The 288,358-nt window shown below is 37.4% G+C and overlaps 1 pseudogene; it reads right to left on the minus strand.

The window, feature by feature from the left end:
* Positions 1–27,461: 27,461 nt before the first annotated feature.
* On the minus strand, positions 27,462–147,536 carry LOC132430294 (homeobox protein NANOG pseudogene; annotated as a pseudogene).
* Between the last annotated feature and the right edge of the window lie 140,822 nt (positions 147,537–288,358).

Consider the following 288,358-nt stretch of genomic DNA (forward strand, 5'->3'; position numbering starts at 1 on the left):
TCTACTCCATTGATATTCCCAGGACTCCCATCCTGTTTTTTACCCCATGTGATACTGAGTAGCAAAGGTTTTCTTGTTTATCTCCTTTACTACACTGTGATATCCTTTCTGTCAGGGACTATATCTTGTCCTATTGTATTTTTAGCAGCTGGCACATTGTCTGGCACATAATAGGATCGCAGTAAACTCTGAGTTAAGTCTCTTTTTGTCATTTAAATAACGACAAATGAATCCTGAGAAATAAAGTCAAATAGTGTCTCAGGACCTATTGAATTTTTGGTCATGTTATAAGAATAAGAGTCTTTCCACTGGATTAGTTTCTTGCTATTTCCTAGACCTTAATGCCACATTAAGAAGGCTGGCCAGACTCTGATAAGACTCTTTTCCAGCCTTTTAGTAAATACCCACCCCTAAATCAAGCATAATCAAGCATGCAGATTGTATCTCTAAACACTTTGGTTCATCTAAAATTAAGCGTGATTATCTAATTAAAATGAAAAAGAGAAGATTAGAATGCGCTCACTTCTAATGAGTAAGAGGGGGAAAAAACACATAATATTATGGAACAGGTGTTGAGAGAGAAGGAGGAGAGATAGGGAGGGGGGGAGATGTGTTTACTTAATGAGATCCTCAGGCCTAGAAAGTACCACACAGAAAGCAGAGTTGAAAGCATCTCATAGCCATACTGATATTGCCTCCAGAAGTCTTGGATTCTTGGTGAAGAAAGACTGTAGGGGCTGCTGATGAGGAATTCTGCTGTGAAGAGTATATTGGTATACATTTTGTAAAACTCTTCCTGGGAAAATTTCAGATGCCACAAGTAGTCACAGAAATATCATAATTTTTCTTTAAGTTATTTTTTCTTCTTCCATAAAATTTTGATCAGTGATCCCATTATACCATACAAAGACAAGCAGAGGGATAATTTCTAAACACAACAGATTTGAGTAGTCTCAGGGTTTTGCTTGTTGGTTACTGTTATGGGCTGAATTATATTGCCCCAAATTCTTACGCTGAAGTTTTAACCCCCCAATGTGACTCTATTTGGAAGTAGGGTCTTTAAGGAAGTAATTAAGGTTAAATGAGGTCATAAGTGTGGGGCCCTATCCAATAGGATTTGTGACTTGAAGAAGAAGAGATACCAGAGATCACTCTCTCCCCACAAGCACGCAGAGGAAAGACCATGTGAAGACAGAGAAAGAAGGCAGCTGTTTGCAAGCCAAGAGGAGAGGTCTCATCAGAAATCAACTCTTGGATTTCATACCTCCAAAACTGCAAAAAGTAATTTTTGTTGCTTTAAACCCATCGGTCTGTAGTATTCTTTAATGGCAGTTTGAACTAATATATAGATCTTTATGGTACCAAAAACTCAGTTCTGTGAAAAAACTGCTTGACCAGCTGTATCTTCTCAAACAAAATGATTCAATGTGACTGGCCTCCTCTTCTTGCTTCATTTCCTGAACTGGCATCAGATAGACACTGCCAACACCCCCTTATTTGCTCAGCTCAACACTGGGGCCACAAAGTAACTGGAGAGTTGAGTAAAGCCTGAGGGACAGAAAGAAAGAGCTATTCTCTATCTCCATGATTGGTATTTGAATCCTAATCTGTCCATGGAAAGGAAAGAGCTATCTCTTCAGGTAGTTGGATCTCCAAGAAAGACATGGCTGCCATCTGAAATTTCTGAATCATGACTATAGTCTCAAATGCTGAACATCTAAAAGAGAGACCAAAACAATGTCAGACCTGTGAACACTCTATGTTTGTAGCTGAAATTAGGCAACCAGCCCTAGCAGAGTCTCCTAGTCAGCTGGAAGAGAAAATATGGAAGCCACAAGAATATTTTTTTTTAATAAAAAAATGCAAGTCAAATAGGCTGCCCAGACTTCTTACCCCGGACCCCTCTTTAGTTGCCAAGACAGAATTCCAAGATAGGTTAGGAGAATGCAACCCTCCAAGTGGCAGATTCTAGGCCCCTTTTACTGCCAGCAGCATGAGAGAAGACAGACCAAGAGTTTGATCCTCCAAAAAGAAATATCAAAAAGAAGAATGACGTAGAACATTCTTCATGGTCACACAAGATTTTTTTACCTTTTCCCACCTCACATTGTATATGAAAAGCTTAATGTTTTAGCGTTGTGACATAATTTTAGCACATCTTGTTGTCTTTGATGTGAATGATTAGGGCTTTAATATAGATTATACTTAAGCATCATGCACTTGTAAAAGAGCAATATTATGAAATGGCTCAGTTGCCCCCATGTGCCACACACATTGCGCTGAATAGTTTTTTTTTTTTTTTTTTTTTTTTGCGGTATGCGGGCCTCTCCCGTTGCGGAGCACAGGCTCCTGACGCGCAGGCTCACAGGCCCAGCCGCTCCGCGGCATGTGGGATCTTCCCGGACCGGGGCACAAACCCGCGTCCCCTGCATCGGCAGGCGGACTCTCAACCACTGCGCCACCAGGGAAGCCCCTCGCTGAATAGTTTTATATTTATTATCTTATACAAGCTTTAGCAGATGTCTAAGGTAGTGTAGCTATCTGCTATTTTTGCATTCTAATATCCATTGATTCTAACCCTGTTTAGGAACCATAATTTCTTTCTGAGGAGCCACATTTTTCGACTTTGTTAATTAAATTCCGTTGGATTGACACTAGAGGTGAAGCATATGACAAATTTGAGCCTATCAGCATTTCATAAACAATATGAATGACAATGTAATTTAAGCTGGAACTTCTCAGAAAGAAACATTCTTATTTTCTCCTGTGTCTGAGCTTGGATGTATCCTTGGGAGTTGCTGGTTTGGGTATCTTAAGAAAATAAATTGCTTAGGATAGAGGGAAAAAACAGTAAAGTGAAACTATAAAAAATAGAGATGGAAATTGGATCTAAGTGATATTGTTTGAATCCTGGATCAAGCCTCATCTGAAATCAATGCTCATCTTTGATCTGTTCAGTTATAAAAATAAAATATTTTCAGGTTAACCCAGGTTAGGCCAGATTTTCTGGCATTTGTAACAGAAACCTTACTATTGCATTTCATTTTACACATAAGTCCCTGAGCCTTAGGGAAGTTAAGTAATTTAACCCAAAGCAATACTGTTACTGATGCTAAGCCCTATACTTAAACATTTGGAGAACTTGAGTACACAATTATCCATGTCTAAAATGAAGATAATTTATCATCAACTTTTTCAGGGAATTCATCAAAAGAAACACACCCTGAAAGATGTTGTTGTGACACCTCTTCTTGCTGTATTTCAATCAACAAGTATTTGCCAAAGCAGGACTCCATCCCAGGTCTGCCAAACTTTATAGCCTACACCAGCTGTATTGTTTAAACAGCAGAAGCAATAAAGAGTAACATTCTATCTGTCACAAAGAGCCTGATTATTTCTCAGTGGAGCCAGGATAAGAACAAATGACTCATGGGGGGAAAGGTTAGAAGTTTTCTATGGTTGGTGTCTGTGTTCCTGAAATACATGCTAAGGTAGAGTGTATGGGCTGCCTTCAGGAGCATGTGACATAGATCCTCGTTTCTTTTTTTTTTCCCCTTCTTTTATTTATTTATTTTTAAAATTCTATATAGATGATGTGCAATATTATATGTTACAGGTAAACAATATTGTGATTCACAGTTTTAAGGGTTATATTCCAATCATAGATATTAAAAAATATTGGCTATATTCCCCATGTTCTATAATATATCCTTGTAGCTTATTTTATACCTAATAGTTTGTACCTCTTAATCCCCTACCCATATATTGCCCCTCTCCCCCCAGCTGGTAGCCGCTAGTTTGTTCTCTATAACTCTGTCTGCTTCTTTTTATTATATTCACTAGTCTCCTGTATTTTTTAAATTCCACATATAAGTGATATAACACAGTATTTGTTTTTCTCTGACTTATTTCAATTAACATAAGGCCCTCCAAGTCTATCCATATTGCTGCAAATGGCAAAATTTCATTCTTTCTTATGGCTGTGTAGTATTCCATTGTGCATGTGTGTGTGTGTGTGTGTGTATATTTATATATATATATATATATCACATTTTCTTTACCCATTCATCTGCTGATGGACACTTAGGTTGTTCCCATACTTGGCAATTGTAAATAATGCTGCTTTGAACATTGGTGTGCATATATCTTTCCAAATTAGTGTTTTTGTTTTTCTCCCATATGTACCCCAAAATGGATTGCTGTATCATGTGGTAGTTCTTTTTTTTTTTTTTAACATCTTTATTGGAGTATAATTGCTTTACAATGTTGTTAGTTTCTGCTGTATAACAAAGTGAATCAGCTATGTATATACATATATCCTCATACTCCCTCTCTCTTGTGTCTCCCTCTCACATTCCCTATCCCACCCCTCTAGGCGGTCACAAAGCACCAAGCTGATCTCCCTGTGTTATGCAGCTGCTTCCCACTAGTTATTTATTTTACATTTGAAAGTGTATATATGTCAATGTTACTCCCTCACTTTGCCCCAGCTTACACTTCCTCCTCCCCATGTCCTCAAGTCCATTCTCTACGTCTGCGTCTGTCTTTATTCCTGTCCTCTCCCCAGGTTCATCAGAACAACTTTTTTTTTTTTTTTTTTAGATTCTATATATATATTTCAGCATACAGTATTTATTTTTCTCTTTCTGACTTACTTCACTCTGTATGACAGACTCTAGGCCCATCCACCTCAATACAAATGACTCAATTTTGTTTCTTTTTATGGCTGAATAATATTCCATTGCATATATGTGCCACATCTTCTTAATCCATTCATCTCTCAATGGACACTTAGGTTGCTTCCATGTCCTGGCTATTGTTAATAGTGCTGCAATGAACACTGTGGTACATGTCTCTTTTTGAATTATGGTTCTCTCAGGGTATATGCCCAGTAATGGGATTGCCAGATCATATGGTAGTTCTATTTTTAGTTTTTTAAGGAACCTCCATACTGTTCTCCACAGTGGCTGTATCAATTTACCTTCCCACCACCAGCGCAAGAGGTTTCCCTTTTCTCCACACCCTCTCCAGCACTTATTGTTTGTAGATATTTTGATGATGGCCATTCTGACTACTGTGAGGTGATACCTCATTGTAATTTTGATTTGAATTTCTCTAATGATTAGTGATGTTGAGCATCCTTTCATGTGTTTGTTGGCAATCTGTATATCTTCTTTGGGTAAATGTCTATTTAGGCATTCTGCCCATTTTTGGATTGGGTTGTTTGTTTTTTTGATATTGCGCTGCATGAGTTGCTTGTAAATTTTGGAGCTTGATCCTTTGTCAGTTGCTTCATTTACAAATATTTTCTCCCATTCTGAGGGTTGTCTTTTCAACTTGTTTAAGGTTTCCTTTGCTGTGCAAAAGCTGTTAAGTTTCATCAGGTCCCATTTGTTTATTTTTATTTCCATTTCTCTAGGAGGTGGGTCAAAAAGAATCTGGCTGTGTCATAGAGTGTTCCACCTATGTATTCCTCTAAGAGTTTTACAGTGTTTGGACTTACATTTAGGTCTTTAATCCATTTTGAGTTTATTTTTGTATACGGTGTTAGGGAGCATTCTAATATCATTCTTTTACATGTAGCTGTCCAGTTTTCCTATCAACATTTATTGAAGAGGCTGTCTTTTCTCCACTGTATATTCTTGCCTACTTTATCAAAGAAAAGGTGACCATATGTGTGTGGGTTTTTCTATGGGCTTTCTATCCTTTTCCATTGATCTATATTACTGTTTTTGTGCCAGTACCATACTGTCTTGATTACTGTAGCTTTGTAGTATAGCCTTAGGTCTGGGAGCCTTATTCCTCCAGCTCTGTTTTTCTTTCTCAAGATTGCTTTGGCTATTCAGGGTCTTTTGTGTTTCCATACAAATTGTGAAATTTTTTGATCTAGTTCGGTGAAAAATGCCATTGGTACTTTGATACAGATTGCATTGAATCTGTAGTTTGTTTTGGGTGTTATAATCATTTTCACAATGTTGATTCTTCCAATCCAAGAATGTGGTATATCTCTCCACCTGTTTGTATCGTCTTTAATTTCTTTCATCAGTGTCTTATAATTTTCTGCATACAGGTCTTTTATCTCCTTATGTAGATTTATTCCTAGGTATTTTATTCTTTTTGTTGCAATGATAAATGGGCATGTTTCTTTAATTTCTCTTTCAGATTTTTCATCATTAGCATATGGGAATGCAAGAGATTTCTGTGCATTAATTTTGTATCCTGCTACTTTACCAAATTCATTGATTAGCTCTAGTAGTTTTCTGGTAGCATCTTTAGGATTATCTATGTATTGTATCATGTCATCTGAAAAGAGTGACAGCTTTGCTTCTTTTCCAATTTGGATTCTTTTTATTTCTTTTTGTTCTCTGATTGCTGTAACTAAAACTTCCAAAGCTATGGTTTATAATAGTGGTGAGAGTGGGCAACCTTGTCTTTTTCCTGATCTTAGAGGAAATGGTTTCAGTTTTTCACCATTGAGAACGATGTTGGCTGTGGGTTTGTCATATATGGCCTTTATTATGTTGAGGAAGGTTCCCTCTATGCTTACTTTCTGGAGAGTTTTTATCATAAATGGGTGTTGAATTTTGTCAAAAGCTTTTTCTGTGACTATTGAGATGATCATATGGTTTTTATCCTTCAATTTGTGAATATGGTGTATCATATTGATTGCTTTGCATATATTTAAGAATCCTTGCATTCCTGGGATAAACCCCACTTGTTCATGGTGTATGATCCTTTTAATGTGTTGTTGGATTCTGTTTGCTAGTTTTTTGTTTTTTTTTTTCTGTACGTGGGCCTCTCACTGTCATGGCCTCTCCCATGGCAGAGCACAGACTCCGGACGTGCAGGCTCAGCGGCCATGGTGCACGGGCCCAGCCGCTCCGCGGCATGTGGGATCTTCCTGGACCGGGGCATGAACCCGTGTCCCCTGCATCAGCAGGCGGACTCTCAACCACTGCGCCACCAGAGAAGCCCTGTTTGCTAATATTTTGTTGAGGATTTTTGCATCTATGTTCATCAGTGATATTGGTCTGTAGTTTTCTACTTTTGTGGCATCCTTGGTTTTGGTATCAGGGTGATGGTGGCCTCATAGAATGAATTTGGGACTGTTCCTCCCTCTACTGTATTTTGGAAGAGTTTGAGAAGGATAGGTATTAGCTCTTCTCTAAATGTTTGATAGAATTTGCCTATGAATCCATCTGGTCCTTGTTTTTTGTTTGTTGGAAGATATTTAATCACAGTCTCATTTTCAGTGCTTGTGATTGGTCTGTTTATATTTTCTATTTCTTCCTGGTTCAGTCTCAGAATGTTGTGCTTTTCTAAGAATTTGTCTATTTCTTCCAGGTTGTCCAGGTTATTGGCATATAGTTGCTTGCAGTAACCTCTCATGATCCTTTGTATTTCTGCAGTGTCAGTTGTTACTTCTCCTTTTTCATTTCTAATTCTATTGATTTAAGTCTTCTCCCTTTTTTTCTTGATGAGTCTGCCTAACGGTTTATCCCAGCTTTTAGTTTTATTGATCTTTGCTATTGTGTCCTTCATTTCTTTTTCATTTATTTCTTCTCTGATCCCTATGATTTCTTTCCCTCTGCTAACTTTGGAGGTTTTTTGTTCTTCTTTCTCTAATTGCTTTAGGTGTAATGTTAGGTTTTTTATTTGAGATTTTCCTTGTTTCTTGAGGTAGGATTTTATTGCTATAAATCTCCCTCCTAGAACTGCTTTTGCTGCATCCCATAGGTTTTGGGTCGTCTTGTTTTCATTGTCATTTGTTTCTAGGTATTTTTTGATTTCCTCAGTGATCTCTTGGTTATTTAGTAGTGTATTGTTTAGCCTCAATGTGTTCGTATTTTTTACAGATTTTTTCCTGTAATTGAAATCTAGTCTCATAGCATTGTGGTTGGAAAAGATATTTGATACTTTTTCAATTTTCTTAAATTTACCAAGGCTTGATTTGTGACCCAAGATATGGTCTATCCTGGAGAATGTGCCATGAGCACTTGAGAAGAAAGTGTATTCTGTTGTTTTTGGATGGAAGGTCTTATAAATATCAATTAAGTCCATGTTGTCTAATGTGTCATTTAAAGTTTGTGTTTCCTTATTTATTTTCATTTTGGTTGATCTGTCCATTGCTGAAAGTGGGGTTTTAAAGTCCCCTACTATGATTGTGTTACTGTCGATTTCCCTGTTATGGCTTTAGCATTTGCCTTATCTATTGAAGTGCTCCTATGTTGGGTTCATAAATATTTACAATTGTTATGTCTTCTTTTTGGATTGATCCTTTGATCACTATGTAGTGTCCTTCTTTGTCTCTTGTAATAGTCTTTATTTTAAAGTCTATTTTATCTGATATGAGAATTGCTACCCACCTTTCTCTTGATTTCCATTTGCATGGACTATCTTTTTCCATCCCCTCACTTTCAGTCTGTATGTGTCCCTAAGTCTGAATTGGGTCTCTTCTAGACAGCATATATACAGGTCTTGTTTTTGTATCCATTCAGCCAGTCAATGTCTTTTGGTTGGAGCATTTAATCCATTTACATTTAAGGTAATTTTCAATATGTCTGTTCCTATTACCATTTTCTTAATGTTTTGGGTGTGTTCTTGCAGGTCTTTTCCTTCTCTTGTGTTTCCTGCCTAGAGTTCCTTTAGTATTTGTTGTAAAGCTGGTTTGGTGGTCTTGAATTCTCTTAGCTTTTGCTGTCTGTAAAGATTTTAATTTGTCCGTCAAAACCGAGTGAGATCCCTGCTGGGTAGAGTAATCTTGGTTGTATATTTTTCCCTTTCATCGCTTTAAATATGTCCTGCCACTCCCTTCTGGCTTGCAGAGTTTCTGCTGAAAGATCAGCTATTAATCTTATGGGCATTCCCTTGTATGTTATTTGTGGCTTTTAATATTTTCTCTTTGTTTTTAATTTTTGCTAGTTTGATTAATATATCTTGGCATGTTTCTCCTTGGATTTATCCTGTATGGGACTCTCTGTGCTTCCTGGACTTGATTGACTATATCCTTTCCCATGTTAGGAAGTTTTCAACTATAATCTCTTCAAATATTTTCTCAGTCCCTTTCTTTTTCTCCTCTTCTTCTGCGACCCCTATAATTCAAACGTTGGTGCATTTAATGTTGCCTCAGATGTCTCTAAGACTGTCCTCAATTCTTTTCATTCTTTTTTCTTTATTCTGCTCTGTGGCATTTATTTTCACTCTTTTATATTCTAGGTCACTTATCTGTTCTTCTGCCTCAGGTATTCTCCTATTGATTCCTTCTAGAGAATTTTTAATTTCATTTATTGTGTTGTTCATCATTGTTTGTTTGCTCTTTAGTTCTTCTAGGTCCTTGTTAAACATTTCTTGTATTTCCTCCATTCTATTTCCAAGATTTTAGATCATCTTTACTATCATTACTCTGAATTCTTTTTCAGGTAGATTGCCTATTTCCTCTTCATTTGTTTGGTCTGGTGGATTTTTACCTTGCTCCTTCATCTGCTGCATATTCCTCTGTCTTGTCACTTTGTTTAACTTACTGTGTTTGGGGTCTCCATTTCACAGGCTGAAGGTTCGTAGTTCCTGTTGTTTTTGGTGTCTGACCCCAGTGGGTGAGTTTGGTTCAGTGGCTTGTGTAGGCTTCCTGGTGGAGGAGACTGGTGCCTGTTTTCTGGTGGGTGGGGCTGGATCTTGTCTTTCTGGTGGGCAGGGCCATGTCCAGTGATGTGTTTTGGGGTTTCTGTGAACTTAGTATAATTTTAGGCAGCCTCTCTGCTAATTGGTGGGGTTATGTTCCTGTCTTTCTAGTTGATTGGCATGGGGCATCCAGTATTGGAGCTTGCTGGTCATTGGGTGGAGCTGGGTCTTAGCATTGAGATGGAGATCTCTGGGAGAACTTGCCAATTGATATTACATGGGCCTGGGAGGCCTCTGGTGGTTCAATGTCCTGAACTTGTCTCTCCCACCTCAGAGGCTCAGGCCTCACACCAGACCGTAGCACCAAGACCCTGTCAGCCACACGGCTACCCCAAGGCTATTTTTAGTTTTTTAAGGAACCTCCATACTGTTTTCCACAGTGGCTGCACCAATTTACATTCTCACCAACAGTGTACAAGGATTCCCTTTTTTCCACCTCCTCACCTACAATAGATTTTCCTTTCTTAAGTCTCTAGGAGGCATTAGAAGAGATTGTGCTATTGGAGGAAGCTGGAACTTGGTTAGAGATGGCTAAAAGGACATGACACATGATATTATTTGGCGTACATGGATGTATTCCTAAACTATTTTTCCCCAAAATATTTTCCTTGCAGCACTACAATCAGAGGTGTCCTGTGACCATATTCTTGGTTGTAACCAACAGAAACTTCATTCTGGTAAAGGAAAAAGGGCTATATTGGAAGGATAGTGGTTAAGCTCCTAAGTTGACAGCATCTACCTTGGTTAATGGCAGAATCCAATGCAACTGGGAGCACCATAACAGTCAGGGTAAAAAGAAACTGCTACTTGTCACTAACTACCACTAGCACCAATGCAATGGTTATCAGGTGCTGCCACCACTCTAGGGTGAATTCCAGATGTCCTCTGCTTTCTTTTATCGTTGGTTCCAGATTTAAAGTATCTTGCTAGAAAATCCTTTTGGCCAAGCTTAAGTCACTTCCTCAAATTCTAGTTGCCTTGATTCAAGGAAAACAAGTTCTCAAATATCTAATAATTTTGGCGTCTATGGTATGAGTCAGAGCCCTGATTTACATAAAGACTCACCCTAAATCAGAATCTTCAAACATAAAAATAAGCAAATGAATAAGCAACAAATATCTTCTGCATTCTGCAAAATGTTTAAAGCAAAACAAGACAAAACAAAAAACAATGCAGACAACTGATACTATAATTTACTCTGGAGATTCACAACTCTCTTTATATATTAGAGTCTCTGAGATTCTTATAGCAAAGCAAATGAACAAAAAAGTCTGTTAAGTTTACAATTCAGCATTCTTCATAATTATTTGACCACGGAGCCTTTTAATGATAGAATATGTTAATGCATTGAATATTTTTCTTCAGGTGTTAATTTGAGAACTGTTGCCTTAAGCCTTCTCCAGACCTTTTGTCTATGTCCTCCCCTAGCCTTCTATAAACATTTCCTGACGTGGCAACCTAGAGGCAGAAACTAAACAGCCTCGTTTTCTCTTTCAACCAGGGTATGTCTAATACTAGTGTCCTTTGGAATTCATTTCCAGAACTTAAATTCCTGGATCAGAGCTTACAAAATAAAAGAGACTAATGAAAACCAAGGAAATTCTGGTCTTAAGTTGAGATGCTAAAGGAATTCCAAGGAAAGGTGAAGGGACAAAAATACAGTGGCCAAATATCACAGTGAGTAAATGACATCCTTTAACAGGACCATGCATGAGAGACTCCAGCCTACAACCACATTTCTGTGCATCTCAACTACACTAAGGATGTCTCAAGTCTAGGCCCAATTACACATTTTCCTTTTCCCCAGAACACCCTTCCTTCTGAGTTGTCTGGCTGATTTATTTCTTTCAAATATCATCTTAAATAGCCTTCCTCATGGAAGTCTTTCTTTGATGTCTCTTGAAACCTCTATCTCTATTGGCTAAGTTAGGAGTCCTTGTTATGTGCTCTCGTGACAACTTGTAAGTTCTTTCCCACTCAACAAATATCTCACATTATGTGATTGCTTATTTAATTATGTCCCTACATGATGGATTATAAAAGAAAGAATGCAATGGACATATTTTCTTCCTTTTTTAGGATAAATCTCTATGGATTTCATCCACTGCTAATAAAGTAGATGATATCCATTTCCTATCATGTAAAGGTAGGTGTATAGTTTCCTAAAACTGCTGTAACAAAGTACTACAAATGTGGTGACTTAAAACAATAGAAATTTATTATTTCACCATTCTGGGGGCTAGAGTTTGAAATTAAAGTGTTGGCAGAGGGCTATGTTCCCTCCAAAGCCTCCAGGAGAAAAAAAACTTCTTTGCCTCTTCAGCTTCTGGTAGCCCCAGATGTTCCTTGACTTGCAGCTTCAATACTTCAATCTCTGCCTCTGTAATCACATGACATTCTCCTTGTATGTATCTGTCTATGTCTGTCTTCCCTTCTTATACGGACACAAGTAATATTCGATTAAGGCTTACCCTAATGAACTCATCTTGACTTGATTACATGTACAAAGACTCTATTTCCAAAATGATGCCAAAAGCTCAGTCTCTCTGTGCACTGGTGCTGCATCGAATCTCAGAGACAGAGGTCTGGGTGAAGTAGAAAAGGATAGCTTTATTTCTTTGCCAGGCAAAGGGATACACGGAGGGCTCCTGCCTCGAAAAACTTTGCGTCCCAATCCAGGGGAGTTTTGAGTGGAATTTAATGGTAACGGTTCAAGAGTGGGCTTGCTGACAAGATTAAGGTATGTGCGGGATTTCAGGTGGTCATTCTCCGAATCTTGATGAGCTTCTCTTGTCCCTTTAATCTTGCCTCAGGTGGATTTGTGCCTGCTCCTCCCTTGATTAGCAACTGTTTGAATCTGCCCTTTGGAACTAAGGGAAAGTTATGGAGGTTGGAGTCTTGCCTACAAGAAATGGGGGACAAAAAGGCTTCCATGCCCAGGACCCCCAAAGGGCCCTGCTTGGTTTCAAAATGAGGTCACAGTCACAGGTACTAGGGATTAGGACTTCAACATATTCCATTTGTGGGGACATAATTCAACCAATAACAGTAGAGTTCACCTTCACTTGATGGATCCACAGCCTCCTCCTAAGAATGTGAAGTTATAGCACAGAATAGGTGGGTGTTTTCTCACTCTCTTTCTATAGATAGATAGACAGACAGATGTGTGTACGTGTGTGTGTGGGCATGTAACAAGTCAACATTTGAGAAAGGAGCTTATGTGTTTTCCAATTGCTATGCTGTTCTCCAGGAGGGTTCAGATAAAGGGGGAATGGCTCACTGGAAAGAATATAAAGACAACTCAGCTTCAAATCCCCATTCTTAAGGAAAGATTAAGGTTTAATCCAATACAGGAATCTGCTTGGTAAAATGAATCCACAAAAAGAGAAGAGGATCAGAAACAATCTTGCCATTGTTTCAGGAACAAGAACATGAATTCATATCTTTCTCCTTCTTTGTCTTTCCTCACCCTTTTCCACTTTTCAGTCTCCTTTTGTCTTTTTTTCCCAATTTCCCTAGAACCCCAACCAAAATTGAATATTTTTCTCTACCTACTTGTCTCTTCTTTGCAGGAAATCCCTATCTCCTGTGTGGCTTAATCAATGGTTTTCAGTCTTGGCTGAGCATTAGAATCATCTGGAAGATTTTTTAAAAATAGAAATTCCATGGCCATACCCATGGAGCTTCTGTGATTCTATTGCAGGACTAGGGAGAGATCCACTCTTCCTAATGCTTCAAGATGGCAGTTCTCGCATTAACTCCTTCAAGTATGAACTTCTAAAGTTGAATAATTTATTTAATATACATGTCCTAAGCATTTAGTGTTTTCCTTTCCTTTCGAGTTTGGGAAGGGAAACTTCCTTCTTATAAAAGTATAAGCCTTGTATTAAATAACCCAAGTAAGTTAAACCACCTCCAGCCTGTTATCTCCCAAGTCTCCAAATTTCTACATGTAACTCACCTAACAGATAGACAGAGCCCCTTGAGGATGGGGACTCTTTGTTTTATCTCTGGATCCCAATTATTGACCACAGGCCTCGACACAGAGTATGCCCTTAGTGCATTTAGGTAAAAGATGAATCATTACTAAGTTTGCATTTTCAGGAAATGGCAATTTTCCCCTCTTCTCAACATCTCAGATTGACCTCAGCCCTAAACCAATCTAAGGTAAAACTTTGGCCAAATTTCTGGCTACATTTCCCATGCCAACTTAAAAAAATATTCTTTTCCTTTGATCTCAGTTGCTGATGGAGAGACTATGAGGTAACATAAAGTTCTTTTCTTCTGTAGGAAAAAAAAATGTAATACTAATGCCAGGAGGGATCCAAGATTCTATTTTTACACCTTCTCTGAATATCAGTTTACTGCTCAACTTTGTTCTGAATTTCAGGGCTATAACAGAGAAGGTTCTGTCTTTCAGAACTTACTATTCTGTATGATCATTTAAAAAGTAGCTTTATTAAAATAAAAAACATTCAGAATCAAAACAGCTTTAGGGCCTCTAGAGATATTTCCTAGAAAGGAGTGTGAAAAGCAAGTCAACTGCTTAAGAACCATTTTATTACTTCTAATTAGGAGTAATTTTCTTTCCATGTTATGGTGAACATTTTTAGCAGGGAGGTGGGGCTTACTTAAATAATTCTTTGTGTTTGCCAACTACCATGGAGTCATACTTTTGCTTCCTGACCTGAGCCTGCAGTGCCCTTCACAATAGGTTTCCCGGTAACCTTCAGTTGCTCCAGACCCTGTATGCAGAGTTGTTTACTTGACTTTAAATTTTCCATAAATTTGAACTTAAATAAAATAAACCTTCAAAACATTTTCATTGAATTTATAGCGTGGAAAGAAAGTCCAAAGATCTGGAGAGGCAGTGTGATACAAAAGGAAAAGGCATAGATTTCAGGATCAAAGGACTTGAGTTCCTGCACCACATGAATTATGTGACTTTTGGAAGGTTATTTCACTTCTTTGATTATCATCTCTCTTATCTGCAAAATGGAAATACTGAGCACATAGCTTATACACACTTTTGAGGGTAAAAGAGGATCAGACATAAAGCACTTGACACATAACAGTAAGTGTTCAATAAAATAGGCTTTCTTCCACTTCCTGTGAATGCCCTTTTCTTCACAAAATTAAAATAGCCACCACCATCTCTTCTTTGTCAAACTATTAGCCTTATTAACTAATCCTTGTCCTCCATTGAATCTATATTCTGGTTATAACTGTTGTGAAAAAAGTAACCACCAATGTAAGTAAAGGGATACAGATGAATGAAAAATGGTCACATCTCAACTCACAAATATATTCTGGAAAATGTCATTTATGCATTAATATTGTGCTTCTCTTATATGTCAGGGACCATGCTTGTTATCAACTTTTATTTCCTCTCCTGAAAATACTGGCGGTCTAGTAGGAAAGCTAGACAGCATCACAAAATGTTCTAATATGAAGTTGATATTGATATATACCATGAGAAAGGTATCAAAAAAGACTGTGGCTGTATGAAAAGAAAGACAACCCTTTCATCTTGAGAGAACAGGAAAGGTTTCTGGAAGCAGAGAGCGTATTAGTTATTACCTGAAAGACTGATAGGATTTTAAAATGGAGAAACTAAAGGGAAAGCATCATCAGTGGAAGAAGTAACATGAGCAAAAGCATTGAGAGATCCATTATTCTAATTTCCCTGGCCAAAAATCTTGGAGTAATCCTTGGCTCCTGACTCTTTCTCTCATACCATCCATCCATTCAGTTGACCATGAAATTCTATTATCTCCATCTTAAAAAATCCAAAAATACTTCTAAATCTCTTCACCCCCCTAATCTAAGCCACCCTCATTTTCACACTTATGCTACTGCAAATAGCCTTCTAAATGGCCCTCTTGCTTCCATACTTGACCCTGTCCCCAAACCCTACCTAATCTCAGCACAGCAACTAGAATAATCCTTTTAGTATGAAAGTCAAAGCTTATTACTCCTCTGCTCAAATCCTTGGATTAGATCACAATTTCACTCAGAGTAATAGCTATACAATGGTCTATGGGGTCTGTGTGATTAACCACGCTCCATCCATACCTCTTTACCTTTCTGACCCCAGGTCCTACTAACCTTTCTCTTATATCATGTTAGCTACCACACCAATCATCCAACAGAACTCTCTCTCAACACAGGGCCTATCTACTGGTTCTTTCCTCTGCTTGGTATAGTGTTCTCAGATATCCTCATAGTTTACTCCTTTCTCTACTTCAGGTCTTTCTCAAATGTGCCTTCTCAAGAAGACTTATCATGATCTCCCTATTTGAAATTGTAACTATACCTCCAACATTCCCAAACCCTTTTACTCCATGGATGTCACCTTCTCAATTATTCCTAGTGTTTATTATTTATTTTTTATCGTCCTATGATGGAACATAAGTCCTTTGGAGGGCTTATTTGTTGTTAGGAAATTTTATGTTTTTGTTTTTTTTAAGTGTCTAGAACCTTGTCTGGCACACAATAGATGCTCAAACAATAGTCAATAAATAAAATTGATTAAAAGATCTTTCTCCCTTCCCTTTCTACCCACTCCTTCATTTTACTTAGTCCTTGATACCTGTAGCTTCTAGTAGAATTCTTAACATATAGAGGTGCTCAGTAAATGTGCCATAAATTCAGTTCCACATTTTAATGGATTCTTTTAGAGCCATAGAGTTTGCACATTAGTAAATAAAAAAAAAATTTAAAAAGCACTATTTGCTTATATCTATTGTTACCAGTGAAAAAGATCATCTTCTCTTTAAAAAAAAGGCTCTTTTGTTAGCAGCAGAATCTGGAATCTGAATTCTCTGGATTAGTGGCTTTCAAACTGTTTTCCACATCTTTCTCATGGTTCTGAGGATGTGCTACAAGCGTTGCTGAAAGTGTAAAAGTCATGAGGCACTTTCATCCCAACCCACCAAGGGTCTTATCTCAACTTTCCCGAGTTTCTTCTCACCCAGGCCAACTCTGCTATTTTCATTTTCCATATTGAGCTTTTGACTAAGATTTTGTTGAAATAAAGGATTCCAAAGCAAAAAGAAATTTTGAAAACAACTAAATTAGGTCATTTTCTTGACTCTCTTTATTTTGATCTGTACAGACACCATTTTTCCCTTTCAGTCTTTGCCAGCTCTGGAGCTAAATGGAATCACATTGAATATCAAAAATAGGAGATTTTTTTTTTATTCTTTCCCAAACTGACTTTCTACTTTTTTTTTTTTTAAAGTGGGACAAGTAATTTCTTTTTTTACCTTATATTGAACTACGTTTTTATTTTATTTAATTATTTTGCCATCCTGTCTCTCTCTTGATAGACTGAATGGCTGAATGATAATTGCTACAGTAGTGTCCAGGAAAATTCATGTTTGCTATTAAATAAAACAGATAGAGAAGGAAGAAAGAAAAATAAAAATGACAGAACTTATCATGTCATAACCTGTCATGCTGTCAGATTAATTTGATGTCTGAAAAAAAAAAACCCACCTACAGTTGTGCTACAACTAGCAATTTTGAGTCATCCAGGAATATTTAACATCTACTCGTATTCCATTACCTTGCTCAGTGCTTTTCTTTTTCATTTATTTTTAAACGTTCCCTTTTTAATTTGTGACTGTAGTCGACAAAAGTGTATCAATATGTATTGTGTCCATTCTTATTTGTCTGATTCCTATTTTCTAGGACAAAACAAAATAGGAAGTTTTCCAAATTTCCTTTCTGTCCCTCCTCTCTCCCCTGTTTGGGTCATTCTTAAGTAGGCACTTAGTATCTGTATACAGTTTGATCTTTTCAGCAATCTGAAATTAATAGATATACACTGTTTAATTTTCAACTAGCAGTTACAATGCAGATTTTATTAACCAAACATGACAAATATTTTAGAATCTTTCAACTCCCTAGGTCAGTGATTCTTAACCCTGGATTCACATTAGAACTACCTCAAGAGCTTTTAAATACTGATTCTTAGGCCCCAATAGGGCCAGTTAAATCAGAAACTCTTGGAGTGAGGCCCTGGCACTGGTATTTTTTAACAGTGCCCTGGATCATTTTGATGTGTGGCCAGTGTTGAAAACAACTCCTCTAGAAGGACTAAGTTACTAAAAAGTAGACTAAGCAGTTATTTTAAATTTGGTTGCCAATGCACAATGCTTAATGGGACTTCTCTGGCAGTCCAGTGGTTAAGACTTCACCTTCCAATGCAGCGGGTGCGGTTTCGATCCCTGGTCAGGGAACTAAGATCCCACATGCCTCGTGGCCAAAAAACCAAAAACATAAAACAGAAACAAGATTGTAACAAATTCAATAAAGACTTTAAAAATTGTCCGCATCTGAAAAAATGCATAACGCTTAAAGAAAAGCATTCAAATGCAATAAGAACTGAATTTGCTATTGCTTTGCTAGTTCATTATGACTTAGAATGACTTAGAGTGGAACCAGAGGTAGATTTGCTGTGAACCTGATGAATCTTCAGCTTCAGTGTCCCCACTGCCTCCTGCCCCTGTGAGGGCTGGGAGTTGCTGAGTTGGACAGTGTTTCAGGTATGAAAAGCCAGGTAGCAACCAGAAAACATCTCTAAGAATTACTTGTAAGTTGCCTAAAGAGATCTCAGAAAAAGGGGCCTGAGTCTTTTATTACAGTAATTTATTGTGATTTCTTTTCTTATTTTACTTGAATATTCATTTTCAAACGTAATTTTATATTTGTAATTTTTGCATTCCTTTCATGAAAGAAAGATGCACAAATTGTATATGCTTGAGGTCTCACAAAATCTGGATCTATCCCTTAGTGGGACATGTTTGATGAAAGTAGAAGGGATTGCTGGTCATATTCCTAACTAGAAATTTAAATGTTAGAAATTCAAGGTGAAGACAGACACATTAATCCTTTTCTGCATAATAATTGCACATTTCAAAGACCTAGTACCTCTACTCTTAAAACAGCCTTTTAAAAATATTTAATCCAAAGAATGTGGTATTTCTGTTTTGCAGTTTTGAGTTGCTTCTCTACCTTTTGGTTCTTTTGAGTAAATTTCATATATATTCTTAAATGCCATTCAAATTAGATATGGCCCAAGAATTTCCATTTGATGATAGTGTGATCTGATATTCGCAACTGCTTTTTCCTCCTTGAGTTCAATTAAAAAGATCTGACTCATTATTATCATCATCACAGATATTTCACAGATAATATTTTCACATAAATTATTACTTACAATATATATATGAGTTAGGTATTTGTACCCCATTTTTAAAGAGGGTGCAAACTGAGAGATGAATTCCCCTGACCAGCATCCAAAATTCAGAATTCAAAACCAGAACTAGCAGATATAAAAGCCTTTCATCATTAAACTCTTCTTTTATCCCAACCATGCCTATGTTTCTATATTAATCTGAAATGTAAGGATTACCCTAAGGTTTTCATTTTCAAGTCAGATCTCTGATAATATTTCAAGATCATGACTGCAAGTAATTTTTTTTCTCACATACCAATTCTAACTGATAGTGACTAGCTGAAGTCCTGTGTTGAGAAGGATTCTGAAGGTGAGTCTGGGATCAGCAGATGACTCTAGTGAGAAAGTAAAATCTGTCTTTGATGGATAAAGAAGTGCTGGCACACATACCAACAAATATTATGTTTTAGGCTACTGATTACAGTCCCTAGCTGATTTTCTCTCATTTACACTTTAGCCAATAGTAGTCCATTGTTCTCACCAACAATTTCTAGTCCTGAATGTTTTTCTCCAAAGCACTCATCCAATATCAACGATGGAATGTCCACTGAATATTGCTCTACTCAGATCTCAATGCCATTAGGGAAGGTTTAAAAGCATTTAGTTCTGTTTATTTCCCTTAATTTTCAGGTGGAAGGTATATACTGAACTTTCTGGGACATGGAGGAACTGTGAAAAGCATCTTTGCTTTAATGTAATAAAATACCTGCTTATACCTGTGTTGTTTTGTATTTACATACCTGGGTAAAAAACTGTCTATCTTTATCCACCTTGACATTAAACAAGCAATTCATCTGTGTCTTCCTTAGGGAAGCTGTTCTTGATTTTATTTTCTTTTTTCTTTACTATAGCTATTTTTATAGAGGAAGTAGTTAGGGATGAATTTAACTGCAAGTAATGGGAAACTCAAAGCACAAGGGCTTAAATAAATATGAGTTTGTTTTTTCATACTAATTAAGAAATCTAGAATGTGAAGTCTGTTGGCATTTAGTGGATCAGCAACGTCAAGGCCAGCACCTTTGAAATTCTCTTGGCTTTTCCCTCATACTTGAAAGATGGTCACTAAAGTATCAGACTTCACATCCACATTCAAATCCAGAAATGGTGTAGGGCTGTGCATTCTCCCATTATCAGAAAAAAATCGATGCTTTTCCAAAGCACCAATTAGAATTCCAGTTAGATCCAATTTGCAATAATTTTGTCACATGATTACTCCTAGCTACAAAAGAGGCTGTCAAGCTGATATTAGTTTTTTCATCTTCTCTGGTAGAGATAATGAGTCAGAGGGAAATGGGTTGAGTATAGTGTTGAGTTACCCAACCATCAGTGTTAGAGTTACTCTTCCCACCCTGATTACAATATTTTTTTCCCATATTTTGTCCCCTTAATAATGGTTTATTTGGTGAGGATAGAGAGTGTCTTTCATCTCTGAACATAAGATTAGTACCTGATGCAGAGTAAGTACTCAGTACCTGTTGATTGAATTGTACTGTGTGGTGCTATCATTCAGTGTCAAATTGGCTAAGCTGACACTGCATTTCTAAGAATCCTCTTCCCTGTATGGTCCAGGCGTACTATTGGTGCAAAAGTGAAATTTATGTGAGATTTGGGAAGCAGAGTGTGTTGGTAGCCATTACTCTCTGAGGCTGTCGTGGTTAGATGGAGTGACAGACAGGCATGGAGATGCATGCAATTTGAGTTTATCCTTGCTCTTCCCTGCAGTAGAAGACAGATATAGAGGTGCTAATGAATCCCAGTTTGTTCTCTTCATCTCCTGTCCTGTGTCCTCTCTTTTTCCCAACTGTTAGCTCTGCTGACCAACAGCAACAAGATTGGGAGGAACTACCTTTCCACAGACTTTTCTACCACTTCCCTTTATAGTCTAACCCCATGGGCTGGACATGCCTGAATTCCAGATCTCCCTGCAAGCTCCACCCTGTCCTCCAGTGCCGCTGTTTCAAGAGAGCTCATTAGTGACTTTTCTCTATTCCTCCAACTTCCCTCTGAAGCCTATTTTCCCTCGAATTGTATAAACTTTAATTTCTGTAAGAGATTCTTCATTGCAAACTGCTTTCCTGATTTACCCTAATTGATACAGAGAAACTCAGTGACTCTTATTCATGGTTCTTATTTTACCATAACCTATATCGCATTTTTCTTGTATTAAAAGAGGTGTTAACAGAGGAATTATAACAGTTATAACATTTTATTTTAGATATTTGATATACATCTGGGTGTCTGCTTTTGCAACTTCAGAAAGAGTTATGGGAATTATGAAACACCCCATGAATAATTGCAAAATAATTTTCTTTTAGAGAAGACTTTTTTTTTTTTAAGGGAACTCTTAAGGGAAGTGTCGCAACAATTTATTTCATCTCTTAACTCAATATTTCATATAGAATGAGAGGGAATTTGAAATGAAGGTAAGAAATCATATTGAGTGAATTCTTTTTCTTCAGATAGTGGTTGCAGCATCCTTCACGTCTTAGTGCTCACCTCCCATTAACCATACTCAGAGTAGTCCTTCACTTTTTATTTGTGACCATGTGTGGTTAAACAGTAAAAAGTAGCTGATTGTCAAACATTAGCAACATGTTCATTCTCTCTTAATATTTAAAGATACAGACTCTCAGAAAGGAGACGGTACCCCAACACAGCCCAAAATGAATAAATAAATAATAAATAAATTAATTAAAAAAAGAAAAAAAGAAAGGAGACGGTAGGCAGGGAGCCCAGTGCTATATTTCAATCAATTAAAAACAAAATGAAACAAAACTCAATGGCTGTAGTCTGCATCCGACATCTTTGGAAAGCACCAAAGGAAGCCTAACCAGTTTTACTTGGAGGAGCCTTTTCAAGATTCAGTGGAGAAGGAAATATATTGGAAAATGAGTGCTGGATGCTTGCTGTTGTTTTCTGCCTGCAAACACAGGTAAACCCAGAGAATTCTATCACTCAGATGCAAACTCAACAGGGGAATATAAAAGGCAAAAGTAGGCTTTTTGTTTCCTGGGGTCTGAATAGCCAGAGAACGTCATTAATTAATTTCACTTTCAAAGGTGAAATGTGTGTGAAGGGACCAGTGTGTGTACGGTCAATTTTGCATTTTCTAGGGGACAATACAGAAGCCTAAATATTTGACCCCAGATATTGGTGGAAAGAAGTATTGTCGAGACCCAAAATGAAAAAAAAAATTAATAAGAAATATTCACATGAGGGCTTCCCTGGTGGCGCAGTGGTTGAGAGTCTGCCTGCCGATGCAGGGGACACGGGTTCGGGTTCGTGCCCCAGTCCGGGAAGATCCCACATGCCGCGGAGCGGCTGGGTCCGTGAGCCATGGCTGCTGAGCCTGCGTGTCCGGAGCCTGTGCTCCGCGACGGGAGAGGCCACAACAGTGAGGGGCCCGCGTACCGCAAAAAAAAAAAAACAAACAAAAAAAACACATGGTTTAAAGAAGTTTAAAAAAAAAAGCTCATCCGTGAAATATCTCAATCTTACTTCTATCCTCAGACCCACACCACATCTCCAGCTGCAAACAACTTTTAATTGTTATGTATCCCTCCAGTGTTTCTATGCAAGTATAAGAACATATGAACACATATTCTAAGTTTCCTCTTGTACATCAAAAAATATCCTATGCTTTGATCTGAATCTTGCTTTTTTCACTTATATCTCATAAAACTGTTCATATATGTAAATAGAGAATTTCATCTTTTTTTCCTACAACGACATAGTATTTCATCTTGTGGATGTACTGTAGATCATTTAACCATTCTCCTGTTGATGGAATCTTGGCTTGTTTCTAATGTTTTGCTATTACAATACTGGATGAGTAATCTTGCGCACATACCATCTTATACATGTGCAGATACATCTGTTGAATAAATTCCAAGGAGTGGGATTGCTGAATCAAAAGGTAAAGCATTTCTCATTTAGAAAGAAATTGCCAAATTACCTTTGTTAGCCATTGCACTATTCTGCAGTGTCGCCTGAGAAAAATGAAATGAGTCTGTTTTCCCATAACCTCACCAAAATGGCTGTTGCCAAATTTTGGGATTTTTGTTGATCTGAAAAATGAAATCTGGTACTGAAATTTAGTTTTAATTTGCAGTTCTTTTATCATAAGTGAGATTTAGCAGCTTTTTACATGTTTAAGGGACATTTGTACTTTTTCTATGAGCTCTGTGTTCACATCCCTAGCTCATTTTTCTTTTGGAGGTTATTAATATTCTTCTTCTCAACTTCCTGTAGAGCATCTTTTTCTCCTGTGTTATGAGTTGCAAATTTTTTTCCAATTTGTTGATCGTCTTTTAACTTTGCCATGTATATATATTATGTATATATATATATATATATATTTTTTTTTTACCTTGAAAACTTTGTACTGTTTAAGTAATCAAATTTACCATTTTTTCCTTTTGAGTAAGTTAGAACAGGCACCCTCACTCCAAAATTATAGAGAAATCCTCCCATGTAGTCTTCTAAACTTGTATGGCTTATTTTTTGCATTTAAATACTTGTTTAATTTAAAGTTTATACTAATGTGTAATGTGAATCATGGATCCAACGTTATCTTTTATAGCTGTCTGCTTCACAACCCCGTTATTCCATAGACTATTGTCCTATTGATCTATCCAAACACCAGTACTATATTTTAGTAATTTGTTTTAAGACTAATTCTTCCTCGGTATTCTTCATCCTTCTCCCCTGAGGCTGCTTTCCTAATATTTCTTATTTGTTTTCACATGTGAACTTTAGAATCCCTAGGATACCAAGTGTTATTTTATCAGCATAGCATTAAAGTGATAAAATAACGGTTTCCAAGTTTCTCCCATGAAGATTTTGCAGATTTCTTTCATTATTCCTAAGTATTGTATCTTCATCAATAATATTTATTTTATTTACTTCTATCATTTAACTGTTTTTGTTGTTATTGTTGTTCCTACTTAACAAAGCTGCTGACATCTGCGTATATTTTTTAACCCCACAAACTTACTGAATTATGTTATCATATAAAGATCTCTTTTCAGATGATTCTCTTGGGTTTTTCTGGGTATACAATCAGGTCATATGCAAATAGTGATCACTTTGCCTTCTTTTAAATTCTTATACTTCTAACTTCTTTCTTTGATAAAATTTGTTGTTTAATATCTTGGTACAATGTTAAGCTATATGTATGGTGGTGGGCATTTTTACCTTATTCCTAACTTTAGTGTGTCCTTGTTGAGCATGACACTGGGCCTTTTTTGAGATATAAATAGTTTATCATACTGAGAAGGATCAATTCATTCCAATCTTATTGACACTTAAAATCAAGAATTGGTGTGGAATTTGAAAAAAATTTTTCTAGCATGTAAGCATATGATCATATAATTTATTTAAATACATAGATCTATATAATACATTATATTAATACATTTCCTAATGTTGACCGAATATTGTATTCCTGTTATAAAACCCGATCGGTCGTGATGTATTAGTTTTTTTAATGGGCTACTGAATTCTATTTGCTAATATTTTGTTTGTGATTTTTTAATCAATATTTATAGTAATATAAATCCATAATTTTTGCATGTGTGTGCAGTCTTTGTCACATTTTGGTAGCAAGTAATGCCAATTTTAAAAATAATTTTTAAATTGCCTCCTTTTTTTATGGCCAATCTGGCTGCTATGGAAGAGATAATAGCATTGGAATGATCTGATCCTTAAAGATGTAATAGAACGCTCCTGTGAAGACATATCAGTGTTTCTTTTGGTGGCCGGGGGAGTGGATATTTCTTATACTAGTTTTGCTAATTTTTTCCCAATAAAATCAGTCTGTAAACATTATTTCCTAATGTTATTTTTTTTTTCTTTTGAAGAAAAAGGAGGTCGTGAGGCAAGTGACAATGAAGTACTCGAGAACTGATTATTAATTACCAAATTGAGGAAGGAGGGAGATTTTTTTTTTTGCGGTACGCGGGCCTCTCACTGTTGTGGCCTCTCCCGTTGCGGAGCACACGCTCCGGATGCGCAGGCTCAGTGGCCATGGCTCACGGGCCCAGCCGCTCCGCGGCATGTGGGATCTTCCCAGACCGGGGCACGAACCCGTGTCCCCTGCATCAGCAGGCGGACTCTCAACCACTGCGCCACCAGGGAAGCCCAGGGAGATTATTTTTTAAGTGATTATAAAGTGCTAGTCCTTTCATTTACTTCTCACTAAAACTCAGATAAATATTACCGTCTCAATTTTACAGGTGAACAAAATGAATTTCTAAGAAGTTATGTAACTTTCTCAAGATCATAAGCAGCAGAGCATGATTCCAACTCCTGTCTCCGTGACAACAAAGCCCAGATATTAAGACTGTACTATTTTTCTCCCTTCTGCTTTCCAGAGATGTCATGTATAATGAATGTATAAATTAGGAGATATAATTATTCTATACTGTAGTTATTAAGATGCTTAAAATCAAATGAATACTCAACAGCTTACATCACCACTCAGGTTGTTGTCTGTATCTGCATTCAATCAGCTCATCAAACAAGAGGAAAAGGATGCTGAGACCCCCAAAGCATGGAGGGGTCTGACTTGGTAGTGAGAAAAATGGAGCTACCCTTTGCTGGTAATATTGGGACATATTGGTCAGATTGGCCCCATACTGAGTGACTCTCTAGTAAAATCATCCTGTCATCTCTTTTCTAGCATCATGTTGGGTCAATTCGTAAAGAATTAGTTTAATTAAAAAAGAAAAAAAATTTAATAACAAATGCAGCCAGTAAGCTGTGCTTACTTCCTTAAATAAATTCCAGACTGTTTTGGTGAACAGAACTATAGAATTATTTTATTGCTATCTTGGTACTGAAGCTCATATGAGAATGGTGAAATAGTAATCAAAGGAGTAAGAGCTTCCCCCAAATCTCATATTGGCTTATCCCTTTTCCCCCCAATAACATTTGTACTCCAATCACTCTCCATTTAAAACCCTACTGATCCTAATTCTATAATTATCAGCCAGAAAACTGTTTCTTGTAAGCCTATAATGTCTTGAAGTTTTTCACCATAAGGTCTATGAATTTCAGGTTAATCTATAAGCCCTCAACAGTGTGTTACCAAATTATATAAATCCTAAATAGCAACTGAAATGAAAGGGATCTGAAAATAACTGAACTTATCTCAGCACAAAGCACATAGCACACTGAGTTTTCTCCATATTCTGTGGCTGTCAAGTATCTCAGATTCAGCAGCAGCTTTGCACAATAACCTCAATAGTTTCATACAGTATGTACTTTCCTAAGGCTTTGGAGGAAAATAAATCAATATCAGTGGTTTAGTGAATTAATCTCTATTGTCTCCTCTTCTAATTGGTGGATGTCATAGAAAAATAAAGCAAAATCAAATTAACTTGCTTATTTTTAATTAAATCCATAAATCTACTATTTGAATTGACTAAATATGATAAATAACAGCTTTATATCAACACACACAAACAGATACGTACCCATATTCTTTTCATATAATTGCATATTCTGTTACCCATAACATTCATAGAAGTTGGGTTTATATACCAAAGAGAGACTAGAAGTAAAATTGTCAGTTCTTTTCAGAAAGTTAAAATTATAGCTCTCACATAAACACAAAACAAACATTAAAAATGTATGGACTAAGTGTCCATCAACAGATGAATGGATAAAGAAGATGTGGCACATATATACAATGGAATATTAGCCATAAAAAGAAATGAAATTCACTTTGTTATAAAGCAGAAACTAACACACCATTGTAAAGCAATTATACTCCAATAAAGATGTTTTAAAAATTTATGGAGATATTACTACACAACTACCAGAAAGAATAAAATAGAGAAAACCTGACAATATTATTTGCTGGTAAGGATTGCTGGTAAGCAGCAGGAATGCATTGCAGTTAGGAGTGTAGATGGTATAGCCACTTTGGAAGATAGCTGGGCAGTTTCTTACAAAGCTAAGCATGCTCTTTTTTTTGTTTTTAAATGGGTAATTTTTTTTTTTATTGGTACTTATAAACGAACCAGCCAACTGGTAGTATTATGATGTGGACAAATAAAAACATCTTTCTACACATACTAGAGTGGTGAAAAAGTTAGGGGTTGTAGTAAAATAGCAAAAATGGGTAGAGGAAATCAGTGAAGCACATTGTAGCTTAACCCTTCACCTTAACAACTGAGGTTCTTAACAAGTAAAGCCTCCCCACCCCAGAAAATACGAATTATCCTTCATCACACATCTTTGTACTTTTGCTCCCTATTCTTGAGGTTAGGTTCTAGATCCTAAAGATATCCAAAAAAATAGTATTATAACCTAGTTATCTATAGCCGCCAGTCATCTTTTATCGTGTTGTCTGTAGAAGCCAATGCTTCTGAAGCCTCTTTGATTAGTCACCAATCATACACCCCCAAACTGACACAAAAGGCACAATGAAAAGCAGCTTTTTCAAGGCAGAGAGATACGTAATTGTAAAAGAAAAATTCTAGGGAAGTAATACAGTCAAGGCTCAAATTGAGATTGAATAATACAGCCATCGTTACAAATCTTCAGGCTGTATGTTCAGAGAGTAATTTGGGAATAAATCCATGTTTTGCTGTTGGGAATTGAAATACTTAGCAGTTTGCTGCATTGTGTTATAGCTTTCCCCATCAGTTTCCAAGGTGGCCTCCAAAACACTGACAGGAGAATTTTGCTGGAACTGGTTCTGGGGCTGCAGGAATTCCTCAACATAGTTGTTGAATTGACTGTTCCAAGTCTAGTTATTCCAAGCTTGGGGGCACCAGGTCTGACTGTTCCAAGGGTGATTGCTCCAGGATTGACTGTTCCAGCTCTGGTTGCTCCACGTTGGGTTATTCCAGGTCTGGTTACCCGACATGGGCAGGTTTCTGCAAGAGTTCACCAGGCATCCTTGGTGGTAGGAATAGAAGCCTGGGTATTCTGTAGTTGCTGGGCCCTGAGTCACACAATGTTGCGATTCCTTGGCCAGTTGTTTTTCTGCCACCTCTTACGTTTCATTCTCTGGTTCTGGAACCAGATCTTAACCTGTTTGTAGCTAAGGTTCAGGATGTTGGAAAGTTCTTGCATTTGCTGGAGGCTGAGGTATTTCTGCCTCTGAAATCTATCATTGAGTACACACAGCTGGGTCTGAGAGAACACGGTTCTGGTCTTCTGTTTCTTGACCAGGACCTTCTCTTCCTTCTTCTCTGTGCTCTTGTCTGCAGCCGTGGCCAGTAGTTTTACTCTGGGGCTTGTGGAAGAATCAGGACTGTCCAGTCTCCACGTTGTGGGTCTCAGCAGATGACATTTGCAAGGACACATAATTTTCTTCAGACCCATAAATCTCAGGCATTGGTGAAGATTCCCTATAATTGGATGCTTCGGGGCCATGCAGGCTTTGGGGACAAGCTGGGTCCACACTCGTGTTGTTGAATTGAAGGAGAGGGAGAAAACCAAAGGGCTATATAGATGATAGAAAAAGTCCAGGCTTAAGAATCTAGGTAGAAGAGCTTAAAGAAAGGTGGAGATCTCCAGGTATAAAAGTATTAAAAATATGGGATGAAGGGAAGTCACCTGTGTGATAACAGAAGCCTACCAGCCCAATGTAGGAAAATGACCGAAACTAAGCATACCCTTACCATACCATTCCAGTAATTGTGCTTGTTGATATCTACCCAACTAATTTTAAAATGTGCGTCTACGTGAAAGCCTGCATGGAAATGTTTATAGCTGCTTTATTATAACTGCCAAAAAACGGAGGCACCCAGGATCTTCTTGAATAGGTAAATGAATTAACAAACTGGAGCCCAGTCACCCAATGGAATATTATTCATCAATAAAAAGATATGAGCTATCAAGCCATGTAAGACATCGGTGAATCACAAATGCCTATTGCTAATGGGAGTCAGCCAGCCTGAAAAGGCTATATACTGATGCATTTATATGACATTCTGGAAAAAGCAAAAATACAGAGATAATAGACAGATTAGTAGTTGCCAGGAGTTTGAGGTTCGTGTATGTGTGTGTTTGGTGGGTGTGTATGTGTGTGTGGTGGGGAGGTGTTACAGAGTGGAGGCACAAGAGATTTTTTAGTGTCGTGAAACTATTCCCTATGATACCGTGACAGTGGGTACCTGCTACACATTTGCCAAAATCCATGAAACTTTACAGCACAAAGAGTGAACTTTAATGTGTACAACTTAAAAGGTATTATTTAGAAGGCTGAGGGATCCCAGAATAGAATGCAGAATCGAATGGGGTTACAAATGTATGAAACAACCTCACTGACAGGAGTGCAGGTAAAAGGTGCTGACCTAACCCTGAAAACAAGTGGAGTCTGAAATCCTAAACGCCAAAGCAACAGTACATACACTCCACACGTTAGTCGAGAAAGTTGTTTCCCCTGGGGATACAGGTTAACAATTCTGAAATCACTACACCTGTATGCTAGAAATGAACGATAAAGGCAATAGGTGGTATGGTAGGAACAAGTTTTCCTGGTGTTGGAGTGTAATCTAAGAAAGTTTTCATAGAAGTAATATTTGATTTCATCCTGAAAGAACATACAGAATTGCAGCAACAAGAGAAAGAAGAAAGGACATTTCAGGGAGAGTGAATAGCTTCAGTCTGTTGTCCTCCAACTTTTAGGTCTCAGAAACCCTTTACATTTAGCACCCAAAGGGCGTTTAAAAACAATGCATTATATTGATTGATATTTTACTATTATGAATTAAAACTGCTGTGATTTTGACATATAATTTACAAATTCCTTTTAAAATAAAATAATAAACCTATTCATTATATGTAGACTTGAACTTCCATGCCCCATTAAGGGTGAGTGTGGCAGCAAGACTTGCTTTCGCCAAGGAAATGTAAGCAAAAGAGACAGGTGCCATTAGAATCGGAATATTTTAAAAACTAGTGACAATTTCCTGTACTGTCTCTTTTCCATTACCACTGCCATGAGCAACATTTAAAATGGTGGCTGCTTCCACAGCCTGCAAGGAGATTACAACACTTGCCCTAGTCGAGTCATGAGAGACACAAAGCATGTACAATACATAAACCTCTGTTGTTAAAAGCCACTGAAATTTGAGGGGAAGCGGGTTGTTCCTTACCATCACATAATGTAGCCTATCCATTCAAAATAAAATGAATCCTCTGGCTGTTAGAGATACAAACCACTTCTCTGGCAGCTTAAATGGGGATATATGTATATGTATAGCTGATTCACTTTGTTATAAAGCAGAAGGTAACATACCATTTTAAAGCAATTATACTCCAATAAAGATGTTAAAAAAAAAAAACCACTTAATTTAGTCTCTAACACAAAGTCTTTTCTGTAACCATCATTTTCATAGGAGGGAAGGGTTTATCGTTTTCTGATTATCATGGGACAGCACACTTATCCAGCATCTAACATTTCAGGAAGATGCCTTCGCATGTATCTTGTTATATATCTTTTAAGTAGAAATTATTATTTGTATCTTACAGATGTTGGAACTAAAGATTAAGAGTTTTGTAAAATACACAGATTGCACGACCAGTAAATAATGGACTCTCAACTTGAGTCAAGTTCTGACTTTGATGTATATACTCTTCCCGTATGCTGTGATTCCTTTGGTTAATCTAAAGACAAAAAATTGACTATTATCCTCTAAGGGAAGTTTCTTATTATCTTTATTTTCTATAAAAGGTTAAGAATCTCATTTAAGCAATTTCCTGGATCTTCTGAAACCAGGTTTTTTTTTTGTTTGTTTTTTGTTTTTTTTTTTTGCGGTATGTGGGCCTCTCACTGTTGTGGCCTCTCCCATTGCGGAGCACAGGCTCCGGACGCGCAGGCTCAGCGGCCATGGCTCACGGGCCTAGCCGCTCCGCAGCATGTGGGATCTTCCCGGACCGGGGCACGAATCCGTGTCCCCTGCATCGGCAGGCGGACTCTCAGACACTGCGCCACCAGGGAAGCCCTGAAACCAGTTTTTAAATAAAGGTGATCTTTTGTTCTATGTTCTGAAAAGGAGTTCCTCTTTAAATTCTTCTGACCTAGGTAACTGAGTTTATACAAAACAGTAAGTAGTCCCAGATAAATTACAAGAGAAACTGGTCTTCTTGCCTTATGGAAAATGCAATGCAGAGGGGGGGAAAAAAAAAGGAGATGCAGGGCTATTTTCACCCATTTGGGGAAAAATAAGGAGACAATTATAACCATGTCAATCACTTTCCTAGTCCTTCAACCAGTGTAAAAAGATTGTGGAAGTTTAAATTTAAAAACTAAAAAACAATTAGTTGTAAATTTTACTTTTTGTCACTTCCTGGATGGACACTTGTATTACTCAGATAAACTCTGGTTACATTTTCCTACTTATACAATCAAGAAAATGGTACCCCTCTAAAAAGATTATAGCAAAGTTTGTTTTTTATAATTTCATAAAATAATTAGCACAGAGTTTGCCATAATGGTGATTACATTTTATTTCCTCCAGATTCCCCATTAAAAAGAACCACAATACTTATCCTGAAAAGCTCCAGTTAAACAAAACCTTTAAACATAAATGTCTCAAAATATATGCTCTGTTTCATTTGGAATGAACAGACAGCAGAAAGTGGCTTCATCCATTTCACTGACCACGTGTATCAGAGCAGAGGATTCTGTGAGTAATTTGGCTGTGAGGGTCTTTAGCCACCTACAAAGGGACAAAAACAGCCAGATTCGTTGTTCAATTTACTTCCTAAATCTAGAGAAAGCCTTAGCTAAAGGAATGTGAGCAATTTATTTATCTTTACCTTCAGTTGCTAGCGCTCTGGGCAATAATCATAGAAAATGTAGACACAGCTGAAAGCTCACAGAAGCTTCCAATGCTGAAGCCACATAGTCCAAGGTAAATGGCTTACTTTTAGTGAAAATAAGAGGTAAGATGTGGAATGGCTTTACTTTTTAATAAATGGTATTTATATTTTCTAATTACCAAAGGGAATAATTTAACATATGCATTGTGGTAATTTTAGAAGACACAGAAGACTAAGAAAGGATAATGAGAAACCACATAATCCCATAAGAAAAATGAAACCCTAATCTCAGGTAACAAATTGTTGTCAAGTGAAAAGATCTTAATTGATTTTCTCTCGCTATGAAATTAAGATATTGATATTAATATTTAGTTATACTTACAGAATTTATAATGAAATACTAAATCAACAAATATCACATATATTATTGATTTGTAACAATAAAGTTTTGATTGACTATATCATAGATTAAATTTCCAAGATTTTTAATGGATCATTGTATTTTAGTGTATAGATATATCATGTTATATCTGCTTCTGAAGGATATGTAATTAAAAAATTTTTTCTGTATTCTAGCCATTACCACAAGGAACCTTTTTATTCATATGTACAATTTATTTAGCAAAACTCTAAAACTGGAGAATCCTAGCCAAAAGTTCTAAACTATTTAAGGCTTTCAAACTGTCCTCAGGAAAAAACATAAATATTAAAGTTAAATAATACAAACCATGTGAGAAAGTGTTCATTTTTCCATACTTGTGCCAATACTAAATAACAATCTTATGATCCAGCAATCCCACTACTGGGCATATACCCTGATAAAAACATAATTCAAAAAGAGACATGTACCACAGCATTCATTGCAGCACTATTTACAATAGTCAGGAGATGGAAGCAACCTAAGTGTCCATCAAGAGATGAATGGATAAAGAAGATGTGGCACATATATACAATGGAATATTACTCAGCCATAAAAAGTAACGAAATTGAGTTATTTGTAGTGAGGTGGATGGACCTAGAGTCTGTCGTACAGAGTGAAGTAAGTCAGAAAGAGAAAAAAAAATACCGTATGCTAACACATGTATATAAAATCTAAAAGAAAAAAAAAAGGTTCTGATGAACCTAGGGGGTAGGACAGGAATAAAGCTGCAGACATAGAGAATGGACTTGAGGACATGGGGAGGGGTAACTTGGGATGAAGTGAGAGAGTAGCATTGATATATATACACTACCAAATGTAAAATAGCTAGTGGGAAGCAGCTGCATAGCACAGGGAGATCAGCTCAGTGTTTTGTGACCACCTAGAGGGATGGGAGGGAGGTGCAAGAGGGTGGGAATATGGAGATATATGTATATGTATAGCTTATTCACTTTGTTATACAGCAGAAACTAACACAACATTGAAAAGCAATTATACTCCAATAAATATGTTACATAAAAAATCTTTTAATATCCCATATTTTGTCAGTCTACACAATAACAACACTAACAAAAGCCAATTCTTATTTTCTTTGAAGGTTAATGACCTTAAAAATAACATCTTCATGTTCTCTATTCTTATATATTGCTTCTTTGAGTTGCCTGTTCAAATTCTTTATTTGCATTTTTGATCTTTTTTCCCCTCTTACTGACTTTTAAGATACATATGTATACACACACACATATATATCTTTTTATCTTTTACAAATATTGTATCTTTCTAGTTTGCCATATGTATTAATTATGTTTATTTTTCTTCCATTACCATTAGGTAGTTTTAAATTTTTATATAGTTAATCTTTTTATATCTTCTATTATGCTTTAAAAGTTTTCCCAGTACTCAAATTTCAAAACTCACTTTCTTATATTTCCTGGTTATTAAAATGATCACATATCTAAGTAATTAGTGTGATATAAAATATGAGATCTAAATTTATATGTTTAATGGTGTATAGCTCTTCTAGCACCATTTATTGACTATTTCTTACTTCCCCTATAATTTTGAAATGTTAACTTTAGCATGAAAATTTTTTCTACCTATACTCTTAATTAATTTTGTAATTAACACTCTGTAACACTCTTAATTAATTTTGGTGTATAGCGTGAAGTAATAAGCCAATATAATTTTTCTCAAGAATAACTAGTTTTGGGCTTCCCTGGTGGCGCAGTGGTTGAGAGTCCGCCTGCTGATGCAGGGGACACGGGTTCGTGCCCCAGTTCTAGAATATCCCACATGCCGCGGAGCGGCTGGGCCCGTGAGCCACGGCCGCTGAGCCTGCGCGTCCAGAGCCTGTGCTCCGCAGCGGGAGAGGCCACAACAGTGAGAGGCCCGCGTACGGCAAAAAAAAAAAAAAAAAAAAAAAAGAATAACTAGTTTTCACAGCACCAATGACTGAAAAATCTTTCCTCTTCTGTGTTCTACAATGCTCATTCTCTCTAATATTGAATGGCTATATATGCAGTGGTTTGTTTCTGGACTATTTTATTCTATGATTATATTTATTTGTCCCTGTACCAATGTTACAATATGTTAATTACGGTAGCTTTATAATTAGTCTCAATGTTCTGGAGGCTATATCCCTATCTCCTTCACCTTTTGCTTCCTCGGGTATGGCTTGAATTATCTTGACTCTGCTTTTCTACATAATTTTAGAACAGCTTGGAAGATTTTCATTGGGATTGAAATTTCATAAATCATTACAATAGTGAATACAGTTTTATTATCCAGAAAATGAACTATCTATATCATTATTCCAGCATTCTTTTATGTTTTTAAATTATATGTGTAAGAACTTGCACCTATTTTATTAGATTAATTCTCACTTTCTTCATATTTTTTGCTAATGTAAATCGTATCTTTTTTACATATGCTCGTTTTGTTGCTATTGTACAGATTTTTACTGCAGTTTGTACGCTTATCTAGTGTTTAGCATACTGACGAATGTTTCTTCGAATTATTTATCTGTAGCTTCTCTTGTATTTTCCATGAAATAACCATATCTATCAATCTGAAAATTCTAACAGTTTTTTCTCTTCTAATTCAATCCTTATATTTTTAGTTTAATTTGTTTGTCTTCTGTATAGGTTAGGGCACCTCTCTTGTCATCTTTGGTATCAACAGATGCAATATTATTATTTATAATAATATTAGTAATATTAGTAAGATATATATATGCACATATGTATATATGTGTGTATATGTATATATATTTATATTTATATTTATATATTTGGTTTCCATCCCCTCTCCTGGCACAGAGCTCTTAAAGCCCTTGGACTTTCTAATGTATAGCTAGAGTTCTAAAGGTGAAAATACTCTTTTATTATTTACAGCAAGCCCCTTTCAACCACTCCTGAGTTTATGTTAATAAAGTAACTTTTGAAAAAACCCCTAAGGATGGGGGTTAGATGCCAGAGCAACCAACCTTTTGATTAGTGGGTTGAAACTTTCACCCTCTGCCCTGTCCTATGGGGAGCGGATAGGGACTGGAGGTTGGATTAATCACCGATGGCCAATGATTTAATCAATCATACCACATAATGAAGCCTCCATAAAACCTCCAAAGGATGGGGTTCAGAGAGCTTTCAGGTTGTTGAATATGTGGAGGTGCTGGGAGAGTAGCAGCCCAGAGAGAAAATGTGAGAAGAGCTCTGTGCTCCTTCTCACATACCTTGCTCTAAGCCTGTCTTCCATTTGGCTGTTCCTGAGTTATATCTTTTCATAATAAACTGGTAATCTAGTAAGTGAACCCTTTCCCTGAGTTTTGGGAGCAGCTCTAGCAAATTAATTGACCCAAGGAGGAGGTCGTTGAACCTCCAATTTAGAGCTGGCCAGCCAGAAGCACAGGTAACCTTGGACTTTCATTTAGCATCTGCAGTGAGGAACAGTGTTAATTGCGTGGAGGTGAGCCCTTAACCTGTGGGATCTGATGTTATCTACAGATAGATAGTGTAAGAATTGAGTTAAACTGTAAGAGAGTAGGTGGTGTTTGAGTACTTATTGGTGAGAGGAGACCCCCCCAGGCATTTGATGATCAGAAATGTCAGAAGTGTTTGGCAAAGTGTTGGAAATGAAGTATTGTATTGTGAGTAATGAAAGAAAACATTTTTTTTTTCCTTTGCAGAATATTCTTAGTATTCCACTTTTTTCTCTATTGACTTTTTATCTATACTTCTTTTGATTATTTTAGTGATAATTTTAGGGTTAGCAATATACATCCTTAATTTATCCATATATTCGTGTCAATATTTCACCACTTCACTGCTCACAGTTCCCACTTCTCAATTCTCTCTTCCCATTTCCCTACACTTTCCTTATTACGTTTTACACTTCAAAATCTCTATTTCTGAAATATAACAACTTACAATATTCTTGTCAACTTCTTATACTTTATTAACCCCATGTTACAATTTTCTTTTTACTTTTACAGTTATTTTATTTTAAGAGAATTATGAAAAGGAACAAACATGTACTTCTGTGTTTATCCACTTAGTTACTATTTCTAGGGCTCTTCATTCCTTTCTGAGCTTTTTAACTGGCATGTTTCCCCTTCAGCTTGAAAACATGCTATAGCATTTCTTGTAGTTCAGTATAACTAAAGGCAAATTTTTTTGGATTTAATTTGTCTGTAAATGTTTTTATTGAACTCTTGTTCCTACAGGATATTTTTGCTGAATAATATATTCTGGGTAGATGGACTTCTTTTTCCTTTTAGCATTTTAAAGATATTTTCTTCTGCATTGTTTTTTCTAATGAGAAGATAGATGTCATTCATATTGTTATTTCCTTATATACAATATGTCTTTTCTCTTCCAACTGATTTTAAGATTTAAGATTTATTTAGCTTACAGAAATTTGACTATGGGACTTCCCTGGTGGCACAGTGGTTAAGAATCTGCCTGCCCATGCAGGGGACACAGGTTCCAGCCCTGGTCTGGGAAGATCCCACATACCACGGAGCAACTAAGTCCGTGTGCCACAACTAATGAGCCTGCACTCTAGAGCCCGCAAGCCACAACAACTGAGCCCGTGTGCCACAACTATTGAAGCCCGTGTGCCTAGAGCCCGTGCTCTGCAACAAGAGAAGCCACCACAATGAGAAGCCTGCACACCGCAATGAAGAGTAGCCCCCGCTAGCCGCAACTGGAGAAAGCCCATGTGCAGCAATGAAGACCCAATGTGGCCAAAAATAAAATAAATTAAAAAAATAAATTTATTTTAAAAATAAATAAATAAAGTTCTTTAAAGAAATTTGATTATGGTTTACTTTGCTGTGCTTTTTTTAGTACTTACCTTGCTTGGGATTTGCTAAATTTCTTAATCTCTAGATCAATGCTTTAAATCACATTTGATAACTTTTGGACCTAAATTCTTCTTAAATTTTTTTTGCCCAATTGTCACTTTTGTCTCTTTCCAAACTCAAATTACATGTATCATGGGACCATTTGATATTATTTCCTGGGTCCTTTGTACTCTTTTCATTTATCTTTAGAGAATGATTTTGCTTATAGTGTTTTTAATTTCTAGAATGTCCATGCCATTATTTTTCATCATTTCCATTTTCTACTGGTATACCTATGTGGTTATGTATTAAGATTATATTTTCCTTCAATTTTTAAAAGAGTTTTCTTCAGTTTTTGACATACTTTAAATTGCTGTTTTAAGTCTTTGTCTACTATACCCAATACTATGCCATCAATGAAGTAAGTTTCTATTGATTGTTTTTAAAAAAACTATCAGTCATATTTTCCTGTTTCTTTACATATCTGGCATTATTGATTACATATGGGGCATTGTGAATTTTATGTAGGTACCAGAAATTCTACTGTCTTTCCCTGAAGAGTATTAATTTGTGTTCTGGTGGGCAGTTTAGTCACTGAATGTTCACCTTGAACTTGCATAGGCAGGTTTTGTTTTACAGTTTGGTAGAGCCGATCTGTGGAAAGCCCATGATGTTTACCAAGCTTCTCCAACTTGTTAGGATTTACCCTCCAAACTCTGTTCAAATGTGAATCATGTCAGAGCTTAATTTTAGTCTTTGTCTTTACTCTAGGGCATGATCCTTATTCCTAAGGCATCCTTTTCTTTTCTCTCAAATGTAATGGGATGTTAAAGATATTAATGAGGATTTAAGGTCTCTCTGCTTTGGCTGGACCCCAGTGTACCCAGCACTGCTCAGCCTTCAGTATCTTCATTCCTATTTCAGTCCTATAGCAGCCATTCCCACTAGAGTTGTAGTCTCTTCCTCCCTGTGTGTATTCCAGCCCTCAGCCAAGTACTTGAAAAGGACTTTCCTTTTTAGTACTATACCTCGCTGAACCCATTTTAGCTCTGCCCTGAACTCTAAACTCTGTCTTTTCCTGAGGCTCTGCTTGAATTGCTGTACCAGAGTCATGATGCTGCACTGTAGTTATAAAATTTTCCTCAGTCCAGGGCAACCCTGAGATTTACCTTGAGAATTTCCCTTCTCTTAGTGATTACAGTCTTCTGTTGCCAGCTGTCCACTACCTGAGAACAGTTGCCTTATATAATTTGCACGGTTTTATGGTTGATTATGGCAGGAAGGCTAGTCCAGTACCACTGACGGCATCATAACCAGAAGCAGACATCTCTGCACCTAAAAGAATGTAATGTATTTCCTCCAGCCACTTATGTAAATCTTAATAAAGATGTAATCATGGTATATATAAAATTTTGACTCCTTCTATTCTTACCAAACACTAGAAGCATTATCCAACATTGCTTAAGATAATGGTTAACCATCTGAAACACTTAATAAAAACAAATAGTTGGATTTGCAATAATTTTCTATAATTATAATAATTCAGAACTGTAAAAATCTTCTACTTTATGACTAATCTTATGTCTTAATTATTGTTCTTTCAGAGACTTGTATGATTTAATCCTTGCTGTCAGTCACCCTGAAGCATAATACATACAGTTCTCATGAAAAGTAACTCAGTTACAAATCAATGCTTATAATCTGGAGTGGCAAATGTGACATCACTAGTAATGGCAAATATGACACTCGTCAGTAATAGTAGGTAAATGAAAGTAGAGAAATACGTGGCAGATAAGTGTTCATTTCCCTCTACTCTTGTCCTTCATTTTAATGTATTTGTAGCCTCCTCCACCCTTTTTTAAATGTACTATCTCCATTAAGAATTTTGGGGGCTTTGTTGAATTAATAACAGACTTCAGTATGACCTTTTCATTGATAGAGCTTACGATTTTAGGCTCATCTTTTCATTTCAGGTATTGACATTAGTAGCAGAATTCAGACATGGAATCAGGGTTATACTCCTTAGCTCACTTGACTTGACTTTTATATTTGAAACGACTGCTTGTCTTCTCTGTCCACAAGGTTTTAACATATATGGCAAGTCTTTTCATATCTTAAGGCATATGTACCTTATGCTACAATGTGGATTCAATTCCAGTAAAAGCTCCTGCAGCTCCCAATGGGCAGCAATAGGCAGTAGTGCACTAGTAAGCATTTAACAGTTATATCACACACACACACAAAATACCTGAAGCTCTGATTGGTAGAATTTACTGTTGAGAAAAGATGTACATGATTTGCTCCAGGACACCACTGGCCGTGGGGCCTTTCCATCAGTTCTTGGAGGATGACTGACATCTCACTGGGTGCTCAAACATGCCTCCCGTCAGGCATCAACTTCAGTTATGCTTGATGAGCAGAGTTCTTCAGAAAGGTCACTAAACATTTGTTCCATTGTATATCACTTCCATGTGTCTTTAAAAGCCTTCTTTTTCTCACAAATATTTAAGTAGTCATCTTCTTGAGTGAAATTCAGGAAGTTTCAGATTTCTTTTTAGCTCTTTTTTTTCAGCTTTATTGAGGTATAACTGACAAATAAAATTGTAAGATATTTAAAGTGTACAACATGATGATATGCTATATATATTCATCATAAAAGGATTCCCTTCGTTGAGTTAATTAGCACATCCATCATATCACGTTTACCTTTTCTTTTCTTTCCTTTCCTTTGCTTTGCTTTCCTTTCCTTTCCCTTTCTTCCTTTCTTTCTTTCATTAAGAACATTTAAGGTCTACTCTCTTAGCAAATTTCAATTATACAGTACAGAGTTATCAACAATAGTTAACCATGTTATACATTAGATCCTTAGACCTTATTCCTCTTGTAACTGGAAGCTTGTACACTTTTAGCAAACTCTCCTACCCCTAATTCCCTGAAATCAACTTTTATACTTTCTGTTTATATGATTTTGACTTTTTTTTTTTAGATTCCACATATATGATACTCTGCAGTGTTTGTGTTTCTCTGTCTGATTTATTTCACTTAGCATAATACCCTTAAGATTGAGCCACATTGTCACAAATGACAAGATTTCCTTCTTTTTAAAGGCTGAAAAAATTACATTGTGTTTTATATATATATATATATATATAAAACATTTTTCTTATCCATTCGTCCATTGACAGACAAGTAGGTTGTTTCCATATTTTAGCTATTGTGAATAGATGCTCTGAACATAGGAGTGCTGATATCTTTTCGAAATAATGGTTTTGTTTCCTTTGGATATATACCCAGAAGTGAGATTGCCAAATCATGTGGTAGTTCTATTTTTAATTTCTTGAGGAACCTCCATAATGTTTTCCATAATGGCTGCACCAATGTACATTCACAACAACAGTGCACAAGTGTTGCCTTTTCTCCACATCTTTGCCAATACTTGTTATCTCTTGTCTTTTTGATAATAGCCATCCTACAGGTATGAGGTGGTATCTCTTTGTGGTTTTAATTAGCATTTCCCTGATGATTAGTGATATTGAGCATCTTTTCATGTACCTATTGGCCATTTGTATGTCTTTGGAAAAGTGTCTACTTAGATCCTTTGCCCATTTTTAATTGGATTATTTACTTTTTTGCATTGAATTATATGAATTCCTTATATATTTTGGATATTAAGTGCTTATTGGATATATGGTTTGCAAATATTTTCTCCCATTCCATAGGCTGCCTTTTCATTTTGTTGATGAATTCTTTTGCTGTACAGAAACTTTTTAGTTTGATGTAGTCCCACTTGTTCATTTTTGCTTTTATTGACTTTGCTTTTGGTGTCATATCCAAAAAATCATTGCTAAGACCAATGTCAACATGCCTCCTATGTTTACTTCTAGAATTTTTATGGCTTTAGGTCTTACATGAAAGTTTTTAATCCATTTTGAGTTGATTTTTGTGTATGGTGTAAGATAGGGATCCAGCTTCATTCTCCTGCATGTGGCTGTCTAGTTTTCACATCCCCATTTATTGAAGAGACTCTCCTTTCTCCACTCAGTGTTCTTGGCTCCTTTGTTATAAATTAACTGACCATATATGTATGGGTTTATCTCTGGAATCTCATTTCTGTTCCATTGATTGATGGTCTGTTTTTAAGCCAATACTATACTCTTTTAATTACTATAGCTTCCTATTATTTTGAAATCAGGAAGTATGATTAAATAAACAAATGAATAACTTTAGAAAAATGAATTAACATTTGGCATCCTCAGCTCCCACCAAAATTTCCATTAAAATTGATTAAAATAATTAAATTAACAAGCTCCTAGACTTTACTCCTGGAGAGATTTAAAATGTCAGTGTCATAATACTGTACAAAATAAGTAATTGAAGTACTACATATATCCATTCAGAGTTAATTTCATGTGCTCCATATAGCCTATATTTTAGGTCACAACCTCTAGATATGGTTAAAATCCATTTAGCATTTTAGTCAGCTGCAATAATAAACAGAAACACAGACATACCTAGATATACTTACATTTATTTATCTATATAACTGCAAAAAGCTTTTTTATTTATATTGAGAATTCTTTCTGAAAATTACATTTAATGGTTACATATTTTATCCTTAAAATATGTAATTATTTACATATTAGCTACCAAGCTCCTCAAGACCTGTGGGTATAAATGGGGTCATACTTCATTATTTATTCAACTTTCACTGGCTCTTGCCACTGTCTTCCTATGTAAGTCTTCAGAGCCTGATAAGGTCCTGGAGTGTATTTTGGATAGTTCCCAAGTGGTCACATAATAGTATCTCACATTTCCTCATGAATATGGATCTAATCTGCATCCACGTGATTTCCAAAGGCCACTGACATTCTCTGACCACCATGGTGTCTACCAGGTAGCTCTGTGCCCTGTGGCTACCATCATTCTTCCTGGATTCCAGAATATTTTGGAGGAATGGCGGACAATTTCTCCATATTTACAGAAAATCACTGGCAAATACTACAGGCTCTACTAAGTGGTGTGACTGCTACTTTTGTCTACTTCCAGGTGTGCAAATAGCCTACCAGGGTCTACCACAGATTCCCAGGAGCCACCACAGATACTAGACTGATCTGCCACAGAGTGGGAAATAATGGTACTTCTTGTGTTACACCAAAGTAGTAGTTGTGTCCTGACACCAGAGAGGTGAATCACCTTTATTTTTTACTAATGATTCTCTTACTGGGAACACAGACAAAAGTCTAGGGGAATAGCCGAGACTATTTCAACAAATGACCGATTTAGAATCACCCCTTTCTCTGTCCCTAAAACTTTACTACCTGGTGAAGTTTGGGATATTTGGTTTATTTTCTCCATGGGATTAGTTCTTTCCCAGCTTCATCTTCAGTCACTCACTCAAATTGATTTCTGATAACTCTCCCTTCTTCAATCCTCTTTTCCACTACTTTATGAAACATAATAACAACTGTATAGCCATTACCATGTTATTCGACTGGGAGGTTTAAACTTTACTCCCTGTTGTAATAGAAATATTGGATTTTAAAGCTCTTTTTCGTGTTAGAGGTTATTTCTTTCAAATAAAAGATGGATTATTTGGGCAAAGGTTTTGAAAAGTTTTAGGATTCTGAATATGTATTTAAAAGTAGATATTCCTAACTGATTTTTGCTTATAGGTAATTAATTTACTAATTTCAAGAAAGTAATTTCTTCATTAAGCAATTTCTGTGGTAAAATAAGTGTCGTTCTTCAAAACACCTCCATTACGTGCTGTAAATATGTCTAGCTATACTGAAAGTGTGTCACACAAAATCATCAAAACCTTGTAGTTCTTAAAAAAAAAAGAACGAAATTCACTTTAGTTCCCTTGCTAGTAGAGTATTAATCTCTCAAAATTGTGCAATTATTTAAGCTTTCACATTTAAATGCCAAGGTTTAGGGCTAGGCTTTGAAATCTTACACCCATAAATTTTGAGTATGTTATATACACAAAACAATTCCTCCAGTCTAACATGAGATATTGGTGGCCTTGATAGTATGTCATCTCCCTGTCCTATTACTCACAGGGAATTAAATGGATGCCATCCTTGAAGAGTTTCCATGAACTCAATGAAAACCATGTTAATTATATTTATAATTAGCTTTTCTTGGCTCTGAACTAACCAATTCCTACTCTCTGACCCAGTGAGTTGTACATGCCGATATTATGCTTTGTCCTTGCCTATATCAATGTACCAGCTATTGACATTCAAACTGAGTTTTTAAATGTATTTATAATTGCTGAATAATTTTTAATCCTTTCCTCCATCTTTCTTTTCTCTTTCCCTTACTTTTTATTAAAAGGCAAAATAAAATGTCTATAATAGATAAAGTAGTGTGTATGTATAAATAAAAACATCCCAGACCAACTTGCCAATAGAATTAAAGGCACATTAAAGTAAATGTTTTAAAAATGTATCATATAAGCCTGTCAGAACAATCTAAAAATAAGTCTCACATAGGACTATGCATGTTGAACGAATACTTTGTATCTGTTGATTTATAAAAGAAAATTATCATGATCTTCATCATTCCAGATATGATTACTGAATGCCTACCCGGTATCAGGTAATGTCTTGAGCACTTTGCTAATTGTATTAGTTTTCTAGGGCTGCCATAACAAATTACATAATCTTGGTGACTTAAAACAATAGAAATTAATTTTCTCACAGTTCTGGAGCCCAAAAGTCTGAAATCAAGGTATCAGCAGGTTTGCACTCCCACCGAAAGATGTAGGGGAGATTTCGTTCCTATCTTCTTCCATCTTTTGGTAGTTACCAACTTCTTTGAGGTTGTGGCCACATAACGCCAATCTCTGCCTCCATGGTCATATGGGTTTATCCTCTCCTCTGTCTCTTCTCTGTGTCTCTTACAAGGAAACTTGTCATTAGATTTAGGACCCACCCGAATAATCTAGAATGAGCTCATCTCAAGATCGTTAGCTTATTTACATCTGCAAAGACCCATTTTTCTAAGTAAGGTAACATTCACAGGTTCTGGAGATTAAGGCATAGACATATATTTTTAGGGAACACTATTGAATCCACTATACTTACATATTTCAAATTGTAATAAATATAGAGAAAAACAGAATGAGAGAGGTTAGCAATTTTCTTAAGGTTGCACAGATCATAAATGGTAGGACTACAGAAATAGAACTCGTTCCACTGCCTTTTAAAATTTTTAAAAACTTTTTAATGGTTGTGTTGGGTCTTTGTTGCTGCGTGTGGGCTTTCTCTAGTTGCGGCAAGTGAGAGCTACTCTTTGTTGCGGTGCATGGACTTCTCATTGTGGTGGCTTCTCTTGTTGTGGAGCACGGGCTCTAGGCGCGCAGGCTCAGTAGTTGTGGCATGTGGGTCCTAGAGCACGCAGGGGTCAGTAGTTGGCGCGGCAGGCTTAGTATTTATGGCTTGCGGGTTCTAGAGCTCAGACTTAGTTGTGGTGAATGAGCTTAGTTGCTCCGTGGCATGTGGGATCTTCCCGGACCAGTGATCAAACCCGTGTCCCCTGCATTGGCAGGCAGATTCTTAACCACTGCGCCACCAGGGAAGTCCCTCGTCCCATTGCGTTTTGTTGTGTTTCTATTCAGGTATTATTGGCATACAAACAAGCTGTACATATTTAATGTATACATCTTTTTTTTTTTTTTTTTTTTGCGGTACGCAGGCCTCTCACCGCTGCGGCCTCTCCCCTTGCGGAGCACAGGCTCCAGACGCGCAGGCTCAGCGGCCATGGCCCACGGGCCCAGCCGCTCCGCGGCACGTGGGACCCTCCTGGACCGGGGCACAAACCCGCGTCCCCTGCATCAGCAGGCAGACCCTCAACCACTGCGCCACCAGGGATGCCCTAATGTATACATCTTGATGGGTTTGAAGATAAATAAACACCCGTGAAAGTGTCATCATTACATTTTACTTGTTCATGTACTAATTTGTTTCGCTCTTTGGGTCTAGTTATCTTGACTGAGACATTCTCTTATTCTACAATACGTTCCCAATGCCTCGCTTTTGGCCTTTGATTCAGATTAGGCATTAAGTAACCAATCACTGAATAAATAAATGTGTTGTTTTCTCACCAGCAAGTCCAGCTATGGCCAATATCCATGATATAAAGAAAATGTATCTGTTACTTTACAGCTGCTTTACCTAAAGGTTATCAAAATTCAGTAGCAACAGCTAACCTCTTTCCAGAGATATTTAATATGAAAATCTAATTCTTGATTTGAAGTATACCATTAGGCACAGATGTACATTAAGCCAGAAGAAAATAAACCTTCTCAGTATTTCTGATGTTCAATTTCTTCATTTATAAAATGCATATTATAACACATTTCCACCAGGTTTCATATGAAACCTGGATGAGTAACACATGTAGAGAATCTGGCACAATGCCTGAAACATATTAGGTGCTCAAATATTATTACTTTAAAAAGTTCAGGTAGGACAGATAATTTCAGGAAGTTTTCTCCATAATTTTAGTGGAAATAGATCATGTAGTTATTAATTTCTTACATTTGTGAGTTTTGCACTGCCCAACATTTACCCCTCAAGCATACTAGCTCAATAAACTAAATTGAGAGAGCAGATATGTTTCTCAGGGAAAAATTGCATTAACCAAATTAATGACACTAGCAGATAAAAATCAGAATGTTAATTTCTTAATTTTCTGCTTAAAACTAGTTGTCATGTAGTTTTAAGTATGTGAGTCCTTATTATTTTATCTCTGTTGGCAGACTACATGGGAAAGCAAATTATAATTAGAATGCTACGTGGAATCTCAACAAGGAACAGTAGATGAACAGAATTGTAATTACCATCAGATTTACGTAGTTTATTAAATTCATCTCCACAACATGGATGCCCTTGTTAACAACAGTGGAATGTTTAAATCTCATTGCCTAATTTTTCTTTCCCTTAGAATATGGGTTGGATGGCTATTACATTCGTTGCTTTCTTTCCCTTAGAATATAGGTTGGATGGCTATTGTATTCGTTTGCTTTTACTAAAATTTTATGACCTACCTCCTGGCAGATTAATCTCTTTTTCTTCAGGAATGTTGACATCTTCAATCAAGAGTAGTCAGTTCTTGTTTGCTAAGAGCAACTCTCTGTCCTTAAAAGAAATTCTCAGCTCTCAGCTCTCATTAATTGTGTGTTGATTTTTACAATATAAATGTCAGAAAGCAATCTCATTTTTCTTCCGTAATTTTTGGATCACCTCTAACTGAAGACAGTACTTAATTTTTTTTTCCAGTTTTACTGAGAAATAATTGACATATCTCACTGTATAAGTTTAAGTCATACAGCATGATGGTTTGATTTACATGTATTGTGAAATGATTATCACAATAGGTTCAACTAGCATCCATCATTGGGTATAAATACAATAAGAAAAGAAAGAAAAAATAAGAAAGAAAAAAATTTCTCCTTGTGATGAGGACTCTTAGGATTTACCCTCTTAACACCATTTCTGTATATCATACAACAGTGTTAACTATAACCATCATGCTCTACATTGCATCCCTAGTTCTTATTTATCTTATAGCAAAGTTTGTACATTTGGACCATCTTCCTCCAACTCCCTCTCTTCCTACCCTCCTAATCTGGTAACCACAAATCTGATCTTTCATTTCTTTAAGTTTAGGATTTGTTTGTTTGTTGTTTTTGCTTTTGTTTAGGTTCCACATATATGTGATCACTACAGTATTTGTCTTTCTCTGTTTGACTTATTTCACTTAATGTAATGCCTTTAAGGTCCATCCATATTGTTGCAAATGGCAGGAACTCCCCAGTTTTTAGTAGCTGAATAATATTCTTTATTCATTCATCCATCAGTGAACACTTAGGTTGTTTCCATGTCTTAGCTATTGCAAACAATGCTGCTATAAATGTAGGGATGCAGATATCTTTTCAAGTTAGTGTTTTTATTTATTTTGGATATATTCCCAGAAGTGATAATGTTGGATCATATGGTAGTTCTGTTTTTAATTTTGTTTACGATCTTATATACTGTTTTCCATAGTGGTTATACCAATTTACACTCCCATCAGCACTGCACAAGTGTTCCCTTTTCTCCACATCCACACCAATATTTGGTATCTCTTGTGTTTTTTGATGATGGCCATTATAACAGGCATGAGGTGATATTGTGTTTTGATTTGCATTTCCTTAATGACTAGTGATGTTGAACATCTTTTCATGCACCTGTTGGCCTTTCATATATCTTCTTTGGAAAAATATCTATTCAAATCCTTTGTCCATTTTTTAAATTGGGTTATTTGTTTTCTTGCTATTGAGTTGTCCAAGTTCTTTTTATATTTTGGTGCTTGTGTTTGGTGCTTATCAGATACACTGTTTGCAAATATTTTATTCCCATTCTGTAAGTTGTCTTCTCACTTTGGCATTGGATACTTTTGCTATACAGAAGCTTTTTAGTTTGATGTAGTCCCACTTGTTTATTTTTTATTTTGGTGCTTGTGTTTTAAGTGTCATAACCAAAAAATCATTACCAAGGCCCTTGCCAAGGAGCTTTATTCCTATGTTTTCTTCTAAGAGTTTCATAATTTCAGGTCTTACATTCAAGTTTTTAGTCCATTTTGAGTTAATTTGTGTGAGTGGTGTAATGTCAAGGTCCAGTTTTATTCTTTTACATGTGAATATTCAATTATCCCAACACCATTTATTGAAGAGACTCTCCTTTCTCCATCAAGTATTCTTGGCTCCTTTGTTGTAAATTAATTGAACAAATATGCACGGGTTTATTTCTGGAAACTCTATTCTGTTCCATTGTCTGCTTTTATGCCAATATTATACCGTTTTAATTACTATAGCCTTCTAATATAACTTGAAATCAGGAAGTATAATGCCTCCTGCTTTGTTCTTCTTTCTCAGGATTTCTTTGGCTATCTGGGGTCTTTTGTGGTTCCATGTAAATTTCAGGAGGGTTTTTCCTACTTTAAAAAATGTTATTGGAATTTTGATAGGGATTGCATTGGATCTATAGATGGTTTGTGTTAGTATTGACATTTTAATAATATTAATTCTTCCAATTCATGAACATAGGTTACCTTTCAATTTATTTGCATTTTCTTTGATTTCTTTCATCAGTGTCTTGTTTTCAGAGTGGAGATCTTTTACTTTCTTTGTTAAATTTATTCTTAAGTATTTTATTGTTTTTGATGTTACTGTAAATGGGATAAATTTTTAAATTTCTTTTTCAGAAAATTCATTGTTTTTGTACAGAAATGCTACTGATGTTTTTGTACAGAAATGCTACTGATTTTTGTGTGTTAATTTTACAATCCTGCAACTTTACTGACTTTATTTGATTAGATCTAACATTTTTGGGGCTCAGTGCTACTTAATTTTTTTTGACTCTCAGTTTCCTGATTTAAAAATGGAGATGACAATAGTATCTCCCTCCTGTGGTTTTTGAAAGGCTTAATAAAATAATGCTTTCAGGACTTACAGTGACTGACATAAATATGGACTCAGTAAATACTTTTAAAAACTCTAATTCCCCTAATATTTTATAGTGGTTTGCTATGACCTGACTTGTCAAAAAAAGGGATCCCCAGTGGGAGGACTCAAGATGGTAGAGTAGGACACTGAGCTCACCTCTCCCCATGAACACATCAAAAATATGTCTACATGTGGAGCAACACTCACTGAAAACAAACTGGAGAATGGAAGAAAGACTCTTCTACTACCAAGGCTGTAAAGAAAGACCCACATGAGTCAAGTAGGAAGGGAGGAGAAGCAATCATGTGGGACCCATGCCCCTAGAAGGGAACACAGAAGAGGAGGGGGATATCACGAGCTCAGAGATGCTTCCTGGGGAATGAGGGGCTCGAGCTGTGTTGGACACCCCAGTCCTCAAGTCCGACAGTGGGAAGACAAGTACACTTAGCAGATTTCAAAACCAGTGGAACTTACGGAATTGTTGTAAGAAAAGGAGACTCCTGCACACAAGCAAGGTGCAGGAAGGTGACTGAAAACTGACCTGGGCTCTGGTTGGTTTCCCACGACTTCCCCAGTGCACACCCAGGCTCCCACTGGCTGCCTACTCTGACCCCTCTTGTTGCAGCGCAGTTCTTCACTAAGGCAACAGCTGCTGTTGCCAAGAACAGTGCTCACTTTGGAGCCAACTCAGACCCGGCCCAACATCTGAACAGGGCAAAGGCAGCCACTGGCTAGAGCAAAGGCAGCTGATTGGAAGCTGCCTGGAGCTCTGACTGTCATGCCAGAACCCTCCCAGTGCACGCCCTGGCCAGCACTGGGTGCCAGTGGAGGGAGACAGGGAGCACACAATTAGAAGGAACAGGACCATCTCAGACCCAACCCTCAGAGTTTCTGCTCCAGCACACTGAGACCCAACCCTAACCTGGATTAGGTGGTGACAGCTACTGAGCACAGGAGAAGCCCTGGTTCACACCTGGCTCTGGCTCTAGTTCCTCCATCTCCAGCCCTACCTCCCACCAAGGTGATAGCTGCCAGCACACCAAAGGGAAAGGAGGTGACCCATGCTCACTTCACATCCAGCTTTCCCTCCAAACCTGCTGGACATCCTCAGACTGCCTAGGGATGCTCCCACACAAGGATACTCCTTCAAGACTGGGATAGGTAACTGTTTCACCTAATTTCATAGAGACAGAGAAGGTTAAACAAAATGAAAAGACAGAGGAATTTGTTTCAAACGAAAGAACAAGAGAAAAAAACAACAACTAATGAAACAGAGAAAAATAATTTATCTGATAAAGAGTTAAAGCATTAGTAATAAGACTAACTGAACTTGAGAAAAGAACAGATGAACACAGTGAGAATTTTAACAAGGAACTAGAAAATATAAAAAAGAACCAGTCAGAGATGAAGGATACAATAACTGAAATAAAAATAAACTAAAAGAAATTAACAGTAGACTAGGTGATACAGACAAATGCAAAAGCGATCTGGAAGATAGAATAATGGAAATCACCCAATCAGAACAGTAAATAGAAAAACAAATTTTAAAAAAACTGAGGATAGTTTAAGGGACCTTTTGGACAACATCTAGCATACTAACCATTGCATTATAAGAGTACCAGAAGGAAAAGAGAAAAATAAATGGGTTGAAAATGTATTTGGTGAAATTATAGCTGAAAACTTCCTGAAGCTGAAGAAAGAAACAGATTTCCAGGTACAGGAAGCACAGAGAATTCCAAACAAGATGAAACCAAAGACAGCCACATCAAGACATATCATAATTAGAATGGCAAAATTTAAAGATAAAGAGAGTATTTTAAAGGCAAGAGAAAAACAAAGAGTGACATAAAAGAGAACCTCCACAAGGCTGTTAGATGATTTCTTTGCAGAAACTTTGCAGGCCAGAAGAGAGTGGCATGATATATTTAAAATGCTGAAAGGGAAAAAGTTACAACCAAGGATACTCTACTCAGCGGGGTTATCATTCAGGATTGAAGGACAGATAACTTCTCAGACCAGCAAACACTAAAAGAGTTTATCAATACTAAACCAACCCTACAAGAAGTGTGAAAGTATCTTCTCTAAGTGGAAAAGAAAAGGCCACAACAAGAAGTAAGAATTTACAGAAAAGAAGAACCCAGTCCTAAAGGCAGATGTACAGTAAAGGCTGTAGATTGTCTTCAGTAAGCTAGTGTGAGGATTACAAGACAAAAATTGTGAAATCAAGTATACTGAGATAGACATGAAGATGTAAAAATACGACATCAAAAACATAAAATGTGGGGGAAGGGAGTAAGAAATGTGGATCTTTTAGAATGTGTTTGAATTTCAGTGACTATCAGTTTAAAACAAGTAGATATAGTTATAGGTCAACATAAATGAACCCCAGGTAACCAAAATCAAAAACCTACAATAGATACACAAAAACTAGGGAGAAAAGAATACAAGCATACCATTAATATTGTAACTCAACTATACTTCAATAAAAAATAGGGATTCTATCATAGCAAGACTTTTCATAATACATATAGCTCCCTCTCTATATCTATTAACAGTTTCCCTCATAATCATGTGAAGAATGAAGTCCACCTTAATTTGTAATAGCTGGATAAAGGTGTTGGAAATGCCTGAACTCTACTTTGTTCGGTATCTGGAAGTTGGAGCCTTAGATTCCTGTTTTGAAGAGGAGTCAGACTAACTAAATGGCATAATGCACAGGAATGTCCTTTAAAAATGACAAAACATATTGTATGTGAAGAGGGTACCCAGGAGAGGGAGGGTAACTGTGTAGAGAACTTGGGAGCAGTAAATGCAAAAATAAGGCTTTCTGGAGTTGGTGAAGAGACAATTTCCACAAAATTTCATGCAATTCCTATGATAAAAAGTCTTGAGTGATTTCTTGCTTCTTTCACCATGAAATACACAAGGCAATCTAGCAACAAAACAAGACAAAGTGCTCTGGTCGCTAACACCTTCGGGTGACATATCCTGAAAGAGAATCTTCCCTACGGAGATTATGAAACGGCATTATTCTTGCTTCAATATTTTCATATGCAGCAAGAAGAAACTACAGGCTAATAAATCAACAAGTCACTTATCCAGCTGCCTCCTTTCAGTACCATTGCTTTAAATAAGCTCTTATTTGAATTATTCAATAATTTCACCAGGAGCACAGCAAGGATTATTAGTCAATCTTTTCTATACCAGGCATGGTTGGAAGGCTTAATAGTTTGAAACTTAAAATGATTTCTTAGTTATGTAAATGCTTGTGATCTATCATTTGTTTATGAACTGTTTCATGAAATGGTGAGAGGCTGAAATAAGACTTTCAGTTTGAAACAAGAAACCGTTTACATAAGAAGAAAGTAGTCATGTGATTATCAATTAGAGAGCAGCCATGGGGCTGTTAGCCAGATACATATACATTAGAATATACAAATGCTAGAATTCTTACGAAGGAGTGGATCTCAACACAAGCTTCCTCTACACAAATTAGTCAATCTCTCAGTTAAAGGCAAGCTATTGGAAAGTTGATTTTTTGAAAAAATCCATTCTCCCAATTTGAAACTCCACAAATTTCTTTCTAACAATTTCCCAGCGTACAATAGTCCCATGCCAGGCATGACTTGGTTACTGCCATCTTGGGCAGAATCAATTTGATCTAGTTTGATCTGGGCTTCTGTTTTAAGTCACTCTAATTGCCAAGTGCTTCTGTCGTTCACATTATCAGATTGGATCAGAGCATGTGTTAGCAGTTTATCTCTTCTACCACCAGGCCCTTTATTATCTGCTTTGCCCTTGGTTGACTTGAACAATCTGGAGAAATGATCTTTATTCTAATGGAATTCCATTCAACTAGTTCATTCAGTTCTAATATCTAATGTCTTGACATTGTAGGGAAGCAGATGAAACCTGCAACCTGCATCTGCTTTGGGATCAAAACAGGAGGGAGAAACAGGCAGAACATAAGCAGTTCTTAGTAGCCAAAGAGGTTTATGCTAAAAACTTAATTGAAAATCATGCATTTAAGTGAGTATATTACGTTTTCTTGTGGGAGTTTTTCCTAACAAAATATTTACTTAGCATCCCAAAGAGATACAGCACCAGATATCTGTGAGATAACCTCAATATATTTGGCTTCTCTTATGTAGCTTACAGTCTAGGGATACTCAACCTTGCTCATAATCAAACAGAAATGAATTGGAAAATATATACCCTTTATTAACATGTTTCGAAAGTATGAAAGAATGTTGGTGATAGTGGCAAAGTTTCCTAGCAGGAATATTAATTGGTACAATGGTACAATATTTGGAATAAATTTTTAGTATGTATATATAAGTAATTAAGTTATGTATATAATTAAGATACTTATGTAATTGCTATATATATGCACTTAAGACATAGATACATGGATATACATATACATATATGTATAATGCATATGCTATATATATAATGCATATGCTATTTGATCCAGCTATCCCAATGCTAGAAATTAATTCAATAGATATATCATAATGCTCATTGCTACATTACTTGTATTGGAACAAAGCAAGCATTCTTTCTCTCTCTCTTTCTTTTACTCTCTCTCTCCCCACTCCATCCCTCTCTTTCTTTTTCACAAACACACACATACACACACACACACATGCACACACACATATCCCAACTTAGTGGTCCGTTAGTATGATTTAATAGAGGACTATTATGAGAGGCAGTATAGAAACCAGGCTCTCTGGCTTGTCATGTCAGTTTCCTGTGCTATGCAATCTTGAATACATTACTCAAACTTTCTCTGCCACTTTTCTCTCATTTGTAAATTGGAATAATAATAATACCTAACATAGGTGGCTATTTCAAGGAGTAAGTTAATATATGTAAAATTTTTAAAAGGGCCTGATATGTAGGTATGATTTCCTAAGTTAGCAACTATTTTATGTGTCTATTAAAAATAATGTATTTAACCTACTTATGCTGATTTAGAATGCTTGCTAAGATACATTATTAAGCAAAATGAAAAGTAAACTAATGAATAATATCATGCATATTTTATCTCATCTAGTTAAAAACTATACAATTTTGGTAAATGCTGAAGATTTTTGGAAAGATATACTGGAAATAGCTAAATGGTCGCTGGAAGCAGCACCCTCTGAGAAACGGTAGTGGAGGTTTAAGGCAGGGGAAGAATTTAACTTTTCATTTTAGTTCTTTCCCTCTTATTTGAAACTTTTACCAAATACACTTTTATAAATTAAGCAAAGGGCTTCCCTGGTGGCGCAGTGGTTGAGAGTCTGCCTGCCGATGCAGGGTACACGGGCTCGTGCCCCGGTCCGGGAGGATCTCACATGCCGCGGAGCGGCTGGGCCTGTGAGCCATGCCCGCTGAGCCTGCACGTCCGGAGCCTGTGCTCCGCAACGGGAGAGGCCACAATAGTGAGAGGCCCACGTACGACAAAAAAAAAAATTAAGCAAAATTTACAAACATAACTGGCTGTTTTTTGATGACAAGTTTAGTGGCTCTTTGCTTTCTTACCACATTTATCTCCAATGTGACTTATATCCTAGTAAGCCAACCATGGCGGGAGTTACTTTAGAAAGACCTTCTGTTCCTACCACCAATGTGAGTTAATGTGACATAATACAGTGATTTCTTCAGGTGATGTCCTGTATATGATGACATGGTTTATCTTGCTAATAGTTCCATTGAAGAGTTTTAATAATTCTCTCTGCCCTAGCCTATGACTGGCTCTTGCAATAGAATATAAAGTTCATAACAGAGAAGGAAGAAGCCACACTCCAAACACACAGAAATACTAATGGTCACACTTTTCTCCTCAAGTGACATTTATCTTTCAGAGATCAGGCTTATTTTGACAAAAACTGGGAAAATGATGGCCTTTGATCCATGTATTGTTAAGGTGACTTGTACACTAGTTCAGCTTTCACGTCACTTCAACCCTCTTTAGAATAGTTTATCCATTAGAAATGATCATTCTGCAGGAATTTCGGGTCTCACTGAATGTCTTCATGTCTTCCTTGAGGTAATGAAAAATACTAAGCAAACTGGTCAGAACAGAAATATTGCTATAATATTGAGAAATCCCTTTAAGTTAGTGATAGAATCTCCAGGAAGTGAAGAGGGTGTGCTATTTTTTCTCATAGTGGATCTGGGCAAATATTTTCTTCTTTGAATCAGAGATCTATTAGTCCAGGAAGAAAATGAAATTTGCAATAGTATAATATTTGTGGAAACTATGCAATTGGGGATTATATGCCCTACCTAAGGGTATTCAAACCAAAATTAAACAGTGTACGTGCAGGAAAACAAACAAACAAACAAACTAGACTGCAGCCAAATTTGACCTCAGGGAGCAGTCGTCCAGATATCTAAAATTGCTAGAAAATGTCTAAAAGTACGAGGATGTGACTGGAGCTGTCCCTATTGGCAAGTACAACAGAGAGGTGACTGCCATAAACAGGAACTGCACTGCCACCAAGGGCTGCGTGTGTGTGTTTCTTTGGAGGGGTAAACAAATGAGGTCTCTGCGGAAGGGAATGGCTGGGGTTGTCTTCAAATGAACTTTTCTCAAGACAATGTTCTGAAGAGACAAAGGGACCTCAACAAGGATGTGTATTTATGGAAGCCCATTGGCTGATGAAGGAGTCAAAACCGGGCAGCCCGAGGAGGCATAATCTATGAGGAGGCAAGTGTAGCTGGAGGGACCTAAATATTAGAGAATTTCTGAAAAACCTCTACAAGCAACTCAAGAAAAAAGTCTTGACAGTGTTGCTTTCACCTTCTGAGGATACCAGTATCAGATTTCAGCAGCTTGGCCAGGTGAGACCATGACCTTTCACCTTAATCATCTCCCTCCCTAAGCAATACTCAAGGAGTCAGAAGTATTTGTTAGAAAGGTGGGGAGTAAGAAATGAGGCATAGAAAAAGAAATGAAACCGACTACTCTTCACCACTCCATTGCAGGCTTTCAAGCCTGCACCAGGCTTCCAAACCTGCACCAGGCTAAAACTTGAAGTGGGAGGAAAAGCTTTAAATTTGGGTTAAGATTGGACAGTCAATGATCTAAGAGTCACTGGAAAGGCTTTTGGATCTGCCCAAATCTCTTCTGGATGCAGAGAAGAGGAAGTCCATAGAGTACGTTTAATGATGAGAGAAGAGAAAAAGAGTTTAATGCCAACCCATCTGTCAGATCCAGCCTATGCAATAAAGCTGTTACACACAGAACAGCTCTTGACTGTAACAATGAATGAATGAATAAATGAATGAATACCTCAAGATAATATGAAATGAGTTCTTTTTTTTTTTTTTTTTTGTGGTACCCGGGCCTCTCACTGTTGTGGCCTCTCCCATTGCGGAGCACAGGCTCCGGATGCGCAGGCTCAGCGGCCATGGCTCATGGGCCCAGCCGCTCTGCGGCATGTGGGATCTTTCCGGACCAGGGCACAAACCCGTGTCCCCTGCATCGGCAGGCAGACTCTCAACCACTGCGCCACCAGGGAAGCCCGAGTTCTTTTCTTGAAAACTAGATCTGGGTTAATATAATCATAGGAAGAACCAATGATTCTCCCAAAGGTGAAGAGCAAATTTAGGGGCTGTCAGAATTAGAACTAGATCCACCATGCTTTTTCTCTTCCTCTGGTCTTTTTTTCTCCCTGGGTAGTGGTTTTATTCAGGCAGAGGCCATATCGGTTACAATTCCACCTCCAGAGAGGAAAAGGAACTTAGAAAAACAATCCCCAAAGAAGGTTCCCATTGGCTTGGTTTGGGTCACATGCCCATAATCAGATGAATCACTATAGTGCAGGGTGTGTGGGGGGGTGATATATGGTGATTGGTAAACCCAGCTGGAAACACTTGGGTGTAATGGGGAAGGAGTTGTTCCTCAAAGAAAATGGGGCATGGTGGAACGACTCTGGAAAGACAAAAATACTGACTCTATTTCCTATGTCTTCCAAATTTATTCCCCAAAAATGAATTGTTAAAGTGCTCCATTCACTGGTGAGAGGACTGACAAACAGATTTATGAGCATTGAAAGCTGACAATTTTTGTCAGTGATTGTGATGACTTACTGACAGCCACAGTTAACAAAGGTCTGTGGAAAAAGACTAATAAATGCTCTGAAACAGGCAGGCAAGTAACACTGCATAACAGTATTTTAGGTAAGGAAATGCTGCTCCTTTGTCAGAAACTCCACTTACTGATATGAGTGGCAAGATCTTCAGGCAATTCTCAGGAGAGGTTTTGTTTATAAAATTATCTCTATTAATTTAAAATTTTTCCTAACCAGGTATGTTCTATATAGAACAAGACAAGTATATTAAGAGCATTTCAGAACACAGAAGTTATCAACTGTTCTATGAAGCATTTGTTTTCAGTTGATTTCTTTGGGTTTGTAGGCCTGGACTTTCATAGTCAGTTTCCACAAGAATGTAGTTTGCCAACAATTTAAGTAAATTGCCACCATGTAAAGAGTGGTATCTTGCCTATGTCTTCATGGTCCAAAAATTTATCTTACCATAAGTTTGCAAATAGTATTATTAGAATTATTTTCCTCTTTCATTATTGTAAAATGAGCATATTTTTGTAATAGAATTGACAAAATTCATTTAAAAATGTTTTAAATAATTCAAAAAATACAGAATGTTACCCATAGTTTTTAATGAGAATAATTTTTTCTTAAATATTATTTTCTGTATGTATTGATTGTGTAACCAATTACTTTGCAGTTCACTAACTTTTTCAAGTCATGTTTAGGTAATACCATTGGTTTTTTTCAAGTATTTTATTGGATTTTTTTTCTAATTTTTAATGGATGCTGTATTTATTAATTTTTTGTGTTTTTAATGATGTGTTTAAAGATGAATATTTTTATCAGATAATTTATATATTCTTCTACAACAGGTACTTTTGTTCTCTGGACACTTATAGGATTATTTTTATTTTGAGGTTTCTTTTTATTTGCAATTTGAAAACCTCAGGATTATTTTACCCATTTTCTATATTTGTTTGATTTTTTTCTGGAAATCAATGAGTCTTTTTATTTTCTAGGTTTTTTTCTTTCTTTTAATTTGGAAAAACTTTATTCTGTTTAAATTTGGACGTTTTCTGTATTTCATTTGTTTGGTTCTCTATATTTTAGATTTCAGTTTCCAGCCTGTACAGTTCTTTGCTTTTTTTAAAAAAATTATTTTTATCTAGCCTGCTTAAAGTCAAATTCTGTTTTCTTTACTACTGTTTTTATATCGTGCTGCTTCTAATTTAGCTTGAAATTCTATCGTGTCATTAATTTTCCTTAAATTTCTTATCTTGGCTGGAATAATCCCCTACTAGTTTTGTTCAGCTTCATCCTTATCTCCTGATTATCTTATTCATGCTTTAGAAGTGTTCTTTTTTCTTAATGGGTTTAATTCAACCGTTTTGCTTTACAGACAAATAACTTAAGAATGCAGAAGTTGAATGATTTTCCAGAAGTTGAATGATTTTCCAAAAGTCACAGGGAGATGATTACTCTACACATCTTCCTCTGTTGTCCCTCCTTTTCCAAAAGTGCCATTCCACTAATGTCTTGGTTAGGGTATGTGCTATACATTTTGCAAATTCAAAAAGAAAAACAACAATTTTAACAGGGAATTGTTTATCTGCTGGTCCCATTAGTAAATATGGTCATGTTAAGAGTTAGTATAGTGTAAGCGAAATAAACCAGATACAGAAAGACAAGTGTTGTATGATCTCACTTATATATGGAATCTAAAACAAACTCAGAACCAGAAAGTAGAATTGGGCAGGTGGGGAGGTGGGGGCGGATGGGAGAAGTTGGGCAAAAGGTACAAACATTCGGTTGTTGTTTTTTTTTTGCGGTACGCGGGCCTCCCACTGCTGTGGCCTCTCCCGCTGCGGAGCACAGGCTCCGGACGCGCAGGCTCAGCGGCCATGGCTCACGGGCCCAACCGCTCCGCGGCATTTGGGATCTTCCCGGACACGGGCACGAAGCCGTGTCCCCTGCATCGGCAGGCGGACTCTCAACCACTGCGCCACCAGCAAAGCCCGAACATTCAGTTTTAAGTGATCTATTGTATAGCATTGTGACTATAGTTAATAATACTGTATTGTGACTATAGTTAATAATACTATATTGTATACTTGAAATTTGCTAAGAGAGTAGAGCTTAAGTGTCCTTACCACATGCAGAAAAGTAATTATGTGAAGTGATGAAGGTATTAATTAACTTGATTGTAGTAATCATTTTACAATGTATACATATATTAAATCATCATGTTGTACATCTTAAACAAAAAGAGTTAGTAGGGCATAGTGATAAGAACAGATGCTAGAGCCATAGTCCCTGGGTTGGAATACCACCTTCTCCATTTCTAGTGGTATGACTCCGTAAAAACTACTTAACTGCCATGGGCCCAAGTGTCTTCTTCCGTAAAAAGGGATGGTAATACCAGGATCTACCTCAAAGTGTTGGTCTAAGGATTAATTGGGTTAGTACATGTAAAATGCTTAGAAGTGTCTGACAAATATTCAATAGATGCTATTACGGCATTGCTTTTAGTATTGAAGCATGATCTGTGGGCCATGGTGGATGAATCATAATGGTACAGTGAGTGATGAGGGTGGAGAGTGGCATCCAAAGGGCTGCATGGAGACATTTGGGAGGACAAGGGAAGAAAGAAATATGCTGCCTCACTCAGGTATCTTGACTGTCCTCAGCTTGTTACAAAGATCAATTACACCCTTTATTTCTCTCAGTTACTTACCTATGGTATATAAACATTTAATTAAAAGACACATATAATGCTATGGGAAAGAATTAGGCACATTATAATGTCTAGAGCATTGGCTGGAGTGAGATGGCTCAATCAATACAGATTACTGAAGAGAAAGGACTATTTACAGAGGTATGGGCAGGGTAAGGGATATCAAATTAGGGATGACAGACGGTGATGCATCCTCAGGTTAAAAACATCTGGAAGTCACTACCATCCCAAGATGCAAGGAGAGGGAGTGGTTACCAGAATAAGGTGAGACCTGCTGCTTTAAGGAAGTGTTGTTACACTGATGCTTTGTCCCTCATGAAGGAAGGCAGCCAATGCCAGCCTGTGCCTGGGAAGGAAAGGAGCCAAGAGATTAAATACCTCGACTTTTCTATTTTTCCACTCTCTGATTTCCTGCTTGTACCTCTCATTGGCCAAATTCAATGATAAACCAAAGGACAAGCTGTGTCCTGGTGGCATTATCAGCTGTTTAGATGTGCATTAATGACTATATTGGTTAAAAACTAATATACAAATATATATATTACATTATATAAATATACATACTAATATTTATATATTAGTTTTAAACTAATATAGTTTATATATATATATATATATATACACATATATATATATGGTCTGGCATTCAAGCCCTAACCCAAATAACTGCAAATTGCCTTACAGCCCTAGGATGGATGCTAAGAATTGGCTCATTCAACCTCTATTTCTTCTGCCTCTTGGGATGCTTTCCTATAATGAAGAGGCTGAAAGGCTATAAACCAAATTCCCTAGATTCATTGCAACTACTCTTGATGCAAAACAATTTCTACTGATGATGTACACGTGTGTGAAATTCTCTTGTTGTCCTTGTTGTTGTTCCTCTTGTTCTTGTTGTCCTTGTTTTTTCTCTCTTTCTTTTAATTGACCTGGCTTACTATACACCTCTAAATGTCTTCCTCCTTATTGACTAGATAAGGAAGTCAGGAAAACCTGACAGAAGGAAAACCTCTGTTTCCTATATTTATGTCCAATTCCCCTGTATATATAAGGGCATGCCTCATGTTTATTTGTTCGCTTGATTATGGTGTGTGTGTGTGTGTGTGTGTGTGTGTGTGTGACAAATTCACTAGGGCCTATTCCAATATCTTAGGTATAGCTATAGGTTAACAAATATTTTCAGGTTAATCACTGATGAACTTAAAAACTGTGCTTTCCACATGAAAAGATGCTCAATATCACAACTTATTAAAGAAATGCAACTCAAAACTACAATGAGGTATCACCTCACACCAGTCAGAATGGCCATCATCAAAAAGACTAATAATAAAAAATGCTGGAAAGGGTGTGGAGAAAAGGGAACCCAACTACACTGCTGGTGAGAATGTAAATTGGTGCAGCTACTATGGAAAACACTATGGAGGTTCCTCAGAAAACTAAAATTAGAATTACCATATGATCCAGTAATCCCACTCATGTGCATATATCCAGAAAAGAGATAAACTCTAATTTGAAAAGATACATGCACCCCAACATTCATAGCAGCACTATTTACAATAGCCAAGACATGGAAGCAACCTAATTGCCCATTGACAGGTGAATGGATAAAGAAGATGTGATACACACACACACACACACACACACACACACACACACAGTGGGATATTACTCAGCCGTAAAAAAGAAGGAAATAATGTCATTTGCAGCAACATGGATGAACCTAAACATTATCATACCAAGTGAAATAAGTCAGAGAAAGACAAATAGCATATGATATCACTTATTTTTTGAATCTTAAAAAATGATACAAATGAACTTATTTATAAAACACAGACTCACAGACCTAGAAAACAAATTTATGGATAATAAACAGGAAGGGGGGGAAGGATAAATTAGGAGTTTAGGATTAGCAGATACAAACTACTATGCACAAAATAGATAAACAACAAGGTCCTACTGTATAGCACAGGGAACTATATTCAACATCTTATAATAACTTATAAGGGAAAAGAATCTGAAAAAGTATATATATATATATATATATTCAGTGATTATATATATATATATCACTGAATCACTTTGCTGGAACCAGGAACTAACAGCATTGTAAATCAGCTATACTTCAATAAAATAAGTATGTAAATAAATAAATAATTGTGCTTTCCAAATGCAAGCCTAGCCTTTATAAATAATAGCAAACAGAAGCCCATGATATGCAAAATTAACACCTCAAAGTTGTCATATGCCATTTTGATATTCTTTAACATTGAAGCCAAAATAAAATGTTGCAAGGATTGACAATGACTTCTATTTGAAGATGAATGTGTGCTTTTTAATCAACAGAAAAACAATTAAAAATCATTTAATCAATGTGTGCATTGTTTTGAATCTGAATCTGAAGCTAGAAATTCACATCTGCCGTTAATGGATTTCCAGAGAAGCATGTGTTAACTCCTAGGAATTAATAAGTTTTTTATGCTTTTATGTCATCTAACTATAAACACAAACCATTTCTATTTGAATGTATATATTCCAACCTAAAAGATTTGGGCCTTTTTCAAAAGCACACTACAGAAATAAATAAGTTCAATATTAACATGGATTCAATATTAACATTTATACAATATTAACATAGGGAGAGTGAATTATGCCAAGAAAGAGAAATGGGCGAGAAAACACATTACAAATTAAAAATCACCATATAAATATAGAATACTGATAGTTTATTTTAAATGAAGATGTCTTTTGGAGTAAGGAAATGGTAGACTTGAGACCGAGCCCTGGTGCCACACTATTATGTGAACTTGGGCAGGTTTCTTGCTGTCACTTAGCTTCATTTTAGCCATGCGTCAAAAGGAAAAACAGGTTCTCTTGAATTAAGGCACAAAGATAACCCTCAGAGGATGCCCCCTGAGTACAGACTGTGTATTGAGAGCAGATGTTGATCACATCTTGAAAACGCTTTTACCACAGCTGAGGCACATGGCACGACAGCCAAATAGGACATTTTTGGCTCACATCAATCATCTCTCGGGGTAAAATTAGAAGAAGAAAAAAAAAGGAGCTGCAATGCAGTACTTCCAGAAGACACTATTCCTGTCATAAGATGCCACAACAGCCGCATGCTTGGCTTCCCTTAATCATACAGATGTTTGGCACAGAACAGGTCCAGGGTCCAGCTGTTCAACCAGAGTTAGTACTTTGTATCCAGATGTCTCAGCACCATACAAAACAGGCTTTAACACATTTCTTTTTTCCCTCGGTGATAACTTTCATTTTGCTTTCTCTTTTATGATTCTCAGGACTGAATGTTTTAATTTATTCAATCTGCGACGGGCCATTAATCTGCGACGGGCCATTAGTTAGCTCATATTTTCTATCCAACCATAATGAATATTACAATATAGGTTTGTAACTGTAACATTTATTTCAAGAAAAGTTGTGGTTTAATGAACAGAAACAAAGTTTGGATATTTTGGCTTTAAAAAATTAATTTAAATGATCACAATTTTATTATAACATTTTGGAGGAAACTAAATTTGAATAAAGTTGAAGCAAATTGCATTGACATTTTGGGAGCTGAGATTATCTATTAATTCTCAGTAGTTTTGATGTCTCTTAATTGATGAACTGTATTTAACCTGGTTACATGGCTTAACCCAGAACCCACTAGGTACTATCCTAAAAGTGATTTTAGGGCAGTTCTCACTAGGTAACATGCCACAGAGTCTCCTCCTAGTGAACATGTTTTCTAAAAATGCTGCTTCATTACCATTCCATTATTCACACTGGTGATTTTCACCTAGTAATAAGATCATTGCAATTTTTTTGCCATCAAATCTTTAGCTACTGAGTTGTTTCATGAAAAATGCATTGACGATGTACAGATGATTTCTTCTTCATCAATATACTATATCACCTTAACATACTCTCACCCCCCCTCCATCTTCTGTCTTCTTTGGTGGAATTTCAAATCAATCAGACAATGGTTTGCTGTTATTAAAGGCTGCAGCTGATTTATAGCCCAAATTTTCTGATGGTGTGAATAGAATAGAATACAGATCTGTGATAATTAGAGCTGCCACTGCACTATACTGGAAATATTATTAAATTGGGAATTAGGAAACTGAGATTGCGGTTCTGTTTTATTTTTAACAATATATATAATAAGAGATGTTTAGTTTATCTTGTTGAGTTTTAATTTTCTTACTTATCAAATGAGAGCTTTCAAGAAGTGGTCTTTATCGTGCCTCTACTAATTAGCTTCTTGTTACAAGTTATGTGTCAGCCCTGGCATAAATACGAAGTGCCTGTATTTGCTTTGTTAATTAATATTTCAAATATACCTTTTCCTTCCCACACACACCATTTATTTATTTTTCTCCATTAGAGATGGAGCTATTGCATATACTGTTCAAAAGTTTTATAGAGCACAGGTGCCTTATCGACAAGCAGCTAAAGAACAAGGACTCTGAGTATTAAGACTACAGTCAGAGCACAGAGACTAACACATTAAAACTATACAAATATGGAAAATCTAAATCAGCTGAACACTGATTATGAATTTAACATCTTGGTTATGCTTTGAAGAAGGGCGATAAATATCATTCTAGATAGGGCCCCTTATATAAACAACTTCTTACAAATTATACAATTTATTTTTTAATAAATTATAAAGTAGTTTAAATTTAAAAGTACGTTTCTGTTTTTTACATTTAGAAAAAAGTCCATTAAACGAATCCAATAAAGCACAAGTTTCGAAATGCCTCTTCGTTTCTCATTTGTCAAAGAAAAGGAAAATGAATGTAAGCAGAAAGAGTCTACAATTGAGATAAAGAGATTAGGAAAGAGGCAAGTGAAGGAAATCTGTGGCTTCTAATATGACTTAGCACTCACACAAACATTAATTCACTAAGATAGTGAGTTTTAGCGCATCACTGAATGTCATTGCCCTTTGAAATGTCGATTTACCAATATTCACAGTTCATTAGCTGAATTAATCCTTAACCTTTGGAGGCCTTCTCTTTAGAAGACAAAACTCAACAAGGAAAAATTCTATTTTGAAGAGAGAGCAACCATGAAACTTCAACTACTATGAACCGAAGTACATATGAGAATATGAGATTACACACACATGCACACACGCACACACACACACACACACATCACACACACAAAGTGGAACATCTGGAGAGAAAAATGAAAATATTTATAGAAGTTACCCTTTAACAGGAGATTATGGGTAATTTTCATGAGATGCTTATCTTTGTTTCTTACCTTTCTAAAAGGAATGTTAATTATTTTTGAAAATAATAATTTATTAATGAATCAACTGATTAACATATGATATATGTAAGAGTCATTTGAGTATTTCAGCTGTTTCTTCAGCTCTACCATCCGAAGTGATAAATATCAAATTTTGCTGCACATTAGACTCATCCAGGGAGCTTAAAAGAAAAAAAAAAAATCCCATTACACAGGCTTCACTCTATACCAATTAAATTAGAAGCTCTGAGAATGAGACCTAGATATCTGTATTTTTTTAAACACCTTTATTGCAGTATAATTGCTTTACAATGTTGTGTTACTTTCTGTTGTATAACAAAGTGAATCAGCTATTTTTATACATATATCCCTATATCCCCTCACTCTTGCATCTCCCTCCCACCCTCCATATCCCATCCCTCTAGGTGGACACAAAGCACCGTGCTGATCTCCCTGTGCTATGCAGCTGCTTCCCACTAGCTATCTGCTTTACATTTGGTAATGTATATATGTCAATGCTACTCTCTCACTTCGTCCCAGCTTACCCTCCCCACCACCGTGTCCTCAAGTCCATTCTCTACGTCTGCATCTTCATTCCTGTCCTGTCCCTAGTTTCATCAGAACCATTTTTTTTAAGATTCCATATATATGTGTTAGCATATGGTATTTGTTTTTCTCTTTATGACTTACTTTACTCTGTATGACAGACTCTAGGTCTATCCACCTCACTACAAATAACTCAATTTCATTTTTTTTATGGCTGAGTAATATTCCAATGCATATATGTGTATATCTTCTTTATCCAATCATCTGTTGATGGACATTTAGGTTGCTTCCATGTCCTGGCTATTGTAAATAGAGCTGCAATAAACATTGTGGTGCATGTCTCTTTTCGAATTATGGTTTTCTCAGGGTATATGCTCAGTGGTGGGATTGCTTGATCATATGGTAGATCTATTTTTAGTTTCTTAAGGAATCTCCATACTGTTCTCCATAGTGGTTGTATCAATTTACATTCCCACCAACAGTGCAAGAGGGTACCCTTTTCTCCACACTCTCTCCAGCATTTATTGTTTGTAGAGTTTTTGATGATGGCCATTCAGAATGCTGTGAGGTGATTTACCTCACTGTGGTTTTGATTTGCATTTCTCTAATGATTAGTAATGTTGAACATCCTTTCATGTGCTTATTGGCAATTTGAATATCTTCTTTGGAGAAATGTCTATTTTGGTCTTCCACCCATTTTTGGATTGGGTTTTTTATTTTTTTGATATTGAGCTGCATGAGCTGCTTCTATATTTTGGAGATTAATCCTTTGTCAGTTGCTTCACTTGCAATATTTTCTTCCATTCTGAGTGTTGTCTTTTCATCTTGTTTATGGTTTCCTTTGCTGTGCAAAAGCTGTTAAGTTTCATCAGGTCCCATTTGTTTATCTTTGTTTTTATTCCCATTTCTCTAGGAGTTGGGTCAAAAAGTATCTTGCTGTGATTTATGTCATAGAGTGTTCTGCCTATGTTTTCCTCTAAGGGTTTTATACTGTCTGGCCTTACGTTTAGGATTTTGATCTATTTTGAGCCTATTTTTGTGTATGGTGTTAGGAAGTGTTCTAATTTCATTCTTTTACATGTAGCTGTCCAGTTTTCCCAGCACCACTTATTGAAGAGGTTGTCTTTTCTCCATTGTATATTCTTGCCTCTTTTGTCAAAGATAAGGTGACCATATGTGTGTGAGTTTATCTCTGGACTTTCTATCCTGTTCCATTGATCTATATTTCTGTTTTTGTGCCAGTACCATACTGTCCTGATTACTGTAGCTTGATTACTGTAGTATAGTCTGAAGCCAGGGAGCCTGATTCCTCCAGCTCCGTTTTTCTTTCTCAAGATTGCTTTGGCTATTCAGGATCTTTTTGTTTCCATACAAATTGTAAAAAAAATTTTTAGTTCTGTGAAAAATGCCATTGGTATTTTGATAGGGATTGCATTGAATCTGTAGATTGCTTTGGGTAGTATAGTCATTTTCACAATATTGAGTCTTCCAATCCAAGAATATGGTATATCTCTCCATCTGTTTGTATCATCTTTAATTTTTTTTCATCAGTGTCTTACAGTTTTCTGCATACAGGTCTTTTATCTCCTTAGGCAGGTTTATTCCTAGGTATTTTATACTTTTGTTGCAATGGTAAATAGGAGTGTTTCCTTAATTTCTCTTTCAGATTTTTCATCATTAGTGTATGGGAATGCAAGAGATTTCCGTGCATTAATTTTGTATCCTGTTAGTTTACCAAATTCAATGATTAGCTCTAATAGTTTTCTGGTAGCATCTTTAGGATTCTCTATGTATAGTATCATGTCATCTTCAAACAGTGACAGCTTTACTTCTTCTTTTCTGGATTCTTTTTATTTCTTTTTCTTCACTGATTGCCATGGCTAAAAATTCCAAAACTATGTTGAATAACAGTGGTGAGGGCTTCCCTGCTGGCGCAGTGGTTGAGAGTTCGCTTGCCGATGCAGGGGACACGGGTTCGTGCCCCGGTCCGGGAAGATCCCACATGCCGCGGAGCGGCTGGGCCCGTGAGCCATGGCCGCTGAGCCTGCGCGTCCGGAGCCTGTGTTCCACAACGGGAAAGGCCACAACAGTGAGAGGCCCGCGTACCACAAAAAATAAAAAAATAGTGGTGAGAGTGGGCAACCTTGTCTTGTTCCTGATCTTAGAGGAAATGGTTTCAGTTTTTCACCATTGAGAATGATGTTGGCTGTGGGTTTGTCATGAATGGCCTTTATTATGTTGAGGTAGGTTCCCTCTGTGCCCACTTTCTGGAGAGTTTTTATCATAAATGGTGTTGAATTTTGTTGAAATCCTTTTCTGCATCTATTGAGATTATCATATGGTTTTCACCCTTCAATTTGTTAATATGCTGTATCACATTGTTTAATTTGCATATATTAAAGAATTCTTGCAATTCTGGGATAAACCCCACTTGATCACAGTGTATGATCCTTTTAATGTGCTGTTGGATTCTATTTGCTAGTAGTTTGTTGAGGATTTTTGCATCTATGGTCATCAGTGATATTGGCCTGTAGTTTTCTTTTTTGACATATGTATTTTTAACACAACCCTCCCCTCCCTCCAGTGATTCCAATGATCAGCCAAATTTGAGAACACAGATGTATGGTATATATAAACTTGAGGACTTTGAATTATGGAGAAATGACATAAAGATGCAGTTGCATAGTAATGGGTGTCCAGTGATAGCATTCTTTTTTTTTTTTATTCTTTAGGAATTTTGTTTTTTAATTTATTTTTGGCTGCATTGGGTCTTTGTTGCTGTGCACAGGCTTCCTCTAGTTGTGGCAAGCAGGGGTTACTCTTCGTTGCAGTGTGTGGGCTTCTCATTTCAGTGGCTTCTCTTGTTGCAGATCACGGGCTGTAGGTGCATGGGCTTCAGTAGTTGTGGCTTGTGGGCTCTAGAGTGCAGGCTCAGTAGTTGTGGCATAGGGGTCCAGCCACTCCACAATGTGTGGGATCCTCCCAGACCAGAGCTCAAACCCGTGTCCCCTACACTGGCAGGTAGATTCTTAACCACTGAGCCACCAGGGAATCCCCTCCAGTAATAGCATTCTTAATCTAACTCTTTTTGTGACCTTGTCATGGCAGACTTTTCCATAGCCTGTCCTTTCTTAATTCATGCCCATTTCCACACCTGGTTCACCAACATTTCTGTCAATTCTGTGAGCTACCCGATATTCTTCCTATTAATTCCATTGTGATGTAAGTTACTCAGTTGTTTGAAACCTGTAGCCCTAATTGGCGTATTCTTAATGTGCTGTTAACGTAGTAAATAATTTGAACAAAAAAAGAGAAAATAAGCCTCAATAGAGGTAAAATTAAATTGTATATATATATATTTTTTGCAGTACGTGGGCCTCTCTCACTGTTGTGGCCTCTCCCGTTGCGGAGCACAGGCTCCAGACGCGCAGGCTCAGCAGCCATGGCTCACAGGCCCAGCTGCTCCGCGGCATGTGGGATCCTCCCGGACCGGGGCACGAACCCGTGTCCCCTGCATCGGCAGGCGGACTCTCAACCACTGCGCCACCAGGGAAGTCTCAAATTGTAACTTTTTAAAGAAAAAATTTGGACTATTCATAATAATTACTAAGATATGGCTGCCATGTATATGACAGTATGTTTTACATAAATTTTCCCACTTATGTTCTTACCAACATCACTAGGTAACTACTATAACTATACTCACATCACATATAAACAAACTAATATTTAATCTGGCTAAGAGTTTGAAACCAAAATCATGTGAACCCATATCCACTGACAAACATTATAGCATTCTGGTTAAGAGAATAGATTCTGAATCATCTGGGTTGCTATGGTGGTGAGAAGAATATAGGTTTAAGATGGAGATAATTTGAAAATGACTACAAAGCTGAAAGAGTCTTGGGATACATGAGCTTTTGTAAATGCATATTGCTTTGACATGATTTTGGCATTTTACTTCAATAATTTTGTTGTGTTTGTTAATAAAACACACTAAGTTTCATCAGGTTGAATCTCTGATCCATGACTAAAAGAATACAGAGAAACATAAACCCCTGAATATGTGGTAAAAAAAAATTCTCTGTTTCTGCCTAATTAACAATTTAATCATCTCTTCATGCAGCCATGGAATGAAATTCATGCCATATAAACTGTGGGATGATATAGACATCTTAAAATCAGGATCTGCTTTTGAATCATTTTTGTACCTCTCATGACACCTGAATATTAGAGGATTGTTTATCAGTTTTGGGGAGTTTGGGTTTGACATGTACACACTACTGTATTTAAAATAAATAACCAACAAGGACCTATTGTATAGCACAGGGAACTCTCCTCAATATTCTGTAATAACCTAAATGGGAAATTAATTTTAAAAAGAATAGATAAATGTATATGTAAAAGACACAAACAAAAAAAAACCTGCTGACATTAAAAAGTCAGTAGACTCAAAATTCTTTTATGTATTTATTATTTCAAGATATATTTAACAGAAATTTCAATATTTAGGAGGTGGAGACACAAAACTAAATGGAATAATCTTTTCTCTTAAAGAGTATTCGCCTAAAGGAGTTTTCCTCCAAATATTGAAAAAGTAAAAATAGTGTTATCCTATTTCTGGTAATTTTTAAGTGAGATAAATAATACTCATTTCACCTCTTTTGTCTAGCCAGGAAAACTATCAAATTTCTATCTCTATTCCTGACCTTCCTCCTGAACCTCAGAATCTTATATCCAACTGTGTAGCTGGCATGTACATGTAGATGTTAAGACCTAACAACAAAACCAAATAGTTTCTGAACTTAAACCTGCTCTATTCCATGCTTCCCTAGCTCATTAAATGGCAGCTCCATTCTTCCACTGGTACAGCCAAAATAATTGAAGTTTTTCTTGCCTCCTTTTCTTTTCTCTCTTGTACACCTCATACCAAAGTCTATCAGCAAATCTTGTCAGTTTGATCTCCTAAATTTATGTAAAATATGATCCCTCTTGTCACCACACCCATTGCTACTACCTTAGCAATATATGACAAGTCTACTGCTAACATCATATTCAAGAGTGAAAGGTTGAAGCTTTTCGTCTATAGTCAGGACAAGTCAAGGGTGCCCACTCTCACCACTCCTTTTCAACACAATACTGGAAGTCCTAGCTAGAGCAATCAGGCAAAATAAATAAATAAAAGGCATCCAAATCAGAAAGGAAGAAGTCAAATTGTCTGTATTTGTAGATAATATGATCTTATCCAGAGAAAATCCTGTAGACTCAACCAAAAATCTGTTAGAACTAATCAACAAATTCCGTAAAGTTGCAGGATATAAAGCCAACATACAGAAATCAGTTGCATTTCTATACACTAACAATGAAATATTTGAAAAAGAAATAAAGAAAACAGTCCCACTCACACTAGTGTAAAAATAAAATAAAATAAAATACTTAGAGGTAAATCTAACCAAGGAGGTGAAACATCTCTACACTAAAGACTCTGATAAAAGAAACTTAAGAAGACACAAATGTAAAGATATTCCATTTTCATGGATCAGAAGAATGAACAATTGTTAAAATGTCCATATTTTCCAATGCCATCTATAGATTCCATGCAATCCCTATCAAAATTCCAACAAACTATACTGCAAAGCTATAATAATCAAAGCAATATGGTCCCAGAATAAAAATAGACATATGGAACAGAATCAAGAGCCCAGAAATAACCCCTGCATGTACAATCACCTAATATTTGACAGGGGAGGCAAAAATACTCTATGGCAAAGAATAGTCTCTTCAACAGGTGTTATTGGGAAAACTGGATAATCACATGCAGAAAAATAAAATTAGACTCCTATCTTACACAAGTCACAAACATTAACTTGAAATGGATTAAAGATTTAACTGTAAGAACTGAAAACATGAAACTCTGAGTAAAAATCATATAGGAAAATCTTGTCATAGGTATTGGCAATGATTTTTTGGATATGACACCAGAAGCACAAGCAACAAAGCAAAAAATAAATAAGTGGGACTACATCAAACTAAAAAGTTTCTGCTCAGCAAAGGAAGCCATCAGCAAAATGAAAAGGCAACCTACAGAATGAGAAAGCCATATATTTGTTATGTTAATATTAAATGTGTTCATATACAAAATATATAAAGAACTCATACAAATCAATTACAAAAAACCCCCCAAAAATCTTATTAAAAATAGGCAGAGGATCTAAATAGGCATTCTTCCAAAGAAGACACACAAATGGCCAACAGTTACAAGAAAAGATGGTCAACATCATTAATCATCAGTGAAATGCAAATCGAAACCACAATGAAGCATCACTTCATACCTATTAGAATGCCTATCATCAAAAAAAAAAAAAAAAAGAGAGAGAGAGAGAGAGAGATAACCAGCATTGACAGGGATGTAGAGAAAAGAAATCTTTGTGCACTATTGGGAATGTCCATTGCTATAGCCACCATGGAAAAAAGTATCGAGGTTCTTCAAAAAAATTAAAAATAGAATTATATTATGATCAAGCAATTTCTGGGTATATATCCAAAGGACATAAAAACAGGATATCAAGGAGATATCTGCACTCCCATATTTATTGCAGCATTACTCCACAATAGCCAAATATGGAAACAATCTAAGTATCTGTCAATGGGTGAATGGATAGCCATGAGAAAGAACAAAATATCCATTTATGACAACACAGACGGTCCTTGAAGACATTAAGTTATGTTAAATAAGTCAGACAGGAAAAGACAAATACTGCATGATATCATTTATATGTGAAATCTGAAAAAGCTGAACTTGTAGAAACAGAGAATAGAATGGTAGTTACTAGGGGCTGAGGGGTGGAGGAAATGGGGAGATGTTGGTCAAAGAGTACAAAGTTCCAATTAGAAGATAAATAAAGTTTGGGGGCAAAAAAACAAAACAAAAATTTAGTTTGGTGTCAGACTTTTCAACATCAATATAGAGCAAGACAATAGTGGAGCACCATTTTTAAGAACCCAAAGGAAAAATGTTCTGAGACAATTGTGTTATACTCAGCCAAATATTAATTATTCTTCAAGTATTAATGGTACAATAAAACTGATCTAAGCATGGACAAATGTAGGAAATTTATGGAAAATCATACCCACAAGCCCTTCCTATGGAATCTACTAAAAATAAGTTCCACTCAACCAATAGCTTTTTAGGAAAATAAGTGAAAATTTTAAGAATTGAACATATTTGTAGAGTAAGATCAAAACCAAAGTGAGGATAACAGCGGAAGGGTAATATATGAATCTTACATGTTCTGACAAATTAGAAATAATACCACTAAAAATGGGTGGAGAAGGGAGAGAGTGAAGGGAAAATAGAATATGAGTCAGAATTTTTCAGAGGAAAAGGTGACAGTCCAATGATATAACTGAAAACTGACAAACCAAGTAGTAGAAGCTGAAGTAAGGTAAATGGTAACAAAGAGATATTATAAAATTATTATGTAAAAGGAATAACTGGAACAAAAATATAAACCTTCCTAATACCAAAACAAATAAAAGAAAAAAGCTGACAGAAATAGTATTGAAACAGATCACACTGACAAAGAAACAGGGTAACTATAACACAATACACACTAAGTATATCATAAAGGTATCTGACAAAACGAGAGAGATCCCCAAAATGACTATACCATATATATTAGAAAATGAGTTTCCAATTGGCTCATAAAACAAAGCTCAACCTAGCTGTATATGAGTCTAAAGTAAAACAAAATGATTCAAAAGACAAAATAAAAGTGTTGGGCAAATGCCTACCTTATAAATAAAAACAAAAGGAGAGGTTACTATATTGATATTTTAAAAGGTAGATTTCAAACCAAAAGGCATTAAACATGATCAACCATACACTTTCTAATACTCAAGTTTACAATTCACAATAAAATTACAGATAAAAGTTATGCATATCTATGCACTAAATAACACAGCTGTGACCTTCATATAGAACAAAATACAGAACATGAAAGGCAAAATAAAAACACAATAATCTAAGGAGATTTTAACATACCTTTATGGTCCAAGTCAGTCAAATGAGCAAATAAATAAGTAAGATTATAGAGGACCTAATTACATAATCGATAAGGAGGATCTAAGGTGGATATTCATCAAAATGCAAACCCTCAATAAATAGAAAATACAGCTGCTTAAAAGTTTCATGATACTATCCATAAATTTTAATGGATCATTAAATTAGCCACATAATAACACAAAGAAAATATCAATAAATTTTATAAAGAAAAAATAATACCAAAAATTCTCTGATCACAGTGTAATAAAACTAGAAAATAATGGCAAAATCAAACAGAAGTCTCTTTCATTTGGAAATTAAAATATGTGAATCCCAAACTACTAATTTGAGAGTAACATAAACTCATTAATATATATAAAATAGATAATCAACAAGGACTTACTGTATAGTACAGGGAACTCTACTCAATATTCTATAATAACCTATATGGGAAAAGAATCTGAAAAAGAATGGATATATGTATAACTGAACCACTTTTCTGCACACCTGAAATGAACACAACATTGTAACTCAACTGTACCCCTGTATAAGATAAAAATTAAGTTAAAAAGTCAAAATTTCTAAAATTTTAGAAAATAATTTTAATGTAAATAATATATTTTAGAATATACAGAATATAGCAGAATTGCTCAGATGAAACTGCATAGCCTTAAATAATTATATCAATAAGAATAAGAAAATAAAAATAAACATCCAACAAGAACAAAAAAGATTAAAAAACAAGCATTATAAAGACTCATTAATAACAAAATAGAAATTAAGTTTAGATAACAGACTAATAATGAGACACATGAATTACTGGATTCTTTGAAAAGTAATCAAAAAAGGAACAGCAAAAGCATATTTTCCATCACCAAAGGTGACTGTGTTACATTAACTTCCTTTTCTAAAAAAAAAAAGAAAAATTGTAATTATTTTTCTGCCTTTTATGAGGAAATATAGTTCATTAACAATTGAAAAGGAAACCTTTTTTTACAGAAATATGACAGCTAAGACATAATGTATAATAGATTTTTTTAAAGTACCATTTGGACATCAAATAGAATAATTGTGTCAGGCAAAGATCATCAGTGGATGCTAAAAGAAGGCAAAAACCGATATGGATGGGATATTTGCATACTGCCAAAATCACCAAACAGACGACTTGATAATTGCAAATGGAAATTTTATTTTTATAATGGAGAAGTTTGGTTGTCACCTCTTTCAACAAATGACCAAATTTCGAATCACTAATTGTGAAAATACTTGGCAATATGTTTCACCTGATGTGGTGTAATATGAAGTAAACAACTCTTATGAAATATTCCTGACAAAAGAAATATTTAACCTGAGCATAAACTAGCTATTATATCTAACTTTCATTTTAAAAGAAATGAAACAATATAGACAGAGAAATACATAAAATAACCCTGTAAGAAAACAATCAGATATATGAGAGAAAATTGGCCTCATATCTTGAAAAGTCATTGCCATTAAAAATAAAAGGAGGGGGGAGGAAATGTTTTCTATGTTAAAAGAGATGTTGATATTTCAATCAAATATGAAGTTGATTGAAATATCAACATAAAACCTGATACCATGAAAAAGACTCAATAATAAATATTAGGAAATTATTTTGTAATTCCTATAGATATAATAGTGTTATTTTGGTTATTGAGGAGTATGTCCCTATATATGCAACATTTTAATGGGTTAATTATCATGATGTCTGCAACTTTTTTTGAAATGGTCAACAAGAAGATTGAGAGGGAGACAAATAAAGTTAGAGATAAAAATGGAGAGAGAGAGAGAAGCTTTAACAAGTTTTGAATGGATCTATTAATAGTGAGTGTATGTTGCTCATTGCAAGATTCTTTCAGAGTTTGGAAATTTTAATAACTAACAGGTGACAAATAGCTCGCTAAGTTTTTTCAAAACTAAAGTTAAAAATATGTAGCATTCTACTTAATCTTAGGCAAAAAATTTCTTTAAGCCTGGGTAGACTTAATTTCTTCAGAAACTGCAATCTGAGGTGAGTACTACGAGAAAGTTTATGGTTATTTTAGCAACTCCAAATTGAATTAGTACAACTACAGCCTTTTATAGGTCTCATTTGTTAAAGAACCCAGAGTTCATTGAATAATCATGCCACAAATCCCACAGCAATACAATATTAAAAATGAACCAGTCCCCAGCTCTGGGCGAAATTATATTTTTGAAGCCCTATACTTGATGTTCACAAAGGCCAGAGGAGTGACTCCTTACTGAGTGAAGGAGAGCGGAAAGAGAATAGTCTTGATTTTCATCTCCCTGTGACTTCTGTCATTTATGATAACTGTGTGGAGTCCATCATCTGTGTATTTAAAATAAATCGGCCAAGAAACTAATTTTGGCAGAATGTGTTTACCCGTATGGTTGTTGGGAGGGAGGAGATCCACCTAGCCATAATTTCTCTGTTCTCAGAGGGGTATGTGATGATTTGCAATGATGGTAGTCTTCATCACCAAGATTATTTATTGATGTTTCTTTTACTTCCCATCCACCATTTTCAAAATTTCTTAATTTTCATTTCCTTTTGAGTTCTGTGATTCTAGCTCACTAGTGCTGCACTGGATATGGGATGATCCTAGCAACATGGTGTGCCAAACATAAGTAGTATTCACCAAAACTTTTGTCTCTTTCCTGGGCACATGGATACTGATGCTTTCCAGTTACCTTGTAGTTGAAGGGAGTCATGTGATTAGATCTGGCCAATACAATATGGACAATAAAAAGTGATATGAGTCTTTCCCAGCCTGAAGCAGTAAAAACATCACTGAGACAAACTCCAGCAACTCCTTCCTCTTGCTTCAACGAGTAAGATCAGCCAGAATCCCTGAATATCTATGTGGAGAACAGGGCCCTTTCCATTGTATATTAATACAAATTAAGCCCTTTTATTTTTAGGCACTGAGATGCAGGAGTTAATTTGTTAGCAGAGGATAATCTAGCTCGTCCTGATAACACACTTGGCTTCTTCCTTCCCCTGTGAGCGAGGATTTTTGCTTGGTTGCTACAGTGCCTACCAACACGGTCATTTAATTTGTGATTGTTAGGACTGTGAAATTAGCTCTTAGCACCATCTCTTCATTTGTTTCAGTTAGAGAATCACCCTCCACAGATTCTTGGACAAAAGCTGCAGTTGTTCCTGAAATCTGTATTTTAGGCACCTCCTGAAGAGTCATACATCTGGCACGCACTTCCAAAGACACTTCACGTGCTTACTGCAGCTATTGATGTTATGTGCCTTGAGTAGCATTTGTTCTGCTGTATCCCTTTTGGATAGTGTAGGGTCTATTCTCCTGTTTCTTTCAGAAGGGTCCTACTTATAGCAGTTTCATATGCTTGTTCCTTTGGTTCCATTCCTCCTCAAACATACCTAGAACTCACACTGCTTGCTGGAACTCAGAGCCCTTTTGTTTTTTACTTTCCAATGGTTTTCTGGATCAGATGTTTGTTTTTCAAATGCTCCTCTAGATTTCGAAATGTGTAGTCTCCCATAGAAAAAGGTACGTGAAATTGATGAATTCTGTTCAGACAAATCATTTCATTCTTCACCTCCCTGACCTGGTTTACCCTATCTTGAAGGGTTCCAACATCAACTCTAGAACTGGACTGATTAGCTGTCTGCTGATATATTTCCAATTTGTTGTGACTTTCCTTAATATCCTAATTCTGTAACTTTCTTGAATATGTTCCCTGAGGACAGAGACAATTGTTAAATCTCCACCTCTAATAGCCATGTTACATAGAATCCCATTTAATATTGCTTCAATAGTTCATGCTAATCTGGTCTTCCCTATTGAGGTCTGAACAAATTTTCTCTTCCTTCCTCTCAATGTCTATTGTGAAACAAAATTCAGGAACAGAAACCTGATTGGAATAAAGAGGCATTTATTTGGGGCTTGTTAGGACTGCAGCCTGGGAGACACAGATTCAAGAAGCACTTGAATTGTGTTCCACCATATTACAAAATGGAGGAAGATTATAAAGGCAAGATCTGCAAGGCCATGGTTAATTACATGAGTTGTTTATCAAGAATTATAATTGGAGCTGGCGAGAACCAAGAGTGCTTGTTAAGCAAGTGTTGGTTGGGGTCTGAAATGGTTGTATAGTTACAAGGGGGAACAACCTTGAGATACAAAGTTGTAGCTAGCAGATGCTCTTTTAAAAGCAGCAGGAGTTCTTGTGTTAGGTATAGCTCAAGTTCTCAGTGGAGCAGACAAGTCTGAGACCAGGTCCTCAATGGCCACCCACCAGCATTTTTGTATGCCTGAACTATGATTACTCAATTATAATTTTGATTTATCATCACTAACTATCCTGTACTATAAGATTCATTTTCTTCCATTTCATATATCATTAGCTTGGTTCTAATATCTTATTTTTTAAGGAATTACCCTCTTCTCTACCTTAATCAAATGACTTCTATTCATTTCACTTCCCATCATTCACTGCTTTTATACTGAAATAAAGTTAAAACATGTTTTCCAAAACCCTCTAGATCCTCTGTTGTGTCTTGAGAAAATAATTCCCAAAGACAGCACTGTAGGCATGGGTCATTTTTGACTATCTACTTAGTCTTTGGGTATTTAATATTTTCATTGAGTTGGTTCTCTTCCCCAGCTCTAGGCATTAACTTTATAATAGAGAGGCTTTTGTTCCTTTTCGTTAATTAAGTAAATCAATTAAATCACTGTCTTAGCGCTATACATGCTTGTTAAACCTGAGTGTTTTAGGCACATCTGCTAAAGTCTAAGGACACACACACACACATCACATGAATTTATCATGCATAAGCCCTTTACATTTCCCACATTTAGTCCTGAAGACTTTTTAAACATCAGGTAGGAAGAACAGAATTTGGATCAACTACTCTAGAAAGGCCTACTTATTTTTGGTGTTAAACAGTTTGAGCTAGAAGTTCATACAGATCTTCCTTGACTTACGATGAGGTTTTGTCTCAATAAACCCATCATGAGTTGAACATATTCTAAGTCAAAAAAGCAGTTAATACACCTAGGTTACATCATAGCTTAGCCTAGCCTACATTAAATGTGCTTACATTAACTTACAGTTGGCCAAAATCATCTAACACAAAGCCCATTTTATAATAAAGTGTTGAATATCTCATGTAACTTATTGAATGCAGTACTGAAAGTGAAAAACAGAATGGTTGTTTGGGTACAGAATCGTTGTCAGTGTATCAGTTGTTTACCTTCCCAATCACGTGACTGACTGGGAGCTGCCGCTATCCGGCATCACAAGAGAGTACTGGACCTCATATGGTTAGCCCAGGAAAAGATCAAAATTCAGAATTCTAAGTAAGGTTTCTACTGAATGTGAATTGCTTTTGCAGCATTGTAAAGTTGAAAAATCGTTAAGTCAAACCATGATAAGTCGGGGACCATCTGCACTAATTCTGTTACCATACATGTAACATAGCGGTCTCTTCTAGACAGCAGTTCTGTCTGATAAACATTATAAGCACAGGAAAAAGTATCCAGCGCATGGATACCATATCCCCACCTTTCCAGAATTCCTCAGTAGCTCCCATCTTAACTGCCTATACTCTGATATGTGTTTTATACATGTTATTTCAATTATTCCTCACAGAAACCTGGTGAAGCAATTATCTATCAGTCAATCAATCTATCTATCTATCTATATTTTATAGATGACAAACAAAAGTTTAAAGAAGTTCAGCAATTTTCCCAAAGTTGCACAGATAGTAAATGCTGGACCCAGACCTAGAAGCTTCAGTTTCTTCATTCTCTTTCTACTATATGCCATGAATTTGTGTTGTGTAGTTGTGTTAAAATCTGACATAGATACTGTCTTGAACTGGACCTGGAGCCTAAGGAAGGGCTTAATTTAGCACTAATATCCATCCTTGCTAATACGTTCTTTTCCTGGCAATCAACTCATTGAGGGATTAGAGCCTAAACCTCAGTTTTAATGGTAAGAAGACAGATGCTATCTCTTCCTCCTCTTGCTACCTGTAAGGCCTACTTACCATAGGCATGAGGAAGGTACTACTGAGATCCTGATTAAACATCTAACAAATCTCCCCCCGCACCACCAAAATAAAAGATAAGAAAATCTGAATTTCCAGGCCTTAGAGTAGATCTTTCTACATTGTAGAAAACCTGAAAATGGATACTTAGAAAAAGAATGGGAAAGTTTTACCAGGAAGAATCCAAAAGATTCACAAAATTATTTCCCTGTTTTCTGCTGTGAAGCACTTGCAGTTCACTTTAGTTTTAGTCTCAGGAATACCTGAAGCATATAGCAGCCTTTGATATTTTATTAAAGAAGCAAATGCTTTGATTATCTACTCGTGGCCCAGGGACTGTACCTCTGCCAATCAATACCCCCCCCTCCATCCCTTGTCAAACATCCCCACTAGAAGCTGGTAAAGCTGTGGTCTTGCTTTGGTTCTTTTTATCGGTTCATTATATATCCAGAATTTGAAAACTAGTCCATGATGGAAAGCATAGAAATATTTTATTAGATAGTAATTAAGAAAAGTTTAGGCATGACCTTGAAAAAAATTTAGTGGATATTTATGAGTCTGTATAAAAGCAAAATAGTTTCTTAAAATATTATTAATGCTTAACTCCTAGAATAATTTGTGTATGCTAGATATTTTCCATTTGCCCCTCTGGATCAATCTCCACCCTTCATCCTGCTGTGTCCTCCAGGATCCTGACTTCTGTTGACTGCATAGAAGGACACCTCATCTCATTGGTTTCCAACTGAGTTGAGTGAACAGGGGTCACTGAATGAAGAGCACAAGAAATAAGAGGCTGAAAGAGATTGAGGTTGGAGTATTTACTCTCTCTGCTCCCTTCAACATTCTTCTCTTCTTTCCATCTTCAAACTTAGAGACCATAATGAAGCCCTACTACAGCCAGTACTGGGGAATTTACTAGCTTTACTAACACCGATTTTCCTAATCCCTGCCAACGAATCTTTCTGAAAAGTTCCTTTATTGAGCTCTCTTTCACAGCTCATGATGAGTGTGCCATGTGCTTCCTGTTGGAACCCTGACTGATACATAGTGTAAAAAGTATTCAATTGTGCATAGTCTAATGTTAATAAAGGAAAATTCAAGGGTTAATTAATTTCCTGAAGTCAAAATACTTGGTCTAGTTTGAATCTGATTTCTGTCATTTTGAAGAGTTTTAGAGAAGTTCACTGTTTTAACATAAAAGGTAGATGAGCTAGAAATTGGTACAGTGCCTTGAAAACCAGATATTGAACATTTGGGCTGTGGTGGTTTTTGAATTGCATCTATGTAGCTAAGCTAGACTATGTTTCCTAGAATCTCCTTGCCTCTATGGTTTTTCAAAAATTAGAATTGGCTTCAAGAGAAACTTGCATGATATCTGGAAGGCAGAAGTAAAGCACCAGCCATTCTGCTCTGAGCAGAGATGTAGGGCCAGGAGCTGTGACAGATGACACACATCTTTATTAATCTGCTGGCTCACCTTCTTGCTGAGGGGCAGTATCTGGAAACCCACAGCTCCTTCAGCTTCCATCAAGTCTCTCCTTCAGTTTTTCTGAATCCTGGGTCAAGTTCAAGAGTACCAGTGTCTTTTGCACATTATCTACATCATCAAGGTTCAAGGTTTTGAGATACAGGTGTTAATTCCAATTTGTTTTCATAGATTCCAGTTTGTCCTCACTCTCCCTAATTTTATGTCCAGTTTTTTCTTCCCAATTACTGGTTCTGTGTATTTGTGGCATCTTTAGGCTCTTACCGGACATAGAAGCAATATCCATAGGCTTTTTCACCTGCTTCCACAATTGTGTATGGTGTAATTCCCATTATATTAAATTCCTTTCTTCTATATCACTCAAAGTGGCTAGGTTCACCTGAATGAATCCAACTTATACAGTGGTCTTCTTCTCTTCTTCCCCTATTAGTAGCATGAGATAAATATGACTGAAGAGATAGCATAGAATCTTAGAATCTGACCAGAATAATGTAATAAGCATTTTACCTTTTGGGACCATGAAATTAAAGAAAGACAGAGAGAAACAATATTAAGGTTTAGAAATCTTTATTTCAAAAATAAAATCACCCCTCTCCCCTAGTCTCAGATTTTCAAGAGTAACTTGGAGTTTAAGTCTTTGTGACTGTTTTTCTCCATTCCAAGGGCATGATACAAAAGCTTTGTTCAGTGTTTGGGAGAGGTGACAGGGAGACAATTACTGATTATTAATTTTCACTGGGGTTATTGAGCAAACCTTGTGCTTCTTTTGCCCCCTCAGATTCCTGTCATTGTCAAGTTTAACTTCCAATGCTTTGCTCCCAGATAGAATTTCAGGCTCATTTAGCACATGATACCTTTGGAGTTGACAGAAGTGATTCACCTGGAACAGCCCAGCCACCCTATGCTTGGTCCCAGAAAGCTACAGAAATAGTCTTCATTGTCTCCTCGATTCTCTCTGGGTCATTTAATAGCAACAGTTCCTCTTCATTCTTTTCCTTTTTGAATAGTGCTTTTGTGAGCTGGAGTCTTGATGTAGCTGTCACAAACCCTCCACTTCAGAGGTTAAACTACAAGATCTAATGAGGGAAAATTATTTTTAGCTTAGCCTCTGGCACTATAAATTCCAGGAAATTTTTGAATTAAACTTTATGACTTTGTAGGAAAAAAATAGCAGGCTGCCAACCTGTCTTTTTAAACTCTTTCTCTCTCTATCCTTCCGTTTTAGTAAAATTTGGTGATATTTAAAATATTATTTTAAATTTCTTTTGGTAGCAACTGCATGGCAGTTTAACTCAAGAAAAATTCTCAGACCCTTTTTGTGTACTTGTCTTCTAATTGAGCCTCTATCTCTGACCAGCAAAGTGTACTACCCACAATCAATGATACATGAGCATGAACTCTGTTGTCTTTGCTTCAAGGTAGAAAATAGAATTTACCCCTTAGGTCTAATATTGGGGCTGAAGGAAAAAAATATACTATCACTTTATCCTTAAAAGTTGAGGTATTTCTCCTGAGGTAGAACTCCATCCTAACCCAGAATCAATAAATAAAATAGAAGCTGAGTCATAATAGAAACAAGCCCAATTGTGAATCACTCAGGGATCTCTCCTCTGCCATATGGCTTATCTAAGCCCTAGGCTGAGTCCCAGCTATGGACATTTCACTGCTTATTAACAACATCACCCAAGAGGGTAGACAAATGGAAGAGACAGAAAGTAAAAGTGAAGAAAGGCCTTGTTTGCAGGCTGATGATCATGAAAGTAAAATATTTATTGTACAACTACTATGTGCAAGGCAATGGGGGATTATGGGGATATCACAGTTATTACAGATTGTCTGGGAAGAAAGCAACAAATTACAGCTATAAAGTTAATTAGCACTACTTGCTAATAGTGTTTCAAGGTGGGCTTTTATCTTCAAGAAATTTAAAATACCATTAGTGGGAAATGGTGGGCTTCATGCCGGACTGAGGGTGACTATCGCTATTCTCTAATACCAGGGAAGGGCATATTCCAGGCAGATCTTGCAGTGAGCTTGGAAAGTCTCCTGAGTTAACATGGCTATTGTGAATTGTAAAAACTATAAAACTAAGGACAGTGGTGGACTGAGAAACAAAGAAAGACAAGCTCATGAAAATTAGATAGAGATCTTGGAGTCTTAGTTTGAATATTAAAAAGATGTGCCCATATTTTATTCCAACTATGGTAAAGTCAGACTATCAGTCATAATGATAAGGCAACATTTATTATTTTCTATGGCCCAGGCATTATGATGAATCTGAATCCTTTACACCCGTCATCCCACTTATCCTCAAATAAGTATTACCACCATCATTTTACAGAAGAGAAAATAGATGTTTGAAGGGTTTAAAAGCCCAAGTTCACCTATCAGTGAGTGGAAGAACTTTCAAATCTTAGATCAGTCTGATTCCAGAGCTTGTGAGTCTAGTACTAAAAGTAAAGAGAATGGCTCAGACAAAAAAACATTGTACCACTGTGAGTCTAGGCAGTCAAATGGAATTTCATGAAGTCTGAAGACATGGAATTTGAACTGAGTCTTGAAGGATGGGAGAAGCTGAGTAGGGATACAAGGTATTTTATGAAAATGGATTGCATGAATAAAATTATATAGGCAAATAAAGAAGTAGTGCATCACTAGCCAGGATTTTCTCAAAAGATTTGTGGATTGATGACATCAATTATTTATAGATGCCATTTATCTATAAAAATTTGCTATTGTAACATTTCCCTAAAATACCATCTAATTTTTAGATATTTGTTATAGAAAAATGTCTTCCTGAATCTATTAAGATGAAGGTGCATGAAAGATAGAAAAAAATTTGCCAATTTATTAGAAATTTCTCACTGGGGAACTTGATTGTGTCAATGAACAAATATAAATTTCAGATAAATGTAAAGTCTGTATGTAGGTATTATTACTATTATTGGAATTTTTTTTAAATAAATAAAATCCCCACAACTTACCCAAAATAAAACCAAGCCTTTATTTGCAAATATTTACAAGGCCATTTTGGGATGTCAAAATTCAGAATGGACTTAGAACCAAATTATATTCTACTTTTTGGATTATCCAATTAAAAAAATAAATTTTGTCTCAGAAACTCAGGGGAGACCTAGAAACAAGAAACCTTGCTTTGAGAAAAAAGAAGCTCTTTAGGACATTTTGACAGCAGTTCCATTGTGGTGAGGAAAAAGAGAAGCAAAAAATAATAATTTTATTAATTACCCTTACAACATATATAGAGCTGCTGTAGGCAAAGCAGATCTGAAGTAGGCTGAAGTCTGGAGGTCACAGCTGGGAGGGCTCAGGGTGTCATAACCTTGACGCTCCTGATTCAAAATGGCTGCCAGCGTTACTCATTAATGTCAAATAGACCTCGGGATGAGAATGATGTCATGGTAATATTTCTACTGGAACTTTGGATCTTTGCACTAACCCTACATTCTATGAGTCAAATTGCAGAAAACCTCTTGTTTCTTTATATAACTCTAGCTTTGTCACATATTAATAAGAATTTGTAGTACTCACTTGACCCAAATGAACATTAGCAGGATCTTTACCAGTGATTTAGGAGTTGCTGATGAATAAATTTTCCCAACGAAAATGCCTGTGAATATAAATGAAGTTGCATTTTCTTTGCTTGGAAAGAGTAATTTTCAGCTACATGATTTAGAGGTAAAGACAGTTTCACAGCATTAAAGACAAAGCCTGGTGTGCTAGGTTGATTTCCTTATGTGGTGTGTTAATACACTTCTTTTCTTAGAAGAATGTCAAATAAAAGACTCATATCTGTTAAGTCGGCACTACAGCAAGCACTGAAATCCTCAATTAAAAAAAAATTCTGGTTTAAAATGGATATAACTTGCTCACAAGAGAGCACAGGCCAGTGAATCAATCAGTACCTTTAAGGAAAAAAGTCAGTGCCTATATCAGAATCCATCGAGTTCTTTTAATTGATCCAGGAATGTTAACTATGGTGTTCAACATCAACAACGTGGAAATTTAGGGGAAATAGTCATTGTTATTTTACTTAAATAGTACTTACTCAGAAAGACAAACAATGAACTATAGCCTAGTAAATGTCAAGTCATTTTCTAATTCTCGAAAACAAGATTTCCACAGAGATTCAAAAGTCAGGCTAGGCATGGAAGGGGTGGGAAGCCAGCCTTAGGGTTTCTGGAGAGCAGAGGCCAAGTGCAAGCCTGGCAGAGACAGCAGGTTACAGGAGAAGGTAGGCAGTGGGTTGGAGAGAACTTAAATCTGAGGAGGTTTTTATCATTAAAGCCTAGATATACTCCTTTGTTTCCAAATATCTCAGCTCTTAAAGAAGCCTCATCCTCTTTTATTCTAGTTATGGATTTTTGGAACTCAGATATCACTTTCATTTTACTGTACTTTCTGGCCAGACTAGGGGTCCCACAAAGGAATCATGGCTATAAGAACGCACAGCTACACTCTCCTTGGCATTAAAAGAGGATCTTTAGGATAACAGACCTTAACCTTTTCCCCATTTGATCCCTCAGCATTCACAGAGCTGAGAAATTACATATAAACTCATTGGTAATGGTGCCTCAAAAGTTGCAGTCCTTCTTAACAGAGAATGGAGGTTGGAGGGTTTACTCATTCTGACATGTATGCATCAGGGTCTCAGCTAGGCATGGGTACATTGAAACAGCACTTTAGATGATTCTGATACATCTCAGGGAAATAAGCATCCTTCTGCCCTTCCTCAGTTCCCCTGTTGAGAAGCTCTTGTCTGGGAGCTGTGTATTGCCAGGCTGGTATGATGCTATCTTATGAACAGGCAGATGAACGGTAAGTTAAGTTTAGGTCAATGACAAGCACGGACACAAGTGGAAAGAAAAGAAATGAACTATTCCATGTTTGATAACTAAAAAAAAAGTATTGTCTTAGTAATCATAGTAAAAATTAGAACTCTGTTTGACTTCTTTATGTTTATTTTACAGTGTAGTTTTGTCTTCATTTTGAAATACATTGCATGTGGCCAAGATGGCAGGAGTACACTTAGGGCTTTAATGTTTAAAGTGGTAAGGTTTTTAATCTTGTCCTGGTTTAGGGTCAGAAACTCAGCCCGGGCAAGGCCCCAATAGACTCTATTTAGAAGGTCTTGGTGTACTAGAACTGTGATAAGGCTGGGACTTCCTCAAAGGCAGACAGACCCCCAGATACACAGTCCTCTAAACACGTTGGCATATTGAGACCTCAAATAGAAAGCCATGACTCAACCTTTCCCAGTTTGCACTGTGTAATTATAAAAGGGTGGCTCCCAAAAGACAGCATATAAATGAAATGCACGGTAAAACGTCATTTGAGGTAATTAAACAAAATCGTATTCTCCTTCAGGTGATATACCTTCCAACTCTGTCATGACCCATGGGCTGCCATGTGTAGGCTGATGAGCAATCAATTCGATCCACTAATTAGATCTAACTCTGCTTTTAATAGGCCTTTATCTGAGAGGATATTCTCTCTTGCTGTCCTATATAAATAACATCTGAAGAAAGGCAGTTATTAATGGGGTTGGGCAATGATCTCACCTTTCTCATCACACCAGACATTGGTATTATTTTTTCTTTCACTTCTGGGGTGCCACATTTCAGCATCTGCAGATACTCAGTGAGGCTAAAACCCAAGTTTCAGAAACCTGAAGTAAAAGAAGGATGTTCTTTCCTGGAAGACTTCAATATCATCTTGATCTGTTCTTTCCATTGTTACTGTAACTTTCTGCTTTCAAATAATTTCAGTCTTACAGAAAAGCTGTAAGAGTAGTACAAAAACACATATGGTACCCTCACCCAGAGTCTGCAGTTGTTAACATTTTGTAATTCTTGCTTCACCATCGTATGTGTGTATATGTTTGTGTAATAATTTTTTCTGAATAATTTGGCAAAATGTTGCAGTCATAATGCTGCTTTACTGTTTAATATTTAGCATGCATTTTCTAAGAAAAATAATATTCTCTTATGTAATCATAGCACAATTATCAAAATAATGTAGCCAATAGTAGCACAATATATTATCTAATCTATAGATTTTATTCACATTCCATGAATCTTCAGAAATAATATCCTTTGTTGCTCTTCCAGGGTCCAATCCAGGATCAAGTACTGGTTGTCAGATTTTCTTTGTCTTCCATACTAACATTTGAGAAAAGTACAGGATAGTTATTTTCTAGAATGTCTCTCATTTGGGGCTTGGTTCATGTTTCCTTGTGATAAGACTTAGGTGACTCAGTTTGGGAGGAATATTAAAACAGTGAAGTGACTTTTTAGTGCATAATATATGGAGGTACATGATATTGGTTTGTCCCATTAATGGTGATAATTTTGATTGCTTCCTTAAGGTGATGTCTGCCAGATCTCCATGGCAAAGTTACTGGATTTCCCTTGTAATTAATAAAAACCTTTTGAAAAGATACTTTGAGAGTATGTAAATGTCCTGTTTCTCAACAAATTTTACCCAGTAGTTTGATGATTTTCACCTAATTCAGTTGTTACTGTGATGGTTGCCAATTCAATTTGGTTGCCAAATTTGAGTAATCCTCAAACTCAGTTATTTATTCTATATTTGTTTTATTTTTTATTTTGCTCTTTTTCTCCCATTTATGTTTATTATTATGAAACTTAGACCTGGGTGCAAGGTATGCTCATTGCTACTAAGGTGTCATATTTCTAGGATTTTGAGGTGAGACATAGTTGGAAAATAAATGTAACATACACACACACAAATATACACATATCTACTATATCTATATCTATCTAACCTATCTTTAAAACCAGGAATTTATACTGAAACCCCCAATTCAAATCCAACACCATATACTTAAATTTCATCTTCTCTCTTTCCATATGCTTAACATTCTTCTTTACTTATTTCATCAATCCTAGAATATAGAAAAAGTAAGCTCAGAAATATAAACCCATACTGTATCTATGAACAAATTTAGCAACTGGAGTTTAATATTTATTTACAGTTCTTTAAATCTTGAGTCTGATAGTACAGAGTGAAAAAAAAGTTCAAAGTTCACCTTTTGTATTAGTTGTCACACTCTCATTAAGTGTAGTTATGTTATTCATTTGAAATTCAATTAAATTTATGAGTTTCTGTTTGTATTCCATTTGTTTCTTTCCCACATCTTTGTTGATTGATTGATTTTTTGAGTATATAAAGTATAAACATGGTCTTGAAATACAAAAAGATAGAAATGTATTAGGCCTCTACCTTAAAGCCTTCCACCTTGCTTTCAAAAACTTCGTAAAGGTAATTAAAGTGGTTTCTGGTTTATCTTTCACACATGTGTCTATGGTGCTGTTTTTTGTTTTTGAAAGAAATAAGCAAATATATATATTTTTTTCTCATTTTCCCTTCTTTCTTACAAAAGAGCTAGCATTAAATATATGTTTCATTTTGCTTTTTACTTTGCTTTTCTCAATTTAACAATATGTTAAAAATAACACCATTTTATTTCTCATTATTGTATCATCATAGTAATCCATTGTGTGGGTGGACCATAGTTTATTCAACCAAATTCCTCTATATGAGCATTTAGGTTTCTTCTGATGTTTTGTAATTCCAAACAACAATGAAATTCATAACCTTGTATACATCTATTTTCATATTGTTTGCAGTGTCTACAGGGTAAATGATTAGAAGCTGAATTGCTGGGTCAAACACATATATAGTTTTGATAGACTTAGCAAATTTTTCTCCATAAAGGTGTACCACCTGCAATGTATGGGAATGCCTGTTTCCCCACCACCTTGCCAAGAGAAGGTGTTGTCAAGCTTTAATTTTTGCTGTGTGAGAAGTGAAAAATGATATCTCAGTGTGGTTTAAATTTGCATTTCTCTTATTATGAGTGAAGTTTCACATGTTTTGGAGCCGTCTTGGATAGCTTTTTGTGGATTACTTTTTCATTTATTTGGCTAATTACTGTATCAGGTTTGGGTCATTTCCCTCTCAATTTTAAAGAAATAATTTATGTATATATATATATATATATATATATATATACATATACACAATATGCAAAATATATCATGGATAAAAGGCTAATATTCCATATATACTGATTCATTATTAGCCCATTTGTGTATTATAAATGTTTCTTCCTAGTTTTTAATTTATTTTTTGACTTTATATAGTTTTTGCTAGGCCAAGAACACATCCATTGATCCCAATTCCCACATTCTTGTGTGTTCCTTATTTTAAAATCAGCAATGAATACAGAATGCCAAAGATTTTTTTCCTCTAGCCTCTATGGAGATAATTAGGAGTGATGCTGGTCTGTAATTTTCTTTTTTGTTCTGCCTTTATCTGACCATTAAAGATTTGGTAGAATTTCCTTATATATTCACCTAGGGCTCATTAACTTTCTCATTCTTTTAGAGAAATTAATGTTTGGGACAATAGACATTTCTAGTATATTATCCATTTAATTTATAAAATTAAAAAGTTAGGTCAGCCCCTGTGATCTATAGAGCCCAGGGTAAGAAGACAAACGGAGATCCACATAGTATGTCTACATAGTTCAGAGCTTTAAACACAGCAAACAAACTGTGAAAATAATTGCATTTTATCCTTCTGCTTTGATGAAAATGTCTCCATAAGGACCTGTAAAACCAAATTTGAGTTTAGAATTATCATATTCCTCACCATTCTGTTCTGGATCATAATGGCACAGAGAGAGATGATAGCAGAGCTTTTCCTCTCTTCTTTCTAACCACACTCAGCATATGCATGCGTGTACACCCGAGACCCCATGATCAAGCTTTGTCTAGATTCTTCTGTACCTCACTGTCTCCGCAAAGAGCTGTCTCTTGCCCTCTCCTTGAGCAGTTTGTCCTTAGGAATACTGGCCTGGAAAGGAGGTCCCAAAAGCCTTTGGAAATGAGTTTAGGTTCAACTGAACATGAAATTTCAGAGTGTAGTGCACCCACAGCATAGTCGAAAAGGGGTAACTTGAGTTTGGTGTTCAAAGTCTATTTGGCCCTGTGAAATCTTTGTCTCTTGGAGAGTGGCATGGCTAGAGGAAGGCCAGGGTGGTCCTATAGAGTTCAAGGGCTGTCCTTGCTAAGTCTAAAGGCAGTAATACAGTAATATTAAACAGTAAAGCAATTTTTTTTTGACCATTAAATTTGTGTGTTTTGCATGTGTGTGTGTATGTGTGTTCTGTGATACCACTAAGAATGTAGACATTGAGGTTTTCATTTCGTTACTAGTAGTAAAACTCTTTGAAGAGCAATTTGACTATATGTATGTATTAACCTAGTGATTACACATTTCAGAATCTAATTTAGGAAATAATGTTAAGAATCTAAAAGCTTTGGGTTTGAATATGATCATTGTAGAATTATGTATGATGACCTAATTGGAAAACAGTAGAAATATCCAAATACTAAGAGATTAGCTAAGTAAACTATGATGTTTTCACCAAGTAGAATATTATTTAGGCATTAAAATTGTTATTTGAAAAACTGTATAATTCCATAGAATAATGTTTATGGCATAATATTAAGTAAAAAATAATATACATATTGAATGTAATTGTATATATAATTTGATTTAAATTGAGTTAAAAATCACCTTTTCATAGAAATAAAGGAAAGGATAAAAATTCTGCCAGCATACCAGCGTTTGTGTTTGGGTGTTAAGACTAAGGGTAAATTCTTTCTCCTGGTTTGCTTTTCTGAGTCTTCAGATTTTCTTTCCTAAGAATTTATTACTGTTATAATGAATAGAAATACGATAAGAGGGTCAGACCCACCTCTCTCTAAGGTCCTTTCCAACTCTAGCATGTAAATTTTTTTTATAGCTGAATAATGATGAGCTTGCTGTGTTCTTCACTCTTGTTTCTGTCTCTGCCCCATGTATATTAATCCAGAATTTATAGCTGATGCCTGTCTTGAAATACATAAACATTAGCTAAGCTCTCAAATAGATCCTGAAATTCTGAGGCAGAATTCTCTGCTGGAAAGCCAATTTCCTCAGAGTAAGCATTCATTAAATATGTCTATGATAAATTTGGAGTATGAATAGACTGGGTTGAGGCCCTGATTATTAATGTAAATTTGTATTCTCTACATTGCTAGAGATTTTGTGCCGCCTCAAAAACATACTGGATGCAGTAGGGTTACTCAGAAAGGGTGAGAAATTGCCTCGGCTGCCAATTTTTTGTTTGTACCAGTTCCTTTAGGACTACTTCTTGCTCCTGATAAAAAATGGAATTGATCTACCAAAAATATTTTAATATTAAAAACTAGATAAATGATATATCTTTCTGGATTTTAAAACCTCCTCAGAGCTAACATTCTGTTTGTAGCTTAGGTCTATATCAGAACTTGAAATTTCTAAAACAAAGAAGGTGGTGACACATCCTTGCATGAAAACACTGCTCGATTTTGAGAACTGAAGGCATCACTGGACCTGGCAGCATGGACTTTAAAATCAGACAGAACTCTATTCAAACGGAAGCTTCATTATTTATTATCTGCCCAACTCTGTACTGGTTAACTCTTCTGAATTTCAGATTACACTTCTGAAAACTGTGAATAATCTTCCTTAATTGTAGGCTTGTTGCAAATATTAAATGATGTAATTTTAGAAAATATTTAGCAGACGTTCAATAAATTTAAACTTTAGTAATCATCATCATTGTCTAGTGATGTGAATTCCAATATTATAACATAAAAAGTCAACATTAAGATGTTAACATTTTGCAGAACCCAGTATTGGAAGTATTGTACTAATAGAGTCCACTGATGGCAAGAACACTTGTCCAACTATGGATTCTTGCATTGATGCATTGGCTGAAAGCTCAAACATTAAAAAATGATAAACTAGAGAAAAGATGGTGACATGATTGGTGGCAATGAATTTGGGGCCTCAAAATTATAACACTAGCTATGAGGCTGAAATAAGAAGGAAAAAAGATGTTTCATAGGGAAAAATGACAGGAAATTAGATATATACATAAAGTTAGATTTAAGAACAATTGGATTAATAAACCATTATTGGTTAACAGGGGACAAGCCCTTGCATTTAGGTTATGTTAGAATTTTGTCCTTGCTAACCCTAAACTTGATTTACTTATACAAAGTAGTTAGTCACTTCCTTGGTACAATTTTCATATGATAAACTGTATGCAAAACATAACTTCCTCATAGTTTTATTACGGACATTAAATAAAATAATGATTTTAAAGCACCTAGCCAAGTGTTTGGCACCAGTGGGTGTTCAATTATAGCCCCTCTAAAATGTTCATAGCAACTCTAGAATAAAATTCTCTCCCTGAAGATATATATTGAATGTTAAAACAACTGCCTCAGTATGCTAGGCAGTGAGAAAAATCTAAAACAGGAAAGACAATTTCTGACACAAGTCTTTTTTGCTGTGCTGGCCTGAACACCTCTTCCTAGAGCTCTGATATACATCAGGCAGGACTGTGACAATGAATCATCCCCCAGGCTGCAATTTCATCCTGGGGATGCTTCCTGATGCAGATGTTACCTGGGTGTTGCACAGTTAAGAAGATGCAGAGCAAAAGTAATGCTACCATTACTTGCTTTACATATGCTTGCATTACATATGCTTGCCAAAGCATATCAGGCTCTTCCAGACACTTAGATACAGAAACCTAGACCAATCTATGAGACCGTGGCTCCCTAGATGCATATCTGAATATCAACACCACTTTAAGGAGCTTCATGGGAACCCCCTTGAGTGTCCTTAGAACATACAGTGTGTGAACTGAAACAAGGAACAGCTGTGGCCCTTATTAGCTCTGTGGCCTTACATAAGTCACTTAGCTTCTCCAAGTCTCATTTGGAAAATTGAAACAAAATTTCCTATCCTGCCTACTGCAAAGGGTCAACAGATGGGAAAACGAAATTTAATGTTCTTCATAGCATATATTAAGATTATTATTTTCAGAGGCAAAGAGATTATACTTTTAAGGGCTTTTAAATGTTAAGAAATATGGCCTTGCAAATATAGCCAATAACAAACTAGTAGGGGCAATGAATGAAGTTGCTAAGACTGATGGGACATAATTGAAAACCTTTGGAAATCACGAGCTCTGTTGTGGTCTTCCTCTGCTGGCATCTTTCCTTGGTCTTTGTGTTGTCTGCATTTAGTTACTGGAGACTTGAATTTATTTTCCTAACTGATGTTTTTATCTTGAGAGTGCCTCCAACTATATCTAGCCAGAAGAAAAGCAATAGATATTGAACATGAAAAAGAAAAAACGAGAGGAAGAAAAAGAAGTGACAGAGAGAGTTCTGAAGAGCACTCCAAAGTCCCAGTCTAGGAGAGTAATCTCATCTTACCCATTCCTATATTTTAGATCTTAGGACCCAATGATCACTTAATCAAACATCATGGATCCCATAGTGAATGAACTGATACTGTCTCTTTTCTCAGTAGGATATCTGCATGTTTATTGGTTATTCTAGGAAGGTATTTATCATTCACTAAAAGTTTGAAGGGCAAACAAGTACACTAGAAATCTGGGAAAAACTCAAGAAGCTATAAAATATTACCTCTTGACAGCAAGATATTTTATAATGCTATTGTGTCTGGTGGGCAGCACTGTTGATGGAACATGAAGATTAAATCCTCACCTGGCAGTGGATTTTTTTTTTTTTTTTTTTTTTTTTTTGTGATACGTGGGCCTCTCACTGTTGTGGCCTCCCCCGTTGTGGAGCACAGGCTCTGGACGCGCAGGCTCAGTGGCCATGGCTCACAGGCCCAGCCGCTCTGTGGCATGTGGGATCCTCCCGGACTGGGGCACGAACCCGTGTCCCATGCATCGGCAGGCAACTCTCAACCACTGCACCACCAGGGAAGCCCTGGCAGTGGATTTTTATACATTGCCAAGGACAGAAGCATAAAAGGTCATGTTAAGAAAAGTAGTATCTGCAGAAAGTGGTGCAGCAAAATGCTTGTGGATGGCCAGTTGAAGTGGGAAATGTGAGCAGCCAAGTACAAAGGGACTTCTGCAAGGTAAAAGGTCACAGATGCTATTACAAGAATGATCCACAGAAGACAGCAGGCTACATTCACAAGAAACTATCCATATGGAAAGAAAGTGAATTCTTAGAAATTGCTATGAGAGTCCTTGCCCTTGATTCACATACTTTCCCCAATTCTCATATCACTACTACTGACTTATTACCACTACTGGGAAGCAGGATGACCCTATAGGAATTTAACTTTCTTTTACAAATACATGATGTCAATATGCTAAGACCCAACACAACAGGCCATGATTAAAGCACTATTTCTCCAACACACAGATGAAGAAACTAAGGTTCAGAGAAGTCATAGAACAAACAAGTACTGATGCCAGCTAGAGTGCAAATCCAAATCACTTAACCTCTAAAGACAATTCAGTTAATCAGCTTATTATATGTGTATAGGTTCCTGTTCATAATAAAATGAGAGCCAGTAAGTAGGAACAGAAGGTTGTGAAACATCAGAAAAGTTTCCCAACTTTTCTTAATTTTAGTTTTTTGTTTTTAACTTTTCAAATGGATTAATGATAATATCTAAGGCATAATAACATTAAATCATTAAGGCAAAAAGAAATTTTCCACTTTTTTAAACATTATTTTAATATTAATAGATAATTATTTCCAGTGCTTAGAATACTGCAGAAATTCAATACACTTCACTAACTTACTTAATCAAGTATCTCCAAATACTTGTTTTAAGGCATGAATGGATTAATCCTAAATAGGACAGACATGATACTAAGAACTGTTGAAAAAACAAAATAAACAAACAAAACTGAACATGGTACATTGGAAGATAAATACAATGGGAATGGTCATGGAGACGGGACATATATCCCCACATTTGCATCATCGCTCTTACTAATAAGCTCTGAATCTGAGAGTGAGAACATTAAAACGGTCAGAAATGTTTTAGTGTCTAAAGACTGTCAAAGATAAGTGAATCACCTGTGTAAAACATAAATATTATATTGTCCAACGTGTTAAAAACAATCACACTGCTTTGTATATATATTTCTTCAGCTAATTTTGTGTTTATTTATTAGAAATTATGCTTGGAAATAAGGGTAAACAAGACAAATGTGATTCCTGTCCTAATTGAGCTCAGATTCTAATGGAAAATATAGATAAGAAAATTAATACAATTTTTACACTTTATGATCTTGTAAAGTGCTACGAAGTAAATCTAGTATTAAGAGGAGCATAATTAATTGCTGGATACATTTAGACTCCTGCTATGAAAGGGCAACTCAACATCCTTAACTTCTTTTGAGAAAGTTCAACTTTTGTGCTTAAGATAATAGAAAGGATTTATTTTCTCAAGAGTCAGTTATTTTTAGCACTTAAGAGTTCAAATGCAGTTCAAAATGCCAACCTGATATATTCTGACCAGAAAAATATGGCAAAGCTTAATTTCCAAGAATTACTTATATCATCTGAGATATGTGACAGCAGGTTCTGCTGGTCTAAGAATTGAAACTGATAGAATCCATACCACATGTGTAAAATGAAGACACCAGATTATGTTTAATAAGTATATTTATTACAAAGAGAAGACAACTGTGATGTAATGGAAAGAGATACAAAAGTTGGAAATAACCCGAAAAACTTAATAAATCACCTTATCACATGGAGCCTCATTTTTCTTATCTGAAAAAAAAAAAGTGGGTAATAAATGTTGGGAGCAAATATTTCTTTGCTACTTTTGATGTTTCCTTCCAGGTGAAGGGAACATAGTTAAGGTAATAATTCTGGCTTCTTTCTATCCCTTTATTTGTTCTGTTCCAGAAAAAACTGGAATGACTTCATTGGAATGGTAAATTTATGGAGAATAACCTGGATGTTCCATTTTCGCTCCTCTCTTTTCTTTTTGGGAAAGAGCTGTGAGAGGGGCAGGCCCTCCCATGGGGAGGACCCACCGAAGAGCTGATTGACAGGCGGATGAGTCAGTGAGTGTTAAGAAGTTTGATGATATTCTTCAAGGTCAATAAATAAGATGATAAGGCAATAATGTGCAGATCTGCTTAGAATTTTCATTTTTCAATATCTCATATTCTGGTGTAGAAGACAAGTTCTATTTAAACTCAACAATAATAATTTGTGATTCACAGTTCTGTTGTGAGAATAAAATGTGATGATGAATGTGAAACTATTGCACAAATTCAAATCTGCATATAAATATGTCTTTTTTATTCTAGCAAAATACTTTATTCTTAAAACTCAAACTTCAAAAGTAGAAATAATAGTGGAAGATAGGATTGGGGCTCAGAAATGTTTAACTAATACTGGGGCACTTCCAGAAGGCCTCAGCTTTAGGTAAAGTGTGCTGTGTTTCTGTTCATCTGTGAAGAGCTCATTCCCATCTCTTAGATAATGGTCTCTGTTATGAGTTGGATTATGTCCCCCTAGAAAAGCTGTGCTGAAGTCCTAATCCCTGGTACCTATGAATGTCATGTTTTTTGGAAACATGGTCTTTGCAGATGAAATCAAGTTATAATGAAGTCATACTGGAGTAGCATGGACCCTTAATCCAATATGAATGATGTCCTTATAAGAAAGGAACACAGACACAGAGACAGGTACACACAGGAAGAAAAAAGCCATGTAACAATGGAGGCAGAAATTGGAGTGATGCATGTACCAGCCAGGGAACATCAAGGATTGCCACCAAATACCTGAGGTTAGAAGAGGCAAGGGAGGATTTTCCCCTATAGATCTCAGAAAGAGCATGGCCATGTCAATACCTCGATTTCAGGTGTGTATCCTCCAGAACTGTGAGAAAATAAATTGCTACTGTTTTATGCTGCCCAATTGTTATACTTTGTTATGGAAACCCTAGGAAACTAATTTTATGTCTTTAAAAATGTACATATCTTAATTTAAAAATATCTTATTGCTGAAAAATGTTAACCATCATCTGAGCCTTGAGTGAGTTATAATCTTTATCAATAGTAATATCCAAGATCACTGATCACAGATCACCACAAAAAATATAATAGTAAGGGAAAAGTTTGAAATGTGAGAATTACCAAATTGTGACACAGAGACACAAAGTGAGGAAATGCTGTTGGAAAAATGGATAGACTTGCTTGACAAAGGGTTGCCACAAAACTTCAATTTGTAAAAAACGCAGTTATCTGCAAAAAGCAATAAAATGAAGTGCAATATGTGGCATATATATGCAATGGAATATTACTCAGCCATAAAAAGAAATGCAATTGAGTTATTTGTAGTGAGGTGGATGGACCTAGAGTCTGTCATACAGGGTGAAGTAAGTCAGAAAGAGAAAAACAAATACCGTATGCTAACACATATATATGGAATCTAAAAAATAAATAAAATGGTTCTGAAGAACCTAGGGGCAGGACAGGAATAAAGATGCAGATGTAGAGAATGGACTTAATCACATGGGGAAGGGGAAAGGTAAGCTGGGACGAAGTGAGAGAGTAGCATGGACATATATACACTACCAAATGTAAAATAGATAGCTAGTGGGAAGCAGCCACATAGCAAGGGAGATCAGCTCGGCGCTTTGTGACCACCTAGAGGGGTGGGATAGGGTGGATGGGAGGGAGACGCAAGAGAGAGGGGATATGGGGATATATGAGTAAGTATAGATGATTCACTTTGTTATATAGCAGAAACTAACACAACATTGTAAAGCAATTATACTCCAATAAAGATGTTAAAAAAAATGAAGTGCAATTAAGCAAGGTATGCCTTATGAATGTTGACTCTCAAATTCAGGAGAGACTAAAAACAAAAAAATCCTAAGAATAAGGTCATCATTTAGTGTAAAATAGTCTTAATTTTGTGGTTTACCAAATTAGTCTTGTGTGAGTCCACTGTACTATGTTCCAGATACTGCATCAAGCAATTTACATATGTAATCTTTTCTAATACTCAGAGCAATTCTCTAAGTTGAGTCATTATTCCCAATTTAAAAATCAGGAAATTGAGTGTCAGAGAGTTTCTTGAAGAAATAGTACTGTTGTCCCCCAATTATAGGTGGGTGATATGTTCTAAGACCCCCAGTGGATGCCTGAAACCACAGGTAGTATGAAACCCTATGTAAACTATGTTTTTTTCTAAAATACATATCTATGATAAAGTTTAGTTTATAAATTAGGTACAGTAAGAGATTAATAACAACTACAAATAAAATAAAACAATTATAACAATATACTGTAATAAAAGTTTTGTGAATGTGCTCTCTCTCTCAAAATATCTTACTGTACAAATTTAATGCCTTTTCCACCTCAACTAAGCACTGACCATGCACCGTGGCCCTAACTTTCGCTTTTTGAGGTGTGACAGCAAAGCTTGCATAAATTTTTTCATTCTTCACAATTTCACCAATAGAAGATTTGTTCTTACAGTAGACCGTAGCAACCTCAGCATACAATTTTTTTCTTTCCTTATTAAGTGGAGAACTTTCATCTGTCTAGTTAAAGGAAATACTTTAAAGCTTCTCTTTGGCATATCCAAATTGCCAGCATCCCTATTTTGCACTTTGGGGCCACTATTAAGTAAAATAAGGGTTACTTGAACACAAGCACTGAGATACTGTGACAGTAGATCTGATAACCAAGATGGCTACTAAGTGTGACTAATGTGCGGGACACACTGGACAAAGAGGATGATTCATGTCCCAGGGGTATGGAGTGGGGCAGTGTGAGATTTCACCATGCTACTCAGAATGGCACGCAATTTAAAACTTATGAATTATTTCTGGAATTTTTCATTTCATACTTTCAGACTGCAGTTGAACATCGGTAACTGAAACCATAGAAAGTGAAGCTGTGGATAAGCAGGGCCACTGTATGGAGTAAAATGTCCTTGCATGACATTATGCTCCCTTAGCTCTTTCATTGTCATGTTTTAAAATATTTTGAGGAGCAGAGTAAGAAAACGACTTTGGATTCTGTACAGAAACTCAAGGGTCACATTTAAAATAAATTACTGGCTGGCAGCCACTACATGTCTGTGGCAGGGCAGTCTTGGTTTTGGTGACATATTGGGCAGTGTCCTCCCAAGAGACAAAAGCCAAGCAGCAGGTTTGCTTCATGGAACGAATTGGAAAAGAGCTTCTTTGAAGGAAAAACATCTGCTAGTCATCCCAGAGACATTTAAAAATGTGCTTTATTCTGTAAGACTGTGGTGAAAAAAGCATTTAACTATCAGCCTACAAGGTCTTTGCGATCTTGGAAAAGACAGGGTAATTATTTTAAAATGTTATATTTCCTCCCACTTTTCAGAAAAGAAGAATGAGGCAGCCATATGGACTGACCAAGATAGCAGAATTGTCAACGTTCCTCTTCAGAGTTGATGATGACCTAGGGTCAGGGGCAGCTCCAGGCATGAGCACAGTAGGTAGGTGACAGAATGGATTCAAAATGTGTTCCTTTTCAGTATAGTACAGCATAGTGATTACGATGCACATATAAATATATGTAAAAGGATATATAAATATTTTATTTTTAAGTGAGCCAAGTATAGTGGTTAAGAACAGAATATTGGAGCCAATCTGGTGTTTTCAAATCCTGGCTCCACATCTTAAAAGCTGTGTGATTTAGGTCAATTTACTACACTTCTCTGGGCCTCAGTTTCCTCATCCATAATATGAAGATAATTATAGTGCCTACTTTATAGAGCCATTAAGAGGAGTAAATAAATTCGTATTTGTAAACTGGTTAGCACAGTGACAAGTGCTATAGTTGTGCTTTTACATAAAATAAACCTGACAATAGTATTTATGGAATCATAAAAATATGAATTGTTTTCTTAGGAATCCTTGAATCCAAGTGCACGTTTTTTTCTTTGAAGAAAACTGTCTTGTTCAGGTCACACAGTAAAATATGGGCAGAGTGAATGCTAGAACTTCCAACTCTTAACGGTTATTCCAGAACTTTTCCTAATCTGCATTGCACCTTCAATATTTGTCAGCCGTGGAAAAGATGCCACTAGCTCTTCTCTTGCCTTCCTCTCAGGCTGGGAGTTTCCCAATCTTGGAACTCAATTTGGGAATTCACAAGCAGGCTTCTTGGATTTCAAAGTCTTCCTAGTCCCAGAAGCTAAGAGCAAGGAAGACAGTATCCTTCAGAGCTTTTGAGTTAAGGAATTATTTCCTCAAGGCCATGGTCAAAATGCAAACTATTTATTATACTGGGGCACTAGATAATTTATCTGAAGACAATTAATGGAGAAATGGACCAGGACAAGTATATTATCATGAGATGATGAGTTTTTGGAAAATGTCATGGGTAGCAAATGGCAGAAGAACTGGAGGAGGGGAGTGTGAACAGAGCTCACTGAGAAAGAAAGAACTAGGAGACAAACCATAGAGCAAGAGAAAGAGTAACAATGCACGCACGTGGTGACTTCCTATCATTTGAATGTAGTTTTTCTTTCTTCAGAAATATAATTAATTAGAGAGAGAAGGATAATGATGGAGGAGCAAGAAAGATGAAGATGGAAGCCAGTGTTTATCAGTAGGTACTACATGCAGGTATTGTTCTGGCATTTCCTTCACAGTAACCCTGTAAAGTAGATGTTTTTAACACCACTTTCCAATGGGGAAACTGAGGCTAAAATAGGTTTAAAAACTTGCTCATTCAGCTAACCAGAGGCAGAGCTGGCCTTTCTATGGTGTCCAAAGTCCTTCTGCCACAATGCCTGGCTCCCTCTCTCCTATCATAATTCTTTTCTCCCACTTGCTGAGCCCAACTGAGCTCACTACTGAGCACTTTTCTCTTACCATGTTCCTGCCCAAAACCCATCACCTTGTATTAGAAGGTACTTGACTGCGTGTCAAAGAGAAAAGAGAAATTGCTCTTCTTTAGTTAACTATTTTTAGCACAAATTAACTGACTAGCAGGTTTATCTTAAGTGATACTGGCACTATTCACAGAGCCTGGACTAATACTGAAAATACAAATACTAACTGTGCTGACAGCACTCAGCACAGCTTTTGACTTTCAGCTCATTCTAATTGAAAGGTGGACGATAGGGCCTTGTCTCATGTACATTTGCATGAACTGGATGATTGTCTTAAATCCTCTGGCTTTTCATTATACTCTTTGCTCTATTTATCATGTTTGCTTCCCTGAATAACTCAGTTGCCTGAAAAGTCATTTCATCCATGTTTATTGAAAAGAGAAAAAGAGGTCACTAAGTATAATATTAGAAGGGATTTTGGAGGTTCACTGATACTGAAAAACATCCTGTGGAGCTCAGTTCAGAATTATACAAAAAAAATGAATGAAAAGAAATGTGATTCCTTCTACTTTGCACTTTCCAAATGACCCAAATAACCCCAACTGAAGAGCAAAGATAACGGTGGATTTATGGTTGAAGGTGAGGACATTCACATTTATAATTAAAATGTTTATGACCAAAATGAACATTGCCTTTACCCAGGTAGGTTCATAGATTTTGATATATATAAAACCATGAAATTTTTCCTTGAACCTTCACTGGATACCAGGTGCTCTTGTTCATGATAGTAATTAGGGTTCTTTAAAGTGCGTGACCCTTATAAATAATGCTTTGTTTTGCTTTTGTATGTTTGTAAATAATGCTGTATTTTGCTTTTGTGTATTTTTAAAACTATCTTCTTCTATCCTTCTGTAACTGCTGTCTCCTCTCTGAGGTACCAAAAGATGACATTGACAGTAATTAAGACTGAATATGTATACAGTACAGGGGAAGGATTCAAGAAAAACAGAACAAAACAAAACAAGAAAGTTATCCCACATTAGCTGGCACATCAGTTCTGGCTTTGTTACTTGTTAGTGCATGAATGAGTTTCAGCGAGTAATTTATATCTGTAAGCAGCAGCTTCCTCAACTCATAAGCAAATAAATTACAAAAGAGGAGACTGATATCAGTCTTGGTTGAAAGGAGATCTGTGAGGAGTAAATGAAAAAATAACATTGGTAGTTGTTCCATAGGGTGTCAGCCACATGAAAAATACTCAAGAAATTATATCTTTTAAAAATAAGTATCGTGAGCCATAGTAAAAAGAGTATATTCTAATTTCCTGTCATTTTATCGTTTTCTGTGAAACAGTTGACTACATACATAATTAAGCATTTTTCTTTTATTTAGGGTAGCTTTCGATATATTCCCTTAATATTTCTGTATATTGTTTTTATTTACATAGCTGTACTTATTTTGTTCATGACATTTTGCTTGCTGCCTTTTGAATGTAGTATTCTGTCATAAACATGTTTACACGTCATTCATGCCCTGTGGCTACACTGTATACCGTACACTGTAGATAGTGTATTGCATTTTGGTCACAGGATGTGGTAAACAAGTCATTAAATTTAGAAATCGTAATGCTTCACTTATTCCCTGCCCAACACTCAGTTCTACTATCCACTTATCTATCCTCACTGTTGCATCCCTTGTTGAGATGATCTTCATTTTCTGTTTATTTCACCTGAAGATAACCACAGCTACTTAACCTGGGCTTCCTGAATCAGATCTTGCTTCCTTTTTTCAACCTCCGATCACCCTGTAAACGAAGTAGTGCCTCTAAATTTCAAATATGACTATATTTTCTCTGTTTCTCAGAGTCTTTTTATTTTGTTTTTGTTTTTGTTTTTTTGCGGTACGCGGGCCTCTCACTGTTGTGGCCTCTCCCATTGCGGAGCACAGGCTCTGGACGCGCAGGCTCAGCGGCCATGGCTCACGGGCCTAGCCACGCCACGGCATGTGGGATCGTCCCAGACCGGGGCACGAACCTGCGTCCCCTGAATCGGCAGGCAGACTCTCAACCACTGCGCCACCAGGGAAGCCCAGAGCCTTTTTATTTTGGATCTCAGGAGATGCACTTAAACTCACTGACCTCAAGAAAAAAAATTCAAATTCCTTGATGTTTTTATGAAGGCTTTTAAGGTCTGCCTGTCCTCTAAATGTATTATTTCTAAATATAAATGAATGCAATTCTGCACAAAATTCAATTTAAAAAAATGGGTTAAAATAAAGTTAACATGGAGAGGTAAACATTCTCAAATATCCAAGGATACTAAAAACAGAAAGAATACTAAAGAAGGATGTGCTTTTTGATACTACATGAACTAGATGATTGCCTTACATACAAAACCCTGTGATGCTGGCTCAGAAATTGTTTAATAGTGTAACAGAATCAGAATCAATAAATAGAATAAAGTAGATATGAAAACCTAACATGTGACAAAGATGGCAATTTAACTCACAGGAAGAAGATTTATTTATTTAAGTTCTTTTGCTGGAATAAATGATTTCTCATTAGAAAAAAAATTAAAGCTTGATTTTCTTCTTCACATCATATACAAAATGTAAAAACTACATACATCGATTATTAAAATTGAAACTAGGGACTTCCCTGGCAGTCCAGTGGTGAAGAGTCCACGTTTCCACTGCAGGGGGCATGGGTTTGATCCCTGGTTGGGGACCTAAGATCCCGCATGCTGCGTGGTGTAGCCAAAAAAGAAAAAACGAAAATAAATACTTAAAATATTTTAAGCCCAAATAGAACTTTGTAGTTGAACATAGATTTTTTATAAAATTTATAGGGAGAGACTGTTTTGAGTGTGACAGTACATCTAGAACCTGGCTATATGTAGATATTTATAAAAATACCTTTAGTATGCAAAAGACACCTTATAAAAGTTGTAAGAAAGATCACGGCATTGGAAAAAATGTTTACAGTAAAAAATATGACAAAAAGTTTTTGTGCATACTATTTGAAAAGTTTCCTCCAATAATTCATAAAAGACAGATGACCTTATAATAAAGTTGTCATTGGATACAAATAGGTAACTCACAGAAGAGGAAATAAAAATGTCCAAAAAATATGTGCAAAGGTGCTCAGTGTCACTTGTGGTAAATAAAATTTAAAGTAATGAAACAAATACATTTTTATCAGGTTGGAGATCATTATAAAGGGTAGTACCGCCCACTACTGACAATGACGTGGATAAATGTGTTAATACGTTTATGTTGGGAATGTGAATTGATACAATATTTTGCCAAAGTAGTCTGTTTATGGCTGGTCACAGTAATATTACAGAAGATAAATGAAAAAACAACCTCAGTTAGGGGATGCTCTCCAATAGTGCATAGGCAGAAGTAATGAGATATTTTATATGTTTATAAATTACATGTGTATTATATATATACATATTTATATACATATGCATATATATATATATAAATTACACACACACTTGTAGCTGAAAATGTGGACAAAATATGGAGAATATGAATATAGGAGCAAGTGGTTGAATAAAATTAATAAACATCCATTCTATGGAGTACAATACAAATGCTAAAAAAATAATAACTAAAGAATAAACTGTGCTTTTTGGAGAAGATGGCTAATTTACTGTATGTATTTTTTTCCTCTTTTTGTAAAGACTCAACTAAATAATAATAAAGGGATAAAACAGATATAAGCCAAAATAGAGAAGAGGGCTACTAAAAGATGAAATACTTTAACAAATTTTGACAAGACAGAAAGTGGATGGAAGACAGGAATCTGACACAGGAGATCAGAGAAAGCTTAAACAGAGAATTGAGGTACAAGGGATTTTATAACCAAAGAGCAAAATAATTTGCCTCAAGAAATGCTAGAGAAGTATGGAATTTAGGAATTGCAGGTACAATGATGGGTAGGATTGATTATAAAAATAGATAAGTTACTTTAAAAGCTATGTCCAGAATAGACAACCATCCTGTCCCTGTATAAAGATTATGCTGATGTTGAATTCCTATTTTGAGGCATGAGAGGGAAAAAGTAAGGAATTGTGAGAACATTTTTTTTGGTAAAGCAACTGAACAAATCAATGTAAAATGCACTTAGTATCAATGAAAATGAATGTTTGTCCGTGTTTCGTGCATTTACTTGTGCTTTTACTTTTTGCTTATTAAATATTAGTTTACTATTATCCTGTTTCAGTTCTAAAAGTGTGAAGTATGGTTTGATGTATACAGGCTTCATTCTGGATGCTTGAGTCTAACATTCATTCACTGATTCATTCATTCACCAAAAAGTTATTGCGCATCCACTATCCTGAGCTAACTTTAGACAAATAACATTAAAAACTTAGGTGAAATGGATAGATACCCAGAATAACCTTAAGCAACAAAACTGAATCAGGGAAAAATAAGAAACCTGAGTCATTACAGAAATATATCAGTAGTGAAAAATCATCTAACAACAAGACACCACAAACAGATGGTTACAGGTGAGCTCCCCAAATATTAAGGAATAAAAACTTCTAACAAATACTTCATAAAAATAAAGCATTCACCAACTCATTTTATGAGTATTAATATAACAGATACCAACTTGATATAAATATCTCACTTGAGAGATGAGGAATCCCAAGCCCAGAGAGAAGTCATGTTACTTTCCAAAATTATTCATGAATTTTTAATGCAACAAACCACTATGCCATATACTTCTTTCCCCATAAGAGATAAAACTTGTTATAAGTAATAGGACTTTAACTTAAAGATATGTGAAAATTTGTTATTAATCATGAATAATGTTTTTTCTACTATCTAGTTGAGGTTTATCCAAGGCAGCATTTGTAACTTAATAGAGATTGAATAGAAATTGTTTAGATAATTAATCAACCAACAAAATGTTGCAACTCCATACAGGCAAGGTCCAATAAAGGAGAGGTAAAAAAGCAAGATTCTTGGTACTCTATTCCTCAAGAATTAAAAAAGTATATATATATATATATATATATATGTAGACAAATAAGCTACTGAAAATGTAGTAAACAATACCACACAATGAATGTTGTAGATAACAAGGGCCAGGGGGAATTCAGGTGAGGAAAAATTTCCATGGGCTGTCTGGGACAATTTAGTCTTCAAGGAAGAGGTTGGTAGTTAAACAAAGTCCACACAGATAATGTGGAAAATGAATTAGAAGGCCAACCTAATTACTCAAGTTGCTATTCATTTTTTTTCTTTCTTTTTTAAAAAAATTGTGATAAGAACACTTAACATAGTATTTATCCCCTCAACAGAATTTGAAGTGCACAACACAGTTTTGTCATTTATAGGCACAGTGCTGTAGAGAAGATCTCTAGAAGTTATTCATCCTGCACAACTGAAACTTTATACCTGTTAAATAACAACTCCCTATTTCCTCTGCTCTCCAGTCCCTGGGAACCTCCATTCTACTCCCTGTTTCTATGAGTTTGACTAATTTTTGATACCTCATGTGAGTGGAATCATGTAATATTTGTCCTTCTGTGACTGGATTATTTCATTTAGCATTATGTCCTCAAGGTTCATACATGTCAAATATAAGAGAATTTCCTTCATTTTTAAAGCTGAATAATATTTTATTGTTTGTATGTACGGTACTTTATTCATCTGTCGATGGGCAATTAGGTTGTTTACATATCTTGACTATTGTGAATCATGCTGCAATGAACATGAGAATGCAAATAGCTCTTTGAAATCCTGATTTCAATGCTTTTAAAGAAGTACCCAAAAGTGAGCTTGCTGGATCATAGTGGTTCCATTTTTAATTTTCTGTGGAACCTCCATATTGATTTCTATAGTAGCTATTATTTTACATTTCTAATATTCTAATGTCTCCACATTCTCTCCAACACTTGTTATCTTTTCTTTTCCTTTTTTTTTTTTTTTTTGATAACAGCCATCCTGTTAGGTGTGAGGTGATATCTTATTGTGGGTTTGATCTGCATTTCCTTGATGATTAATGATGTTGAGCATCTTTTCATATACCTATTGGCTTTGTATGTTTTATTTGGAGAAATGACTATTTAAGTCTTTTCCTCATTTTTTTAACTGGGTCTTCTGTTATTAAATTGTAGGAGTTTCTTATATATTTTAGATAGTAACCCCTTATAAGATATATGATTTGCAAATATTTTCTCTCATTCCATAGGTTGCCTTTTGACTTCATTGACTGTTTCCTTTGCTATGCAGAAGCATTTTAGTTTGCTGTAGTACCACTTGTCTATTTTTGCTTTTGTTGTCTGTGCTTTCAGTGTCATACCCAAGAAATCATTGCTAAAACCAATGATGTGAAGATTTTCCCCTATGTTTTCTTTTAGGTGTTTTAGAGTTTTCGGTTATGGTATCCATTGCTAAATAAACACATTCAAAGATTTTAGCATAGAAGGCACTGTGAATATACAATTACCCTTGGTGGTTTATTATTCAATTTTAAGACCTCAGAAGTTTTTAAGAAAGATGAGGATTTAACAGTGCTTACAGCAATATTACAGAAATAAAAGTAAGTATGATTGAAGGAGGTTAAGTCAGAGATAAATATTAAGCTCAAAGAAAAGCCCCAATTTTTCCAAGAAATTGAGAGCTGGGAAATTAACATGTCATTGAGATAAAAATTATAGCTATAAAATTTGGTTTTGGAAAAAAAATATTTTTCATTAGACATTCATAACATTTACTTGATACTTTATTTTCTGTTTGTCTTAGGTATGAATGTGCACAAATATTTATGTTGCTTTATTTTTCTAAATCTAAATCTATTTTTCCAAAATCTAGCTCTGTGCCCTTGATTGCCAAAGTTGACAAGTCATCCATACCAGTCACTCTTAGTGAATACCTCTCCCTTTCCAGGATTGTCCAAGCATCCCGGGGTTTATGTTGTCAGAAAATTTATAGTTAGACTTCTGGTCTTCAATCATGCTTACTGTTGACGTGCCCGGGCTTGCATGGATCATTCTAATGCCTAACACCCAACTCCCTACCTGACCACCCTGGGAATTGAGAACTTGTTCTCTAGCCCCCAACTCCAAACACCAATCTTCATCCCCCATCTTTCTGACCAATTGAACTTAAATTCTTTCTTTGAGCCTGAAATGCAAAATATTTTGCTCCCCTCTCCACTGTACACACACTTGCTCAGGCCCTAGAAATATACCACTGTCTTTCCTCTCCCAGAATATGTGGGTTAAAACAAAGACCTACTGTACAGCACAGGGAACTCTGCTCAATGTTATGTGGCAGCCTGGAAGGGAGGGGAGTCTGGGGGAGAATGGATGCATGTATATGTATGGCTGAGTCCCTTTGCTGTGCACCTGAAACTATCACAACATTGTTAATTGGCTATACTCCAATATAAAATAAAAAGTTTAAAAATAAATAAACACACACATACATGCACAAATGAGTAAAAGTTGCACTGGGAAAATGTGAATAAAATCAGCAGTTTGTATCAAAAAAAAAAAAAAAAGAATATGGGGCTTAAAAAAAAAAGTTTATTTTTCCCTGATGACTTAACAGCACAAGAAATTGAAAAACAAAAACCATAATTTTTTCCTTAAAAGTTCAGCTTCTGGGGCTTCCCTGGTGGCGCAGTGGTTGAGAGTCCGCCTGCCTATGCAGGGGAAACGGGTTCGTGTCCCGGTCCGGGAAGATCCCACATGCCGCGGAGCGGCTAGGCCTGTGAGCCATGGCTGCTGAGCCTGCGTGTCCGGAGCCTGTGCTCCGCAACGGGAGAGGCCACAACAGTGAGAGGCCCGCGTTCCGCAAAAAAAAAAAAAAAAAAAAAAAAGTTCAGCTTCTGACATATTTTAACGATCTATGTTTCCAATTAATTATTTGAACATCATCTTATGAAAATGAAAATATAAGATGACTCAAGATTTTACAAATTGTTCTGAGCTCCTTTGGTCTCCCTCTTGCTTGTTGGTTTGTTAAATTACAATTGTCAAATAAATATCAAAATATCTGTAAGGCTCCCTAGGGAGACCAATTTTATTTTTCTTCTAGGCAAACTTGGACATGGGCAGAAGGGATTCTGGATGTAGGCTGAAATAGGAGAGTGGAAAGTTGTGTCAAGTTTAATGGCAGTATAATTAGTGGCTCCTTTTTACTAAAATTACTTGGGAAAGGCACCCCAGGAAACCATCAGCCCTTTGAGGGTTTCATACTGGGCACCTTTTGTTTATATCTAAGGTGATATAAGGATTTAGAAGAGGGAGGCTCAGTTATACTCCATCTGCAGCTTTCAGCGATAAAGTGTTGCTTTTGTACTGAGTAAAATTTTCCCAATACCACAAATATGATGACAAATTTATTATCTCCTTACACCACCTCAGAAAAGATGGTGAGAGATGGGCTAATCTGAAGGAAACCTCTGCTTTCTTGGGGAAGGAGATGCAAAAAAATTGCTCCCTGCAAAAACAAAAAGGGATCTCACCAGGAGGACATAACTGGAATGTCTGCCATTGCTACCACTCTGGAAATCTCAGCTAGCCAGAGGATCAGAGACATTCTCATAAAAGCTTAAGTCAGAGCAACAACCATCAATAAATGATGCCAAACTCCAGCCAGGACAGAGATGACTTTCAATGGCATAGCTGGACCCATGGCACTCCTATCTGTTTAGCTTCAAAGCCTTCTCTGTTCATTTCATTAACCTCCTACTAACATAACATCATATTTTACTTGGCCGAATTATTTGTATTGGAATCTGGTATGAATCTTAGTAGGCAAGGCAGATAACATTTTTCTGTAATACAACATAATTTCTATTTTGAACTCACAATGTTTCAGAGCAGCAGAAAATAATGTCAGTCAAATGGAAGCATTCCTTTCATGTTGGATTGTGTCTAAGGTGCTTACCTAGTTCCAAGGCAAGGCATGGGGGGATGGGGATGAGACCGTTCATCAGTATCCTTTGAGATGTCTACCATCTCACATAATCATCTATCACTAATCTCAAGGTAACTTTTGACTTTCTGTCCTCCGTGGGTCTGGAAGATCTCTGCTATGTCCACAACACAGATGAAGGCTTGGATATATCTATATCTTATCTAAGAACTCATCTCTGTGGCCCTTGATGAGCTGCACAGCTATTTATTCCCTGGACTCTGCCTGGGGAAAAGGCACAAAACCTTACTCTCTGGATAAAGACTCCTTCCATCTCTCTTACCTCAATCTGGGGGAATCAGTTTTTTGGTTGCCATAGAAATCCCACCTTCTTTCAGAGACACAACCTGGTTCCCAAGGGAACTCTAGCCCAGGACCAATTTTTATAATGGTTCAAGGTTCCAGTTCTCTCATAAACATGGGTCCATCTGAAAATCAGTCACTGAATGTAGGGTAACTTCCTTTCAGATCCTGTTAGAAGACTTTGAATTCTTCAACATTGCAGGTGTGCACATTTACACAAGCCATAGTGCCAGGCAGTAGCCACAACTTTCTTTTGACCATATTTCATAGGCTAGTGAGCCCTGCCCCTACCCCAGGTTTCGTGCAATTAGCTTGACCCGGCTCTCCTGCCATGCACATGGAGTTTTGGTTCCCATTATTGTGCAGGAGGCAAAGCCTAGCTGCATCCAGACCCCGAGTACACAGCAGGTCCTGGCTCCAGTCCCTGATTACTAACTTACTACTCTGATCTTCTATTCCCTTTCTGGTCCATGGAGATATTTTTCTTGTTTTCAGTTTAGCATATCTTAATCATTTTCATGTTCTTTAAAAATTGTCTTCCTTTGATGTGTTTAGAGTTGATGGAGAAGTTCAAGCTTAAACTAATAATGTCATCCTGATCCTTTCTCCTGAATTTTAAGTTTCTGATTATCCAGTTCTCAGAGTGAATTCAGATATTGTGCACATGAAGAACAAGGTAGACAGGCAAGTCAGGACTCCATCCCGTCCACAGCTCGCCTGATCCAAGAAGAAAGATTAAATTGTGTTCCACAACATACGTCATGTGAGATTCAAAGACAGAATTAAACACTGAAGAGTATTTTTTAATAACAAAGCCCTTGCTCAAAACCAAAATCCCAAGAAGGGCTGGGATTGAATTATCCTAAAGAGTATTTCCAGGCATGGCCTTGCCTCAGAGACTTTGCTGTTGTGCCTAATTGTACTCCCAGTACACACTCATATTCAGAGCACTGGTCAGACAGTCGTTTTTCCAGTTGAACATTCACAAATGTGTGAGTGATGTGAAGTACCAAGTCCTTCACAGCATGTCTACCCTGTGTAAGATGGGAGTATTAATCCTTGCCATTACCATGGTATGGCTATGAAAAAGAAGGGAAGCATGGCCAAATGATACTACAAATCTATGTTTTAAGATTATCCTTAGCACAATTGGCCACAAGTAAAATTTTCACCTTAACTGCATTCATTTTAAAAGAGAGTAAAAGAAAATAACTAAGCATTAAATTCAAGAATTAGGAAAAAAGCTGTTAAGAATCTAGGAAAATAACTGCCAATAGAATAAATGATACAGTAAGCAAATATTAAAATTATTTAACCAAAAGAGCTGTTTTATTGAAAATGTCAATGGAATTAAATCAAGATTTTAAATATCTCATTTTACTGAAGTGAATGCTGAAAAATGATATTTTTGTGCTTTCCTTTTGTCTTTACGAGATGATATTAGGAACAACTTTATGATTTCAAGACCTTCAAAGTGTAGATAAAATGAGCTTTTTTTCTAGAGAAAATATAACTATCAAAAATGATAACAGAAAAAAAACCCAGCCCGTTTAAATAAATCAAATGCTATAAAGAATCTGTAATCAAAATCATCAATTCTCAATGCCCCAATATTCACCTGATGGTGTTAATTGTGATTCTGGCCAAACTACCAAGGAATGGATAATCCTTATATATTATCACCTTTCCAGATTATAAAAAGAGGAAAAACTAACAAACTTTACTTTGGCTTTCATTTTTAAAAAATTTTTTGGCTTTCTTTTTTGATTATAAGATTGTCCATTTGCTGATCAATTATTGAAATCATTATGAGAATCCATTATTTTGCTGGAAAACTAGATCAATATACAGAGGTCAATGAAATAGCAGAGTCAGCAGAAATAATAACGAAAAGGGTAGAGTTAGAAAACAAATATTCATTATATCAGAAACACCTTTAAGAAACTAACTAGGAATCTAACAAGATGAAAGCAAATCATTATAAAAAGTAATTATAAAATACTACTGAATGATATGCATGAAAATCAAAGCAAGTAATGAAAATCTCATTATGAATAGGAAAATTCATGACAGTAAGGCTGTCAGTTTTTCCAAAATTAAAGTACAACCTACCTCATTAATTTTTTATGAGATTTGACAAGCTAATTTTGTACTTAACCTGAATGTGTAACATCCAGAAATACCCAAAATGTCTGGTAGATGGTCTGCCCTAACAGTTATAATTTTTTTATAAAGTTATAATAATTAAGGCAGGATAATACTGGTACAGAAAGAAATAAATATTATAAGAATGTAGAGCAGAGGTAGAGACTCAGAAAATTTTTTTGTTAAACAGCTTTATGTTTTCACATATGTATATTTTACATAGAAAATTGCATGTGTTTAAAGCAATAACTTGATGTTTTGACATTTATATAAACCCATGTAATCACCACAATCATAAACTTTTGTGATAACCCACAAAAGTTTCTTCTTCCTTTTTAATCCACTCTCAAGGCCTTCTCCTTCTAGATCAAATGATCTCCTTTCTATCATTACAGGTTAGTTTGCATTTTCAAGCATTTTATATAAAGGGAGCAATACAACATGTATTCTTTTTTGGTCTCTCTCAGGATAAGAGATTCATCAACAGTGTTACCTATATCAGTAGTCAATTATCTCTATTGTTGAGCAGTATTTTGTTGTATGGATGTACTACAACTTTTCTGTTTATGCATTGATGGACATTTGTGTCACTGCCAGTTTTCGGCTATTCAATAAGTCTTTGTATGGATGTATGCTTTCATTTCTACAGGGTGAAAACTTAAGAGTTGAGTAACTGGATCATACGGTAGGTGAATGTTTAACTTTTTAAGAAACAACCAAATCATTTTCCAAATTAGAATAAATTCCAGTGGATTTTTCTCCACACTCTCTTGAAATAGATTAGCATGGTCAACCTATTTTATTATACTCATTACAGCGGGTGTTCAGTGTACCTCATTTTGGTTTTAATTTACATCTCCCTAATGACCAAGAATGTTGAGCATCTCTTTCTGGGATTATTTACCATTGATACATATTTTTTTTCTGTGGGAAGTGTCAGTTTAAAGAGTCTGTCCACTTTTAATTTTGTTTTATGTTTTCTTATTATTGAGTTTTAATAGGTCATTACATATTTTGGATAGAAGTCCTTTATCAGATATATGACTTGTAAATATTTTCTTACTGTTATGGTTTGTTTTCTAATTTTCATACCTGTTTTTCAAAAAGCAGATGAAAACTTCTAATATGAAAAATAAGAACCAAAACATATGGATGTAAAGTGACTTGAAAGAACAGAAGTCAATGCAGGAAGAATAATTTTTTAAAAATCTTGTCAATTATTAGTATTCCCATAGAGATAAGAGAAGATATTGCATTTTTGGGAAAAAGGGAATAGGATACTAGAAAAAAATGAATATTCAGAAAATAAAAAGGAACTCTTGGAGTTTACAAACATGATACTTGAAAAGAAAATACTTTTAAATAATAAAAGGATTGGAAAATAAATTTGAAAAAACATTCCAAATTCAACAGAGAAATGGAAAATAGGAGTGAAAAAGAAAGAAAATTAGAGCATCAGTAGAGGATGTCCATGGTCTGTATAATAGGAATTTCAGAAAGAGAGAACAGAAAAAAAAACCCAAACAAAAAACACAGAGGATATAAAATAAACAAGAAAAAGGACTTCCCTTGTGGTACAGTGGTTAAGAATCTACCTGTCAATGCAAGGGACACGGGTTCAAGCCCTGGCCTGGGAAGATTCCACATGCCGTGGAGCAACTAAGCCCGTGCGCCACAACTACTGAGCCTGTGCTCTAGAGCCCACGTGCCACAACTACTGAAGCCCGCGCGCCTAGAGCCTGTGCTCCGCAACAAGAAAAGCCACGGCAATGAGAAGCCTGCGCACCGCAACAGAGTAGCCCCCACTCACCACAACTAGAGAAAGTCTGCGTGTAGCAACGAAGACCCAATGCAGCCAAAAATAAATAATTTTTTAAAATAAACAAAAAAATAATAATTTAAGGAAAATTCTCAGAACTGAACTATTAAAAGGACACATCAAGTGCCCATCTCAATGGATGAAAATAGATCCATACCAAGGCCTATCACTGTGAAATCTGAAAACACTGGATACAAAGAGGAAATTCTATATGCTTTCAGAAAAGAGACAGAGGATGAGAGAGAGAAACTTCAAAATTCTGAAGTAATATTATTTCCAACTTAGAATTCTATAACCAGGTGAAAAACAATAAAGGATAGAAAAAAAAAGGCATTTTCAGAAATACAAAAGCTCAAAAAATGTACCATTTATACACCTGTCTCAATAAGTTGCTGAAACTTTTGCTCTAGCAGAAAGATAAACAAAGCCAATAAAGAGGAGTTTACATGAGAAAAGATAACTGAGGGCTTCCCTGGTGGCGCAGTGGTTGAGAGTCTGCCTGCCGATGCAGGGGACACGGGTTTGTGCCCCGGTCCGGGAAGATCCCACGTGCCGCAGAGCGGCTGAGCCCGTGAGCCATGGCCGCTGAGCCTGCGCGTCCGGAGCCTGTGCTCCGCAGCGGGAGAGGCCACAACAGCGAGAGGTCCGCATACCGCAAAAAAAAAAAAAAAAAAAAAGATAACTGGAGATCCAGCTCATACAGTATCATCCAGAGCATTTTCACTGCCATAAAAATCCTCTGTGCTCCACCTATTCCTCACACCTCCCTCTCTCCATCCTTTGGAAAACCCTGATCTTTTTACTCTCCACAGTTTTGCCTTTTCCAGAATGCAATATACTTGGGATCATACAGCGTGGAGCCTTCTCAGATTGGCTTCTTTCCCTGATTAATATGCACTTAAGTTTCCTCCATGTCTTTTCATGGTTTGATAGCTCATTTCTTTTTAGCACTGAATAATATTCCATTGGCTGTATGTACCACAGCTTACTTATCCATTCACCTACTGAAGGACATCCTGGTTACTTCAAAGTCTGGACAATTATGAGTAAAGCTGCTACAAATACTCATGTGTAGGTTTTTGTGTGGCTTTTTATAATGTTTTCAAACTTGGTGATAAAATATCAAAGTGATTCTCATGCAGATCCTTATCTATACTCAGCTTGCCTTCACCATGTACAGATGGGGTCCCCGCTCTCTGCTCTAGGCCCTTCTGCCTGAATTAGTCATGGGCAGTCCTTTTACCCAACAGAACTGTTTCATATTTATTTTCCTATTGATTTTTGAAGGTAAACAAAGGAAAGATTAGAAGTTAAAAATACTGATTAGTCTACTCATTCTTCTCATATTCCTTCCCAGTGTCTAGTACCTGGCCCACACTATTGACCTGACTCTAAATATTTCTTTAGATCTGGACAATTGTAGTAATAGATGGTCACCTATTTTGATGTGACATTTGAGAATACAAATGTTGTTTCAAGACAAAAATACTTCCCCTAATCAATAAGCCACTGAAATTTTAGTTCTGCCTTTCAATTTACCCTCTTTTGATTAAGGTATTTTTCCCCCTTTAATAGACAGTCACTGTTAAAATTGAGAATATTTATCAGGAAAAGCAATACTTGGCTTAAAGTCAAGGCAGGTAACAAATGTGTAACATTGTGAGTAGAACTATCAGAGAATCGTGGGAAATGTTGTGACATTGAGAGTGTATTCTTTGCCTATCAAATCCGTTTTTTTTTTTTTCTTTTTTTTTGCAGTATGCGGGCCTCTCACTGCTGTGGCTTCTCCCGTTGCGGAGCACAGGCTCCGGACATGCAGGCTCAGCGGCCATGGCTCACGGGCCCATCTGCTCCATGGCATGTGGGATCTTTCCAGACCGGGGCACGAACCCGTGTCCCCTGCATCGGCAGGCGGACTCTCAACCACTGCACCACCAGGGAAACCCTCCATTTATTTTTAACACTCATAGAGTCAAACCAAACAGGTCTTCCAGGATCTGCCTCAAGAGTCACCATTCTGGAATCTGTTTTAGCTGAACCGACAAACTATCTTTGAATAGCATCCTGTGAGGGAACAAGATTAGTAAAGTAAGTTTTGATGAAGAACAGACTAGAAAGGAAAGTAGATTACTCTCCAGAGCTTGGAATTCAGTATTCCCTGATTTCCACCAAGGCCATTATAGCATCTTTACTTTCAGAGACAGCCAAAATTCTCTGAGACTCTCTGATGGGCGGGGCTGGGATCATTATCTTGAGAAAGGAGCCTCTACCTACCTTATAGATATTTCTGTACCACTGTTTATATATAGATCCTTTTCAAAGTAGTGCCTGTTGTACTTTTTCACTAACTTGTTTACCGTCTCATATAGAGTTATCCATATGGCAATATTGAAGAATTGTTTGTTGAAATAAATAGAATTCCCCATTTTATCTCAGATAAAACCTAATTTTAATCTCTGGCCTTCAACATTGGCATTGTGCACAGCAAGCTGGGAAGACAGAGGAGCTCAGAAACCTAAATGTTAGCAGTATTCTTTCTGAAATTCCGTTAAGGGCCATGTGAAGCTATTGTGAACTTGAAGTTTTGGTAACTATTATTATTATTATTATGCTATGCATTTTAATATTTAAGACAGCAAAAGTTCATAATTTTTCCCCTATATTTTAGTCAACAACATTTGGGGGATATTAAGAAACCTTTGCAAACTGTGTGCAGGTCACTGGCTGTATGGACAATATTGTATTATATCATACACTTTTTTTTTCCATTGTAAAGAGCCCTAGTCTACATTTTAGGATATCTGAATAGTTTTTAAAAACAGGGAAGCCTCTGTGTGGGAAAGTGTCTTCATGTTACAGCTGAAGCTAACCCTCAGAGTGTCTTTTTCCCAGCACACAGCTAAAAATTAACAGAGCCAGCACTTGAACCCAAAAGTTCCAACCCCAGATCGAACGCCTTTGTTTTTTTTTTTTTTTTGCTATACTTTGCTTCCATTTATTGTAGCAGTTCATTGGTCAAAGAGGAAGGCTCCTGCCTGCCACTGAACCAGTGAATGTCATTTAATTAATTATTTACATGTTCATTCAAAAAAAAATTTTTGTTGAGTTCTTCTTGTAGTTCAGGTGTTAAATATGACCATGCAAAGGCAAAATACCTGAAATCGAAAGTTGTATGAAGAATCATTCAGTTACAATTTTAATAAATTATTTCAAACAGAAATGTAGGTTACATGAATATATGCAAAGGGGAAGTTAACTTTGTTTAAGATGATAAGAAACCTCAAGGAACATTTAAGACTTTAGTGACAAGTATATACTTTTAGGAAATTAAGATTGCTATGGACAGAATGTTTGGACCCACAATTCATATGTTGAAATCCTAACCTCCAATGTGAAAGTATTAGGACATGGTTCCTCTGGAAGATTATTAGATCATGAGGGTGGAGGCTTCATGATTGGGATTTTGCCTTTATGAAAGAGACCCCAGAGAACTCTCTCACCTCTTCTGCCATGTGAGGACACAGCAAGAAGATGGCTGTCTGTGAACTAGGAAGCTGGCCTTCACAAGACACCAAATCTGCCAGCACCTTGATCTTGGACTTCCCAGCCTCCAGAACAGTGAGAAATAAATTTCCATTGTTTATTGGCCACCCAGTCTATGGTATTCTGTTATAGCAGCCCAAAGGGACCCAGATAGGGATGGACAGAATCTTTTCATGAAGAACAAATAACTTCATACAAAATCCTCATACCTTAGAGGAGATCTTTGTACATTAGTGAAGTCAAATGTTGGTGGTCTATAATGAGTGAGGCGCTAGGCCATGCTTATACGTGGAGAAAAGCTCGGCTCCACGTTCACTTCCAAAGAGCCACTCTTGTATCTACTGCTCCGTTATACTGATCTGCTTCTCTGTACCCAGGAGCAGTGATTACCTGGAATAGCTATTTCCCCTCTGAGCAGAGAGGCATTTTAAATTTCATATGTAATTCACACTGCCATCGCAAACATTCCTATATGGATGTCTGTTGTGATGCCTAGAGACGGAGAAATGGGAAGAGATAAATAACCTAGCTGCAGAATTTTGGAATACTGTGTAAAGACTTAATTTCCTCTGGATTTCCATAGAGAGAAAATTCAAAAAGGAGTGAAAATGAAGCTACAGTCCAAAAGAAGTATAAAAAATACACACACTTTAAATTAGAATCTTTTTAACCTATTCACTTTATAACCTGGTCAAGGACTAAAGACCCAGAAATTCTAATAATCAGGGACTTGCAAAGGTGCCAACTGATGAAATGGAAAAAATTTTTTCCCTTTGTTCTCTTACAGTAAAACCATGGACCATACCTTTTCTGCCTCTTTCACCTTGTTAGTTTCTTCTGTATTGGGGGGGGGGGCAGGATTTTTCTACCCTAATCAAGTTACTTTTTATCACTACTACCTGTTCTCTGAAGTCTAAAGTCTATGATTTTCTATGTCTGTATTCATTCTCTTCACTATTAAGAACTCTAGGAAGACGTGATAATTTTCTCCCAAGCATCACATTTCTGTCTACATTTCTAACCAGTTATCTTTTTTCTTTAGGACTAATTTCAATGAAATAATTATATGTATATATTCATATACCTTTAAGCTTTACTCATTGCCCTAATTCCACATAAGACAAATTGCAACCTAATTATGCAAAATTATTGGTGATGCAAATGTCAGCTTGACAAAGGATACTGCTTGACAAATGATTACATGGTCACCTATTAACTGGCTGAAAGTGTGGTGTATGCTGGCACCTATTAACAGAAACATCCTCCTCCTTATCAGTATCAAATACATTGAAGACTTATTCCGAAATAGAAAACACTCTGAAATAATTTATGAGTGAGTATTGCATATAAATATATCTGTCTGGCACATTGGAAATTGACACAAAGCTAGAGAGAACTGAAAATGCCAGACTTCAGCACACACCATTTATCCTCACTAAACTATATCAAAAGCCAAGCTAAGGGCTAAGAGAGAAACTTCTATTCTTAACAGTGAATGCATGAAAACACAATTATATCCACAAAATTCACCTGCATAGTCTGTTCCTTCCATCATCATGCTAACATCTGCACTTCTGAATGTCTTAGCTTAGTATTTATGACATTAATTCTGACATGGATTTTCCAATGTCAGGAATAGTTCCGAACATAACCACTTATAACTACTACCTAGTCTCTGTCAAAATAACCTAACATTTATTGAACCTTTACTATGTGCTAGACAAGACTTTCCCAAAGTGTGGTACTCTTTCCCAAAGTGCGGTACTCTTATTTCATTAGTATACTATTTGGTTTTAGGTAGCACATATCTACACTTACAAAAAAATCTATGAATTATTTACTTTAATGTATTTTAGAAAAATACAGCTGGCATTCTAAATTCAGGATTTAATGTAAGATAAAAAGAAAACACTAAATAATAGTATAAGTGATGGGTATTTGACAATGGTTGTTGTGGTGTGTTCATCAGGAGGAATATAATGAATGCTTATCTCACCTATAATTAGGTGAGAAACTGTAAATCCTGAAAGCTTATACCCATTAATTCAAGAAAGTTTTCTTAAATTATCGTTTTTGGTATTTGTTGTGATCCCTTGCTTTGATTTTCTTCTTCAGAGTCCTGTAAGCCATATGTTGACTCTTCATCGCCTATCTTCAATACTTGTCATTTTCTCTTTTTATCTCTTTGTTCATTTCTCTTTTATTTTAATTTTTTGCCTCTCATTTGTTGTAAGACATTATGATATCAATGACTCCCAATGATCCCTACCTCTGTATATTCACATGCTTCTCTGGAGTGTGGGCTGGATCTAGGAAATCACTGTTAATAAATGGAATACACCAAAACCAATGGGATGCCACTCTGGGGTTAGGTCATAAAAAGACTGTGACTTCCACCTTCCTTTCCTCCTCTCATTCCCTCATTTGTTTACTTAGAGAGGCCCACCTAGCAAGGTATCTATTTCCAGACAACAGCCAGAAGAGAGGATCTGAGGCCTGAAATAGACATATGAATAAGCTTGAAAGTCTATTCTCCCCTACAGGGCCTTGAGATGACGTCACTCAGGCTGACACGTTAATTTCACCTTGAGACCCTGACCTAGAGGCATCCAGTTAAACTATGCACAATTTCCAACTTACAGGCACTGTGAAACAAGTGTTTTGTTTGAAATTGCTATAATTGGGGATGATTTACTAGGCATCAGTAGATAATTAATACAGGAATTACTTTTGTCTTTATTCAGTCTTGTGTTTCTACTACATTAGTATTCATTTCTGAAATTATTTTTTCTTTTATTTCTAGTTCATTCCTCATGTTTGAGTATCTCATATCAGAGTTTTTGTAACTATGATTTATAGTGTGACTTCTTGTCTATCATTTTTTAATGTCTTTTAGTAATTTTGGAACAGGTTTCAGTTTTAATCTGTTTTGTCATCATGACTGTATCTCACACAGTCTGTAAAGATATTTTGCTCCTTATTCTCTTTTTTAATAAACTTATATAGAATTTGACCTTGATACTCACTGAATGCTCATTTTTATGTGAAATTAGTTCTCCTGAACTTTTTGAAGACATATGCAAGATAGTTTTTATAACTTCACATAGCTCCACCTACTTTTATTTTCATGCAGAGTAAAAGAATATAGCAGCTTGCTTTCTGAACTTTCCTGTCTCTGTTCTCTCCCCATCTGCAACTTCTCTTTTCTCCATTTCTATTCTCCCCTATCCTGCTCAGTTTTTTTTTTTCCACTTCCAGCAGTTTCTTCTTGGTATGGGGTCCTGTCCTACAAGGGAGCCCTGCTTGGTCAGTTTTGAGAATTCACAGACCTTAGACTGATTCAGCTCCTTCAAGCCTTCCTGAGGATCCTATCGTCTCACTCATTATCAGACAGGGCAAAATTTCTTCCATTTCAGCTGTCATTCTCCAATTAGCCCACCATTCTTCCCAGTAAACTCCTCTTGGCTATTTTAGGGGTTCTCTCGTGTTCAGGTTTATTATACTCCTTATTGCACTCCTCTGCTTTCTGATACCAAATAAAATTTATAACTATTGGTCGTTTTCTCTTACCATCAATTTTGAGGTTTATGAGGATAACTTGTACCTAGATTTGTTGTTAAGTGTTCATGGCTTTTTGATTTTGCTATCTAGCTCCTTTTTATGTTTCTATGTGGGATTCCAAAAAGTTCAAAAATTCTGCCCCACCACTACCATCAATCTGTAGAGACTGTGCATTCAAGCCCTATCTGCTACCTCTTCTCATGACCAAGGGCATACATTGCAAGAGGGAGGTGAGGTATAGGATAAAGTGGAAGGAAGGTAAGTTTGTTACAGTGGGAAAACATATCTTATTTTTTTATTTCTATAAAATATGATATTTAACAATTGATAACATTAGCTATAAAATGCCTCTTCTCTCATCCCTGCAGCTTCTATTCCCCATGGGCTTCTTGTTGCTCAGTGAACATGCTCTATCTTCCAAATGAGTCTGTTGAGAATAGGACATTAATTTGTTTAGGCACACAGGTTTCAATAATGTCATGAAAGAGAAAAATGTATACCAGCACTTTTTTTTAATTGCAGAGAATGAACCACTTATGTCCTTGACAGAAAAACCCAAGTTCCCACTTGTCACTTCCATTAATAATAAATGGAACAGGGTTAAAATACAGAAATTACCATTTCAGAAATAAAAATATAATGAAGAACAAAACTAGGGTCTATTTAAAAAGTTAGCAATTTCATCCAACAAATGTTTGGCTCGTATACTACATTTCCTTAGGTACTCTTTTTTTATGATAATGTGGCAATGAAATGGATACAGCATTCAATTACCAAAGTCAGAATGACTGACTGAGTGCCCCTGCGGGCAGTAGGTCTTGCCCCTGGAAGAGACCTGCTATCTACTGACTTCCTTTTCTCCCTATATTTATGAGCCACTGCTCAGAATATGAAACATACTTTGTGAATCCCGTAAGAGCTGGCAGGAATGAGAAGGAGAGAATTTGTTGCAACAGAAATAGAATGGACTTGCTCCAAGGCCAGGTCTGCTATTTTGGTTGTATACAAAAAATAAGACTATGAGCCATAAAACTCCCAGAAGACAACACAGGAAAAAAGCTCCTTCACATGACTTGGCAATGATTTTTTGGATATGATACCTAAAGCACAAGCAACTAAATTAAAAATAAACAAGTGGAACTACATCAAATTAAAAGCTTAGTCACAGCAAAAGAAATGACAAATAAAATGAAAAAAAAAAACCCTACAGAGTGCAGAATGGGAAAAAATATTTGCAAAACATATATCTGACTAGGGGTTAATATCCAAGATATATAAAAACTCATACAACTCAATAACAAAAAATAAACTAATCCAATTTAAAAATGGGCAAAGGACCTAAAAAGATATTTTTTCAACAAAGGTATATGAATAGTCAACAGGTATGTGAAAAGGTGCTCAACATCACTAATCACTAGGGAAATGCAAATCAAAACCACAATGAGATATCACCTCAGGTCTGTTAGAATGGCTATCATAAAAAAGACAAGATACAACAAATGCTGCTGAGACTGGAGAAAGGGAAACACTTGCACCCTTACAGTGGTGTTGTAAATTGGTATAGCCATTATATCCACACATTATTGGTGTGGATATTCCTCAAAAAAAATTAAAAATAAAACTACCATATGATCCAGCAATTCCATTTTTGGGTATTTACCCAAAGAAAACAAAGTCACTATGTCTAAGAGTTATCTGCACCCCAGTGTTCATAATAGGGTTATTTGCATTAGCCAAGACATGGAAGCAACCTAAGTGTCTATCAACAGATGCCATTTGTGACAACATGGATGGACCTTGAGGACATTATGCTAAGTGAAATAAGTCAGAGAAAGACAAATACTGTATTAACTCATATTTGAAATCTAAAAAAAAAGAGATCAGATTTGTGATTATCAGAGGTGGGGGGCGAGGGAAGGGGAATTGGATGAAGGTGGTCAAAGGTATACACTTCCAGTTATAAGATAAATTAGTACTAAGGATGTAATGTACAAACAGTGATTGTAGTTAACACTGCTGTATGGTATATTTATAGAAAGTTGTTAAGACTGTAAATTTTAAAGAGTTCTCATCATAAGGAAAAAAAAACTTTTTTTCTCTTTTCCTTTTTTTTTGTACCTATATGAGATGATAGATGTTAACTAAACTTATTGTGGTAATCAGTTCACAATATATGTGAGTCAAATTATGCTGTATACCTTAACCTTATATAGTGCAATATGTTAATTATATCTCAATAAAAGTGGGGGAGATCAAAGACACTTATCTAGTGATATTTACTCTCAACTGTTAAAGTTAAAATCACTTTTTTTTCAAACTTACTAAAATATGTTGGCTTCTGTTTTGGAATGGATGGAATCATTGTAGGAAGCCTTTTCTTACCAACTGTCCTCAGATATTTCCACAGTGCCCTTTTGGAGGCCACTGAACTATCTTAGGTTTCCATTTCATTATTGTATAAAAGAAGGGATTATACCAAACAATATCTAATTTCCCCTCTGAGTCTAGATTTTAATTAAATAATCTTGTCAATTATTTTATTATGATTACCCTCACATGTGTTCTGTCAACATTCCCACAGCTGCACCTTCAGTTCGTGCTTGGACTGTTATTCTACTCCATACTTTATATTTCATAAGCAACGCAAAAGTATCTACTGAGCCAATATAGGTGACAATGTCAAGAAATAAGTATATACTAATATAATTGCAAGTAATCCTTCCTACTTTAATTAATGGTCATTAAAATTTTCTTGATCTCTGTTGTACAAAAACATAAGAATTGCTTTAAACTATAGAAAAGTTCAAGGAAGCGGTTCATCATAATGGTTGAGACTCAGGCTTCGAAATTGGAGAGTCCTCAGATCAAAGTCCAGTTAGATGCCAATTAAATGCATGTTTTGGGGCAAGTTAAACCTCTCTAAGCTCTATATTCTTGAACTGAAAACGCAGAATATAATAGTACTCCATATTTGTTGAGAAGCATTAAATAAGATACTGCTCATGAAGGATACAGAGTGACTGCCTAGTATATAGATATCTCTCTGTAAATGTTAGCTATTGGGAGTTTCATGATAAAGCTATAATTATGGCTTACTTTTTTTTTCTTTTTCAATTCCCATGAATGTATTTTGTAAATGGATTGTTTCTTGCAGATGGGTGCTGAACCAAGTTGAGTGTTTTTGAAAGCTATAGCTTCCTGAGGCTTGATTAAAGCTTTTCTCTGTCAATTTTCAGGTGGAAAAACAAAACAAAACAGTTTACCAAGTTATCAATTTACCCACATGAATAATAATACGTTATCAGTGAAACCAGGGTGATATTCAAAATACTTCTCAACACAAATTCCTGGCCAATTAGAATGAAAACCAGTTATAAGCAACTATATGGTTTTATCAATGCCTAGCAACAGCATATCGTCCTTAAATGTTACAAATATATACTTTCTTACCTCTATTTATCACTCACCACTCATGTTAGTCACTACTGGTATTGCAAGTCCATTTTTCTTAAAGGTTGGAAGTTCTGTGTGGTTAATAGGCTCCCCTATCTTAAGCTTAGAGATAAGATAAACAGATATCTCACCCACTGAAACCTGTATTATGTTAACTCTGGTGAATCATGCAAGGTCCCTGCAGAAAATAACACCCCCGTGTGTATAAGTAAATTACAAGGGATAGTACAGAACCATGAAACTAGTAACTGCAGAGCTGCTATCACCTCTAGCGTAGAAGAAGGAGGGGAAAAGGGGTCCCCAGCACTGAATGGAGAGAGTCCTGTAGGGAGAGCCATCTTGAAAGGAACAGGGACCTTCCTTGGGAAAACACAGCCTGCTCAGAGCCCACATCCCTTCCTCTGATCTCCTGCCATAACTTCTTATTGGTCAAATGCTATCAGAAGCCAGAAAGCATAGGGCCTCCTTCATGGTGTTCATAAAGTTCAGACCCTTAAAACAAAATAGGGACTCAAGATGGCTGGAGTGTAGATCTGAAAGGACAGAAAGTATATACCTGATACAACTAGCTTGTCTCTTTCTATCTCATTCTCCTATCAAATATTTAATTCTAGACAAACTATGAATGTTCTAACCTAGGTTGTATTGTGATTTAAACCCTTACAAAAGGGCAAATACTCCAAGAATGAAATAAATATGTGACACCATCTGTTAGCAGACCCTTCTATCTAAATGTTTCCCTTAGAAAAGTTAAATGGCTACTTTTTTTTTTTTTTTTTTTTGTGGTACGCGGGCCTCTCACTGCCGTGGCCTCTCCCGTTGCGGAGCACAGGCTCCAGATGCGCAGGCTCAGCTGCCATGGCTCACGGGCCCAGCCGCTCCACGGCATGTGGGATCTTTCCGGACCGGGGCACGAACCCGTGTCCCCTGCATCGGCAGGCGGACTCTCAACCACTGAGCCACCAGGGAAGCCCAGCTACTATTTTTAATGTTTAAACCGTTATTACATTTCACATCACTCCAGGCTTCAGACTGGCACAGGAAGAGTTAAAACTTAGATCCTCCAACTTACTACACAGATGTATTTTCCTTAACTCAAAAAGAGTTATTGCACACTTTGAATTGGAAAGGCACATTCGACGTACACATGAGTAATTGGCTCTGACGCTACCAGCTGAGTGTTCTTACAAATTTTAATAAAATATTAATTCCAAATGAGAGCAATTGCTTTGTTACCATTTATATTTTTAATATCAGTCGCTGACTCCATACTTTCCCCTGTAGGGAAACAGCAACCAATTTCAGAGATAGAACACTAGGAAGTAAAGTTCCAAGATACAAATAGGGGAGTTAATGGAGCAGCAGAAATTTCCAATACCTTGTGAACACAGTAACCATCTCCCCAGAACAGTGGCAGCCACATGTTTTGTGGGAGGCCAGGCACAGCTAGACTCAGACAAAGCTGTTTATCAGGGAGGGAGATGAAGGAAATACACCTGGAATCTCCCAAACAAAAAGATTCTGTTCTCTGTGTGGTCCATGGGGCTCAGGAGCGATGTTACTAAAGACATCGTAAGAATGAACAGGAAAATCTAGAAATTAGAAAAGGCAATGGGGTGTTTCAGGACAATTCTTCTCGGGGTGAATAAAAGTGTATTTTATAATGACAATCAGATAATTCTACACAGGGTCTAAAAATCTCACAGTAAAATTGAACGAAAAAAGTATCTCTGGACCTCATGAATCCCCTGAAACAAACACTATAAGAAAGACTAGGTGGTCAGAGTAAAACATTAAGGAACGTCAAGACTGATGGTCTGCTGTAAAAAAGACCGTTTTGCACCCTCTGCCCAAGTAAACTGATATTGTAGTCATCTTTTGAGCATTATGCATTTTATTTCCTTATTGAATAAACTGCCTAGTTATAGAAAATACAAGTCAGAAAGTTTGGGAATCAAGACTTGGATTGCATAATATCCTTTCAAGGATATTATATATGTGATTGAATTTCCACTACTGAAATTAAATGAGCTGTGTTATCTGTTTTACCTCAAAGTCTGAACCCTTCTTAGAGAAACTCAGAGGCTCATCACTGACCCAGTGACATCACTCAGAATTAGGATACTTCCAGAAGAGATGGCTTTATTGGGAACCCTCTTAGGCCACAGGATCAAGGATTACCCCCCAGAAAGGCCCAGATCCCCCCTGGATCCTCCCAAGGGTTCAAAGCCTTCATTTTCCTCCTGTCTCTTCAACTTTGAAAAATGATCAACAGAATGGAATCTACTAGGGAAAGCTGTTGACTAAAATTCTGTCCTCTTGATCTTGTGACAACTAGAGAAAAGCAAAAGATTCTGTAAGAGAGAACAACCATCTGCTTCCAACAACCTGAACTTTTCCAAAATTTACATCAAGGAGACTTAGTACTGAAATTTTAACTCTGAGAAGAGACTATTTCTAAACCGTTTACATGATCAGTTTCTGACATAGAAATCTTAGGTCATCTAGATAAGCATACTTTGTGTCCAAATCCTCCTTGAAATCACAGCAGCCACAAGGAGAACAGCAGTCATGCCAGAAAGCAATCAGAAGGGTTTAGACACCCACTCCAACGAAAGCCCAAATAAAAGCCTACATATTCAGTGCCAAGTTCAAAGGAAAAATAGAAAACTCAGAAATACTGGTGTTGCATAGAGTGTGGCCACAGGGAGCAAACGGAAATCTTCACTTGTTTGAGTGAAAGTGACCTTTTTCAAAAGCATCAAGTGAAATCTACCTAAATTTTCAAGGCCTGTGCAATAAGACAAAAAGTAAAAGCTTGCTAAACCACAATTTCACATTTTTAACAAAGTCAGTGATAGATGTATCCATACTTACTAAGTTAGAGTCCATGGCCATTGAGATTTTCCTGAAGAAGATAGGAACACAACTTATCTTGAAAAGTGCTTTCCTGAATATCTAATGGTTTTGGTTCTCATTCGTCACTATGTATCAGAATCAGCTTAGAGGATGAAAAGAAATGGTAACCTGGCCCAGCTCAGGAAGGCTCTGGTTCAACTGCACTGGGAGGGGACGCTCACTGGTATGATTTCTTGTGTTTCCAAGGTAATTTAGTTGTACAGTGAGGGCTGATAACCACTGATCCAGTTGAACCGGGATCACCCGTTTCATAAGTAAGAGAAGGACTAGAGAAGTTACATGATCTATGCAAAATCACTGCTAGTAGAAAGAACGCTGGACTTGTGGTCAGGAAATATGGGTTTGAGTCATGGCTTTCTTGCCAAATAATAATGTGAAACTGTGCAAATCACATCAACTTTTAGTTTCAGGATATTCATGAGGAAAATGAAAATAAAATGCCTGCTTGACTTACTTCACAGGGCTGTTCAGAGGATCAATATAAAACCATGTGACATATACTATGTAAACTTGCTTTGTAAAATGCAAAGTACTACACACATATTAGGAATGGTTGTTTGTAGCAGAGGCAAGACTAGAACAGTAGTCTCTGCTGTCTCCTAGTTCTTTTACTTTTGAAACATTCTCTCTCTATATAAATGGTTATATTATACCAATAGTTATCAGGCATTATATAACTCAGCACACAGTATTAACTAGCTTATCCTCATACAGTGGTAACTGATTTTCAGAATCATGAACGAGTCGTCCTGAAACTTCACTACTCAAAGTACGGTTGGTCCAAGAAACAGCATCATCTGCATCACCAGGCAAGTTTCTAGAAATGAGAATCTCATGCCTCACCTCAGACCTACTGAATACGAATCTTCAGTTTAACAAGATCCCCAGGTGATTAGATAGACATTAAAATTTGAAATGTACTGTTCTGCAAGATCTCAAAATGTCTTTGGCATGATAAAACTAGGTTCAGGGCCATTTGAGTAATTCTCTTGCCATTTTAATGCTTCATAAACTAAAAATGCACATGATCTATATGTGTATATAGAAATGTGATTCTATTTGAAACTACTGGATTAAGTAAATGTCCCCTGTTTGGGCTGAATAACACCATTCATTGCCTTAATTTAATCAAACTCTCCTTAGATTTCTCCTCATAATAATCAATACTTAGCAGCAATTTAGATTCATGTGAGCTAATCACTATTAGGTCTTGTGGAAGCTTAGGGATTCAACATTCTCATTTTAAATGAGATTTTTTTTGAACAGAAGTGATTAGACGCTATATAATCAAAGTCCCCCATTGACTATTACATGCCTTTTCTCCCATTCTCCAAAGCCACAAGCTCATTTTACCCAGCCCAGGTTGAAATCAATTTTTGATTCTTAGGGGTGACCAAAGCATGCAGCTTAATATTTGGATTTCATTTTCTTAGGGAAGACATATCCTTGGTGATTTTAAGTTAATCAGACTATTGCAATTTAGGGGAAGTTAAAAGATGAGAATATGGTCTCATTTTTTCAGACATTTTTAAAAAGAAAAGGAAAGAAGTAAATAATTTCATCTTTTTTTCTCCAAAATGTTATGCTCCAATTAATTACCATGTCTTAAGTTATTCCCTAGACTCTGCACAAATTAGGAGTGTCTGAATAGAAAGCAAATAAGGGGGAATCTTAACAAATGGCAGCAACATCAGTTGGCCAGCCATCACACAGACCCTGCGTACTGAGTGAGTGGAAACTTTCCTGCAACCCCAGATTTCCCTCCACATCTAATTGAGTGTAAATCGCTGCCTATTTATAGTCAATCTATGAATAAATGTCAGCCCCAGAGTGTCATGGACTGGAGGTATATTGCAAGAGGTTTATGATGAATTTGTTTCCACAGGAGGTGATGATTTTTGAAAAGTGTAGCCACAAAACGAGAGCAGGGCAACAAGATGTGGCAGGAAGGTTGTTTCCCTAGAACATCTTTTAAACCTTTTGTGAAATGAGGCAGCAGTAAGGAAATTCAAAGGGATCCACAGGGCTTGGGCAGAGGAAGGGGGCTAGGGCTTCGTGTCGCTTTTGTGTCAGTTTCACTTTGGAAAGTATAAGAACAGAGAGAGAAACTAAGGTTCAGACATAAGGTAAAAGCTTGCTGAGGAGGACGAATTTGCTCAAATAGATCCCATCCCCTACCTCCACGCCAGAGAAAACTACTGATTGCCAGCTATTAAATATTGGTGACTAGTCAATATTTCTGTCATAGCTCTCCACAATGTAACATATAGTGAATGAATTAAATCGTGCAAAATGTACTACCTCAGTGCTCCAGGTAACATAATCAGCTATATAGAGAGCCAGGCCTGTTTTACATTAATTCATATAAGTCTGTATCATGTCATATGTCCTTTGCAATTTAACACTACATAAGCTTGATCATTTTTTTCATTATTCAGCAGGAATATTTCATGGTAAGGCAACAAGGAATGCTCACTGGTACACCCACCAATACTGATTGTCACCTTGGTTATGTTTTCAATGTCTCTCTCACTAGAAGCATTTCTCCCTGTCCCTCCTTAGAAGCACTCCAGTCATAAGGACTCACCTCTGTGAGGAATTTATAGGCACCTGTACAAGTACATTCTTTACAGCTATGTTCCTCCTCAGTTTATAGACTAACAGATGATCTATTAAGCGTAGTACGTGGGGATGATAGAATGGACATTTACAATGAGCAATGAAGAGTAACACCAAAATGCTCAGAAGCTTCCCTGAAGATGGAGAAGTTTCTAGAAGTTTCCTCTTTACAGTAAATGCTCTAGATTTTGGAGCACCTGAACAGTTCTAGGTCCAGTTCACTTTAACTAGCTAGGTTTCATGGGTCACAAAACACTGAAATATTCTAGCTTCTGGCGGAGAATAACAGAAAAAGAATCAGACAAGCAGGTTGCCAACCCCGTTCTTCCCTTTATTTACAAAACATCTTCAAATCCTTCAATATTCTCACCTGTAAAATGTCCACCTCAGTGCGTTATTCCAATGATAAAATGGGACAGAGTAAGAAAGTTTCAATAAGGTTCCTTTATTTTCTTATTTTTGAAATAGTTTACAGTGTTTTCAAGAAGATCAAGGGAGACAAACTGTGTGGAAATAAACAGCACAATATAAAGATAGGCTAGAAATTGTAGTAAAGGACAAATGTAAATACCCATATGCTACTTGTGATTGAGAACTGAGACTCCATGGAAGTTGATTTGAGTTTCTAAGTTGATTTTGAATATATTAAGTGTCATTGAAAAATGGAGTGTTGCACAAACTCAAGTGGTGTGTCTAAATTTGTTTTAGAACTTCTTTTCTGTCAATTCTTGTTATCTGGTATTTCACACATTTTAGAACTGTATGAACTGTCGCTCTTGGAGAATAAAATTAAATTTTAATCTGGAAATTTTTAAATCAAATGGCTCATCTATCCCACCTCTAGCCAACATCTTCTGAAACACACAGATGTAACAATACCTCAGCCTCCTTGCAGCCTTGTATACTCATATACACAGCAAACACCAGCACAAAACAGCATGCATATCTTCTGATACTCTGATAGTCTGTCTGTATGTATCAATAGAGCTACATCAATGACCAAAATAATTACTGAAATACTGCTGTACATTTGGTAAAGAGCTAGCTACTGCCCTGAGCCTTTAAGTGTCCTTCTACCCCTATAACCCTGCCCCTGACATCCCCTACAGATCCCCACAATCCAGCAGCCAAGCACATCTGTGCTTCCAAGGTCCAACTGGCCCTAGTGCTGGAGTCTGTTCTCTTTGATCAGTACCTGTGTTGTACCTCTTACTAAATAGTCGCATCCCTTACATATCTGTGTCTAAGTTCTTGTCCTTATTTCTCCCCAATATATCATAGAAAACCACCACCAGCTTATTTCCACAACTGCTTTGACTTCTGCTGGTCTCACACCCTCTGCCATTCCACTGACCCTTGGCAATCATGGTACTGAGACCCTGAGGATAAATCTCCTCTTTTCAGTCCTCAGTTTTATCTCTTCTGAGTCCCTCTGGGTCCTCCTCTCCTCACACAGAAGTTTTGGACCTTTAGCCCACTTTAGTGCCATGTTATTGACCTATACTTGGAAGTCTTCTAGACTTTCTTCAAGTCTGACTACTCTGACTGCAGTCCACTGTAAGTATCACCACGTCCATTTCTATGAAGAAGGTTGGGGATGAGAGGTTATTCTTTCTTAGTGGCAAGAGTCTTATCTGGCATTACACCCTCTAAGAAATGCTAGCTGCTTCTTAAAGGGAGGACAAGAGAGAATTTGCCCTATGACTCTATCTAATTTCTGTAACTCTTGAAAACTACCCTCTTTTGCTTTCCATTTAGTCTACTGGTTTCTATATAATTGTAACCCCAAATTGCTTGTAATTATTATAGAATTATTCACCATTGAAAGATTGAATATAAAATTACTCAATTCATGCAAACTAAGTTTTCCTATTATAAATAAACCATTTACACATTCTTCCAGGGTATGAGAAAAGGCTACAGAACCCTGACGTCTAGTCTAGGTGTGTCTCTAAATTGGTTCATTAAGCATCACGTAGGAAGGATCATCTCTCTCCTCCTCCCAGTGATTAGACAGCCACTGCAGATCGATTCCTGTATTGGGCCTCTAGCTAGAGCAATGTCCAGAAGCTTCAGCCAGACTTCAAGCATTAGATAAGCAGAGAGACTTTATGTATCCTGCAGCAGGAGTAAGTGACATTGAACTATGGACGTACTGGACTCATAAGCCCTTTTGTGAGGAACTGGCTTCCTGTGATTGGTTCTGTCTTCACCTTTGTTATGATTTTACAAGCAAAGTAACTTATCTTAATTTGTTAATTGTAAATATGGTTGGTGAACATGTTAGCACCATGACCGCTACCCATCTGGCACTGGTCTTCTGGATGTACAGATTAGGCTCTCTTCATGTGTTGATGTTGATAAAAATACTTTGGCCAGAACTGAGACAGAAATTCAATTAAGCACTTAATCCTCCTGGCTCTGCCCACTTGGCTAACTCTCCTGCCTGGCCTACCTCTATCTCTCCTATTAGTACGTCATTAAGGGATGTCAAAGGAAATCATACCTATTGATTTGGGTGGTAGTCAAAATGTGCTGCATTTTGAGCTATAACAGTTCCTTCCTGGTTTTGCAGCTTATATGGTGAAACAAAATGCTTTTCTGTGCATTTAGGTAGACAAAGGATAAAATAGATACCCATTAGAAAAATGTTTGAATTTGCCTTCTTTCCATCTCCAAACCTTGCCTGAAAATGATTGGTAAATTTATTTTTAAATGTGGCCCCCTGGGCCCTGCCCCTAAGGGTTCTGACTTTCTTAGGAATCAGAGCCCGGGACTCCAAAGTTTTAACAAACATCCAGTATAATATTGACGTAAAATGTGCATTGAGGCTCAGTCCTCAAGGGAATCCCAGGCCAGTTCGGAACAGATGCTGCTGACTTCTTCACTGTTCAGCAGATGCGGTCAAATACCTTAACTCTGCATCGGTTATTTGATCAAAAAGAGATACCAATGAAATACAACAGAAAATCGGAAATAAACCAAAGTGCATGTGGCAATTTGATATTATAAAGGTGGCATCTCAAATTAAGGGGGGAAAGAGAAATTTTTAAGAAATTGTATTAAGACAACTAGTCATTTGAGAAAGATAAATCTAGATTCGTCCCTGATATTTTATACCACAAACAAGGTAAAGAAAGAAATCTAACTATAAAAATAAAACTATACTGTAATAGAAGAGATAACTCTGTATTCCTTTACAATTTATAAGTAAGGAGATCTTAACTGAGATTTGATCTAGAAATAATTATAAAAAAGAGTAATATACTCAATGACATATTTTTTAACTTATAGAATATTACAGAAAATTTATATATTATATAAAAAGGGGAGGAGCTGACATCCTTATACATAAAGAGCTCCTAAAAACAAAAAAGAAGAAAAAAAAACCAGTTTAAATAAATACAATATATAGACACCTCACAGAAAAAAGAAATACAATAGCCTTTACACATTATAAAATGCTTAGGGAGTGAGCCATGTTGCTATCTTGGGGTGTGTTCCAGACAGAGGGAATAGCAAGTATTGATACAAAGGGCCTGAAGCAGGAGCATGTTTAGTGTTACCAAGGAAATATGTGTTGGTTTCACACACTGAAGCACAGGAAGCAAGGGGGAGGGTAGTTAGAGACAAGAGCATGGAATGTTGAACGCCTTGTAGGCTCAGGTTAGAATTTGGGTCTCATTCTGAACAAGGTGGAAAGCCACCTTGTTTTTAATTAGGGGAGAAACCTACTGTGCCTTGCATTGTAAAAGGATCATTCTGGCTGTAAAGCAGGGACTAGACCGACATTGGATTGGCCCATACTTCCCTTCTCATACTATGATCACTATGCTTAAGGCAGAACACAGGACTGTTACCTGCCTTTTGCCCCACACTTCGCAGGACACACACGCACACACCTGCTCAAAAAACAGACATATCTTAAGTGCCAGAAAGAATTGAGCTAATATCTGGCTCTGGCATGTATTAGCTGTGTAGCCATGAGCAAAATACTTACCCTCCCAAACCTCAACATCCTCATCTGTTGCCTGGGTTAGTAATGAATACTTCTTAAGATTGCTGACAGAACTAAATGAGACAGTATGCATAGGCACCTAACTTTAGATGCCCACCAATTGTTTCTTCCCTTTCCTTCTCTTTCTTTTCAGGCCAGTCTCTAAGGCGTAACTGTCTTTACATGGAGTTGTTTTAGGTAAGGTGACAGAGTCAGGGATGGGGAACCTGGTGAGAAATTGTTGTCTGCCAAGAGGTGGGAGGCCTCATTCTCAGAATCTTTATTGTTCTAGACAATGTTCACAGTCCAGCTTTGAGCTAAACAGGATCCTCCATACTTGGTTAGGAAGATTGACTTTTTTTGAGTTCCTCAAAATTAGAATTGTTTTCCTCTCTAGTCCCATCAGGAATTTGAAAATAGAGTTCCCTATGCCTTACAGTGAACAAGATGGCCTCAAGTTTCTCCTCGGCTTGACTAAACTTCAGATGCTTTCCTTCCTGACATAGGTCCCTGACCTCCACTTGCTTAGAGCATTTATTTCAGAAAACTTACAATTGTAAATCTTTCTCTGCCCCTTTGAGATATAAATCTTCTCCCAGCCTCTTTCCAGCTTTACAACCCAGAAATGTCTTGAGTCTCAAGGACCTGGGAGCCACCCCTTTGAAACGTAATCATCAAGAAAGATAGTGCTCTGGTTTTCCAGTCTCTGGGGGAGGGTAGGAGCCTAACTTTGATAAGTACCGAGTAGCAAACTCAGAGGCCTCATTACGTTGACTAATCTCCCCACTAAAAAGTTTCTTTACCTTCCAAGAGCTCACCCCAGTGCCTACAACCTCTCTTGCCTTTTGTTTCCGTAGAGTTGATTTCAATCTTTTTCTTCTATTGCAATAATCGTGAATGTCTTTTTTTTTTTGCCTGAACTGAACACTTACTGAGGCCCAGGACTGAGACTTAAAATCCACGATTCCAAGGAAAAAAGTGTCCTGTTTCACTGCTACTTTCAATGCTACTATAGCCAGACTGGACAGTTGTTCGTATGATGAAGACCTATTTAAACAATTCCCCCTAGGAGTAGAAATGAGTTCAGGAAGACATCACCACTTGCTAATAGATCTTCCTTTCCAAGGACATTCTTGATTAGCATTTTCAGTTATTCAACTGTGTCATGTGGAGAGAATGAATCGCCAGCCTTCCGTATATGACCACGTTTCCCCCCATCTCCATGGAGGTCCAGTAAAATCAACTTCTTACATTTTCCATCTTTCTCTGAGCATCTGTCTGGTCACTTCAACAGGTAACCAGGTGCCCCTGAGGGACCTGGTTGTGCGGCTCTTGTTCGATGTACTTCTTTGATACTAAAGCTGAGGAAAAAGATCCCAGATGCCAGAAACATCTATAGACAGAAGGCTGTCCCTAGTTTTCATTTGCATCTCTTTGTTCTCATCATCAAAGACACTTGTGTAACCATCACCAAAAGGAGATCCTTCTACTTGCTCATTATATGCTTCTTCCTGGGGTAGCTGCAGAGCTGACATTTCCCTTGCTAAATAGCAAAATTTCTGATTAAGGCACTGCCCTGGGTGAGTTGCTCATTCATCCTCAGGTGAAACGTGAGTCTCCACTTCTTAGAGCTTTCTGTATGTGCCATGCATAAAGGAGCTTCGAAAAGGAAACAAGCTTTGTGCAGACTCTAGCAAGGAAGGGCATGTGGAATAACGATCTGTGCTTAATCAAGACTGATGAGAGCTGTGATTGCACCCACCTTCCCAAAAGAAAAACTCACTTTAGCTATGTTTGTTTGGAGTGAAGACTGAAAAAAAAAAAAAAAAAGAAAAAAAGTCTATTTATTAAATCAGGTGATTGATAACCTGAAATCTAGCAGTATACCATTTTGAATTGGTAGAATTAGAAATCTGTGACAACTTCAGAGGGCAGAATAAAGGCCAGAAATCTGGAGATCAACTTGAAGAGAATTTTAACAGTTAAAATGCACAGAACAAGCCCTTTGGGGAGGTGGTGAAGTTGTTACAAAGAGATTTCATGCGTGAATCATATTTCTACCATTTCTGAAATAACTGGATTCTTTACGTTAAATTTCCAACAAAAATAAAGACATAAAAGAGCTGCAACAGGATTCTGCATAGATTCAACTGGATTTTTTTTTCTTTTTTAAAAAATTTATTTATTTTTTATTTATTTACTTTCGGCTGCTTTGGGTCTTTGTTGCTGCGTGCTGACTTTCTCTAGTTGCGGCGAGCAGGGGCTTCTCATTGAGGTGGCTTCTTGTTGCGGAGCACGGGCTATAGGCGTGCGGGCTTCAGTACTTGTGGCGCGTGGGCTCAGTAGCTATGGCACATGGGCTGAGTTGCTCCATAGCACGTGGGACTTTCCCAGACCAGGGCTTGAACCTGTGTCCCCTGCATTGTCAGGCAGATTCTTAACCACTGTGCCGCCAGGGAAGCCCCTTCGATGGACATTTGCAAGCCTTCTTTTTAGTAAATTTGAAAGTATGTATGAAGCAATGAAATTATTAGAGATTGCCAATTTTTTTTTCTTCATGTAAGTTAGACCTAGTTACACTTCTGCTAGAGAATTATGAGGTTTGTTTTCCTACACTCTGGCAAACCCACAGTGTGTAATCAAACTCTTTGACCTTTTCCAATCTGAGAGGTAAATATGAAGACTAGGAGAGTTTTAGTTTACATTCTTTTTTTGATGTGTGAGGTTGAACAGGTTTTTATATGGTTAAGAGACATTCGTATTTCTTTTTCTGTGAACTGTTTGTTCATTTCCTTTGCTCATTTATTTATTGAACCTTTAGACTATTTCTTACAGATTTATAGATCTCACAGCCATTTCTCTGTGATATGATTAGCAAATGCTTCCCAGAGTTTCACGTTTGCCTTTATTGTGCTTTTCTAATAAATATTTCAAAAACATTTTAGTGGAATTTATCTATCTTTTTTCCAATTCACTTCTGGACTTTGTGTAATACTAAGAAAAATATTTTTTTAATTATTCTCCATTTATTTGATTAATATTTTTAGCAGTTTATATTTCATGTTTAAATCTGGAGTTCATTTAGGAGTAAACTATGAATCCAATTCTATTATTTTATAGGTGACTAGTCCAACATTTATTGAATAAGCCATCAGTTCCTCACCAAGATGCAAGGTCACATTTACCACATACTTAAAAGCTCATATCTATTTGGTACTATTTCTGGAATTTCTGGTCTATATGTGTAACAGGACTACACTGTTTTAATTATTCTAGCTTTCCAATATGTTTTAATGTCTGTTAGGACCATCCCTTCCCTCAATCAATCAAACAATGTCATGGACATTGTTGTTTATTTTTTCATATGAAATTTATCCGGCAAGAAAGTAATGGATGAAATTTGTATTAATATCATATTCAATTTATGGAATGAATGAATTAATGAGTTGTTAGCATTATTATGTGAGTCCTTCCAAGAATACAGTATTTCATTTCATTTGCTTTGTATTTTGTGTCCCCTGGTAGTATTTTCATTGTTCTCATGTAAATCTTCCAAGTTATTTGTTAAGTTTATTCTTTCACGTTCTTTCTTGTTTCATTCTTGTTTTTCCTTTCTTGAAAATAGGGTATTTTCAAGGCAAGAAGGAGAGTTGGTGTGTCTGTAACTAGCAGTTCATATAAGGAGTGGTGGAGTCAGTCCTGGAGAACATCGGAGTCAGGTTTAAAAGGGCCTTGGATGCTATGAATTTTGAATCTTATTTTTTAAACGACAATTAATGCCTAGTGATTTTTAAAAGGTCATCTATTATTTTTGGAAGATGATAGTTCTGGAAGAGCATGAAGAATGGACTAGAATCAGATCAGCTAGGTACAAGGTCTCTAATTCAGGAAAATGCTATGCTCTCCTTCATATTCTGGAAGAATGAAGACAGAAAGTCAGCATTTACTAAAGACCTAATCTGTGCCCAGACATTGTGCTAATACTTGCAGATTTTCCCCCAAAGTAGACTCATATTGTACCCCTACCTCTGGCTCTTTAAGACAGGGCAGCCTATTCATTTACCTTCCACAGCCGGTCTGTTAAAAGAGACTTAAGTAAAAACTGGTTCATTTCTTGTAATTTATCAACAGTCTTCCCATGACTGACCCCTCCTTCCATGACAATTGGTCTCTGCCTGCTTGCTATTCATCTTGTTTCCCTAGATCAGTGCCCTATCTCAAAGTTCATGACCCCCATCATGAACCCACGGCTTTGGAAGCTTCAGGTTAGACCTCATCCTCACCTACCATAACATCTGGGCCTCTATTTTTCCTTACTAATCCAGGCGGGGCCTGGCATTTGGACCAGCATTTATCATAGTCTTAGGTAAAAATTGTGTTCATATGTTTTGACTACACGCTCAGCCCAGTCAGTGGACCAACTCTTTAGATTTGAGAAGAGGGAAGTTGAAGATGGATTGAATTATCCCAGATTTCATAAGTCAGTATAGAAATGAGGTCACACTTCATGTGTCCCTGGCCTTCATTGGCTTGATATCTTCCATCTGCAAAATACTGGCTCTCAGCAACAACCCTGTCCCTCAATTATTTGAGGTCATATTCCTCCTTTAAATCTTAGAAGGTTCCCATTGGTATTGCACTATATTTACAAATCCTTCTGGTTTATGTGACCACTTTGTCCCAGTTTGCTGAGGACTTTCACATTTTAGCATGGAAAGTCCCCCTTTCTAAAACATTTCTCAGTCCCTGGGCAAACTTTTATAGTTGGTCACCCTATCTCCAGTACTCAGTCCAGGCTCCTTCTTGTGTCTTTTCCTGTAGCATTGCTGTGTGTCTTCTTCTGGAATGAAATCTCACATTATGATGGACCTTACTCATGCAATTACCTATTTCCAGGACACTAACATTCCCTTTGGCTGGTATTGGCACCACTGTCATCTCTAATTCTGACACCTCTGGTGCTCACTTCTCTATCTACTTCAGCACACTCTCTTCCTTTTTCCCTGGATCTCACTGTTCTGCTCATTTATAGGGTTCCACAGCCAGCTGGCTGGATCATCTAGGTGTTAAAAGTATTTTAATATTTATAGATATACTACTTCCTTTTCCTAAGAAGCATAGACTCTACTCAGATGGTTGATTCTGGCTGGTTTCATGTACAAAAGCAATGCACTTTTCCTAGAGACACTTTTCCCATACGACCCTCTGGCTCTACTGTGGAGTCTGGCTCACTGAGCTAAATCCTTCCTTTCTCGAGTTGGATGAATCCTCTACTGCGACTTCTGTATTTGTGTCCTCCTTTCACCGTCCCCATAGGCCTCCAGACGTTTTCATATGTCTCTTACCCCCAAGTATGAATGGACTGAAGTTCATATATTCATTGCCAGGAGGCTCCAGACTCCCATGCAAATCACTGAATAGTTATAGGTACAGGACTGGAGGTAAGGATGGATAATATATCTTCAGTGCAGGTGTGATCTGGAACAGGTTGATGTATTCAGTCCAGACTCAGCAAATTTCCATTCAACTGTCATGTCAAATGTGGCTCCTTTTTTTCTGAATTTTCTCAGGTGGAATTAACTGTTTCCCATGTATGTTTTCACATCACTTCATTCAGACTCTTTCTCTACTACAGCCCATACTACTTTCTATTACAGTTTTTGTTATTGCTGATGATCTTTTTTTTTTTTTCTTTGCTATGTAAAACCTTTGTGTCCCAGATTTCTAACACATGGTTGATGTTCAAGTATCTGTAGTTTGCTTAACTGGCTGAAGGCAGTACCTCTGGCCTCTTTGGCAACCTTCACTTGCTCTCCTGGTTCACCAGCATGGATAAAAGACCCTAGGAGACTCCCTTATTCCATGCATCCATGGTTTAACTCAAGCTAAGAGGACAACATAAGGGACATAGAGCCCTGCACTGTTGGTTTGATTTCTGGTTCACTCTAGAATTCAACAGAGAAAAATCTTCTATCTAGACTCTAATGTTCATGCTATGGAAGATCATTGGCTGCTCAAATGTTAGAAGAACTCATAGTTACTTCCACTTCATTCTCCTTTGAATGGGCTCAGTACTTCCTCTAAGGCACCATTAACAACCTGTAGTGTTAAATTCTGAGACCAAGAAATCACCATATAGCATCTTCTAGTAACTTACTTTCCACAAGACACACAATAGAATGGAGAGGACTCTTGAAAACTGAAAAACTAGAACTGATTTCTTTCTTGTCTCTACATTCAAAAAAAATATTTTCTGATTACCATGCTAGCAGGTACCTGAACATACATGCAGACTACATGGATTCTAGGCCATGTCTATACTTTTAAATGTCCACTTTTAGATTTCTTCTTCAAATAAATCTAACACACAGTCTCATCATCAGGTCTAACAAATTTTTTTTAAAGAACCTCACATATTCCAGATGCTCTAAGAGATATTTGCACTTACATTCAGTCATTTAATATTCATACAATTCTGTGAAGAAAAAACTATTATTGGCATTTAAAGATGAGCAAACAGACTCAGAGAAGCTAAAATAATTTTCCTTCCTATGCCCAACATCCACTACAGTTTGGAATCATGATTGAAACCTGGGGCTAATACTATTTCTCAAAAAACAAAAAAACAACAAAAAAAAAACCCTTCTGTTTATTTTTCTAGAAGGTGAAAGGATGAACTGCTTCTAACAAGTATTTGGATTTATCATACTGTGGTAAGTAGACTCTGAAAATGGTCTTCAATGATCCCTGTCTCCTAGTATTCACATCTTTGAGTAATCCCCTATTCTTGCATGAGGACTGGATCTTGTGACATGCTTCCCATGAATAGAATGCAGTAAATGGGATGAGATGTCACTTCTATGATTAGATTCCAAAAGATTGTGACTTCTGTAGTGTTCTTTTTCTGGTGCTCTCTTTTGCTTTCTTGCTTGCTTTGAGTTGAGATGCTATATGGAGAGGTCCGTGTGGTAAAGCACTGAGAGTCCTCTGGCTAAAAGCCTGTGAGCCATGGATGCCTTAGTCCAATACTCTGTGAGGAAGTGAATTCTGCCATCAACTTCATGAGTGATCTAGGAAGCAGATTCTTCCCAATTGACCCCTGAGATGACTAAGGTCTCAGCCAATACCTTCATTGAAGCTTAGTGACAGACCTTGAAGTAGAGGACCCAGACAAGCCATGACTAGACTCCTGACACACAGAAGCAGAGATAATAAAAGTACGTGTGTTTTACCTTCTAACTTTGGGGGTAATGTGTTACACAGCAATAGATAAGTAACATGCATGGCTTCCCTGTCCTCGTTATTTGTTATTGCTGTGTCAACAAATCGCTCCAAAAACTTAGTGCCTTAATAAAAACAATCATTTATTTTGCTCCAGAATTTTCAATGTGGTTAGGAATTATTGGGCTGGACTGGTCGTTGGTCCATAACATCTAGAGCTTCAACTGAGATGAGTAGACCTTTTAGGGACAGGAATAGATGGGAAGTCACTGGGCATGCCTCTCTCTTCAACTATTCTCATGGTCTCTCCATGTGGCCTCTCCATGTGTTCCCAGCATAGTGGTCTCAGAGTAGTCAGGCTCTCAGAGTAGACTGCTCATTTGGCAGTCCAGGGCTCCAAGGAAAAGTTGTGTAAGCGACCACAGTAGAGAATATGAGAATATCTGGGGACTGCCTTGGAGTCTGTCTACCATACTGTTCTACATTTATTTTTCTTTCTTACCACATCAACCGTCAAATGCTACCTTCAAAGGAGCAGACAGACCTGCTCCTTACTGTCTTTGTTTTGTTTCTAGGTGGAACACTTAGCCTGTATGTGCCCTAGTGTCCTAATGCATAAAATCAGGGTAAATTTCTATACTTGTATCGGTTGTGGTGGAAATCAATGAGGTAAACTCCAAAGTAGAGCACTAGCATATAATGTGCTCCATGTACAGGGATGACAGTCCTGCTTTTCTATGTTCTTATGTTCTCTCTTGGCCCCATTTTCTCTAATCCTCTCTGCTAGGGCCTACCGTATCCTGCCTTCTAGCATAGTTGTTTATGTACATTTATTATCTTACCTAATAAGTTATAAAAACATTTTAGAAGTAGGAATTATATTCATCTTTACAATCCCATCAATTTAGCATATGGTAGGTGCTTAATAAATAGTCATCAATTAAATATTCACTGCTTACTCTTTGTACTATTCGTCTGGCGCTATTTATTCATTGCCTTGTCTCCCAGCTCCTTAGTAGAAGCCACTGTGCCTTGTAACTCTGTCTCCATCGCCAGCCTCAGGACTTGTGCAAAGTGTTCCCTAAATGAAGTCTATGAAACAAATTGAAATAACTACTGTTTTCTTAACATATTCCTTTATGCCTTCCATTGGACCCTTCCTATCTCCTGGTAGGAGACAGCAAGGCAAAGTGGAAGAAGGCAGTAGAACGGAGAGTTTAGGTATTCATCCTCAGGGAACCTGGCTTTGAACCATATTCAGGCGGTTACTACTTATAAACCTTAGAAATTATTTAATCTCTCTAAGCCTCTTTGTCATTTGTAAAATGGGGCAATGTAGTTTCTCCTCATAAGGTACTTGTGAGAATAAAACGAGATAATGTATGTATAGCACTTAACACATTGCTTACACAAAACCAGTGCATAGTAAATTCTGACTTTTGTTAAATGTCACCTCTTCCAGGAAACCTTAAATTGCCCAAGCTGAAACTCTGCCCAGACTGCCTATGCAATTTTGCTTGATTCTTCCTTATGGAAAATGTCTTACTCAACCCATTATAACACTGAACTATGTGGTTCATTTCATTATCATCCATATTAGACTGCAAATTCTTAGACTATAGCATCTGGACAAAATTTTGCAAGAAGTTCTGAATATAGCGTAGGTAAAGGAATCTTTTTGCAGCCTTTCCCCACACTTCTACCTCTGTCTATCCTCTTTGTAAAATTATGTAGATTAAAAGAACTTGATAATATTATTGGTTAAAATCTGTATTGGATCATTTTTTTACTATACAGCACTTTTTTTTTTTTTTTGTGGTACGCGGACCTCTCACTGTTGTGGCCTCTCCTGTTGCGGAGCACAGGCTCCGGACGCGCAGGCTCAGTGGCCATGGCTCATGGGCCCAGCCACTCCACGGCATGTGGGATCTTCCCGGACTGGGGCACGAACCCGTGTCCCCTGCATCGGCAGGCGGACTCTCAACCACTGCGCCACCAGGGAAGCCCTATGCAGCACTTTTGATTAAGTCTGTCACTCTACCATTTTTTTTGATAAGCAGACCCAGGGTTTCTCTTGTAACCAGCATGTCTCTGTCTCTCACTCTTGTTCTCTCTTGAAGCCATATTAAAATATGTGTTCCTCTCAATTATTATCCTCCTTTTTCCCCTTCTTGGAGATGAAGAGATGAAGAGTTCATTTTTTTTTTTAATTGGAGACGAGTTGCTTTACAATGTTGTGTTAGTTTCTTTTGTACAATGAAGTAAATCAGCTATATGTATACATATATCCCCTCCCTCCTGGACCTCTCTCCCACCCCGCATCCCACCCATCTAGTCATCACAGAGCACTGAGCTGAACTCCTGTGCTATGCAGCAGCTTCCCACTAGCTATCAATTTTACACATGGTAGTGTATCTACATTAATCCTAATCTCCCAATTCATCCTACCCCCTCCTTCCCCCTCTGTGTCCACAGGTCCATTTTCTACATCTGTGTCTCTATTCCTGCCCTGCAAATAGGTTCATCCAGAGAGCCTTGCTTTGGGCACTATTGAGCACTAACTCAATATTCTTTAACCTTCTTTGGTTCTATGCATATACTTGTCTTAGTTGAAATTTTGCTGAGGGACAAGGTAAATGGAGGGCAGGATCTGACTGTACCTTTATTCTTGGAAGTAATACCATTAAAACCCCATCCCCTGGGCTTCCCTGGTGGTGCAGTGGTTGAGAGTCCACCTGCCGATGCAGGGGACACGGGTTCGTGCCCCGGTCCGGGAGGGTCCCACATGCCGCGGAGTGGCTGGGCCCGTGAGCCATGGCCGCTAAGCCTGCGCGTCCGGAGCCTGTGCTCCACAATGCGAGAGGCCACAACAGTGAGGGGCAGCATACCGCAAAAAAAAAAAAAAAAAAAAAAAAATCCCCTAAATATCTAGTGACACAGTAACAGCAGTACTATTAATAACAAGAGTGACTAATACACGCTAAGCTCCTCGTGAGCCCTTCTAAATGTTTTCTATGTACTGACTCATGAAATCCTCAGAACAACCCAATGAACTAAGTATTGAGGCACAAACACATTAACCACCTGTCCAGTGTCAACTAGATGACAAGTGGCAAAGATGAGATGCAAACCCAGAAAATTTATCCTTAGCAACAGACAGCTCTTATCCTTTGTAATATACTTCCTCTCACTGGGTACTTATAAATAAGAGTTGATGTAAAAAACTGAACTGCTCCAATCTACCCCACTATTATTCCTGAATTAGAAGGTTAAGACAAACCCCCTACTAGTTAGATATGAATTAAATAAAAATAAATCAATTATAAATCCATGTACAGGCAGAAATAGAGCAAATTTTAAAACCCTTGAAGATATAACACAAGACTAGTAGGACAAGTATCTGACGTCAATAGTAGGGAAGCAAGATTATCAAAGCCTAGGTGTAGTCAGTAAGAGCAGCTTCTTTTCTCAAGCAGGTTTGAGGTTCTTACCTTTTATCTTGGGAAGTAAAGGATCAGATTCCATCCACATTTCTACTACCAAGCTTTCATATTAACGGAGGCCAAACTATCCACTGATAAGGAGTTACATTTGTCCATACCTGGAACCTGTCACTCTCTCATTTCTTTGTTTCCTTTGGTAGTGGATGGGTCTAAAGCCAATGAGCCTTCATATTGACAATAAGCAGTATGATGTTAGTGGGTCTATTCAACTAAGTTCCTCTCTGGTAACTTCCCTGCAAAGTTATAGAGCCAAGAAAGCCAGATTCCACTGCCTTTTAAGATTTGCAACCTTGAAAAATAGACTAACCAACAACAGATACATAGATGGGGCTACAATGATCCTGACCACTGATCAATGTTCATCCACTTATAACCCATAAACAGGAAGAAATACATCAGCAAATCAACACATAGCGTTTAAGCAACTATTGGAGTCAAGGTCTGTCTAGCAGCAAAATAATGAACCAGGTATGGACCCTGCCTTCAAGTGATTATTTGCTTGTCAGTCTAGAAAAATTAGACTGTTTTTTTTTGCTGCTTATCCCCAGGGGCTTTTACAGCACCTGAGGCAGAGTAGGTGCTCAGTAAATAATTGTTGAAAAAATTAATGAATGAACATTGGATGAAAAAGTAATGGAACAATTCAGTACATGAATCAATCCCATTCAAGTCACATGAAGTTAGAACTGTAGACTGACAACAAGCAAGTTACACACAAAGAGAGCTCTTTTTGTTTTATGATGGGAGAATTCTGTGTGTGCACTGTATACACAAGTTCCGAAACACACACATGGACTCAACTGTGATTTACTTAACACGTTAGAGAATGACATCTTCCTGGACTTCAGAAATACTCTGATGGAACTGATTAAATGGCATGTTGTACAAATGCCGAACACCCCAAATAGTCAGTCTTCCCCAGCCATTTCATAAACAAACTTCAAAAGTCAATTGGTTTAATAAAACTGTCAAAGTAGGTCAGACTGAAAGGGCAGAGAGTATATATAAATAGTCCAACGTCTCTGTCTCCAGTAACTAGTCATTAGATTTCAATCTTATCATAATTAATATATCGTTAAAATCCTCACAAAATAAATTGGCTTCCTTTCAGTCAGAGAGTTGAAGTCATGCAAAGAAGTGAGGAGGGAGAATATCCAGGGTAACTTCCTGGAATTCCAATTTGGGCAAATCTACATGGGCTACATTATTTTTCTGCTTGGTTGAAATAAGAGATGCTGTCATTTAGTAGTAGTGTACTCATATTTTAAAGCTTTGGAAACTTAGAACAAACATCCCTAAATGTGTCCATTTTAGGTCAGAGTCATAATTTTCTCAATCCAATATTTTGTCTCCAACAAAACAAATAAGTAGAGAGTTTTGCCCACCTGCGTATCAGCTTTAAGGTTGAGATATGTCCACAAAATATGTGTATACCTAGCAGAGTAACCAAAGCAAAGCAGAAAAACAAAACGTGTAACAGATATTTTTTGGAATGACTGAATTTCTAATTTCCAAGCATAACTTATACCTGCATTTTTCCCAATTTTTTTTTCTAATTTTTAATCCATATTTTCTTACTGAATGTATTCTGGAATTATCCTATATCGTAAAGGAAGTACAATATTTGGAAGAAATTTTCAGAAACATTGTATTGAATGTTTGCTGTATGCCAGGCAGAGTATCTCATTTTAACCTTACTACAGCCTTATGAAGGAGGTGCTATTAGTCTGGTCATTTTATAGATGAGGAAATGCACACTTTGAGAGATTAAATACATTGTCTAAGTTTATACATCTCAACCATGAGAGAGCCAGTACTTAAACCAAATCCTTATGTCTTCAAAGCATCAACTTTCCTTAAGTCCTGATTTCAAGTTAAATGCAGTGAGAGAACCAGCATAAGCCCTCTCCCCTCAGCAAAGTCTTTCTCCATCTGTGCCTTGGGATGTCCTACTTCCGAATGTTTGAGGATAGGGCAGGACTATCCTTTTCCACAGAAAGGTCTTGTGGAAACTGCAAATTCATCAGCTTCACCCAGACTTACTGAAGGAACATTTCCAGACCTATGAAGAAAGATGGAACCTGAAAAAAAATAAACACCCGCCACATGGGAAGGAAGAGAGAAGTGAAATGAAATTTTGATTGAATATTACTGATATTTTCAGAACTGGCTAATGTGAAAGACAAATATATTGTGTGTCTATGGCAGCTAAAGCCAAGTTCAAAGCAGAATTTCTCATAGAGACAAGGAGTAACAGGTTAACAGAGGAAGTTCAGTACTGTTGAAAGGATGGGAAGAATTCTTAAGACAGAAGGAGGTGACCAAATTCCACACTATGCTGGGAGACCCTAAACACATCATTTAAACCTCTCTAAGCCTCAGTTTATCATGTATAAAATGGGGGAAATAACATCTATAAAAGAACATCGACAAAAATACTCTAAGTAAAACTGTGTAGCTGGGTGTCTGGCATATAATAGGCATTTAGCTAGAAGTATCTCCTTTTTTCTTAAAACAGCTAGCTTCTCCTGTGTTGATAGTCCTACATTCTCTGTAGATTTTTACATCCCTCTGTTTAATTTTGGCTACATTCTAAGCTAGAAGTCTGTTTCTATAGTCCAATAGCTATACTGCAAAACCAGGGTCAAAAATGAAAAAAGAAGAAACATGATATTGTCTTGTAACTCCCCGGAATAGCAATGCGTTCATTTTCTCACAAACCAAATGCCCTTTACAAACATTGACCAATGCCAAGGTCGTTCTGCTCCAGAAATTCTAAAAATGGCAGGAAGATTTTTTTTAAGTTAACTATCTTTATTGGGTCAGATTCATGACCTTGCAGCTAAGACAGCAGGAGTGATCTGAGAGAAATTCAGCAACCAGTTTAGAGTCAGGTCTGCTGGGTAGACTTGCTAATAAGGAGTGGGTCACAGGTTCAATCCCTGTGTGGGCCTGTTATACTCACCTTCTTCTGGGACCTCTTGGCAGCACGATGTGGGCCACTAGCACAGCAATATCCACAGGAAAGATGGAGCAGAGGGCAAGGCTTCGGCAGAAACCATCCAGGCATTAACTGGATGTAGGGTGTTTCTGTCATATTCCCTTAGGAGGGACATTGACCCTTGCTTTGACTCTCAAGGCATGTGCTGAACCTGTTTTCATTACAAGAGACACTTGAAGAGTCACTGGTCGGGGAGGTGGGTAGAGGAGGGATGTGTGCACAATTTGAAGCACAAGACATGTGGGTATTACAGTATTTGTATTTTCAAAGAGATGTGCTTCTGGTGTTAGAACAAAGGAAAGGGGGAAGGTAGAAAAAGGAGGGAAGAAAAGTATTCACATTTATTAAGCACTGTGAGTGCTTTATATAAACCCTTTATTTATCCACCATTAACTATTTCCAGGTGGCAAGCACTGTGCTGGGGATAAGCCCTGGGAAACTGAGGAACAAGGCAGACAGTGTTCCTTGATTTTTATAGAATTTACTATCTGGTGAGGGAAATAAATGTTGAACAATCAATTACAACTATGATGTGTTATAAAGACAGGAGCAAAGGGCATTACGGGGGCATATGATAAGGGATAGTTTTGGTCAAGATTTCTGAATGTAAAACACAGAAACCATTTCTGACTTAGTTTAAACTGAAGTGGGTTTATGAAACGAATATTATGATAGTTCACAGGATCCAAGAAAGAATATAGTATCCAGGTGTCTTAAAGGACAAGCTACACTGCAATCTTAGAATCTCATAAACAGGACATCATGAGTCCACCTGGGGATCCTACCATGGCATGACTCTGCTACAACCACTGCCAATTTCTATGTTTCTCCATGTAAGAGTAGTGGAAGAAAAACTATCTGATTGGTTTATTTTAGGCCATCTGCCAACCTTTGGTCAAGACTGAAGAACCTGTTACGAAAAAGAAGATGAGTGGGAGTGAAGCAGCTATGTACTGCAGACAAAAATATCCCAAAGATCTCACTGAGATGGTAGAATCAGGGAGTGGAATTTCAGATGAAACCTGAATGGTAAGACAGACATTATGTCCATTTTATGGATGAAGAAAGGAAGGTCCAGGAAGGTTTAGTGAATTATCTAGGGTCACACAACCATTAAATTAAGGGAATGAGAATGATAATTCAAGACTTTCTGATTATAAAACTCATGGCTTTTCCATTATGTCACATTTTCCCAATTTGTAAATCATTTATATAATTAAAACTTGGGCTTTTTAAGATATTATGGACAAGGTTTTGAATAATGAATTTTGATGCCATTGGCAATCCTCAAGAAGAGAAAGGGAAAATTTTCACTTGTCATCCTGATGTATTTTTCACAAAGTTTGTGAAAGCTGTAGCGAAATCAACGTTATAAGACAAAGGTTACATTATATACGTATGTAATAAAACTGCAAGAAAATCAAACTTAGAGGAAATATTCAAGACAGAACTTGACTTCTGCTAATTACTGCATGGCCAGTATGGCCAGAGTCAAGGTTGGCAGTTGGAGACACAGTTAATGATGCAGGGGAGAGGATCTTTTTTTAGCTCAATGTCTTAAAATGTTGGTGAATTAATTCTTTTCCCAACATAGTACAGCTAAAGTAAAAAAGAGTACCAATCATTTTTATTTTTTCATCACCTTAACCATGGCAGACATAGTAGTTGATGGAATACTCTATGGTAAAATATAATAAATAAGGCACAATGTTAGTTTTGAACTATTACAGGCACTGGCTGTAACTTTATCACATTTCCTCCCACTCGAGAAAGCATTCCAGAATACCCATGAGAATAAGAGTGACTTGAAAGTGCCTCTAATGTATGTAAAATTTAAACAACCCCATTTTGCAACTTTATGTTGCAACACACCCATAAGTAATCATGATACAAAATATATTCTGATGATTGTTGAGAAAATGAATAGCTACTTTAACACCCAAATCCGAATTCATCTGTTTCACGGTTTATCTCTGATTACCCTGAACTAAACTTCCACATTAAAAAGATTTATTTGGACCCTGAATCACAGAATTTTCACCATGGTTATACACCATCTTTCAGAATAGGCACCACTTCACAGTTTTCTAATTATGCTATGTGCTTTCTTCCCCGCTGGATAAGAAATACATTGAAGATACTAATCAGCTCACAGTATAGAGGTGGGCACAACTGTTATAAGTACAGCATTTCTCATCTGTGGTTTTGGTTCTTGAAGCCATGGACATAACTTTATAAAGAATAGATAGAACCTTGAAAAACTGTATTATCCTACTGAAGTTAACAAGTACCACAGGAGCAAACTACAACTTGCCTTAAGCCTATTCCCAAGGAATATATCAATATTTTTGACTAAAACGTAAAGCTAGGACTTGAGATAAATCTCACTGGGTCATGATATATTTACATACTGCTAAATTTAATTTGCTAAAATTTTTTAATGGTGTCTATGTTTATGTTCATCAGGGCCATTGATTTACAATATTTTTTCTTGTAATGCCTTTGTCCAGTATTGAAATCAGGATAACTCTTGCCTCATAAAATAAGATGGGAAGTGTTCCCCCATCTCTGTTTGTGAAGGATTGGTATCATTGATCCCTCAAATGTTTGACAGAATTAACCCGTGAAACCATCAGGCCTGGAGTTTTCTTTGTAATAAATTTTTTTGATTATGGCTTTCCATTTCTTCTTAAGTCAGTTTTAGTAATTTGTGTTGTTCAAATGCTTTGTTCATTTCATCTAGCTTGTTGATGATATTAGCATTAAGGTGCTCATAATATTCCCTATTCTCTTTTTAATGTCAGTAGGATCTGCAATGATGTTCTCTCTATCATTCCTAATACTGATAGTTTGTCTCTTTTGGTCTTAATCAATCCAACTAGAGAGTTATCAACTTAATCCCAAAGGTTAGGAACAAGTCATGGATGCTCACTCTAACCACTTCTATACAACACTGAACTCGAGTTCTGGGACAATACGATAGGTCACTGGTAGAGAATATAAATTGTACACATAGATCCCCACGTGTTTCATCAAATGTTTCCATAAAGGTGACAAGAAGACTGAATGAGAAAGTCGTGTCAACAAATGGTGCTGGAACAAGTAGATACAAATACAGAAAAAAAAAACCCAAATCTCAACCCTTACCTCACACAATAGATGACATAATTAATTTCAAGGATCATCATTATAAATGTAAAAACTAAAACTCTAAAACTTTTAAAAGAAAACATCAGAGAAAATCTTCATGACCTTACTATAGACAAAGATTCCTTAGGATGTAAAAAGGAGAAACTATAAAAAGAAAAAAAAAACCTTCCAAACTGGACTTCATAAAAATTCAAAACTTCTGCTCATTGAAAAATACTATTGAAGCTATAAAAGGGAAGCTTTGGACTAAGAGAAAATATATCACAATGCGTATATTTGACAAAGCACTTTTATCCAAAGTACATAAAGAAATATTCCAACTCAGTAAGGTGGCAAACAATCCAATAATAAATGGACAAAAATTTTGAAAGACAATCTTACATAAGATGATGTCTATGAAAATAATAGTCAAAATCATTATTTCTCAGAGAAATGCAAACTAAAACTATAATGAGATACCACTGCATACACATTAGAATGGATAATTTAAAAGATTGGCAATGCCAAGCGTTGACGAGAATGTGGAGAAACTGGATCTTTTATATACTGCTGGTAGGAATGTAAAGTATTGCAATCACTTTTTTTTTTTTTTTGCGGTACACGGGCCTCTCACTGTTGTGACCTCTCCTGTTGCAGAGCGCAGGCTCAGCGGCCATGGCTCACGGGCCCAGCCGCTCCACGGCATGTGGGATCTTCCCAGACCGGGGCACGAACCCGTGTGCCCTGCATCGGCAGGCAGACTCTCAACCACTGCGCCACCAGGGAAGCCCTTGCAATCGCTTTTGAAAACAGTTTTCAGTTTCTTACAAAGTTAAATATACAATTACTATACACTCCAGGAATTTCACTCCCAAGAATCTCCAAAAGTGAAGTTAAAATATATATTCATACAAAAACTTGAATGTGAATGCTCATTCACGTCAGCTTTTAATTCAAAACTGGAAGCAACCCAAACGGTCATCAACTGATGAATAGATAAACATATTGTGGTATGTCATATAATGAAATACTATTCAGACATAAAAAAGAATAAACTATTGATACCCACAACAACATGGACAAATCTCAAAAAAATATATTAAGCAAAATAAGCCAGATAAAAATATATATATATATATACTATATGATTTCATTTATATGCAAAATTACAAAGACAAATCTCATCTAAAATGACAGAAAGCAGGCCAATGATTACCTAGAGCCAAGATGGACGATGAACTGCAGTGGGACACAAATTCACATTTTGGGGTAATGTTCTATATCTGGATAGTGGTAATGGTTACATGTCCATTTGAATTTGTCAAGCTCATAGAAATATACAATTACAGTAGGTGCATTTCATTATATTTAAACTATATTTCAATGAAATTGATTTAAAATTAATATGACTCCCATTACAACATTTTTCATCCTCTCCCAATTTTCATTCCTTTCCAAATGCCATCACACATGGTGGAACATAACAGGACTGGAGGAAACACATTGTCAAGAGACATCAGTGTTGTCAGTCTGTCACTGGGATCTTTACCAGCCTTTCAACGGTCTCTCCTTTTCTGCTTGTTCTCTGTTAGAACTTTGTGACCTTCAGAACCTGCCCATAAACACTTAAGCATCTCAGCTTTAGTGAGCCTTTAGCACTAAAACCTTTACTTGAATTAACTTGAGTCCATGCTAGAGAAACATCTAAATTTTATAGATATGTCTTATCAACTAGAGAACAGATGAAAAGCATTGTAAGAAAACAAGGAAATACTGCCTATTTCCTGTGTTTCTATTTAATTGACATGGGTACAGGATGACAGAGGATTGCAACATTACCTAATCCAGTAGGGCAGTGATGAAGAAATCTAAAGCGGAGAAGATTTAGCTCCTCTGGTTAAGAAAAAGAGTCTAGAAAATTCCACAGTTTCAATAAATTATGCATCCTTGTATGTTTCCCAGACCCAATTAACACTAATATATTTAAGACAATTTTACCTTCTCATTTCATAGACAGGAGAAAGCTTTATTTTTAAAGTGAAGAAAGAGGAAAAACTGAATAGAGGGAAGAAAGATGGGTAGGTGACAGGAATAGCATGAAATAAGATATATAATTGGTCTTGCTTGCTTGGTTAACGCTTGAACCTGAACATCCTTTGTTTTACAGAATCTGATAATAATGAACAAGGAAGGAAAGAAAATAAAAAAGTCAGAAAATCTTGATTAATTTACAGAAAAAGAAAGATGAACTGGAGAAAAGATTAAGGAGAGAAACCAGGACATCAGAATCCATAATTAGGATCAATTTGGGGAGAGAGGATGGAGAATGGAGGTTGACAGCATAAAAAAAAGTACAGAACACTTGAGAACCACTGCAGTGTATGTGAGAGACATCATGACATAATTGGGAGGGAAGATGTTAAAAGTTTTGCTTAAATATTAATTAATATACCATTCGATATGCTTTGAAACTCCAATAATATATGAATTGAAGTTTTAATTATTGTAGGTTATAGACCGGTATAATTGGAATATGATTTCTTGTGGATAGTATTTTCGAGGAACTTTGTGGTTTATATAGATTATGGAAGAAATAAAAGACCGCTTCAAAAGGCCAGGAGAGAAAAGGAGGGAGAGAAATAGCATCTCTTGGGTGTCATGTTGGACACTGAAATGCTTTCAGTGAAAAGCACAAGATTTCCTTTAAACCAATTTTGGATTTCTGTCATCTTAGCTTCCTTCCTGGATGAGACTCTCAAGGCTATAGGAGGCTTGAAACCCTTCTCAGGAACTCAGTCATGGTTAAAATCAAGTTGTATCCCCTTCAGTTCTCTTTGTTTTGCTATCTTCTCAGAGTTTTTATTTGGGGGGCGGGGGGTGGTAGGGTGGCACAACTACTTTTTCACTATTTCACATTTTTTGAGATCCTGAGGATAGTACACAAAGAAACATATCCTGATCACCAGAACAGTGAGAGAGAGTAAAGGATTATGTATTATAATATGTATATAAATATGTTTTATTTGAGTGCAGGTAAGCCGTCAAGCTCACACATATAATACGTTAAGTATACATGGCTTTAGGATATGATACGGGGATATAATGAACCCACAAGAAGAGATGACTCAGCAACCAGAGGAGTTTTTACAGAGGCTTCATCCCATCTCCTGTGGGCAAACTAGGGAGTCCATATTTTAAGGTATTTTATATTTGTAAACATATGTGAGAAATAGCTTGGGATCTCTAAGTGGAGAAGACATTACAGAAGGTTGGCTCTTTGGCACTAGAATTAATAAGAACTAACTAAACTTGAATGATTAGTGCTAATATGATTCCACTTTTTAACCTGGATTTGGGGTTGGGTAGTCTGAGAAAGAATATGTATGATTCTAAGTTACCTCTAACACTTTGGCAAGTAGAGACAATATGTAAAAAAGAGTAATGCATCCTAGGTAAAATTTAAATGTTTCCTCTGTTACACCCCCTTAATCCAGATGGTCTCTTTTGAAAATTATATAAATGCTTATGCATATCCAGAAATTCTGGATAACTCAAAAGTTAATTTCACTGTTTCTAAAGAGGATTTCCAAACTTATTTTTTATCCTCTCCATAAAAATTTAAACTGAAATTTTCTTGAAAAAAGGCAGAAAGAATTTCTTTTCTATTAGGTTATAAGTGATAGCTTTTTCTCACTCATGTAAATGGGAATATTTAAGATTTGAAAAAAATGAGAGCTGACTAAATCAGCAAAAGTCATTCACAGAGCAATTGGGCCTGTGCTAACTCCCTTAGAGATGGATCATAAATCACATCAGGGCTTCTTTTCTCCCAGTTTGCACACAATATTAAATAATGGAAGGGAGTTTGAGTGTTCACTGTCAAAGAAGATATCAAGGTCATCTATAGAATTCTATCCTATATCTTTCTAGTCATTTACCTTCTGAAAACATTATCCAAAATTTAGAGCTAGAATTTAGTGTAAATTTTTAATCATAGCATAAAGGCTTTGAATCAACTATAACCAAATCATATTTCCTGGAAATATTCAGTATTTATGATTTAGAGGTAGAAATGTCCCAAATACCTACACTCGCTTTCGCTCATATCATCTATCTAGAACTGGTATATTATCCAATAAATTTTATAATTATATGTAAGTTTCATTTATTGTGTATGGTTCATTTATTCTTTTGATAAATATTTGTTGAGGCTCTATTATGTACTACGTGCTGATTTTGGCAGGGGGGGTTTATTAGTGAATAAAACAGGAAATCCTTACCCTCACATGCTTATATCTTAGTCGTTGAGGATTCTCCTTCAAAAATATTTATTGAATATTCAAAAATGTTTGTGTAAGCCCATTGGTGCTGGGGATACAGAGATGAAGCTGAGTGTACCCAGCACAGTAAATGGACAAATCAGGATGTTCTCTTTAGTAAGACCCTAGAGAGATCATGGTGGAGACACCTGGCATGTTAAAGCAAAGGCATTCCCTCTTCAAGTTCAAAAACATTTTTTTTTAATTAAGTTATACTTGACATACAATGTTATATTAATTTCAGGTATACAACATAATGGTTTGATATTTTTATACTTTATGAAATAATCACCACAGTAAGTCCAGTTACCATCTGTCACCATACAAAGTTGTTTTAATATCGACTATTTGCTCCATATATATTACATCCCCATGACATTTACTTTAGAGCTAGAAGTTTGTACCTCTTAATCCCTTTCTCCTATTTCATCCATTTCTCCACCCTCTTTCCTTCTGGCAACCACTAGTTTGTTTTCTATATCTTTGACTATGTTTTTTTTCTATATCTTTGACTACGTTTGTTTTGTTTTGTTTGTTCATTTGTTTTGTTTCTTTAGATTCCACATATGAGTGAAATTATATGGTATTTGTCTTTGTCTGACTTATTTCCCATAACATAATATCCTCAGTGGTTAACATTACAATTACTCCATAAGTTAGAGAATATTAAAGGGCTTATCATGGAACTAGAGGCAGAATGGGTATGGTAACATATCAGCAAATACTTACATGTTAGGGTTTATTTTATGCCAAGCCATTTTCCAAGCACTTTTATTTATTAATTATTATTATTATTGTTATTAATTTATTTAGTCTTTCACAGAAGATAGGATATAGGTAGTTACAAGTGAAAAAAAAAAGAAAAAAAGGAGGCACAGAGAGGTTAGTAGGTTGTTTAGAGTCAGAAGGCAAGAATACGATGGAGCTGGAGTTTTTCCCCGGCAGCTCTGGCTCTAGGGTCCTCACTCTTAACCACAGTTCTATAGGGACCCTGATCAAATGTTGGGTTGGACTCCATATGGCAACTTGATTTTCTAAAGATATTTTGAATATCATTGGATCCATCAGGTCAAAGGAGTCATAGGAGAGGTGCTTGCACTACAGACTGGATTAGCTATAACATGGAATTGAACTACCCCCTACTGAGACATCTGCTATAAATATTATACTCTGCTACTTTTTAAGGGAGAAGAAATAAGCACTTTATTTTGTTTACAGAATAATTGCATCATAGGCAGAAAATGTGTTGTACTTCTTGTTTGAAATTTAAATACCATCTAAGTGTGTAATTTGACATTGGGCAAAAAAGAGGTGGATTGTAGTAGATATTTTTTCTTTAATTTGGGTACACTAAGTCTTTGAACACTCTTCCTACATTTGCGGAATTCAGTACCTTATGAGACCCTGAGTCCCTTTATAGAAGCCAGATACAGAAGCTTCCATCCAACATATACATCCATATTAAATTATTTTGAATCAAAAGCTAGTGATCCACAGTACTGTGAATGGACTTAATGTCACAGAATGGTACATTTCAAATGGCAAATTTTATGTTACGTATAATTTACCAGAATAAAAAAAATCTAAATTTATCTTTAAAAGCTAGTGATATGAATAAGATCATTTATACTAATTTTTTCAGATTCCACATATATGCGTTAATATACGATATTCGTTTTTCTCTTTATGACTTTCTTCACTCTGTATGACAGTCTCTAGGTCCCTCCATGTCAATGATCTTATTTACAAAGCAGAAATAGAGACACAGATGTAGAAAATAAACATATAGATACCAAGGGGGAAAGGGAGGGTGGGATGAATCAGGAGATTGGGATTGACATATATACACTATTGATACTATGTATAAAATAGATAACTAATGAGAACCTACTGTTTAGCACAGGGAATTTTACTCAATGCTCTGTCGTGACCTAAATGGGAAGGAAATCCAAAGAAGAGGGGATATATGTATACGTATAGCTGATCCACTTTGTTGTACAGTAGAAACTAACACAACATTGTAAAGCAACTATACTCCAATTAAAAAAAAAAAAAAAAAAAGCTACTGATGTGAAAAAGCAGGCCCTATGCAGAAAGAGCTTTGTTGAGGGTGGTGCACGTACATCTATATCGTAGAGGAAAGAGTGCAGAGGTACTAGAAGTAGCCTCCAGAGTCCAGCATCCATGGAATTAGCTATGCAAATTTCAGGGTCAATTTAAAACAGTAATGTCACCACTGCATCAGTTCTGGAACATGATTCTGGACATTATTCCTACTGCATAGCCTCAAAAATCTAGTCTTTATCCTTCTAGGAATCCAGTGAGCTACAAAATATCTTTCAGTAAATTTATTTTTTTGCTTAAACAAGTTTGGATAGTTTTCTGATATTTGTAACAATGATCACTGGTTGAAAACCATTAATCTTGGGTACTATTTATTAGTACTTAGTTTGTTCTAGGCACTGTATTATTTATCTTCATTATCTCATTTAACAGTCACAAAAATAAAAAGAGATGCTAACTATGATTATCCTCATTACAGATGAAGAAAATTAAGCTGAGTGGGATTAAGTTGTCCAAGGTCACATAGCTCGCAAATGCTAGACCAAAGACTGGAACCCAGGTTTGCTTGATACCCACTGCCCATGCTTTTAACCATTGTCCTATAAAAGTTACTGACTGATAGAGTTACATTAATATATTCCAGTGGTACTGTACTTTAAAGACTTACCAGAAGTAGTATATTTTAATAAGTAATATGATTTTAAATTGATACCTACAAACCTGAAGTCTGAAGAGCTAATTTGCAGATCTGGCTTCTCTCTATCACATGAACTTAAGCCAGTGACCCATCTTTCTGAGCCCAAGATTTCTCCTCTGTAAAATGAGGGGTTGGATCAACTAAGAGTCAAGGTCCTCTACAGCTATGCCATTCCACAGTTCCAGCTAATTAGAAGCCTCTCTTCCTATCCATCCTGTTAAGAAGGAAATGTGTAAAAAAGCTATTAACTATCCACGGAGCTTTGAAGTTGTTCTCACATCCACCTCATCCCTCTCCTCTCTGTCCCTGGATAGAGTCACATTCTGATTAAAAGTCCAAGGAACTTTTTATGTGCAACCCAGAAAACTTAAGGTCAGTCTTCAGAAGCTGTTGTGTAACTGCTTGTTGAAAATCAATAGTACATGTCCTGTATTCAGGGACATACACACACAAATAAGCACAAATCACTTAGGATGACATCTGGTCCTTTGATTTCAAAATGGAAATGCCAAAGTGTTGTATTTTCTCAATGTCATCTCGTAACAGCAGGGCATTCCATGGGGCAGGCTTTGGACCCAAGTATGAGAAAGGTCACTATTGTTGAATTCCAGGATTTTCCCTGGGACTCCAGGTGTCACTATAGAAGCCATGTTGTCTTTGGCCTTGAGCAACCAATCAATTCCCATACAGAAGTTCCTTATTCATTATAACTGCTGTGTCAGCTCTAACATTACTGGTATTTTTATCACCCAAATTAGTTTTCAGGACCTACTGCCAAACTCGGAACTACGAGTTAGAGACTGTGTCATCTCACTGTAGTATTTGGAGATAGCTGACTACTGATAACAGTAAAAATAGTAATACCTATACTATTTATTTCATCTGTGCCAGGTATCGAGATAAGAGGTCTATACACTGGACCACATTTATAAGCATGGCAATCTTATGTGATAGGTACTATTATTATCAGCTTTATTTTATATTTGGAGATAGTGAGGCTTGGAGAGAAGGAGTAATTTCCCCAGAGTCATATAGATAATATTATAGGCCTGCCTGCCTTCAAGGCCTATGCTCTCGATCTTCTCGTTATGGAGATAATAATACCCACTGAGAATCAGCTTGCCTAAAATATGAATGAAATAAAATCTCGTTTAGAAATTCTAACAAAGTTGCCATGCTCATCCTTTATCCATTACTGGAGAGAGTTTCTTTTTATCTGAGAAGGCCATTTTCTTAGACTGAATTTTAATAGTGGGAGATATATGTGGATGTACCAAAATACAATGGATAATAGCAATGATGCAAGGCCAAAGAGAATATGAGGACAGATGCAGTGATTTAATTTCAAGTCCAGTCCCAGAGTCAAAGGCTGGACTGAAGACCAAAGGCAAGATCACGACTTACTAGGTATCCAAAGGAAACATGCCAAGTGAAGAAAGAACTCATGAAATCATCAATTAGCAACAACAGTTTTTTTTTTTTTTTTAAAGTAGCTAGAAACTGGTACTTAGTGAGGAATTACAGAGTTGTTTAACATAACATCAAAAGATAGCCTTGTGGGTTCAGGACTGTTTTTGAAGAGCTCGGGTCCCACCTACTCACTGAGGTATGACTCGGTATCTGAAAAGGTGAGCTGGATCACAGCTGGTAAAGAAGGAATAGACAGACTTCACAGTCTGATGAAAAAACATATATAAAGACCCTTGCAATGTATAACTAAGAAAAATGGGATTCTTAACACAACATTTTAAATTAACTATACTTCAACAAAAGAAATTAAAAAAAAGAAAACTGGGATTCTAAATTGGTCAAGCCCAGATTTTGGCTCAAATACCTAGAGTACAGAAGGGCAAATAATCAGGTTTATAAAACTTCATAGATACTGCGATTAAATCCCATTCTGCAAGCAAGCAACTGTCTGCTGGGAACTGCCTGTTGAGTAAGCCCACCCAGGTTGGGAGTGAGGGAGTTGGAAAGGTTGTAAACAAGACACCAGGGTCTGATTGATGCAGATTTCTCCCACTGTACAAGCTTATTCATTCCTACTTATTCAGTGGTAAATAATTTTCATGTATATTTTGGGTTCTGAAAATATAATGGTGAACATGATAGACAGGGTTCCTACCCTCACTAAACCTACAGTCAACTGGAAGAAACAAGAAAATGAACAGTCAGTGCCAGACAAATGGGATGGGTGCAGGGTACAAGGGGACCTAAACCAGAACTAGGGGGTTGGCGATGGCTTCCCAGAGAAAATTAGACTTCATATGGGTCCATGGTGTAAGTAGGAGTGATTCTGGAGAACAGAAGCAGGGAGTACAGTGCTCTGAGATGAAGGAATATCATCTGGAAAGACCCAGAGTCTACTGAAAGTCTGATAAATTTTATAAAATGTCAAAGTTTAATATGCTTGGAGGATCATTTACAAAGGGAAAGTGGAAAGCGATGAGGGAGGCAAGATTCATGGAAGGTAGCACAAGAGAGCCTTCTAGGCTTGTATTAAGTTTGAGCCTTTTCCTGAAACCCATGGGGAGCCACTGATGGGTGCCAAGGAAGGAAATGACACGATCACATCTGCATTTTAGAAGAGAGCTTTGGTTTACCTCTGTGCCATGTTAGTTTGAATGGCACACATTATTGCCCTGAGATAAACTGATGAATACCTTTAGTCACCCAGCATGAGCTAATAAAATTAACTTTCTGAACCTTTGAAGCTGAGGCAATTCCCTCAAGATGATACCATCATAGAAGCAGCTGGGTGCTCTTACTCTTTATTACCAAAATATAATACACAATAACAGTGACTTGGGCTGTCATCAGAGCACAGATGATCAAGTGCTCTATTTAAAAATCCAAACTCTTCATTTAGTTAATTCTGATTCTAAACGAACCAATGGCTCACATAGTTGTTGTTTATAGACAAGAACAGTGCTCAAAATAGCAAAGGAAAAGAGACAACATTAGCCCTTCTGGACCAAAATATTTGATGGCCTTACTCTTTTAAAACAGAACTCGATATAATAATGTATATTACTCATTTTTAAGGGTTTCAGGCACTATTATAAATACTTCCTGGACATCATCTCATTTAACTTCATGATAATTTTCTGAGGTTGATACTAGTATTATTGCTTTTTTTTTTTTTTTTTTTGCGGTACGCGGGCCTCTCACTGTTGTGGCCTCTCCCGTTGCGGAGCACAGGCTCCGGACGCACAGGCTCAGCGGCCATGGCTCACGGGCCCAGCCGCTCCGCGGCATGTGGGATCTTCCCAGACCAGGGCACGAACCCGTGTCCCCTGCATCGGCAGGCGGACTCTCAACCACTGTGCCACCAGGGAAGCCCTATTCCTATTTTTTTAGATTAGTGAACACAGATTTAATGAAGTTAAATAGCTTCCCGAAGACATGAAGTTAGCAAGCGGCAAAGCTTGTCTTCAAACCCCAGATCTGTTCTGTTGCAAAGCATGTGCTTTAAATCACAATTCAATCCTGCCTCCTTTTTCATAGACTGATGTGAGAAATGTCACAGTGCTAACTCTCCTACCTTGGGATGGAGGAAACCAGTGCAGAAATCTGTCAATTTTAATGCCAGTCCTTTTTGAGCTCAAATGTGAACGTGCTCTAAAGTTTAGTAGGTCAACTCTATTGAAAATTAAAAATATATGCAATTGTTAATCTCTGCATTTTCCACCTGAGCAGGCAAGGACCTGGAAACTCAGACTTTTAGATAGGGATTTTAGGAATCAGAATTAAGAGTGTATATGTGTGCTATAGGGATGGAATATTATTTAGCTTGTATCTTCAGAATGAGAAGACGTTAGGAAAAAAAAACTCAAAATGAAAAAGTACCTAATCAAAAGAGAGACTAGACAAAAAGAGAAAATTTTAGTTCAAATTAAAAATGAAGCAGTTGGTATCAGCAAGATACCCTGAGCTAGTTCTTATAGTTGGGAAGGCAGAGAGATATTCTGTAGACAATCACCCACACATAGATCCAGGCCCCCTTTATAGAAAACATGAGTTGGTTTGGACTCATCCTTCAGTCATATGCAGGAGATTTACATGGGATGGATTGATAGAAAGGTTTATGATTCACTTCTATATCATGGAAGCCCCTTCCTAGAAGATTAGAATCTTGGGTATGCCAGGACATTTTCTAGAGTCTAGAAAGTCCCATATAATGTAAGAGGCAGTAGAGGAGAATGGTTGAAAACAAAGTCTCTAGAAGCTGATGTCTTAAGTTTGACACACAACTTCGACACTAACTGTGTTCCTACAGCACTTAGTTCATCTTCTTTTTGCTTCAGTTTCCTCATCTATAAATTAAGGATAATAATATTTTAGTATCTACGTTATAACACTGATATAAGGAATAAATGAGGAAATCCAATGAAATACCTAATATAATTCCTCCTCATCATTGTTGTCATCACCATTGCCATACTTATATCTGTATTCTGTGCTTATCAAGGTAGATCTTCAGAGTACATAATTTTGATAAATAGGATAGAAATTCAAGAGAAAAAAAATAATACCTCTAAAAAGTTCAAGGATCTTGAATAAGGCCAGTGTAACTTAATGTACCGCACAAATGAGAAAGTGCTGAGATGGGGTTGTAGACACAGCAGGGATCTGATCAGGCAGGCCTTGTGATTCTACAACATTCAATTTTATTCCAAGGGCAGCACAAATATCAATAAATGATGTTCGCTTCCCAGTGGGGCAGGCAGGAAAGTAAATAGATATGTCAGTGCAGTGTAAAGCTGTGGCAGAAATTAGAACACGGCTTTTGGAGCAAAGAGAAGGAAAATGTCACTCAGCCTTCAAGGAGCCTTCCACACTTTGAAAAAAGAGAAGGCACATATACGAAGACTAAATTTTCATAAAAAGAAAGAAAAGAGGCCTTGCTTTTATCCACATCTTATTAGGAGATTTTTCCATTCTTATTGCATACAAAACACTGATAATCTGGTTCACTATTGTAGTGAACAGCAAATTTGGATTATATCCATGACACTAAAGAGTATGTCAGTGTACCTGTTGGTTCCTCCAGCTTTCTCACCAACACATCTCTTGCCACGAAGTCCCTGCTGTTGAAAGGCTCAGAGTTTTATAACCTCTCATACCATGACAGGTTAGAAGGAAACTCAAATCCATGAATGGTCCACTGGGCAGAAATAAGCAAGCAAGCAGATGTAGATTGCAACAATCTCAAAGGAGAAATTCGAGTTGGTTACTTGTTTCCACTGATGAGCAAATGGAGAGAATTGTTTGTGATAGGTCGAGAATTTCTGAGAGCCCCTGAGATGCTGAAGGACAGAAGGCACCATCTCTAGACTTTTTCTCCAGACTTCTGTCATTCTGAAAGCACAGTTGGCCAAGTATGTTGGCAATATTGGTTGGAAAGTTTATCCCAGGCTCAGACAACAGTGAGTATGGTCCCAGAGCTCAGAGGACTGGCAGGGCCATCATACCAGATGACATCTGGCTCTTGCATTAATGAAGAGCGTTTGAGTTTTTGCCTCTTAGCCAAAGCTGTGCACCAAAGGTATTTAAAAGCTTAATAGGTTTTAATGTCAGGAGGCAGATAGCTAAACTCCATAGCAGGAACAAGATTCCAAATCAAGTAAAGATATCTCACATAACATAAATTAAGCAAACACTTTAGTCTTTTCTCTCACCACTTCCAATGAGTCTTCCATTCCAGTCATTTTAGCCTGAGCAGACCTCCACATATGACGTGCATAGTCTTACCTTCCATCCTTGACTCTTGCTGGTCACCCCTCCTCTCTAGTTGTCAAAAATCTTATCAATCCTTTAAGATCTAGTTCCAGAGACACCTCATCTATGGAAAAGGCCTGGATTACTCTACCCTGGAGTGGAGTAATTGCCTACCTCAGGACTCCCTTAATCCAGTTGATAGGCCTAGCAGGAAACCTTCTGAACCAGACCCTGGAAGATATAGCTAATACATAGAAAAAGGCAACCATCATAATATATATTCACAAATAATCTTTCAAAGAAAATTAGCCATTTATAGCTTTTTCCATTAAACATATGGTCACTGGTTTGTTTTGTCTTTAGTGAGCACTTGTTAGCAGAGAGGAGGTATAGGTATTCATGTTTTTTTTAAAAAAAATGCATGGAAGAAAAGCTTAAGCTAACGAAAAGATCTTTGTGACTTTTGATATTTTTTTTGGAAATGGGAGAAATGTCAACAGTAAGATTTCAAGTATGGGATATCCCAGTATAGCCTATAGAATGTCAGTGTTTGTTCTACACATATGGGGACCCAGTGACACAGATTCTTTAATAGCCTCTGTTCAGCTCTGTCCAACCATATTTAGTATGCTTCATCCAGATAGGGAGCGAGCCTCCCGCATCAGGCAGGGAACGCTGAACTACCTTCAACTTTTGCCTGACTGATCAGCTGGCAGACAGACAGAATATTGGACTTAATGTTTGGCAGACCTGACAAGTTCCACTGGAAAAATATAAGCCCGGTAGAAATATATACATATATGCTGTGCTTAATAAGTCCTAGAAAGAACAGTCCTCCGTAGGAGAGACTAAAGCAGAATCTTACTGTCTTTCTTAGAACCCACAACTGACACTCATTTGCTTCTGTGACACATGAGGGCTAGAGCACTGTTATCATAGCAATCAATGGCGAGTGAACGCATGCATTTCAGGACTTTATCTCACCAAAAATATCTTCCCCATTGGCTACAGGTGTGTACACATGACAAAGAGCTGATTGTCTTGCTACTGGATAGGACAATGTCATCCCTGCAAATGACAGCTCAAATCAGATGCTTTTCTCACCCTTCTCCCCCAACTCTAGCCAAAACCCAGAAAAAGAGGATCTGATAGGAGGATATCATCAAAGACAAGGGATTTAAATACATATACATAAACACACACACACACACACACACACACACACGCACGCACGCACGCACACACAACCTGAACCCTTATCTCAAGAGAAAGCTGTTTTTTAAAGGCATCTTCTTTAGACTGAACAAAACAAATAGGATTAGATATTTGTATCTTTATCTTTAAACAAATTTTCCTAAAATATACATTCTTTGAATGTGAGAGAGTCAACTAGGAGCATTTGTGCCCACAACAGGAAACTGGCAACATAAAATGTATTCCATAGACCAACAGGAGGACTTTTATTGCAATCCATAGCGCTCCCTGCCTTAGGGCTAGAAGCTAGGACCCGTTTGAAGCTTGCTACCGGTTTATCTTTTCAGACGGCCAGTTAAACATGGAATGTAGAATCTGTGTATCTCCAGCAGCCCTCTTAGCCAGAGTCTTGGCTTGGAACTGATTAAATTAAATCATAAATAAGAAAGATTCTTTAATGCTAAGTACCAATTCAATGCTATATTACCAAGAAAACCAGAAGATGGTAAAAATTATTGAGAATTATGGTTAAGATCTTCAGCTCTGTGGGCTCTGTAATCAATAGCGATTCGGTCCCAGGTCTGCTACTTTTTAGCTGTGCAAACTCTGTCAAACTTAAGCACTGGCTGCCTCCGTTGTAAAAGGTGACTGATAATAATAAAATCTACCTCACAGAGTTCTTTTCTCAGGTTTAAATTTGTGATGAATATGAAGCTGTTAACACAGTGTCTGAAAAGGAATAAGTGCTTAATAAATTATCAGCCGGGGTCCCATTTGGAAAAACATGGCTCACAGAGGTTATAATAATTTGAGGAAAGTTCAATAAAGGGACAATTTTCAAAGGTGTGCAGAAGGAAATCACAGGACATAATGCAGGGCTGTTCCCATTGTTATTGGGTTGGCCAAATAATTTACGGAAAAACCCGAACAAACTTTTTGGCCAACCCAATATATGGGGAGGAAAGAAGGTACGGAGTTATTTGACACAGAAAAGAGTGAGGAAGAGAGAGCAGCCTTGAGAAGAATTAAAAGCTTTGACAGAGGGACTCTCTAGCCCCAGGAAGTCTCGTGTAGAACTTACTCTTTTCACTCTCTCCAATCCACAACTCCATGCTCTATTCACCAACCCAACTGGAACTTAGAAGGCAAAGAAGCCCATTGATATAGTCTAGAATTCAGCAACTTTTTCTAAGAGTCAGAGAGTAATTATTTTAAGCATACAAGTCACAGGCTCTCTTGAAAACATAGACACTATGTAAACAATGAGTGTAACCCTGTTTCAATAAAACTTTAGGTAATCAGGCTACAGCTTTTTGGACACCTGATGTAGGTCATACAAATCAGATTCCTGATGCAGAGAGAAGACTGAAAAATAGATGAGGAGGGCAGATAGAGGATCTCCAGCTCAAACAATGTTAGCTGTTTAGCTTTTGTTATGCTCGCTCCTATTATGAATACCATTTGAACTACATATGGATTGAACATACTGGAGTATTTTCTTCAGCTGTATAGTGGCTTTTGCTTAACCATGACAGTCTTACACAGGTCTACCACAGAATGCTACAACGAATCAAGGCTATGTAAGCTCCACGAAGGTGGAGACTACATTTTATTCACAACTGTAAATCCTGAGCCTAGTTCAGTGTTCTGTTGTACTGCAGGTGCCCAGTAAATGCTTGACAAAATGAATCGTAAAGTGTATCAGATGTCCTAAGAAGGATGAGGCCATCATTCCACATTGAAGTATAACATACATATAAAAAATGCACAAATTTTAAATATACAGGCTCAAATTTTAACAAAGTTAATACATCCATTTAATCACTCAGATGAGAAAAGTCCTTTTCAGATATATGAACTGCAAATATCTTTTCCTACCATGGCCTGTCTTCTAACCTTCTCCATAGTGTTTTCTGAAGATCAAAAGTTTTTATTCCAATGTTGTCTCATTTATCAATTTTTTTTCTTTATATTTTACTTGTATGGCCTCTTTAAGAAATATTTTCTTTCTCCAGTAACATTAAAATATCCTCCTATGTTAACTTCTAGAAACTTGATTGTTTCTCTATTATAAAGAAATATATTCTAAAGAAATTTTCTTTGTGTATGATATGAAGTAAAGGTCAAGATTTAGGCTTTTCTTATGGATATTAAGTTGGTCCAGAACCATTTATTGAAAAGACCATCTTTTTACTTATTGCATAGAAATGTCACCTTTGTAATAGTTCAAGTGACTGTGTACATTTCAGCCTCTTCTAAAGCTTTCTATTCTGACCCACTGGTCCATTTGCCTAAGATACCTGTTGTAATTACTGCACCTTTATAAGAAGTATTGACTCAAACTCTTCAAGATTGTTTTGACAAATCTTGGCCTTTTGCATTTCCAAATATATTTTATAACCATCTTTTAAGTTTCCACCAAAATATGGCTAGCATTTTTTATTATAATTATATTGAATCTTTAGACATATTTGAGGAGAATTTTTATTTTTATGATATTGAGACACCCAGTACCTGGATATGGTATATTCCCCATAAATTTGGGACTTCTTTAACATTTTTTGGGGGGAGATTCTTTTATTTATTTGGTTGCACTGCGTCTTAGTTGCAGTTTGTGGGCTCCTTAGTTGCAGCTCTCTTGCTCCTTAGTTGTAGCATGCAAACTCTTAGTTGCAGCATGTGAACTCTTTGTTGCAGCATGCATGTGGGATCTAGTTCCCTGACCAGGGATCGAACCCGGGTTCCCTGCATTGGGAGTACAGCGTCTTATCCACTATGCCACCAGGGAAGTCCCGGGACTTCTTTAACATTTCATAGTTTTTTGGGCTTACACAACTTACAAATCCTTAATCAGAGATGTATCCCTAGGTATTTCGTGTTTTAGATTCTATTATAAATGTTATCACTTTTAAATGTTCTTTAGTGTCAGATGCTGGTGTATCAAAGCACAAACTTTTTGTATATTGACCCATTGTCATGCAATTTTACTGAATTTAAAATTAGAGACTTTTAGATTTTCAATGTTATTAGTCTGCTCAGGCTACCATAACACAATATCATGGACTGTGTAGTTTACACAACAGAGGTTTATTTTGTCATAGTTCTAGAGGCTAGAAGTCCAAGATCAAGATGCCAGCAGGGTTGGTTTCTGGTGAGATCTTGTCTCCTGGTTTGCAGATAGCCATCTTCTCACTGTGTCCTCACATAGCCTTTCCTCTGTGTTCATGGAGAGGACAGTCTCTAGTGTCTCTTCCTCATTTTATGAAGACACTAATCCTATCGAATTAGGGTCCTTCTCTTATGACTTTATTTAACCTTAATTACCTCCTTACAGGTCCTATCTCCAAATATAGTCATATGGAGGCTAAGGCTTCAACATATGAATTTTGAGGGGATACAATTCAGCCCGCTTTGCATAGCAAGATGTATAGTAATAGGTCAAGATCTTGATTCATCAGAGTGAATCATGGTGGCAGCCTTGACCTTCAATTTTTTATCTCTGTAGGCCCATGAGACTGTCAAAAAGTTCTGCTGAATGTACTAGCTTCTTAGCAGCAGCTTACATCTCAGCATCTCACTCTCTTCATTCATGATTCTTAGGAATCAGTGAATGTATCCAGAAAAAAAACAGCGTAGTGTATCAAGTTCACTCAACACAGTTTCCTTTTTCTGAGATGTTAACCCCTCAGCCTACATGCCTTGGTAGCTCTGATACGTTGAAATCAATTTCATTAATCACTCTATCTAGCTTTTTCAGTTGTTTTTGATGGGTTGGGTTGTAGCCTATAAGGTAGCCCATTATAGCGAGAAGCAGAAATCCATACAAATTTTAATTGAGGAGATGTTAAGAGGAGGTTAAATTGAATAGGAACTTAATAAGAATTATATAGCATTGAGGGAGGAATAAATATTGCAGAGAGGTAGAACAATATTAGGAAAGTTTCAGGGGCAAAAATGAGTCTGTGGTAGTAGAGGGTATGTGTTAGAGACAAGATCTGGCAGGCAATCAATTACTGATAGAGGACAAAATACTGGGCTACATGCTGGTTGAATATAAGGACACAGTGCCTGGCTTCTGGGAGTTTGTATCATTGAAGCAAAGGTAATAGATAAAGATAATAGATGCTACAAATTTTTTTTTTGTAGCAAATAAACTTTGATACAAATAAAGCAAAGTTTAATAGATATATGCCTTATAATGGTTTTAAAATTTTTAATTCTAAGGTAATTCAGAGAAGGGAAAAACCAAGAAAGGCATTTTAGATGGGACAAGAAAAACAGTTTTTTTGTTTTATGTTTGTGTTTTTTACAAGGCAAAAAGGAGGAAATATGGAGCATATAGGATAAAATAAAGAGAGAAGCGAAAAGTATGATATAAGGTAGTGGTTCTCAAACTTCAGCATAAACTAGACTCACTCAAAGGGCTTAAAATGCAGATTTCCGGGCTCCACCTCCAGGAGGACCAGATAATTTGCATTTCTAACAAGTTCCTAGGTATGCCCATGCAGCTGATGCTGCTGGTCTGGGAACCACAATTTGAGAACCACTAGTAGAGAATAATGACTAAAAGAATTGTAAAAGAATGTGTTAATAACAGCTAATAGAGAGGTAGCGTTGAATAATAATTTAAAAAATACTTGCTTCAAAGAATTGAAATGTGTTTCATCTGGCTGAAGCAATGGGCATAAATACAGAGTTCTGGCATGTGAGATCATAAGTAATTTGGACCCAGGATTATGAAAAAATTTTCTAACTGACTAAGAAATGTGATGGCCATGCAGCTAGTAAGGAGTATAATTACTTTGTAAATCATTTTTCCTGAGCCAGCATCCTGCTATCTCCATAACTTTGTAAATAGTGTAATTTCCCTATCTAATATGCCTACTAAAATTCAGCCTGATTAGTTTAAGAGCTGTTAGTAGCACTCCATGATAATTGAATATACTACTAACTGTAAGGAACAAAATTACTATACAGCATTTTGTTATAATCACATACCATATGACTATCATTTTCCATCAACTGCATTCCTAGGATAGAGTTTAGTTGAACCATCACTTATGATGGAATGCATCTAGGTGAAACAAATTTCCTTAATATCAGAGGAAATTATTTAATAAAAGTGTCAACTTATTGAAAGGCAAAATGGAATAGCTCTGGTTCAGACATCCAAGGTAAAACTCAGTGTCCATTGTGGATGTGATTTCAGATACGTTCCTGTACTGCCAAGAACTTGAATCTTCCGTGCTGTGTCACACTTGGACACTACTAGGCATTCTCAAAGCAGTGTCTGCTGGTGAAACTGAGCAGGACCCTGTGAGTTCCTCTATCAAGTTTATGATTAACGTCTTTATCTTTTTCTTGTCCAACACCTTTTCTCCTCAAGACTGAGCAGTATCAAAGAAAAGGAAGGAATTTTAATCCAGCAGGACCTTATGGGGTCTGCCAGGGACAGACCTCTGCCCCATGTCCTCTGCTTTAGCTCCTCTCCAACGTACCCAGATAATAGTATCTCATGCACATTTCTTGCGTTTTTCAGATGCTAAAAACCAAATAGAAGAAATTAACTACTTGATGATCATGAGCACTAACCCCCAGACCTACTGGCACCTAAGGATTGATAAAGTTAACCACCCTGTTACCTCAACATCAACCAATCAGAGAATTGTGTATGAGCTGATCACATACCCTGTGACCTCCCCTCCCTTTCCTGACCTTTAAAAATGCTTTGCTGAAACGCTTTGGGGAGTTCAGGTTTTTGGGGGGAGCATGAACCACCCAACTCCTTGCATGACCCTGCAATAAATCTTTCTCTGTTCAAAAGAAAAAAAATGTCAACTTAGAAAAAGTCAAGTTGATATTTAAAACATTACATTTATATGTTTCTGGAAAGTTTAAAAGGAAATATTGCTTTGCGATAAAATTAAAATTGAGGTAAACTTACAAATAATCAACATACTGCTTCTGTGAAGAAAAGGTTATGTTCATTTTAAGTATTGAATAGAAGTTCAATTATGGGAAAAAATTTTCAGCTTCATATTCTTCAGTCTTTGCCTGGAAAAATTAGGTGTCTTCAATAATTATGCGCCCATTTTCTTTAAGTGAAATGCATGTGATTGTTTTAGGAAAGCTAGACATGTCTAAAAAAGGTGCAAATACTGACAAGTCTCATTGACTGTCCTTCCAGGCTAGTTTAAGAGCTGGTAATGGGTTAATGTACAGCATGTCTGAAAAGTCTTATATAGACAAAAATCACAGTGGAAATTGCCAGAACTCAGTACTTCAGTACATTAACAATTTGAAAAAAAGGTAATGAATCTGAAGATAGAAGAAATGAAAACCTGGGGAAATGTCAATTGTGATAACATCAATAATGAAATTCATTCTATTCAGGTATAGATGAGACTTGGTGAGCCAAGTCTCTCAGCTCTTTAAAATGATTCTAAAAGTCCAATAGTTTTCATCACCTTCAACCTAGGTCAGATCTGCTAGCAATAAAGGAAAGGCAAATTGGATTTCTAAGCTTTAAGCACCAGGTCACCAAATCCCCTATTGGTTCTTGGTTTTTTAAAATAATTGAATGTGTGATTTTATTAAGCAAACATTAAAGACAGAGGAAGTAAAAGACTCCACAAGATGCTGTGTAAAACATTTTGGTTTAATCGAAATAGAATGCTCTGCTTTTAATAGTAAGGCAGCAAATTGTTTGTGGTTACCCAGAAAGAATTTGAAGATCCTGGAATTTATTACCTCCTTCAATACTGAGTAAGGCACAATGTGTCCTCTAAGAATGTTTCAGTCTTTGACAATCAAGCAAACACAGTCTTTTGGGCCTCCTGGGGTTGATGGGGTACCCCTCCCTAGGGATCACAGTTGAACTGCTACAGCTTAACAAGCTGTCAATTGACACTTCTATTACCATTTTCCCACAGGGAAAAACAATCAATCCATATGATACAGTTCCTTCTCTCTCTAGCCTACCCAGAAATGATAGAGAGTTGAACTACATGTCCATTAATTGCAACATTTGTAGAATAGTTTTATGCTTTTCGCTCTTAATATCAAAGGCAAATTAAAAATAATAGATTTTCTCTCCACCTCAAACCAAATTTAACCTCTCTACCACAAAGTAAACTTATTTTACTAGTGTGGAATCCTTGATGAATCTTTCTGTGTTTCAGAGTTCTTCAATATGCAAGGATGCCATATTCTTACTTTCAAATCAAGATATGGCAAACTATTTCTTTAAAGGGCTGTATAGTAAATATTTTAGGCTTTGCACTGTACATGGTCTATGTCATATTTATTCAACTCTGCCATCCTAATGATATTTAAATTGGAAACAGTCTGACCAAAATTTGATGTCTACCTCTGCATTAGGTGACCTAGGGTAAGATATTTAATATCTCTAGGTCATAAATTCATCTGTAAACTAGAATTTCTCAAAGGCTGTCTGGGAAGACTACTGAGTGTCTAGTATGTTCCAGAGACAGTACAACACAATTCTACACAGTGTGTCATCCACCCAACAGTGTCCTGGGAGGTATTATTAGCTGCTAGGAGACTCATGGGAAGAGACTCAGTGAAATTAGTTCTGGGTCACACAGCTAGCAATTCAGAGCTGGGATTCTGAACCAAAGTTTCTAAGATGCCAAAGTCCTTTGTTTCTTCTAATCTATGATACGGTTACTGAACCAAACTTGGGTGTGCTCACCCCATGCCCAGCAAAGCCAATCTACTGACATCTGGTTGTGCTGAAGGAAAGTACAGCATTTATTGCAAGGCACCAAGCAAGGAGTATGGACAGCTAATGCTCAAGAGATCTGAACTCCCTGATGGCTTTCAGGGAAGTGTTTTTAAAGACAGTAAGGCAATGTGAGGGGGAGGGTCACAGGGTGTGTCATCAGTTCATGCACAATTCTCTGTTTGGTTGATGGTGAGGTAACAGGTAACAGGGTGATGTTTCTGGAATCTCAATCATCAACCTTCTGGTTCCAAGCAGTCTGGGGTCTACATGCTGGTGGTCACCATGCAGTTAACTTCTTCTACCTGGTGGGGGTTTTAGCATCTGGAAAATAACTCAAGGATATGGCTCAGGATATTATCTGTAGCCCTTGAGGAGGAACTAAAGGTCCTTGACTTTGTTTTATGGCTAAACTATTATGATTTTGTCTTGTTTGACTATTTTCCTTCGTTTCTGCATTTTTCACTTCTCTGAATAAATTTGTTCTTTGGAACCTGGGGAGAGCCCAGAAGGCTAAAACTTTTCTACAAACTAGAGATGGGGGACACAGAAAGGGAGGCTGTTCCTGGGAAGGCCCTGCAGGGTCCTGCTCATTTTCAATATCTGGCTCTTGCTATACTTCCTGTTAGGAATGAGAGAACATGTGAAAACTGACTAGCACATTTTGTGGCTTGTATTAGGCACTAAATAAGTGTTGGTTTTCTTTCCTTCCCTAGAGAGGCAATCTAAGGCTTGCTAATGGCAGCTCCAGAAACATTGCCTGATAAATCTTCCTGAGGAGAGGAGAGAAGGGAGAAGAAAGCTATCAGATAATATCAATAGCCCTGAGTAGAAAACTCAGTAGTTTCTAGCTCTCATGTAAGAGTAGTTTCTGATAGGCAACAAAATAGGGCTTGAGACCCAAAGCCTGGCTGCATCCATGAAGGTTCCACAGAGAATACATGTCTGTTAAATTTTCAATTCCAGATCCCATCTCAGGTTGTAGCATTCTCATTACTTTCAGCGGCATCTGTTCAGTATGCCGAGGCATTAACTATATGAAGTTTCTCTCCTAAGCTTGCATTTGGTCCCAGCAGCCCAGAAATGGACCAGAGTATATGACAAGGCCACTGCCAGAAAAGGAGACATCTGCAATCAGGACCCTGATTCCTAGACAGTTCTATCTAAGCCCCCAAATACAGCTGCCCATATAGTATCCCTTTGCCCTTTCCTTTTTCAGAGAAGACTTTTCAGGGTTCAACATTCCTAGCTAACCAAGGTCCAGTGGGCCCCAAAGAACTCAACTACAATGACACAAGCCAAGTGGTCATTTTTATTAAACACTGAGACAAAGATATTGTACCAGTCATGATGAGCTGGGCTGTGCTGAGCCAATAAATTAGGCCTGAAATTTCAGTGATGTAATAGAACAAAGATGTTGTTTTCTGCTCTTATAAACTCCCATGCAAGTTGGGTGACTGGAAAAGGTGCACTCCAGCAGTGACTCAGAAACCAGGGAGTTTCCACACAAGCTCTTGGATGCTTTGGTCCAGAAGTGATATACATCATTTACACTTATGGCCCATCGCCCAGACCTCTTTTTATTGCAAAGGTAAAGAGTGGGGGGTAGAACAGGTGGAAATTCAGTCAGTAGTAAATGTGTGTGCCCAAGACGTGCCCACTGACACACAGGTGGAAATATACCTCCATCCAATGCAAAACCATTTAACACTCTTTCATATTGTCTTTAATTCCATTGGAGGACTACGGTGTATGATGAAACGCTATTGAACATCTCATTATGGCAACCATGAATCACCTTAGGCTTGGCTGAATTTGCCCTGGCTCTTGTCCTTTGCCAAATTAATACTTGAGGAATGAGGAATGGCATGTCTGTGCTGTTCCATGAGGCAGACCTAAGACCAATGGATATTACTAGGTGATGGGTTTGTCTTTATCTTAGTGGAAAAAGTCTGTATTGGGCCTAATCTATGTTTTTATTCATAGTAGAGAAATAAGGAAGGGAACTCTGGGTTGCAGATTAGACGTCTTCTTTCCTAGGCAAATGGCAAGAGGGTTTAATCTGGATATCAGGATCCTCAAAATAGGACCAGGGGAAGAGAGCTTGCCTTCCATTCTGCTCTGGTATAAAGTTAGGTGAATCTCAGGCTCTTACCTGAGGACAGTGTTAGAGAAAAACAACAAATGATCTTCTAAGCAAGAGAATCAGAGGAGAGCTGAAGAGTCAGGAAGATATCAAGGTCAGAATAGGGGAATCTGGACAAATCGCTCTGATGGGCTAGCAGTTACAGCTAGGATTATTATTTCTTCAAACTGCATGTGTAGAGTAAGACCATCTGAAGGAGTCAGGAATAGCTGGGCTTACTGAGTAATTTTAATTAAAAGATCTGAGAAAACTAAGAAGCCTCGAGAAGGCAAATGTAGGTCACTCAGGGTATGGAGATTAAGGACCACGTCCTTGTCTAGATACACAATTTTATTATAAGTAAAAGAAACTGATCATCCAGCCTATGATGTTACCTTCACCAGAAGGCTTCTAGTCCTCTCCTTGGGAACATGGGATAATAAATTCCTACAGAGAGTTCCAAAGGAGAAAACAAAAAGGTATCTCTTGTGGGGTAAAAAATTATTATGGGGAAAGCAAAACACCTGTAATTGGCACAGAAAGAACTGTGGCCCTCAGGGGGACAATAGGAATAAGGAAGGCAGCAGCAATACTTAAGATGCAGCTATTCATCTAGAACTAGTCCCACCAGTCTGTTGGGAGTCAATGGTGGTGATGTTGGCAGCACTGCAGAACAATAAGAGAGTAGAGGGAAGGATTGCTGCTGGATTTGGGTACCCAGGATCCAAACTGAGCTGAAGTTAGTTGTATGTCAAGGATAAAGAGTTGACTTCTCCCATCACTGTTATTCCTAGGGCTTACTGAAAAGCAGGAGTCCAGAGGTGTAATTGAATGCTCCTTGAGCTACCAGCAATAGAATGAGTGCCATGAGAAGTATTGAGATTACTGTTAATGCAAATACTTAACAAAGGGAAGAATGACCACCCACCCAGGTTACTGTAGAAAACTTCCTGCTTTGACTGAGAAATTGTGGAGGACAGCGAAAGTCCCTTCTAACATCTGTTGAATTGCAGAGAGTCTGTTTCTTATGGGGTTTAGTTATGTCAGATAGTGTGTGTGTGTGTGTGTGTGTGTGTATTATTCCAAGACCCATGGTTGTTTTGAAAATCAAAGTGATAACATCTAGGAAGATTAAACAGGGAGAGATAAACATGCTGAGCACACTGCCTGATGTATTCAGTCAGAGCTTTTATCCTATTTCTGTCCTTGTCATCAGGCACAGCCATCCTATCAAATAGCTGCTCCCAATCCACAATGGCAGCGCTTCTTTCAATGACAGTCTGACCCCGGGTATCGATTAAGAGCAAGGCTTGAGATTAGTTGGCTGAGCTACATTTTGTGTTTTTCACTGTAAAAAGCAACAGGCAGAGACAAAGCTTGTAAACCCCAGTGCACCTCTTGACAGCTGAGCCTCTGAGCTCTCTCTGGAAGCCTGTCTCATTTCTTCTCCAGAAGCACCATGATTCCCTTCCCCACCCCAACCTAGCACCCCATCTACCACCACCACAGAATAGAAGGAGACCACATGTCATGACTGCCTTTGGGGCTGGGGCCCAACTGCACAGCAGTTCTCTCCCTGCTCAGTTCCAACCCCTGGGCCTGCTCTGTAGCTTCCACTGGTACAGCTGGCATTTCCCTTCCAGGCCCCCCACCATAAGGCCCAGACTCATTGGAATGCAGCAAATGTGGCCTGCCACCTGCCACATGATTTTTTCTTCCATTTTTGATCAATAAGTCACAGGCCTATCTGGCCTTTCCCCAGCCTGGAGAGAAGCGCGGCTTGAAGTCAAAAGGAAAGAAGGCCGAAATAGACCCCCACGTTTGCCTAGCTTTTCTCTCCCATGTATTCCCAGCCCCTCCACTCTGCCCAGGCTCTTTCCCATTCCCAGGCTAGAATTTTGTCAAAGGGAGCAAAGAAAGGAGGAAAGAAGAAAGAAGAAAAAATGGGAAGGAGGAAAGAGAGATGGGGGAGGGGCAAAGGGCAAAGAGGAAGTAATTATTTGTTGAATAAACACAGAAAGAAAGACAAAAGGAAGTGTATATCTATTCTGGAAATACTCTCACATATGGTTATTCCTCTCACTGGCTTGAACCAGAAGCCCTTTCCTGACCCCTCCACATGCCCTCCCGTGTCCTTCTAACCTGACCTGCCTTCCCAGCCACACCCTCACTATACTCCCTAAGGTTCACAGGCTCCCGAACTTGGAGACAATATTTGACCAATGGCTTTTACTTGACAAAATCACAGCTATTAGCTATTGATTGCTCCCTATGACCCAGGCTCTGTTCCAAGTGCTCTATAAGGATTCTTGCCTCTAGTTGTCATTACCTCCACGTAAATTATTGTCAGCTCAATTCTGTGAGGAAGAAACTGAGGTGAAATAACTTGTCTCAGGGCACACCAGCAAGTAAGAAATCATGATTCAACCCCAGGCATTCTGAAGCTGGAACTCCTGCTCCTTCCTCATTTCCCTCAAAACTGCCTCCCATGAGGGAAAAGAGGGTCATGACACATGCTTGGTTCAAACTCTGAAAGCAGAGTCTTCTCCTCAAGCTACAGTATCCTCCAGTGAGACAACTAGGACCTCCTCAGAATCAGTGGAGATTTCAGAGATGCAGCTACTCTTTTCTCCCCCAAGGAGGTTAGCCCTGGAGCTAAGTGGAGCAGAAGTTTCATGAAAAGCCAGAACATCAGAGATGGAAGAAAATGCACCCAAACTCTTCATGTCATAAATGAAACCCCCAACACCTTCAAACCTAAGTGGACTCAGAAGATTCTTTTGCTGAGTGTAACTAAGACCAAAGCTGCAAGACCAAAGAACCTGAGAACTAGAAAACACCTGATAATCCATCTAGTCTAATCCACTCATTACTACCTACCTCTCTTCTACAAATATGGGCACTAAGAAGCTTAAGTAACTGGTCTATGAATTATAGTATCTACTTTTCCACAAAATGTGGAGGTAGCTGTTGTGGCCGATTTCAGAAGGACGTTAGGGATATTCTGATATCTACTACAAAGTAGATGGTGTCCAGAATGAGCAGACCAAGTGATGAGCACAATGTATCGCGCCTGGATAGAGAAGGTCCTCAATAAAGAGGTGCTGGATGAATGAATGGATGTGTGAATGAATGAATAAAATTTTAAAAGTAGAAGCAGAAATACTTGAAGACTTTTCATGCAATTCCAAATATGCCATCTTAAAACCTTCCCTGATGACAAAAGAACTCTGTAAGAAAAATCCTAGCATCTTCCCAATTAATATACTCTTTTCACTGGGATAAAGTGAATGGGACACTTCTGGCACTAGGATAAAAGTATGAGTGGGATCCAAAGTTTCTATCTGATATGCAACTTCATCAACCTTTGCTGGTATGGCAAGTTAAAACAGGAGACAGGCTTCAATTTTCCTAGTGATCTGGGGACAAGTTTCCAGTGCCTGGTGCCTTAGGCTGCCGTCCCGAATACAACATCCTCAGAGATGCCCTCAGTGTTTGTGGATTGCTCTGCCTGTTTCACATTCATACCAAATCTCTGGTATTCTTAGCTATCATTTTACGTATGTTTCTACCAATTTAAGGAATGCTAGCTCACAATATAGTGTAGTGGTTAGCTAGGAGCTTAGACTCTAGCTTTGTCTAAGTCAGATGGTTCTTGTTCAAATTGTGTCTCTATCACTTAATAAGACTCCCAACAAATGACTTAATCACTTTGAACTCCATTCAGAACTCATCTGTAAAATGGACAGGGGTAATGATAGTCACTAACTTAACAAGTTCTTGGTGCAGAGAATTAAATATGATAGTATTTTGCAGATCTCATTTTGACCCACCTAAAATTGCCCATGAACTCCTGCTCTGAACTCAGTCGCTCCTCTGCTGACCACTAGTGGACAATGATATAATGACCTCATCTCCCCTCGTAGTCTCATTTTTACAAAACAAACTTCTCTTCTGCTGAATCATTAAGATATTTAATCCCCAAGCACTAACTATTGAGTTGGAGTCTGAATTAAGGCTGTTCTTCAGTTTTAAAAGATGATTTCAGGCTAGAGTGAAGAAAAATTTTTGAGAAAAGAGGTTTGATTCCATTTATGCATATATTTACTGTCTCCATGGTCAGTGAACAACGTCTCATTCCAAATTCAATTTGGGGAATTATGGTGCTTCTGAATGAGAGAAAGAGAAGCAGAGATGAAAGCACCACTAAACGACATTTGTCTATTTCTTACACGTTGGACAAGTCACTGCAAATACTAGAAAAGAAGAGCCTGCTCAGAGATCTCTCTGGTAGGATGCCTAGTAGGAGAACAAAAATTGGAAAAGAGGGGAAGTAAGCACTCTGTGGATTCTGACTGGCACTAGTGAGCCCCCGCCTCTGGCAGCTTCCAGAAAGGAGAGGAAGAAAGTATGGCTGTGGGGAGAAGCCAGAGGAGCTCTTTGTTCCCTTTATTAAAACGAGTAAAACAGGAACCAAAACGACACAGTTGCTCTCAGAGATGATGCATTAGCTCACTAGCCAAAAGATGTGCTGGGTCACAGAGAGTTCTCCTTTCTCTGCATTCATAAGAATTGAATATCTAACTTCAGCCCCTTGTATTTGAAGGTGCTCCTAAAACTCACTCCTGGCATTTGATCCCTCTCAGGAGGATCAATTAAAGATTACTAATGTTATTTTCCTTTTCCTGTTTTTCAGGGTACAAAGAGGCAACCAACCTGCACTGTGAAGTAATAATTGATGAGCCAACTCACTTCTGCCAGAAGCTGGGAAGAATGGAAACAAGCTCAGAAGATAGGATTCAGACAGGAGACGAGAAAGGAACATTGAAGCATCTACTCGGCAGCTGGTTTTCCATACATCATCTCATTTAGAGCTCACCACGACCCCCTGACATGGGCGTAGCAGTGATTCATTTATACATATACACATATATATTATTTTCCAGATTTCTTCCCTTATAGGTTATTACAAAATATTGAGTAAAGTTCTTTGTGCTCTACAGTAGGTCCTTGTTGGTTATCTATTTTGTATATAGTAGTGTGTATCTGTTAATCCGAAGTTCCTAATTTAGCCCTCCCCCCCTTCCCCTTTGGTAACTATAAACTTGCTTTCTATGTCTGTGGGTCTATTTCTATTTTGTATATAAGTTCATTTATCACTTTTTTTAGATTCCACATTTAAGCGATATATGATATTTGTCTTTCTCTGTCTGGTTTACTTCATTTAGTATGATAATCTCTAGGTCCATTCATGTTCTAGCCAGTCTTAATTCAGGACTCCAACTCCATAGTTAGTACCTGGGGATAAAATACCTTAACAGTCAGCTATACCCCAAGAGGAAGAGTTTGTTTCGAAAAAATAAAACTTGGAAAAGAAGATGAGGTCATTAGACCACAGTTCATGTGTGTTCCTTGCTCTTGCCAAATTGTTCTCTGTCCAGAGCAGAAGTGACTGTCAGTCAAATAGACCAAGAGAGATTTCTTCTTCACATGGTCTTTAGCTTGTTGCTAAATGACTGTAGTTGGAGAGAAAGTTCTTCCTTCTTTCTATATACAAACAAATGCATGCACACATATATATATACATATTAAAGAGTTTGAGAAGGGTAATCAAAATGAATATTATATACTTTCATCACCATCACCATAGTCATTGTTGTCCCAGGACAAAGCTTAACTAAATGGATAAGAACTTTCCTTAACTACCAATTTTGGCAGATGTTTTAATTTTCTCTGAAACAGGACTCTCAGTCAGTTCTAAGAACCAGAAGGGAACTAGACTCTTCCAAACATTTTTTCAAGTATCACCAGGCAGGGAAGACTTTTGAGCCCCCTGATAAATGTTTATCTCCCTTCCTTCCTTCCTTCCTTCCTTCCTTCCTTCCTCCCTCCCTCTCTCCCTCCTTCCTTATTTTCTTCCTCCCTCCCTCCCTCCTTCCTTATTTTCTTCCTCCCTCCCTCCCTCCCTCCCTCCTTCCTTCTCTCATCTTGCTTCCTCCAGAAAATGTTTACTGAGTGCCTACAAAGTGGTAAGTACTAGACAAGACCCTGGGGACAAAACTCTCATCAAAGTCAGATGTACCTGTTGAGTGAAACTTTGACAACTAGCAGGGGAAATATGCATTAATCAAGTGATCCCACAAACCACTGTGAGGTTACAACTGTGGCAGGCATAGTGAAGAAGAGGTGCACAGGGCTTTGAGAAGAGGCATTGGTCAGAGAGACCAAGGACAGCTTCCAGAGGAAGGGTCACTTAAGTTGCAATCTAATGGATAAGCAAGAATCAACTTTTCAAAGAAGGTAAGGAACATGCTTCAGGCAGATGGGACAGCATGTGCAATGGTCCTGTGGCAAGGGGGATCATGGCAAGTTGGAGGGAATGAACTGATGCCCAGAGTGGATGAAGGACAAATACAATAGATATGGAGGAAAGGTTTGTTGCAAGATGAGCCTAAAGAGATGAGTAGGATCATAAAGGGACATGTAAATTATTGTAAGGAGTGTTCCCTGAAAGCCTCAGAAGCATTCTAAGTAGGAAATGACATAGTCAGTTTTGTGTTTCTAAAACGTTATTTACTTAGATGTGAAGAAGTGATTCTCTCTGCGGGGTGTCTGTGGTAGGCAGTGCAGGTAAGCTCTCCTGCCCACCTTGTGCCATGAATTTCTGTTCTCATTGAATTTCTATCACCTCTTTCATCAGCATGCATCCTGTGGTTACAGTTCTCTCTCTCATCCTTTGATCCCCACATTGGACACTGCCCTGCCTTTCTTGGTCCTCCAAACACTGCTGACACCACAAGGCGGTGTGTAGTATGTTTTCAACTAATGTTTAGTGATTACAGAAGGGATTTTGGCAGAATACAGAAGAGGCAAAAACAATATTGAACATGAGACTTTATGCTTTTAAAGTTCCCTGGAGAATCTCTACCAGGATTGTCTCACTGGCTTTCTTTTACCTTCAGCTTTCTCACTGCTGTCTGGATAAGGCACTTTTTTCCCACTGCAATCTTTCTCTTCTATCTTCTCCCAAGTCACAGGAAGCCCACCTCCAAGATCCTGTCTTCCCCTCACCAGCCATCAGAGGAGGCTCAAAATTCCTGCTTCCATTTAGTGGGAAACAGAGCAAAAGATGGAAGACTTAGTTTTTCATAACAAGCCCAGAGAGAGGTTTTCCTAAGCGAAGAGGCAAATCTCTTCCTAGAAGGAATTCTTCCTCACATAGCCCAACAGTTCAAAGCACAGTTGCCTTTTAAAGTAACAATTATTTTCTGTCCTTTGCATGTGCAGGAGTCATTTGCGTCTATCTTACTCACTGAACTCTATCCGATTATGCCATATCAACACCAGAATGCAAGAAGGATAAAGGATGTTTAATAAAAAATGACTGTAGCAGATGAAACCCAGAAGATAAGAAATCAAATGGTCATCATCAAAATGTAGAAGAGAGGAGATAGCAAACATATCCTTATAAGCAAGTAGACAAAACAGGTCTGTGCGTGAACTTAGAGATGGAAAAAAACACAACATTTGCTGCAGGAAACTTCAGCTCCCAAAAGACACTGAGAAGTGACAGCATAAACAGCAAATAGAGGCAGAAAGGAAGGTAAAAAAGAGAGATGAGAAATATGAAGGCTGCCAAGATGAAGAGAACAATTTACCAACATGTGTGTCATTCCCCTCATAAAGTAACTTCATTGATGGGCTTAATTGTTTGAACAAATGGGATGGAGCTATTTTCAGAGCAATTATTTATCTAATCACCAATGCCCTTACAGTGAAGGGAACAGACAGAAATCATGCTTTCCTGAGCTTCACCATTTCAGTTAAATGTTTACACATTCAAAACTGACACTAAAAGTAGTTGCTGCCTTTTGGACCTCTAAAAGATAAGGGTTCAGGGCAATAGAGTTTAGGTGGCTGCAGGTGGGTCCCTCAAAGAAGAAACTCACCTCCCTGCCTGCAAAGAGCTGCTTCCTTCTATTCAGACCCCTCCTGCATATATATCTATCCACACGAGCCTGAATCAATTTAATTTCTTGAAGATGAATAACTAGGCTCTAGCATTAGAAAGCCTAGGTTCAACTACTGGCTCCATCATTGCCAAGCTGAGTGACCTTGGCCAACTTACTAATCCTTTCCAAATGTCAGTTTCCTATCCTGTAAAATGGGGACAATAATAATTATTACCTCATAGGCCTGTGATGGTAAATAAGGAAAAACATGATAACCCTTGGAATCATGGCTATCAGTGTTAAAGTATCAGTTTTAGTTATATTACTAATTATTCTTTTTATGAGTGAATAGGTGAACTGATGTAGTTAAAGCACAGTAATTCTTCCAGATATGTTAGTCTTATGAGCACCTCCCAAAGGAGATTGAGGAAACGATTTGAGGGCAGGAGGTTTATGTGGAAGGTACAGGGATGACCTATAGGGAAACAAAACAGTGTCCGAGGAGGGAAGACTGTCAATACGAGTTGAGTTAAGCCAGTCATCACGTTGGATGACTAAAGCTTAATCCTGCAGGGAATCCCAGGGATATGTTTGTATATCACTTGAAGGTCAAGAGAGTTGGTGTATTTATACGTTCACTTGCATCAGTAATTGGTTGAGGGTTCTAATTCCCCAGCACGTCTAGCCAGCTGTTAATTAGCAGAACAGCTTCCTGCAAAGAGCCCTCAGGAAAAGAGATGCATACACTGGAAGTTGGATGATGTCCAGAGCACTGACTGGACATCTGAAGTTAATAATAACTCAGGGACTCGAAGACAACAGCTTTCAAAATACAGCTCTGAACTATGGCAGGTGATTTCCTTGTAACCCTAAAATGTAAGTGGCCTTTGAAGTGATCACACTAGGTGTGTTCCAGCCAAGCTGTCACTTAGCAAATGTATTGACCCAAAAGAGAATTATATCATTTTTTTTTTCAAAAGCAATATGGGACACAGTATTGAATATAAGTGTCATTACAATATAATGAAATGGAAATAATTTGGGGTACAGAATATATGTACTTGAGTCTTGGCTATGTTGTTTACTTGTTTATGACTTTTTGACCAACTTATGTTTGGGGGGGGTCTATCCTTCCACTCATTAAACTAGAAACAATATTTATCATTCATGTGATCTTATATTAAAGTCATTTAAAGATGTCAAAATGTTTTACAGCTGTAAGGCATTCTTACAATCAGCATGTCCAGATTACTGAAGCTGACACTTTCAAATAACAAACTTCACTTTGGGGGCTATTCTTGGTGGAAATGTTTGCAAAATACAAATCCCCTGTAAACTATATTTGATAAAATTATTGGATTATTTCTCAGAGCACTTACCCTGCAAGAGCGATGATCTCTAGGCTATTATGATATATCACACTAGTTGCTTTCATGCTTCCTTCTCCCTCATGATTATCCCTCCTTATTGCTATTAGTTTCTATGGCAACTAAATAACTAATCTCATTAAATCAGTAACCCAACGTAACACCTAACACCTGAATAAGCTCCAACTAGCTTGAGGGTATGCACCACATAAATAAACTTTGCCATATCTATTTTCCTTGCCGCTCAGAGGAATTTCTCACTTAGTTTCAGATTCTTTGCTGTATTTGGATAGTTAAGGATTTCAGTAATCTGATCATTTCATAAAAAGTAGCATTATACTATACACTGACTGTAGCATTAAAGAAGATGAGGCACCTAGACATTCCTCTGCAAATATCTCATTCATTCATTCATTCACTCATTCAACAAATATTGCCCTTCACCCCGCCCCGAAGGTGTATACTGCAAATATAGTAAGGAATCAGACTCTTACCTCACTGTAAAGGAAAATGTAGTTTAGAAATGAAAATAAAGCTTGTACAACTGATTATAATTTTACTACATTCTATATTAGTCACTACGGCATAAGACAGTTGCAGATAAAGTGCTTTGGAGTTTAGAGTTCAAGGACAGAAAAAATACTTCTAGTTTGAGACATCAACAATTTAATGAAGTAGTTGATATATTAACTGATTCTTCAAGAATAAGTAGAAGATGAATTTGGGAAGGTAGAGGGAAAGGCTACCCTAGGCTTAAAAAAAATGCATGAACGAGGGCACTGAGGCAGCTCCTTGGGAGATGTAGAATGTGGAATGGTAAGTGGTCAGTTCGACTTGAGATAGATACATAAAGAAATTTATGGGAAATAATTTTCCTAAAGTAAGTGTGGCCTGAAAGTAGAAGGCATTGAATGCCCAACTAATAGGTGTGGACAGGAACAGCCACTGAATCATCGGGAACAGATGTGGGCAGGACTCATGGCTATACTCAGGGTATTACTGTATTTGGTAGAGTGGGCACAGGCAGGAGTAGGAGAGACCAGTAAGCAAGTGTTAGGAAGAGGGGGGAAAAGCCATGAGAAGAAAGTTATTGCCCACTGGGAAGAAGAAGCATAAATGATGTTCCCTAAGGAAAAGACAGAGGAGGGATGACGAAGAGTCTTGGGACCTTGACAAAAGTCCCAGAGGGACCTTTAGTTTCAGAAATCCAGAGGGACAATCTGGATCACTCAGCTCCACAAATCATGTCCTTCTCTTGGAAATGAAATTATCTATTATGAACTCATTCTGCTTTCCCCTTGTCTCTCATCGAAACATTTACCTCAAAATAATTGCTCCTTAGTCATCTCTCAACCCAAAGAACAAGTGCATGAATCATAATTTCTATTTTACAGCAAGAAATAAGAAGGTATGAGAAGTTCTGATATTTACTTATCATTAGAAGTTCAGGGAGAAGCTAAAATAATAACCAAGGATATTAATGAAGAAAAACAAGTCTAAGCAGAACAACAACAAAAACATGATCTTATTTGAGTTCTAATAAGGTATACGGTAAATAATAGGCACCCCATGGATGCAATATAGGTGAATTAATAAATGATTAAATGAAGGGGTAAATAAATTAATGAAAGAAGGACATGCACTCTTGAAGCAATGAACAAATGAGCTGTTGGAACAAAGTTCTAGATGTGACAGCAATGTTTCCTCAATCTTTTATATTCATATTTTTTTCCAAAATATTATATACATAACAAGCCTCAATCCATTCAAGTCCAACTTTATTCAACCAAGTCACGATTAGCCATGTGTTATGATGAGCTATTCACTTAACATACATTTGAGCAGCAGCTATGTGCCAATCAACGTATTAGGTGTCATGGATACAAAGACATATAGAAGGATCTTAATCTTGAGAAGTTTACAGTCTGGGGAGACAGTTATTGAATAATAATTATAAACTGTGATAGGAGTTAAAAGTGGACATTTTTTCAGGCTGCAATAAGACTTCTGTAAAGTTTTAAAATGAGTTAATTTATACTAACTCTTTAATATGTAACTTTCTTTTTTCAGTCAGAGGATGGCAATAATAGTGCTTGACTATTCCATAGATTGTAGGATTGTTGTGAAAGCCTTCTGAGTTGAAAACTTGAGATGCTCCAGTATGAGATGCTTTTATTATTATTACTATTCATTGGAGATTTACGGCATCATTGTATCAACATTTCAGATAGGCTACTAGCAAGTCCTTTCAGATCTAGGAATTAATGAAGGCAGTACTCATTGACCAAAATCTCAGAAAGTTTTCTCCAATATTGGAAGTTGAATGACTACTTTAAAAGGAGAAAATTATTTCACTAGAATTTAAATCTGCCCCCAAACTTTTCAGACGGATGATTTTCTCTGAGAAATGATAGATAACCAGCCCTTCAAAATGTGTCAGGCAGTGTAGAGAATAAAAAAAATCGACCACTTAAAACCTAATTATTTAAAATGGTAGATAATAGAACCATCTTGCTCCAGATGAGGACACTTCAATTCTGATTATATTCAAGGGAAGGAGACTTGCAAATCTGAGTTGCATTCCTGTTGTAGCTGGTATGGAAAACTTCTTAGAGTTTATGCACAAAAGCTCATCACCAAGAAAAGAAATGCTCTTTTCTTGGTTGAGTTGGGTCTTAGTTGCTATGTGCGGGCTTCCTCTAGTTGCGGCGAGTGTTGTGGTGCGCGGGCTCCTCATTGCAGTGGCTTGTCTTGCTGTGGAGCACGTGCTCTAGGCACGCAGACTTCAGTAGTTGCAGCACGCAGGCTCAATAGTTATGGCTCATGGGCTCTAGAGCGCAGCCTCAGTAGTTGTGGCACATGGGCTTAGTTGCTCGGCAGCATGTGGGATCTTCCCGGACCAGGGATCGAACCTGTGTCCCCTGCATTGGCAGGCAGATTCTTAACCACTGTGCCACCAGGGAAGTCCCTGAAATGCTTTTTAAACAACATACTTTATCAACTGAGAATGAAATTCACCTCTTAACACTGATAAAGGGCATAGCATGAGTACACTTGTAAGAAGCAGGAAGAGGTGGATTAGGTCTCCAGATTTCTCACACATTGAACTAGTAAACTCGATTGCATATTGATTGGATTTATCATTCATGCTATTAAATTATCACAGTGAAGTGAAAATGAAACAGAAAGAGCAACTTCTTCCTCTCTTATTGTCAAACACCATCCATCACAAACACATTATATGTTGGATCTGTACCTGGTAATTATCCTGAAACTGATGAATCTTTGAAGTTGGAACCAGAAGGAATCTTGGAACTTGTCCTCTCCATCATGCCACTCTCTCCGTCCTGTCCTCCACTTCATGAGTGAAGAAAATGCCAACAAGGAAAGTGGAGTTACTGTCCCAAGGAATCAAGGAGAAGAAACTACAGGGCACCAAGCTTCTACCAAGTGCAAGACACTATCTATAGGTGCTTTGTGTCCCAAATCAGCTTTATCAGGCTGACCCCCTGAGGTCAGGAACTGTCTGAATTTTTGCTTTTCTTTTATGCTCACTGTGTGGCATAGCACCTGACACTTAGTAGCTGCTCAATAAAGATGGATGGCATGGATGAATAACTGTTAATTAAAGACAAAGCTACAGAGCAAGCCAATGGCAGCATGTGGTCTCAGAGTCCAGTTTTCCTGCCACACAGACCTAGATGCATTTCATAGTACCACAGAGCTGTTCCCAAGTGTTGGTTTGCAAACTCAGGAGCTTCCCGGGTGACAATGTCCCCCATACACGAAGGGCATGGAGAGACTGAAGAAAGAGGCAGACCACTCCAGACTGGTAGGTGGAACATTTAATAGCCGCTGATTGACAGAATCCAGCTCTTGGGTCAACCGGTGGCCACGTTCTCTCAATGACATTCTCCAATACCAAGCTTTATAACTGGGTGTTTGCTACCAAGGATGAGCCTTTTGAGAGGTGCAAGTCCTATTAAATTTACTGCAAGGTAAATATGCACCAATAGGATGCCTGTCTTATTTCAAGTTAAAACTTATTTTCTAGATTTTTGGTGATACCTTGTAATTGTCTCTCAACATTTCTTTTGAAGCTACACTTTCCAAATAGTTTGACCAATGTAAAGTCAAGAATCACAAACAATCCAGTCTAAGCACCATGTCCACAGTGGTTTAGCAAATTAAGAGACAGTCCCAAAAAGACTATCAATAAGATTAAATAACCCCTAATATCTCATTCAGCTTTAACATTCTATAACATTGTTTATATTAAAAGTTTTGAAAAAAATGAGGAAAATAATGCATGAGGATTTATTAATTATTCATGATAGTAGTAATAATAGAAAGCTGTAATTACATAGCATATAAAATTTACACAGCAAACTTACATAAATAAGATTATTGTGATGATTAAAAAATACACAGAGCTACTTAAAACAAGACCTGGCACATAAGGAGAATCAAAATGTTTGCTATCTCCATTATTATTATTTATCAAGGTAATAATCACATTTGGAATTTCAAGTTAGTAAACCACAGGTAAAAAAATCAGATGGACTGGATTTGAAATTTGGTTCCTCCACTTTCTAGCTGTGTGATCATGAGAAACCTACATAACAATTCTGACTTGCAGTCTGCTCAGCTACAAAATGAGCAGAATAACCCATTCTCATGGTTGACACAAAGGCTAAAAAAGATGATAAAAGAAATACCTAAACTTGTGCTTGGCAGTAGTAAGGACAAATAAGTGTTGCTCTTTCAATAGTTTTATGATTGTTATTATTAATCACAACATTTATATAGTAGTTTTTACTAGCTCCACCCTATTGAAGAGGAAACTGGAGCTTATAGAGGGAAAATAACTTGAACAAGTTCCTCTTAATGGATAGGACTGGAATGATGATACAGATCTACTGAGCAGTCCAATTTCAACTTAGACAAAACTGCATGGCAGAAAATAGCCTTCTCTTGCCACCACTTGTGGGTGAAAGCTCATGGATCTGTGTAAACTGCCTCAGCTAATACCACTGACATTTTTGTTGGAGATTTCCAGAGGCACAGTGCCTTAAACAAGCACTTTTCAGAAGTATGTGTTATGGAACAAAACTCTCTGTTATACTCAGGGAAAAAAAAAGGAAGGGGGATGGTGTCGTATCTCAAATTGAGAATTGCTCCATATCTTATTCACGTGTTGTAAATTCACAATACACATTAGCACATCAAAGGAGTCCTGCACGAGATACTTAAAAATAAATGACACTGGGGCTCCCCTGGTGGCGCAGTGGTTGAGAGTCCGCCTGCCGATACAGGGGACACGGGTTCGTGCCCCGGTCCAGGAAGATCCCACATGCCGCGGAGCGGTTAGGCCCGTGAGCCATGGCCGCTGAGCCTGCGCGTCCGGAGCCTGTGCTCCGCAACGGGAGAGGCCACAACAGTGAGAGGCCCACATACCGCAATAAATAAATAAATAAATAAATAAATAAATAAATTACACTGTATTTAATCCCACATTTAATCTCAAATCCCTGAACTATTTGAACCCAGAACACCTATGAGCTGCCACAGAACCCACTTTGGGAAACGTCACCTTCCATGACGCTAGGAGTTATAGATACATGGGCAAAATATTGAGATAGATAATAAAGAGTACGGCAGATCTTTACTTTCCTCTCAAATTCCACAATGTGTATAGATACCTGATCTATCTGCACATGATTATCTTTGAGATTATTAAAAGCTTTGTTAAAAGTTTTGGGTTGCAAAAGTGAGACTGAGAGTTAAAATGAAATACTGGACTAATGTCAGAGAGTCTAGGTTCTCATCATAATTTTATAACTACCTGCACCTTTGTAGCTAACTCAGGGTAAAATCCAATCCTTGCCACTTAATAGTCATGTAGACTTTGGGCAAGTCTCAGAGCTCTACAAGCCTCCACTTACTCATCTACAAAATGGGGATAATAATGAATGTGTTTGATGGTTGCTACCAAGATGAGTGTGAAATGGGGCTAATATCACCTACACAGAATGACTATTGTAAGGATGATGATAATACATGAAAAGTGCCCATCAGAACCGGAGCATGGTACATATCCAATAAATTTTAGCTGTAACTTTAGCATCTTTCATCTTCACTTTTGTTTATCAGTAAACTGGAGTTGATACAAACCTGCCCATCATTCAGGGTTGCCCCCCACTCCTTCATTCACTTATTCATTGTTTCTTTTTTTCTTTCATTTATTAAAAATTTGCTAATTATCTGCATACATTGGGGTAAGCACATGGCAGAGATGAATATGATGTATTCCTGGCATTCAAAGAGCATACAACCCAACAAAGAAGACAAATGGGCATAGGATACTCACCACAGAAAACGTTTAAGGTTATAAGAGAGGTGTGTAAGGGATACTAGGGATGCACAACAAAAGGGGGGAAATTATTCCTGCTATAAAGGGAGAAAGGGAAGTTGAGAATGTTTCAAAGAGAAAATCATCTTTCAGTTGGGCTATACAGATTGAAGAGAAGTTCATAAGGCAGAGAAGTAATCATTAAAATTGCTATTATTTATCAAGCCCTTAAAATACGCAAGGCATGTGGAGATTTATAAATTGAAGTGGCAACCAGGGCCTAGAGTAGAGTCCCCATCTCAACCACCTTAACAGGCATATTCTGGGAGGTGAACGGTTGCTTCATCCCTAAGTGCTCCCCATAAGAGCATTGACATCACCATGCCTTTGGTCTTGACAATTCATTGTTCTCACTTTGGGCTTGTTTTAATTCTATCCCAATCTATACTTTGACAAAGATTTTCAAAAAAACTGTATGGCATCTGAGGAAGAGGATAATTATGAAAACAGGATAATTCCTTTACTTCTCTGTGCATTTCCTAATGCCTTGTCTTCATTAACACACCTTTTTGAATTATAGTTGTCTCTACTATATGTTACTTTAGATCATTATTCTAAATTTTTGCATTTTTCAATTTTAAACTAAAAAAAAAACAAACCTACATTCTCTCTTTAAACTATGCTGAATACACAGTTCATATGTTGTTGTTTTTTGTGTTGTTGTCTTTGGTTTCTGAGAAAGGAGAATGCCTTGTTTGTGCTAGGTATGTGTAACACTAATTTTAGCTCATGTCTTCCACTTCATTAAGACTGAAACTACATTGGCTTCCTTGGAGTATTCCTTGAAGGGAATTAAAATTTCCAGGGAATTCACATTTTAAAGTTCCCTTTTGGTTGTGATTCTTGAGTCTGCTGTATGTTGGTTCCCTGGTCTGAGTCTTAACCTCTGAACCCACCTAACTCTCCACACTTCCTTTCCTTGCCAGGAAGATTTGAGGGTCATGGTGAAGAACTCACATAGGAAATAGCAAATAACTTAGCCAGGTATCAAGGCACTCACCTGAACAAAGGTCTTTTAAATAATATAGCTTATTGCCCTTAAAAGACAACTGCAGGGCTTCCCTGGTGACGCAGTGGTTGAGAGTCCGTCTGCTGATGCAGGGGACGCAGGTTCGTGCCCCGGTCCGGGCGGAGCAGCTGGGCCCGTGAGCCATGGCCGCTGAGCCTGTGCGTCCAGAGCCTGTGCTCCGCAACGGGAGAGGCCACAGCAGTGAGAGGCCCGCGTACCGCAAAAAAAAAAAAAAAAAAAAAAAAAGACAACTGCATTTATAACACTTTCTCCTTTCTATTAATCTCTTCTTTTTGTAATATGAGGAACTGAAGACAACTTCTTATTTTCCAACTTATTCATGAATTCTTTTGACAACTGTTAACTGAGGACCTACTATGTGCCAGGTGTATTTCTTGGCACTGGTGATACTTTAGGAACAAAGCAAACTACCTACTCTGAGCCTTAGGGTTTTTTTTTTTTTTTTGGGTTTTTTTCATTTGTAAAGAAGGTATTCTGCCCATTTTTAAATCATGTTGTTTGTCTTTTTGGTATTTAGTTGTATGACTTGTTTATGCATTTTGGATATTAAGGGCAGAATACTTGAAGAGACATATTTCCAAAGAAGATATACAGATGGACAACAGACACATGAAAAAACATGTTCAACTTTGCTAATCATCAGAGAAATGCAAATCAAAACCACAACAAGTATCACCTCATACCTGTCAGATAGCTATCATCAGAAAGACCACAAATAACAAATGATGGTGAGAATATAGAAAAAGGGAACCCCAGTACATCATTGGAGGGAATATAAATTGGTGCAGCCACTATAGGAAACAGTATGGAGGTTCCTCAAAAAACTAAAAATAGAATTTCCATATAATCCAGCAATTCCATTCCTGGGTATATACCTGAGGAAAATGAAAATACTGATTTAAAAAGATATATGCACCAGAATGTTCATATCAGCATTATTTATAATAGCCAAGATACAGAAGGAAGCTAAGTTTCCATCAACAGATAAGTGGATGAGGAAGATATGATATATATAAATGAAATGGAATATTACTCAGCCACTAAAAATGAAATTTTGTCATTTGCAAAAACATGGATGGACTTGGGGTTATTATGCTTAGTGAAATAAGTCAGAGAAATAAAAATACTATATATTATCACTTATAGTGGAATCTAAAAATAAACAAACAAATGAATATAAAGAAACAAAAACATACTCACAGATATGGAGAACAAACTAGTGGTTACCAGTGGGGTGGGGCAAGGTAGGTACAGGGGATTCAGAGGTATGTACTACTATGTATAAAATAAGCTACAGGGATATATTTACAGCACACAGAACATAGCCAAAATTGTATAATATGTTTAAATGGAGTATAATCTATAAAAATATTGAATCACTATGTTGTACACCTGAAACTAATATAATATTGTAAATCAACTATACTTCAATAAAGAAAAAATAAACACATTTCCCTGTTGACTTCTATTGTAACTTAAGTGCTTTTGTAATAACAAAAATTTATATCCAGCACATAATAAAAATCAATCTTAATTTTAAAAAAAAGAAGTGAAGGTAGAAATAGCTACTTGTAATATTTGTTGTAAGGGTTAAATAAGATCTGTGAGTAAAGCACACAATAAAGTGTCTGACATATTAATAATAATAATGATAATCACCACCAAACTCAACAATAACATTAAGGGGAACTTTAGACTAGGGGAGAAACATTGGGGGTAAACATTCCTTACATTCTACCAGTGGTGGCAAGGTAATTATGATTAAGAGACAGGTAATAAATAACCAAAACGATATTACAGAGTATGTAAATACTAAGAAGACAAAGCATGGGGAAGTTGATAGGGCATGGGAGAGCTGCATGACAACAAATTGTACAATGAAACATGACATGCCCAGGAAGTACTTATGACTACATATAACTACCATTGTAAAAAATCAAGAGGACAGAATGCTTATAGGGACAATCTTTCATGCTTGGTAGAGAGTTATAGCAAAGAGTAGTTATAGGGGGATTTAATCTTTCATATTTTTCTTTTGGGATAATTTTGCTTTCTATGAAAAAAGATAATTCACTCTAAAATTGAATGATGCAATTATCACGATGAGTACACATACACTGACAGACTCCAAAACATACACCAAATTTGAGGCGAGGAACCTGCTAGCAATTGCAATCTTGCAACCTCAGATACAAGGTTTTACAAATCTACGTGATGATGAATCTAAAATGGCAGCCTACCAAAGAAAGGCACGGCCCATCTCCTTCAACAGCTTTTGGTGCCAATAGGAACAACAATAATAACAACAACCAACCCTCCGTTTCTTCCTAGAAGCAATTTCCTTCTGGTCCATTTGCACCTACTATAGAATTTGTACAGCTAGAGAGAATTGACAGACTGGTTCCCTGGACCCAGGTGTGCTTTGAGAATGAAATCTCTGCCCACAGGTGGGAGTTAAGAACGGAGCAGAGGTGGGTAGATTGTTTATCTGGATGAGACTCCTGCTGGTATTTGCTAGCCAGAATACCTTCTCCTCAGCTTAAGGAATGGAGGTGAGGAAGGGGGTTAGAAGGATCTGGTGTTTCACTAGATAAATGAGCTGGCTGCAAAAATGCACTAGCATGCCTGTGAAAAGAGTTCAAGTATACAAAGCAGACAGACCAACAGGAGGCTTTCTCCTGAGTGAGACATTTTGGCTGGGCCCCTAACAGTGCCCCCGAACTTTCTTCCTCTTGATTTCTCCCTCTCATTCCTCACCTCCATAGGTTCCCTTGAAAACTTGCTCTGAGGTCTACTATGTCCTTAGGCAAGGGAATATAGGAGTCAAATTCAGTAACTTAGATGACTTATCAGTAAGTCCCTTTCACTTTCCTTCCACTGTGACCCAGAATCTCAGCCCTAGGAAATAAACTCTTATTTTTGGCTACAATTCCCTTCATAGACCATATTTTGAGGAATCTTTTCCCATCTTTCTCCCCAAGCCTGAGCTTCACCATTGTATCATTGCTGCTGTATGATTAGTAGAAAGAGTAGTAGTAATATTTATGTGTCAGACATTTATTATATGCTTTATACATATACTCTTCATTTAATCCTCACAAGAAATATTCAGGGGAGTTATTTTTACTCCCAATTATTTTTTACATATGATAACTAAGGAGCAGGAGATAAATAAACTGCCTAAGTTGAAGAGCTAACAAATGGAGGGGCTGAGATTTACATCCAGGTGTGTGCCACATAAAGCCAGTGTTTTAACCAGAATAATATTTTGATAAACACCGTATTGACTACTCTATTTTTCTATATTGTTATTTCCAGTTCTTCCTAACATATAGGGTCATGCTACATGATCTCTGATCTGACTCCTGCCAAGTTCCCTCCTGCTTGCATTACTACACATTGCTGCCCATTGAGAATCCTTATTGTGGTAACCTGTTCCCCTATAGACCTCGAACGTGCCTTCCTAACATCTACCAATGGTCAAAACCACAGGTGCTTACTGCTCTGGAGAGCATATATTCTGCCCTCTGGACTCTTTCTAACTGTGCAGCTGCAGCATCTTCACAATGGTATCTATTTCCCATTCTGGTCCCTGCCTATCCTTCCTATTCTGCTGCCTGCCAAGTTTATTCATCATCCATCACATGGCATAGACAACGTTGACAGCTACATTCAAGGACAGGGAAAAGTCATTTTTCTCTAAGCAAGGCCAGAGAGAAGCAATATCAAGTAATCTGGAGGTATATACTTCAAAAGGTAAGATTAACAAACTTCTTTATACCTAAGCATAATTTCAATCGTCTATTATTTTACTTTTTAAAAAAAATTTATTGGAGGGTAGTTGATTTACAATGTTGTGTTGGTTTCAGGTGTATTGCAAAGTGATTCAGTTACACATATATTCATTCTTTTTCAGATTCTTTACCCATATAGGTCATTAGAGAATATTGAGTAGAGTTCCCTATGCTATACAGTAGGTCCTTGCTGGTTATCTATTTTATGTATAGTAGTGTGTGTATGTTCAACCCAAGCTCCTGATTTATCTCTCCCCCCACCACGTTTCCCCTTTTGTAACCACATAAGTTTGTTTTAGAAATCTGTGAGTCTGTTTATGTTTTGTAAATAAGTTCATTTGTATCATCTTTTAAATTAGATTCCACATATGAGTAATATCATGATATTTGTCTTTGTCTAACTTCACTTAGTATGATAATCTCTAGATCCATCCATGTTGCTATAAATGGCATTATTTTGTTCCTTTTCTATGGCTGAGTAATATTCCATTGTATATATGTACCACATCTTCTTTATCTATTCCTCTGCCGATGGACATTTAGGATGCTTCCATGTCTTGGCTATTGTAAATAGTGCTTCAGTGAACATTGGGGTGCATGTATCTTTTCTAATTATGTTTTTCTCTGGATATATGCCCAGGAGCAGAATTGCTGGATCATATGGTAGCTCTATTATTAGCTTCTTAAGGAACCTCCATATTGTTTTCCATAGTGGTTGTACCAATTTACATTCCCACCAACAGTGTAGAAGGGTTCCCTTTTCTCCACACTCTCTCCAGCATTTATTGTTTGCAGTCTTTTTGATGATGGCCATTCTGACCTGTGTGAGGTGATACCTCATTGTAGTTTTGATTTGCATTTCTCTGATAATTAGTAATGTTGAACATCTTTTCATGTGCTTTTTGGCCATCTGTATGTCTTCTTTGGAGAAATGCCTATTTGGATCTTCTGCCCATTTTTTGATTGGGTTGCTTGTTTTTTTGACATAGAGCTGCATGAGCTATTTGTTTATTTTGGAGACTATCACTTGTTGGTTGCTTTGTTTTCAAATATTTTCTCCCATTCTGTGGGTTGTCTTTTTGTTTTGTGTATGTATTCCTTTGCTACACAAAAGCTTTGAAGTTTCCTTAGGTCCCAATTTTTTATTTTTGCTTTTATTTCCATTTCTCTAGGAGGTGGGTCAAAAAGGACCTTGCTGTGATTTATCTCATAGAGTGTTCTGCCTATGTTTTCCTCTAAGAGTTTTATAGTGCCTGGCCTTACATTTAGGTCTTTAATCGATGTTGAGTTTTTTGTGTATGGTGTTAGGGAGTGTTCTAATTTCCTTCTTTTACATGTAGCTGTCCAGTTTTCCCAGCACCACTTATTGAAGAAGCTGTCTTTTCTCCATTGCATATTCTTGACTCCTATATCAAAGATAAGGTGACCATATATGCATGGGTTTATCTCTGGGCTTTCTATCCTGTTCCATTGATCTATACTTCTGTTTTTGGGCCAGTACCATACTATCTTGATTACTGTAGCTTTGGAGTATAGTCTGAAGTCTGGGAGGCTGATTCCTCTAGCCCCATTTTTCTTTCTCAAGATTGCTTTTGTTATGCGGGGTCTTTTGTGTTTCCATACAAATTGTGAAATTTTTTATTCTAGTTCTGGACTCACTGATTTTAAATCATATAACATGTAAAGCAAATTAGCATATTCCCTGCAAAATGCATACTTTTTGAAATATATTGAGGAAGCAAAAAGTGGTAAGAAATAATATTTAATAACATTTCTTACATTCTATACATATTTCTAGGCACTTTTTTTTTTTTTTTTTTTTGCCGTACGCGGGCCTCTCACTGTTGTGGCCTCTCCCGTTGCAGAGCACAGGCTCCAGATGCGCAGGCTCAGCAGCCATGGTGCACGGGTCCAGCCACTCCACGGCATGTGTGATCTTCCCGGACTGGGGCACGAACCCGTGTCCCCTGCATCGTCAGGCAGACTCTCAACCACTGCGCCACCAGGGAAGCCCCTAGGCACTTTTTATATGTTACTACTTATATTGGAAATCACTATATCTGGGTTCTGTTTGAAGCTACCAATGACCTGTGTGTAGTATAGGGCAAATATGGCCACAATTCCTCTCAGTCTGAACATGCCCCCTTCTACCTTGTGATGTTGCCACTCCTCCCATAGAGAGTGGGAATCAATTTTTTTTACTCCTTGAATTTTTACTGGTCCTGTAACTTGCTTTGACTACTACATGTAACAGAAGTGATGTGGTGTGAATTTCAAACTGAGACTTAAAGAGGCTTGATACTTCTACATTTGTTCTCTTGGAATCTTGAAACCATTATGTTGTGAAGAAGCCTGGGTTGAAAACTACGATGGAGAGAGAAAGGTCCAGATGTTCTGGCCACTCCAGTTGATCCACCAGCATATTGAAGTTGCATGAGTGAGGTCAAGAAAAAGCAGCAGAACTACCCAGTCATCACACAGAATCATGATAATTAATACATTTTTGTTGTTTAAAGCTACTAAGTTTTAGTGGTTTGGTTTTTTTTTTTTTGTATGGAGCAATAATAACTAAGAGAAATTGGTGTCAGAAGTGGGGGGTGCTCACATAACTAAAACTTAAAGCACGTGGCATTGGTTCTCAGATCAGACAACAGGCAGAGAGACAGGACTAGAAGAAGGGAGATATTTAGTGGAGGCTAAAATATACCTGATATACACAAAGAAACTGCTCTCACAGACTCAGACAAGGGAAACCTATATTTTGTTGTAGGAGATTTGAAAAATCTGTCTCCTGTGATAGCTTGGAAGACACAAAATGCAACTACAGAATTTATGGCTCTGGCTAAAGTTTCAGGGCAGTGTGTTAAATATGTCAACTGGCTTTTATTTTTAAGCTAACCATTTAAAATTATGATACTAGAATGATGAGCTAAGAAAGAAATTCTGCCTTATGCAAACAGAATTTAAAAGAAGTATAAAGAAGCCAAGACTTTCTGGGTTGGAAAATAAAACTATTTTATATTTCTGGTCTCTCCAGGTGATAAAATCTTCTGAAAGTAAGCAATGACCCCAAGGTAGAGATTAAAACAAGAATATTGTTCTGAGACCCTTGGTTGAGACCTCAGAAAGATTTGAGGTGGTGGCTACCAGACACTCTTGGAATCTTAAAAGATGTGTTTCCATAGCAGCCATATATGCAGCTCAAGGTAGAGAAATGTCTGTCGCACAAGGAACTATACACATGACTTTTGGGGTATAGAGTTAAGCTCAATCATATTTATAAAAAATCCACAAAAATTTTGCGTGTCATTTACCAGCTTGGACTAAAAGAGATAATTCAAAATGAAAAGAGGCCCATAGTCCCCCAAATTCTATAAGCAGGAAGCAGGATGATTAAGCCACCTAGCTGTAAATATAGAATATTAATTATATTTCAGTGGGCATAGACAGGAGCCCAGAGGTCAGAGTCAAGAGCAGAAGAGAACAGAGAATCAAGGAAGCAGAAGTTAATTCTAAACTAACCTAAGAATATGCTCTTTCCCATGAATAGAAGAACCCGATAACACGAGCCCCTCAAGTTTGATGATGCAACTGGAATGAGACACTTGGCAGACACTGCTGTGGAACTGAATATATTTTGCATGTGGGAGAAATGTGAATGATTTGTGGCCTGCAAGCCAGAAATGTACCGAATTTACTAGTAAATTGTGATGAGTTGTAAAAGATGGCCACCCACTTCCATTCTTAATACACAAGCCTCTTTGCAATATGACTTTGCCATTTATCTCATCAATATGTAAAATCTAATAGAGAACAGATTTATGGTTGCCAAGGGGAAGGGGGGTGGAGGAAGGATGGATTGGGAGCATGGGATTAGCAGATGCAAACTATTATATATAGGATGGATAAACAAGGTCCTACTGTATAGCACCAGGAAATATATTCAATATCCTGTGATAAACCATAATGGAAAAGAACATAAAAAAGAATGTATATATGTGTATAACTGAATCACTTTGCTGTACAGCAGAAATTAATACAAACATTGTAAATCAACTATACTTCAATTTAAAAAAAAATATGTGGAGTCTACATTTGACCTCTTGCATCTGGGCTGAACTTGCAACTAGCTTTCAGCAAAGAATGTGGAGGAAGCCATTCTAAGAAAAAGCCTCATCAGGCATTGTAGCTTCTTTCCTTTCATAACCTGAGACCACCATTCTGTGACAAAGAGCAGGATGAAAGACCGTGGGGGTACAAAGAGGTTGGTCCTCTGGGCTGTTCCAGCCCTCCCATCTGATCCATCACGTAACTGTAGCTGCATGATATCTGCATAAAAACTACCCAGTCAACCTGTAGAACCATGAGAAATAACAAATTGGTCTTCTTTTTAAGCCACTAAGTTTTGGGGCTTAGTCTAGTGGTTTATTATACATCTAGAGGTAATTGAAACATTATGTGATACATTGTGAAAGTATGTAGCTTGCCTTTATCTCTAACACATTTGTGATAAAGAAACAATAATACCAATTTTACCTCTTTCCAGGGATATTGAGATAGTTAAAGGTGATCCTGAGTATTTGAATAAAGCTGAGTAAAAATGCTTTCACTATGCTGCCTCATATCTTTTATATTCAAGGAATATTATTAGTTTATATGCAAGGAATTTTATTCAACTGTATTAAAAAATCTTGGCTACAAATTTCCCAGAAGAAATATCTAAATCAATAGTTAAGGAAGTGGAGAGACCCTCAAGATGGTAGAGGAGTAAGACATGGAGATCACCTTCCTCACCACAAATTTATCAGAAATACATCTACATGTGGAACAACTCCTACAGAACACCTACTGAATGCTGGCAGAAGACCTCAGACTTCCCAAAAGGCAAGAAACTCCCCACGTACCTGGGTAGGGCAAAAGAAAAAAGAAAAAACAGAGACAAAAGAATAGGGATGGGATCTGCACCAGTGGGAGGGAGCCGTGAAGGAGGAAAGGTTTCCACACACTAGGAAGCCCCTTCACTGGTGGAGACTCGGGGTGGCTGGGGGGAAGCTTCGGAGCCACAGAGGAGAGAGGAGCAATAGGGGTGCGGAGGGCAAAGCAGAGAGATTCCCACACAGAGGATTGGTGCCGACCAGCACTCACCAGTCCGAGAGGCTTGTCTGCTCACCCGCCAGGGCGGTTGGGGCTGGGAGCTGAGGCTCGGGCTTCGGAGGTCACATCCCAGGGAGAGGACGGGGTTGGCTGCGTGAACACAGCCTGAAGGGGGCTAGTGCACCACAGCTAGCTGGGAGGGAGTCCGGGAAAAAGTCTGTAGCTGCCGAAGAGACAAGAGACTTTTTCTTGCCTTTTTGTTTCCTGGTGCGCGAGGAGAGGGGATTCAGAGCACCACCTCAACGAGCTCTAGAGATGGGTGTGAGCTGTGTCTATCAGCGCAGACACCAGAGACGGGCATGAAACGCTAAGGCTGCTGCTGCAGCCACCAAGAAGCCTGTATGCAAGCACAGGTCTCTATCCACACCTCCCCTCCAGGGAGCCCGTGCAGCCCGCCAATGCCAGGGTCCAGTGATCCAGAGACAACTTCCCCAGGAGAACACACAGCGCGCACCTCAGGCTGTTGCAATGTCATGCTGGCCTCTGCCGCTGCAGCCTCGCCCCACATTTCGGACCCCTCCCTCCCCTGGCCTAAGTGAGTCAGAGCCCCCTAATCAGCAGCTCCTTTAACCCCATCCTGTCTGAGCGAAGAACAGATGCCCTCAGGGGACCTCCATGAAGAGTCAGGGCCAAATCCAAAGCTGAACCCCGGGAGCTGTGCGAACAAAGAAAAGGGAAATCTCTCCCAGCAGCCTCAGAAGCAGCGGATTAAATCTCCACAACCAACTTGATGTACCCTGTACCTCTGGAATACCTGAATAGACAATGAATCATCCCAAAATTGAGGCAGTGGACTTTGGGAGCAACTGTAGACTCGGGGTTTGCTTTCTGGATCTAATTTGTTTCCGGTCTTATGTTTATCTGAGTTTAGTATTTAGAGTTTATTGTCATTGGTAGATTTCCTTGTTGATTTGGTTGCTACCATCCTTTTCTTTTTATACATATATAGATATATATTTTTTCCTTTTTCGCTTTTTTTGAGTGTGTATGTGTATGCTTCTTTGTGTGATTGTGTCTGTAAAGCTTTGCTTTTACCATTTGTCCTAGGGTTCTGTCTGTCCGGTTTTTTGTTTGTTTGTTTGTTTTAGTATAGTTTTTAGCACTTGTTATCATTGGTGGATTTGTTTTATGGTTTGGTTGCTCTCTTCTTTCTCTTTTCTTGGTTTATTACTTTTCAATTTTTTAACTTTTAATAATTTTTTAAATAACTTTATTTTATTTGATTTTTTTCTTTCTGTCTTTTGTCTCTCTTTTCTTCTAAGCTATGTGGCTGACAGGGTCTGCATGCTCTGGCCGGGTATCAGGCCCATGCCTCTGAGGTGGGAGAGCTGAGTTCAGGACATTGGTCCACCAGAGACCTCCCAGCTCAATGTAATATCAAACAGTGAAAGCTCTCCCAGAGATCTCCATCTCAACGCTAAGACCCAGCTTCACTCAACGACCAGCAAGCTACAGTGCTGGACACCCTATGCCAAATAACTAGCAAGACAGGAACACAACCCCACCCAATAGAGGAGAGGCTGCCTAAAATCATAATAAGGTCACAGACACCCCCAAACACACCACCAGACATGGTCCTGCCCACCAGAAAGACAAGATCCAGCATCATCCACCAGAACACAGGCAATAGTCGCCTCTACCAGGAAGCCTACACAACCCACTGAACCAACCTTACCACTGGAGGCAGACACCAAATATAATGAGAACTATGAACGTGCGGCCTGCGAAAAAGAGACACCAAACACAGTAAGTTAAGCAAAATGAGAAACACACAGCAGATGAAGGATCAAGGTAAAAACTCACCAGACCAAACAAATGGAGAGGAAATAGGCAGTCTAACTGAAAAAGAATTCAGAGTGATGATAGTAAAGATGATCCAAAATCTTGGAAATAGAATGGAGAAAATACAAGAAATGTTTAACAAGGACCTAGAAGAACTAAAGAGCAAACAAACAATGATGAACAACACAATAAATGAAATTAAAAATTCTCTACAAGGAGGGCTGCCCTGGTGGTGCAGTGGTTGAGAGTCTGCCTGCCGATGCAGGGGACATGGGTTCGTGACCTGGTCCAGGAAGATCCCACATGCCACGGAGTGGCTGGGCCCGTGAGCCATGGCCGCTGAGCCTGCGCGTCCAGAGCCTGTGCTCCACAAAGGGAGAGGCCGCGGCAGTGAGAGGCCCACGTACTGCAAAAAAAAAAGAAAAAAAAAATTCTCTACAAGGAATCAATAGCAAAATACCTGAGGAAGAAGAATGGATAAGTGACCTGGAAGATAAAATAGTGGAACTAACTACTGCAGAGCAGAATAAAGAAAAAACAATGAAAAGAATTGAGGACAGTCTCAGAGACCTCTGAGACAACATTAAATGCACCAACATTCGAATTCTAGTGGTCTCAGAGGAAGAGAAAAAGAAAGGGACTGAGAAAATATTTGAAGAGATTATAGTTGAAAACTTCCCTAACATGGGAAAGGAAACAGTCAATCAAGTCCAGGAAGCACAGAGAGTCTCATACAGGATAAATCCAAGGAGAAACACTCTAAGACACATATTAATCAAACTATCAAAAATTAATACAAAGAAAACATATTAAAAGCAGCAAGGGAAAACAACAAATAACACACAAGGGAATCCCCATAAGGTTAACAGCTGAACTTTCAGCAGAAACTTTGCAAGCCAGACGGGAGTAACAGGACATATTTAAAGTGAGGAAAGGGAAAAACCTACACCAAGATTACTCTACCAGGCAAGGGTCTCATTCAGATTCTACAGAGAAAGTAAAAGCTTTACAGACAAGCAAAAGCTAAGAGAATTCAGCAGCACCAAACCAGCTTTATAACAAATGCTAAAGAAACTGTCTAGGCAGGAAACAGAAGAGAAGGAAAAGACCTACAATAATAAACCCAAAACAATTAAGAAAATGGTAATAGGAACATACATATCGATAACTACCTTAAATGTAAATGGATTAAATGCTCCAACCAAAAGACATAGACTGGCTGAATGGATACAAAAACAAGTCCCGTATATGCGCTGTCTACAAGAGACCCAGTTCAGACCTAGGGACACATACAGACTGAAAGTGAGGGGATGGAAAAAGATATTCCATGCAAATAGAAATCAAAGAAAGCTGGAGTAGCAATTCTTATATCAGACAAAATAGACTTTAAAATAAAGACTATTACAAGAGACAAAGAAGGACACTACATAATGATCAAGGGGTCAATCCAAGAAGAAGATATAACAATAGTAAATATTTATGCACCCAACATAGGAGCACCTCAATACATAAGGCAAATGCTAATAGCCATAAAAGGAAAATCAACAGTAAAACAATCACAGTAGAGGACTTTAACACCCCACTTTCGCCAATGGACAGATTATCCAAAATGAAAATAAATAAGCAAACACAAGCTTTAAATAACTCACTAAACATGATGGACTTAAATGATATTATTAGGACATTCTATCCAAAAACAACAGAATACAATTTCTTCTCAAGTGCTCATGGGACATTCTCCAGGATAGATCATATCTTGGGTCACAAATCAAGCCTTGGTAAATTTAAGAAAATTGCCATCATATGAAGTATCTTTTTAGACCACAAAGCTATGAGACTAGATATCAATTATAGGAAAAAATCTTTAAAATATACAAATGCATGGAGGCTAAACAATACACTACTAAATAACCAAGAGATCACTGAAGAAATCAAAGAGGAAATCAAAAAATACCTTGAAACAAATGACAATGAAAACATGATGACCCAAAACCTACGGGATGCAGCAGGTCTAAGAGGGAAGTTTATAGCAATACGATGTTACCTCAAGAAACAAGAAACATCTCAAATAAACAACCTAACCTTACACCTAAAGTAATTAGAGAAAGAAGGATAAAAAAACCCAACGTTAGCAGAAGGAAAGAAATCATAAAGATCAGATCAGAAATCAGTGAGAAAGAAATGAAGGAAACAATAGCAAAGATCAATAAAAGTAAAAGCTGGTTCTTTGAGAAGATGAACAAAATTGATAAACCATTAGCCAGACTCATCAAGCAAAAAGGAGAGAAGACTCAAATCAATACAAGTAGAAATGAAAAAGGAGAAGTAACAACTGAAAATGCAGAAATACAAAGGATCATACGTGATTGCTACAAGCAAATATGTGCCAATAAAATGGACAACCTGGAAGAAATGGACAAATTCTTAGAAAAGCACAACATTCCGACACTGAACCAGGAAGAAATAGAATATATAAACAGACCAATCACAAGCACTGAAAATGAGACTGTGATGAAAAATCTTCCAAGAAACAAAAGTGCAGGACCAGATGGCTTCACAGGCGAATTCTATCAGACATTTAGAGGAGAGGTAACACCTATCCTTCTCAAACTCTTCCAAAATATAGCAGAGGGAGGAACACTCCCAAACTCATTCTACGAGGCCCCATCACCCTGATACCAAATCCAGACAAAGATGTAACAAAGAAAGAAAACTACAGGCCAATATCACTACAGGCCAATACAGGCCTCACTGATGACCATAGATTCAAAAATCCTCAAAAAGTACTAGCAAACAGAATCCAACAGTACATTAAAAGGATCATACACCATGATCAAGTGGGGTTTATCCCAGAATTGCAAGGATAATTCAATATACACAAATCAATCAATGTGATAAAACATATTAACAAATTGAAGCAGAAAAATCATATGATCATCTCAAGAGATGCAGAAAAAGCTTTTGACAAAATTCAACATCCATTTATGATAAAAACCCTCCAGAAAGTAGGCATAGAGGGAACTTACCTCAACATAATAAAGGCCATATATGACAAACCCACAGCCAACATCATTCTCAATGGTGAAAAACTGAAACCATTTCCTCTAAGATCAGGAACAAGACAAAGTTGCCCACTCTCACCACTATTATTCAACATAGTTTTGGAAGTTTTAGCCACAGCAATCAGAAAAGAAAAATAAATAAATTGAATCCAAATTGGAAAAGAAGAAGTAAAACTGTCACTGTTTGCAGATGACACAATACTATACATAGAGAATCCTAAAGATGCTACCAGAAAACTACTAGAGCTAATCAATGAATTTGGTAAAGTAGCAGGATACAAAATTAATGCACAGAAATCTCTTGCATTCCTATACACTAATGATGAAAAATCAGAAAGGGAAATTAAGGAAACACTCCCATTTACCACTGAAACAAAAAGAATAAACTACCTAGGAATAAACCTACCTAAGGAGACAAAGCACCTGTATGCAGAAAACTATAAGACACTGAGGAAAGAAATTAAATATGATACAAAGAGATGGAGAGATAAACCATGTTCTTGCATTGGAATATCAACATTGTGAAAATGACTATACTACCCAAGGAAATCTACAGACTCAACACAATCCCTATCAAACTACCAATGGCATTTTTCACAGAACTAGAACAAAAAATTTCACAATTTGTATGAAATACAAAAGACCCCAAATAACAAAAGCAATCTTGAGAATGAAAAACAGAGCTGGAAGAATCAGGCTCCCAGACTCCAGACTATACTACAAAGCTACAGTAATCAAGACAGTATGGTACTGGCACAAAAACAGACACATAGATCCATGGAGCAGGATAGAAAGCCCAGAGATAAACCCATGCACATATGGTCACCTTATTTTTGATAAAGGAGGCAAGAATATACAATGGAGAAAAGACAGCCTCTTCAATAAGTGATGCAGGGGCAACCTAAGTGTCCATCAACAGATGAATGGATAAAGAAGGTGTGGCACAATATACAATAGAATATTACTCAGCCATAAAAAGAAACGAAATTGAGTTATTTGTCGTGAGGTGGATGGACCTAGAGTCTGTCATACAGAGTGAAGTAAGTCAGAAAGAGAAAAAAAAAATACCCTATGCTAACACATATATATGGAATCTAAAAATATAAAATAAACTGGTTCTGAAGAACCTAGGGGCAAGACAGGAATAAAGATGCAGATGTAGAGAATGGAGTTGAGGACATGGGGAGGGGGAAGGGTAAGTTGGGAAGAAGTGAGAGAGTGGCATGGACATATATACACTACCAAATGTAAAATAGACAGCTAGTGGGAAGCAGCTGCATAGTGCAGGGAGATCAGCTTGGTGCTCTGTGACCACCTAGAGAGGTGGGATAGGGAGGATGGGAGGGAGACACAAGACGGACGGGATAGAGGGAGATATGTATAGCTGATTCACTTTGTTATAAAGCAGAAACTAACACACCATTGTAAAGCAATTATACCCCAATAAATATGTTAAAAAAATTGTTAAGGAAGTGGTAAGTAACTCAGGAGCAGGGGAAGGAAGGAAGAAAGGGAGGGAGGGAAGAAAAAGAAAGAAAAAGAAAAGGACAACATTAAAATTAAACTATCAACAAAAACAGAGGCCTTAACTGAAATAAATAGAAAAATTGCTTTTTTTTTAAACTAAATTACAAAGTTTGGGGTGGGTTAAATTTCAGTGTCACAGAAGCACAGATATAAGTGTTGGAAATGTTTTAAAAGACATGGAGTTTAACTTCCTATACAGAACTCAGGCAAGTAAGTATCTATGCTTGGTTGAACACATTCAGGAATGAATAATTGGCTTTCTCCATTAGTAATATATTTCATTTTCATGAAATTCAAAATGTTAGATTTTTCCTCTTTTGCATTGAAATCTGATGGTTCACACATAAAAAAGTCTCATCAGAGACTTTCTTATTTTTCTAAATCAGAGGTCTCCATACACTGGCTTCAATTAGACTGGTCAGCATCTCCTGTGGTGCCTGATGAAAATGCATAATCCTAGTCCATTTACCCTGATCTACCTAATCTGCATTTCAGCGTGGGCACCTACATCTGAATTTTTAACTTGTGCCCTGTTACCAATGCCTGAGAATCTCTGCCTTATGCTCTAAGCTCCTCAAACAAAAGGAAAAAAAATCCTATTTGTCCTTGTATCCCCAGCCCTTGGCACAGTGCCTGATATATACAGAGACTCAATGATTTTTTTGGAAAGATGAGTGTTTGAAAGAGTAAATGATGAATAAATGACATATATAGTTCTAAGATTTGAATAATGCCATGTCCTATCAATCACTGCTTCAATTTATATATCCACTTTAAATGGAGCCAAACCCAGATACGGTTTAAAACTACCCAGCATGAACATATCTGAAGATATATTCATTTGCCCTCATTCTCGCTAAGTTCACTGATCTTCCTTCCCAGATTCTGCCACCAGCTCTGCCTAACTCTAGTCAGGGACGTTTTTAGATTGCATATGGCCTAACACTCTGGTCCCAGTTCCTGGCACATGATAGGTGGTTAACACACAACTGTTGAAAGATTTTGTCTTGAAATTTTTGCTGGTCTTACTTATTGCTTGTTTTAATATGAGTACTTAGGCCTCTGTTTCAACAACTGAGATTTTAGTTAATCTTTTGTCCTGAAAAACTTTCCACTGCGGACTTGTCAATCTTTTATCAAAATCTTCAGATAGGACCCCTGAGCCAGACATACCCAGTTCAGTGCTGACTTTCTTTGAACGGTTACATGATTCCCTTCTATCCACCTTCCTAGCATCCAAATGGTGTGTACTTTTACATAGCCCACATCTGTGACCTACCCGTCAGCCTCTCCTGAAAGTAACCGCTGGTCTGATCCTACTGTCTACTCCTATTTCCTCAGAATACCATGTCCTAACTCCGTCCACCATTCATAAGTCCAGTTTCAGATGCTGGCCTCTTGTTGGCCCAATTCTTCCAGTAACATGGAATATCATCACATTCTAACTGGATGTTTTTATTCATTTCCAGTCCATGAACCAGAGAGTAATATGCCTTGCAATTGCTAGGGTATCATTTCTCTAATTTGATTTGAGAGCTGAGAGTTTAAACTAATTACATCCCCTTTTTCCTTTTCAATCGTGCTTGGAATTTTGATTCTGCCAAAAATGGACTTGAAAACAGCTCTGCTATTCACACCCAAAAAGGTACACCTCTGAGTAGCAATTTCACCTGTAAAATGAGAACAATACTAGTGCCTCCTCATTGGATGGTTGTTGGAATTCACGGGGATAATGTGTTTTGCACAGTTTCAGGTACATAGTAAATGCTTGATAAATGGTGGTATTATTAGGACTGTCGATATAGCTCCTTTCCAGGAGACCATCATCTTATATATGGCAACAGGGTGTTCAGAAAGTGTGGGCATTTTTCAGTATCCTCTAAGATAAGAATGTGTCTGGATTGTCTCTGGAGCATAGTTCCTCTTGACTAAAAATAGAACACCTTCTGCTTTATGTCAGAAACTGTCATTATTCCATTAGCAGCTTTGCTGAAAGCCACAAACAGCTCAGCAGAACCACTGTGTCTGCAGCTTGCTCTTTGACCCCCGAAAGGACCACAGGGGCTGAATTTCATTCCACTTCCTAGAACATCAGACCACACATCCCTTACAGCTCTCTTTGTCCTTTATATCTCCTACCCCATTAATATATATATATATATATATATATACATATATATATATATATATATATATATACATATACATATTCACTCCTTCTAGATAGGAGGAAATCACAGAAACCGACATGTCCATGCTTATGATAATTAATGAATTCATTCATTTCAAGGAAGTGACTAGCTTATAAACAAATATACTGAAAAACAATTTATACTGGTTGGGAAATGTTTTGGTTCCTCCATGTAAGCAGAGAGATGGGTGACAGCCCAGGCAACCATGGATAACTTGCATAATATCGAGTAAATACTAATATTTGTCCCTGATACAAAGTCTAATTCAAAAGGGAGCTGCTTCCATTATTTCCCCCTAAAGTAAGGAAAAGAAATAATTTAAGAAAAGAAAAGATTAAGAAAAGAAGTAATTTCTTTGACTAAGAAAAGAAATAATTTAAGACAATAATGGTAAAGTACAAATAATGTTGATAAAAAATTATTGCAGCTTACATTTACTAAGTACTCACAATGAATCACCCATAATATTAAGGGCTTAACATATACTAATACACTTAATTTGGAGAAAACTTAAGAGGTAAAAATTATCATCCCACTTTATAAAAGGGGGAAATTGTGATGCTGAAAGGTTGAGCACCATGTCAAATGTCTCACAGCTAGTGGGTGACAGAGCCAGGACCTCAACACTAAGAATCTAGCTCCAGAGCCATAGAATAAGCTTCCATAATGCTCAAGAAGAGTCAATAAGCTTTTTCTGTAAAGGGCCAAAGAGTGAATATTTTAGGCAAAGATGTCTCTGTTGAAACTAGTCACCTCCACTGTTATAGGGTAAAAGAAATCACAGACGATACATAAATGAATGAGCTTGGCTGTAAATAAAACTTTATTTATTTAGCCAGCTCCTGGTCAATACAACCAGTACACTGAGCTTCATACTTCAAAGTGACCAGCAATTTCTCATGAATTTGACACTAAATGGGTTTCATTCATACATGAAGGTTCTGTTTCCCCCACTCTCTTGCCAGACTTCTCCTCTGGCCTGAGGCAATGAAGGTAATTCTTCCTAAAGGAAGAAGCTGTAAAGTTTACTCTTGCTCCATATGGAACCAATAGAATATAAACCAGTGATGAGCAGACTTTCAGCCTGGACAAAGCTGGGACAGAGTGAATGCATTTGCTCCATCACCTGTCTGTTTACTCTTTCACATTTTTTTTGTGAACAAAGGAAGGGAAAATAAGCGAATAAATGTTCTTTTAAACTGAAATCCTTACGATCATCCCAACAGGAGGGTAAAAATAATTCTGACAAACTCTTTCAACTCACTGTCAGTGGTTGTACCAGAACTACTGAATAATGAATCGATCACTATTTATTACAGGGTACCACCTCCTTGTAAGTAATTAGTCAGTACTAAGGGGAGAAACTCTCTCGTTCAGTGAATGGATACCAGAGCCAGACCACCTGGTTTCAAATCCTCGCTCTGGCACTTGCTAACTATATGACCTTGGGCAAATTAACTCACTTTCCTGTGTCTCAGTTTACACAAAAAAAAATTAAGGAACTATGGATTGATTTCATATCTTAGAAAAGGGTCCTTCTTTTTTATTAAATTTATTTTACTGAAGTATAGTTGATTTACAATGTTGTGTTAATTTCTACTGTACAGCAAATGATTCAATTATACACACACACACACAATATTTTTCATATTCTTTTCCATTATGGTTTATCAGAGGATACTGAATATAGTTCCCTGTGCTATACACTAGGACCTTGTTGTTTATCCATTCTATATATAATAGTTTGCATCTACTAATCCCAACCTCCCAATCCATCCCTCCCCCACCCCCTCTATGCCTTGGCAACCACAAGTTTGTTCTCTATGTCTGAGTCTGTTTCTGTGTTGTAGATAAGTTCATTTGTGTCATATTTTAGATTCCACATATAAGTGATATTATATGGTACTTGTCTTTCTCTGACTTATTTCACTTAGTATGATAATCTCTTAGGTACATCCATGTTTTGGCAAATGGCCTTATTTGATTCCCTTTTTATGACTGAGTAGTATTCCATTGTGTGTGTGTGTATGTGTATGTATATATATATATATATATATATATGCCACATCTTCTTTATCCATTCATTTGTCAATGGATATTTAGGCTGTCTCCATGTGACAAGGGTCTTTCTTGAGTGTTATTGTGAATGAGACACAGTCCCAGCTTTCAAGGAGCTTAAAGTCTAGTAGTCATTAAAACTTTGAGCTATTTCAAGGAAGTTTTAGGAAATGATGCTCCTATTACATTAAAATATTGTAAGCATAGTTGCCTTAATTCTGTTTCTTTTCCTTCTTATATACCACAGGCATCTTTCAAAAGCCTCATGTATATACTTCCAAAATATGGTCAGGAAAACATAAGAAGGTATATCTTAAGTGGAGTAAGGACTAGAATATGATGATTCTAGAGTGAAATATGAAAATAAAAGCTAGCAGACCAAATATTGGGGAACTGCAATACAAAATAATGATTTTCTTGGACTGTAATGAAGATTGTGACAGTGTGATAGCCTCATAACTCTCAATAGGTCAAATTCTGTTGAATTATATTCTAAGTGAGATTCTAAGTGAGACTGCACCCAGGTGGAAGTAGAATCTAGTAGTATTTAAAAGTTTTTATTTGTGATGGTGCTTAAGAATTATGTCATGTATGGCTATCTTCAAAAATTCTATAAATAATAAATACTGGAGAGGGTGTGGAGAAAAGGGAACGCTCCTACACTGTTAATGGGAATGTAAACTGGTACAGCCACTATGGAAAACAGTATGGAATTTCCTTAAAAAATGAAAAATAGAGCTACCATATGACCCAGCAATCCCACTCCTGGGCATATGTCTGGAAAAGATGAAAACTGTATTCAAAAAGATACATGCACCCCAATGTTCATAGCAGCACTGTTTATAATAGTTAAAACGTGGAAACAACCCAAGTGTCCATCAACAAATGATTGATTTCAGAAGATGTGGTTGGTGTGTGTGTGAGTGTATACTCACACACACAATGGAATATTACTCAGCCATGAAAAAAGAATGAAATATTGCCATTTGCAGCAACATAGATGGACCTAGAGAATATCACACTAAGTGAAGTAAGCCAGACAGAGAAAGACAAATATTATATGATATCGCTTACATGTGGAACCTAAAAAATAATACAAATGAATCTATATCCAAAACAGAAACAGACTCACAGACATAGAAAATAAACCTATGGTTACCAAAGAGATAGGGTGGAGGGAGGGATAAAATAGGACTATGAGATTAACAAACTATTATACATGGAAGAGATAAGCAATACGGATTTACTATACAACACAGGGAATTATATTCAATAACTTATAATAACCTATAATTGAAAATAATATGAAAAATATATATATCTATAACTGAATTGCTCTGCTGTACACCTGAAACTAACACCGTATTGTTAAATCCACTATACGTCAATAAAAGAGGCTTCTAAGTGCTAAAATAGAAAAGAATTATGTCACTTACAACATGTGCAACCTTGAGTAAACCTCAATCTCAGTAAGTTGGTTTTCTCATCTGTAAAATAAGTATTAAAATAATAATGGCTACCTCACTGCATTCTTATACAATGTTAATGAGACAGTGTGTTTAAACTGCCTAGCATGGGGCTAGTTCATAGAATAAACTCAAAACCCAGTGTTTATCATTATCCTATCTTCCTCAACTATTCATAAAAATCTGCTATCCAGAGTCTTTGTCACAAAGGGTTATTTTCTACATTATTCAAACCACTTGAAGTACTAAAGGAGGCATATGGGGGTCCATTGGATACTGTGGCAGCCTTGAAATATGCATCGCAGATCTCCTGCTGTGGGGAGTATAATTGATTGACAACCCCAGCAGCTGCCCTTATGGATTTATCCCCACAGTCATGCCAAGGCCCCACTTCCTGTGGGCTGCTCCCAGTCAACAGCTGAGCATGATGGGAATACTAATGCAGCTCCATCCTACAAGGCCCAGGGTTATTTTATTTAGCACGTGTCTCCGGCTCAAAGATTCCCCACCAATGTGGCCTAAATTATCTTACAACTTCCTCCAAACTGAGACTCCTCCTGCCTTGTCCTCCTTCCTCGCTCTCTCATTCTCAGGTGACAGACCTGCATAGTAGTGTGAGGCCCCCTTTCTCCATTGGCTTCCCCTCCCTTTTTATCCTTCACAGAGTTTTCCCCCAAAACTCTGCAGTTTCATCCCATCTTGACAGCTGCTTCTTGGAAGACCCAAACTGACACAGACACCCAGAATTTATTTATACAGACCCTGACCTGTTAGGATTTACCTACCTTACCTTCACTCCTGGTTCTATTTTTCAACCTTGTTCTATTGATTCTTCAATATAAACCCAATCAATTAGACATATGATACAGATTTTTCAAGCCACTCAATTCTGCTCTACTTCCCAGCTACGATATGATCTCCTTTCCTCAAGTCTGTGCTTCTACAGCTTTTATCAGCAATACCATTTCCCTTCACCCAGGCCCAAAACAGTCCACTGTGAGCACGGGTGCTTCCCTTTTGGCTGACTGCCCAGTGACTGCCAAGGCTCTCTAGGAAGTCTCTCTTGACCTCACTGCGACTTTTGAAAATGGTTTGTGTAAGTGAGGTAACAGTCAGGATCTACCTGATTTCTCAATGGTATGTATTAAAAAGGAGACCTAGAGAGACAAATTCTGTATTTCTAGATTTAAGAAGAATCTTAGAAATTTCTTTTTTCCAGATGTGGAGTCTAAGGACAAAGATACCAGGTGACTTTCTCAAGGTCATACAAGGAACCGAGATGAGATAAAAAGGAGTACTGTGTCCCTAAAGAAATAAGGAGCATCCGTAGCACATGCAGCAACTCTATGAAGATCTCCAGCCCCCAGAAATGAAAGAAATGGAAAGATATTTGAAGATGACATGTGGGGACAAGAGTTCTAAAAGAGGAAAGAGTGCATGCTTTTAAGGAGTTTGGTGCAGAGAAAAAAAAAAAAAACTGCTAATAAAACTATGATTCAGAATAATGTCCTAGACAGTCAAGTACTTAACAAATCAATTTTAGTAATCAAGGGTTCTTGCTTGGACATTTAGCTACGGTTCAAATATAATGATGTGTGTTCTGATAATCACCACAAGCAAATTTAGCCACATTGGTCTTCCAGGTAAGGAGAATATAATTTAAGTTAATGGATGCTATTTTTTCCCTAACAATAAAATTGGATCACTTATCTTCAAAATGTTACTTTTTTCCTATAAACAGTAATGAACAAAATGTCTTTCTTTTTTCTAGGGCAAGGGAGAGGTTATCTTTTAGTCTTTGCCATATTCAGTCCTATACTTCAATATGAACTACACACAAGCACCAGGAAATTTTTCACCACAAGTGGACAATATGTATAATTACTTGATGTTACACTGGTTATTTTTATTTCTTAGATCAATAATCTACAAACCCTAACAAACATCACACATAGTGATCAGTAAAAATTTTTGAACACCATCTCCTAAAAAATAGACATTGGTTTATTTATAAATTATGTGCAGGTACTATACTGGTTGAACATATTATGCTTAAAATACATAAGCCAAAATAGTACTTTAAAGAAGAATGAAATAATAAATGTTAATGCAAAGTCTAATATTTTTCGTTCTCTCCCTCACAGATCATTTTGAATACCCTGCTTTTTAGACCACTGGTCTATTTCATGAAAGTAAAAATAAAAATTCTATTTCATCAAAACAAAATTCCATTTCATTTTCATCATATTTATATTTTATAAGAATGCATTCAAACCCTTTTTTCTGCTATTCTAGCTCTTGACAATTTCTAGATTACCTGTATAGTCTATATATCCCAACATTTCCCAATATCAAGGCTTATAAACAGGTGGGCAATAGTGAATTAAACCCCTAAATAGACTCTGTATGAAGTAAACAGTGCTTCTTAAATATCTGAAATCCAAAGTGCATAGGAGGGGAAAGATGCCATCTGATCATGTTTCCTACCACTCTTTTTTTTAATCTCATACCTGTCCTGCTTCACTCATTAAAAATGGTCACAAAGTCTTTGACATGCCCACCAACCAAGGGTGAGTCTATTTCCTCCCCACTTGAATCTGGGTTAGTTCTGTGATTTGCTTTGACTGATAAAATTCAATGCAAAAATGATGCTGTATAAACTTATGATATATGCAGCTTCTATTTTCACACATTTCCCTTTAGATTTCAGATGTCACTCTGTAGGAAACCCAAGCCATATGGAGAGGCCGTGTGCAAGAGAACCAACACACTCCAGTCAAAATCCCAGCCATATCCTAGCTGGCAGCCACCACTACCTGTGAACTACATTGGTAAGTAATCTTATATTCCAACTGATTCAAGCCTCTGGACTATCACAGCTGCAGCTGATACCATATGGAGCAGAGAAACAACCCTAATGAGCCCAATCTATCTACAGAATTTTGAGTGGCAATAAATGATTGCTATCATTCTAAAGCCACCAAGTTTTGGGTGATTCGTTACACAACAAAAGATGACCAAAGCGCACATTATCTTTAAATGGCATGTGAATTTGTAATACATTCCCGATGCTAATTTTTAATTCCAGTGGGATTGGTCTATTAATGGGTTTTTAATCTGACTTCACCTGTGCATTCTCCATGTCTTTGCTCATGATACAGGTTTCATGCTTATGCACCTATGCAAATTCTTTCCATCTTTCAAGGCACAACTGGTTACACATTCTAGTTACCATGCCCTAATTAAGTAATTGTGGATGAATTGTTTCATTTCCCTACCCCTCTCCTTGTTTGTAGAATATGTATAGTAATAATAACTACCTCACAGGGTTATTAAAAAGAGTAAAGTCACACTGCATGTAAAGGGCTTAACACAATGTCTGGCTCACAAGTATTTAGTGAAGGCTATTTATTATTGAAACCTTCTTCAAGTATTTAAATAGACTTTATCTTCGTTCATTCCAGTGTTGTTTACCTGAGCAATTCCTCATAGCCGTGACTCTGTTCCCAAAGATGAGAATGAATTCCTTTCCATCCTTTCAAATCTCAGCTCTAATAGATCACTGAAGAGAGTTTCTGTCAAAGAACTAAGGTTTATCCTTCAAAGTGGAAATGTTTTGGTCAGGTTAAGCTCTGTAAACAGTAGAAAGTCAATGGATATTTGTTGAATTAATGAAAGAATGAACAAACCAGAAGGCACAGCTGATGTTCACCCCAAAATGGAAACAACAATCATTTCAGATGCTCTATGCTTTATAATGTGTTCTCAACACCTTACATTTTATTCACAAATTGGACTATTTAACCACATCCGTTATTTAAGATGTACCCTGTGTTATGCCATCTAATGACATGTATAATCCGTAAGTAAAATAAAGGAGTTGAATTTCTTTGAGTCCACTGTCGAAGAAACATTCCCAGAATCCATGAGAGTCTCAGGGTTATTTAATGATGTTCTATAGCCTAAGAGGAGGCCTAGAAGATGCTAGTATTTAATGCAGTTTCTAAGTTTTGGACCTCACTCATATCACACTTCCCATTGGATAAGAGGTCTAGACACACCATTGCCCTGGAAAATGAAGAACAGTAGAGGAGGTGACTCCAGAGGGGAGAGACTAACACACAGCCAAGTAGAGTGCCAAGACAACAGGATCTCCTGATTATGGATAGTAATCCACTCCTGAAAATCATACGTGCCTTGGAAAAAAAATCCAAACAAAACAAAACAATACCTAGAAAGTCTTCCCATTATTTTATGTAGGAAAAAAAGATACTTGTTATGCTTCAACCCAAATCTCTCAACATATTTCTAAATACGACTAAAACACACACAAAAATGCCTTTAGGGAATTAACAAACTATCATGTCAGGATATAAAATACTTAGAATATAGGTCTATGGTTATCAAATATTTAGCACAGTAATTTTTTAAAATTGCATTTAATACAGTAACACATCAGTTTTGTTGCAATCACTTTCTCATTTGCTTTGCTTACTTCCTTACAATTTTTATGAATACTTCCTTGTGTTTGGGGGCGGAGGGTCACATGGTACAATTATTTCTTGGCAAATCTTGGCAACAATAGGAAAGACATTCAGGACAAATGCCCAGTGGCAGAGAATGTCTCACCTTGACTGTGACACTGGGATGCCTTTCTCAGCATCAGACACATCCAACCTATATGTCCCTTTGTTGACACTCATCATACTTTATACTTTTCAAAATATTTATCATGACTTTGACATTCTACTAACTGTTTTCAGAGTATAAGTCAAGGCTTTTCATAAATATCATTTGTCTGAAGTGTTATATTGAACTCTGGGGACAAAAATATAAAATTTCTGATGCAAACATAGGGTGAAAATGTTGCAGTTGAGAGTTTTGTAAGCTCCATGAAGTTTGGATATTAAAAACTAAGGGACCTTATTCCATCAGGAAATATTAACTAAAGAGGCACTCAACAGGGCATACCTGTACAATACTGCTTAGAGCTATAAGGAGATAATGTCTGTACTGAAAAATATATAAATTAATGTGAACTTGTTTTGCTTCCCAGCATCAATTTACCCTTCTTTAATAATAGCAATCCTATTTCATTTTAAGGAACCACTCCTCACTCATTGTTAGTCTGTATGATTTGAGTGGGACTAACCATACCTTCTGGCCCCTGGACAGGCCAATCATAACACATTAAATCTATGGTCATGATTCATATTCATGGATAGAGATATAAATACATGAGCCAAGCCAATACAATGATATTCAATTCCAGGTTTGTTCGTTTGTTTGTTTAAGGGTGAGGGAGATACTGGAATTTTTCAAAATCCTTTTTTAAATTTTTACTGGATTGCTAAACTATGAGTAAGAAACTGGAAATACTTCGGGGAGAGAGACCGTCTAGGAATGGGGTCAACATAGAGAAATGTAAAACCAAGATGAGGTATCATCAGTCCAGCTATTTCTAAAGTCATTTACCTCTGGAGTTTTAGGTTATGCATTCATTTTTTTCCCCACAATCCACCCTGATTTAGTATATCAGGCAGAATATATAAGCAAGACTGTGGTAATGAGTAAATGCCCAACAGAAGAAAGATTTATTTCTCACTCACACAAACTCTGATTTGGAGCAGGCAACTCTCAAAGGAAATTCTTCTCCACGCAGTGACTCAAGGATCCAGGCTGATCCATCCTGTGGCCTGAACAATCACTGCCAAAGGGGAAGAAACTGCATGGAGTAACACATTCTTCTTAAGTACTTTGGTCTAGAATGTTACACTTATGCTTGCTCATGCTTCATTGGCTACAACTAGTCATATGTTTTTTTGTGAAGACATGTGGGAGAATCAAGTATTGTGAGCAATATTAGTTTCCACAAAATTGTTTTTGGATATTTTTAACCAAGTGTCCTGAATTAGAATTTTTTTTTTTTCCATAACTCTATACTGGAAAGTGGATTGGCAAACAAAGGTATTAGGGTGAAATGTGGTGCAGAAGATGAAACTGAGTCTCTTTGGAGAGAGTATGCCCTGTACAAAATACTGGATAAACGCCTAATATGACTCATTTGATGGATACACACTAGCACCATTCATCTTACCATTTTCCAGAAATGATATTATTTGCTCATACAACATAGCATTATGTACCTCACCCCAACATCCAGTAATCGCCCTCTTTTAGTTCTGCATCCTAGCATCAATCACACTTTGTAGTTGAGAAATGACAATGGCAACTTGGGCTCAGGTGTCAGGTACAGGGCTTAGAGCTTTCATTCCTCTTGATCAGCTCCTCCATCAACTTTGTTACCACTCTTAGCAGCACTACCAGTGTCTCAGCCACCAAGCCGAGGTATTATGCAGTTTAACCTTTTCAGCTCCATTTATTCAACAAATCTTAGCAGTATTTCCTTTCCATTCTCACTGATAGTACTCAGACCCACGCCCTCATCATCTAGCTCCTGGTTCAGTTCAATATCCTTCTTTTCAGATCTCTTGATATTAAGCTTGCTTCTCTCTGACCCACCTGGATAACCCTACCAGTTCAATTTTACACAAACATCCACAATGTATTCCTTCATATTATTTTATTGATTTCCCAGTGGGTCTCTATTTTCTACCAAACCCAATGTAAACTTCAGTTTCTCATTTATTAGTATGACCCCGTCCTTTCTACCAAGCTAACCATGCATTCGTTCCAACATTTATCTGTTATTCTAGAAAGGCTCTCACCAAACAATCTCATGTGAAATATTCTCAGTGGGGTTGACTGTCAGGCCTGGTAGTTCTTCAGAAGAAACCTAGTTTAGAAGAAAAAAAGTCTGTGATCATGGATCATGAGTCCAAGGAAATATTCCTAGTAGTAGACTTGGACTGCAACATGAATAATCAGCAATCTAAATGTTCATAGATACGGTAAACTCATCCATTAGATTTAAAGGGGTCTATACTATATATGAAGATACTCTTGTAGAAGTCTCCAGGACAATGAACCACTAAAAATAAACAAAAAACCCTCAAGATCATATCTTGAATATAATTAGACCACTGAATCAAACTATTTAAAAGGGTACACTTTATGGTAAGTGAATTATATCTCAATAAAGCTGTTATTAAAATAATTACAGCTTGATTTGGTTACATCTCTCAGTGTCAGATGTACAAGCCATAGTAGTATTTCTCAAGCTTTAGTGTAGTGTTTCTCAAACTTTTTTCCCAGGTTTATTGAGATATAAATGACAAAAAGCCCTGTGTAAGTTTAAGGTGTACAGTATAATGATTTGACTTACATATATTGTGAAATGATTACCACAGTTAAGTTTAGTTAACATCTATCATTTCATACAGATAACAAAAAAAGAAAAGAATATTTTTTTTTATTTCTCAAACTTTTGTAAACTGTGACAGCTTGTTTACTTGCAAAGTCCAGGGTCCTACCTACAGAGATTATGATTTCATGAGTGTACATCAGAGTACTGAATTGTGCACTTATATTAATCAGTCTAGGAGATTCTGTATGTATCCTATGGCCTACACTTTAAAATAATAATAACAATAACACTTTTCTACACAGCAATCAGTCCTAGGAAAAAGCTGACCATGGCTGGAGGAGTTGTCAAAGTGCCAGTCAAACACATTGTTCAGGGGAAAAGTCAAGATTTTATGAACTGGAATATAATCAGAAAAACAAAGACACATTTCATTCAGACTGTCCAAATATGGCAGATGCAGTAGTTAGGGGAAAGTTGCAGTTCACTGACTATAAAAGTACTCCTAAGCTGACCTGAGGGATTCAAATGATCAGGCTTAATAACAGGCTTAATTCAGCAAGACTAGCTTAGGGCGCCTTATTCATAGGTATGATAAGATGATAATATACTATCCATTTTGGATTGAATCACTCAGCAACTGGGATAGGAAGCTGCAGGTCAAAGACATCAGGCCTTGCACTTAGAAAAGGCTGGAAATTCAAGGAGTGACTAACAATACAAACACCCATGCTTGTTGCTGCTTCTCTACACCAGGAGCCTTTACATGCTTACATATCGTGTTCTGACTGGGTGGAGTGCCCAGAGTGATGGAAGAATTAGAGAAAGGGTATGCCTTCAATGTTGATTCTGGGTATTCACGAGCTGCTGACCAGCATAATTTGTGATTTCAAAGGCAGGTTTGAGAGCAGATGGGTTCTAAGGGGGCATAAAGGGATGCTTAGAACTTACTAAGAAAGAAGAAACTTTTTCTCTAGGAATGACACATGACGAGTAGTCTCAGAAACTAGGAAACACAGAAATATGGGTTCAGTGAAAGGGAATAAGCGGAAATTTTGTTATACCAAGCTGTACCTTTGAGGCCACAATTTAAGCCATGGTTTTAATCAAAGTCCTCTTAAAAGTCGCTATTCAGTATATGACATAAGATCTCATGCCTTCTAGCTATATTTTATTCCTTTTATCAGGACTTTATGTCAAGAATCATCTATTATGCATAATTTAGCCCTAAACTGTTTCATTTCCTTTCCTTTCCTAATCCCTCATGTATTCATTTAGTAAACATTTACTAAACTCCTTATTAGGCTAAAATGTCAAGGAAAAGCTCTTATTCTCAAAGGGCTGAGAGTCCAATATATCTTAACCTTTTATAGTTTAATCTTTTGGTCAATGACTGAACCATATCTCCCAGCTGTGTCCACTTTAACATCCATTACAACCAGACTCATTTTGTCTTTGAATACGTTTTTGCTGATTATCAAACACATTTATTAACTGACTTTCTTATGAAAATATTCTAGGCACCACAAATTACCTTATGCCTCAGGATGACCAGGGTTTATAATCTATAACACTGGGGATGCCAATATCTACAATTAGTCTGAATCTTTTCACTGAGATGAAAAATTGGTTCCATTTTTAAAAGTTATCTAATACTTGGGTTTTTAATATCGAATAAACTGACTGGAGTGGTTCCCAGAGAAAGGGAGTCTGTACAGGTACCAGACAGGCTTTTAGAGATCCAGTCTGAAGGAATGTCTAAATGTCCAGGTTTGTTCGTTTGTTTGTTTAAGAGTGAGGGAGATACTGGAATTTTTCAAAATCCTTTTTTAAATTTTTACTGGATTGCTAAACTATGAGTAAGAAACTGGAGATACTTTGGGGAGAGAAACCGTCTAGGAATGGAGTCAACATAGAGAAATGTAAAACCAAGATGAGGTATCATCAGTCATGCCTTCTAGCTATATTTTATTCCTTTTATCAGGACTTTATATCAGACTTGAAGATGAGATTCAATTAAGTGGGGAAAAGGTTAAAATGGGAGAAAAACTATCAGTGAATTAGTTGTTTGACATAAGTGTTCTAAACAAGACAGCTGGGAGATGGAATCTTTAACTTTTCAATCAACAAACAAAAACAAGGTGCTAAATTGGCTGCCTTGACTCATTACAAACACCAACAGAAACTAAGGAGCTGAAGTCATATTTACATAAGTTATTTATTCACTACCCTAGCAATTTATTCACCACCCTGAAATTGGTTGTTACCATCAACCAGTTTCAGCATGTTTCAGGGCCATCTGAGTAATGCCAGTTATGGAGCAAACAGTGGAGTTTGAGAAATAGTGACAGGAACTTTACTTTTAAAAGTAAGTGTTGTTCTCTCTCACTTTTATAGTTATCATTATATTTGAACCTGGGATTTCCTAGCAAAGAAAGAGAAGATTTAACTTCCTATGAGCGCTAGGCTTATAGACTGAGAAAACATTTGAAATGTCTTTGGTAGGTCATCTGGATACAGCACTGTAGGCTTTATTTCCCAAAATCATTAAACCTAACAAATTAATAAGACCCAGAGTCTCAAATACGAGAATTATTTAGTCAAATTTCAACTTAACAATTATTAAGATAATGGGCTGTTTCATCAAAATAATACATGAAATGAGACAAGTTTAAGAAAAAAAAATAGTGTCTTTTAAAATCATTATCCAGACTTGGTGGATTTCTTTGGTTAATATAAGAGGAATATTTTAAATATTTTAAATGAGGTCCTGTAGCTATGTTCTATTTAGGAGACTAAAAATGTCTCTTTGCAGAGATTATTCATAATTCATCTCAAAATTATGAGGAACTACAAATACTATATATATATAGTATATATAATATACTATTATCTATAGTTGCAATAATTTTATGGATAAATGTCATGACTTCACTAAAACAAATCTAAGTTCATGCTGAAACCCAGCTAAAGGATTGCTATGGGACAGGGTAAAAGGTGTCTTTGAAGAGTCTCTCATGACCAGAGCTTGCCTGGAAGGAAGAGAAGCAGGATAGAGTTTTGCAAGAGCCTATGCATGAAAATGGGCCAGCTGAAAGAGAAACCATGGTGACTGAAGAAAAGTGTAAGAAGAAAGCTGGTGTATGAGAAATTTGTGATGTCATATGAAGATGGGACTGTCAAACTGAAAAGTGAGAATCAGCAAATGACCAAGACAGATTGAGACTGAGTCAAATGTGTATGTTGCCAGCAGTGGAGGGAAAAGCAAATTCTTAGTCCGGATATCCCCTCTGGTTCTAATGTACTAAGAGCCAAAAAGCTACCATGAGCAGCCAGTGGAGCAAAAGTGCTGCAGAAGTCAAACCTATCAAAAGCACATTGCATTGTTACCTTGCAACTGCACTGCCTTGGCTGTTGCCACTCCAGCTTCTTAAGTAAATAGATGCCATCTCAACAAGAAGGACTATAGGTGGGGAGAGGGGCGAATGAAATTAGAGCCTTATGTCAGTTCAAGAAGCAAATGCTATGGCAGAGTTAGAAGTACAAGATAGGGATTTCCTTGGTGGTCCAGTGGGTAAGACTTCGTGCTCCCCATGCAGGGGGCCCGGGTTCGAGCCCTGATCAGGGAACTAGATATCATCTGCATGCCACAACTAAGAGTCCGCTTGCTGCAACTAAGAAGTCCACATGCTGCAACTAAAAGATCCCGTGTACCGCAACTAAGACCCAGCACAGCCTAAATAAATAAATATTAAAAAAAAAAAAGAAGCACAAGATATTTACTGGGGGAAGGTCAGTGAACAATAAAGGGAAAAAGGAAGAGGAGTAGATGGGGACTGCCTTTAGACTGGTTCAGCTCTGACACCTGGGAAAGGAGAGAGGGAAGGAAGGAAAATGCAGTAGGAAGAGCTTCATGTTGCACTGCAGCTCTGAGAAAGTCTCAGCCAACTCAGAGGAGCCCAGAGGAAAAATACCCATTAAGAGTCCTGCACTGAGCATAAGTGGCCGGAGTCTAGTACCCCTGCTGGGCTCAGTCACTGGATGGAGGGATCCCGGCCTCAGTGTGAACAAGGTAGCATAGTCCAATAACAATATAGCTGGAGGCTATCAGCTACTCAGTCCTCACAGGAGCTTCTCTCTTAACATATTTGAGCAGCAGAACTCTGTTACTGCCATAGTCCACCCCTCACTCTGCACAGATCAATTTTTCCATAAAGTTCTAAAGCATTTTCTCCATTTTTCCTTTGACCCTCTCTTCATAAAAGGAATAGAGAGGTTAGTGGGATGAGCTACATCCTCCATTGTTGCAGCTGTCTTGAGACTGCAACTGGTGATGGTCTCCAACCTCTACTATCCATTCTAAATTCCCTTCACCTTCACTTACCACCTCTGCAAGTCTTGATAGCTCACCTGGTATTACCTAAACCTTCATTCCTAAAGGGTCTAAATCCCTGGTAATCATACACATCTCAAGTGAGGAGCATTTCACATGATAATTCAGTCATAATTGTATAAGGGAATACCAAGAGGAAACAAGTAGATCATCTGAGTTCCATATATGTTCTTTTCTGCCCCAAGGTATAAAAGAACCCTATTTCCTCCTGCTGATCAAGATCAACTGCCCTGGCCAAGATGGTAACTTTTCTCATCTGCTGGCCCCTTTTCACAAGGAGTCCAGAGTTCTTGGGCAGCAGCCATGGCTTATAGTTGAATGAGATCTGCTCTTTCCCCTGGCAAGAATGTTTTTTTTTTTTTTTAACATCTTTATTGGGGTATAATTGCTTTACAATGGTGTGTTAGTTTCTGCTTTATAACAAGGCAAGAATGTTTTTCCTTTGGGGACTAGGATCTCTAGCCCTACATATCCCAGAATTTCAGGGGTGAGAAGTATAAAGTCCTCAGTAGTTGCAGAATCTGATGACCAAAAACTATCTTAAAATAGAAATAGACAAGAGATCTAAGGATACATTAAACTACAGCATTCTACCAGACCACTCTCTCCTGTGCGAGTCTATTTCCATTATACAACAGAGATCTCAGAGAGGGACCTGAAATAGCAATTTTACATATCAAAATAATAAACTGGCAAAACCCATCATAAGGTAGACTTCTTCTCTGAGCCATTTCAAACATATATTATGAAATAAATAGTATGATTTTTTTTGAAGTCTCTATTTTCAAGGGCTGACTGTGACACTCATGACCATCTCTCTGCCATCAGTGCTCTAAAGGGATGATACACATGAGAACAAGATATGTTCTTTGTTCCATTATTATTTGTCTACCTATACCCTCATTTTCCCAGGGAAAAATTGACACTTGCCCAATTTACTGGTCAGCTACCTCCACCTTAAACTTGATGAAGGACTTTCATTCTCAGGGCATCTGTACACTCTTCCTCGCCCAACATGTACCTCTCTCCATGGCTTCTGGATTCCCGACCCCTTCTGAGGGTCCCCCTCCTGGTGCTGATGTACTAAATATAGACTTCTCTGTTCTGAGCCTCACTTACTAAGGAACAGGAAAATGTTTAACACTCCAAGCCTAAGATATTTTCTCATTCATAAATCTGTGCATACAAAATGTTTTTAGTGCCTCCTCCATGTCTAGAGTAGGAAAAACAGAAGAAAGAATAGAAAACTTGAACTTGAAGTGAGGTTGTATGACTTTGAGCTCTGCTTCAACAAGTCAAATCAGCATGAAATTGAGACAGTTACCCAGTCTTTCTGATGTACTTTTTCACTTGTAAAAAGGAGAAAATAGAGACCAACCAGAAAAAGATTTTTCTGAAAACAAAATGAGATAAAGGATGTGAAAGCCCATGGTAAACTCTGAAATGGATTACTCATGAAATGAAGTCATTATTAATAATAATAATGTTATATTCAGTATGAAGAAGTGTATCACCCTTAATCAATCTCCATTTTGTCAAAACAAAATAGTTAGAAGCAAGTTGAAGGAAGTGCACTTTTTTGAATACTTTAAATTGCACAAAGGATCCCCTACTCAGCATATTCTAAGAACTTCATCCTTCTCCCTTACTATATGATCTTGGCCATTTACAGTTTACCCATTTTTTTTTTTACATTCTATTTTTTTAACATCTTTATTGGAGTATAATTGTTTTACAATGGTGTGTTAGTTTCTCCTTTAAAACAAAGTGAATCAGGTATATGTATACAAATATCCCCATACTTCCTCCCTCTTGTGTCTCCCTCCTACCCTCCCTATCCCACTCCTCTAGATGGTCACAATTCACCGAGCTGATCTCCCTGTGCTATGCAGCTGCTTCCTACTAGCTACCTATTTTACATTTGGTAGTGTTTGTATGTCAGTGCTACTCTCTCACTTCATCCCAGCTTACCCTTCCCCCTGCCCGTGTCCTCAAGTCCATTCTCTATGTCTGCATCTTTATTCCTCTCCTGCCCCTAGTTTCTTCAGAACGTTGTTTTTTTCTTTTTTTAGATTACATACACATGTGTTAGCATACAGTATTTGTTTTTCACTTCCTGAATTACTTCACTCTGTATGACAGACTCTAGGTCCATCCACCTCACTACAAATAACTTAATTTCATTTCTTTTTATGGCTGAGAAATATTCCATTGTATATATGTGCCATGTCTTCCTTGTCCATTCATCTTTCAATGGACTTAGGTTGCTTCCATGTCCTGGGTATTGTAAATAGAGCTGCAATGAACACTGTGGTACATGACCCTTTTTGAATTATGGTTTCTCACGGTATATGCCCAGTAGTGGGATTGCTGAGTCATATGGTAGATCTATTTTTAGTTTCTTAAGGAACCTCCATACTGTTCTCCATAGTGGCTGTATCAATTTACATTCCCACCAACAGTGCAAGAGGGTTCCCTTTTCTCCACACCTGCTCCAGCATTTATTGTTTATAGATTTTTTAATGATGGCCATTCTGACTGGTGCGAGGTGATACCTCATTGTGGTTTTGATTTGCATTTCTCTAATGATTACTGATATTGAGCAATCTTTCAAGTGTTTGTTGGCAATCTGTATATCTTCTTTGGAGAAATGTCTATTTAGGTCTTCTGCCCATTTTTGGATTGGGTTGTTTGTTTTTTTGATATTGAGCTGCATGAGCTGCTTGCATAATTTGGAGATTAATCCTTTGTCAGTTGCTTCATTTGCAAATATTTTCTCCCATTCTGAGGGTTGTCTTTTCGTCTTGTTTATGCTTTCCTTTGCTGTACAAAAGCTTTAAAGTTTAATCAGATCCCATTGTTTATTTTTGTTTTATTTCCATTTCTCTAGGAGTTGGGTCAAAAGGATATTGCTGTGATTTATGACATAGAGTGTTCTGCCTATGCTTTCCTCTAAAAGTTTTATAGTGTGTGGCCTTACATTTAGGTCTTTAATTCATTTTGAGTTTATTTTTATGTATGGTGTTAGGGAGGGTTCTAGTTTCATTCTTCTATATGTAGCTGTCCACGTTTCCCAGCACTTATTGCTGAGGCTGTCTTTTCTCCACTGTATATTCGTGCCTCTTTTATCAAAAATAAGGTGACCATATGTGTGTGGGTTTGTCTCTGGGCTTTTTATCCTGTTCCATTGATCTATATTTCTGTTTTTGTGCCAGTACCATACTGTCTCGATTACTGTAGCTTTGTAGTATAGTCTGAAGTGTGGGTGCCTGATTGCTCCAGCTCCGTTTTTGTTTCTCAACATTGCTTTGGCTATTCGGGGTCTTTTGTGTTTCCATACAAATAGTGAAATTTTTTGTTCTAATTCTGTGAAAAATGCCATTGGTAGTTTGATAGGTATTGCATTGAATCTGTAGATTGCTTTGGGTAGTAGAGTCATTTTCACAATGTTGATTCTTCCAATCCAAGAATATGGTATATCTCTCCATCTGTTTGTATCATCTTTAATTTCTTTCATCAGTGTCTTATAGTTTTCTGCATACAGGTCTTTTGTCTCCTTAGAAAGGTTTATTTGTAGGTATTTTTTTATTTTTGTGGCAGTGGTAAATGGGAGTGTTTCCTTAATTTCTCTTTCAGATGTTTCATTGTTAGTGCATAGGAGTGCAAGATATTTCTGTGTATTAATTTTTATCCTGCTACTATATCAAATTCATTGATTTGCTGTAGTAGTTTTCAGGCAGCATCTTTAGGATTCTCTTTGTATAGTATCATGTCATCTGCAAATAGTGACAACTTTACTTCTTTTCTGATTTGGATTCCTTTTATTTCTTTTTCTTCTCTGATTGCTGTGGCTAAAAGTTCCAAAACAATGTTGAATAACAGTGGTGAGAGTGGGCAACCTTGTCTTGTTCCTGATATTAGAGGGAATGGTTTCAGTTTTTCACCATTGAGAACGATGTTGGCTGTGGGCTTGTCATAAATGGTCTTTATTTTTTTGAGGTAAGTTCTCTCTATCCCTACTTTATGGAGGGTTTTTATCTTAAATCAGTGTTGAATTTTGTTGAAAATTTTTCTGCATCTATTGAGAGGATAATATGGTTTTTATCCTTCAATTTGTTGATATGGTGTATCACATTGTTTGATTTGTGTATATTGAAGAATCCTTGCATTCCTCAGATAAACCCCACTTGATCATGGTGTATGATTCTTTTAATGTACTGTTGGATTCTGTTTGCTAGTATTTTGTTGAGGATTTTTGCATCTATGTTCATCAGTGATATTGCCCTGTCATTTTCTTTCTTTGTGACATCTTTGTCTGGTTTTGGTATCAGAGTGATGGTGGTCTCACAGAATGAGTTTGGGAGTGTTCCTCCCTCTGCTATATTTTGTAAGAGTTTGAGAAGGATAGGTGTTAGCTCTGCTCTAAATGTTTGACAGAATTCGCCTGTGAGAATCAGGCTCCCTGACTTCAGACTATACTACAAAGCTACAGTAATCGAGACAGTATGGTACTGGCACAAAAACAGAAATATAGATCAATAGAACAGGATAGAAAGCCCAGAGATAAACCCATGCACATATGGTCACCTTATCTTTGATAAAGGAGGCAGGAATGTACAGTGGAGAAAGGACAGCCTCTTCAATAAGTGGTGCTGGGAAAACTGGACAGGTACATGTAAAAGTATGAGATTAGAAAACTCCCTAACACCATACACAAAAATAAGCTCAAAATGGATCACAGACCTAAATGTAAGGCCAGAAACTACCAAACTCTTAGAGGGAAACATAGGCAGAACACTCTATGACATAAATCATAGCAAGATCTTTTTTGACCCACATCCTAGAGAAATGGAAATAAAACAAAAATAAACAAATGGGACCTAATGAAACTTCAGAGCTTTTGCACAGCAAAGGAAACCATAAACAAGACCAAAAGACAGCTCTCAGAATGGGAGAAAATATTTGCAAATGAAGCAACTGACAAAGGATTAATCTCCAAAATTTACAAGCAGCTCATGCAGCTCAATAACAAAAAAACAAACAAACCAATCCAAAAATGAGCAAAAGACCTAAATAGACATTTCTCCAAAGAAGATATACAGATTGCCAACAAACACATGAAAGGATGCTAAACATCATTAATCATTAGAGAAATGCAAATCAAAACTACAATGAGATATCATCTCACGCTGGTCAGAATGGCCATTATCAAAAAATCTACAACAATAAATGCTGGAGAGGGTGTGGAGAAAAGGGAACACTCTTGCACTGCTGGTGGGAATGTGAATTGGTACAGCCACTATGGAGAACAGTATGGAGGTTCCTTAAAAAACTGCAAATAGAACTACCATACAACCCAGCAATCCCACTACTGTGCATATACCCTGAGAAAACCATAATTCAAAAAGAGTCATGTACCAAAATGTTCATTGCAGCTCTATTTACAATAGCCAGGACATGGAAACAACCTAAGTGTCCATCATTGGATGAATGGATAAAGAAGATGTGGCACATATATACAATGGAATATTACTCAGCCATAAAAAGAAACAAAATTGAGCTATTTGTAATGAGGTGGATGGACCTAGAGATTGTCATACAGAGTGAAGTAAGTCAGAAAGAGACAGACAAATACCACATGCTAACACATATATATGAAATATAAGGGAAAAAAAAATGTCAGGAAGAACCTAAGGGTAAGACGGGACTAAAGACACAGACCTACTAGAGAATGGACTTGCGGATATGGGGAGGGGGAAAGGTAAGCTGTGACAAAGTGAGAGACTTGCATAGACATACATATACTACCAAACATAAAATAGATAGCTAGTGGGAAACAGCCACATGGCACAGGGAGATAGCTCGGTGCTTTGTGACCACCTAGAGGGGTGGGATAGGCAAGGTGGGAGGGAAGGAGACGCAAGAGGAAAGAGATATGGGAACATATGTATATGTATAACTGATTCACTTTGTTATAAAGGAGAAACTAACACACCATTGTAAAGCAATTATACTCCAATAAAGATGTAAAAACAGGGCTTCCCTGGTGGTGCAGTGTTTGAGAGTCTGCCTGCCGATGCAGGGGACACGGGTTCGTGCCCCGGTTCGGGAAGATCCCACATGCCGCGGAGCGGCTGGGCCCGTGAGCCATGGCCGCTGAGCTGCGCGTCCGGAGCCTGTGCTCCACAACGGGAGAGGCCACAACAGTGAGAGGCCCGCGTACCGCAAAAAAAAAAAAAAAAAAAAAGATGTAAAAACAACAACAACAAAATTTGCCTGTGAAGCCATCTGGTCCTTGGCTTTCGTTTGTTGGAAGATTTTTAATTACAGTCTCATTTTCAGTGCTTTTGATTGGTCTGTTTATATTTTCTATTTCTTCCTGGTTCAGGTTCAGAAGGCTGTGCTTTTCTAAGAATTTGTCCATTTCTTCCAGGTTGTCCACTTTACTGGCACATATTTGCTTGTACTAATCTCTCACGATCCTTTGTATTTCTGCAGTGTCAGTTTTTACTTCTCCTTTTTCATTTCTAACTCTATTGACTTGACTCTTCTCCCTTTTTTTTCTTGATGAGTCTAATGGTTTATCAATTTTGTTTATCTTCTCAAAGAACCAGCTTTTAGTTTTATTGATCTTTGCTATCATTTCCTTCATTTCTTCTTCATTGATTTCTCATCTGATCTTTATGATTTCTTTCCTTCTGCTAACTTCAGGGTATTTTTTGTTCTTCTTTCCCCAATTGCTTTAGGTGTAAGGTTAGGTTGTTTATTTGAGATGTTTCTTGTTTCTTCAGGTAGGATTGTATTGCTATAAACTTCCCTCTTAGAACTGCTTTTGTTGCATCCCATAGGTTTTGGGTCGTTGTGTCTCCATTGCCATTTGTTTCAAGGTATTTTTTGATTTCCTCTTTGATTTCTTCAGTGATCTCTTGGTTATTAAGTAGTGTATAGTTTAGCCTCCTTGTGTTTTTAATTTTTACAGATTTTTCCCTGTAATTGATATCTAGTCTCATAGTGTTGTGCTCAGAAAAGATACTTGATACGATTTCAATTTTCTTAAATTTACCAAGGCTTGCTTTGTGACCCAGATAGGATCTATCCTGGAGAATGTTCCAACAGCAATTGAAAAGAAAGTGTATTCTGTTGTTTTTGGATGGAATGTCCTATAAATATCAATCAAGTCCATCTTGTTTAATGTATCATTTAAAGCTTCTGTTTGCTTATTTATTTTCATTTTGGATAATCTGTCCATTGGTGAAAGTGGGGTGTTATAGTCCCCTACTATGATTGTGTTTTGTTGATTTCCCCTTTTATGGCTGTTTATGTAGTGAGGTGTTCCTATGTTGGGTCCATAAATACTTACAATTGTTATCTCGTCTTCTTGGATTGATCCCTTGATCATTATGTAGTGTCCTTTTTTTCTCTTATAATAGTCTTTATTTTAAAGTCTATTTTGTCTGATATGAAGATTGCTACTCCAGCTTTCTTTTGGTTTCCATTTGCGTGGAATATCTTTTTCCATCCCCTCATTTTCAGTCTGTATGTGTCCCTAGGTCTGAAGTGGGTCTCTTGTAGACAGCACATATACGGGACTTGTTTTTGTATCCATTCAGCCAGTCTATGTCTTTTGGTTGGAGCATTTAATCCATTTACATTTAAGGTAGCTATCTATATGTATTTTCCTATTACCATTTTCTTAAGTGTTTTGTGTTTGTTATTTTAGGTCTTTTCCTTTTCTTGTGTTTCCTGCCTAGAGAAGTTCCTTTAGCATTTGTTGTAAAGCTGGTTTAGCAGTGCTGAATTCTCTTAGCTTTTTCTTCTCTGTAAAGGTTTTAATTTCTCCGTCGAATGTGAATGAGATCCTTGCTGGGTAGAATAATGTTGGTTGTAGGGTTTTCCCTTTCATCACTTTAAATATGTCCTGCTACTCCTTTCTGTCTTGCAGAGTTGCTGCTGAAAGATCATCTCTAACCTTGGGGATTCCCTTGTATGTTATTTGTTGTTTTTCCCTTGCTGCTTTCAATATTTGTTCTTTGTATTTAATTTTTGATAGTTTGATTAATATGTGTCTTGGCATGTTTCTCCTTGGATTTATCCTGTATGGGACTCTCTGTGTATCTTGGAGTTGAATAACTCTTTCCTTTCCCATATTAGGGAAGTTTTCAACTCTAATCTCTTCAAATATTTTCTCAGTCCCTTTCTTTTTGTTTTCTTCTTCTGGGACCCCTAGAATTTGAATGTTGGTGTGTTCAATGTTGTCCTAGTGGTTTCTGAGACTGCCCTTAATTCTTTCCATTCCTTTTTCCTTATTCTGCTCTGCAGTAGTTATTTCCACTATTTTATCTTCCAGGTCACTTATCCTTTATTCTTCCTCAGTTATTCTGCTATTGATTCTTTCTAGAGAATTTTTAATTTCATTTACTGTGTTGTTCATCATTGTTTGTTTGCTTGTTAGTTCTTCTAGGCCCTTGTTAAACGTTTCTAATATTTTCTCCATTGTATTTCCAAGATTTTGGATCATCTTTACTATCATTACTCTGAATTCTTTTTCAGGTAGACTGTGTATTTCCTCTTCATTTGTTTGGTCTGGTGGGTTTTTATCTTGCTCATTCATCTGCTGTGTGTTTCTCTGTCTTCTCATTTTGCTTAACTTACTGTGTCTGTGGTCTTCTTTTTGCAGGTTGCCTGTTCATAGTTCCTGTTGTTTTTGGTGTCTGCCCTCAGTGGCTAAGGTTGGTTTAGTGGGTTTTGTAGGCTTCCTGGTGGAGGGGACTAGTGCCTGTGTTCTGGCAGATTAGGCTGGATCTTGTCTTTCTGGTGGGCAGGTCCACATCCGGTGGTGTGTTTTGGGGTGTCTGTAACCTTATTATTATATTAGACAGCCTCTCTGCTAGTGGGTGGGGTTATGTTCCTGTGTTGCTAATTTTTTGGCATAGGGTGTCCAGCACTATAGCTTGGTGGTCTTTGGGTTTATCGTTGAGATGGAGATTTCTGGGAGAGTTTTTGCTGTTTGATATTACATGGAGCCAGGAGGTCTCCTGTGGACCAATGTCCTGAACTCGGCTTTTCCACCTCAGAGGCACAGTCCTGAAAACTGGCTGGAGCACCAAGACCCTGTCTGCCACACAGCTCAGAAGAAAAGGGAGAAAACATGAAAGAAAGAAGAAAGAAAGAAAGAAAGAAAGAAAGAAAGAAAGAAAGAAAGAAAGAAAGAAAGAGAAAGAAAGAAGAAAGGAAGGAAGGAAGGAAGGAAGGAAGGAAGAAGGAAGAAGGAATAAAATAAAGTTATAAAATAAAAAATAATTATTAAAAATTTAAAAAAATTAAAAGTAATACAAATTTTTTAAAAGAAAGAAAGAACAAAAGAAGAGAGCAACCAAACCAAAAACAAATCGACCAATGATAACAAGCACTAAAAATTATACTAAAAAGAAAAAAATAGAAAAAGGACTGACAGAATCCTAGGAAAAATGGTAAAAGCAAAGCTATACAGACAAAATCACACAAAGAAGCATACACATACACACTCACAAAATGAGAAAAAGGAAAAAAATAGATATATTTTTGCTCCCAAAGTCCACGGCCTCAATTTTGGGATGATTTGTTTTCTATTCAGGTATTCCACAGATGCAGGGTACATCAAGTTGATTGTGGAGATTTCATCTGCTGCTCCTGAGGATGCTATGAGAGATTTCCTTTTCTCTTCTTTGTTTGCACAGCTCCTGAGGTTCACCTTTGATTTGGCCCTGCCTCTGCGTGTAGGTCACCTGAGGGCATCTGTTCTTCTCTCAGACAGGACCTGGTTAAAGTAGCAGCTGATTAGGGGGCTCTGGCTCACTCAGGCTGTGGGTATGGAGGGTTACAGAATGCAGGGTGAGCCTGCAGTGGCAGAGGACAGCGTGAGGTTGCCACAGCCTGAGGCACGCCATGTGTTCTCCCAGGGAAGTTGTCCCTGGATCACAGGACACTGGCAGTGTCAGGCTGCACAGGCTCCCAGGTGGCGAGGTGTGGAGAGTGACCTGTGCTTGCACACAGGCTTCTTTGTGGCTGCAGCAGCAGCCTTAGCGTTTCATGCCCGTCTCTGTTGTCCGCACTGATAGCCACGAATCGCACCCGTCTCTGGAGCTCGTTTAGGTGGTGCTCTGAATCCCCTCTTCTCATGCATCCTGAAACAATGGTCTCTTGCCTCTTAGGCAGATTCAGAGTTTTCCCAGACTCCCTCCTGGCTAGCCTCCTGGCTAACCTCCTGGCTAGCTGTCGTGCACTAGCCCCCTTCAAGCTGTGTTCATGCAGCCAACCCCAGTCCTCTTCTGGGATCTGAACTCCTCCGAAGCCCGAGCCTCAGCTCCCAGCCCCCACCCGCCCCAGCGGGTGAGCAGACAAGCCTCTCAGGCTGTTGAGTGCTGGTCGGCACCGATCCTCTCTGCAGGAATCTCTCTGCTTTGCCCTCTGCACTCCTATTGCTGAGCTCTCCTCTGTGGCTCCAAAGCTTCCCCCATACCCCTGCCCACCCCGCCACGTTTCCTTCAGTGAAGGGTCTTCCTAGTGTGTGGAAACTTTTCCTCCTTCACAGCTCCCTCCCAGAGGTGCAGGTCCTGTCCCTATTCTTTTGTCTCTGTTTTTTGTTTTTTCTTTTGCCCTACGCGGGTATATGGGGAGCTTCTTGGCTTTTGGGAAGTCTGAGGTCTTCTGCCAGTGTTCAGCAGGTGTTCTGTAGGAGTTGTTCCACATGTAGATGTAATTCTGATGTATTTGTGGGGATGAAGGTGATCTCCACATCTTACTCCTCCGCCATCTTGAAGGTCGCTTCCCCTAGATTGTTTATTTGAGATTTTTCTAGTTTCTTGAGGTGATATTGAATTGCTATAAACTTCCCTCTTAGAAGTGCTTTTGCTTTGTCCCATAGGTTTTGGGTCATCATGTTTCGGTTTCATTTGTTTCTATGTATTTTTTAATTTCTTCTTTGATTTCTTCAGTGAAATCTTGGTTACTTAGTAGTGCACTGTTTAGCCTCCATGCATTTGTGTTTTTTACAGTTTTTTTCCTGTACTTGATTTCTAGTCTCATAGTGTTGTGGCCAGAAAAGATGCTTGATACGATTTCAATTTTCTTAAATTCTCTGAGGCTTGATTTGTGACCCAAGATGTGATCTATCCTGGAGAATGTTCTGTGTGCACTTGAAAAGAAATTGCATTCTGCCACTTTTGGGTGGAATGTTCTATAAATATCAATTAGATATATCTGGTCTATTGTGTCATTTACAGCTTGTGTTTCCTTATTTATTTTCTGTTTGGATGATCTGTCCATTGGTGAAAGTGGGCTGTTAAAGTCCCCTACTATTATTGTGTTACTGTCAATTTCTCCCTTCACGGTTGTTAGCATTTGCTTTATGTTTTGAGGTGTTCCTATGTTGGGTGCACAAACATTTATAATTGTTATATCTTCTTCTTGGATTGATCCTTTGATCATTATGTAGTGTCCTCCTTATCTCTTGTAACAGTCTTTTTTTAAAGACTGATAGGAGTATTGCTACTCCAGCTTTCTTTTGATTTCCATTTGCATGGAATATTTTCTTCTATCCCTTCACTTTCAGTCTGTATGTATCCCTAGGTCTGAAATGGGTCTCTTGTAGTCAGCATATATATGGGTCTTGTTTTTTGTTTTTGTTTTTGTTTTTGCGGTACGTGGGTCTCTCACTGTTGTGGCCTCTCCCGTTGCGGAGCACAGGCTCCAGACGCGCAGGCTCAGCAGCCATGGCTCATGGGCCCAGTCGCTCTGGGGCATGTGGGATCCTCCTGGACCGGGTCACGAACCTGTGTCCCCTGCATCAGCAGGCGGACTCTCAACCACTGCGCCACCAGGGAAGCCCTATGGGTCTTGTTTTTGTATCCATTCAGCCAGTCTATGTCTTTTGGTTGGGGCATTTAATCCATTTACATTCAAGGTTATTATCGATATGTATGTTTCCATTACCGTTTTCTTAATTGTTTTGTGTTTGTTTTTGTGGGTCTTTTTCTTCTCTTCTGTTTCCAGCCTAGAGAAGTTTCTTTAGCATTTGTTGTAAAGCTGGTTTGATGGTGCTAAATTCTCTTAGCTTTTGCTTGTCTGAAAAGCTTTTGACTTCTCCATTGAATCTGAATGAGATCCTTGCTGGGTAGAGTAATCTTGATTGTAGGTTTTTCTCTTTCATCACTTTAAGTATATCCTGCCACTCCCTTCTGGCCTATAGAGTTTCCACTGAAAAATCAGCTGATAACCTTATGGAGATTCCTTTGTATGTTATTTTGTTTTTCCCTTGCTGCTTTTAATATTTTTTCTTTAAATTTAATTTTTGTTAGTTTTATTAATATGTGTCTTGGTGTGTTTTTCCTAGGTTTTATCCTGTATGGGACTCTCTGTACTTCCTGGACTTGGGTGACTATTTCCTTTCCCATATTATGGAAGTTTTCAACTATAATCTTTTCAAATATTTTCTCAGACCCTTTTTTTTTTTTCAGTACACAGGCTTCTCACTGTTGTGGTCTCTCCCATTGCAGAGCACAGGCTCAGCGGCCATGGCTCATGGGCTCAGCCGTTCCGCGGTATGTGGGATCTTCCCAGACCGGGGCATGAACCCGTGTCCCCTGCATCATCAGGCAGACTCTCAACCACTGTGCCACCAGGGAAGCCCTCTCAGACCCTTTCATTTTCTCTTCTTTTTCTGGGAACCCTATAATTCAAATGTTGGTGTGCTTAGTATTGTCGCTGAGGTCACTGAGATTGTCTTCAATTCTCTTCATTCTTTTTTCTTTATTCTGCTGTGTGGCAGTTATTTCCACCATTTTGTCTTCCAGCTCATTTATTCGTTTTACTGCCTCAGTTATTCTGATTCCTTCTAGTGTATTTTTCACTTCAGTTATTTGTTGTTCATCTCTGTGTTTTTTGTTCTTTAGTTCTTCTAGATATTTGTTAAACGTTTCTTGTATTTTCTCAATCCGTGCCTCTATTCTATTTCTGAGATTGTGATAATCTTTACTATCATTACTCTGAACTCTTTTTCAGGTAGATTGCCTATTTCCCCTTCGTTTATTTGGTCTTGTAGGTTTTTACCTTGCTCCTTCATCTGTGACATATTTTTTGCCATCTCATCTTTTTTTTTTTTTTTAATAAGTGGGACTGTGCTCCTGTCTTACTGGTTGTTTGGCCTGAGGCTTCCCACACTGGAGGTTGTAGGCTATTGGGTAGAACTGGGTCTTGGTGCTGAGATGAGGAACTCTGTGAGACCTCACTCCGATGAATATTCCCTGGGGTCTGAGGTTCTCTGTTAGTCCAGTAGTTTGGACTCAGAGCTTCCACCGCAGGAGCTTTGGCCTGACTCCAGGCTCATGAACCAAGATCCCACAAGCCGCATGGAGTGGCCAAAAAAAAAAAAGAGAGAACAATAACAAAGTAAAAAATAAAATTAGACTAGGAAACTAATAAATATGTTAGAAAGAATATAAAAATAAAAATATAGATTAATCAACAACTGAAAGGTACATCAGTACCACAATATTAAAAAAGAGGAGGGGAAAAAAAAGGTGGGGAAAGGCCTTGGCTGTGGAGGGCGGGACCTAAGCAAGGGCGAGGTTTGGGCAGTGGGGGGGCCTAAGCAAGGGTGAGGTTTGGGTGGTGAGTAGGGACCTATGCTCAGGACCCACAGGGCTGGAAAAGGCCCTGGGGGCTCTGGGGGGTGGGGTTTAGACTCAAGGAACAGAAGGGGCCCAGGTGTGCCCCCCACTCCTGGTCTCAGAGTGCAGGGGACCTCACCTGGGGGCCCAACAGGCTTCCTGGGCTTGAGTGGATGGGGCAAATGTCCTACTCTCCTCTCCTGATCCTCCAGTCTGGGAGGGCCCCTCCCACCTGCCTCTGCTGATCTCCCCAGCCTCAGGGGCACCGATCCTGTCTGGCCTCCACTTATCCACTTCCCTCAGTCCCCCTACATCATACCAGTTCACTTTGGGGTTCCTCCCCTCTCCTTGGGCATCAGAGTCCTCCACCAGCGGCTGGCAGTCATCCTAGCTGTGGGGAGACATTAACTCTGTGTCTTCGCACACAGCCATCTTCAAGATTTTGCTTAGCCATGTTCTTTCAGCTATCATCAGGATTAGTAACTCCTGCCTTACTCATTTCTGAAGGTCATTGTGAAACCTCATAAAATAATAAAATTAAAGCATTTTGTACACTGTAATGTGACAAACACATTACAGGTTTTGTCTTTTTCACCTTCTTATTGTTTTAGGTAGTGCTTTTAGAAATCTGTCTTAGCTTGGTCTTCTACTTAAAAATTCTTAAAAACAGTATCCAATGAGTCATATGTATTGAAATTTGGTATTAGAAATATTTAAACACATTTGATTTCGTCTCTCTTTGTCCCTGTGTGCTATGTCATTTGTATGTTCCAGATCAGAGTTGGCCAAAAGAGGAACTCGTACATGATTTGGAAGTCAAGCCAATATTCCCTTGAAGTCGTTGCAGTCAGACCAACATGATAAGGACAAATGAAGAGGTACCAGGTAAATCCAAACTTGTACATGTTCTCTGACGCTCCACATCCAGCTAGGGCCTTACTACAGGCTCCACTGGCTCCACTGACCAATAGCAATGTCAGCCCCAACACTAGAAACTTGGCTATAGATCCACAAAGGGTAACTTCACCTCCACAGAAGTGAAAGCATCTTCCAAGACAGCAATTTCCACAGACTCCTTAAAGTCCCCCTTGTGCTGTCCACATTGGCTCTGACCTGTCCACTTGCCACGGTGTATCAGGCAAATTGGTTTGTGACTCTTACTTAAACTCTTTTCATACCTCTACTTCCTCATCTCCTCCTCCATTTGTGTAAGTTCTAATTTTTATAATAAATCTCCAATTTCCATAAAACTTATAATGGCTCTCTTTGCTGACTGGTACAAAGATGCTGTAATTCCCATTCCTGCTGCAAACCTCTGACAGATTTGATAACTAGCCAAAGCTAAATATGTCAAAAAGTATAAAAAATATAGTATCATTAGCTTAAAACCGATAGGAACTTAGTTATTTTTTTCTTTTGCTATATGGGTTTTATTATTGATAACACTTAGTAGCCAAAGTAAGATTGAATGCCCTTGAGTGCTCTGAAAAGACTTAAGAGATTCTTGGGTACAAAGGACCTTAGAAGCTACTTCATCCATGTCCTTACAAGGTAGATGAGGAAACTAATTTCCAGAGATGTCAACTTATTTGCCTAACATCCCTTAGCGTCAATGACTTGCCATTCTGTTAAATGCAGATTTCTTAAGCTGTTCCCTTAACTGATCATAAGGAATGCGAACCATCTTACTCAGTGAATCCATGTCATGCAGAATGTCTGTGTCTATGTTTTAAACAGCTTCCTCTTCTTATCCATGATCCTATTCCTTAATCTTTGCTCCACCTTCCTTTTGTCTCCACAGCTACCAGCTTCCGTTCCATGCCATGTGAATTGCATTGCTCTTGCCTTACCCAAATATATACTAAGATTTCTTCTCCGCACCTCATTTTGGCCTTAACTAATAAAATAAACAATCTCCCATTTTGGCCTTAACTAATAAAATAAACAATCTCCTAGCCATATCAGACATTTGGTACACCTCTTATAAAATGTGCTTTTAGTAATATCCATTCTGTGTTATCTTTGCTCACAGGTTGTATTTCAAAGATAATGCAACAGGAGAGAGTTGGCACAGATTGGGTTTTTAGTGAACCAGACTATCAAATGAATGGAGCACTGAAAACTATTCAAGCCGTGGAAATACATTTCATTATAGCGCAATGCCACTGCATGTCGATGAGCACACACCTGAATACAATCATTAGAAATGAAAGTTTCAGAGGCCTGAAATACCTGCAGAGGCCTGAAATACCTGCAGGCAGCCTTTTCTTAGGTCAGCACTGGAAAGTTTTAGAAATGATGCACTGCTCCTTCAAAATCATTGGTAATACAGTGGCCTTCTCCAAAATTAAATCTTGTCTGGCCTGAGAAAGAAGATATGTTTCTCAAAACGCCACCTGTCTTCTACTTTTTCCTTTGCCCAGAATATTCTCAGGAGAGTTTCTATTTATTATAACTAGATGTTGGTAAATTCAGTCATGTATCTTAACAGTTTTGTAAACTACAAATTTAGTTTTACATTATTTATTCTGACAACTCTTCCTGACTACCTCCTGTATGCCGACTTGGTGGAAAATGTTGGGGGTATAGTATGAAAGTTCATTCAACTCTAAATTTGTGAGAGCGAGAACCTTGTACTTATTCATTGATAATATACTCTACAGTTCATGCCCTGCTGAAGATAATTACACTATTTGTACTAAGTGAGATAACAGTGATATAAATGCAGAACTGGGGAAGCTGATAGGAGAAAAAGTCAAACTGATATTCTGATTCAGGAGTCCCACTATAGAAAGTGAGTCAGGTGCCTTTTTGGACAACTGAAGAAATAAACTCATCTACAGTGAAACAGTGATGAAGAAGGCCATGGCTGATCTCAATCTAGAAGGGCAAGAAAGGGGGAAGAATGTTCAAATGTAAAAAGACCCAGATATGTTGTACAAAATGCTACTTTCAGCATCTGCCATTACTCATGGATATTCCAAAACGTCAGAAAGAGGAGCTGAGATTCCTGAGAAGTGAGTGCTTTGCTAAAAACTTAGGGGGGCTTTCACAGAATGACTAGAAGGCTTTGTAGTCTTCTTTGGATATATTTATGCTTCTTTCAAACAGATAGAATAAGAACAAAAACTGGCAAAAAGCCAACTAAATAAGCCAACAAAATAAACAGCACTTCATTACCTAAATCCCTATTGGCTTTGTCAATGAACAAGGGGTTAAATATAAAAGGAACTGGTAAAGCAGCTACAGATTTGTGTCCTGGCAAAAGAGACAGATAGCAAATAAGCAAGTTTATACTAATGGGCTGCTGTAGCATTTTGTATATTTATAATAAGGTCTAAAACTACGGAATCTGCTGGTAAATGATAAACATCTTAAATTCAGTTAGAAAATCAAGAATATCTAGAGTAGTAGGAAAAATATGAAGCTTAAATCTAAAATTAAACTCACGAGTATAAACAATTCAAGCAAGAGCCAGGTGTTGGATGCAAAGTCAACTAAAATTTTAGCGACTTCAGTGTTATTTTAGCTAGCAGGAATCATTTCAGGAGGCTGGAAGGCACAGATTGCCATACCCAAGAGATTGAGCTTACATCCCAAGCTTAGAATAGAACCTTTCCTGGTTATGCTGTTGGTATTTTAAGAAACATGACAGCCCCATCTGCCATCCATATGAGAAGTCACTCTTTCTAAGATGTCATGAATTTATGCCTGTAACCCCAAACTAACAGGAAAAGGAAATATCATTCTCCCCCATCTCCTTCCAAGCAAGGTTTAATGTGCAATAGTCTAGCACTCTTTCCAAGAAGATAACCAAAGATTTTCTTCTACAAATATATATCAAAGTATGTCAATATCCAAAGAGTACAAGAGGTAAAAAAAAAAAAAGTAGCAATACTCACAATGACTATTTTTACCTTAAAATTTCCTTGCCAAATCTTCACTAATCACTTGACATGCATTATCTCTTTTAAATCTAATCCTTACAATGACTCTCAGAGTTTAGTTACAGCTATAATCATTCAGTAGATGAAAAAAATCCTTAGAGAAATTAAGATACAGGTTCAATCAATCCACAATGATAGCAAAGTTAACAGGACTAGGATTCAAGTCCACATTTTTCTGATGCCAAATGTCATGATCTTAACTATTCTGACATAGTGTTTCTATAAACACGTTACTCCCTTGATTACAATCTTTTGACAGCCCCTCATCACCTGTAGCAAGTCTCCTCATTCTGCCATAAATTGGCTCTAGACAGAATTCCGGGTGTCTATAAACATGGATGAGAAAAAAATAACATTTTCATTTTTACCAACCCCTTCACTTTGGCATATCCTTCATTTACGAATGTAGGCAAAACATATAGCAGCATTAGTAGTACCTCCAACTTTGTCACTAATAGAAAGCACAGATATTTTCATACCACTTAACAGTTGCAAAATATCTCAAAATATTATTTATTGCCATCACCATTTCTGTAATTACGTTAGTTGTTAGGCCTGCCACTGCACCTTGCCATTTACTGCACTCATAAAGAAACAATATATATATTATTATATCACAATTTAAAAACTATTTTGGTTCAAGTTAAATGCCTTCCTTTGAAATCCTAATAGTCTTATTTTATATCACTTAAAAATATCATTCTGAGGAGTCTGTAGGCTTCACTAGACTACCAAAGAGTTGCGTGGCACACAAAATTTAATTTAAGAAACACTGCTCCATAGGATATGATTCAAACACTCCTATATGGCCTCCAAAACTTTTCATGGAGTCTTTCGGACAAAGAGCATTTCCTGGCCCAAGCTGAGCCCATAAGAATCTCTTGTAATGGTTTCTGAGCTGGAATTGAGGATTGAATCAGCTTCTCTCTGGGAACATAGTTTTGAAGTTGTTAAGCTGTGAAGTCTTTGGTGGCTGTGTTTCTCCCATTGAAGCCAAAGAAGTCTCTATGTGTTAGGGGAGAATAAAGCTAAATAAATACATCCATAAGTAAAGTTAACTCAGTAGGTCTTAGTCACCTCTATTGTCTTACTGTCTGCCCCCAGGCTCAATTTAAAATTCTTCTCAATTGATTAACTTCATGCTTTCTATCTCCTTCCAAGATGACGCTGTTTATCATTAAGATGCACACCTAGGTTAATCTTTACCAATGACTGTGTTCACATCACATCACTCCTCAAAAAACTTCCATGACTGTCCATTGTGGACAAATCAAAGTTCAGACTCCTTCAGTGGATGTACATTCAAGAATTTCCATGTAACAGACCCACCTTGCCTTTCCAACTTAGTCTCAACTTCTTCCTCTCCTTCCTTTTATTATAGACAAACTGGATCAATCACTATTTCTTGTTTGTGGCTCTTTACCTTCCTCCCTCTGTGCTTTTAATTAAACTCTTCCCTGTGCCTGGGATGCCTCTTTAATCTTCACATGTCTAAATCATACTTACTCGTCAAGGTCTGGCACAAATGTAACCATCCTCACCCCATCCTAATATCTGATTCTTCCCAGTAGAAATAACATTTATTTTCTGAACTTTATTTATAATCCACCTATCCCATCCACTGGCCATTTACCCTATTCTATCTAATTATATAATTATTTCATATATAAATTTTCTCCCATAATAGCAATAGTAGTAAGAACAATTGAGCATTTAGCCTATGCCAAGGAATGCTACCAAGGAAGTTGGATAAACACTTTAATTGAATTGTCTTATTTAACTCTCACAACAACCCTGTGAGTTAAAAACTATTATTGTACCATTTTACAGATGAAGAAACTGAGGTAATAACAATTAGAACATCTTACAAAAGGGTGGAAATACTAGCTCTCAAAACTAGGCAGCCTGAATGTAGAACTCACTGTCAGCCATGCTCACTACTCTGCCTTCTCTCTTAGACTGGAAACAAACCAAAGACAGTTCTGAGTTTGGTACAGCTTAATAGCCTACACAGTGCCCAACATCGTGCTCTGGGTATAGACTGTCCTCAATAAAGATGTGGGTGAATCATTTTTAGATATTTACCTAAGGATCACAGTATTTGAGACAAAAAGAAACTTAGAAAAAAAGTTTAGTTTCTCTTTCTAAAAAACATTTTACTTCTTTTTAGAGTGGCATCATCAGCTGTGAACTTAACTTCTTCATATTTACTAAGCTAAATAAAGTATGGAACATGATGGCTACACTTAATAGTTGTTCAGTAAACGTTAGTGGTAATTATTGAGGGTTTCTCCCGCTGTTATTATTGCTTCCATTGCCACAATGAGTTAGGAAGGAAGGGTTAGGCACTGTACATCAGAGGATACTGTCTTTAGCAGGCTGAACAATATGGTGAAGATTATGGTCTAGTTGGTTTCAAAGCCAGAACTGAAACCAGTGGCTTTTCATTTTTAGCCTGGGGCTTAAACCAGCAGAGCTCACATCTCTCACCTAATCTCAAGAATCACATCGGCTTCTTTAACAAAGACTAGAAATGAAATCCATTCATTACTGGCCTGTGACATATTTAGTAGCATTCAGAAACTCAATTTCTATGATAATCTTTATTCATTTATTTAAAACAGAAGTTGTAATGGAAAAAAAATTGAAGCGATTTATGTACTTAAGTAGTACCAGAAAATGCAAGATGTTATGCAACTTCAATTTTTTAAATAGCATTTTCTTCCACCTCAGAATCACAAGCTTAGGAAAAATAACCAAACTTTGTTTTGAAGTCCCCGGCGTTTGTCATTTCACGGCAAATTTTAAAATGCTTAAAGATAACATCTTTGATTCATTCTGGCTGGGAAGATGAAGCCCATCTAATAACAAATGCTAGTGTTCCAACTTCAAAAGATATATACTGCTAAGTCATTCGCTATCATTTATCGTCTGAGTAATAAAAAAAAAATGTTGCACAGACTATATGGACAGAAGAGGAAAACTTAAACAGCTCTATGCAACACACATGCCTTTCTCTAGAGACAACTCCAATTATCTTAACTGTAATAAGAAGTTAATTGTTAGTAGCCTTCCCTCTGCCAGCTTTCTTCAAGTTCAGTCCCCAAACAAGCAGATTGCCTTCAAAGTAAATAGAGATTCATTACAGGAATGGGGGAATGTGAGTGCTCAAGCTGGAAGCAATGACCCAAGGGCTTCATATTCTATTCAATCTCTGACTTTCCTTGTGACTCTAAACAGATGACAAATTACCCCTAACTTGAATTCAACAACTGTCTACTCTCTCCACCTCGGCCCCATTGCCCTCCCCTCACCTTCCCTAATACGATGCTCTTGCACTGTACCCTACCTCTATTAATAACACCATGATCTATCCAGCCACTGTGTCCCTTCATGGTCCCTACAAAGATTTCTATTCAACTGGGCTGGCCTCTCGTCTAATACCTGCCCAGATGCTAAGGAATTTGGTCCTTTTCATGCTATTTTTTTCTACTACTTCCCCTCCAGAGGTGGCGAGTTCAGCTTACCACTTTCATGTTTTGTTAAAAGCAAAAATAACAATCCCAATCACTGTGCCATGCAAACTGGAGGAGATCTATTCCTTTAGGGAACTTGTTGCAACAGGAATATCACATTCATCAGCAACAATATGGCCTCAGCTTGTGAAGGGCTTGGCAAACTGTCAGACCTCAACTCGCATACCCTCTTTCGCTAAGCCTTTATTTTAGACCAGCATCTTTCCAGTCTCTCAAGCAGAGCTGAGAAAGGGAACTCAGAACTGGAGTTCTGACAGCAGCATGTCATAGAGTTTTATCGTTCATGTCAAAAACAACTGCTGCCACTTTTATTATCTGGGTCAGTTTTATAGTTTCCCAAGTACTAGAAGAACACTGGTTAAAATGGCTCCTGGCTACTTTTGGCTGTTCTCTTCGACCTCCCATACGAGTACTCTTCTAATAGAAGGAGAGACAGAGAGAGAGAGACAGAAAAAGAGAGAATGTGAGGTAAGCCTAGTTTTTGACTAGACTTCAGGTAGCAAAGAAATTCTAGAATGACTGCAGATGACGCCATATCAACTGGAAAAAAGCCTTTTAGACTAAGACAGTGTTCTCCAAAGGGAAGGCAAAATCGTCCATTAAGGAATGGAAGAAATATTGGAACTTCTTTTCCTATTTTTTAAAATCTCAGTGTTTCAAAATTTTATCTTACATACATGTTTTTATATGTACATAGAATATTAATAAGGTGGTAAATTTACATAATTTGTTTTTAAAAATTTATGTACAAATATTGGTGGAAGTCCAAATATGTCTTAGCTGTATTGGTGTGCTATCAAGAATATTTGGAAACCACTAGATTATTACATTACCCAAATAACAGAAACACATTTAGAGGTACAATAACATCCCAGCTATTCACTTGTGTTGAGTCATTTGCCTGTATCTCATGGACTCAGGGTCAAAGCCATGTTTTTGCTTCTACATATAGTCTAGTTTACAAGAGTAGAGGGCAGAGTTGTTGGCATTTCCATCCATAAGAATACTCTTGAAATGTAATCTTTAGATTTTTACATTCCTCTAAACCAGACACCTCACAGTCTCCCTAAAACTCTCCCTCCTCACAAAAATACTAACTGCTCACCAAGGACTGCTGACTTTTATCCCTAGATACCGCCTCAATCTTTCCCTCCACTCCATTTGCCCTGCAGCTGTGCCACCATCCACATTGTGAACAGTGGGTCTTCTGGGATTGATTACACAGCACACGGCCTTGACTTGTATTTAGTGATTGTGTCTATGTTTACTTCCCTAACTTGGGTACTTATCACTTCTCTTCTCACTGACTGTCATTGCCCTTGCCTTTTATTGTCTCCCTTCAAACAATCTTTCTCAGGGCATATTTGATCAGGACCCACACACGTATTTCTAAAAGTCATCTGTGGTTTACCATTGCCTTCAAAATGAAGTTTGAGCTCCTTTGCATGAGATAGTACATGTATTCTATCATCTCAAACCAGGTTCATCTCCCAGCATTCCCCTTACACTTACACTCCTGAAATCCTGAATTTGCTGTAGTGTCCCACACATATCTCATGTTTCTTTGGATCTCCATGTTTTTGTGAACTAACTTCCAACTGCCTAGGATGCCCTTCGTTCCCTACTCTCAACCTCCATTTGCCTAGGTAACTCTGTTCTTTCTTCAAGCTCTGTTCTGTTCTCAAAGAAGAAAACTTACTTTAACTTTCACACTTGGCTTGTACTTTATACTATTAGACCTCTATCACTTCATTTAATTTATTAAATTTATTCTCACCATGTTATATTCATATGATCTATGTGTCAGCCTCTTCCCTAGACTGGGAGTTCTTTGAAGTCAAGGACCTTCTCTTATATTTTTGCATTCCCAGTGCCTAACACATCCCTTGGTACTGAGCTAGTTTACAGCTTATACAAGTGGGTAAGCCTACAAGTAAAATAGAAAAAAAAAAAAAAGCCCTTTTATCACTTAAAGTATTCCGTAAAGAACATGGATTCTAGTAATTCAACATATCCTTGTTCTGCTGCACTTTTATGGGTTTGGGTTTGCAAGTTTTACTCAGAAGCTGAGAATAACTGTATTTCTATGCACAAGGGAGGGGAAAAGTTAGATTATCCCAGAGAGGATAATCTGGGAAGGATGAGGAGAGGAGAAGACACAGTGAGAGATGTAAGCAAGCTGGCAACATGGTAGATAACTGAGTGTTGCATGAGGAGGTGCCTCCCATTCTTCACCCCACCCCTGCATCTTCAGTTCATATTACTAATTCACAAAATCTGTGGCATGAATATACATCTTGTGGAAACTGGAGAAAAGGATAAGGGATAAGCATATGCGTATGGAAGAATGAGGAACAGAGAAGAGCCTGAGAGCAAATGTCCACAGAAATGAGTAGCAATCCTGAGAAATTCAGATTCCACAGGCATGGGATTAGCCAGGATTGAAACTGATTAAGTTTAGATCTTTGAGAAGCAAAGGAGCCCTGGCTAACATCTGGACACACACACACACACACACACACACACACACACACACAGAAGATGTAATGCACAGTCACAGAACTCTATGCATTTGAAAAGACTTGCCAGGAATCCATTGCAAGGGTCTCTAAGCAAACAATGCAATACATGTGAAAAGTACAACAAATAGAGCATCATTAAATTCTAGAGAGGACAGAGATAATGCTGGGCCAGGTTAATCAGGAAAAGCCTTTTTGGAAAAAGCAAGAATGAAACTGGGATCTGTATGATCTGGAGAAATGAGTTTAACTGGACATAATTTAGGAAGGGAATAACCACAAGTGCAGAAGCAGTAATTGAAAAAAAAAAAAGAATCAATCAATCTGACTAGGACCGAGGGTATACTTGAGACAAATAATATATTTTCATCCAGAAATGTAGCATCTCACCTCTTTGAACTGGTATCAAATAGCTTAACATTCTGACCAAATGCTTTCATTCTGCTATCAATCATCTCATTACCAATTTTTATGCTCTAAAAAGCAAGCCATTCTATTAAGAATTTTCAGGAATAAGAGTACTCTGAGCATCTCTGACTAATAATTTCATATTCCTCTATGGCCCTTTACTAACCACAGCATTTGAATTATTTTGACAAAAACAATTGTTTCTCTTATTATTTATATTGTCAAGACCAGCCCTAGCACTTTGCACAGCATTAAATTCTTTCCAAATCCTCGGCATCACTGAGGCTGTTTCTCACCCTGGCATCTAGAAGATGAGGTAACTAGATGGTGTTTTGTAAAGTTCCATTAAAATTATGAGGAATTGTACCTGACACTTTATATTCATTTATACCATGGATACTTACTGTTTTTATCAGATAGACTAAGCTGAATTTTCTTGTTTTCATAGAGGGCAGCAGTTAAGAGTCTCTAGAAAAGGACTGCCTGGGCTCAAATCCTGGTTCAACTCTGTACTGAGATATCTGACCTTAGGCAAGTTACTTCATGTGTCTCTGCAACTCTGCGTTTGTAAAATGTTGACGCTAATAATAGGACCTCCTAGTCTGTATGGATTAAATGAGCTAATGTAAATGCATGTGTATTAATTACAATTATGTTCAGCTCTGAGAAACAGAGACCCAGAGAAAGAAGTTCACAGGTGGTACGGTGGCTCCACTGTATCAGGGAGCTCTCACTCTCTCCTTACTCTACAGTGTTTAGCTTCTATTCCTGTGATCATTTCATTTCCCTAAAAGCTGTGAAGCCTGGAGATTTCACATATCAGGAAGCAGGAGGAAGAGGCAGAGGACAGAGTATCACCTGTAAGGACACTTCTTGGACACCTCACACAACAGCCTCACTATCTTCTCATCAAGCAACACTTATCACATGATCTACACGTGAAGGACATTAAGGAAGGGGTAGAAGGCAGTTATCGTAATCTTTTCAGATTTTTCATTAGTTTCTTTAAAAAAAAAAACGTACAATCAACAGATTTTCTTATCTACACCCTCATTGTCATAAAACTAGAGTTATACACAAACTTCACTCAGAGTCCCGATTAGTCACATGATAAAGTCAAAGATTTCATACGTCATTGAAATCATATATCCATTTTCTGGGTCCAGTTAACGCCTGTCTCATTTTCATTATGTCAGTACTATATAGCATTAATATGAGCCTAAAAATATATATGTGCTTCAGAATGACCCTCTGCAAATATCACTTTGGAAAAATATGAAGACTAATTACTTGGGAAAAACAGATGTATTTGTCGTCCTAAGCTAAGAACTTTCAAGTTTATCCAATTTTCATATATGGTGTTTATTCAGGGGTTTAAACTAGAATATCGTAAGTTCTCAGTGTGGTAAATAGCCAAAAGAAAATAGGCGTGCTTCTAAATGATTAGCCTGTTAACACTCTTTCTGAACAAACACAAAAATCTATGCTTCCAATTTGTTTTTCTGCCCAATAAACTCAATTACTTGGGATGTGATTAAGGTACCATTACTTCAATAACACTGATGCATATACTTAGTCACATGGATCACATACTTAGAATAAAAACTTGCCAGAAGTGAATTGTTGGAAGAGTTGAGGGCTCAAAACAGCAAAATCACTCGTAATTCAGTCAATAATACCTTCAGGAATGAAGGCACCTATTCCAGTAGAGAACAGAGCTATTCTGAATATTACATGGTTAACTCTGCTATTCCTTTTCCTAGGAATAAAATGATTTTGCAGCACTGTATTGGACAAGAATTTGGGTTCATGTTCAAAATGGCTGGAAATATCCAAAAATAGACTTTTACAACCATATGCTCCAAAAAATAGTTATCTCATCAGAAAACTAACTACGGTGAGGGTTGCTGAAGTTTCAAGGGCTTACCATAGATCTGTTAGTGTCTGATAGAAATAAGTTTTGAAAATTGGGGGTAGGGTACTAAGAACTATAAATAGAACTAAAATGGGTGATAACTATGGATATTTTTGCAAGGCAGCTTTAGGAAAGCCAAAGGAAGGCAAAGTAAACTGTATTCAAGCCAGGACTTGCAATCCTGAGTTGGTTTCTGAGAAAAAAATGATATGCATGTAAAAGGGCAGTAAAGAGGATTGAAAAAACCAACCTTTATTGATATTTTCTGTTGTGTTCTTATGTACTCTGTCATGAAATACCTAATCCTGTAAATTGTTAAAAGATTTTGAAAAACATACTTTACTGCACATGGTTATTTCTCCCTAGCTATTTTGGCTGAAAAGATGGGGAAAAAAATAATTGCCTAATTTTTGTCCATTTAAAGAAAACAATCTAAAAGCATAGCAGGACCTAGGAGACAGGGGTCAATTGATTTCTTTACAGAAGAATATAAATAATGGCACATAGGGTCAAATTTTTCTTCTAATGTGTACAGGTTCTGTGTTTAAGATACCTATCAAAACACAGTGCGTGGGAAGGATGAATTTTCTTGCCTGTGGTTATATCTAGTGGCGAACTGGAGCTGCTAGAATTGATCAGCAAGAGCCAAGAGTTAAATGTTCAGGAATTTTGTCAACTAGTTTTGAAACACAGCTACCACTAAAAAATTGTTATAAAACCTCACAATTGAAAAATTATAATAAAAACAAAGGTCATAAACACTCAAAACTCATCATTTCCTAATTATTTTTGCTATACTTTACTGTTAATTATGCTTTTGAGGTTATTTACATCTATTTTATCTGTATGATGGAAATACTATATAATAGTAGATTCTGTGCATCTCTTCCAAATGCCACGTTCAGTAACATTACAATGGTAGCTTGAAATTGGCTATTCTGGGAGTATTTACACCACAGAAACCATCAAATGCTATGAATTAAAGGTTGATTTATTGTTTTGTTGATTGTCTAGACTCAAAATGATGGAAAATATTAATAATAAAGATTAAATTTAAAGTGGATCATGTATCTAGCTGTTATATTATGAATTTCCACCCAAAACAAGGAAATTTTCTTCTGGTATTCAAAAACTATTATTCGAAACAGCAAAGAAATCGCTTGCATGATTGAAGAATGAATAAAGTTGCAACCAACATTTTCATTGTTTCACTTTCATCTTACTCATTAAAGTAAATGAAAATATCAATCAATATTCATGTTGGGTCTACACTCATTTATCAGTCACAAGTGACACCTTTATCAAATCTGATAGTAATCAAGCATTGATTTGTAGCCTGATTCTGTCAGATTATTGTTGAATTGCAACCATAGGTAGGCTGCAGATAGAAGAATTTAACAAAACTAGCGAAATCATTTAGAATCAATTGATTATATGGAATTTACAATACAGAATATTGTTAATTTCACTATTATTTGTAAGTTTTGTGCTTGCAGCCTTAATATCATTAAAGTTTGTTATAAGCTTAAGTACACATATATAAGCATGCTTTTTAATCAGAGAACCTGTTGTTAAACATCTGCAGTACACCACTGTTAATATCTAGGTTATATAGCATTCCTCTAGAAGTATGCCACCTCAATAACGGTGTGGCTTTGTGCTCTAAGAATTTAAGCAATCCATTCTTGAATCTATTATATGTTAACTTGCATTTCTTTTTGCCCTAAGTGTTAGCAATTATTATGGTGTAAATTATTACTTTTCTTGGGTTGGTTGAACACTTCAGGTACAGTATTTAAGAATTTGATGAATTTATATTCATCCTACTCATATTTTGCCCATTTGAGTCCATCTATCTCAATCACATCTCCTCTCAGCTTCCATTATTTCAAAATGGAGATCCTTCACCTAGCTGATCGGGCCTCTCTGCCTTTGCTTGTTCCTGTTATTTAGAAATCTCTTATAAATCAAAGACCATGATATGCATCATTTACTTGATGAAAGTGTTTTCCCAGATTATCCACTAAAACTTTCAAAACTCAGAATCTAGAAAGCCCAGAAAAATTTATGCCAACATCAGAAGCATCAATAACAGGGGGTGAGTTCCACTCTCAATCCTGTGCCAGAGACTACAAATGGCAGATGAACAAAAGAATCAAGATCAAAACAGAAATGAGACCACACTGGGAATGGAAAAAGAAAATAATAAGAGTACTGGATTATGGTCAAGAAAGCATCCCTGTGCCTGCAGACTAGCAGTAATAGTTTTCCAAATTGAGGTGATCTATAAGTAACTGGCTGTAAGCAGAGGATTCTTTTATTTTTAAAATATTAGTAACACCTACAACATACCATACACTGCACTAGGTACTAGGGGTATACAGTCAGCAGGACACGCTTAGCACCTGTCTTCAGGGAGCCTACACTCCCTGATTTGGGAGGGATAACTTTGTCATTTGGCTTCTCAGGGAATCACATTTGTTCTCTATTTCCATTGCAGTATTTGTCCTTTCCCTGGCCTTCAGAGCTGTACCATCCAAGACCATTCTGAGAAATATCTTGATTTCAAACATTTATACAAATTTATATTACTATATCCCACCAAATTAGTGTTATACTCATTCACTCCCTAGTTTTTCTTCCTTCACCTCTTCATTAGAATAGTCTGCAGGGCTTTACCTAATTCACCTCTTTCACCTTACTCTCTGACCACATATTTTGTTATTTTCCCACTCTTTCATGCCACTCCAGCCACACTGGTCCCCTTGCTGTTCCTCTGACATGTGAGGCACAGTCCACATTTAAGGAATTTGTGCTGGATATTCCCTATGCCTGGAAAGTTCTTCCTCATAGATATTCACGTGAGTAACTCCTCTACATCCTTCAAATCTTGGTTTAATGTCACTTTCTTAATAAGACCTGCCCTGACTACCTGTGATGGCTATTACATATGTCAACTTGACTAGGCTACGGTGCCCAGTTGTTTGGTCAAACGCTAGTCTAGATATTTCTGTGAAGGCATATTGTAAATGTAATTAACATGTACAATTAGTTGACTTTAAGTAAAGAAGGTTACTTTTAACAATATGAATGGGACTAATACATAGCTGAAGGCCTTAAGAGCAAAAACTGAGGTTTCCAGGAGAAGAAAGAATTCTTCCACAAGATTGTAAGATAGATCCTGCCTGAGCTTCTAGCCTGCTGGCCTTCCCTACAGTTTTCACTACTTGCCAGCTCCCACAAACAAGAGAGCCATTCCTTAAAATACTTTTCTGTTTCTCTGGCTCTCTCTCTGTCTCTCTGTATCTCTCTGCCTGTGTCACTCTCTCTCTGTGTATGTGTATATATACATATATATATGCATATATATTCATATATATATATGCCATATTTGTGTCTCTCTCTCTATTTCTATTTGTATAGATAGATGTAGAGATAAAGATTTAAGATTTTAAGGAATTTTTAAGGAATGTGCATGCGTGCACGTGTGTATGTGTACAGAACCAATAGGAGAACCCTGAATGATACACAACTCTACTTACAATTGCACTCCCTGGAACTTCCAATTCCCCTTATTTTTCTATACTCATTTTCCCCCATAGAATTCTTCATGGGGGAAACAACATTAAAACAACTGCTCATTTACTCTTTTTTTAGTGTATTATTTATTGACTATCTCCACCTACAGTAGAAAGAAATACAATAAAGGCAGAGAATGTTGTCAGTTTTGTTCACTGATGTGTCTCGGTGAATAAAACCAGCTGAAACAATGCCTGACACATGGTGGATGCTGAACAAATATTTCTTGAGGTTTGTCTTCCAAAGAATAATGTACAAGACAAAAATTATGATAATTATTTCTATGACTAAAAAAAACTTTGCCACCATTATCTGAATGTTTAATAATATTATTATTAACAATTCCTATAATTTATAGAGAATTCCTATAATAATTCCTATAAGACATACTATAATCTCATTTTTTGTGTGTACATCATTTAAAATTATAAGAACCCTAACAGGTAGGTGCTATGATTTTTCACGGTTTTACAATGAGGATCCTGATTTGCAGAGAGATTAGATGACTTGCCCAAGCTCATATAGCCCACAAATGGAAGCATTCAGTACATGGGCTAAGACTCATGTAGTCTTCCTCTGGACCCTATGCTCTTAATTTCTCTGATTCTGGGAACAATTTGAGGTATTAAATTCTCCAAATTACTTCACATGACTGGAAAGACCAACAAAGTTAAATGTGGCCAACTTATATGTAAAAACAGCAGGGTCGTGCCCTAATACGACACACCTCAAATGTATACTCTTCTAGTAATTTGTCTTGCTTTCATTCTGCCCTAAACAAACACTAGGGTTTTATTTTAGCAAGACTTTTATCTTTCCACTCAAAGCCTTCCACTGTTATAAACAGTTCATCTGTATTTTAAAATGATGAACTATAAATCTTCCTAATAGCCACGCGTATCTCCTCAGAAGACCCTTCATACTGCCTGCATTTTATTATTACAATATATCAGATTGGCTGGCAATTGAGAGACTCGTTTTTATCTATCAGTTATAATATGTTTTGAAATAACACACAATTTAAGCACATATTCATGGATCATCTTTTCCCAATTCTTTTCTGTAGTAAAACTCATGTGACCTTGAAATCAAGTTGCTTTACAAACTTTCGGGAAATAACCAGAGAATGGATGTGAAGAGAAATAGCTTCCACTAAATGTTTGATTCAAAGATATGCCCATTAAAATGAGGCCCCAAGAAATGTCTGTGTCTGAAATAAAGTGATCATCGTGTACGAGAGAGCTCACGGTGGCTGCTGGTCTGCTTGAGCACACTTAAAAACTGTGAATGTGACTGAATTTTTTCCCCAGGATATATATACCTCAAAGGATATTCAGGCTACATATGATAATGGCATTTTCTTCTGCTTTTATTATATCAAGATCTAATAATAATCTACCTCTTTATCCCCTCTTATAGGGAATCAATCTTAAGGAAGGTACAAGCTCTAAATGATATGCAGGCTTCAAATTCCAGAAAACCACTGTATTATTTTGATTGCAAATGACTGAAGAGTAAACTGACTTGGACAAAAAAATAAAAATTATTGTTCTATAGAACAAAAAGTCCAGGAATAATCAGCAACATCTGAATCCAGATGTTCTCCGTTCCTCAACATCGCTTTCTTCTCTGTCAACTTTATTCCCAGAAGATAACTTATACTGGAGTAGGAAGTTGGCCACCACTTAGCTCCAGCTTTGCCTCTTCATAGCTTATCAACTTCACTTGGGATGAGTGAAAAAAAACATTAATTTTTTCTTCTGAACGTTTTTGGATATGACTTTTGGATTTGAGTCCCACTGACCTAGTTGGTTTCGCTTACCCATCGCTCACCCTATCCGTGAAGCCACTGAGCTAGATCATTCTCATTGACTAAGCCTTTGTCACATGCCAACCCTCAAAACAGGATTGGGGAAGATTAGCACCACCCAAAACCATAGTCTGACAGTGGACAAGGGGTGTATCCTATCTCACTATTCATAAAATAGCTCACTATTCATTCCATATTCTTTAAGAAACAGAATATCAAACACAACCAAAAACCACTATTAAAATAGAGAAAAAATTGTTGCTACCTCTAGTCTGTAATATTTTTTTCCTGAGAGGCAGCCAGGCAAAGAATGAAAATCAGTGAACTGGGAATCATGAAGCTCAGGTACCAGTTCTGGCTCAGCTACCATCTAAATAAATGAATTTCTATAAGTCTTACTGCTTAAGAATTCAAGTTCTAGAAACAGCATTCCTAGAATCAAATCTGTAACACGTTCTAGGTAGTTGGCCTTGTGTAATGTTACGGATTGAATTGTGTTCCCAAAAAGATTTGTGGAAGTGCTAACCCTGGGCACTTGCGAATGTGACCTTATTTGGAAATAGGATCTTTGCAGATGCAATCAAGTTAAGATGAGGTCATTAGAGTGGACTTTAATCTAACATGACTGATGCCCTTATAAGAAGGGAAAACAGAGATAGACAGAAACAGAGAGAATTCCATGTGATGACAGAGACAGAGATTAGAGTAATTCATCTACAAGCCAAGGAATACCAAAGATTGACTACCACCACCAGAAGCCAGAAAGAGGAAAAGGATTCTCCCCTACAGGTTTTGGAAGGAACACAACCATGTCAACACCTTGATTTTGGACTTCTAGCTTCAATAATTATGAGAAGGTAATTTTCTGTTGTTTTAAACCACCCAGTTTGTGATATTTTCTTACAACAGCCCTAGAAAACTAACATAGGAAATATTCCTAAATTGTTTAAGCCCTAGTTTCCTCAAATACAAAATGGGAGGATATGATTACCAGCCTCATGAGATTATTGGGACAATGCATATTGAGAGTTTAACGCTGGGCCTAGCACAAAACAGGTACTGAATAATGGAAGATGTTGTTTACTCTAACTGAAGGCTGTCAACACGATTAAGAACTCACCACTCACAACATCATGTGTTTCAGGGGGTCCTCATAAAAAACTGTTAGACAGAATGAGGATTCTTATCGCTATGTTACATATGAAGTAACTGAGACTAAAATAAGTTCAAAAAACTTATCCAAATTCACACAGCTGCTGCATGACAGAGATGGGGTTCAATCTGAATATTAGTGGGAATTTCTTCACCCAGAGAAATGTATGTTTCAGAGTAGCATGGGTCTCTTCATCCCATGGGGTTGAAGGTGTAATATTACTGAATACATTTCATGTGCATCACTTTTCTAGGTGAATTATAATCACTAATATACTGAACGCTATAACAACCACCTAGGCAGCTGAAGGACCATTCTTGGGGAGAGGAAACTGAGATTCAGAAAAGAGAGTTATTTACTCAAAGTCACACAATTTGTAATAATAGAAGTAAGATTCAAAAACCTAGATGCCTTACACTTCTCATTTCGTTTCCTCCTGCAATCCATCAAACACAAAGGGCCAACTAAGATTGTGTGTATGCAGTTTGTAAGGAAACACAAAAGATCCCAAATAGCCAAAGCAATCTTGAGAGAGAAAAACGGTGCTGGAGCAATCAGGCTCCCTGACTCCAGACTATACTACAAAGCTACAGTAATCAAGACAGTATGGTACTGGCACAAAAACAGAAATATAGATCAATGGAACAGGATAGAAAGCCCAGCGATAAAAGCATGCACATATGGTCACCTTATCTTTGATAAAGGCAGCAAGAATATACAATGGAGAAAAGACAGCCTCTTCAATAAGTGGTGCTGGGAAAACAGGACAGCTACATGTAAAAGAATGAAAATAGAACACTTCCTAACACCATACATAAAAATAAACTCAAAATGGATTAGAGACCTAAATGTAAGGCCAGACACTATAAAGCTGTTAGCGGAAAACATAGGCAGAACACTCTATGACACAAATCACAGCAAGATCCTTTTTGACACACCTCTTAGAGAAATGGAATAAAAACAAAAATTTAAAAATGGGACCTAATGAAACTTCAAAGCTTTTGCACAGCAAAGGTAACCATAAGCAACACAAAAAGACAGCCCTCAGAATGGGAAAAAAATATTTGCAAATGAAGCAACTGACAAAGGATTAATCTCCAAAATATACAAGAGGCTAATGCAACTCAATATCACAAAAACAAACAATCCAATCCAAAAATGTGCAGAAGTCCTAAACAGATATTTCTCCAAAGAAGATATACTGATGGCCAAAACACATGAAAGGATGCTCAACATCATTAATCATTAGAGAAATGCAAATCAAAACTACAATGAGGTATCACCTCACACAGGTCAGAATGGCCATCATCAAAAAGTCTACACACAATAAATGCTGAGAGGGTGTAGAGAAAAGGGAACCCTCTTGCACTGTTGGTGGGAATGTAAATTGATACAGCCACTATGGAGAACAGTATGGAGGTTCCTTAAAAACTAAAAATAGAACTACCATACGAGCCAGCAATCCCACTACTGGGTATATACCCAGAGAAAATCATAATTCAAAAAGAGTCATGTGCCACAATGTTCATTGCAGCACTATTTACAATAGCCAAGACATGGAAGTAACCTAAGTGTCCACCAATAGATGAATGGATAAAGAAGATTTGGCACATATATACAATGAAATATTCCTCAGTCATGAAAAGAAACGAAAATGAGTTATTTGTAGTGAGGTGGATGAACCATTAGAGTCTGTCATACAGATGGAAGTAAGTCAGAAAGAGAAAAACAAATACTGTATGCTAACACATATATATGGAATCTAAAAAATAAATAAAATGGTTCTGAAGAACCTAGGGGCAGGGCAGGAATAAAGATGCAGATGTAGAGAATGGACTTGAGGACATGGGGAGGGGGAAGGGTAAGCTGGGTCGAAGTGAGAGAGTGGTATGGACATATATACACTACCAAATGTAAAATGGATAGCTAGTGGGAAGCAGCCACATAGCACAGGGAGATCAGCTCAGTGCTTTATGACCACATAGAGGGGTGGGATAGGGAGAGTGGGAGGGAGACTCAAGAGGGAGGGGATATGGAGATATATGTATAAATATAGCTGACTCACTTTGTGATACAGCAGAAACTAACACACCGTTGAAAAGCAATTATACTCCAATAAAGATGTTAAAAGAAAAAGATTGTGTGTATGCTGTTGGCTGTGCATAATGGTAGCATAATTTATCACAAGCCGTTTGGACAATATGATTCAGTTTTTCCAATATTTATTTGGATATGTTAAAGTAACCTTTACTTCCTTTTTTTTTTTTGCGGTATGCGGGCCTCTCACTGTTGTGGTCTGTCCCATTGCAGAGCACAGGCTCAGGACACACAGGCTCAACGGCCATAGCTCACAGACCCAGCCGCTCCGCGGCATGCGGGATCTTCCCAGACCGGGGCACGAACCCGTGTCCCCTACATCGGCGGCGGACCCTCAACCACTGCACCACCAGGGAAGCCCAACTTCTTTTTTAAAGACCTGCTTCTTGCCTTCCCAGCACTGTTAAGAGACTGACAACTTGTCACAATATTTATCAGGTCAAAATGATATGAATATAAATGGTGCTATCTTCTTTAAGAGACAATTTCTAGATGCTTCACTTATAGTTCCAGTTTTCAAGCCCTGGATCTTTTCATGACACTTGGTTCCACCCAGAAGCTTTTTTTTTTTTTTTTTTAATTAATTAATTAATTTATTTTGAATTTTATTTTATTTTTTTATACAGCAGATTCTTATTAGTCATCAATTTTATACACATCGGTGTATACGTCAATCCCAATTGCCCAATTAATCACACGCCCACCCCCACCACCCAGCAGCTTTCCCCGCTTGGTGTCCATACGTTTGTTCTCTACATCTGTGTCTCAATTTCTGCCCTGCAAACTGGTTCATCTGTACCATTTTTCTAGGTTCCACATATATGCGTTAATATACGTTGTTTTTCTTTCTGACTTACTTCACTCTGTATGACAGTCTCTAGATCCATCCACGTCTCAACAAATGACCCAATATCATTCCTTTTTATGGCTGAGTAATATTCCATTGTATATATGTACCACAACCTCTTTATCCATTTGTTGTCTATCGATGGGCATTTAGGTTGCTTCCATGACCTGGCTACGGTAAACAGTGCTGCAATGAACATTGGGGTGCATGTGTCTTTTTGAATTATGGTTTTCTCTGGGTATATGCCCAGTAGTGGGATTGATGGGTCATATGGTAATGCTATTTTTAGATTTTTAAGGAACCTCCATACTGTTCTCCATAGTGGCTGTATCAATTTACATTCCCACCAACAGTGCAAGAGGGTTCCCTTTTCTCCACACCCTCTCCAGCATTTGTTGTTCCCCATTCTAACTGGTGTGAGGTGATATGTCTTCATAGTTTTGACTTGCATTTCTCTAATAATTAGTGATGTTGAGCAGCTTTTCATGTGCTTCTTGGCCATCTGTATGTCTTCTTTGGATAAATGTCTATTTAGATCTTCTGCCCATTTATGGATGGGGTTGTTTGTTTTTTTTTAATATTGAGCTGCATGAGCTGTTTATTTATTTTGAAGATTAATCCTTTGTTCATTGATTCGTTTGCAAATATTTTCTCCCATTCCGAGGGTTGTCCTTTTGCCTTGTTTATGGTTTCCTTTGCTGTGCAAAAGCTTTGAAGTTTCATTAGGTCCCATTTGTTTATTTGTGTTTTTATTTCTATTACTCTAGGAGGTGGATCAAAAAAGATCTTGCTGTAATTTATGTCAAAGAGCGTTCTTCTTATGTTTTCATCTAAGAGTTTTATAGTGTCCAGTCTTACATTTAGGTCTCTAATCCATTTTGAATTTTTTTTTGTGTATGGTGTTAGGGAGGGTTCTAATTTCATTCTTTTGCATGTACCTGTCCAATTTTCCCAGCAACACTTATTGGAAAGACTATCTTTTCTCCATTGTATATCCTTGCCTTCTTTGTCATAGTTGACCATAGGTGTGTGGGTTTATCTCTGGGCTTTCTATCCTGTTCCATTGATCTATGTTTCTGTTTCTGTGCCAGTACCATATTGTCTTTATTACTGATAGCTTTGTAGTATCATCTGAAGTCAGGGAGTCTGATTCCTCCAGCTCCGCTTTTTTCCCTCAAGACTGCTTTGGCTATTAGGAGTCCTTTTTGTCTCCACACAAATTTTAAGGTTTTTTCTTCTAGTTCCATAAAAAATGCCATTGGTAATTTGATAGGGATTGCATTGAATCTGTTGATTGCTTTGGGAAGTATAGTCATTTTCACAATATTCATTCTTCAAATCCAAGAACATGGTATATCTCTCCATCTGTTTGTATCATCTTTAATTTCTTTCATCAGTGTCTTACAGTTTTCTACACACAGGTCTTTTGTCTCCCTAGATAGGTTTATTCTTAGGTATTTTATTCTTTTTATTGCAATGATAAATGGGAATGTTTCCTTAATTTCTCTTTCAGATTTTTCATCATTAGTGTATAGGAATGCAAGAGATTTCTGTGCATTAATTTTGTATCTTGCAACTTTACCAAATTCATTGATTACCTCTAGTAGTTTTCTGGTGGCATCTTTAGGATTCTCTATGTATAGTATCATTTCATCTGCAAACAGTGAGAGTTTTACTTTTTGTTTTCCAATTTGTAATCCTTATATTTCTTTTTCTTCTCTGACTGCCATGGCTAGGACTTCCAAAACTATGTTGAATAATAGTGGTGAGAGTGGACATCCTTGTCTCATTCCTGATCTTAGAGGAAATGCTTTCAGTTTTTCACCATTGAGAATAATGTTTGCTGTGGGTTTTTCGTATATGGCCTTTATTATGTTGAGGTAGGTTCCTTCTATGCCCACTTTCTGGAAAGTTTTTATCATAAAAGGGTGTTGAATTTTGTCAAAAGCTTTTTCTGCATCTATTGAGATGATCATATGGTTTTTATTCTTCAATTTGTTAATATGGTGTATCACATTGATGGATTTGCGTATATTGAAGAATCCTTGCATCACTGGGATAAATCCCACTTGATCATGGTGTATGATCCTTTTAATGTGTTGTTGGATTCTGTTTGCTAGTATTTTGTTGAGGATTTTTGCATCTATATTCATCAGTGATATTAGTCTGTAATTTTCTTTTTCTGTAGTATCTTTGTCTGGTTTTGATATCAGGGTGATGGTGGTCTCACAGAATGAGTTTGGGAGTGTTCCTTCCTTGGCAATTTTTTGGAAGAGTTTGAGAAGGATTGGTGTTAGCTCTTCTCTAAATGTTTGATAGAATTCGCCTGTGAAGCTATCTGGTCCTGGACTTTTGTTTGCTGGAAATTTTTAATCACAGTTTCAATTTCATTACTTGTGATTGGTCTGTTCATATTTTCTACTTCTTCCTGGTTCGGTCTTGGAAGGTTATACCTTTCTAAGACTTTGTCCATTTCTTCCAGGTTGTCCATTTTATTGGCATACAGTTGCTTGTAGTAGTCTCTTAGGACGCTTTGTATTTCTGTGGTGTCTGTTGTAACTTCTCCTTTTTCATTTCGAATTTTATTGATTTGAGTCCTCTCCCTATTTTTCTTGATGAGTCTGGTTAATGGTTTATCAATTTTGTTTATCTTCTCAAAGAACCAGCTTTTAGCTTTATTGATCTTTGCTATTGTTTTCTTTGTTTCTATTTCATTTATTTGTGCTCTGATCTTTATGATTTCTTTCCTTTGTTAACTTTGGGTTTTGTTTGTTCTTCTTTCTCTAGTTCCTTTAGGTGTAAGGTTAGATTGTTTATTTGAGATTTTTCTTGTTTCTTGAGGTAGGCTTGTAGAGCTATAAACTTCCCTCTTAGAACTGCTTTTGCTGCATCCCATAGGTTTTGGATCATCGTGTTTTCATTGTCATTTGTCTCTAGGTATTTTTTTATTTCCTCTTTCATTTCTTCAGTGATCTCTTGGTTATTTAGTAATGTATTGTTTAGTCTCCATGTGTTTGTGTTTTTTACGTATTTTTCACTGTAATTTATTTCTAATCTCATAGGATTGTAGTCAGAAAAGAGGCTTGATGTGATTTCAATTTTCTTACATTTACTGAGGCTTGATTTGTGACCCAAGATGTGATCTATTCTGGAGAATGTTATGTGCGCACTTGAGAAGAAAGTGTAATCTGCTGTTTTTGGATGGAATGTCCTATAAATATCAATTAAATCTATCTGGTCTATTGTGTCATTTAAAGCTTCTGTTTCCTTATTTATTTTCGTTTTGGATGATCTGTCCTTTGCTGTAAGTGAGGTGTTTAAGTCCACCACTATTATTGTGTTACCGTCGATTTCCTGTTTTATAGCTGTTAGCAGTTGCCTTATGTACTGAGGTGCTCCTATGTTGGGTGCACATATATTTATAATTGTTATATCTTCTTCTTGAATTGATCCTTTGGTCACTATGTAGTGTCCTTCCTTGTCTCTTATAACATTCTTTATTTTAAAGTCTATTTTATCTGATATGAGTTTTGCTACTGCAGCTTTCTATTGATTTCCATTTGCATGGAATATCTTTTTCCATCCCCTCACTTTCAGTCTGTATGTGTCCCTAGGTCTGAAGTGGGTCTCTTGTAGGCAGCATATATATGGGTGTTATTTTTTTATCCCTTCAGCAAGCCTGTGTCTTTTGGTTGGAGCATTTAATCCATTTACGTTTAATGGATATGTATGTTCCTATGACCATTTTCTTAATTGTTTTGGGTTTGTTTTTGTAGGTCTTTTTCTTCTTTTGTGTTTCCCACTTAGAGAAGTTCCTTTAGCATTTGTTGTAGAGCTGGTTTGGCGGTGCTGAATTCTCTTAGCTTTTGCTTGTCTGTAAAGCTTTTGATTTCTCCATCGAAGCTGAATGAGATCCTTGCCTGGTAGAGTAATATTGGTTGTAGGTTCTTCCCTTTCATCACTTTAAGTATATCATGCCACTCCCTTCTGGCTTGTAGAGTTTTTGCTGAGAAATCAGCTGTTAACCTTATGGGAGCTCCCTTGTATGTTATTTGTCGTTTTTCCCTTGCTGCTTTCAATATTTTTTGTCTTTAATTCTTGCCAGTTTGATTACTATGTGTCTCTGCGTTTTTCTCCTTGGGTTTATCCTGTATGGGACTCTCTGCACTTCCAGGACTTGGTGGCTATTTCCTTTCCCATGTTAGGGAAGTTTTTGATTATAATCTCTTCAAGTATTTTCTATGGTCCTTTCTCTCTCTCTTCTTCTGGGACCCTTATAATGCGAATGTTTTTGTGTAATGTTGTCCCAGAGGTCTCTTAGGCTGTCTTCATGTCTTTTCTTTCTTTTTTCTTTATTCTGTTCCACAGCAGTGAATTCCACAATTCTGTCTTTCAGGTCACTTATCCGTTCTTCTGCCTCAGTTATTCTGCTATTGATTCATTCTAGTGTAGTTTTCATTTCAGTTATTGTATTGTTCATCTCTGTTTCTTTGTTCTTTAATTCTTCTAAGTCTTTGTTAAACATTTCTTGCATCTTCTCGATCTTTGCCTCCATTCTTTTGCCGAGGTCCTGGATCATCTTCACTATCATTATTCTGAATTCTTTTTCTGGAAGGTTGCCTATCTCCACTTCATTTAGTTGTTTTTCTGGGGTTTTATCTTGTTCTTTCATTTGTTACATAGCCCTCTGTCTTTTCATCTTATCTTTCTGTGAATGCGGTTTTTGTTCCACAGCCTTCAAGATTGTAGTTCTTCTTGCTTCTGCTGTCTGCTCTCTGGTGGATGAGGCTATCTAAAAGGCTTGTACAAGTTTCTTGATGGGAGGGACTGGTCCCACCCAGAAGCTTTGATCAGGAAAGTAAATAAGCCATGATCATGGAGTCATGTAAATATCCTGAGGAAAATGTGAAAAGGTGAACAAGACAGAGATCCAAAGAGTTCTGACTCACAGAACCAGACATTCAGATTGAAAAGTGGATATGCTTTCACTTCTAAAGATGTTGAGGGAATGCCACCACCCTCTAATGCCTTGCTGATGCTTTCCTATTGGCCTCAATGGATGACTGAAAATCTAACGATCATGTGATAACCATTCAGTAGAAGTAGCATATGCTACTAAATGCCATTTGTCCAAAATATATCTTACCAGAAACTCATTTCCTGCCAAGCTTAACCAGTAAAGGGAGTCAGGATTGCAGAAATGAAGAAGGAAAGAAACATACACTGAATCCACACTCAACAACTATTAATTCAGTGCTTACTTTTGCAAGCTACTATTCTAGGCATTTCAGATGCAGCAACGAATAAAGCCAAGTGCCTTCCCTCATGGAGCTTTCATTCCAGGATAGTCTATTATGTGTCAGGCACTTTATAAATGTTATATCATTTAATCTCCACCAGACTCCATCATGGTAGATGTGGTGGAGATGTTTTACCTCTTATTCATTTTTTGAGTGATTGGCACTTATTTCCCTTTCTTGTGGCAAACATCCTTTGGGGAATTACCTCTCATCCATTGTGTGTAACCTTTCTAAGTCTGTAGACTTAGTGCTCTCCTAGTCAAACCATCATGTTAGGCCAATTGGACTCTCTTTCCAGGAACCTTGAAACTTGATCAGAGTGACTCAAGGAAAAGCAGTGGAGAGCACTCATTATAGCAGTAGTGTCTGAGGAAATTAGAGGGTGTTTCTGCCTCTTGAATATCCCCATGGCAGGCCTGCTTCATTCCCACCTATAATCTAGTTTTACTGTCTTCCCATATATTCTGTGAATTTCTGCAACATCCTTCCAATAAATTCCATTTCTGTTAAGTTTGCCAATTACTATCTGGTGCTAACAACGAATGAACCCTAACTATCACAGTAGGTATCATCAGCATAATGTTATAGATGAGGAAACTAGGGCTCAGTGGTTAAAAGCATGTCCAAATTCATACTATACAGTGGTGTTAAGTGTGTCTGGTCTCAAAGTCAAATTCTTTCCACCATTACTTGCATGCCTCTTGATGAGGACAGTTTAATGAAGAGCATCCTTTTCATAGTTGGTGATGCACTCATTGCTTCTTTCCAAGAGAATTTGTTAAATGATGGAAATAACATCAAAGCATACAAGACAGGCCTTATCTCATCTTCACAGAAAAATGCAAGGACCCATAAAATGCAAAGGCAAACTGCCTGGAGGCTCCAAGTTCTACCTATTGTCTGAAATAAACAATTCAGGAAGAAATGCTGTAGAGCATTTTTAAAGGAATTTATTAAACTGTTTTCCTTTAATCCTTTGCTTGCATTTTTTTAATGCCTAATATGGTTATGTTCCCTGATTCCTCTGGCAGTTAAAAACAGGCATGCCATGGTTCACGATGACAAGTAACTAAATTCCACAGTAAAATACCTTATGAAGAAAAAAACTGTACATAATTAGCAATGATATATGTATTTCATGGACCTTGCATCCTTCATATTCAATTTATGCCCATGATTGTTCTTTTATTATTTTGCATTGGTCACAATGATTTTAGCCTCTAGTGAAGGACGGTACAAGAAACAACGTCTGAAAATGCATTGTCTTATTTACTCTAAAGCTATTGCTCTCTACAATTTAAGTTTCTACTCAGTGAGGATTCACTCAAGAAAACTTAGAACCAGATCTGCTCGTGTTCCTCCTAAACGGGTAATTTTTCACTATGATTATGTAGCCGATTATATTTCTATCTTTCCTTGGATTGTTAAACACTTAGATGCAAGAATGTGCAAGGAACTCACATCTGGCTTCAAATTGTGCCCCCCATCTTTTTAAACTTTCATCTCACCTACTGATTATTCTTTTGCACTATTGACTCAGATTCTTTCATTACCTGTGTGTGTTTTTGTGTTCTATTTTCAGCTTCATTGAAATAAAAATAATATAGAAGAGATAACCAAACAACCTAAAGCAATATGTAGTATTTAGGTTGATTTAATTCACCTGCAGTTTGTTGTGTGCCTACTTCACAGTTGATCTTAACCTGTGCCAGTCCATGCCTGTACTATATATAGTATCAGTGCTGCAAAGAATTTGACAATCAAAATATTAGAATGTGTAGACTATTCTGATCTAATCTCTTGGGGAATCAGAGTGGCTTGGGAACTAAAGCATACTATTTAGGTAATTGTGGAAGTTCTTTATATCCCATTGCCAAAGAAACCAGCTTCATGGTAACGTAGGTAAATACTACAAACAGCTTTTCTTTTTTTCTCTAATTTTAATGAGACATAATTGACAAACATCAGTGTATAAGTTTAAGGCATATAGTATGATGGTTTGGTTTCTGTATATTGTGAAATGATTGTCACACTAGGTTCAGCTAACATCCATCATCTCATATAGACATAATAAAAAGAAAAAACAAATTCCCCTTCTGATGAGAACTCTTAGGATTTACTTTCTTACCAATTTTCCCATATTTAATACAGCAGGGGTAACCATGCTGTACATTACATCCCCAGTACTCTTTTATCTTATAACCGGAAATCTGCACCCCCTCCAACACTTCCCTCAATTCTCCCCCAACCCTCTGACTCTGACAACCACTTGTCTGGTCTCTTTATCTATGAGGTTTGTTTGTTTGTTTAAATTCTATATATAAGTGAGATTGGTATCTATCTTTCTCTGACTTATTTCACTTAGCATAATGCCTTCAAGGTCCATCCATGTTGTCACAAATGGTAGGATTTCCTCATTTTTTATTGGTAAATAATATTCCATTAAATATACAACAACTTCCTTATCCATTCATCCATCAATGGACACTTAGGTTATTTCCATGTCTTGACTATTGTAAATAAAGCTGCTATGAACATGGGGGTGCAGGTATCTTTTCAAGGTAATGTTTTTGTTTCCTTTGGATATATTCCCAGAAGTGGAATTGCTGTTATATAGTAATTCAACTTTTAATTTCTTGAGGAAGCTCCATACTGTTTTCCATAGTGGTTGTAACAATATACAATCCTGCCAATGGTGCACAAGGGTTCCCTTTTCTTCACATCCATGCCAGCATTTATCTCTTGTCTTTTAGATGATAGCCATTTTAACAGGCATGAGGAGGTATCTCACTGTGGTTTTAATTTGCATTTCCCTAATGACTAGTGATGTTAAGCATCCTTTCATGTATCTGTTGGCTTTTGTATATCTTCTTCGGGAAAATGTTTATTCAGGTCTTTTGCTCAGTTTTGTAATTGGGTTATTTGGGGGATTTTTGCTATTGAGCTGTATGAGTTCTTTATATACTTTGGATATTAACCCCCTATCAGATATATAGATTACAAATATTTTTTTCTGATTCTGTAGGTTGTCTTTTCACTTTCTGGATGGATTCTTTTGCTGTGCAGAATCTTTTAGTTTGAGATAGCCCCACTTGTTTATTTTTGATTTTGTTCCTTGAGCTTTAGGTGTCATATCCAAAGAATCATTACCAAGACCCATGTCAAGGAGCTTTATTCCTAAGTTTTCTTCTAGGAGTTTCATGGTTTCAATTCTTCCATTTAAGTCTTTAATCCATTTCAAGTTAATTGTTGTGAGTGATGTAAGATAGGGGTCCAGTTTCATTAATTTACATGTGAGCATCCAATTTTCCCACCACCATTTACTGAAGAGACTCTCTTTTCTCCATGAAGTATTTTTGGCTCCTTTGTCAAATATTAGTTGACCATATATGTTTGGATATATTTCTGAGCTCTCAGTTCTATTCCACTGGCCTATTTGTTTTTATACCAGAACCATACTGTTTTGATTACTATAGCTTTATAGTATAGCTTGAAATCAGGGAGTGTGATGCTCCCTGCTTTGTTCTTCTTTCTCAGGATTTCTCTGGCTATTCAGGGTATTTTGTGATTCCATATAAATTTCAGGAGTGAAGCAGGTTTTCTTACTGATGTTCTTCTTTTCTGACAGAGTTATTGAAATTAGTCATAAGGACTAAGCTCATTTTGTACTACTAAATTTATGTTCAACTACTTTTTGAACTGCAAGAGAGCCCTAGAAAAGATTTTTCTCTTGTCAATGTTTATTTTTTTAAATACAGATAATTCCTTCCAAGTAAGTAGATATGAGAACTACCAGGGGGTTAGTGCCTTTGGACCTAATAGAATTAATTGCCCATCAAACAAACCTTAATTCTAAGATATATTTTTCAAAATTACACCCTAAGATTTGAGCATCCAAAAGCCCTAGACATATCATACCTCATTCAATCAATGTAGCACCACTGTTAAAAGCAATAACTTTAGGAACAGACAGAATTGGGTTGGTGTCCACTTACCATTATAATCTTGGAATGTACCTTTATAGAATCTCTCTAAGCCTCTGTTATTTTTTCTTCTATAAAATGTAAATAGCAATACTAACTTTTCAGGGTTGCTCAGAAAATTAAATACTATAATGAATGTGAATTCCTTATCCCAGTGCCCAGTAAATAGTAAGTGCATGCTAAAAGACAGTTAATAGTGGCATCATTTTATGTATGTGTGTGTGTGTGCGTGTGTGTACTGAAGATCTAATATGTCAAATACTAAGTATTTGGGGAAACAGAAAAGATAAATAAGGCACAGTCCTATCCCCAAGCAAATAACAGAATTTTGTGGGAGATAAGAAAAACCAAAATGCCAACTGTGGTAAAAACATAAGTTCAAAATTAGTTCTGAAAACAAAGCCAACATCTGAAAAAAATTATTTTAAAAATGGGTTTGAGGTCAGCCTTAGAAATCTAGTGCTAATCAGTCTGAATGGGTACTGAATCCAAATCAGAATTTCTGAAATTTAAAGTTTACTAAATTTACTCTACATATCTTACCTTTTCTTTTAGCCAAGCATACATTTCTAATTCTTAATAAACCTATCATTAGAAATTATTCTTTTTGCCTCATATACAAGTCCAGTTGGAAACTTCTCTGTATGTAAAGAGATTTGGGATTTCCTAAATTATCATATGCTATTTTTAATTTGACACGTGGCTAAGATTCTTCTATAGATCTCCTCTATTCCCTCTAATCAATTCAGAAGAACTTTAGCAAAGTAGATATTTGGTGTCACTATGGACATCATACTACATGATGCTGCATGATAATCCTGCATGGTTCCTATTTACTGGACATAACAGTGCACCAGGTAGTATGCTAAGCACTTGGCACACATTAGTGTATTTAATCCTTGCAACAATACTGGAAAATAGCTAGGATCATCCCATTTTCACAGGTGAGGAAACTGAACTTCAGAAAGGGAAGTGATAGAATTTCAAACAAGGTCTTCCTGAACTCAAAGTCCACGCTGTTAATGAATGTTCATGACCTCCTAGCAATAGTTTTACTCCCAATAATTAACAGAATTTCCGTATGGCCTCTCTTTCAGTCAGCTGGAGATTTGGACAAAATCTGTTCTAACTAAACACACAGCCTCATAGTGGTCCCTCTGAAGCTAATTCCCAAAACGGGCTCAATTCTCACCCTTCTCTTACATTTAAGTTTAGGCCAAACTATTTATTTATTAGAACAGGAATAATTTTCTTGCACCTTTAGTGACAAGCAGAAACATGCTCAATGAGGATCTATCAATTCACCTTTTAAAGTTTTCTTTATTTTTTTCAAGTTCATTCTTCTCACCCCTGACTGATCTCAGTATATTTCTTAGTATTGATTCAAGACCTAAAGATCAGAACTTAGAATAAATTCTGAGAATAAAAAATATAAATAAAGAAAACAGGAAAATGAGCCTTTTAATAAACAGAATATAATAAACCTCTGTGGGTATAATCTTGCATAGCACATACTCAAACCAAGAGAAGGATATCTCTTTCCTGGGAAAGGTGGAACCTCAGATTGTTTCCAGCTGATTGTCTCATTGCTAGCCCCAAAACCTGACTCTCCTGCACCTAAAACGTGACTGGCAAAATATGTGTGAAGCAGTGGCTTTACAGAGTATGCTAGAAAGGGCCATTTTGTGCATTTGACTGTGCTTTCTCATGCTTTTAGATAATGTATTAGGCCTTTCTTAGTGGAAAAATAGGTGGATGGAAACGACTACATCCAAAATTAGCTGTATGGAGTCCTGGTAATGTAGTAGCAGTAGAGTAATTTTCACTAGGCAGAGCTCAAATCTGTCACTTGCAAGCAACTTATAGGAAGCTTTGGTTGAGACTTAGTTTTTTTTGTTTTTTTTGCGGTATGCGGGCCTCTCACTGTTGTGGCCTCTCCCGTTGCAGAGCACAGGCTCCGGACGCGCAGGCTCAGCGGCCATGGCTCACGGGCCCAGCCGCTCCGCGGCATGTGGGATCTTCCCGGACTGGAGCACAAACCCGTGTCCCCTGCATCGGCAGGCGGACTCTCAACCACTGCGCCACCAGGGAAGCCCCATCATTAGCATTTTTGATGACCTTAAACATTATCATCTTTTTTAGAAAGATATTGGCACCTTTTTACATAAATAAATCAGTGTTCTCTACAGATACACAAGGTTGACAGCCTTAAATGTCATGAATAGAGAAGCAAGGCAAAGATGCATTCCACAGCTCATGATGTCACGATTTTAACTTTACACAAATACAAAAATTAATTATTGTTCTTTTTCTAAGATAGGTTGATGCTTTTATTTACCATTTTTATTTATTTTGTTTGTTTTTGTTTTGCTTTGTGTGTGTTTTTTTTTTTTTTTTTTTGGCGGTATGCGGGCCTCCCACTGTTGGGGCCTCTCCCACTGCGGAGCACAGGCTCCGGACACGCAGGCTCAGCGGCCATGGCTCACAGGCCCAGCCGCTCCGCGGCATGTGGGATCTTCCCGGACCGGGGCACGAACCTGTGTCCCCTGCATCGGCAGGGGGACTCTCAACCACTGCGCCACCAGGGAAGCCCACCATTTTTATTTTTTATTAGTAAAATGTAATGTATCTGTTGAAGAAAATGTGCAGAATTCAGAAAAAATAAAGGAAGAAAATAAAACTACCAACTACCATCAACACTGTTAATGCTTTGGAATATACCTGGCTAGCTTTTTTTTTTTTTCACATGAGTACACATCAATAATCGTCCCTTCTCCAAATTTAAATCACATTAGACATGCTGTTTCATAACAGCCTACTTTATTTAATACAGTCATAAAAATATTTCGTGTTATTAAATATTGTACTACAACATGAGTTTTCAATATCTGTAGAACAATTCTTGAAGGTATGCATCACACTGCTTAAAAATTGGCTAAATGTTTGTTTCTAATTTTACAACTATAAATAATTCTATAGTGAATATCCTTATATGTAAAACATTTCCCAATCTATGTCATTAAAGGACATGCAGTTCATAGCAATCATAGCTTTCTTGGGTTTCCCGTAATAACATAAAGATGGCAAGGGTCAGTCTGCTTTGCTGAAATTCACTAGGAACATCTTCAGGATGTCTGCCCTATCCCTGGATAATCAAGTACAACATCTTAGGGCCAACTCAAGGGAGTAAATTTTCTAAATTGCTTATGTCCAGTAACAGTATTTTTCTAGTCCCTCTCTTAATTCAGTTTCCTACCCTCAGAACACAAACACTGGTAACAGAGGGAAAATTCAAGCCATGGTCCAGAGAGGCACCAATGAAATAACTCTTGGTATATTTTTTAGAGGTTCCATCTGGGGCTCATTCCTCACCTTTAATTCCTTTAGTACGATCCAGTTAACCCTGTAGCAACCTCCTGGCACCAAGTATTTGACCACTTATCAAAACTAGAGAAGAATTAGAAACCAAATAGAGAAAAGATAAGAGATCTTATTTTTAAGTGTCTAAAATAGTTTAAAAGCCAAACCAAGCAATGAAAAGATTCAAGATGAAAAGTGTAGGTAGAATTCTATCATGATGATGGCCGCAATCCTAGGAAAGGAAATGTAGGTGTTAATGAAGGCCTTTTCCCTGTCCCAAGCTAAGAGAGCTAAGGTAGTGAAGTACAGATCAAACTGCTGAGCATTAATCCCATAGACCTGGGCAATCAAGTCCCTACTCTGGGGTCCCACACTTTGGAGAGCCTTCATCTGGGCCTCCTTCGCCATGCCTCTGAGGTAAAGTCCAAGGGTTAAGATGATGTGCTCCCCCCAGAATCTGAGCGCCCACCCTCACCTTCTGGACCATATTCTGGGTACTTAGGATTAGGAATTCCATGCCAGAATGGCCAAAGTCTCACTCCTAGGGCCTGTGCTCGTCCTTTTCCAACAAACCTTACTGTCAACACACATACCCTTAAGCCTGAGGGGAGCAGAGAGGTATATTTTTAGGGTGATGAATGGTGTTTGGATATGAGTTCTGGAGTGTCCACCTGGATGTAGGTGAGGCCCTTTATGGGCAGAAAAATAAGAGAGAAAGGTGCAGATGGGAGCCTCCATGTACTATCGGCCCAGGCTCTGCAAACCTTAGGAGGAACTTGCTCCTCTGGCCCCTTAATGGTTGGTGCCCGGTATATTTATGTCATGTTCCATTTCAGCATCAGTCTTTTTAAGCCTGGGGATAGTTCTTTAGGGATGAGCCAATTAAAATGTATAGATGTGATATACCTTTCAAAATCAACTTTTATGAAACAAACTGCAAAACTGCAGTGCCCTCCCCCTTTTGGAGCTATAACTAGGGTCCTATAGATGAGATGTGACGTTTTCAAAGGCGCTGCAAAATCGCCATTGAATTCAACATGGGAAAGGGATGCCTGCATTTTAGAAAGTTTCAACAAGCTGTCTTGCAGCCACTTACAGGCCTGACGCTTTATCTCTGTCCCAAGATAATCTCACTGTGTGCCTGCCTTTGACTCCTAGAGACAGCCATTCAGTTTGCATTCCTCCCTCTCCAGGCCACTACAGGTCTGTTTCACGAGGGAGGTGTGGTTACTTCCCCAATAAAGATATGTTCAAGTCCTCACTTCCAGTACCTGTGAATGTGACCTTATTTGGAAATAGGGTTATCGCAGAGGTAATCAAGTTGAGGTCATACTGGATTTGAGTGGGCTCTAAATCCAATGACTGCTGTCCTTACAAAAAGTGGAGAGGAAACACAGAGACCCAGGGAAGAAGGTCATGTAACTGCAGAGGCAGAGATTGGAATGATGCAGCTACAGCCAAGGAAGGCCAAGGATTGCCAGAGACCCCCGGAAAACAGGAAGAGGCAAGGAAGGATTCTTCTGTAGAGCCCTCAGAGGGAACGTGGTCCCTTGGTTTCCAGACTTCTAGCCTCCAGAACTCCGAGGGAATAAGCTTTTGTTGTTTTATGCCACCAAGTTTGTGCCGGTAACCCTAGGAAATTAACACAGCAGCTACCGCCATTCTCTTCTCCAGTCTCCCGGAGCAGCAGGCCTCTGCCCCACCCCTACCTCCACTTTTCAACTCTGCCAAGGGGCACTGACAGGTCTTTTGTTAAAGGTTTTACTACTAATCACTCCAAAGAAATAGGTCAGGATGAGGGACGGGCCTTCCAGAGAGTGGTATGTGGCCCAGGCAACAAAATTAGCAAACAAAAAAAGGAAATGGGAAGCCATTTTCTAAACACCACTCACTGGGCTAAGTGTATGTCTGCTTTAATCCACTAAATCTTCACAACAATATTTTTAAACCCCTCTATTAAGACAAGAAACCTACATCTCAGAAAGTGTAGTAAGTCACTTACACTTAAACACACTGTCATCTGGCTAAAACAGGATAGAGCCAGGGTTCAAACTGAAATCTGACTCCAAAAAGGCTCCAGAGAACTTTCAAGTTGTATTAATTCACAATCAGTATTTGTCTTTTTTTCCTGTACTTTGTTAAAAAGCATCTGTTCTATCTCAAGATCAGGCATTACTCTATTCATATATTCTCTTTTTATGACTTAGTTTTATATTAAAATATTATTTATTTATTTTTAGTAAATAAGGAGTGTGTGTGGTAAACATTTCTTACATATATCTTTATTAACAGTTCTTGTTATATATACATATACATAAATATGCATGTTGTGTGTGTGTGTGTATAAATAAATAAATCTCCCTCCCCCTCACTGACACAACCACCCAGTTCTCTTGCCTAGAGTCAGTCACTGTTATCAGTTTCTTATACATTCTTACTAGAATACTCCATGAATTTACACATATAGATATCATTGCTTTTCTCCCAAATGGCTGCACAGTATAGACCTGGTTCTGCATCTCCTTGAGAGCATTTTGGTCCTAGCCAGTCATAGAAACCTTCTAGTCCCTGTAATGTTCTTCTGTTTCCTAAAATATCACCAAGCATTCCACATCACCTTTCTTTTCTTAGTCTTCCTTCTTTCCTTGATGTCCCCCGTCCTACTCAATGTTGTTTAGTTCTATCACATAATTGTTGAAAAAAAAATTTATGTTAATCAGAACATTCAATAAACCAGAACTCCTCTCTAGCACCCCCCAACCCTAACAATACCTTATCATGATCTAGGTAAAGAAAATTCTACTGCTCTAGATGGAAACGTTTTATGAATTGAGTGTAGGGTTCAGGGATTTTTTGTTTTGTCTATTTCTTTGTTTTGTCTTTGTAAAAGATGTGCCCTGATGATACACAAGGCAGATTGCTCTCAAAGGGAGCCCAGATCCATCCTGGAAAAATCTCTTTGTTGTTTTTCCATCCTAAAATAAGCTAATCCACGTTGGTACCAGTAGAGCAAAAGAGATTTACTTCGTTTAGAGGTTCAGGAGCATAAAGTTGTTGCTCCATTTGATTTTTTAAAAAACATTTACAGCAATTCACCTGATTCACATTTGTATTTTCTTTTTTTTTTTTTAACATCTTTATTGGAGTATAATTGCTTTACAATGGTATGTTAGTTTCTGCTGTATAACAAAGTGAATCATCTATGCATATACAAATATCCCCGTATCTCCTCCCTCTTGCGTCTTCCTCCCACCCTCCCTATCCCACCCCTCTAAGTGGTCACAAAGCACCGAACTGATCTCCCTGTGGTATGCGGCTGCTTCCCACCAGCTATTTTACATTTGGTAGTATATATAAGTCCATGCCACTCTCTCACTTCGTCCCAGCTTACCCTTCCTCCTCCCCATGTCCTCAAGTCCATTCTCTACGTCTGCGTCTTTATTCCTGTCCAGCCCCTAGGTTCTTCAGAACTATTTTTTTTTAAATTCCATATATATGTGTTAGCATACGGTATATGTTTTTCTCTTTCTGACTTACTTCACTTTGTATGACAGTCTCTAGGTCCATCCACCTCATTACAAATAACTCAATTTCATTTCTTTTCCTGGCTGAGTAATATTCCATTGTATATATGTACCACATCTTCTTTATCCATTCATCTGTCAATAGACACTTAGGTTGCTTCCATGTCCTGGCTATTGTAAATAGAGATGCAATGAACATTGTGGTACATGATTCTTTTTGAATTATGGTTTTCTCAGGGTATATGCCCAGTAGTGGGATTGCTGGCTCGTATGGTAATTCTATTTTTAGTTTTTTAAGGAACCTCCATACTGTTCTCCATAGTGGCTGTATCAATTTACCTTCCCACCAACAGTGCAAGAGGGTTCCCTTTTCTCCACACCTACTCCAGCATTTATTGTGTGTAGATATTTTGATGATTGCCATTCTGACCTGTGTGAGGTGATATCTTACTGTAGTTTTGATTTGCATTTCTCCAATGATTAGTGATGTTGAACATTCTTTCGTGTGTTTGTTGGTGATCTGTATATCTTCTTTGGAGAAATGTCTGTTTAGGTCTTCTGCCCATTTTTGGATTGGTTGTTTGTTTTTTTGATATTGAGTTGCATGAGCTACTTGTAAATTTTGGTTAATCCTTTGGTTAATCCTTTGTCAGTTGCTTCATTGGCAAATATTTTCTCTTATTCTGAGGGTTGTCTTTTGGTCTTGTTTAAGGTTTCCTTTGCTGTGCAAAAGCTTTTAAGTTTCCATAGGTCGCATTTGTTTATTTTTGTTTTTATTTCCATTTCTCTAGGAGGTAGGTCAGAAAGGATCTTGCTGTGATTTATGTCATAGAGTGTTCTGCCTATGTTTTCCTCTAAGAGTTTGATAGTGTCTGGCCTTACATTTAGGTCTTTAATCCATTTTGAGTTTATTTTTGTATATGGTGTTAGGGAGTGTTCTAATTTCATTCTTTTACATGTATCTGTCCAGTTTTCCCAGCACCACTTATTGAAGAGGCTGTCTTTTCTCTATTGTATATTCTTTCTTCCTTTATCAAAAATAAGGTGACCATATGTGCATGGGTTTATCTCTGGGCTTTCTATCCTGTTCCACAGATCTGTTTTTGTGTCAGTACCATATTGTCTTGATTACTCACATTTGTATTTTCAGTATCACATAGGAAGTTCATTTGTTCAACTTTGTCAATATCTTCCAGCCAAAGACCACTGGGAATGCACCTAGAGTTTAACAACTTGGGTTTATTGCAACTTGTTGTAGGGAGGGAGAACACACACCATAGAGAACCACTCAGAGTGGTTAGAGGGCCTCTCAGTAAAAGGATTTTTGCAAACACAGATTTAGGCTTGTGGCAGGTGATTTTAGGAAGCATGTAAGGAGTGAGGACTTTGCTTTGTCAGGAAGCAGGGGTAATTCTATGATTGGGCATCTTACTAAGTCTTATCTAGAAGGAGGAAGACTAGACTGAGACTTAAAACTATTCAATAAAGAAGCAGCAGCCACTCATATTGGCCAGGATGAGGAAATGTTTGGTCATTTTTGTGGCTTGGACAATGCATGTGTTTTGTCTTTGTGCAGACACATTTACAGAGATGACTTGGTTTTGTCTTGAATCATAAAGATCACAGAGTGGTTTTGTCAGTGTTGATGTTCTGAGAAATTGTTTCTGTTCAACAGAGGAACCCCAAACCTAGATGTCTGTGAGTGCCAGGCCAGCTTGTAGTAACGTTAAGTCCTAGCTGACAGTGCCAGGCCAGCTCCTGGATATCACAGGCTGCTTATCTCTTTCTCATTCTTCCCCTTCCGACCAAGGGCAGATGAAGTTAAGCTGCAGGACATTCATCCATAATACCCACTTTTTCACCCTGGCCAAGATTTTGCTGAGCAGGAAGCTGTTTAGAGAATGCAGTCTATAGTTGGACTAGGGTTAGTCTCTCCTGCTCCTCCTGTTGCAGGATGAATGGTTGGATCCTCTGATGTGTCAAGGGTTATATTCAGGATACATCAGCCAAGTGCAACACAAGTCAGCTATCAGAAACAAGCCTTGAAACCAGGGCCTAGATTATAAATCTCAAGCAATGAATCCAGCTGGGTAGCTTTCAGAGAGCTGCAGGATTTTTTTTTTCTTAGTTTAATCACAAGCTTATTTATTTGCCTTGTAGTATATAAGTATAGCAAGAAGTGCTTGTTATAGCATGAATATTCTCTTGGTTAGGTGAGAGCAAATCAAGGAATATGTGGTTGTCCATTAACAACTCTTAATAATGAATTTGGACCTTGTTTATTGACCTCTCAGAGGAGCAGTTGTATGCAAGTGAAATTCTGAAAGAAAGCAAAAGTGATAATGGTAATAGTAACTCTGTACTTACGTAAATGAATCCTCAAATAAATTCTCTGCTGTATTATTTATCTCCATTGCATAATTATAGAAAGTCAAGCATGAAAAAGAAAACTTCCCCAAGTTCATATCAGTAAAAAAGTAGAAGAAAGAGGACTCAACCTCAGGTCTGTCTGACCCTATAGCCTGAACCCTTAGCAATTAATTACTCTCCATTGTCACCAGACTTCTGGAATCAACTCCAATGATATAGTCCTTGAGTCACATGCCTGGGAAACTGCCGTGATAAAGCAATCTTCTTTCACTGCCGCTCTCTGTACTTGCCTGTCTGTAGCACCAATGCTTTGATAGTTCATAGGAAAAATATCAGAAGTACCATGTAATTGGGCAGTTTAAGGGGAGGGTAGATGAGAAATTGAGAGATACCATGTGGTTACCCTCATTCCATTGATGTCATCTTGCTTCTCCATAGACTGATATAATAAATATCCATTTTGGATAGATTGCATGTATTGGACAATAATTCAGAAGGTAGATATTTGTCCTTTTTCTCCAGTAAGTATGGCGATGGAGCTTTTGAATGGTTATTCGTTTCACCCACTTTTTAAAATGCTATATTTTAAAGGTTTGTTTTGTTAAAATGTTCCCACTGAAATGTAACAGAGTAAGCTGTCAAACTCCCAACAATGCACCATATCATTTAACTTAGCAAAGTGTGTTGATGGATGACCCCAACTAATTAGAAAGATGACTTGAAGACCATACCCCAGTGACTCAGAAAATCCGCCTCAACTATTTTTTTCCAAGTTAATTATTGGTTTGGGAATACACATCCTATTTTGAGGACCAAATTCCCCTTTCCTGGAATAAAAACCACAGAAATCTATATCAGTGTTAGATTTTTGTGCCCATGGTTCTGATTAAACTTTTCCATTTATACATATTGCATCCTTACTCATATACATCACATTTGAAATGCAGAGTTGCATAAAAACTCTTGTCTACCTATTTTTTACCTTGAAGCCTAGAACATCACATAATTATTTTTAAAACAATTTAAAGTAGAAAGCTGCTCTATGAATATGTATTCTTCATTTCATGTAACAGGTAGGATACTGAAAAACTGAATGTCAAAAAATAATGTCTAGGAAATTGAATCACACTGTGAATATCTTATTGTATTCAAAATTGTTCCATTATAGAGTTGCTTTAAAGCCAAATGTTGTTTTAAAACTTTCTACTTTATCTGTACCTAAAGTTCATATGTTCCTATCTCAAGTTTTCCCAAAGTAGGCAGGCCAATGCTGTTGAACAAATTAAAATTCTGGGGAGAAAAAAAAGTATAGTCTCAATACTGCTTACATAAATACCAAGTATGGTGATGCGTAATCTAGAGAAAATGTTATGCAGTGTAGTTATGCAAATGCATCAAAATTCAGGGGTTATTTTTATTCTCTGGAACTTTCTAAGAAATTGATGACATTAAGTGTAAGTTAACAGAAACTTGTGGCCTATTTAGCTGAACATAAAGTTCTAACCAAATCCAGCATGGAGATAATCCTGGCCAAAATATTGTGGGCTCTATGAAGCAATATGTTTATCCTAACTTTATATTTAAAGTCATGCTCATATCTTGGGAAATGAGATCCAGAAATCAGATCTTGATCCATTCCAGATTAACTATGGCAAAGAGCTTATTTTGTTTCATATATGCTTTCATGCTCAAGATGCATTTAGAAGAGGAGAGATAGAAAAGGAGGAGAAAAAAGAAGGGGAAGGAGAAAGAAAAATAAAAGGAGAAGAAAGAGGTCCAGGAGAAGATAAGGTCAGCTCACGCTGATCTAACAGAAAGTGGAATAAAAGACCAAAGAGGAATCAAAATTTGTTCTACATCCAGCAGTTCATGTGATTTCTAAATTTGGCAAACCTGGAATCATGACTTCTCTCTATAGTGAAATCTCTTCACACTCTGAGGCTCCTCACAGAAAACCTTCTGGAAGGTAGGACTATTCATATTTCACTCTCAGATGTTCCTGCAACATATTCTGCAAATTTAATTACAGCTTCCTAGTCATGAAGATAGGTACGAAGGACTTTTTAAATGCCATTTGAGAAGATGCTCAGGAGATCACCTTAGTAATTTGTTTGATGTCACTATTTAGGGGCAGTGCCCATTTTCAAAAGACTGCTTCAAATCCCGTCTTCTACAGTACTCATCTCTGATCACCTCAGTCTAAAATCACCCACATTTCTATGCTCCCATAAGAAACCTGTTGTTATTTATTCCAATAAAGTCCCTACTGATTCTTACAAAATACAATTCCCATTTATTCCTGGGTTACTTAAGGATTCAGGTCCTGAAGCCTTATTGTTGGAGTTGAAAATCTGGACCTGTTTCCAACTAGCCATATGGTCTTAACCTATCAGTTATCTGAGATTTCATCAGTTATCTCAACTACAAAATGAAGATAACCCTTATCCTCATGGTTCTTGTATTAGTAAAGGTGTTAAAACATCTAATGCTCTTAGAAGAATATCTAGCACATAGTAAGAGTAAAGGAGTGTTAGCTACTATTGTTACTACTACTACTATTATTATTATTATTGTCTCTGGAACGTATCATATACTGCCTTTCAAAATATTTTGGCTAATTTTAATCAGGACTATAAGCCCCACAAGTGGCAAGAATCACACCCTATCCTTTGCAGCCACACCCTGCCACAGTTCTTTGAGATTTAGAAGTGCTCACCAAACATGTGTGAAACAACTGCAAAACAGACTTGTTTATCACTGAGAACACTAACTCTGTGGATTAAGTTTCTCTTTCATGAATAAGTTATAGGCTCTCGGAAGTCAGGAACTTCGTTCATTTTTGCTCATGTAGCACAGGGCTTAGCAATACATATAGTAGACAATACATATTGTTCAGTGAGTTAAGTTCATAAACACTAGAACATATGCACCATAGGTGGAAGTAGTCTGTTTACCATCATATCCTTATCGATTCACACAGACTTGGGACAAGAAGGTACTCAAGAAATATAGATGAAGAAATATATAGATGAAGAGTATAGTTATTAATGCTCAAGGGCTTTAAAGATTCCTTCAAGTAAGCTCTGCGAATAGGCAAAAGTCCTGAAAAAGAAATTAGTATCCAAAATGGACATCACCCAATATCAAGTGAGTCGAACACAGGAAACATGAAACCATATTTGGACAAAAATGACTGACATGACCATGAAACAGAGTTATGAATGGCCTCAAGTAACATTCAGTCCTACTTCTCCTGGGGTGACCTACCACGTCTGCAGGAAACTACTATGAAGTTGCCCCAAACAAGTCCCTTTCCCTGGTCCTTTGCATTTGCAAAGCCCAAACACTAATCTATTTCTCTAAAATTATGGCCCATAAATCTAAGGTCTTGGCACAAGTGGAGCAGTAAGGGAAAGATTAATATCCTCATCCTGCTTTTTCCCTTTTTCAAAATGAACACTGGGTTCAGCAGTAACAAATACCAGCCTCTGACTTCCCTTCTGAGATTTCCAAATCCACAGGCTCACAGTTCTCTCAAGCAGAAAATAACTTATTTTCTCTGTGCTGTTATCTGTCTCTTTCATTTTGGTTTGCAACTCCTTGAGTAATACGTTGTATAATTGACCACAGAAGAGAAGGAGGAAGGGAACTGTGTGCAACCAGAAGCTTTGGGGTCAAACTGGACCAGTGATTGTAAGGGGATAGTTTCTAGGCAATAGAGTCAGTCCCATGGTCATTTTATAAAGAGTTAAGTTAATTGCCTAGTGGAAAAAGAAACTACAGTTTATAATCAAAATATTTTGGGGAGGAATAATGAGAACAAAGATACTTCAGCTTTATCTTACGTCTCTCTCTACTCATAATAGCAATACACCAAGCAATCAGTCAACTTTTTGAGTATGTCAAGTGTGCTGAGCATGGTGCTAGGTATATATCATTTGTTACAGGGAGAGAACGTGTTTAAGACATGGACATGATCACTGCCAGTATCATGATATATGATGAAACACACATACAAAAACACACACACACAATTGTCTTCTGGGTTAAAAACAGAAAACAACAGAAATAAATAACTAGACATTATACCCATGCTGTCATAAATTGTATGATTCTTCCTAGTTATTTATGCTCCCTCTCTCTGTAATAGGATGACATGTCCCTGTCCCATTGGCATCAGGCTTGGCCACGTGACTTGCTTTCACCAATAAAATTGAAACAGGAAGCAATGAATGTCACTATTGCATTTTCTACCATTGTTTTCTTCCAGTGCCACAAGCCCAGATAGGGACTGCTCTTTTGGCCTGGATCCTGGTGTGAAGAGGCACAGAGCAGAGCCACAGTTCATATGTAATGTTAGTGAGAAATAAAATCTCTTTTTGGAAGGCAGTGAGATTTGGGACCACTTTGCTACTGTAGCAAAACCTAAACATAAATGGACTAAATACATATCTTGAAAGATCAAAATATCTCATACTTTATCATTTTGTTCCAGCTCCTTCCCTACTTCGTATATTTTGTAATGTTCTTCTCTTTTTGTTATGTAAAGTCAAAACCCTTAAGATAGAATTCAAGATTCCACAGAGTATAGACCCTGACTCCTCTTTAGCCTCATCTCCTGCCTTCCATTCCACACAATGCAGCCATACATAGATTATAGCCATATCTACAATCCTTTCATTTCCCCAAGATTTTTAAACTCTGTACTTGGCTCATAAAATCCCCCCTTGGAATTCTATCCATCCCCATACTCTACTTTCACTTTTCTGCAAGGTCAATTTCTATTTATTTTCAACCCCTTCTTCTTCTCCTCCCTTAAGCCCCCTCTGATCCACCTGAATAATTACCCTCTAATTCTTGTCACCAATGTAACATTAGACTTCACTGCAATTACTTTTTGACACTCCTGATACTGGGAGTTCCTTGAGAGCAGACTGCTATGCTTTAGAGATCTTTAGATCTCCAGCACCTAGTAGAGAGTCTGACATATAATAGATATCTGATAAATATTATGGAACTCATGGATAAATAAATGGTTGAATGAGTTAATGGTCTTCTGTTTTCCTTTTACACTGGCACGCGATTTTTAAAAATTCTTGATAAATGTCTAAGAGGAAGAGAAAAAATAATTGATTTAAGTGTGTTAAATTTGCTCTGATATAAAAATGTTATTATCTCCTTACTAGTATCTCCTCTCATAACAAAAGGAGTGTTTATACCCATGTAATAAAAATTGAAGTACATGCTAGATGGTATCATCTCAACTGGAGATTACTCCTTTAGTCCCTAATTTGGCTTTAATTTCTATATTAATGGTGATATTTACTTGAGTACCTGCAGGATGTTGTGTCAATCTTAGAGGTTTCTATCATATTTATTTTTACATATTTTCCAGTATGACATCATCCTAACCCCATAAGTATGTTCTTCACTTCATCTATGTAAACACTAGAACCCCAGAATAACCTTAGAAGGTTCCATTCGGTACATCTTTCCGTCTTAACTCAGGACATAAATAAATATCCCATGCTTCTCAACCAATTGAAGCTGTATTTCTGGCCAAATCATATTGCTTTTGTCCTTTCCTATTAGAAATACTCAGTGCGGCTTAAAAGCAGAAAACCTGAATTCAAGATCCACCTCAACTATAAACTGGTTATATGACCCAGGTTGTGTCACTTTTCCTTCTTTATTTTCAGTTTTTGCATTTCTGAAATGGGAGTGAAAGAGAGGAGGAAAAACGAAATTTCTTTTACATTTCAGCTGTGAGAAACAAATTAGCGTAAATTAATTCACTTATAAATTTAGAGGCAAAAGAGAGAACCCTGATATTCAGATTTTGAATGAACTAGCAAACTACCAGAAAAAACTTGAATCTTCCTTAGTACCTAAAACTGAAATCTACAAAACAGGCTGTAAAATCAGATAGACTTGGGTTGGAATTTCAGCTCTATCTTTTCTTGACTGTATGATCTTAGACAGTTGCCTGACCCATCTAGGCTTCAGATTTTTCATGAATAAAGGGAGGATAAGTTGTTTCATCTTCCAGAATGCTTATTCAAATCAAATGTCTCCATATCTCAGTTTATGACTTCTTTCTTCTGATTGTTCAAACCAAAATTTTGGAGTCATCTTTAATTTTTTTCCTCTCTCGTATTCCACATCTCATATCTATGAATTTCTCATAAATCTTTTTTTTAACATCTTTATTGGAGTATAATTGCTTTACAATGGTGTGTTAGGTTCTGCCGTATAACAAAGTGAATCAGCTATATGTATACCTATATCCCCATATCTCCTTCCTCTTTTGCCTCCCTCCCACCCTCCCTATCCCACACCTCTAGGGGGTCACAAAGCACGGAGTTGATCTCCCTGTGCTATGCAGCTGTTTCCCACTAGCTGTCTATTTTACATTTGGTAGTGTATATATGTCCATGCTACTCTCTCACTTCATCCCAGCTTACCCTTCCCCCTCCCCGTGTCCTCAAGTCCATTCTCTACATTTTCATCTTTATTCCTGTCCTACCCCTAGGTTCATCAGAACCATTTTCTTTTTAGATTCCATCATAAATCATTAATGCAACCATTTCTAATAACCTTCAATAGACCACTTAATACTCACAAAAACCTTATGAATTAAATAACAGTGATGATACTTATGATACCAGTGATAAAGTTAATGCTTAGCACTTATTTGTCAGGCACTGTTCTAAAGAATTGGGCTATATCATTTTTTTTTAGTTTTTTAAATTAATTAATTTTTAGCCGCAACAGGCAGCATGCCAGATCTCAGTTCCCTGACCGGGGATGGAACCCGTGCCCCCTGCAGTGAAAGCATGGAATCTTAACCACTGAACCACCAGGGAAGTCCCTGGGCTATATCATTTAATCCTTCTAACAACATTGTGAAGTATTTTCATTCACATTTTACAAATGAAGAAACTGAAGGACCAAGAGTTAAGTTATTTTGCCCAAGGCCTTAGAACTACTAAAAGAAGATCTGGTATTTGAACCCAGGCAATTTGGCTCCACTACTCTCACCGTGGATGCTGCACTATCTTCCAAATAAACACAAGTCCTTGGAGCCCTAGAGAGAAGAGAAGAACACTGAAACTCAAGCCAAGGCTGCACACTTTCAAAGAAACGCTGCCCATGAAATCAGGAAATACGGGCTTGAATTCCAGTATTATTACTTTCTATGTTACCACGTGTATTTTCTGAATCTCTCTGAGATTTAATTTCCTCATTCAGACTTGGAATTTTGGTTTTCATCTAGAATATTTGCTAGGTGCCACTCCAATATCCATTCCCCCTTATTCCTTCCTAGCAGTACCATGAATTTCTCAGCTACGTGTAAGGGAAAGGCATTAACTGAACTCTAACCCAGGCATGGCCCTATATCTATAGGAAAGGGCCACCCACGAGGAGATGTGACCTTCGGTAGAGAATCACAACGACTATCAACCCTAGTAGGTAGCAAGCTGAGAGAAAAAGTCCCCAACTTCACTTTTTCCTGCCCATCAGTTTCCTGCTGAACCCAAGTGGAAACCAGTAGGCAACAGAGACGAAGGCTACAGTCCATGAAGATCAGTCTCCCAGCACAGAGGCAGAGAGCAGGATAGAAAAGAATGGGGAGTGGGTCTGGAGGGACAAATGAAAAAGATCCAGCATAATTTAATTGTCAGTATAAAGTCTGAATGTCTCGGAATGCCGAACCTCCATCACAAGAGGGAAAGGTAAGAAGAAAAGTCAAGAGACCCCTGGAAAATGAAAATCCATACCTCAGGATATTATAAGAAAACACATTTCCTTTCAACTTAATTAATAAAAACTGATTTGTGTTATAATGGCAAAGAGTTCTTTCAGCATTATTAAATTTTTACTTCTCAGTCTTGGCATTTGCATTCTTAGCCGTCTTCACATCTTTGAATTTGCCAGCAGCTCACCTCGGTCAGTCCTTATTCTTGTTTATTGCAAGTCTTTTCCATCTGGACTAAATCACATCTGTCCCAGCAGTTGCTGTTCACATAAAATAGGGGACCAAGAAAAGAATGAACTGATAATAACTCCTCCTTGAAGAAAATACCTGGAGTTTCCATAATTCGTTTTCTTGATAAAAATAAGTCTCTTCAATTTTCCCCCTCACTTCTACTGTCTACAGCTGCCTGCATTTTCAGTCAAGCCACCATGTAATACTTGCTTTCAAACTTACCCTTTAAAGTGTTTTCTCTCTGATACCATGATCATTCTTACTCTAGTTTATTTTATCAATAATTAAAGTGTTTCAAGCTTTTCATCCAGCCAACCCTGTGAATTACCTTTTTTTTTTTTTTGGCAAGGGAGTGGGAATTTAAGGTTTGCTTTAGAGTTTCACGAAACAGAAAGAACATTTCTTTCCCTATATAACTCCTTTGCCACGAAACCGGAAGCAAGAATGGTCCCAAATTTATCCTGGGAGACCTCTATTCTGTCCAACTTGTACACCCTGAAGATTCAAGACAATCTCTGCTGGACAGGAAGGAGTTTACATGGGAAGTCTCTGCACAATGATTCCTTCCAAGTACATTTAGTGACAAATTGTCTTTAAATTTTAGAAGCTGAAATTTCAAGATCCGATGGGATTTGTCTCAAAAGTATATAAAATTGCAGTCGCTACATGGGGCAACAATTTAATGCCCCCTAAAGAAATGGAAAAGATGAAAATAAGGTTGCTATTTGAGAGTTAAACTAAATAATCCTTGCAAAATGCATCAAAGCAGAGTTATGCAGTTATCACAGAGAGGCGAAACTGGCTGTCAAGAGTAAAAGTGCAGCGTCTACCGCAACTATAGTAACATGAACAACTAATTAGAAAATTTTAAATTCAATGCACAGTATGTCCGATACTACGTAAAGCACTTGCCATTATTATTTTATTTAACTCTAACAAAGCCCTATGAGAAAAATGGTATCATGGTTCTCCTGTACTGATGAGAAGACTGAGACTTAGGGCCATTAAATAACTTGCTTGTTCACCCAGGTAGTAAATGAGCGTTGGGACTTGAACCTTTAAAACGACTACAGTCTGTATGTCCAATCTGAGAGGAAGGACAGAGGATGGAAACTCTGGTAGGCACATGCTGGTAGATTTGTGCAAGGTAACACAACCGTGAAGTAAATACCCATCCCCCCGGAAGGCACTTGTGGAAATAGACACAGCACCTGTATTGGGCTGAAGTTATTAAACATAGTAATCTCAGAGCTGGCTCCCTGACGCTGATTCCAGGCTTACCAGTGATACTTAATCACTTAGTTTCTTCTGTAACTTCCCTACCAGAAAATGATGTGTTGCATCTAACGGCATTTGAATTATTTGCTGCAGACTGTTATAAGCTATTAGTGTGAGTTTGTTTTATATACCTTTAGAAACAGGACATTAACAAGTTTGAATTTAAGGACCTGTGAAATGAGCATCTATATTTTTTATCTTCCTGGGTCAGGAACCAACTTCTACCACCTCATGACTGAGGAGATATTTCATTCCTCTCCCTCTAAGCATGGATTTTGAATGGAAGTTTCCAAACTTTTGCAGATCAAATCTCCCTAGCCACAGTCAGCATCTGGCCCACAGTGGACCTATCATAATATTTAATCTACAAGCCAAATTGTGAGTCCAGAGATGCACACCTACAGCAAATGGAACATATCCCTAAGACTGTTTAACCTGGGATTAGAGGGAGTGCATTTCATGCTCTTTCCTAAGATGGTACTGTATGACTCTAGAGCTATGGGCAGCCACAGTCTCCATTGTGTGGGAACAAACCAATCTATAGTAATAAATAAAAGTGTACATAGAGAAAACTGGAGAGGAAAGAGAGAGAAAATCAATTTATTATGGATGACAGTTGTTTCCTGACCCTGCTACAACTGCTACTCTCTGCCCTCAGTTAAGCAAGATTTCTAATTACCCTCCTTTTAGGCCAAAGCTAGTTCACATTTGGTTTCAACCCAAAGAGTGATGACTAATATGCATGTTAATTTAAAGACCAAACATGGACCAATACAGCCAGGACCACATATAGTTGTATACTCTTAGTCAAGGTGAGGATGGAACTTCCCTGGTGGTCCAGTGGGTAAGACTCCGAGCTCCCAATGCAGGGGGCCCAGGTTTGATCACTGATTGGGGAACTAGATCCCGCATGCATGCTGTAACTAAAAAGTCCGCAGGCTGCAGTGAAGATCCTGTGGGCCACAACTAAGACCTGGAGCAGCCAAAGTAAGTAAGTAAGTAAATAAATAAATAAAACATATATTTTTTTAAAATGAGGAGCAGAGGCCAAAATCCAGTCATGCAACTTGGTATGAGGCAGTGTCCACCCAGCGGTAGTGACTTTTTAGAAATTTTCATAAACCACCCTAATCACAGGCTAATGTTGGCCCTGAGCAAAGTCAACCAAGTAAGTATCAACTTGCAAATCCTCTTGGGAGCCAAGTATACA

Source organism: Delphinus delphis, chromosome 8 (genome assembly GCF_949987515.2).
Source record: "Delphinus delphis chromosome 8, mDelDel1.2, whole genome shotgun sequence".
Classification (NCBI taxonomy): domain Eukaryota; kingdom Metazoa; phylum Chordata; class Mammalia; order Artiodactyla; family Delphinidae; genus Delphinus; species Delphinus delphis.